Source organism: Columba livia, chromosome 1 (genome assembly GCF_036013475.1).
Source record: "Columba livia isolate bColLiv1 breed racing homer chromosome 1, bColLiv1.pat.W.v2, whole genome shotgun sequence".
NCBI lineage: Eukaryota > Metazoa > Chordata > Aves > Columbiformes > Columbidae > Columba > Columba livia.
The window spans coordinates 93228200-93511238 of record NC_088602.1 but is presented as its reverse complement, the minus strand read 5'-3'; the positions used below and the strand labels follow the sequence as shown (position 1 = coordinate 93511238).

The following is a 283039-nucleotide window of genomic DNA, read 5'->3' as shown; positions in this document are numbered from 1 at the left end:
AAGCAAATACAAATACAATTCTAATTTAATTTCTTCAGCCTAGTTCATCAACACATACTTGCTGGCTAGTCTGGATATGTGTCGTGGTTTTGATTGTGGGATGACAATAGAACTGTGGCAGATGTATTGTTAACCCCCTCTCCCCTTGCTTCCCCCTTCAGCCCCACCCTCTTCCCCCTTCCCACTAAGGACAAACGATTGGAAGGGAAAGAAGGACAGGGAGAAGAGAGTTGGAAAAATTAAAAATTTTTTACTAATGCTACCGATAAAATAGAGGAAAATAATACAAAATATACAAAACCAATCTTGAAAGTCCTGGCAACTGCTCTGGCAGATGTAGGGCTGGCACCCGAAGTCCTGGACTGGACTCTGCAGCCAACCGGAGCTGGATTCAGTCTGTCACTAGGCCTCAGTTCGCAGGGATGACTAGCAAGGTCCTTTCCTAATGTTGGCCATAAGGAAAAAAGGGATGAGATCCTCGTGTTCTTCCACTTTTATATGCAGTATTCACGTGAATGGGATGTTATACACAGTTGGTCAGTTTCTGGTCACCTGTTTTTCATTGTCCCTCTTGTGAGATGTACATCCATCCATCCTTATCAATGACCTCGCATTCCATTGCTATGTCTACCAAAACATGTATCTGGCTTTTCAGGAAAGCAGCTAATATGAAGGCTTTAGCTGACAGGCAAATTCAGTAAAAGAGAAACTTGTTTTTAACAAAACCAGTACAATATGCCCAGTGGAAAAGGAAATATGCCCAGAACTCCTTTGATTTTAGCAGTTTTCTACATACACGCCTTAATGTAGCATCAACAGAGAAGGAAGATTGATGTTTTCAATTGGTCATGTAAATTCATGTTAGAGATACATTAGACAGGGTCTATGTGGAATGGAGTTCACATTTCTTCAGTTTACACACACTAGAAGCTTCAGTGAGAAACAGAAGATGATAAATTGTCTTGCAAAGTTTTGGTCAGAAATGGGAGATATGTAGCCAAAGCTGCTATCAACTCTACATCAAAACGTTAAAATAAAAGAAAATAATTAGTGGATGCATGCGTAAGTAGTCAAATGAATAACTGATTTCTTAGGAAAGTGTCAACATGCCTTTCATAATGAGAAGTCACACAGATCTCTTGCAGATCTCTTAGAATCACCTGAGACAATAAATGTGGACAAGGGAGACACAGATGCTATAGACTGCCTGGATTTCTAAAAGGTTTTCAGCCAGATTTTTCCCCAAGTATTCTTAGGGAAAATCAAATTACCATGGGACAGGAGGGGAGATAGTGATGTGTTTACATTACTAATGAAAAGGTAACACAGAAAAAAAAAAGAAATTATCTTTTTTTTTCAGAAAAGGAAGGTCAAGTGTCGTGTTCCTCTGATATCTGTGATAGGTCCTGTGTTCTTCAGAAATCAGCTGAAAGAGGGGATGAAGAGTAAAGTGACAACGTTTGCATGAAAGTTAAATTATCCAGGATATTAAGAAGTAAAGTCAATTGCAGAGCTCCAGAAGGGCCTCAGTATATTGAGCAACTGGGCAATAAAATGGCAGATTAAATTTGATGCAGTGAAATGTAAAGTAATACTCTTGGGAAAAAAGACATTCAAGTTTTGCATACAAAATGATAGTTTTCAGACTATCTACTACTGTTCAGGGAAAAGATTTCCAAGCCCTGATACTCAACCCAGTGATTAGCAGCAGTCAAAAAACAAGTAGTATAGGAAAAGAATAACATGACAGAATACCATGTCTCTAGAGAAACTCATGATGCACCTGCATCTTGATTACAGGGGTAGTGTTGGTTTCTAGTCCCTGTTTCTAGGCAGATATTTCAGAACTAGAGATGACTTTGAGAAGGTCAAGACGATATGGAAGATTCTCTGCATGAGGAGTGACCATAATATAGTTTTGATGAGCAAGGAGTTGAGAGTAGGAGAGAAAAGAGTTAACTTTATACAAACCATACATAAAATTCTAGGTGATGTGAGGACAGTGATTATGCAACATTATTGACTGCCACTGTAATACAAGAAAAAAGGGCAAAACCAGCCTGGGTAATAACCACAACGAAGGAGTTATTTCTTCACATGACCTGCAGACAAGCTGTAGAACATGCTGCCACACAGCTTTGTGGGAGTTGACAAACTAACATGGTTTCAGAGACCTATTAAGCAAATTAGTGAAATGGAAGTTCGTCAAGCACGACACTGGTGCTGCCTTTGACTCAAAAAGTGTCCAAAGTGGAGACTGAGAAGCCTCAGGCTGTGAGAAGGCCCAGGTGTGTGTCTCTCTGGGATTATCCCACTCCCCTACACTTGCTGGGCATCTGCTAGTGGCCACTGACAGGTAGGAAACCAAGCTAGACAGATGTGCAGTCTGCAGTGGCTCTTATGTGCACATAAACAGGTTTCCTTGTAAGAAGTTCTGTACATTTGATAAACAAATGTGTTCTCCAGATTGCAAAGACACTAGGTCAAATCTGTAAGAGAAGATTCTGATTTCCAGAACTGAATGGAAATTGTTTTTCTCTTCAGCTCAGGCTTCATCTGTAGGAATGTTTTCTGCATTGTTTATAAAATTAATAACTAAATGGACAGCACTGATAATGTCCAAGAAAGTTCTTTGATGTGTATTGTTTATAATGTGCAACTTCAAGTAACAGAAATTTCATCAATTATACTGAAAATTAGAATGACACCCAGGTTAAAGTTAAAAATTGAGACTTAAGTCAGACTTGTTAGGAAGAAAAAAAGCTATGAAATTTTCATGGAAATGTAACTCAGTAGATAATGCCATGTTATTTCCAATTGCATGCAGAATATGTGCAGATGTGTATATATGCATGTATAAAGTATATGTGCATGTATAAAGTTAACTAATTTATATGTCTGAATGACAAGAAAATAATTTAAAGAAAAATAACTAAGAACAGATTAAAACTTGCTTCTAACTTTGTTATGATTTGGGAGTTACCATATCATAATGGATTTGTAACACGTGAAAATACATGAATTGCCATTGGTGGCTCACAAAGGAGGTGCAGGGTGCCATAAGGGATTCTGTATCACATCAAAACTGTTTTTCTGGGGAAATTATTTTTAAAAGATTATTTAGGAGAAAAAAAAGCTTCTCCTCTTCCTTCAGAAGGAAAATTAGAAATTCTGTTGCAATAGGGATGTGACTGAATGCATATCAAAAGATTCGTAACACACACTTAGTACAGAAGCCGGGCTACCCCCTGGATTTAGCAGAGAGCAACCACTCCAGCCTGTCTCCCCTGCTCCCCCACCCTTTTCCGTGAGCACGTTGAAGATGAGGTATTACATTTGATGAAATCCAGGGCTGCAGATCAATACACCGTGGAATCAAGATATGCTCTGGAAAATGTAGTTCCTGCATCTTTAATATTCTCCATTTCCTTTTATCCTAACCTTCACACTCCCAGGAGCTTAATAGCTCTTCGTCAGCTTGGTGGTTCCAGTGCCCCTCTTCTTCCTGCTGCCAGACACATGCCTTCCGGCTTGAAATGCCGACGCACGTAGGACAATCTAATTTATAATCTTAAATCTTCTGGAAAGGGTTGCAGAGGCCAGGCCATACAGGGCTTTCCAAATGATTTCTGAAAGTAAAACAGTATATGCAGCAGGCGGGTAACTTTATCTAGATTTCAGAGATTTAGTTACATGAAAGTGAGAATATAAAAACACTTTTGCATGTAGCAGAATACTGTTGAACACATTTGGAAAGGATCAAGTCAAGACTACCTAAATCATTCAATAAAATCTGCTACATAAAACATCTAATAAATTGTAATGGCAAGGACTTGAGCAGAGAGGCTGAAATTCCAGCTATGCACTGAAAATAAAAGTTTGGTCACATAGTCACTCTCTTTTCTTTTCTTTGCTGACTTTACTAGCCATTGGGCTGGAAGTGTCCAGTTTCACTGGAACACCACAGAAAATGTTTGGCACCGGTCTCAAAGGAAAAATGATTTGGTATGCTGTGATTTGCTTTATGATTTTGGGGATACTTTATTAATCCCTGAAGTTTCAAATCTCTTAAGACCATGATTGAAAAAAAAAAAAAAAAAAAAAAGTCCATTGGTGCAAAGGCAACTCCTATCATTAAGAAAACTGATCATAAAACTCCTGTGACAAAGCAATAAGGATTTCATAGTAAATCACAGGGTTAAATAATTATAGCATCTCACATGAAAATAAAACTTACTAATTCAGTTAAGCACTCTGTAAGTAAAACTGGAATGCTGCTAATACAATAAGATTTTTGTAATCATGTTAGTAAGAATGATAGCTGTATTTTCCATATCCTGTTCCTCAAGTTCAGTACCTATAGCATGTAGTGCAAGAAAAAAACCTCACAGAATACGTATGAGGAATCTGGAAGTATCTGTTTCTGTTGTTCTTTGTTCTAGCCAACAGCTTTGTCGGTTAAACTGCATTTATCTGCCTTTTTGCTGCTGAACAGCCTTAAAAACATAACAATCAAGGCTAGGAATCTGTTCAACACATGCAATAGCATGTATTATGTATTGGCTAAACCAAGCAGTCTCAGAGACAGGATATGAGATAGCCGTTATGAGTTATTGGTTATCATGATCCAGGAACTAGATTAATTTGGGTGCATCTTAGAAGGTGGACATGTTTTTTCTTGGTATTGTTTTTAAGTGACATTACCCAATGCATTCTCCTCACTTTAAATGTGACTTGTGGTGTCCCCATAACTTTAACTAATAATTTAGACTAATTTCAATGAGCATTGAAGAGGTTAACATGGAGGCACCTGGAGAAATATGTGATATATCACTACTAGCCTAAGCAGGAGCAAGGGTTTCCTTAGAAACAGCTTCCTCTTCATTGCCTTCCAAACTACTTTTGCCTACACTTTTAAACTTCAATGTAGCTGAAGGCCTTGTGTTGCATTTGGACCTATTAATTTTTTGCTTCTTAATGACTAAAGAGCTCAGTAAGGCAACAAGTCTGCACTGTCCATGCAAAAGGTGGCACACAAGTTCACATGTTACGAGCAAGCTAGCTCTGCCTGGACTTGAGCTTCCTGGGTATGGCTGCAGTGCCAGCCATTTATTTTCTCTGCAGCTTCCCTCTCTTGAGTCCAGGACTGTGATTTAGCTTAAAAGTAGGGGTCAGATTGTGGCTGTACAGCAGGAGAAGTCATACAGTGTCTACACACCAGGTCTCCAGCTTGCTGCCTACACTAGGCTCCTTCAAATAAGATGAGAGTGGTATGAAAGTATGACCACAATTCAGTGAAGTTTCAAGTAAAACCAGCTGCCCAATATGGAGGAGAATACAAAACACACTCTTAAAAAAACCCAAACCAGAACAAGTGGCGTGACTGTTGCAGCACAAAAAGCTAAAGAACCAAAAGCTATAAACCCGGTCTTTTCTAGGTGTTTTTTTTTTGCAGTGAGACTGTGACTTCCATGGGCCAATATCTGACATAGTTTTTAGCTCACTAATGTCTGCTTCTCTTTTGATTTGGGCTCAATTCCAAGCACTCTGATATTACTGAAAATATTTATATCGACTTTAATGGGGATTTGATTGGAACCAGAGGTAACAGATAACAAGTAGGGGATTGGAGAGCACTTCAATGTAGTAGGAGTACCTGAGAAGAGGGGACCAAAACAAAAGCCACCAAGTGATAGTAAATTATCACAGGGTCAGAATACTAGCCTAATGACATCTGGTCAATATAGTCCAACTCAAAGAAGACAGTAATCGACAAAGTCTTTCCTTGAGCTGTAAAAAAGTGTATCTGATTTAGAGATTTTTATGAAAAAAATGTGCATCATGGATAGCAAATTTGAATCATAATTACCCGGAGACAACTGCACATGCAAATCCCACATATTTCCAATACACAGATGAACTTGTGCATATTATTTGAAATATTCATTACAACTCTAATTGTGAAGTACGTCCCAAGCTTTGTCCCATCCTCTTGGACTAGAAATAGCAACATAATTTACTAACAGCACAGGACAGGAAAGGAACAACCTGAAAAGCATCAACAATTTAAAGCTTTCCTCCACTGAAGCAGAACTGACAGAAACCAGCAAGATTGCAGATCCCAGTGTCTGAGAAATGCTGCAGTGAGACATACACATGGCTATAGTCCAGGGGGGTCAGCTTTCTCCTTCCATTGCTAGTGGCAATGCAGAAGGGCAAAACCAACCATCAGGAATAAAAAAGTGTTTATGGTACAAAGTCTGGACGGGAATCCAACATAATTGAAGGAGAACTAGTGAGAGGAATGAAGGAGAAAGAAGGTGTAATAGAACTGGGAAAGGGATGAGTGATGTCCAATGTGTGGGGTAGCAAACCTTATCCATAAGCCAAGACATACCAGACATGAGTCACCAAAAACAAAGAGGGGAGGAAGAAAAGTGTGTTTTACTCAAAGACCACCATTTCAGGAGAGTCTTGCAATAAACCCTGGCTGACTGTTCTCTCTCCTAGGACAAGCCTTTGCGTTCTGGCACCTCATTCTCATGACAAATATTCCAGCAAGAGCAGGTAAAGACACAACCTCAGTATGGTTTAACAACAACTGGTAGGCAATAGAATAGGAAATGGTACATACATGAGATATTTTTATTATCATCTTAGATTTTGTAACTTTACAGTCTTCCTTGCATGGCTTATTACCAGTCAAAACCTATTCCCATACCTTTGTCCTATTATTATTATTATTATTACAACAAAACCACCACCAAGAAGTAAGTTTTTTTCTCAACATATGCTTCAGAAGTACCTTCTAGTTTTCCTACATTTGGCACTATACAGCATGTTGCTTACAAGGAACCTCGTGACTCCCAGCCAAGTTTTGAAATATATAATCAGTTACAAATGTTTTGGGGTGGTTGACTGATGAATGTAGTAACTTCACCATTTATCACATTTTTGACCATTAATAAATCTTAGATATTTTCAGGACAGCAGCACTTTCCCTTTTCTAGGATTAAAAAACTCAAAAACTTTTGAAAATTATCAAACCAGATGTTTAACACATTGATTAACCTGGTCCTCATAATAATAAATACAGTAGTGGTATTACAGTGATGAACTTCTGTAAGAACTGCAGTAATAGGATAATTTCTACTATAATAAAACACAGTGTCGAAATATAGTTACCTGCCATTCTTTATACCTTATAAAAACCACTTTATTTCCTGTATTCTCATTTCAGCTTCTTCCTCTCATAATGATACACTTCATCGTTTCAGGAAAAAATTGGTGACTCACGGAACAGTCCCTACCCTGCTTTGGGCCAGAAGGCTTTTCATTTATTCATGCTCTTCTCAGTTCCAAACTTGTTTATCATTTAGACTTGCTCTTTTTATTTTTTTTTTCCATTCGGCATGTCACCTGTGATTTACATGAATAATAAAAACATTCAGAGGCACATTAGTGAGGACTTGCACATTTTGGAAGGTATATAAAACATTGTATTTCAGGACGTAAGCCAAGGTCTAAGTAATAAGGAGCTGTTACTATATGAACAGCTTGAGCTAGGATATTTTCAAACTCCTTCATGCTGTTGGCCCCTGACCACTCTCAGAATGAGTATGAACAAGGAGGACCACTGGTCTTCTCCAACATAGAAATTCCACAAGAGATTATTCAGACAGTAACAATTTATTTAGGGGTGTGTGGGTGTGTGTGTTTTCAAGAATTTCTTTCTAGGCTTGCCAATGAGGAGTGAAAACCAAAATGTCTCCACGTAACAAATACATATCACAGTATCACAGTATGTTTGGGATTAGAAGGGACCTCGAAAGATCATCTAGTCCAATCCCCCTGCCGGAGCAGGAACGCCTAGGTGAGGTCACACAGGAACATGTCCAGGCGGGTTTTGACTGTCTCCAGAGAAGGAGACTCCACAACACCCCTGGGCAGCCTATTCCAGTGCTCTGTCACCCTTACTGAGAAGAAGTTTCTTCTCAAATTTAAGTGGAACCTCTTGTGTTCCAGCTTGATCCCATTACCCCTTGTCCTATCATTGTTTGCCACCGAGAAGAGCCTGGCTCCATCCTCATGGCACTCACCCTTTATATATTTACAAACATTAATGAGGTCACCCCTCAGTCTCCTCTTCTCCAAGCTAAAGAGACCCAGCTCCCTCAGCCTTTCCTCATAAGGGAGATGCTCCACTCTCTTAATCATCTTCGTGGCTCTGTGCTGGACTCTCTCCAGCAGTTCCCTGTCCTTCTTGAACTGAGGGGCCCAGAACTGGACACAATATTCCAGATGTGGTCTCACCAGCGCAGAGTAGAGGGGAAGGAGGACCTCTCTCGATTAATACTGTCATATTAATTACTCTGGCGAGCATAGTGTGAGACTGCTTCCACATCAGGGAAAGAAACCCCTGGCAGGACACCTGTAGGAATCATTTACTGGGGACCTACCCCTCCAGTTACTAAAATTATCTCACCTTACTTTGATGGCTGGAAGCCAGAGATTTTTCTCCTCCATTCGTATTTCAACACCAAATGCATCCTTCACATTTTGCAGCATTTAAAATACAGTTCTGCCACTTCAGGCTCTGGACTTGTTCACAATGCATTAACCTGCATTTTCAGAATTAATAGACACTACAGTAATAAAGCAAACCAAACCCATCCTTCAGGCAAATAATTTTGATTCTCTGTTCCCTCATGTCCCCAGATAATTACATGAATGATCCAAAATACAACTACTTAAGCATTTTTTTTTTATTTTTATGCCAAGGAGCTTTGAAATTGTAATTGGCAGTACACAACCTTAGTCCACAGCATGGCACATTAGTGCACCAGCAGTCTGTAGACTGGGTTCCACTTTTGGCATTGATGTTGACCTGCTGCAAAAATGGGGGGAAATCACTGTGCCTTACTATGTCTGTGTATCTTGTCCCATCCTTTGTCTTATATTTAGACTGCAGACTCTTTGAGGTAAAGGCTGTCTCTTTTGAGAAATTAGAGATTCAGAGTAGAAACAGTGACTTTGGTCTGTTTGGGTTTTCAGGTAGTACCACAATTTAAAATTAGAAAGCATCTATTTCTGAGCCTGGATGAATTTTGCAACAAGTTGCTGTAAACAGATTCCATCATCCTCCTGACTTCTGCTCTTTGGCATTCCCAAATTTTATACCTCAAAATAGGAGCTTGAACTCAGCTAATGTAGGCAGTCAAAACGTTATTTATTTCACTGACATCATGACAGTTCACACCAGCTGAAAATCTGCTTTGCACATTTGAGCTTCCACCCTGTAGATGACGTTTCATAACTTGCATAGCCAAAATAGAATTTTCAAAGTTATGCATTTCAGTCAGGGCAAGGACAATCCAGAAACAACGTGATCACACTTATCACACTCTTGTTCCCTGTAAATGTGCTGAAAGTCCATGCTTTTAGCCAACAAATCTTACAGTAACATTTGTAACTATGGCTCTGAAAGGTGTAGAAGGAAATGGCTTGTGGTTTTCGTTTTTAAATAGAGAGTAGCACATGCCTATCTCAGTTTATTTGCTACTTATTATTTAAAAAAAAAAAAAAAAAAAAGTATTTTGTTGGGAAATAAAAACCTTAAGAGGCTTCAAATTTATTTCCTATCCAGAACTGAAAACTGCACTTGCTTACTGATGTAAAAGAGAATATACATTATATAACTGCTGAGTCTCAAGTGTTCTACAGACCTCGAATTTTGAATATGAAGTACTTTTCTTCCAAAAATCCCATGACTGCAAGAAACACTAAAGTATTTTTTGAGTAAATTAGAACAAGTAAGTGTTAAAGAATTGCTAATAGGCATTCAGTAACTAGAAAAGCTAAAAAACTAAATACATTTTTCATCAAGTTTTATTTGGTTATTTCTAATATAGAACTAAGAAGTACTACTGTTGAGTACAGCACTGCATGACCTGTAGCAATCAGAATCTTTTACTGCCCACACTGCATTGCAAATATTTAGGAAAAAAACCCCAAGGTTTCAGTAGTTTTGATGTCTAAATAATTGCAATTTAGGGGCAGTGGTGGTGAGGGAAGAGACAAAAAACCCATCCCAGGAAGACCCTGCAAGAAAACAGCAAACTGGCACATCATCCACGTCTATACCAAGGCTCTCTGTGCATTATAAAGGCTGTGTAGAAAATACTTACTGCTGTGCTTTGAGGATATATTATCATAATGGTCCCTCTCCCCACAGAGTGAAATGTATATGGATGGTGTTAGTGATAAAGCCTACAGTAGTATGAAAACACATTTTGGGTGAGTGCCACTACTCCAGGATGTCACTGGCATCCCACAGAGACTCTGTTGGTCTCTATTCCTTCAGATACTCTTCCTGCTGCAGCATGATTCTAGAGATACTCCCTTTTTCTCTTCCTCCAGCCTTCACCTGTCTCCCTCAGTTGCATCCAGTGACTCTTCCTTCCTGCTCTATGTCTGGAGCATCATGATTTCCATCACCATGCATGGTGCTCAGTAGTTGCTTCTGGAGTCTTGCCTTCCCCGCTTTGTGTACAGCTCAGATCTCCATGGGAGAGCAGTTAAAATGACCATCCATTACTGCAAAATCCCTGGACACCATCTGGGAAACCAAACTTTCCATCTGCTCCCTCACACAGAGAAGGTGCTTTGTAGTGGAGATGGTTGAACTTTCTTCAACTGACAAAAAATAAAACTCAAGCCCTAAACATTTTTATTAAAACCAGAAGCATGTTCAGGTCCTGGTATTTCACCAAGACACAAAACATATTTCAACAGGAAATTAATTTTTTTCAAAGTTTCCAGCACCCCTCTCCTTTAAATCTGCCCTGAACTTCTTTAGCAGCCACGTGAACTCTCTGGTAACCTCACTGTGCCATCAATATGGAAAAAGAAAATGGAAAAAATTCTGAGCAACATGAAGAGGAAAGGATGCCTCTCTACCAGGGGCATCTAGCAGTAATTGTCTGCTTAATTCGCTTCTGTGCCTCTGGATACCTCCTGCCTGCTCACTGCAGAGACAAACAGAGGTTCTACAGCCATCCTGCTTTGCTTAGACCTACGGTAAAGCGCGTAAAGACAGTCATGACACCGTGCATCTTCAAATAATGGCTGTCAGGCCCTTGCAATTTTCTCAAGTCAAAATAATTTTTTTACCAACACTCCTCAGTGGGTGCAATGGGATCATTGCTGAAGATTTTACAAGCATGGCAAAGTTGGGCTTGCAAAGAAACTAGCAGTCAGGAGCGCTATATGTAGCAGTGGTTCTCCACCTCCTTTTACAGCACAAAACTCATTTGAAAGAGTTGGAAACACTTTGAGCCCCACTGAGCTCAGCTTTTTTCCATTCTTTGCCGTCTTTCCCTGTTTCCATTGCCCTGCTTTGCCTTCCACTTCTGCAAATACTGATTTTCATGTAGGGATAACTCACAGGATCAGCACAGATCCATGCTCCACCTCTCACCTCTAGTTTATTCTGTCTGACTTGTTTGAAATTAGAGTTGCTTTTTAAAAAAGTTGTTTTGTTTGTTTTTTTTTTTTTCCATGACTTAGATCATTATAACTAATGTTTGTAACTTGTATTTGGAAATTTAGGTTCAGGCTTTGATCTTCTTTAAGCATATAACTTAGACAAAGTTGTTCTATTGAACTGAAAGAGACTTACATTCCTGAAGTCAAGCATATGCACAAGCATTTTAAGAATTATGGCTTCAACCTAAGTCAATCCTAAACCTTACATGAATTTTGGATATTAAAAAGAAAAATGTTTTTAAACCCAAGTCTCTAGGGAAAGCAATAAATACTTATATATGTCCACTATATTATGAAAACTACTGTACTTGAATAAGACAGTCATGAATGTTTTTTAGATTTAAGAAAATAATTTTGAAATAAAATATATCCATACACACATGATTAATGTGGCTTCTCTGTTCTCTTCTGCTCGAATTATTTATATTCCTAGTGAGAGGGAAAAAATTATTTCCAGCTAAAGAAGCAGCCTCTTTTATGAATAAAAATGAGCTTTTTTTTTTTCAGATAAGTGGAAAAAGGGTCTCCTTTAAGCTTGATTTTCTGACATCGAAATAATATGGTGCAACTCTGAATATGATCTTTTCTTTGCTTTCTACCATGTCAAATTTTCATAACAGACTTCAGCAACACTTAAAGACTCCAATGAGGAATTTGGTAAAGCACACAATAAGTAGGTAATCATGGCCCAAAAAAGACTATATGGAGAAGACGGGTGGAGATAGCACAGACAGAAATAATAAAGTATCACAATTCAAACAGTAAACAGCAGTCACCTCTCACCCATTTCCTTACCATTGTAACAGAATGATTTCCCAGCATATATATTTATTATATAGGCTCCTACAGATACCTGTGTTCAGCAAGATCCCAAAAATTCAAGTCAAGAAAACTCTAAAAGGCCAGACATTTAATGAGCAAAGAAAGAAAACTGCAGAGAAGTGTAATCCCCATGTCAAGTAGCCACATTGCAAAGCAGACATTAGCCAGGAAAGAAATGTTAGAACAAAAGGTTTTTGTTAGATCAGGTTACTAAAAAGTGGAGAGTTCCTGAGACAACCCAGCGATCTGGGCAAGCTCCAGAAAGTGAGGAAGGCTTCGTCCTGTAGGGCTCCCTCCCTTGCCAACTCAATACACGGTCTACTTATTCAGATTATGGAAACTTTTCCACTTAGTGCAGTGTCTTAAGCCATTGGTGATGTCCTCATTCTCTTCTTGGGACACACTTTAATACCTGAAATTGCTAGAGGTCTCCTCTTGTCCTCTTGTATTTACTTATGAAATTTGTTCAAGGGTCCCGAGGAACACTTTGGGGCTTGCAGGTTTTTGGTTGTTTGGGGGTTTTGTTTGTTTGTTTGTTTTGTTTGGTTGGGTTTTTGCTTGTTTGTTTTTCTCTCCAGACCAAATTTCTATTTCATGCTTGTTTGTAGCTGTGGGAGGTTGGGTTCTATGATTCCAGGGGTCCAGTCCAGGTGCATTTTCACTAGCCAGTCCTCAGAGCTGTTACCAACAGATCAAATGCTACTGATTGCTGCACTAGCATATTTCTTCACTTAGCCAAAGGATGAAGGTCAAATAGGAAAGACAAAAATTTGCAAAACTAGACTGGTATAGAACAAACATGAGTGTAGGAGCCTTCAACCAACATGAACAGCCCAGAGATGAGATGACAAGGTCAAACTGGAAATTGTATAGAGACAGAAAAGGAAGAAGATAGAGCATTGATTCAGAGGAGAATAACAAGGATAGTGGGAACAGAAAGCAGTCTTTTTGCCTACAGCTCATGGTGTATAATTCCTTACAGCACACAGGAAAGATTCTGTTTTGAAACAGCAGTTTTCTGAATGTCTCCTCAAAAGTGGCCTTTTCCTGCTACCCCCTCCCTACTGAAGAACTTTGATGACAAATAAAATACCAATAGGTTATCAGACACAAGGACACTGCGTATCTAAAAGGTCCATTTGTAAAAGCAGCATTATTAAACTCTCCAGTAAAAATAAACTATTAAAAAAAACCCTGCTTAAATACTGCGCACTGGAGACGAAGATAAGTTTGGATTACATGTTGCCCTCACTTCCCCAATGCCCCAAAAGCACCAAAGGCGAGATGACCTCTGTTCCCAGCTGTCTCCCAGCATCTGAGGAGCTGGGGACCAGTTGTGCCTCCCTGCTGTGGGCAATGCCCCGAGGCGGCTCTTTGTTTCCAGGAGGCTGCCTTGCAGGAGCTGAAACAACACAGTGGCGATCAGGGAAGCCAAAGGAGACAGGAGAAAGTTGCCTTGATGTTTAGGAATTCAAGAAATAGTATAATATGTTTTTCAGAAATGAAGGTCTGCTATTCATGGCCTTGCAACTAACTACTGCTACTTATTCTCCCACCTCCACCTGCAGAACCAGGGGTTTAAAAGCAGTTTCAAATCTTAACGGATTCTTCATGAATTTTTAAAAAAATCACTCTCAGGGTAGCTATCCAACTGCTTCATTTACTAAATCATCTCAGGAAAAGCCCAATAAAGCCCAGTTTGTTTCCCAGGATTTGTACTTAAATAATAAAAAAGACAACAAGCTATTTTCATCAATATTGTAGACGTCAGTACTGAGCCCACTCAAGGTAACAGCAAACTCCCTTTCATTTTAACCTCACTGGGCCACTTGGCCATGATTCTTTAGCACAGGTACACAAGCGAGTCAGTCATAAGCTACAGCAAACAGCGAATCAAATTGCATCATTTTCCATTGGTGAGTAATAGACGGAAAATGTGAAATGTCATTACAGGGCTAGTTAACCATCTGGTAAAAGCTCCTGTATGAACACTGCAGATGAACTACATTGAAGTATTAAGGAAACATCAACTGAAGCTATTTAGCCCCTCCAGAGACCTATAGTTCACGCATGGTGGGCAGGTAATAATGTCCAATTATTCTGGAAACAACTAAACAAGTCACTGTAAAATTATCTCATTTGCACCGGATCCAACATTAAGTATTTTTTAAAATATTCATCATTCATTCCAGGTAACAAAACAAAACAACTAATCAATCTCCAAGGAACTACCCATAAATCAAAAAGCCATAAGGAGAAGCTAGCAATTTTTCATTATTCCAGAAGTAATATTTTAAAGCTGACAAGCTGACAGGGTGGTCCAGGTCTGTGACATTATCACATCTGTGATGAAAACCCAAACTTTACACAATTACAGTAGTAATTGTTAGAGTTACTCTAACAAGTTGTCACAGAACTTGTGGAAAAACAAGGACTTTTTTTTCAATCTACACTGACTTTACTTAGCAGATAAGTTATTAAAATCAAGTCTTGGCCAAATTAAAGGCATTTTGTTATTACCACACAGAGAAAAATTTCAGTGTTGCAGCCCCTTATGGTGATTAGCCACAGCCTTTCACAAAAGTCTTATCTTCTGAACAGAAGTGTACATTCAGCATCTATTTATTTCAGAGCAAGTTGATGTGAAAAGAATAAAAATACTTCAGTGAATGGCAAATCAAGTTGTAAATTTGAAGCTATCCTTCTCGTAAGTCGTGCACATTGTTTGATCACCTGATGGTGGTGATAGCACATAAAATAAAGTTGTCCATTGTATTCCATTCCTGCCTGCTGAGGATGTAGTTCAAGATTCTACCAATGCCACCTAACTGCCTACTGAAACAGGTAAAACCAGGGTCAACAAAGCTTCTGGTGTCATGCTGAATGCTCATCTTACCTCTTAAGCCACTCCTAACTGCTGCAATAACTTAAGGTATGAGCAAGAAAATCCTGAAAGTCCTTTAAACACACAGCCTAATTCTGCACAGTCTAGGGATGACCGGTTACACACACACAATGAAGATTTGAAAGACAGCAGGCAAGGAAAAGAGCATAGAGCCTAAAAGTCTGGTTCAACAAAGCAATGGTATTCAAACATATGGGTCTTCTTGTAGACATGCAATTTATCACTTTTTAATTTTTTAAATATTTTTTTTAACTCAGAGCAAATACCAGTTGCATATACAGATGGTCTGGGAAAGGTTTGTGTTTTGGATAGCTCAGTTGAGGAGAAAATGTCATCCAGGCTTGCACTGCAGCATAGTTTGTTGTATAGGGACTCGCAGCAGAGTGAGAAACTGCAAAAAGGAGGCTTTGAATATGGACCCTGAGCACATACGGCATTGCATACATGCAGAAACACCCCGCAAGACGAGCCATCTCCCTGCGGGCGTTATGTATATCCATAGAGCACATATTATCCAGAGAAAGGGAATAATGTGTTTAGGAAACACCCTTTTGTCCTTTCTTGGCAAATGGCGTGATTACAGCTAGGTTTGGGACAGGGAGGTCACAAAAGTTTTGGGTGATATGAAGTGAAGGACTGAATGTCTGAACTACCTGCTGTTTTGCTCAGTTTGCTTAGTTCATCAACCAGGGAACTTCACATATATAAGACCTCAACATGGTGTCGAATCATATGCCCAGAAAGACTTGGCTGACTGACTTGTTGTAAAACTTTGTATGCAGTGCCGAGGTTACACTTGGCTCTTAACTAGCTCAAATATTTGCTGACAAAAATTGGGGACAGGGCAAAGACCATTACTTCTGTTGGCATCCAGAGGCACACAAAAAAGAGCAAAGTGCTGCTTTTGCCTCTGGTCTTTTTATTTTGCCCCAAGTTTACTGTAAGATACAAGTGCCTATTTCCCTCATTTTTGTCCACTTTCTTCCCCTGCTTCTCTCCCTCATAATCTTTTCTCATCTGTTAAAATACAAAGGACTTGTAAGTTTCTACAAACTATCTCATTCTTTTAGAATTTTGATGCCAGAACACCAGAAGTTTAAGAAACCAAATTGCTATATATTCAGATGTGACCACACAGCCTCTATTTTTGGACATTTATCCTCTCTATCCAAGCCTTTAAGCTTTGTTTACAGACTGAAATAATGTTGTGTTTCTCAGGCACCAGTTGCAAAGTGGAAGTCATTAGGTGGTAATACATTATCAATTGTCAAAAGAGACAACTTGCAAATTCACACAATCAAACTTCAATTCTGGTTCCTTCAATCTTTAGCAAATTCTAAGAACAAACACCACGGCACAACTCTACATGTTTAAGAGACAGCTTTTAAATCACAAAACGCTCCAAATGGCATACGACTCCATAGCCAAGAGCTTCGTACTGTTGAATCTGAAGAACTCTCAGAAATATTCTCCAAGCGAGTTTTGTTAAACTCTCAAACTGCAAATCTAAGTCTACATCTATGTTAGCAAGCACATGGCCTGATAAGACTGGATTTATAGAGTGGAAAAAATGGTGCTGAATATCTGATGTGCAGATGATACATGCTTCGAGGGAATTTACTCCAGGCTAGTTTCAATCTGGGCCCACAGACTGAATACGTAGGAATAATTGGAGAGCATTAAGACCAACACTGGAACACATTGTCTGGTTTCACTTAATCCAAAAGGAAACCAGTTTGTGTACTCAGAGACTGGTCTGTGCTGTGAGCCAAAGCATGTTAAGTGGCAATGATCAGGAGATCACTAATGTAGCTGCACCATAATTAAGTGTCAGTCTGATCTACCAGGAAGGTTCACATTTACATTTCCTAAGACAATTATTAGCAAATTTAGTCAGAATGGTTATATTTCTAGTCCTAAAGAAATCTCAGTGATAACAAAACTTGTCCCTGATTTGTCAAAATTTCCTGTCCCATTCTACAGATACTTTGATCAAAAATAAATTGGAAATTGCAGTGTGTCCTTGCAAAATTCCTGTATATATCAACCTAATGACTGAGGACTAGAGAGAGAATTTGAGCCAAGTCATGGTTCATAACTTGATTTTGAGCCTGTTCCAGTAACACCACCCTGCCTCACGCCAGTTTGATTTAGAGATAGGCTTTGTGCCCAGCATCTAATTTTGTATATAATTACAGGTTTAATGTTTATGCTGTGGTCTTTGTAAAAGGAGGAACCTTCAAACTATGCCAACAGTCTGAATAGCTGCTTAGGTTGTGACTCAAATGCTTTAAAAAAACAAAAACAAAACCAGAAAAAGTGAAGATAATAGATTAATACAGCTCAAACACATTCACGCTCCTTATCTGCTGCAGTACTGGCCCTTGGGCAGTGCAGGAAGCTGCCCTCTGTACAGACGTGTGCACAATGTTTAGACGGAAGTGGCAGACTGAGATTAGGATCACCATAAAAGAGGCTTGATTTCAGCATGTAATGTGAGGATTGTTAGCTATACCTCAGAGATGTGTTTTCTTTTTGGGATTCCTCTTCCATTGGCATATGGATTGCTGAAAGGCAGGAATTAGACTCTGCTAGTCAGCAAGACTGATTCTGTAGCTACTTTCGCTCGCTTGCATCCTTCATCCTCAGAAATCTTTAGCCATGCTGTGTAGGCTTGTCCTCAATAACAAACTGATACTACTGGAAAGTTTTTGTACAAGATTCACAGAAAATGGACAAATAACTGTCGGTTTTAGGCACAGCAATGCAATGATTACAGCGTAACACCTTCATATGTGCCTATATCCCCTTGTGGAAGATAGCTCTGATGATAAAGCTGAAACTGCATTTCAGAATTATTCAATAACTTTTAAGAATAACCCAAACAAGAACTGATTTTTTGCCTCAGAAGTTACTAGCAGAGGAGACTTCTGTATAGTCCTGATCACAAACTGTAACCAGATCAGTACCTGTGAAGATAATATGGAATAACATAGTGCTGCAATTCTTTGATCTAAAACTGAGACAGGTTCCAGCTTTCCTCTCATGTTCCTGTGTGCTACAGCTTGACTGGTTGTGTGTTTAACAGGCACTGCCAACCTTAACAGGCATTTTGACTTCTGAGACTGGTGATATACTTTAGAGACTGGGTACTATTCAGAAATTAAATTAGAAATTATTGGTTTTACTTTTCAAATAACCTACAAAAATATTAAATTGTTAAAATATATATATATAAGGTCTTCACCTGCAGATTTCTTCATAGTTTTAATACCCTGAGGCAACTCCTATTGATATAAAAGCTATTTTGCTAATAGCTAACAGTCAGTTTGCCACTTCTTGTGGTGGGGGGAAATTGGTGGCTTAGCTACCACACGATTAAATATGCACTGCAGTCTGTAAACCTGTATTGCATCCCAGAACTCATAACTGTCATTATTAGCATACTGTTCAGTTTAGCTGCAAATGATGTTCTTCCATATTCTTTGAGGTGTCATTTTTTTTTAAGAAATCATATTCTATAGAAAAGCCGTCATTCAGATATCGTCATCTAAGTCAACTTCTAAGCTTGATGTTCTGGTCCTATTAGGAAAAGGAAATGTCTTTTTAGATAAAGTTGTTGGTGCACTGTTCAAGCACAAGGAAACACAACACACAGCTGAGAACACATTTTGAACTGAGCCACGTAAGTTTTTTCTCAGCTGCAGGACTTGGGATTGCTCCTGACTTCAGACTCTAGGGAACTCCTTGACTAGACTTTTACACCACCCAGAGTCAGGTGAGATCAAGGTCTCATCAATCTTGCCCACACCCGGCTTCTAGGAGAAAACCTGGCTATGTAAGGCAAAGGAGAGCTGTGGTGCAGCACAGACAGGTCTCTTGACACTCCACAATGGCACAGAGCCTAAACACAATGAGAAAACCATTTTAGGAGTTGTACCTAATAGGAATGTGAAAAATGAGTGGGGAGATGTCTGTGTACAGCTCCAACCTTTCCCTGAGGAAAAATAATGCTATGGAGAACAAGCTTAAGAAGGTAAAACCAGAAGAAATATCAAACAATATTTACCTCTCAGAGCAGTAAATGGTTAAAATGTACAAGATTGGGCACAAGCGCTCACGCTGGAAAAATTAAGCCAGTGAGATGCTCATGCCAGTACTCTTCTGAATGAAAAGCCATCTCCTTGTGCTGCTCTCCTGGCTCATGATCATCCTCCTGACAACCGTACACTCTCCCAGATGTGGTGCAGCTACTGTCCATGTTCTCCAGCAGCTGCCTGGCAGGAGCCTCTGCAGGACTAAGCATTGCTGAAGCCCAGCAGCTGCCTTGCCCCACTACCTTCTCATTCTGTTTCCAGTCCCCAAACCACAAGAAACCACGTTACACAAGCTGTAAGCAATGAGAAAGCTGAACTGCACACACAGCGCTTCTTAGGCTGCAAGGGTAAGGGCAGAAGAAGAGACTGCAAAATCAGAGCAACTTTGGCACTTCACATGTAGAAAAGGACCTGTACCATTCACTCTCTGCGAAAATGTTAATTGAAGAGTTTTACTTTGGTGTTCTCCCTCTCCATCTCTGTTACAAATAAATAAAGAAATGTAATGGGGAAACAAAGGCGATGGTTTCTTCTTCGTACGTTGAAACTTAGAAGAGCCCAACATTTTAATTTTAAAAGTTTATTCAAAGCATTTAACCATCCCAACTACTTGACTGCTGTCAATGCTGTGACAATGCCACAGGGCCATGGACAGCTGTAGTCACAGGCCACTAATGGCATGTTATAAAAAATCCATTTTTGCAACACAATATATCTGGTAACAAAATGTTCAGAGCTTATTACATATGTGTGTATAAAAGCTCACACAGAATGACATATTTTCCTTCGGTTTTCCCTGTCACAAGACCCTTTTACCTAACTGAAAGTAGCTGCGTATTAATAACTTTATCAAATGCAGGTCGGAGGTGACATTAAGGAATTATTTGCAAGTAGTGCTTGGAGCTAGTAGAAAAACCAAAAGGATTTGGAAGGAATCAATCAATGGACATCTGTGAAGATTATTTGGCTGTTTTGGAGCAAGAGAGACATCTCAGAGTGAAAGGAGCTATTTCTACTCCCTGTTAACTATGTATGTGCTACACACCTCACTGAGCTTGCCTGCTTTATAACTGAATGCAACACTAAAAAACCACAAACAAATCACATACCCCTCTCATTTTTGTGTACATGTGTGAGAGATCAGGGTTCTTCACCTGGGACTCATGTAAACAAAGATTTTTCAAATCTTCTTGAACTAACTGAAGTGGTGGTTGACAAGAGCAGATTAAAATGTGGTGCTGTACAAGGCTTGTCAAACACATTCTTTCTAAGATAGTGAAATATGGCAGTTCCAAGAAGCATTTCAGAGAGAGCATAAGTGGATGTTAGCAATGAAGCATTAGCTGTCCATTTTAAAGCAAATTACTCCAAATTAAATGGTGGGAAATCCTGGGGGGAAATAAAAATCTCTTAGCTCCTTACAGGGAGTTAAATCCTGGATGGAAATCTGAGGACATGAGCAGAGAGCTTATGGGTAAGTTCTGCTCCATTTCTCACTTCTCTGCTGATGGCATTAAACATGTTGCATGTCACTCCCATAAACAGCTACTTCAAAGATTTTTAAGAGCAGCTGTTCCCATGTGCATGTACCCTCTCCCTTCCCAAATTCCACAGGCTCAGATGGCACAGCAGCACAGGCAACTGGAGCTCCTTGTTTAAGGCACAAGCCTACCAGGTGAGAGGCAATAGCTCTCTCCCAGCCTTTGTCCTCAGGCAACATATCCCACTGCAAACCACTTGGTTTCAGCTGGTTTTCACTTTCAAAACAAACAAACGGAATGTATGATGGGAGACTACTGCCCTCGTGCAATGTTTAAGTTTCTCCAGGAGAACACATCTTCTAGCAAGGCCTCCAGTCAAAGATGCAGCCCAGAGAGTTTCAAATAAAGTTGCTTCAAACCTGGAACCCAGGTATTTGTGCTTCAGCCATTCCAAGACCCTCTGCCCTCCAGTAGCTTTCCTGAGCAGCCCCGTCACTGGCTAACTTGGCACTCCACAGGGCTATAAAATTCCTCCATTCTAACCTCCATTCTTGGCAAAAGCTGGAATTGGTTTTCAGAAGCAGAACACTTAATTTTGGCAGCAACCCAAGGGCAATTCATGAGAAGTCAGCTGAGCTTGGGTCTCAACGCTATCATCGCTTAGCAGCATCTAGTGAGGTGAAGCAGTCAATTTGCCTTAGGTCACTAAAGCTTTAGTCCTTTCACACAGTGAAAAATACTACTATGATTTCTCCCGCTTGACTTTGTCCATTCTTGACCACACTAACAACAATGATTTATTGTTATAATTATTCATAACTATAACAATATCTGCTGTTTCACAGACATTGTGAGTCAACACCTATAACCTATATAGTTCATAGGATGCCTCTGCATGAAAATCCTCCTACCAAAAATGATGTCACAGCAACACTAGGAACAAGAAATATTATTGCATTGTATTAATTTTGCAGCAATATGATGGTGCACTGCTGTGGCTAATAATACACACGTACAAAGGGTTTCAGAGTCAAAAAAATGAACGTATCAGTCTTATGATGGGCAGAAGAAGGTTTCCATGCCACATGGAAAGAACATGTTTTGATGAGATATGTTAGGGAATCATTATTTCCTAACGTCCTAAATGTTTCAGAGTACAGTAACTTGTATGTTCCTAGAAGTAGGTGGTCATACGCTTCTGCTGTTTCCTGAAACAGAAAGCTTTAAATCCAAATTTAGGGACATAAAAGAAAAAAAAAAAAGAAGACTGTTAGATCATCTAATCCATCCCCTGCCAACCCAGAAACGTTTCCCAGGTTTGTTAGTGGTTTGTCCATTGCACTACTCAGTGAGTCAGGCAGTGGGACCTAGTGCACCACCTTGGGGAGACTCTCGCATGGTTCAGTAAGACTAGTCAACTAAGAAATTTTTCTTAATATTGTTTTATGTAATGATGAGATCAATAGGGTGGATATCTGGCTTACCCTAGTAAGACCTGTTGCTGGGTTCCCTGCTGCATTTCAGTTTTAATTTACATCCTCTAATCCGCTTTACATTGAACAGCACTGTGCTTCCCTTTAAAAAAATCTCATGCTAGCCCTGTACATCCATCACAGAATAAATAAAATAGATAAATGTTCAAATACCTGACCTACTTGTTCAGGCTTTATGAAGGCTCTGCCAGACTTGCAGTTCAGATGTATATCAAACATCTGAAGGAGGCATTCTCTCTTGCCTCATCACCTACAATGGTTTGTTCTGGATTTTTTTGTTAGGTACTAAACCTCAGGAATATTAATATTCTTTGCAAGAGACAGTCCCTTGAAACAGTATAGCAAGTAGAGATCTGCCAAGACTTGATGATATAGTGGCAGTGGGATTTTTTTATTTTTAAAAAATAAATCAAGAGTGAAACGTCTGTGACTGAGAAAGGCTCAGAACATGGAATCAGGAAAGCTCCAACAGCTGTGAGCACGGACAGAGAGGCCGGGTGACTCTGAACTTACATCTGGATTCAATGTTGGGCTGATGCCTCTCTTTGGAATGATTTGCGCCAAATGCATCAGGCCGAAACATCCATGACCTTTCTGGGGAGGCAGGGATAGGGAGCTTAATGGCTAATGCGAAGACCTGCCTTTTGCAGACTGGGTGTGTCCTAAAGGATGTTTACTGGTGACAGCATTCACAAAACAGAGTAGAAATTAATAGCCTCATGTTCAAGAAGAATATTGAATAAGTAATTTAATAAATGCTTCATGATGATGCAGCCTGGCGGTAAACAAACAAGTTTCCAATTCAGATACTGATGTCTGCACATTCCCAAGGCAGTTTAATGCTTCAACCTCATTTTCTTTAGGAAGGGGTACACACCTATGAGACTTAACCAGACAAAGGCATCACCAGGTCCTTACACACCCATTTGAAAGCCCTGACTTCGGATTCATGAAGGTGTGAACGCGAGACCGCCCAAGATTCTTTCCCTGAAAAACTGCAGAACTCCAGGACAGGAGAGCTCAGCCCTGGGTCTGGGCTTGGGAGGGCTGTGCCCTGCAGCCCCGGCCACAGCCCCAGCCCCAATCCCCACCCCAACCTCAGCCCCAGCCCCAGCCCCAGTCCCAGTCCCAGCCCCAGCCCCAACCTCAGCCCCAGTCCCAGCTACAGCTGCAACCCCAACCCCAGCCCCAGCCCCATCGCCCCGAGGAGCCGACGGCGGCGGGCAGGGCCGTGGGCGGAGGGCGGGTTCTGCGGCCGAAGCAGCGGCCACGGAACCGGCAGATCACACTGACATCTAGTGGGTATTTGGGAAAGTACTTGGCTGTCTTCCGTACATACAAGAATTTGAAGAAATTACGAGGAAGCGTTTTACAGACCACTCATTTTCGTACATGAGGAGGATGTCTGAAAAGGGCTCTTGAAGTCTGCGCTGAGCCACTTGTCTTTATTGCTCTCACTCAGCAATGCAAGAGAGCATCCATCCCCAACTTCGCATGGTTTCGAGGCCAGGTGAAATTCTCATCATGTTTCCCTCCTCGCCAGTTTGCCTTGCTAGCCCCAACAAGCAGAAGTCGCAAGGTATTCCATAGCGGAGGAGAAAGTGTAGTTTTCATTTTTTTTTTTTTGAGGAGATATAGTGTTTTCCAAGATGAGAAATGTTAAATGTGTCTACAAGGAACCATAGCTCCTGGGTGCCTTCCAGTGCTTTTTGGATTGGGAGCTGTTATGTTCACCAAAATCCAATCCTACAGCACAGGCCATTTTGTTTTCTCCCATTGAAGGTACATATTTAAGAATTAGGTATTAGAATAAAAGAAAACCTTTATTCCCTAAGGATATTCATCACTATACCGATAGTGTTTCATAAGTGCCGATGTGAGACTGACCTTCACCACGGTTTTCCACAGAAGCAGCTCCCAAAGGGAGGAAGATTGCCCTATATCACCAAATAATTTGAAGCCTTTCTCCTCCTTCCACTCCATCCCCATCACATCCAGCTCTCAGAACACCAAGACAAATGGAAAGTCTGGAGAAGAATATTTATACTCGCCCAAGGTGTGGTTTCTGAAACAGCTCTGGCATTAGCAGAGACAATGATGATCCTCCTCCTTGCCCCAGCTCTATTTTGCTCACAGTTCCCACCTACTTTCCAGATGCAGTCAACAAGTCCCCTTTTGGGGCTGAGAGGGAAAAGACAACTCCAAAAGCTAGAGCCAACTCAACATACCTTCCCGCAATAGGAAGTACCTCCCTGTAGAGAAACGCATCAAGAGAAAGGAACAAGGAAAAACAGATGTAAAATATTTTCAGTTACATACTCCTAATATGACTTTCGTCCCTAGTTTAGCTCCATTCCTTCAAGTTCATGTTACAAAAATACAGGAATTGGATTTGAGAGAGAATGGGATAGGAAAACCAATTACCCACCCTGGTCTGACACTTAAGTCTGAACCCTCACAGTGTAAAGCATACTGCTGTAGGTAAAACAGGGAGCTAACGATGTATATTAGACTGAAGAGACCCCATATTAGCCAGTCATGCCCAGCTGCGCTGTTGTCTCTGTCTCAGTGACCACCACTCCAAAACTCACAGGCTCTTTGTCTCTAGGAGACTGTAAATACTCAGCTGAACTCGATGCTCCCATTCCAGCATTGCATCCTCCACCAAACATTTAGGCACGTTCTGCTTCCTGATACTTCTTCTCCTATGATAAATTTAGACAGCTTGGATCATGTATTACCATCTGGTTTCTGACACAAGTCTCCTCCTAAGCAAAGGATCTGCCTGTAGCATTTGTATGTGGAAAGATGTGTTTCTAATTCCTGCTTTCAAGGTCTCCTTGAGCACTGCCTTCTGGTAGTTATTGGGCTTGTCCTCTGCAGCATCTCCCAGTGGTCCATGTCAGATGATATGAGAGAGTCCTGTAGGACACCGTCTGATGCTGACAGCGGATCAGCTCTTCACTTAGCATACAGCAGGACAGCCTTACTGGGTGAGCATGTCACTCCCTGCTGGTGGCTTCCCAGCAGTGGGTATACCGTTTCCCCCTGCGACGCGGTACCTCTCAGCTCTAATCAAGTGTGTGATGGTATTACCCTTTAGCACTTGTAGCCCACCAGGGATTATCGCCATGAGCTTCTGTGTCGATGTTTCTGAAGTATGTAGAGGCAAGTTGCCGGGATGTCAGAGGGCTGTACAGAAAGCGTAAGTCACTGCGGTGGAAAACAGGCACTTCTTGTCTTTCCTATTAAATGTGTGGATGAGAGAGAACGAAAAACAAAGCTTGCTTGTTGTGTTTTCCTAAGCAAGGCATATAAAGCTGATTATTTGTAGAACGAAATATGTAAGCTTAACTTATGTACCTGTCAGGAATTTTTTAATCAGCCAGAGTTTAAAAAAATTTCAGTTCCTGCATGAATTGAAGTTATAAGAGCAGTATGTTTATTTAGTCCCGTTCCAATGAAGATTTTCTCTATCCCAAGCTGTTAATAAGTAGGAACAAAGTTGGGGCAACATCATGTTTTTAGAAGGTATGAGACTTCAGGGAGGGATGTGGGGAGAGTGATTTTAGGATGTTTTATTTTTGCCTAATGAAAAACAGAGTTGATTCTAGCCCACTGTGAACACAAAGGGCTGTTTTAGCTGTTTGGCGTTGTTCCTGATGTTTGTAACTAAATAGCACTAGCAGATGAAATCTTTTGATACCTTATTGACTGCTTCTGAACAGCTTCCCTTCCATGACTGCAGAAGTCAACATCAGAAGTTTACACAGAATTTTAGGTCCAGTATTGAAAGGCTCAGATTTTAAAGAAGGAAAGAAAAAGAAAAACACACTGTCTTCTACACCAAAATGAAAATCAGGGCAAAGATGCACATATGTGCAAAGTTTCATTTTGCAGCAATTGTCACAAAGTATTTACATTATTTTTGTAGAAACTTCAGTTTCTGGAGCTCATTTTCTTGTTCACTTTGCATCATATGTTGCCAAAGTCCATGGAGCTTTCTAGCTTTGGATGTGTGCAGACAGTTCTGACTAGCAGAAACTCTTTGAAAGGAGCCAGAAAACTGATTCACACACTCCTTCTGAATACATATTGAAAACCTTTGCCAAGCACTAACCTAAACAGAGCCAGCCTGTAATAAAGCCCAAGAACTTATTAATTCACAGAGTGCAGAAGCAGGTGCTGTGAGTCTGCTACTTCTGCAGCTGTGGCTTGTGCTCATCTTGCGATAGCTTTTCCTACTCTCATTTAACTGTTAGTGTAAAACTTACCTTTCAAATACACAGTGATGAAGTGAATTTTAATTAGCAAGAGAACTCAAGAACCGAGGATATTAAATTCACACTCTTGAGCTACGAAAAACTTCCTACCTTTCTACAGTCATTACAGAAGCCTGTGAAGGGGAATAGGGACATTTACCTTATAAGATCCAGTGGCCTACATTTTTGCTTGAGGGAAGTGCTGAGGCAGTAACCTGAACCCCATCCCATTATTTTCCTAGCTCTCTGCCAGTGCAGTCTATTCCCTATAATAGCTTGGTGGTGCGTGTTGCTCAGCTCACTGCTTGCATTCACACAGCAATGAACCTCAGAGTGGTGGTGGCACAGAGAGACATGCACAAACCCTTCTCCATTGGGAGAAGTTTCCATTTTTCCTGCCCAGCTGAAATTCCACTCACAGGGGTGGGGTGTTTATTTGTGAGAGAGGACAATGTATACTGTATACAAGTTCAGGCAAAAAGTCCCATATAAGAAGCAAGCAGGATGTGGAAGGATTTAGATACAGGATAAAAATTGTAAAACTGGCTTTAATATTGCTATTATGCTTCCATGGGAGAGTATATGTTAACATTTTTAAATTAGAGACAAACACAATACAAAGGTAAGCCTCTGAGAGATAGCCACATCTCTCTCCTTTCTACTCAGACTATATTTCTTTTTAAAGTAATAGTAGGCTTCCTTCACTTAAAGAACATCAGTGCTCAATGGCATCTCAGTTCCTGGGTTGTACACATAATTATATGACTGAAATAGCAGATTTCATCAGTAAGGCTGCATTTGTCTATTACAATCACAGTCTGTTAGATCATTGTTTGGTATAAACCTATGACCTGGATGTTACTTTTCCCATATAGTAGCATGGAGCAATAGGGACCGTGTTTGAAATACACACTGAAGTTTTTTTCCCCTGAGGGCTATGTTGCCACTTTGCTTATCCACTACTTCCTCCACATTAATTTTGAATTTATCAGTCAACTTCAACTAGACTTGAGAGAGCAGAAGCCTCTGAGATGTTAAGTTCCTAAGCATTTCATGAAAAAAAGCAGTTAGACAAAGAAAACTTGCCCTGTGAATGCAGAACTACATTTACTAAACAGCACAGAAACAATTCAGGGATGCTCAGTGCTCCACAGGAAACAAGTTTTTTGGGCCCACTTCTTACTAAAATGGAAGTATTTGCAGCTCACCCTGATACAGGCCAAGCATCCTCTGCAAAGTAAAGGCTGAAAGTGTCCTGTGAGACAAGAGGTCTTGAGAGTAGCAGAAATCCAGCCTCACAGTAGCCCACCTAGACCTGTACAGGACGTTCAAAGGGAGATGGGTGCTGGACATAAGTGCCAGCTCATATGACTGTTTCTCAAAAAAACCTCAGCTTCCTAAGAAACAAAAGTACCACAGGTTGCTACTTACAAAAAAACCACTCCAAACAACCAAAAAAATTTCCTTGGATTTAGCCCACTTAATTTCCACCAAAGAGGTAAGCTTTTGTGCAGAGCACAAAAGAAATATTTTCTGTTCCAGATTCTTCTGGGAAGAACAAAAAGCAAACATTATCCAGCAGAAAAGAACTGGAGAACCAATACTATACACACAAGAGCTTTCACTCCAGCTACAAGGCAGCTTGGCTATGCTCAGTTAAAGCAGCCACAGCTGGAAGACTGGGGAACTTCAAAACTTCTGCTTTAATTGAAGCCTTTACAAAGACAAGTAAGTAAATGGTATGATTTTTCACACAGCCTATATTGGCCCTCCACTAACTCTCCTTCCCCCAAGTATAGGAAGACTAAGTTTCAACCTACTTGTCTCCACTCTCTTTTGCATTTAAATTCCCAGTGAGGCAGAGCTGGGGACTCTCCCCACTCCATCTTAGCAACCTAAACAGGTGGGGAAACCCCTCTTCATGTGCTTGTTGTCTTGCCTTTAATTCTTTGAAGGCTGCAAGGTCTGTAACAAAGTTAAGAACATTTGAACTTCATTTCTGATGGCTCCCATGTTGCATCTAATCTTCTTGCAGTACTATCTATGGAAATTCTTGGTGTGGGCTAAAAACACCTGCTGCAAACTTGAAGTTTTCTGTTTGGTATCAAATTTTCAAGATTGTGCTAAATTCTGTAGAAACAGAACATTTGATTATCAGTGCATGTATTAATGCACACATGTAAAATCAATGTATGTGATATGAAATGTGTGTGGTTAGTTATTTACGAAGATAACGTTAGTGGAAGTATTTATAATAACTCACTATCATCACATACCTGGATAAAGGGTACAAGATGAAAAAGACTTGAACCAGTTAGATCCTGCACAGAAGTCTTTAATTCCTTTCACTGTTAGTCTCAGAAGAAAGTAGGGGAAATAAAACCAAACCCACTATTTCTATTCATCCCCCAGAATATAACACATCAGAAGCCTGAGTGAGAGCTATTATTCCCTGCCTCTCCTTTAACAGTGAGTAGGTGTTGCCACAAATCTCTGTGTTTGACTGATGAAGTAAAGACAGCTTTTCAATCTTCAGTCCATATTGCTTGACTTTTACAGCTTTAAAAATTATGTCAATATTGCTTTTACAGTATAATATTTTTGTATTTCTCCTTGGGTGTATTCTAAGTTTGTTTAAAGATAAAAGAGATTATTATTAATTTGTGTGAAAGAAAAAGCAGATCCTTAAATCCTTTCCTGCTGGAAAATAAGGTGAGGTGTGTGCTTAGCAGTGGTGGTAGTTAAGAGGTTTCTCATATTCCTCCTTTTCCCAGGAGGAAGAAGGTGATTTGTAAAAGCCCTTATTCTATAGGAGGATCCACTTACAGTGTTTGAGGACATGAATTCTATCCCAGGTTATGAGTTTTAGCATTGTTGTAAAGATTACCCTATTAGGACTACTTATCACCACCATTGCTTTAATAGAATAAGGTGTTTATGAAGAACTGGTCTGAAGCTCTCATTTGCAATACTCAACAATAAACAAAATATTGCTATTAGTTACACAAAACCTAGAAAAATGTTGAATATTATTCAGCTGGAACATGATCCATTCGCTATCCATTCAGCCAGATAGTCAGGCCTTATAGCAAATTGCCCCATTCTCTTTCCTATGGTGTATTTTTGGATGCCATACAGATGCCAGTTGTTGAGAAGTGGAGCTTTCCAAAATTGTTCTGAACAAGAAAATTAGATGCTGAAAGCAACAGTGTCTTTCCTGTTGGCTTCAGCAAGAACAGACTACATGAAAAAGCTGCTGCTGGAACCCCACTTGACACAGATGACTTCTATTATATTACCCATTACTGGTGTGTGTCCGGCAGACTCCAGCTTGTGATATGGTCCTTAGACATATGCAGTGGTGTGCTGTGCTTATTGCAGCCTTAAGCCTGGTATTTTTGTTTTGTTGACAGTGAGACATTTCTTATAATTGTAATAATCTTTCCCGGTCATTGCATTCAAAGCGATGTTCACTATTAAGCAATGGGATTTGTAGCTTTTTTCACCAGGTGACATTCTGTCCATCCTTGCAGTGAGTATAATTTTTATGGGAGAATTAACCATATGCTGCTGTTCCGCTTAATCTTGTAAGTTCTTTGGCTTAGTGTGGCAGCTCTGCTCTGTCTTTAAAGAAAAGCTCTGCAGTTGTTGCTTTTGTGATATAGTGGTCCTTTGGGGGAGCTTTTTCAAAAAGCAAGGCGTCATGTCTTCTGCCTCAGTCTTGAGTTAAATGTTGGGCAGATCTACACAGACATAACTTGGTATTTGGGTTGAATTTCCTACAAAAGATTTGCCCATAATCCATTTGTAACCATTTCTAGTTACAAAATGAAGTTTATAGCTCATATGAAACAAGCTGTAGAAAGAAAATACTCAGGTTCTGTGACACTGGCTGCCCTCCTTGTTTCTCTCCCAGCACCATCTCTTTCCTCGCAGAGAGCAAAACTGGTCACAGAGTAACTGCAAGAAAGCTACCATGAGTTTCCACCAGCTGGGAACTGAATGTGGGTCACTGCTTGTAAGACAGCTCTACTCGCTTCTGTAACATCATTGTGCACTCCTTGATAGGAAACCAACCCAGAAGGTCCCAGCTTTTGCTACGTTACCATGCTAGTTTCTGTTTGTTTTTTTGTATAGTGAGGTATTGGTCTGTAACAATAAATACAGCAGAAGAAATTTTGTTTGCTCCTCATTGAATTAAAATGATTTTTTTTTAATGGATTGCGAAAGAGGGTTTAGGACAAGTGTGGAGCATGACAACATGCACTGTATGAAATGCAGGTCACTTCAATCAGTCACAGGGATTACATTAAAGAGTAAAATTCTGCTTTCTTGAACTGCAGGGTGGGTCCCTTTGACTATTGACATGAGAAAGACAAGAAGACTTGATTCTCAAAACAAATTAATTGCTCAGATCTAAACCACTTCTTAGAAGGTTCTTGAAAGATTTTTTGAACACACTGTTAAGAAAGGTACAGCATAAAATCAGAAGATGACATTTATACAGCAGGAGAAATACACTGAGTTTGATCTTCCATACTAGCCTTATCTAGGAGAGATTAGCACTTACTGTTTCTCCCTTGCCATTTTGCAGAATGCTAAACCCCTATTTTTCAGGTTCATGCAAGCACCTGATCAAAACACCTTTCTGATAGGAACCCAGAAAACATATCCTGTTGGTTTTGCAGTCTGTCCTTTACATTTCTCTCTACTCAGTTTGAGCCATGGCAATGGTGATACTTTTGTCTCTGTTGGTTTTCAAGATGTTTTAAATTCAGCATGTTGTATAAGGAAAAGACTCCAAGAAAGAGGCAAAAAGAGATATGTGAGTCATGGGGACCAACTACAAAAAGGAACTGGGGAAGACGGAGAACATCTTTGCAGGCAAAATGTGTTTCACACCCCTTGAGCTTTTGCCCTCCATCCCCTATATTGCTGCACATCTCACTTCCCTGCCTCTCTGCTTCAGGAACTTCATGCTTCTTCCTTGTGACAAAGGCTCTGTGTCCTATCACATTCCCTTTTCTCTCCCATACAGTAGATTTCATTATTCCTTATCCCAGTATTGTTTCCTTCATATCTGAGTTCTACAGTCCTCATCTACAAGGAGCTTATTTTCTTTTAATCACTTCTTCTCAGTATGAGGACTTGTGTGCCTCCATGTATTCATCCACAACTCCTTCAGTCAAATCTCCAGATAATAGAAAAGGAAAAAAAAAAGTTTGAATTTAAGGAAAACAAGAACAGAATTTGCTGTTCTTCTATACTCTTTTATGGAGTATTTGCTGTTTGAATATACGGTGAGAGTCACACTGTGAATATTTCTGCTGAATCCTGCCATACGGACTATTATGGAAAGGTTGTAGCTCCTACAGTACTTAACTATTTTGGAAAAATTATCTCCTGTCTTCTGGGATACTTCCACACAAAGGACCTTTTTTTTTGTATCTCAGCATGAAGCAGAGAAGCCAAGTAAACTACTGAACCCTCCACAGTGGGGCTGTGAGTCAGCTCCAGGGAGAGTTTAATCAACAACCTGTCATCTTGCCTGAGGATGGGAGAGCTTTCAATTACTTTATCTCTTCACAGGAAAAGTGTCTATCACTTGGTTTCTGATATCAAGCACAACACAGGGAGGTGGAATACTAAGTTCTTGTTTTTAATTAAACCACATTCCTTTCTGAAGTTGAGCCCAGCAACTGGGAACACCTCTTCCCTACACATAAGATTTGTGCACTTTAGACTCTCAGAGTCCCTGTGTGTATAAATGTTTCAGAAATATACAAAAGATGTAGGAGCTAAAGCAACAGCACAGAAAAAAAAAAAAAGAAAAAAAAAAGAAAGATACAGGATTCTAAATCTCTTTTGGTGCTTTGGAAAATGTTAATTTCTGTCCTTTCTGATCATAGTGAGAGGAAGAAGGAAGAAAGATGCACTGTGAGCCACACTCAGACCATTTCAAGGTTTTACAGCTGAAAGACAAGATCCTTGAAGCCAGTTATTTAACTGGACCAGGAGGCCAGAGGGTTGCAGAGGACTGGTGTGAAGTGCTTTCTTTGGCATGTCCAACTCAGGAGACAGGTCTCATGAACTAGTTACAGGTTCTGAGTGCCTTTTTGTGGTTAACTCCAGCTTGAGAATGTATTGCTTGCAATAGTCTAACTTGAAGGTGATGAAAGCATAGTTTACTCAGCCAAGTTCCACATTCAGATGTGAGGGGCACTGTTTCCTGGCTGGTTTCAGATGAAATTAGGTGTTCGTGTTGTTATTTTGGTTTCCTGAAACAGAAGGAGCAATAGGAACCTTAGGTCCACATTCATCTCAGCTGCAAGAGGGCCAGTCCTTCCAGCAGAGATGAAATCACAGCTCCTGCAGACCTGTTGGTTTCTCCCGTTTTTGCTACACCAAATTGCTTTCTCCCAGTTATTCTCCAAAAAAGACTTTGTTGCATCCGGTTTTCAACTTTTTTTCAGACTGCAGACAGCTAGAAAAAGTGTTGCCACGTCATGAGAAAGAGGGAAGACTAAGGCTGCTGGGATAGTGGTGACCCATAACTCATGGTGTCTGGTTCTCCTGGCTCACGGTTTGACACAGACAACAAACAGGAGGAGGGTGATGAGACTGTGAAGAATTTTGCAGCTAAAGGTCTGAGAGAAAATCAAGAGACATAGGAACTACTTTGCCTGAGTCTATTGTGAGACCTCTGAGATGGCGTATACCGTCAGTCCCTGGTGTCAGATTGCCCCGTTTTGGAAAAGGCACCTGTTTCTCTGGGCTGGGCCAGTCCAACCAGCTGGCTTTCTTCTAGTACCAGTGTAGACCTCTTGCTTGCTGCTGAGGTCCTGCCAGCTCCTACAGGCTGTATGTCACAGATTCTTGATAATGCAGCACATTTCAGCAGCTTTTCAAATTGTTGATTGCAGATTGTTGTCAGCAGTTTTTCTCTGAAATGAACCTTCCACCGTTTTTGACACTTATGGAAACAGTCATCACTCAGTTAGTTGAGTCACTGCAAGACAGTACTGATGAATTTGAAATCTGGTCTGTTTCTGGCATTTCAGAGTACTTTGTGATGCCTTTCACTCAGACCATACTAAATACAGAATATCTTCTTATCAAGACACTAGTATCCTACAGCTGAGCTCTTGTCGTAGAGACTCAAACGATATCCTTCCCTGGGTTCAGAAGACCTCCCATATTGAAAAGAGAGGTACAGGCAAACGAGTAGGGTGATAACTATATATTTGTGTTGTGTTGATTAGAAAGGAATGCAAATTGAAAGTGTTAGTTCTAGTATTACTAACTTGGTTATTTTTTATTCTGAGCTCTTGCTGAAAAGACATGTATTGGATGTGTCATGAGAGTAGTTTTGTTTTGTTTTGTTTTTTAAATGTCTGTAAAATTTGCAAATGTTGTAAGGGCCCTTATTTACTTTGCAATTATCCTGCAAGAGCAGTGCTTGGTCTCTTGGCCACATTTTTCAATTACTGTAATTCTCTTTTGGTAGGCTTCCCAGATAGTGGAAGATGCAGCTGCACAGTCTCAAAATGCAATGGGCAGCCACTGTCACAGTACAAAGCCTTGCTTCGCTCTTGGTGCTGAAATCTGAGACCACATCATGGAGCCTGTCCTGAAGACTTCCTGCTAGGGTGTGGCTGAGAAGATCTGGGCTTAAATTCATGCCCTCAGAAGGGGTCTCAGATCTGTCTGGAGAAGTTTCCTCTGCATGAAATGGGAAATGTGGGAATTTGCTCCAAGCACTCCTCCCAGTCTACTGCATGACCAAACATCCCTGTACCCTCATTTCTCCTTTTGTGTGACATGGGTCATACTATCTACCTTCTTCTGTAAATCTTTGAGATCAAGAATTGGCTGTAGGCAGGTAGAGAACAAATATCATGGCATTCGCTGGGGTAAACACAGAAAGCCTCCCCTACAGCAAATGTGCCTCAGTTCTCCTTGGGCTAGGGGAGCAGGTATGTGCTCCTGTGTTCTCCCAGATCCTATGCCCAGCCTCACTTACACAGCCTTTCCTTTTCATCGCAGGGTGAGGAGCCCCCCAGACACATTAGTTATCATCCATTTAGTATGCTGTGTTCCACACAGTGGCCATCAAAACCCATTTCTGCTCTCCTGACAACATCATTTTTAAAATGAGTAAGACTGAAGAATTTATATTCCGAAACAAACAGTGGTAAAAGCTTTTACTGACCTACTGCCACTTGCCCGAGGACCTGGAAGTGAGCTACAAATTGCATGTCACTCAATGAGCCATTATAGATTCACCCTTCTGTGGGTGAGAACTCTCCTGTGCTGCTGACAGTGATGGAGAGATTGCAACCAGCTCCTTTTGCGTAGGGCTGGGGATCCTGACTAGGAGGCAAAACTGAGTCTCAGCTGTCCCCAGGCTTTGCCGAGCTGTTTGGCCCTGGAGATTTGATGACAATTTTTCCTATTTGCTCGAAGAGGGAAAGAAAAGCCAGCCCTTGTGTGGTGGTCTCTCCTTTAGGACCCACAAAGCGCCCGATGCTCCCGACTCCTATAGCTTTCAGCAGGTGCTCAACAATTTATAAGTGACATCGCCTGCTACACCATGAGACTTGCTTAAATTTGGTCTTTTCATCCTTGAGTTTATATTCATTTTCTTTAGCTGGTTAAAAATGGTGCCATTTTGTTGATCTATCCTGTTTTATATTGGCAGCAAGTATAACGCTTTCTGCATATGACTCTCATTGGGTTTGCGTCCTGAAGCCAGCCAGGGGTAAGGAGACATTTGTTTTATTTTCTCACAGGTGTGCCTCTCTCTGTGTGTTTCCCTCTGCAAATGAGCTCCATGGCAATTAAAATCTAGTCAAGTAACATCCTTCTTGAGTTTTTCTTTTAGCATATTTTTAGTATAGTTTGTTGGTTTTGATTTTTTTCTTTTCCAAAAAGTGATTTCAGCGTCTGGTACTCCCAGGACCGAAGTGGATTGCTCTACAGCTGAAATAGAACGGTATAATAACAGAGGTTTGAAGTTCAGATTGCTTTCATGGTGTGCCCAGAAGCGAGTCTTGTAAATGTAATTATTGTCAGATAATTTTTCATTTTATTTATTTAACTTTTTCCCCACATCATTGATTGTCAATAAGGACTTTTTTCCCGCTGGACCATTGGATGTAAGAGAAAATAACTTGTGCTCTATTAAAAGAGCAATAACTAAATGGTGATATACAAAGATGTGGCTGGTGAGGCTTCAGGTTTGTTTTTCAGTGGAAGTTACACAATTCCAGAAGTCTGAATTTGTCATTTACTTTTTGTCTCAGAAGTTGCAGTATTCAGCCTAAGAATATGTAGTTTTTACAAACAGAATTTTATAGAAATAACATACATCTTTTTTAATACAATGTTTGGTAATAAACCCAGACCGCCAGCATTTTAAAGATGTATGTAAAGCCTTGGTGCCAGTGATTCCAAAATGATTTAGAGACCGGCAACACAGGATCAGATTCTGCTTCTGTTCCTCAGCATGAGTCATTTTTTTGCTTCAACTCAAGTCTTTTGAGGCTAATTTGCAATTAGATAAAGCTCCATGTGAGAAAGAGCAGCAGAGCTGGACCCTGAGTCACCTGGCAGTTAGCAAAAAAATTGAGAAATGCCAGAGACACCTGAAATTTTCACTGAAGGCTGGTGGTCACCAGCAAATAGTTATTCTAGTGGTAACATTGAGTCTTGGCTTCACTAGCCTTTTACTACTTAAAGTAAACACTTACTTGCCAGATTATTATTATCTTGGCACTTGATGTAAAAAAAAAAAAAAAAGAAAAAAGGAAAAAAGTAGTTTTCCATCTTTCTTAAAGCTGTGTATGCATTTATTGAATGAAAGCATTTATTAAACATATGGGGTCAGATTCTCAACAGGCATTAAATAACTTCCCTCTGTTGCCAAGTACTCTTGCTTGTTATGTTTTATTATGTTGAGAACTTCGGGTTGCACAGGTAGAAAATGGTGGGAAATGGATATAGGCAGAAATGCACTATGAAAAGCCAAACCATTTTATATCTCCTGGTATCATGTAGATCTGAATCTTGTGGTTTTGGATTGCCCTCACAGCTGCTTCTATATTATAAGGTCATGAGCAACACAGAGATGCTAAATAGGGAATGACTATCCTAATATTGGACAAAAGGGTCATACAATGAAACTAGGATACAGAAGGTTCAAAACATTAAGGAAAAAAAAGAGTGTTTTACCCTCTGCCACAGGGCAGTTGATATTAAATGCTTGCATGGGTCAAAAAGTAATTGGACAAAATAATGAAAGAAGTCATTAAGGTGAAATACTAAGATAACATTCCATGGTCAAGATCTGTGAATGTCAGCTTGCAGGGTCAATATTCTGGAAAATCAATGCTATATGCTTTTCCTATTTTTACTTTCTTTCCAAAACCTCAAATATTGGCACTGTTGGGACAGTCTACAGGAGTGGATAGATCTCTGATCTCACTCAATATAATTTTTCTTCCATTCCTACATGAAACAGGTTTTTTGAGCCAAAAATGAGAAAAACTCACACAAAGAGGCTGCTGTATATTGAGATACACACTTAAGCTATTAACTGAATCTAAACCATAACCCAAATCCCTCAAATTATATGTCTTCAGACATAGGATTTGGTGTGATCCCCTCACCAGACACATTGATGGCGCACAGAACTACTAGGTGTAGGGATATCCTGACTTCAGAATTCAGGCTGATTTAAATGAGATGGGGTGTTTGTAGTATCTGGTAAAACTTTGTCCATTCCACAGATAATCTCTTCTGATCTTCAGAAGAATGGGGCAAAGCCTGGAGCCCCTCCTCAGCTTTCCTCACCCTGGCTCAACTTCCACTGAAACAAGACTTTTGCCCACATAAAAACATTTTGACTTTCTCTAGCAATGACAAATATCAGTAGTCAGACGATACTCCTGGCTGAATATAGGGTGCTATTAAGGCTGAAAACTAAGATGTTGCAATGAGAGAGTCCTGACTGTGTGACAGGGGTTCAGAAGCATGAGTTAACATGCACCACTGGTTGCTGGCACACCTTCTGTAACTCAGGTGGACATCACCAAACAAAAAGAGCTGAAGATTGATGTCGTGTAATGCTGCCTTGTATCAGCATCTTCTACTAGCCCAAATGAAGTCTTTCACTCGTTCCTCTCTGAGTTTTCAGTCAGCTGAGGTCAGCTAGCATTCACCCTAGTGATCGTGTCCTCTGAAAGCTTATTGTTGTCGACAGTGGTGAAAGAATGATTTGACACCACTCAGAGTTAAAAATCTTGGCCCAGGACTCATTCAAGTGAATGGTAACATCACTGGGTGCTGAATTCAGGACTGACAGTTTTCTACCTTCATTGATTTGTCCCATTTGTGTAGTGAAAGAAACCCAGGTAGGTAAGTCAGAAAACATTTAGGGACAGGTTCAGCTGTTAGCACAGTAAGGTCACACAGATGTCAGTAAGAGGGTCTGGAGGCTTTTATTACTTCCCTCTCTTTGCAATAACTACTTTTTAAAATTATCCACCAGCCATACAGCACACCACACTACACTGCTTTATCTATCAGCATCCAGACAAACTACTGCTACTGGGCAATCCTGGAGGATGATTAAATCATAGCATACATTAAGTCTAAGAAAAAGGAAGATAAATATGTGTGTGTAGAATCAGGCTTATATCCATATTCTTAATAAGGCTTTAAAGCAGTTGTGAAGAGTCAGAGAGTTCTCACGGAGAATCTGATATGTAACATTAAGAAAACTTGACCCTTTTACAGTACCTTGCATCCTGAGACCAAGCAGCTGCTGTGATCTTCACAGAATGTATGATATTCCAGTGATACATGGTAGAATAGAGGACAAATAAAACAGAAAGGGTAGGGATTAGATAGTTTAGGTCCAAAAGGCATTAAATGGCCCTTGATAACTCCTGGGAACTATTTATTGATTCCCTCTATGCATTGCACATTCCCATTAAGTGATTTCATTTCCTTATTTCTCCTAATCACATCACTTGGTTTAGAAGTCTTTTGCGTTCTGAAACCTGGGGGTACACAGATAAGTTCAATTTCTCATGTGGCTATACTTTTTATTACATGTGAAAAGTTGATACAGTAAAAGTAGCCCCTTGGAGCCAGCAGGTCTGGAGCTTTCATCATTACAAATCGCTGCATCAAGGAAGCACCGGCGGGTTAATTGCTGTGTTAGTCTCAGTCAGACTAACATGTGGCTTTTTCCATCTCTGCAATGGGCACTGATAAAGTCCTTGGTAGATGTGACTGCCTCTGAAAACTACATTGCCACCTTGGAAACAGTAGTAAGAGATCAGTAATAACAATACTAATAAGACAGTGATACTGTAATGGTCAAATCCTTGAGTCATTGTAACAGCTGACTCTGAAAATAATCTATACCAGAGAAAAAACTTGTTCCCTATCGGGGTATAATGCTTGGAAACAACATCTTCATTTTGCGGGGCGAGGAGAGACTGGAGAAAGAGAGAGGGGTTGCTGCTTTGTGATTTGTTTTTCCTTTAAAAATGAAGGAGGAAGTGGAAAATATTCAAATATTTTACTTTGGCAAAATAGAAAAAAAAGCATCCTTTACTCTAGCTGACGCTCATGTGTCATGCCAGGGCCACCCAGTGCTGTTACTGCCCTTGCCTTAAGGAGCTGCCATTGCCCCAAGCTTCTCACTAGCCAGCCTGACGGCATCTGGAGCATGGAAGGTTCATCTTCCTTCCCTGGGAGCAGGTGGAGTCCCCTCTGCTCTGTCCCAAAGCACAGGTGACAGCATGGGACAGCAGGGACATCACTGCTTCTCCCAGGAATGGGATGACCCCGGCCACTGCACACTCCCCTCGCAGAGCTTCCAGCCCACCCAAGGCAGGGCTCACCGTGGGCTGCAGCTCACCCAGCCTGGCTGCTGGCACTGCTCACCTCTGAGCCAGGGAAAAAAATCTGCAGCTACACTGGAACAAGAAAGAAATGAAAACAGAGATACAGAACGTTGGCTCTATTGCCATTGGCTCTGCCTGCTGGGGCACAGTAATCAGCAGCTGCTAATTCCCGAAAGGTCCCTCCTTTGCAGATATTTACAGAGGCATCTGCAACAGTCAGCTGGACGGCACCTAAACGGATGAAAAATAAACCTATGAAATGGTATTTCCTATTCTTCGGAATGCAGTAAAAATGTGTCCTGTTTCTTTCAGCACCTAAACATTCATCGGGGCAGGAAAAGACACTGGCACACGGTTTAGGGAGATGTATATGCAGAAGTAGTAAACCTGTGTCACCCATTATTTCCAAATTAAATATCCCCATCATTGTACATATTTTTAAAAACTAGCATACAAGCAGCGTGAATAATTTTCTCCTATATGATGCTGAGCCCTTTGGAAGACATTTTAGCACACTTTGTAGCACAAATTATTTGTCTTTGTTTAAAAAGATATCCACTTTCCCCTGCAACTCTTGGTCATATTTGTACAGATGACTTCCTGCGGTTAACACATTTGCTCCAAGTGTAGAGCCGTGTGTGATTTAAAGTTAGTAACAAAACGGTTCATCACAGACAGGTGTAGAGTGCCCCTTCTTGCTGCAGAGGGAAGAGGACAACATACTATGTGAGAAGCAGGTGCCTACTGTGGTTCACCCAAACTGGACCGCGGGACACTGCCCTTCCTTTGCTCTCAGATTTCACGTTCAGCCGATGAGGGGTAAAAAGCCATCTCATTGTGAAGAGCTGGCATTAGCCTTCAGACACTGCTTAATCCTCTTCAAGGGGGGTTAAACATTATACAGGTCTGCTAAGACTCCTCACAAGGGGAGAATTTTCACCTTAAAAGACCAGCTAATAAAAGAGCTCCCACCATCTGCTCACCCCCAGAAAACCAGCCAGCAGTGGGCACAGAAACAAGTTCTTAACTTGAGATGCAAAGCAATCTGGTTACAAACCGAGAATGACCTGTGTTTTGTTTTAAATGAACACAGTTTCTCTTACTTATTATGCTACTTTATGATTCCGTATAGACAGAACACTCACGTTCAGGGAATGTGCACACTAGCAGCCATTAGATGTAATTTGTCACCTGTTCAAATCCCACATGCATTGATAGAAAAATTCAATTCAATTTCCTTTCAAGTTTAAATATCTCTAAAGATATTCCCCAATCCAGGAAAGCACTTAAGCAAGTGCTTCACCTTACGCATGTAAATGGTTCTAGTGATGTCAAGTGCTTTCCTGGAGAGGGTTGTGATCCATAGCAGATGTACACCTGCACTGTAGAATGAACACCCAGCAAATGCAAAAAAGTTAAGGCACCAGGGTACTAGAAACACACTTGATTATTTTTGAGGTCCTACAATTTTGTTCCTGTCTGCGAGATTTTCAGTTGGAAAAAAACCCCACAACCAACAACACTAGGGAAATTAGCCACAGAAAGGCAACATTTCAAAAGCACATAGCTCTCTTAGCCTCTTGGGGAAAATTTCATACAATCCTAGTTTCAAAATAATGTTAAGGTTGCAAAATTGAGCAATCATAAAAGCCAGGAAATTTAAAAAGTTAGTACGTGTCTTTCAATGTTAGCTCAGCAATAGCAAATATATGTAGTGGGAGAAGTTTATACTTGCAATTTCTGTGTTAAATATAAACTTTAAAGTACTTTTGTTGACAATTAATAAGCAACATAAGCTATATTGGGTATTTCATGTCTGTAAGAGGCATCTTAATCATAAGAATTTCCTGACCTTGGAATTCAGAGGGCTTGGTTTTGAAATATAAAATGTCACTGTTGTGTTGCTGAGTTATCTAGGCTCTTCTCTCACTTATGGGTGAAAGTCATCACTGAGAAAGAAAGGGAATTTCACGTGTGTTATAACACAGTTCTCACACCAGAATAGTTTTTTGATGTTTATGAAAACCTATGATTTATATAGTTAGGGAACTGACTTAATTTTTGGGTTTTGTTTTTGTTTTTTTTTTTTTTTTTGAGAAATAAGAACTTCTGTGGTAAAGAGACCGCAGCGCTTCCCCCTTGTTGGCATGAGAAGTAAACCTCCCAAAATAAATGTGTTCTACCTGAATTAATAATACGGAGCTGTTCTGCAAAATGTTTAAAATACAGAATGATCTTTCCAGGCCAGTGTATGACTCTCTCAAATCTACATGTTGTGGTTTAACTTACCATGAAAATCTAAATACAGTGTGATGGTAGTGTTTAGATAAGGCAGATGCAGAGTGGAGTGCAGGCTTGGTATTGCAGAAACGCTGATCCTTATAAATGAGCTGTATAGCGTTCTGGGATTTTCCTGGCTGAGTCTTTCAAAACCCAGGCTAGATTAAATCATCACAGCTGGGAAGAAAATATCAAGAGTTTAAAAACTACTTTATGAGAGTTTTAAGAGTGTGAAAGTTTTAAGAAGTTAAATAACTACAGCACTCTCTGAGAGCTACAGGAAAGATGAATGACTTTGTGGTCAATTGTCTTGTTTATTCTGATATCATCCTGAAAGACAAATGAAAGTGTCAAAGGTGTGGTGAGGAATTCATACTTGACCTAAAGGTAGCTATCAAAGCAAACACAGGTCCAAGTGTGGTGGTGGAGACTCCCACACACCCTCAGCTCAATGGAAAGATGACACCCTGAGTTCAGTGCTTCCACTGATTTTTATGTTATGTCTTGTGCAGTAAGTCGCGAGTATCTTGAGGTCTCTGCTAGTCAGGTGTCAGCTTGCTTGTTAATGGAACTAAGCCAGCCTGGGAATAAAATATATCTCCCATAAGGATATGCAAGTGTGAGGACCTAAAGCTTTATGTGACATCTCCATTAATATGTCACAAGTCCAAACTTAAGGCAAGCACCCAAGGGAGAAGAAGATCTTTGTATTGTGTTTCATTCCAATGTATCACCCCCTTAATCAGACTGACTCTGGTGGAGCTGCTCTCTGCTTACACCAACATGAGTGACTTCAAACCCATTCTCAGTTGTGTCTTCAGTGCACCCAAATGTCCTGTAAGAAGGAATGGAGACGTTCGAACAGGGTTACCACATATCTGTCCAGAAATGCACCTGCAGCAGCATTGCTAGCTGACCCCCTGGGGTCTGTCAAACCTGGGCAAGTGGCACCATGTGCCCCTGGACCCCTTAGGCAGCACAGATGCCACCCTCAGGGTAGGTGCAGTTTGTACGGCATACACAGCCATATAGGATGTGCTGCTCAGAGATGGCCCATTTTTCTGTCTGGGAACCAAAAAAGGCAAACAGATACAATAAAATGTGTGAGAGGACTGTGAATGCCCACGTGACTGTGGGGGGTTGGGATGAAAGCTTACCAGGCCAAAGGGGGAGCGGAAGGGAGAGGTGAAGGATGCCATGAGTCCGTGCATGAGGAAATCACAGGGGCATGTCCCACTGACTCTGGGCAACTTAGCTTGGATCCAGCAAATGGCTTTTCCCTTCCCCCTCCTCCCTCTGCTTTGTGGCTGCTGAGTGAAGCATGGCAGCCCAGATCTTATTTCAGCTTATGCGATGGTGCATATTTTCTCCCTTAGATCTTTCAACAAGAGAGCACCAGCCTCTCCGTGTGGGACCACTAATGCCCCCGGGACTGAGCTCAGAGCTGGGGGGTCAGGAGGGGAGGGCTGGCTGCAGTGCCAACCATCGCCTCTGGAAAGCCATCAACAATCTCTGGAATGAGAGGATAACTGAAGATGCAGACCCCTAGCAGCTTATGCTGCTGGCAAGCCAGTGAATTAGATTTCAGCCTTTAAAGTACAAATATTCAGAAGGAGTTTCTGAAACCACCTGCATCATAGGATAACACTGACCAGGAGCAATAAATACAAAGATTTTGCAACAAGCAGGTCGGTGCCAGTCTGAGTAGCACCATCCCTTTCTGAGATCAGTTTATGTAATGACTGAAGGGGCAAAGACAGCATTAAGCACAATAAATCACAAAGCCTTGCAAAACAGATTAAATTAAATTAGGTTGATGGCTCTTTTAAGCACTATTAAGTAATGTAAATAGCATGAGAGTGAGGAGTAGAAGGGGAAGAGGGAGCAAGCCCAGGTAAGATGGATAATAAAAAAGGTATGATAACTGTCAATAGGTATTTGCAAGGCATACACATTAGCGCGGTAATTTGTTTAGGCTGATTCAAGGAAATAATGGCTGGGAGAAAGAGTACAAAGATTTGGTTTGGCTCTCTGGGTGTAATTTCTAAACTATGAAGTGTAGCAGACTAGAGCAGTCTGCCACAGGAAATGTTAGAAACTCCAAGGCTTGAGTAATTTAAAAATTGACTGGGCAAAGTCACCTGAGAATAATCTAGAGTGAAACGCTCGTGCAACTGGCAGGCTGTGCAAGCACAATGGTCACTGGTCATAAATTACAATAACTCGGATACAATAGGTAGCCAGCAAGCTGCACACATGCAAACGGGGTGACGGAGCTGAAAACCTCTGTCTCCCAAGCTACCAGAAGCCAAATACTGTGTCAGTGTAAATTGGTGTAGCTCCATTCCCTTCACTGAGTGATGGTGAGTGGATTTATGCTACCTGAGAGCCTGGCCCAAGGGCTTCTGGCCTTCGAGCTGAAGTAGTTCCATCATCTTGTGGTATTCCTGGGTAATAAATACTCTGATTTAGCTGTTAGGCTTTTGTAATCTGACTGGGCAGGGGTTAATTTACCAGCTCACACTTGCAGACAGGAATCCTCCAGGGCACAGAGCCCCCCGTAAGTTCTGCGTCATTCCGGCTGCAACCTTTTCTGCAGATGTTTCTGCCTCCCCCTTTTTAATCTGAGGGCCTGATAAAAGGCCAGCCTATGCACGACTTCCCTTGGTTCCAGCAGATCGTGTTCCAAAAATGGATATGGTTGTTTCCAACAGGAGGCTACAGGGAGACTTTCTGATGTTGATTTGGCTACTTTTATTCTGAAAGTAAAAGCACCCACAAAGACACTAGTACACAAACCAGTGTTTTCAGTTCCCACGTCTCCTTATTTTGCACATATTTGTTTGCACACCAGTGCCATGCATAAATACTGAGATAAACTCTTATCTTGTACTTTCCCTGTATACTAGCTTACAATAAAATACTATGTTAAGTTTAGAGCAATGGTTTTGCGGTCTCGCTGTAAAACGTCAGTATTTCAAATGCTGATGAATTTACCCTCAGTTGAAATTATTTTCATTTTGCATGTGGAGAAGAAAACCCAAAATTATCAGAAATGTCATCCAATGCTTAGCATTTGGCAAGTGGCACCATGTACTTGATTTTCATAGTGCTGAGTATTTCATAGCACATTACCTTATTTCGTCTCCCACTGAATTTCTTAATTGTTATGCTTGTCATGTTTGGTACCCCCTGAAAATGAAATCTGGCACCTGTGATTTGCCTGACACTCCCCAGGAACTTTGGGAATAATATGGATAAAACACCCCTCACAGCAGCCTTGTGCATCTCATTTCCCTGAAAATAACCCACTACTCCAGACTGAAAGAGGGGTGGGATCTAAAGAAAAAAAGGCTGCTTTATCATGTACATATACAGTACTTCATAATGTCTGTGCGTTTGTAGATGGATCCAAATTAACGTTACCCAGATAGGTACTGATAACTCCAGCAGAGTTTCTTGCAAATCCACAGTCAACAGGCAAGAAAAGAGCTTATTATTTCCAGTCTGTTAAGCTGGCTCATCTAGCAGTGTTCCACAGGCAAACAAACACCTCCTAGATTCAGTAAAGCAATTTCAGTGAAAGGATTGATTTTCTGAAAAGAAATGAAGGTTTATAGTGTATATTTTCTACAATGCTCTTTTAAGACATTAATACTGTAAATAAAGGGCAGAAGTAAGTAGCCACATTGCATATAGAGTATGCTTTATAAATGTACCATTCATCATACCTTCCTGTATGTTATACCATATAGAGGAGCCCCTTCCACATCGTGGATGTTTATTATAATTCAAAAGCAGTAACCTTAGGTACATTCAGTAAAAAATGAGATCATGTGAGCTGCAAGTAGTGCAAGCACAAGAGCTTTTGTTACCCTGCCAGCCAAATAGTTATGTGCGTATACCCCGCTGTCTGAACACATCAGTCATTTTAATATATTCACAGTTTAGCTCTCAGATAATTTTGTTCTTCCATTCTTTTTTCTATGCCACAGATTTTATAGGTGAACATTGACATCCAGTTATAGATGTGACAAATTATTTTAAGGTTCTCTGTTCTTAGAGCTCAAATCTGACTACCACAGAGGTGAGCATTTGAAGGTTTCTCAAGTTAAGCATCCAAAACCCAAGCTGCTTGAAATCACAGTAGTCTCTTGAAAGGTCTAGTCCAGATGGACAGTTTCAGAAATATACACACGTACAAGTTTGGAAATATACACATACACAGATGTATATATAGATTTTCTGGTTAGTGTCCCTCAGCCCTGTTTCCTCTTCCTGCCATACAAACGGCTTCGTGTTGCAGTCCTCATCCTCCAGGCCTGAGATCACACACTGCCTGAAGGACCTTGTCGAGGAGACCCACTCCTCCTAGCTGCCCCTATCAACCCCAAAAAGCAGGTATCAGTCCTTCAGGGCAATTAATCCCAGTGATCATAGAATCATAGAATAGTTTGGGTTTGAAGGGACCTTAAAGATCATCTAGTTCCAACCACCCTGCCATAGGCAGGGACACCTTCAAAGCCCGCTCCAGCCTGTCCTTGAACACTTCCAGGGATGGGGCATCCACAGCTTCTCTGGGCAACCTATTCCAGTGCCTCATGGTGAAGAATTTCGTCCTTATACATAACTTAAATCTACCCTCTTCTGGTTTAAAGCCATTAACCCTTGCCCTATCACTACATGCCCTTGTAAAAAGTCCCTCTCCAGGCTTCTTGTAGGCCCTCTTTGGTTACTAGAAGGCTGCTATAAGGTCTCCCTGGAGCCTTCTCTTCTCCAGGCTGAACAACCCCAGCTGCCTCAGCCTGTCTTCAGAGGAGAGGTGCTCCAGCCCTCTGATCATCCTCATGGCCCTCCTCTGGACTTGCTCCAGCAGGTCGATGTCCTTCTTATGCTGAGTGCTTCAAAGATGAATGCAGTACTCATGAGAGCAGAGCAGAGGGACAGAATCACCTCTCTCAACCTGCTGGTCACTCTTGATGCAGCCCAAGACTGTTGGCTTTCTGGGCTGCAAGTGCACACTGTCAGCTCATGTTGAGCTTTTCATGAATCAACACCCCCAAGTCCTTCTCCTCAGGGTTGCTCTCAATCCATTCTCCACCCAGCTTGTATTTTTGATTGGGATTGCCCTGACACAGGTGCAGGACCTTGTATTTGGCCTTGCTGAACTTCAGGAGGTTTGCACAGGCCCACCTCTAAAGCCTGTCAAGGTTCCTCTGAATGGCACCTCTTCCCTCCAGTATGCTGACTGTACCACACAGCTTGGTGACATCAGGAAACTTGCTAATGGTGCACTCAGTTCCACTGTCCATGCCACCAACAAAGATGTAAACGGTACCAGTTCCAATACAGGATCCTTGAGGAATGCTGCTCGTCTTTGGTCTCCACTTGAACATTTAGCTCTTGACTGCAACACTTTGAGTGAGATCATCCAGCTAATACCTTATCCACCAAGTGGTCCATCTGTCAAATCCATGTCTCTCCAATTTAGAGAAAAGGATGTTGTGCAACAGTGTCAAATGCTTTGCACAAGTCCAGGTAGATTATGATGTAAACCTCTCTCTGAAGGCACCTGACTCAGCCACTGGCTATCTGGGGGACTGAGGTGTCAGGACTCCAAAATATGAGAAGTAAAATTATGTGGGATAAAAATGTGGACTTGATCATTTTTTCTTTGAGAGCTATCTAGTTTTTTACAGGTCTATTGACTTTCACATAATTTCAGGGTGAAAGCGAATTTTTGGTTTACACCTCTAGGAAAATAAAATGATAATGCACCCCAAAAGCTGCATACTTCTGTGACAGAAAAGAATTTGGGGTCCACTCGAGTATTTCAAAGTGAGATAACTGTAAAGCCAGCAGCAGTTGGTGCGGAGATGATGTGTGACTGGTCTCAGGCAGGAGCAAGCTATGAAATGAATGGCAGTACTGCTGACAGCTGGCAGCACCCACAGTCAAGGCAGACACTCGAAAAGCTGCACAGGCAGATTGCCCTGGCACTCGTGAGAAGGATCCCATCCATGTAGAGGGAAACAATGAGGTGGTACAAGGCCAGTGACAACCCAACAGCACCACACTGGAAAAGTCCTAGAAGCTTTGTGGATCTGAGGGGGTGTTAAGGCTCCTCCTGCACATCTGGCAGAGCAGCAGCTGTGCTGCAGTGATCAATGCCAGTGTTTGCTGTGAGGACTTGTTTCACAGAGAGAAGGGTGGGAGTAGGTGTAGGATTAGGATTGGTTACATTGTGCCTTTCAAGCTTTTATTGATTTCCTAATCTCTTCTTTAAAAAAAAATAAAGAGGGGTGGAAGAAAGGGAATAATTTTGCTGTGAGCTCAGTGGGCCTTATTTCCTCTCAGATCTACCCACCCTCGCCCACATACATGGAAGTATCTCTTCTTACAAAATGCAAAGTGTCAGTCAGCTTTTTTTCTCTAAAAAACATTTCTGCAGGGGTTAGCAATGAAAGCGAGCAGCGGGGGAAGCAAAACATCTGAGCTCACACTGTCAGAGCAGGTAACCTCACTCACCTGTCTGGCAAACATACTGCATGGGCATGCCTTAAAGCGCTGATCCAACATGGGCCCAGCCTTAGTCATTCTGGCTGTGCAAGATTAAGCAAGCATGTAAAAGGAGTGTATACATAAGGGCCTGGCTCACCTGAGATCCACAATGGGGAGTTCTTCAGGCTTGACCCTCCACTGGTCTACAGCTGGTAAGGATATCTGCAGAGGACATCACCACATTGTGCCACTTTGAACTTCCAGTGCAGAGGCTGATATGGCCACATTTCTGGCATTTTTGAGATAACTTATGCAGGATTTGAGGAACTGAAGTGAAAACATAGGTTGGTAAGGATGCACAGAGAAATACTGAAATTACATAATTAAAATTAATTGGCAGAACTGTCTGCAGTCCAAAGGAAGGGAGACACTGCAGCCATAGTCTGCATGAGAAGAAGCAATTCACAGGTCTGGAGAAAGCACTTGGAAAGAGCAGAAACAAAAGGATAAGACCGATATGGGTAGGGAAATAGTAAAACGAGAAACAATGAAAGAGACAGCAGTAAAACATGCATCTGTCATTTAATCCTAGATAAATACCCAGATTAGTGACATAGGTTTCTGATGTTTATTTGGAGCTTACTTTGGAGCCATGTCTCCCAAGGCGAACACAGCTGTGATACAGACCAGGGGAAAGCACAATCAAGGATTTACCCCAGCTATGGCTGTTCCTATACAACACAGGCATTAATCAAAACTAAAGTTTGTATGGAAAAGTTGCCTTTCCAGTCCTTGTTCTCATGAAAATAAAGCTGTCATAAGCTGGCAGAGCAAGGAAATTAAAAAGTTTCACAATTTATCTTCACAAATTTTCACATCATTTTACAATCACTCAGTGCTTAGATGGGTTTTGAAGGTTGTGAAGGCTAAACATGCGCACTGTCTCTTCATCTAGTTATGGGACCTTGACATTAAGCTCCACCAGTGTATGTACTGCAATAATGGTGCTCATCAAGCCAGGTCTGCTGCAGGGGTTCAGTTAAGCTGGCTCAAAGTACAAGCCAAACTGCACCAAGAAGATGAAGAAAAAATTATTTATCTGAGACGATGGGTTTTGACAAGAGTTCAGGAGGCTGCCAATGTTGCTGCTGGAGGGGGTGCAAACAGATACCACTGTAGCTAAAAGGGGATTCCCCTGAAAGAACCAGCTCACATCTCAGGTACCCCACAGCAGCAGAGACGTGGGTGTCTGGCCGAGCAAGCCAAAGGCAGAGTCAAACCATTTCAGGAGTATGTTTGGTTTGAGAAAGTCATCCCTGCCTTCTCTGGCAGCTGTGCAGTGGGCAGTAGCCCTACTGGCTCCCCTTAGAAGTAAGCAGCCATTTTACCAGCTTTCACAGTTTTTTACCCCAGACAGCTGTCATCTTCACTGCCCCACAAAGGCTTGCCCTGGTTTGTTCACTTTCTAAAAAATATTAACAAACACAACCCATGCAGAAAAAATGGCTTGGTTTTGTTCTTGTGTTTAACTAGGTCAGCCTACGAGAAACATCCAACCAGCTGCTCACCTGATCCTGCTGCAGTGGTCATGTTCCTGCCTAACCCATTAGGAACAAAGCTGTAAGGTGAGACATTTTAACAAGGCCATTGATGTTCTTGGAGATAAATGTGTTAAGTTACTGCTGGTTTTGCCACTTGCAAGCAGGGAGAGGAAAGCTGGTCCACAGCAGTTAAAGCGTTACTGAGCACCAGGGGCAGCTGGCATCTGCTGAGAAAGGCACATGGAAAACATGACGCCAAGCAAGTGGGGCTAATTAACACTGGTTTCTTAAATTAGAAGGCTCTTAATGGCTAATGTTTAAAAATAACACCTTAATGACATCTAAAAATAGCTGCTGCCAAGCCTCAGAGTATTCTGACCTCCAATTAAATTGGGAGTCCATTTCCCATGACTGGTGGTGTAAATCACATTTACCTTTTATATCCTGTTCTCCCTGGGATTAGCTGCAAAGCCTTATGCTTGACCTTGAAAGCCTATTTGCAAACATGCAAGAGTAACCTAGAGCACTCTTCTGAATGGTGTGCAATACACAGATACGATGTGGGGGCTGAGTAATTGGATAGAGTATTATCTTGAGCTGCACTTATCTGCAGATGTGTACAGGGAAAAATACTGAGAGCGGGAGGACTATCAGACCAGGCAGAGACCAGGGATGTAAAAGCTGGTGCTTGGGTTAGGGTCTGGGACTGGGACAGGAGATCTGAGGTTCATTTCCAGTTCAGTCACACATTTCCTGTGCAGCCTGGGTTCCTTGCTTTCCTGCTGTGCCCCAAAGCCATGTCTGGTCCTGGAGGGGTATTGCCAGGATAACTTCTCTAAGGTATGTGGCATGCTTAGGTGCAATGATGTGCTTCACAGGAAACAAACAGTAACATGAAAAGGGAAAATACCGTTTAATTTTCCTTATATTGAATATATGAGCTAAACCCAAGTAATCTGTAAGGAAAACATATGCTAAGGACTTCTAGAACTCTTACCCAAGCATGCGGTGGGAACAGAAATAAAATATCTCCAGTACTGCTGGAAATAACTACTTGCTTACTTTTGCTGTACTCCTCTATGCTGTACTTGGCCTTAATTTGTGTCCTGTCATATCACAATACTCTGTGATAGCTGGTACAAAGAGAAAAATCTGCAGTTTGACCTTCCCTGGCAGAATACAGAGAGATCTTACGGCAACTACCAGGTACAATGATTTCTGGTGTAAAACCCTCCGTGTTTTTAGTATTTGCAAATTAGGCAATTTGCTTCAACAACCACATAAATCCAGTTATGTTCTTCTAAGCATTATGTAAAGAGTATCTGAAAGGCCAGAAAGCCCTAACAGTAGAAAAATGCCTTCCTAAAACTAGCCACACTAAAGCAAAGCTGGTCTTTGTTTTTTTCTGTCTGAGGGCTGGGTACTTTCTCTGTGGATCCTGTTTAACATTGTATTCCACTCCATCCTATGTCTGTGCACAGCAGAAAGGCTCCAAACAAAAGAAGAGGAACATGTAAGTACAAGACTCTCAGCCTACATTGCTGTCTTGCCTAGTCCATATAATCCCTGCGCTTTCCAATGTTTTCTTTTCTTTTGGCACATCATCCAAGGCAGATTCTGTGTTGTTTCAGGAAGAGATGCCCCATCTTGTTATGCAGAGATCGGTGCATGCTGCAATGTGGTCTGGAGACAAACATTGGCACTGATGCACACCTCAAACTCTCCTGCCTCATTAGTGAGATAAGGAGAATATAAACCAGCTTTCATTTTTCTCCCTCTATGTTATTTTGTTGTTCTAATGGTCTTCATTAGTTTGGCCAGATGGTTTTCCTCCTGTTGCCTGCTAAGGCCCAGTCCTGCAAACACTTATGCTTTCTTCTACGAACATGCGTTCAGCACATGCATGGGTCTTTGCAGAATTGGAGCCTAAATTTGTTTCTGTTTCTGAATTCCAAGTTGGATTTTGATGCAACAGTTATTTTATATATTAAAATATCAGGTTTCTGCCCACACACATAACGTATGATGTATAACAGACCTTGCTAGGCAGCCATTGGAAAAGACCACTTAATCTGCTATTTATACAGAAGGAAGAGTTACTATTCCTTGTTTTTCAGCTTTAATTTATACATGACCAAACTGTGAAGGTGTTGCTCCTCAGAAGCTCCATGATGTACATCTGGTTTCACATGCTGTCATTTTGCCCACAACCTAAAATCATAAGCTGAAACTCCACAGAGGCTAATGAAAATTATTCCCCTTTGAGTTGCTTTATTAAAACACAACCTCAAGAAATATTGGCAAGTCAGGAAAGCAACTTTAATCCAATACTTGTTATCCTCTTCCACAGGTTTTAAATCACTCTCTTTGCTCCCTACTTTAAGCAAATACACCCTCATTGTTTTCCTAGTCCTGCTATGACCTTCTGGGAATGTTTTCATCATGTAAAGCAACCTGCAGTTCCCTACTTTATAAATCTCATTCATTCCAAGTGTTAACACTAGCTAATTCTCTGCTTTAGAAAGGAAATCATGTTTATTTTTTTGAAGAGTCTGCTGGGAAGAGGAATATTTGCATTTAAAATATTTTTTCCATTTCATAAATTGTCTTGAGTTTTCTTCCCAGTGGGCAACAGAAGACTGTTTATATAAGTGAAGAGGGAAGCTTATTTTCCCATTACTTCCACAAAAGTAAGATTAACAGCGATAACTATGCTAATTATTGCACTAACTGCACTTGGAATGCACCTTACTGGCTGGAGAGGTAATGCTTTTGGGTAATAATTAACTCCTTTTTTCCTCAATTACCTTTTATTAGGAGAGCAGAAGGTGTCAAAGTAAAACAGCTGCATATCTTCCAAGAAAAGCTTGTGTTTTCTGAAGGAATTCCAGCGGAGGTGCTTTATTAAGAGAACTAGGCAGGACAAACATTAACATGGCAAGCTCGGCTGTTCAGTTACTTGGCTTCTCTCTAAGCCTGCTCGGCCTAATTGGGACATTAATTGCTACTATTCTGCCACACTGGTGGCGCACGGCACACGTAGGCACCAATATTATAACAGCTGTGGCCTATATGAAAGGGCTTTGGATGGAGTGCGTCTGGCACAGCACCGGCATCTACCAGTGCCAAGTCCACCGCTCCCAACTGGCGCTGCCCCGTGACCTCCAAGCTGCCCGTGCCATGATGGTAATTTCCTGCGTCCTTTCCGCGCTGGCATGTGTGATTGCTGTCATCGGTATGAAGTGCACACAGTGTGCCAAGGGGACTTCTGCCAAAGCCTCCATCGCCGTCTCCGGGGGGATTGTTTTCATCCTGGCCGGTCTCGTTTGCCTGGTACCTGTTTCTTGGACCACTAACGACGTCGTTATGGATTTCTACAACCCCATGCTTCCTAGTGGGATGAAGTACGAGATCGGTCAAGCTCTTTACCTTGGCTTTGTCTCTGCATCGTTGACAATCCTCGGTGGGGCTCTGCTGTGCACATCAAGCCAGTGTCATGGGAATGAGACACCTTACCAGGAGCAGCCCAGTGGCGTAAGAAGGACTGCTCCCTCCTACAGACCACCAACTGTCTACAAGGGAAACCATGCTTCTTCCCTGACATCTGCTTCCCATAGTGGCTACAGATTAAATGACTACGTGTGAGTTCCCTAACATTTGCCTGCGGGACACAGCTGCTTTATAATTTCTGTGCGTGGCATAAAACAAAGCTAAGATGACTTTTAATTTATAAGGGTTACGATACAAAGTTTACCATTGTTCGTTTCTTCCTTTCTTTCTGGAGAAGAAAGAAAGAATGTGAACACAAAGCTGCTTGCTGCAAAACCAGGAAAATAACTACAATGGAGGCTGTGATATTCCAGAGACAGCACATACCTGCCTACTTTTGGTTAGAGTTTTGCAGGCAGGCAGTTCAAGGGCAGTTTTGCTAAAAGTAATGTTTTGGTTGGTAGTTTCTGCCCTGCAACGAGCAATAAAGCAGAACTGGCCACAACTTGCTTGAACAGTGTTCCGACAAAGGACGCCGTTTTGCCTAAAATAGAGAACTTTGTGACGAGACACAGTGACTTTCAGCAGTGATTTCCTGCTCAGTTTCTCATTTCCATAATGCATGAATGTTTCGTTATGACAAGGTATTAGTTTTGCTTTGACTTAACTTTTTTTATACAGTCCCTTGAAATATGAATTTCAATAACATTATGACAGATGTATTTGACAGTATGTTATAGCAAATATTTTAAATTATACGACGATGTTTTGACCCTATCAAAATAAAATTTTAGCACAGTTTTGAAAAAAGACAATGCATCATGATGGAAGCAAACCATCCCAGTAGATTGGAATTCGGTATTTAGACACATCAATAATAGAACAAAACTGGACATTTGATGTTAAAATTTTATTTAAAAAAAAAAAGAAAAAATTAAGTATGAGAATTTGTCACAGAACGGGCATTTAACTCTTTAGCAGATTTAGCATTCTGTACAATCTATACATCAGAAAAATGATTTATAGAATCCTATCACCAAATGTCATGTAAGTAAATTTACTTAGGTTCAGTCTTGGTGTTTTTTGCCTGGGGTCTTGACTAAAGGTGCATTAGGGTTAGTGAGAATATTTCCATCTACTCCTGCAGCACTTGGGGAACTTCCATTCAGCCAGGCTTCGGTGCACAAGGCAGCGTCCATGCCAGCAGAGGCTGTAATCATGCACCGTAACCATTGCCTGTCAGGAGGTGTATAAAATAACGACATTTACTTCTAAAATACTTGCAAAATACAATAATTCCATAGTACGTTCAAACAATCAAAAAGCCAGACTAATGAACAAAGAACGCAGCCCTCCCCATTTCATGTTACAGGGAAGTCCAGTGCAACATATACTATGGTATAAAACCACCACAAAAAATGAAAGCACTAGATTCCTGCTAACCCCAGTAAGCTACAGGTGTCTCCAGAGCAATATAGGGACCAACACACTGACATATAATGGGATTAAAAAAAAAAAAAACAACAGCTTCCAAGAACTGTGAGGCAACTACACTTGGTATACTTCATTTGGCAAAAAGCCTGTTTGCAATTACGTTATCACCTGGTAGCACCTCCAGAGCTGGGATCCTCTCAACATTTCCCCTTCTTTCACTCTGAACCTTCCTTTCTGCTGCTGATCACCTAGCCGTTTTTTTCATGTTGAGCTGAATTGTGACAGAGTGTTTTTCAGCATCGGTGCAAGTTTTCATCATCACTGTTAAAAAAAAAAAATAATACAAACAAACAAACAAAAAAAACCCCCAAACAAAACAAAATGACATTACCAAGCAATTTGCTGAGATCAACAACAGCAGAAAGGACCTGGGACCAGGTTTTGGTGATTGATTGGTAACTACAGATTATAAACTCATGTTTTATTAATTGTAGGTATTACATATAATGTGAAAAAGAGTTGTATGGAAACTTCACTGATGCTGCAAACATCTTGATAACAGACTCTGAGATGCAAGCACATAAACTGCTTTGACAATGGCTTCTTAGAGAAGATGGAGTCAAACTGTTCATAGCCTATTACAGATTTTCTGGGATGCTTTTTTAGGACGAAAGGTAGGCTGATGAAGGTGGTCAGTTACATGGGGTTTTTTCTGTATTTACATTACAATAGGTCTAGCCAAATGATTACAATATCAACTTAGAACAAGGCCTTTGGACAGCCATGAATACTGGAACACAAGTCCAAGTGCAGGAAATAGGCTTGTGTCTCATTAGGTAGTATGTTTGTTCTATACTGATAAATTAATTCACTTGCCAAGCTGTTTGTGTGGTGGGAATACTTATGTGTAGTGCTATTCTTGCTGCAAAAATTCCCAGCCAAGCAGCATACGTGACAGTAGTAAGAATGATTTACAAAGTCCTGGCAAAAATACCTGGAAGTGCTCTGATGTCAATAAAGAGAGGAAAATGGTTTCTTTCACAGGGGGCTGTGAAACAGTGGATCTTATTCCATGCTAAAGTTGACATAAATTTCTTTCTTTCTTCTTTCTTTTTCTTTCTTTCTCTTTCTTTTTCTTCCTTTCTTCCTTTCTTCCTTTCTTCCTTTCTTCCTTTCTTTCTTCCTTCCTTTCTTCCTTCCTTTCTTCCTTCCTTTCTTCCTTTCTACCTTTCTCTCCCTTTCTTTTCTTTCTTTTCTTTCTTTTCTTTCTTTTCTTTCTTTTCTTTCTTTTCTTTCTTTTCTTTCTTTTCCTTCTCTCTCCTTTCTTTCTTCCTTTTCTTTCTTTTTCTTTTTTCTTTTTCTTTTTCTTTTTCTTTTTCTTTTTCTTTTTCTTTTTCTTTTTCTTTTTCTTTTTCCTTCTTCTTCTTCTTCTTCTTTTCCTTTTCCTTTTCCTTTTCCTTTTCCTTTTCCTTCTTCTTTTCCTTTTCCTTTTCCTTTTCCTTTTCCTTCTCCTTTTCCTTTTCCTTTTCCTTTTCCTTTTCCTTTTCCTTTTCCTTTTCCTTCTTCTTTTCCTTTTCCTTTTCCTTTTCCTTTTCCTTTTCCTTTTCCTTTTCCTTTTCCTTTTCCTTTTCCTTTTCCTTTTCCTTTTCCTTTTTTTTCTTTCTTCTTCCATTTGAGACAAAAACCATATCCGTTCTAGCAGCTTTAGAGGTCTGGCTACAACTACCCCAGACCAATGTACATATTGATAACCTGAGCTCCTCCCCTGTTGCCATGCAGATGTGTGGCAAGACCTGTCTCTCCATGTCTGTGGAGCCTGTCTTGGTGGTTCTTCACAGGCCCTTCAATGAGGCACTACTCTGAGACTTTGGCCAAGGAAGGAATCCCCACTGCCTTTCCTTTGCTGAGTAATGCCTTGGTCATCAGTGGCATCAGTAAGTGACAGAGTATCAAGGAAGGGTGGATGAGTTTGCTGGACCGCCAAGGTGCTGTTTATGGGAGTGTGTTCCTTGGACAGCTTAGAACTCAGCAACAGGGGACAGGGCAGAACAGATGAGGGCTAGTACATGCTTGATTCAATCTGCATGCATCTGCTGGGGTTTTGCAGAGTCCCATGGAGGCAGATTTTTATTATTATTTCTTTTTTTAGATAAGTACAGCTTTGCCTCCAGATCACTCAAGCTGAAGTGCCAGCCTTCCCTCTCAGTGGAGGCACTGCAGGGAGGCAAGGCAGGGGTGCAGGGCAGGCAGAAATTCCTTTTAGCAGTGCAGGCATTGTTCATGCACATGATTGTGGTTACACCACATTTTAATCAACTTCAGTGCAATGGTCCTGGAGGAGCAGGGGTGGGGAACTTGGCAGGGAGGCATAGGTGGAGGATGGGATTTGAGAGTAAGAGGATATTATTGCTCTGCAATATGAGGAGAGAGTGGGATGGCTGCAGGATCAGGTAGAGGTAGAGGCAGCTGAGGCAGGGATGGAGGCTGGGCTCAGAGAGGCTGGCAGCTTCTGAGGCTGCAAGGAGCTCTTTCAAAGAGGCATCTAACCAGGACCATCATGTGAGGATGGGACAAGGTCAGCAAGGGTGTTCCCCACCTTGGCATTCTCCCTCAGGGCTGATGGATTATCCATTTTCCAGTCACCTTGGATTTTGCTACGTAACATATGGAAAGTCTTGATATTATCTCACAGAATATGCTAGATGTGTAACTCTGTCTCAGGGCAACACAAAAAAAAAAACAAAACAAATCAACCCAAATACAAATCAAAATAAATTAAGAGAAGAAAACATTTTAGTCACTTCTATTACTGCTGCTAGAAAGTGGCTAATAGATCAAAGGAAGAAAATGTGCCATTCTGTTATTACTGAGCTTGTGGGTTTAAAATCATGAGCTGTCTTGCAAAAGAGTATCCCACCAACTTCATCTGCAGGAAAGGAACTTGACCAACAGGCTATGAGAAGAGAATGGTCTAACGACGTGAAGGCTAGGCTGGAGGTGGGCACAGAGTTAGACCTAGGCCTTCCTCAGATGCAAGGCAGGTGGGTAGTGATCTGCCTTTTGGCTTGAGGCACATTTGTTTTAGGCCCCAAAGACACTATTGCGTTCAAGCCTGCCATCCTGCTCAGCAGAAGTCAAAACACTGGGGTGCTGGAGGAATACATAATCTGTCAGTGAGTTTTAATGCTGCTCAGACTGGAAGTCATCAGCTGGATCTAAATTTAGTAGATTACATGTAAGATACAGCAAGAGTGCTCATGTCCCTGCAGACCTGAACCACAGATTCCATTCAGCTGTGGCTTGTGCTGAGCTGCCACCATGATCTATGAGTCAATGTAGCAATTAACTGCCACTGAAGTGGTGAGATCCTGTCCCCCCCTGCCCTTGCTGCCCCAGCTCCCAACCACCACTTTGCACTTTAGTCCTCTCTGTGGACCAGTTTAACTCTTTGAAAAGGCAGAAAACAACTACGTCAAAAAGTGGGATCATTTTCTGACACTGAAGTTAGCTAACCTAGCTAGCTGAAAGGTATGAGGAGACCCTACGGATGAGGGATGCCTAGGAGGACAGAAGCAGTGGGAAAAGAGAAGGATTGGAGTAAGTGGGCAAGGATTTCCCCTTTTGGCAACATGGAGTTGGTCAGTAAGCAGCTGGGCACAGCTGCCCCAAAAACCAGCACTTGAGATGCACCGTGATGTTCACTGTCACAAAACCAGACAGAGCCACTGGCAAGCAGAAGCTCTTTGGGTCGTGAACGGGTTGGTATTTTTGTTCTGTTCTTTCCACAATGCCTAGCACAAGTACTGGAGTGAGGTATCTGATAAGCTATAGCAAAACTTAACTCATTTCTTCAAGAAATGTGTCTGAGTTAACTAATAAGATGAGAAAAATAATTAAATTCAGTGATTAGAAGTTCTGTTGATCTAAGAGAAAAGTTATCAGACCATTCCTATAATTGTCTGGTAATTAAGGTTTTCCACATCTGTGTTTTAAGATAAATGGAAATTCTGTGTCCGCCTGTAAGTATCTACTGCTAATTTACTGTTCACTTTGCAATATGTCCCGCAAGATGGTTTGTGTGTGTAAGAATGATAGGCAAGGGTAAGGTGTTTCATGTGGTGCAGGAGCAGCTTAAAGAAGAGCTGAAAGCTTATCCTTTTTCTTTCTCCATAGATGTTCTACTAAAATATGTTATCTCTTCCTTTTATACTTTGCTGTGCAGCATAAGAGATATGTTCTTTTTCACTTATTTTCTTAAGACATGGTTCATACAGCTTAGTCTATGTGTTCCAATTATCCATATTTCCAGTTCTTACCACTAAATGGACACTGGATCATGTTGATTCTCGGTTTAATATGTATCCTTTCCTGCTCTTCTGCCCACGACATCAGAAGACATGTCTGAACCTAGTGAGGCTTGATCTCGACCAAGCATAAATCAGAGGAGAACAACTGAAGTCATGTTACCCCCCTTTCTTCACAGTAGATCTAGATGAGGTGTTGCCCTTCGCTGAGAAACCTGCCAGTTTGTAAGACAGTTTTCCATAAACTCAGACATCTGAGTGGGCTTAAAATGCTCCACAGAGAAGAAAGACAAGATATACTGACCTCCCTCTTTTTTCTTTTGAAGAAGGCTTCCTGGGGTAAAAGGTTGTTAATTTTATTTTCTGCTTTAAGCATGAGGAAAATACATTCATTTAATTAGGTCACACCTAAAAGATCCTTGGTAAGCAAACTGTTAGAAAGTAGAGTGAGTAAAAAGAGTGAATCAATGCACAGATTTGATCTGTTAAGAGCATATGTATATACCTCATATATATGTGTGGATATACAAAATGGTGAAATTCTGTCTTGATTGACTTTACTGAGGTCAGAATTTCACCCATAAGCTCATTATTATTGTCAATACTTCCAAGTCTATTATAGAGCTTTTAACTAAAAGGCCTCCAGAGCAAAGAGAATCAAAGTCATGGGAGTTTTGCCCCTGTAAGAGAGACATCAAGGAAAGACTTCCAATGGCCATTTCACAAAGTGTTTCATATTGAAGAGAGTAGCTGTAACCAGTGGCATGTATGAGTGAGTCCCCCCTTCCACTCAAGTCAAGGACAATCAATTTTATTTTTAAAATGTCATAATCACTGGTATTGATCAATAGTCCTTAATGGGGATGCTCTCGAATCTATACTGGTTTGGGCCATCGCCACTTCCCTAGCAATTCAGGCTCAATTAGGCTGCCTTGCTAATGCATGTCAGCTTCATTTAATTGCTCTCAGGCCCTCAGTGTGAGAAAAGGGCAAGCTGACAGAGTAATCCCACACTTCCACTTTGCAGTGAGCTGCCTATTTGTTTCATTTGTTCACATTTTAAAGGGCCGAACACTCTTTATATGGAAAACACAGGAGAGCAAAAGTCAAGAAGTATTAATAAGCCTTGGAAAACAGAGTTAGAACTCAATTGCTTGTGCAAAGAATTGCTGATGTTTTCAGTACTGCGAAAATAAAGTGGATTTTGTAGCTCGGGTGCTCATGAGTAGAATTTGTTTCACAGAAAAATCAGAAAACTTGGATGGAAGAAAATGTCTCCTAAAAGCTGCATTCTAGGGAAAACAATGCGTTTATTTGTTGTTTGGCTGATGATAACATGGCAGAAGCAACCTTTAAGGGAAGCTGCTAATTAGCTGGGGATCATGGGTTATGGTTTCTTCCATAATATTTAACAGTAATGTTAACAAATGTTAATAAATTAGGAGATGGGGGAAGAGAGGCATGGCAGCAAGCCAGCCAAAGGGAAATAGCCATTAAACACCTAAGATCTCCAAGCTGTGAAAGAAGTACGTGTGCAGCTCACATTTCCCACAGCAGAGCAGTTGTGAGCAGAAACAAAGAAATCACCTGTGAGTATCAAAGTGCCTGGCTGCAGAGAGACGCTCTTGGGCCTTTGTACCTAGATCTGAAACTAAATACTGGAGGAAGAAAAATGGTGGTATGAGAGAAGTGAGGGAAAAGTGAGGGGCTCCCTAGAGCATGGTGCCCCCTTTATAGTTGGGCTATATGTGCCTGGCCACCCTCTTACGTCCTGGTTATGTTTGCTGGAGGTAGCAAGACCTCAAGGTAATGCTTGGAAGGTGCAGTGGACTCACTGCCTCAAAGTCCTTGATTCTCAGCTCCAAAAGCCAACATGTATCTTGAGAATCCGACCCGCACCCAACCATAAAAGGCAGACTACAGCTGCTTTTTATTTTTGTTTCTTTCTAATTTTGGTATTTCAGTCAGTGGATCCTGCTAATTGAACGCCTGTCTGATACTGGGGGGAGGAGAAGCAAGGCACATCCAACAGATTTTGGTTGCCTTGGTTCCCTGGAGCCAATGGCTCTGCACAAGTGACAGCACAGTCTGTCTGGAGGAACCTGTGCCCCCACTGTGGGCTGGAAAAAGCTGCAGGATTCAGCCAAGCTGATGTTGTCTTTCTGCTGCTAGCTGGGGGGCTTTGGAGAAAGCGTTGTCCTCAACAGCACACCTATAACCCTGTCTCCTGGAAGAACTGAGTGGTAGCACCTCATCTCCATAGTTCTGCAGTTGTTGCTGTGTTTACCTGCAGAGCTGGGCCCTATGCCATGTCTGACGGGACTATAGTAGAAAAGACAATATGAAAATAGATTCACTCCAGTACTGGGGATGATGTGGTTTCTTGCCTCTGTCTTTCTGTTTTTCATTGATTTCTTAAGTTTTTCTTTTCTAGCCCTGACAGGGCTCTCATTCCCAGTTTGCTCTGCTCCTGACTCTCTAGTTTGCTTAGCTTATGAGTTTACTTCCCTTCTAGTTTTAAACTTACTGAGGGCAGTGCACATGAGTCAATTTATAGCAAAGAAAACTGAAACCACCCAAGAAAGATGTGAGCTTCAGTCTGAGATTTTAGTTTAACTGGGCTGAAAAAATTCCAAGACTCCCTTAAGGACATACAATTATCAGTGCATGAAGACTGTCAAATGATAAAAGTGCTTAGAGAAGCCACCTAGAAGTGCTCTATGGTTGCTTATTGTTGTCTTTGAATAAAACATCTGATCATTACACAAGGTAATAGATTTGTCTGATACAGCTAGCTCACACTTGTATTCCTCTTCTACAAGTTATTTTATTAGAGCTATCTCGTATAGAATTTTTTAAGAAGATAAGGTCAGTGCTGTTTATTTATTTCTACATTTCAACTGTGATATTCTTGGTCAGCCAGCCTGATGATCTTGCAAGCATTTAAGGCACAATTTTGCAACATTATGGCAAACAGAATTTTAGCCAGAGCCAAATAGAAAATAACAAAACTATTAATTTTTGCATTTTACACTTGGTTGCTCTGGTTTTTAATTGCTGTCCTGGTTTTGTTAAAAACAAGACCAGTTCTCTTTTAGTGATTTTTCCTTTCAGCTAAGTTCTTCTAAGTACCTCCTAAGTAACTGCACTTTTCTGAATTTAGCTACATGTTTTCTCAGATACTGTGCTCCAGACTGATAAGATGACCAATGGAATGCAGAAGAAGCTCACGTTTAGATTTATTACTATGGTAACCAAGGTTAACTGATAACAGGACATATTTGCAAGGAGGGGCCGACAGAACAGGTGACTAAAACTGACCAACTGAGTATTCCATCCCATATGCATCATACACCCTATAAAAGAGGGAGATCATGAGTGTCTCACTCTCTTCGACCATGGTCTACATCTGAAGGGGACCCTGCCTGTCACCCCTTCAATCCAAGGCCTGAGACCCTGCATTCCTGAATACAGTTCTGATTTGCTGTGAAGTCCCACCCAGGACTTCCAGGTGCCTGCCCTGCAGCTGCTGGAGACACACCAGCTCCCAGTTCCATCACCAGTGGAGTGACGCCAACTCTGCACAGGAGGGGTTAAACGCTGCTCCATCCGGGATATTCAGGATTGGTTTTGTACATTTTGTGTCATTTTCTCTATTTATTTGTAGCATTAGTAAAGCCTTTAAAACCTTTCCAACTTGAAGTCTCTCTTCCTTCCTCCTTATCACTTTTTCCTATCGAAGGGGAGCATGAGTGAGGGGGTAACAGAGAGCATCTGCCATGGTTTATTGTCTCCTTGCAATTAAACATTGACAATTGCCTAGCATATCAATCTGTTGTTTTCATTTGCTTTTCATTCTTGTTTTAGCTGTCAATAACCTAATGATTTTCAGTATTATTTTCACATTGAACAGTTAACTAAAAAAGAGAACCCACAAATATTAAAAAAATTCTCCAAAGCTGTTTTATGGTTTTATTTAAAGTTCTTTTATATATTTTATGAAATGTATATGCTACGAGTATGGACAACAAATTATTTTTGTGCTACATGTTACTAAAGAAAGGCCTTTTTGGACATCTAGATGTAGAAAATGCAAACTTGGATTGTGCATCCCCCGCACTCCAGATTTTGTTAACACATACTTGTTTTAAATATGTTTGAGTTTAAAAAGTTACATTACACAGTTATTTCAATATAACAAAGCAAAGAGAAAATTCATAACTCCAGTAACACAATCACTGCTGTCTATAGGCCACATGCCAGAAACAGTAAGGCCAGTAACGCACAATTTAAACTTCACAACAATTGGTTATTAGCATAATAAATATACACACATGTACCTGGTGGAATTGTCCTGAAATTAGGAGTAGCACTGTAAAAGCCATCTACTTGTAAAAACACTCTGTTTTACAGTAACAACAGCATGGTTTGGAGCAGGGCAGAAGTGTCACACAATCCATTATGTGTGACCGAATTAGCAAACCTGTGAGCAGCAGCCATCAGTTGGCACAGAGGGAAATTCACTCCCATTGGGAGAGCCAGAAGCCGCCTTGTCCTACACACAGTGCCCTGGCTGGGGAAGGTTGTCGCCCTGCACCTCTTCCAGCTGCAGATGGGTGCCTGATGGTGACACATGCCACCTGAACCAGATGCCTTCTCCTTGCATAGGGCGCCATAAGGGCTCCAACTCCAACATGTGGCCGAACAAGTGACGCTTATATCTTCTTCTAGGAGCCTCGTTAACTGAGTGGGTGAGATGCTCCATCCACCACCCACTGTGAAAGCCAGACATGCCAAAACATTGAGAATTAAGCCAGACCTGAGAGTACCAGAAAAGCCTCTTTCTAAATGAATGTCATCTTCACCATGATGCCTGCAAGCTACAGTGTGTTCTTGGAGAGTCTCAGCAGGACAAGGGAAAGGAACTGGCTGTTCACTGCAACGAGACCGGTGCCACTCAAGCCCAACTCATCCCATCAGTCCTTATCTCAGTAATGAAACAAAAGACAACAAGCCTGTTGTTTTGGCTTGCTGGCTTCTCAAAAGAAATCGTTCTAAATGAAAAACAAAAGCTCAGTATGTTTCTGGTAATGTATATATGGTGCTTTCTATCTTCCTTAAAGTAAAGGTCAGGGATTTGGTGCACTAGGTTTTGTAATGTGTATTCCTGCTTATGCAAATGATTTTTTTAAATTTGTAATGGCAGGCTTTCTGGGTATCATATTTTTTGCTGTACTTTCTCACAAAACCTTCATGTATGGAAGGATATGTAACAGGTCATTTTGTACCAGGGTTGTAAAATCTTCAGGAGCTTCTTTAGAAACCTTGTCCCCCAGCATCCCAACAAACATAAAAGTGATTTGATGCAGAAGCACATTATATTTTATTTGGTTTCTGTTAGAAGATCATGGGTTTACGTTTTTGTTTTTTTTTAATTTTCTAATGTTTGTATCATTTTCAATTATTTGCACAAGCATAGCAACTAGTTGAAAGGGTTTTTTTTTTTTGTTTATATGTTTGTTTGATTTTATAAAAGAAGATCAAGAAATAAAGCAGTGTGAGGCTTCCCTTACAAGAACGAATAAATTTTGCAAAAGTAAAAACTAGCCAGAAAGAAATCTTACTTTACATTCAAGTCTTTGCTGCTATCAGATAAAGAATATCTGGACTAGTCTTCTGATAAGACTAGTAGGGGCAAGCAGTCAAATGGATATTAAAATGGAGTGTGATCACTTAATGAAAGACATAATGGGACATTGCTCCTTTGGACAGAGGGAGACAGACTCAATAAACCAGAACAGTCCTTCCCATTTCGTTATCTGACAATTAAAGTTTTAAATACAATACCTGAGGGAGTATAAAAAAAAAGAAATCTTTTCAAATAGAGAAGAAAAGGTTTTAGTTTTTCTTAGGGAACACAGACCATAAGGAGTGATTTGACAGAGCATAGCTAGTGAGAGGAATCAATTGCCACACTAAATGAGCAACAGGGATTAGGGCTTGTAGATGGAAGCTATCTGCCAACAACCAAAGGTGGACTGAGCACAGCAGAGTAGTTTTACAAAGTACTGGCTACAGTTGTTTTCACACATCACAGTACTGAATTTGCTAGATGCTGCTTCTTATTCTAATTGCAACATATAGGAATCCTGCTAGTCAGTATAGGATTTCTTTTCATCACATGCTATGCCTAGGGGTAATTAAAGATGGAGGAAGAGAAAAACAATGAAATAAAAACTCAGATGATAAAAATCTCAAAGAAAACACTTAAAAAGTGTTCCAAAATAGCTTAAAAATTGAAATCTGTGTAAACGGAGAGCTGCTCCCACCTCAACTGCTACTGAATGCTACCAATATACATCTGAAAAGTAGGTGGCAAAAAAATTTAACCAGGTTTCTAAGACACCACTGAAAACATAGAGAAATTTAGAGAAATAGAATGCAACTTTGTAAACTGCTCAAAACTGAGAAAATAAAATGAAAAAAAAACCCTGAAAGAACTGGTCAGACACATAATTATAAATATTGTTTGCAAAGGTGTAGCGTCATTATAATGTACAAACTATTCCAACCTCCAGTCAAAATCTGAGTAGAGCAACTCATATTTTCTTGTAAGCACCACTGAGTATTTGACATCACATTTGCCTGTAAGTAGCATTAAGTGGAAATCCTTGCTGAACATGGATAGGACTTGACACAAGCACAGCATACATTTGCACAGTAAGAAATTCAACAGAGAGTACATTTCACAGAAAGAAGTTAAGAGCTATTTGGCAGGTTATTGGTCAAAGACATCGCCACAGTTTTGCTGAGGTTTTGGCTTGATCTAGTTAATAACAGAAAAATAGGACCACACAAGAATAGAAGTTTAAAGAAATATTCAGACAGGTTATGGAAACTTCAATTTACTTAGCCAGCATGGCTGAAGTCAACTACAAAGAACCTGACTATAGAAGGACGGACGGACGGAAGGAAGGAAGGAAGGAAGGAAGGAAGGAAGGGAGGGAGGAAGGGAGGAAGGGAGGAAGGGAGGAAGGGAGGAAGGGAGGAAGGGAGGAAGGGAGGAAGGGAGGAAGGAAGGAAGGGAGGAAGGGAGGAAGGGAGGAAGGGAGGAAGGGAGGAAGGGAGGAAGGGAGGAAGGAAGGAAGGGAGGAAGGAAGGGAGGAAGGGAGGAAGGGAGGAAGGGAGGAAGGGAGGAAGGGAGGAAGGGAGGAAGGAAGGGAGGAAGGAAGGAAGGAAGGAAGGGAGGGAGGGAGGAAGGAAGGAAGGAAGGAAGGAAGGAAGGAAGGAAGGAAGGAAGGAAGGAAGGAAGGAAGGAAGGAAGGAAGGAAGGGAGGAAGGAAGGGAGGAAGGAAGGGAGGGAGGAAGGGAGGGAGGAAGGGAGGGAGGAAGGGAGGGAGGAAGGGAGGGAGGAAGGGAGGGAGGAAGGGAGGGAGGAAGGAAGGGAGGAAGGAAGGGAGGAAGGAAGGGAGGGAGGAAGGGAGGGAGGAAGGGAGGGAGGAAGGGAGGGAGGAAGGAAGGGAGGGAGGAAGGGAGGGAGGAAGGGAGGGAGGAAGGGAGGGAGGAAGGGAGGGAGGAAGGGAGGGAGGAAGGGAGGGAGGAAGGGAGGGAGGAAGGGAGGGAGGAAGGAAGGGAGGAAGGAAGGATGGAGGGAAGGATGGAGGGAAGGATGGAGGGAAGGATGGAGGGAAGGATGGAGGGAAGGATGGAGGGAAGGAAGGAAGGTAGTAGTTATTGGAACATAATTTTAACTTCCTTTCCTTTCTTCAGACTCATGTGAAGTAAAATCAAAGTTCTCACACCAAATCCGTTTGTGATCACCATTCTTTGCTTCACTGCAGTCAAGATTATTTCACAATAAAAGGGCAACCTTACAATCTATATAGTCAAGCTGAACAGTCTGCTTTAACCAAGAAGTTTCAAGAATACTATCCTTACAAGCATTTATAGAAAGAACCGTAATGATTAATGCAAAACTTTAACTATATAAACACTTTCCCTTTCTTTTTGTAGATGCATCACTCAAAGGTAATATTATCAACACTGAAGCAATATCCCAAACAACAAGAAAGCGGTCTCACTTATACTGTCCATTAATCAAGAACATTTGTTTAAGTTGCTTAAATTTATTCAGATTGTTTGAAAGTTTTATTTTAACAGTTAAGCTTTAAGGTTTATTTTAACACCCTCAGCTTCCTATCTTTAATATGTGTTTTTAAATAGAACACAGAAAATACCCTTATTTCAATATTTCATTTACAGAATCGGGTATACTGTGAAGATCTGATAGAGTTCTATAAGATTTGCATTACATTATGTATGCAAAGTTAGATAATTTTAAATCTCCTCACTCTTCGAAAAAAGTCATAGAGGAAGAACCTGAAAATCAAGGCACTTTAGTAGAACAGTTTCCTACCACTGAGCACTGTCAGCTCAGTGAGTCCACTTAACAGCTGTTAGTGTTTTCTGTAGTTTTATCAAATTGGTATTTGTTTCCTCTACAATGAGGGAAAACCATCACTTTGCAGCTACAGCTATATAGGTTGCCAGCAGCAGAAAAGTGGGAGTGGGGAAAGGGTATTTCCATCCCCAGTGACACAAAAGTGTTCATTTAGTGACTTGAACATGTAATAAACACTGTGCTTCTGGATCCACATTCACATAACTCTTGGCACCATTAGTGGACAGATGCCCCACCAGAAATGCTACTCACCTTAACCATGCAGTAAAACTCTTTGCAGCTCTGAGGCCATCCAGCCTCTGGAGTTTGGGCAGCATCCAGCCATGGACCCTCTTTTGGGATCTCTTGGCAGGTTACTGTAATGTGGATCCTGTGTCCAGCAGTGCACCTGAAGCACTGGAGTACACAGTGCAACCACCAGTGAACCTGCTTTAGCAGGTAGGTTGGACTAGATGATCTCCAGAGTTCCCTTCCAATCCCAAACATTCTGTGATTCTGTGATTCTGTGACTCCAGCAATGACACCTCAGCTTCCTCTCACAGCTTAAACTCACCCTCTCCCAGAATCCCAAAGCAATTGGGAGTCTTCTGGCTTCCAATTTGGCACCTCATTGCAGAAGTTATACGGCAGACTGACCCATAAAGCTAGAAATGGGCTTCGAACAGAACTTTTGAATGTCTTCTAGCTTCAAAGGCAAAAATAGGGGAATACTGGTATTTAGAGAAACTCAGACTTTGTGGACACACGATCTTTCAAATTAGCCCTCTCTTCCCCTGGAGATCTTACAGTCTCTAGACAGCTCAGGCATTCCCTCAACATGGCCAGTCCTATAGCATCAGAGAATCATAGAATCGTTTTGGTTGGAAGAGAACCTCAAGGTCATTGAGTCAAAACATAATCTAACCTAACTTTAGCACTAAACCATGTCCCTAAGAACCTCATCTAAATGCCTTTTAAACACCTCCAGGAAAGGTGACTTTGCCACTTCCCTGGGCAGCCTGTTCCAATGCCTGACAACCCTTTTTGTGAAGAATTTTTTCCTAATATCCAATATGAACCTCCCCTGATGCAACTTGAGGCCATTTCCTCTTGTCCTATCACTTGCTACTTGGGAGGAGAGACCAACACCCTCCATGCTACAGCCTTCTTTCAGGTAGTTGTAGACAGAGATAAGGTCTCCCCTCAGCCTCCTTTTCTCCAGGCTGAACAGCCCCAGTTCGCTCAGCTGCTCCTCATCAGACTTGTGCTCCAGACCCCTCACCAGCTTTTTTGCCCTTCTCTGAAATCCCTCTAGTACCTCAATGTCCTTCTTATGATGAGTGGCTCAAAACTGGACACAGGATTCAAGGTGCAGCCTCATCAGCACCGAGTACAGTGGCACAATTACTTCTCTAGTCCTGCTGGCCACACTAGTTCTGATACAAGCCAGAATGTTGTTGGCCTTTTTGGCCACCTGGGCACACTGCTAGCTCATATTCAGCCAGCTGTCAATCAACACCCCCAGGTCCTTTTCCAACAGGCAGCTTTCCAGCCACTCTTCCCCAAGCCTGTAGCACTGCCTGGGGTTGTTGTGACCCAAGTGCAGGACCCAGCACTTGGCCTTGTTGGACCTCATACAATTGGCCTCAGCTCAACAATCCCACTAGTCCAGATCCCTCTGTATGGCCTTCCACCCTCCAGCAGATCAACACTCCCACCCAGTTTGGTGCTGTCTGCAATCTTAATGGTGCACTCAATCCCCTTGTCCAGATCATTGATGAAGATATTAGACAGAACCGGCCCCAATACTGAGCCCTGGGGAACACCACTCATGACTGGCCACCAACTGGATTTGTCTCCATTCACCACAACTTTTCGGGTCCCGCCATCCAGCCAGTTCTTTATTCATCTAAGAGTACATCCATCCAGGCCATGAGCCGCCAGTTTCTCCAGAAGGATGCTGTGGGAATCAGTGTCAAAAGCTTTATTGAAGTCCAAGTAAACAACATCCACAGCCTTTCCCTCATCTACTAGGTGGGTCACCTTGTCATAGAAAGAGATCAGGTTGGTCAAACAGGACCTGCCTTTCATAAACCAAACATCTGTTGGCTCAATCTGCTGCAAGGTCTGCTTCTCTTTCCCCAGTCCCATCTAAAGGTTCCTCTATACTTCTGAAAGACATTGTGAAGAATTTTTTAGCCGCCTACATTCTTTGTTTTCTCCTTGGTGAGTTCTGCTACCTCCTGAGAGGAAGGTTTAAAACAGTCCCTTCCGTCCCAGCAACATCTCAGTAAGCTGCACGTCAAAATTCGGTTGTTATAGTTAAACGTTCTCCAGCCACCCCTGGTCTGTTGGCTGCTTTGTAAGCAAGATGAATGGACTGAGGTTCATGACATAGATATATACATAGTAACCAATATGTTATAAATAGTGAATATCAGCCTATATGTTGCACAGTCAGATTTCCCGAAACTTTATGCTTGGATGGTGCCTGAACTCAACCACTCACTCTGACTAGACAAGTTACTAATTTTTAACCATCAGAGCCTGTGGGATATTATGGGGTCATCCCACACGCTATTCGGAGATGAAGAATGGAGCTCATGTTTCAGCATCTTTTAGACATCAACAGGTGGTATCACTAACTACTAAACAAAGCACCAAAAAAACCCTATTAACTTTACCATCCAAGATTATAAACAGGTAATTCAAGAGAAAAACCAAATATGGGTCACCAAAGACAAGCACAAGAAAACAGATTTAAAAAGTCAGTTTTGCAATTGGTTCCCTCCTGACTTCCCTAGCTCGTCTGCACATTTTTTTCCCCTGTCAACAGGAGGGTCCAACCATACAACTGCTGCCTGGCATGGGATACTCACAGAGAACTATGCTGGAAAGCTGTAGTTCACACCAAGCACCCGTGTCCAACTCAGACATCAGACAGTGACAAAGCACCACGACACTTATTTCTGAGTATGGGAATTATTTCTGCCACTTTTTTCTGTCCCTGCGCTCAGCACATAGGCAGGGATTGAATCTGTATCCCAGCTCAATGTCATCTACAGTGGACATATATTCCATGTCCAAAGGAAAGGAGTATTTCAGCATAGGATGAGCTGAATTATCTGTTACATCTGATTTAAACTTCAAGACATTAAGTGGTAGCCAACTCCAACTTGTGTCTCATCTGAATACATGTGGAAAAAGCCACCTACTGCTCCCTCTAGGTTAATTACAGAATCCCCAAGGATGTAGCCAATAGCTTCTTTCCTATTTAAATGCAGTCTGAACGGGGTATTAACTACCTGCTGTGTTTGGCAGATCTCTTATGCCTAAAATAAATAACTGTATGAAAAGTCATAAACTCTGTATTGGACTTTTTCATTTAAAAAAAAAATCAAAGTAATGTCAGGATTTTAGCAGCTTCACTTATTGCAGTAAACCTGGCTTCCACAGCTGTTCATGTTGTACTCTGTGCTTCAGCCAAGTGTAGCTGCAGTCCAACATTTCCTTCTTAAGGTATCCCTTACCCAGAGCAAAACCAAGTGAGTTTTGGACAGGACTAGCATGCTAGAAATTATGAATGTGCTCTTATTAGAGCAGGTTGCATGTTTTACATTAAATATTCATTCAAATAACAATCCAGCAAAATGTTTGTCAAGATGATAGTTACTTTGGCTAAAAGAACACATTTTTCCTCCAGTCTCCACCAAAACTCTCCCATATTCATCACATCAAGGATCTAAGGACATTAATGAAGATCTTGCTTAAACTCGGCTGAGCGCCCTTACCAGTGCCAGATCCTGTTCTCCTGTTTTACAGCTGTACCATTTCAGAAATGGCTTGGTTCTCACTAGGGACAATCCTTTTACAGGTTCCACTGCAGCTCATAAAAGGGAAAAAAAGAAAAAAAAAAGGGGAGGGAGGGAAGTAGTTTTTTTTCTCTGCCTGCCTGTTGAAAACCTGCCTGTATTGAGCTGAGACCCACAAAGCGCCTCATAAAGAGGTTTGATTTCAGTGTCACGGTTTTCCATGCAGAACCTCCATGCAACCCTGCTGCTGTCACCCCACTGCTGCCACTGCTGGCTCAGTGTGCCTTTTTCTAGCCCCCTTTCCTCAGCTACCAGCTCTTTCTGCTGATATGCTCTCAGGCACTTCTCCAGTCATGGAAAAAGCCCTCTTTTCTAGGCTACAGGTGTTTTCTGCCCCCTCCCCACCCCGCCAAGTCCTCCTCTGAAGCCTCTGCAATTAGCCCTTCTACATTGGCCTCATTCATGCTGGGGACTCTGAAGGCACTTGCATTTGAGTGTCATTTGGTGGACGTCCTGAAGCAGACCCTGATCCTAGGCTGGGCTAGGTGGGGTGGCAGGTCTCCTAAGGCCGGGCATTTGAGGGGCTACGTACCAAGCTTTGTGCATTCTTTAAAACAGAGAACAAAAATATGTTTGTGACACAGTCCATAAAGTAATTGCTCTGTGGGCCTTATCAGAAATTATGGACTAAAAAATTCTGCATCCTCAGTGACAAACACCTTTGTTTCATGTTTCCTTTCTTCTTTTTGTTACTCTCCTATCGTACAACAGCTAAGGCATGTTTCCAAAGCCTCAGCACCACCCACATGCATGGTACAACTCATTTACGACTGTGTGGTGTCACAGATCAAGTGGTATAGATGTTCCCTATTTTCCTCTCAAGTCAGTGATGTAAACATGGGCCAAATATGCAATGAGTATCATGTATATAAAGTCAAATAATGAAAGAAAGATTTCCTCTAAAAACCAGAGAACTTCAGTATTCTAGTAGCACTACATACCTCATTCTGAATCAAAAACAGAGCTAGGAAGCTGGTTAAAGTAAAAGTTAAAGATTAGCAATATTGCCATCATGTGGCTACTATCAGTAAATGCTCAGGCATGATCCTGAATTTATTAAGCACCAGAAAGCAGATTGCATCTGAATTCTACTGTTAAAACTAAGAGGCAATACTTAAAGTTGTTTATTACTGTTATAGAATTATCTCTTTGTTACAGTAATGATTTATGTAGCAAGAATGTCTGTATGATAGATAAGGTTATATTACTCCTTCCACTGTGACCCTTATCCTCATGGATTTATAGCTCATATTTTAAAAATGACTCCAAAATTAATCTTGAGTTACCCAACCAGAACTATACAAGTGAAAATCACCGCTTACTGCAGAGAGCAAGAAGGAAGAAAAAGAGACAAGTAGTCAGTTTAGATGCCCTTCAGATTTGAAATGGCTTGTAAGTAAAGTTTCAATTACCTGAATTACTTCATCTTATGACTACTATAATAACTTGTTAATTTCAAAAATTTTATTCTGTATTTTCTCTCTTTCTTGCCCCTCTCCTAGTCCATAGTCTTCAGCATCACAACTAACTCTTCTATACTGACTGAAAAATGTACGAGGAAAGGAATTTTCACAGCCCGTGTCAGAAGAGCTGGATTTTGCTCTGTTAGCTAGTTAAAAAAACCACAATCCTCTACACTACATCTACCAAAAACGAGGTCAAATCCTGTCGCAAGATAAGATAATTAATTCGTGCTCCTGGCAGGAATTAATATAAACAACATGACTTTTAGATTCTCAAATTTTGTAGAAATAGTGTGAATAAACTTGACAATACTCCTAAGTTGTTGCAAACTTCCAATACCATTTTGAAAATTTCTTCCCTATTTCTGGTAAACCGATGAATGAAACAGAAACAACACTGTATTTACTACCAGCTCCTATTCCAGCAACCGATACATACATTTGCAAGGTGCTCCAGTTTTCTTGGTTGAAGAACACTATCTAGGTACAAAATGCAGTTGTTTTATACACACACTTTCCCACTACAGAGGATTCACTACTCCAGGAGACATACTGCCATGACCAATAACTCACCTTATTACTATACTGTCTGCTCTAAATTACACCCATTGTATCTAGACAAAATATTGCAGCAGCAGTCTGTTTTGTTTTATTACTGCATATGCAAGTAAGAAACACTGATTTAGCTTGTTGTTGGCTCCAGACATTGCCTTCTTCTAATAATAGATCATACACCAGAGATGCAGCATTTTCATGAAGTCAAAGCTCAAATTTAAAATACTGGAGCACACAGCTAACATATCATCCCTCTTCTACATGCAGACTAAATCCATACCTTCTTTCCTGTCCTGCTATTTATTTGTAAGTATATCCAGCTCGTGCAACCCCACTGGTGCCAAGAAAAGGGAAAACAAAAACATCCACAAGGCTCCTGCAGCTCACTGGCACTCAGTGATTTAGCTCAAACTACCATTTTAAACTAGTTCAGTTAAACTGGCTAAGATCACACAGATAGCCATAGCCTTTCCTGTTTCAATCTGGCCTGCTTCCATTTCCCTTAGCAAACAACCTTTAAGAATTCCTTATTTCAGCTTTGCTGAAATCGAAACAAAAATGCTTGCCTAGCTTATTTATTTACTTTCACTGGCCAAGCACACAGAAGTTTATCCTGAGACAAAATCTGCCATTATTTATCATCATCATTGTTGTGCCTCAGAATCACACCATGCGAAGGAAGAATGTACAGAAGAAAGTCAGCAAAATAAGGCCCTTCAAAATTAAGCTTTTCTGGTTAATGTAACTCATAGCAAGAAAAACATTTTAAAAGGAAAACGTTAAAGGACATCCATGTATTATAGTAGACAAGAGTGTGTATGTGTACTTGATACATAGCATGAACATAAAGTGGCTGCAGACAGCCAATTTTAAATGATTGGAGACCAGAAAGAAACTCCAAATGCAGAGTCTTCGGGGAGTTAAGACAAACACTAATCAGTGTATACAGAAAAGATACTAATAGCTCCCCTATTAAAAGACATAAACAGGTTCTTCTCCTTTCAAGAGCACCAGGATCAGGTTTTCACAGTCCCTGGACAAGCCCCGATTTACGACCAGTTTCCAGACAGAAAGAAATCTGTGAACCTTTTTAATTATTCATGCTCTAAGAGGCAAACCCTCTCGGGTTGCAGGCCAAGGGGCCTCGGGGCCACGGCTTTCTGGGGTTTTCAGTTGAGGGAATAAGCAGCCGCATTCTCAGCAATATCACTTGGCTGAAAGCGGCCGTCAGGCTCAAGAGAAACAGCAGCATACGTTGGTTTGGCAGACATGAAAGGGAACCGGCAAGGGAAAAGCTGAACTGCTCCCCGTTTGCACATTCCAGCTCTTCTGCTGGCGTTGCAGCACCTGCAGCCCAGGCATGGCAGCGCTCAGGCAGCGGGGCAGGCAGGGCGGGCAGGCCGCAGAAAGATCATTAGAGTGCATGGAAGACCTTCTGATCCATGAAAGGGGTAGGAAGGAGGGCAGGAAGAGTGGTGGCAGGGAAAAGGCCACTGGGTAAAGGCCTGAGCAGCCCGGTAAGGGCAACCTTAGCACCCACAAGCCGTCTCTCTGCAACAAGCAGCTCTGCCAACTCCCCAAAGAAACAGCATTGAGAAAATGGCAGCGTCCCAAAATCCTGTATGCGAGGAATAACAGACCTGCTGCGTGGGGCTCTGGGCTAGTCAGGGAGAAAGATAATTGGTAGCAAATGTGGGGATTTTGCTTCAGAGATTATTGGCAGAAAAAGTGCTGCCAAGGAAGGGTTGAGAGGTCTCCTGAGCAGGCCTGTCTGGACATGGTTTAGTGGTGGACTTGGCAGTGCTAGGATAATGGTTGGACTCGATGATCTTAAAGGTCTTTTCCAACCCAAATGATTCCACGAGTCTATGATTCTAAGGCACAGAATGGGCAACAAATATTTGGTGAATATAGTACTGTCTTGCACCTTGAATGCTCTTTGCATGGTAGATCTTTCTCAATACCCAAATTCATGTCAATCTCTCTGCTAAGACTGCCAAGACCTTTAGCTGGTTGATCCCACAGCCAAAGGTTCTGCTGGATATGTAAGCAACAAGTCTCTAATGTTTCCGCAACCTGGGGATGTGTGTCACCTCAATCCAGGATGCTGGCTAATCAAAGGTCAGTTGCTTGGAGAGTCTGCCGTGCGAGCTCCTGATGGAAAAGCCTTCAGACTTGCCTGACACGTTGCTGCTGAGTGCGGCAGGAGAGGCTGTGCTCTGTTTCACAGCCAGCAGCATGGAAGAGATCTCTTAATTGCAGTCAGCCTTTTTCTCCTGAAAGAACTATTTCCTGTAGAAGCCTAGACTCAAGTTCTCTTCTTCACCAGGTGAAAAGGAACCAAAAAGAATCACTTTTTAGAAAAACAAAAGGAAAGCAAAGCAAGCCAACAAACAAAAACCAAACCAAACCAAGAATAAGATACGAAGATAATGAGAAAAGTCTTTAACTAGACTTAAGTCTGGAGCAGAGGTGAGTTTCTGCTCAGTTTGACAGCATTCCTTGAATGCTGTCACCTGCTGGTAAAAGACTGCAAAACCAAGAGTTTCTAGAGGGAAAAAAAATATATATCAAACCAAAACATAATAATAGGACTTTAACTCAACCTGTAAAACTAGGTGCTCTTGGATCATCCCTGGGCTGGGAGTCCTGCACAGGAATTCTCAACAATACCAAACTTCCTCCATGCAACCAGTCAGGCTTTCTGTACTCTCAGCTTCTCATCCGCTTCTTTTTCTCAAATGCCAGTTTCTTCTCCTTTTGTTACCAACCCTCAAATATCTCCCTACATCCCAGCTCAAAAAACTTAATCCACACCTGTGATTCTTCCTCTCCTAGCCATCTCCATTCCTACCTACACCCTTCTCCTCCTCAACATATGAGACACTTTCCCACCTCTCATGTAGCAAAGAGAAAATCAGGAGGTACCACTGGGTAGGAGCATTGTCTCACATCTGCCTGACCACAATTTCCTTCTTATACTTAGCACAGGGGGCAGTCACAGATTTGGGGCTGCTATAAATGTCTTTCTGCCTGTTGTTCTAAGAGCTTTGTCCTCATCCCAGGGAAATGCAGAGGGATGAGTCCAGCTGGCAGCCTCAGTGCCTTGTGGATATTTCCATTTTGTCCAAACAGGAGCATCAAGTTTGGAGAACATACTTGATGGTGTTCCCTGTCTGTCAAACAAGATTTTAAGCAGCATGTATCTTATATTTGCCCAGACATACAAGCATGTTTGCAAAAATCATCATATGGTCAGAAGCAGAAGAAGGATTCCGTTTGTGAGAGATACTCATTGATCTATGAGATGAGTTAGAAGCGGACTGGTGAAACAACCACTGTTCCCATATAATTCTTCATATTAAAAAGCTGTACGTTCTGTTTGTAGGAGCTCTTAGATACTGACAAAGCAGTACTACTCAACACATCAGTCCACAGCCTCTGCTTATCACACTATCACAGAATGGTTTGCATTAGGAAGACCCATTAAACATCATCTAGTCCAACCCTGCCATGAGCTCCTAGTGCTTCTGAAAATCCGGCCCTTGTATGTTATGTTTGGGAATGACCTCTCTTCAGCTTCATATGTGCTTGTAATACTATTTGTCTACATGAGTTCCACAGTGAAATTTGGTATTGCTATGTAGCAATGATTTAGAGCCTTGGAACTGCAACAGAAAAATCGTTTATAGTAGCACGAAGAAAAGACCATTGTGAAAAGTAGGTAGGTTTCATACAGCAAATCCTGTTATCATGTAACATATGATACAGTGCCTTATCAGGTAGCTCCAGTCTGCCTCTTCTGCATGATCCTGCAACTGCTATAACAGAAAACATACATGAAATATAATTTCTTGGCAAGCCTGTTTTGCTTTATAAGAAATGAAGTTTATGTAAACATAGAGAATATGCATACACAATACAGAAATTCTGTTTTGAATCCATAAGCAAATATCAACCAAATTTTGACAGAAAGGCAGCAGTTAAATAAAATACAAGGTGTATTAATATAGGTAGCTGAATAGAAGAAATATTAAAAGTAATAGCAGAGGAATATGATGTCTAGCTGTCTAAAAATTAACTATTACACACCAGAAAGTCTTCCCAGGAGCAAGACAGTCATGAATCCTCCCCCATCTAAAAAGTTACAAAAATCTGCCTGAAACCCCTAGTGCAATTAGCTGTATGTCCGTATGAAACAAGGCACTAGCATGACACATGGTAGAAGCAGCAAGAAGTGCTTTTCCAGGCAGAAATAAAAAACAGCACAAAAGGAGTTGTACATCTTTTTGCTCTTGCACATAGGACATGTGTGAGGGTTGCTTGCATATTGTCTTTACACTTGTCACCCTCCTCTGCCACTCTCTCCGAGATTCCAGCAGCTTTGTGTGACACTGCCCTCATCTTTTTAATTTAATTTTAATGGGCTGGAAGACAAATAGCACGGTAGTGCAACCTTTTAAAATGCATTATGACGGATAAGACACACATGATTAAATGCTTTTGCTGTTGTTGTTGTTTTTTTACTTGTGAGTGGGGCATACAAACACTTTTCTTTCTTGCCAGCTCCCATCCATGGCAGGAAGTGCCAGTGTTGGTGGTGGCAGCAGCAATTCCTGGATGTTGAAATGCTGTGTGTACCTGCAGCAACCTCTGCATCACCACTTGGGAACTAGAGGCAATCAAAAGCCGGCTGAAGCTGGAGTTCGTTCTAACCAGATGGTCCACATGCCTTCCAGCTCCTTCCTATTCCCTCTTCAAAGAACTTTCCAGCAGAAGTAATGCTTCAGAAATCATTTGAAAGTTCGGGGCTGCATGTAGCATTTCAGGTTTGTCATTTTACCTCTCCCAACAGAGAAAGGCTATCATGGTATGACTTACTTTCCTTAGTCAATTATGTCATTCTTAAGAAAACAAACCCCATCTTCTTAGGAGGAAACTTGCAGGAAAAAAAAAAAAAAAGTTATTTGATGATAACATACATTTGCTGTATAGATTGACCTGCAACTTGTTTTAAAAGATAATTGTGCGTTCTTTCCCCTTCCTGCTGCCAGTGGCACTTTTCGTCACAACCCCGGGAGAAGGAATTCTTTTGGAAGAGTGACATCCAGTGGCGGCTGTGCACTTTGTTTCTACACAGAAATCTCACGGTTTGCACTGCCGCAGCCCGGGCTTCCAGCCCTTCACTGAACTTGGGAAAAAGAAGCATATGGTTTAAGGTAACAGACAAACCATTATTCTAACATGGAAAGATGATTAGACATTTATACAGACACATATATTTAAATATGAAAGTATGCAGAATTGGGACAAAGATGACCTTTTAAGGTATCTACTGTCAAGACAGAGAAGTACATATAAGACACACAATCTGAAAAAGGGAAGGGATCACTTGCCTGTAGCTGGAACTTTCCAAAATATACAGCCCACACAGATATTTACGCTATCAGACAGCGCAGACTTCATCCGTGCAGCAGCCACAGTTGATGTGCTCACTCCCTACCTTTCATTATGCTTCACACACTGATGCAAAATCCATGTGACTGAGGAATTTGGGAAGAAACAGCACACGGAGACCATGTATCTCAGTGACTGCCCATGACTGGTAAGCAGCTTCTCCATCTTGTGCTAAATCACAGAATGGGTGAGGTTGGCTGGGGCCTCTGGAGGTCACCTGGTCCAAGCCCCCAGCACAAGCAGGCCCCTCTGTCAGCCTAGAGCTTGAGGAAACCACTTTGTGTGACTATGCTCTTTTTTTGTTGTTTTTTTTTCAGGACACTGGCCTGTGGGACACTGACACACACTGGTAACAAATGTGCTGATGGGCACAGGGCTCGGATACTGGAAATTAGGAGTTCTGTGGTTCCCTGAGTTAAACAGCACTTTGCTGCCTCTTACAAATATTACTTCTATGAGTTTAGCTCCCTCATCTTACTGCTGTGAGGTCGAAAGTTACACATAAGGCATTTTTCCATAATGCTATCTCATCAGGATAGTAGGAGCAGGATAATAATCCTTTGAGTGGGTAAGATCCTTACAGAAGGCACTGAGCGAAATGTGAATTAAGAAGATGACACCACATTCAAAGCTGGAATATGAACCCGTGGTCCATCTGAAGTATGAACAATTGAGCTGGCCAATTAAAAATAACATTTAAGTCAAACCCAGACTAAAAAGCACCCTTGAAAAAATAATATCTACGTAATACACCACTTCACTGTCCTGTCCCACAAAGTGAAATTAGGGATAGTTAACTCTGAATGCGCTGCGTGTCCCATCCCACCAGGTGAGACTGATGAGTTAGCTCTGGGTACTCTGCATGGTAACACAGTGACAACAATCACCTAGAGGTCCAACTCAACCACAAGTTTACTAAAAGTACTGAGTGGAATTACAAATTACAGCAAATAGTGACTTGGCAAAAGTTTGTAGCTGTATCATAAAACTTAGATAGCAGAACCTGCAATGATATTACTCTTACATACCCAGAAATAAGTTTAGGAAGAGAGAAAGAAGAAAAGTCATAGATCAAGATATCAGAAGGAAAGTAAAGATACCACCACTCCACGGGTCGGTCGATCCCACGGCGTCCTCTGGACGGGGGTAGATGCATTGAAGACTTTGGTAACGCTGTGAAACGCACACACCATACCTGAGTCTCAAGTGAGATTGTTTTATAATCTAGTCCATTTGCATGTGAGATAGGAGAGGGCAGCTCATCTCCTTCCTGCGCTCACGCTTCCTGTTAATTAAGATCTTTCTGGAAATGAGTCAGGAGTCAACAAATGGGGGAAAGGTCACAGTACTGACCAGAAGTGAGTTGTTTGTCCATAAGGGGTAGCTGTTGGTTCATGGTTTCTTCTAGTGGTTGGTTGTCTGCCAGGTGGTCCATCTTTGATCACCCCAATCAGACCAGGAGGCCTTGACAGCAACACTGTTAATTGTCTTTATCTCAAAAATTTATGCCTTCGTTTCACAGAACCTTGGAAAAGACAGACTGTGTGCCTCCACAGCCACCTATCTTTTCTGCCCAAAGTAGCTAAAACCAGATATTCAAGGCCTAACATACACCACTAATGAGTCCTTTGTTTTGCAAAGGATGATGGGGCTTAAACTGATTTACAAAGCAGTAAAGAAGGAACAGAAATAGCACTAGGCACGTTCTGCCTTGGAGCAGAGCGAGACTGTGAACAAAACACAAACCCACGTTCCGTAAACAGTGTCAGAATAGTTTTCAGTGTCTTAAGTATGAATGTTATGTGGGGATGGCCCCTTGGAGATTGAAACAGGGATCACAAAACCCAGGAATCAACAGTTTTGACTGTCAGTGTTAAAGACTGTAATTTATTACATGAACAATGGCATCCGCTTATAGAAACAGGTTAAAAACCTAGTGCTGTATAAATTTGATAACAAAGTAGTACGTAACAGAATAAACAGCAAAGCTGGAAATCATGCTGGCAAGAGAGAACTAAAGGAAAGAAAAAATTCCTATCAGGGAAGACAAAATACCAGGTAGAGCATTCTGACAGATGTCATGATGTGGAAATAATCTCCAGTCAAGGAGCCACCACATAAACAAATGCACATAACACCTGAATGGTTATGGTATGAAATAAAGATGAATACTCCAGTCATTAATTGCATCTGAGGGCCACAGAGACCAGGTATGCCAGCAACACTTAATATACCTAACCTACTCATTTTCAACAGAAAATGTAGTTTACTTTGAAAACCTCTGTGTTAAAAAAAAAAAAAAGGAATAAAATTTTTAAATATCCATGAGGACAGCTTTGCAATTAGTACTTAGAAGTGTAGGTGTGAATTCAAAAGATTCTTTGCAATGCACAAAACAAAACATTGCAGTACTGTACTAAGTGGGTCCCTGTCCCACAAGAAGATTAAATACTAGGATTTTTGTAACTCAAACTGAACAAAAAATAGCAAGTCCAGCAATGCATATTTGCCTTAGCTATCAATTCAAATACCTCTACAAGCTTTAAGTATCTATAAACCTTCTTGGGGAAAAAAAGTTTTAGATGCAGCTTTGATTGGTAATTAAGTCTTTATATTCCTCACGAGAAGAAAAGAAGGAAACACAGGTTTGGGTAAGTCTAGTGAAGCTTCATTCTCATCTCTGTGGTTGAAAGCAAAGATACCATTAGTTTCCTACAACTCTTTACTTACTAATTTATGTTGAATTGTAGGCAACACACTTCATTTGCTTGAAACACTCTGACATAGGTATTTTAATGAATCACTTCTGAAGCACTTGTATTTTTGCCTTTCTAAAGTATTAGTCCACTTCCTTAGAATTTCACAGAAAACAAACACTAATTAAATTACGCACCTCAAAACCAACCAAATCGAGGGAAGAATGAAAGTCAAAGTGCTTTAACTTGAATTGCAGCTTTTTCCTCCTGTGTGCTGTGGAATTTCAAATGACAAAACAGTAGGCTAAATCATAAGAGGAAATTACCATAATTGCTACTATCAGCTAGAATGACTGTTCACATGTTAGGAGTTATTTTTTTAAAAACAAGTACATAATGTTAAAGAAAATGAAGTGGACAAGCTCAGAATGTTGTGGCTGAGCATTCTGTGTCTGGAGAACAAGTCAGCATACCACAGATAATCAAGTGTGGTGATGTTCAAATATTTTGGTCTCATTGTTTTCAATCTGCATGTCTTAGTTCAACTACATAGCAAGTATTAAATGGTAAAAAGCAAATAACTTCTACAAGGTTACTGTACACTGGATTTAGATTTTATTGGCTAAGGGATTTAGTTTGGAAAAATGAAAAGGGGAAAACTTCTAATGCATATGCTCAAACCTCGCTGCCTCATTAAAATCTCACATCTGCGTTTTTTTAAAATACAGAAAATAAACAACGAAGAATTTTATTCTGCTCTTTCATGCCTAAAACAGGTCCTCAGAGGGTTTCTTCCTTTTTCTTTCTTTTTTTTCTTGCAGTTACAGGTCCTGATTTCTGTTTCAGTCATAGCAGTCATATTGTATGCTGCTGCACGTAGTGCACGTGAACATCAGCTTCCATTCCACACATACTGAAGAGCATGAATCACTTTGCACATTGTTAAACATGGAAGCCAAGATGCTTGAATGAAACTGTTTCTTCTTTTTTTAATCTTAAACTACATCAAATCATTATGAATCCATTTAAGTCCTTAGAAATTCTATTCTTTTGCCAGACAGGTTGCTGGAAGACATAATACTTTATGAACATCAACTTCAGGACTATGACGGAGGCTCTTATGTTACTGAATGACTTTTCAATACCCTGATTTCCTTAGGCTGTGGCTTTTCTTGAAGAATGCTGCCTTCAAGAAGTAGAAATGCACTTAGAAGTCACTTCCCAACTATTTGTTGTTCTGCAAAGCTACATTCCTGAAACCTGTGTCTTCTACTGCCAGCTTCTTTCTTCACAGCACTACATCACATATGCACATGGTATTTTAATCAGGAACTGAGGCTTTAACATTTGTGAAAAGAAATGCACTCTCAGATACGGCTACATTGCCTTCAGACTGTGAAGATCCTACTAAAAGCTCAGTCTTTATTTGAATTGCAACTGATTTGATCTTCAGCAGATGTAGGAAGAGACATTTCATCAGTTCTAGGACGTTTAGATGCTGGGGGATTTTGGAAACTGTCATCAGATGGTAATGGCCTCTCTGAAACAAGTAGATAGGAAATCATTTAAGTAAAGCCACATTAATAACGTAAATCATTTTGCCGAATTCACAAATGATTTGGCACCCACAAAAGAAACTGATTTGAGAGAGCCCAGCATCTTAAACACTAATCTGCTGAAAGTACAAGGGTCTTTAAAACCCACCAGTATGACCTGGTAGACCTTGCATTCAAGTAAATTTACTCTTCAGTGTTCCAGTGTCAGCTAATACACCCATTACTAGAAAAAACATAATGATATATTGTCCCATAAGCAGATACCCAAGAGCAACTGCAGTGAGAACACACTTTGTATTGTCAAAAGCACCTTCCAAACACAGCAAGATGACGAAGCAGCTTCAGAATCTGACACTAGGTTTAGGTTTGTGCTTGATTCAAGAGCTTCATAGCTTAGAACAGAAGGCTATGATGGAAAGAACTGTTTGGCAATACTTTGTTGGATAGCACTAGCCACAAAAGCTTACCATATTCTTGTTCTGAGGAAGGAGGTACAGGAACTGTATCTGTGTATGAAGAGGTTGGTGTATCCGCCTTCAGTGGAATCAAGTTTATTCTCCTTTAAAAGAGCAGAGACAGTTCAAGTACTTTAAAGTCACTATTTCCACAAATACTTTAAAGATATACTTTAGACAGAACCAGTTCAATTTAGATGTAGGTTAGATATATTTTACCATGCTTTTTTCTTCTTGTAATATGCTGAACTGAGCATTTTCTAAAGTATTTTAAATACCACTATTCATCTTTCTCATGAGGAAGTACCTTTGCATATGTTCCACGTGCCACAACGCTTCATGTTAATTTTCAGAGCATAGTATCTTAGTCAAATGCTTTAAAATTAAGACTGGCTGCAAAGGCAAGGATTTTAACCCATTTCTTGTTACTTGGTAAGGCTTCCAGTTCCACTGGAAGACCTTATCACTCCTCTGCTAGCCCTGTCCATGTTAACACTTCAGATGCATTAAACTCCAGGGAATTCTTTTCCCCACTGAGGTCCACTAACAATTACTGGGAGGAAAAACAAACAACCACCATCACCACAAAAAACCCCACAACCAGCCAACCAGCCACCCACATGCCCTTTCTTTTATGTCACATTTTCTATTTTCTTCTGCTGAATCAATTCGGGATGGCACTTAAACAAAAAGTGGTAAAGGATTAACTAAACCATATGAAAAAAGGTATCTTACAGGCAGCATCATGCTACTACAAGATGACAGTCATGGTATCATTATGATAGGATTAAATATAGTTTCTTTCTCTCAAAATGATTGATTAACTCCACCAGTCACTCGACTGCCCTACAGGCAAAAGTCGCTTTCAATGACCTAAGACCCTTTGACTCGTCAAAGTAGCTCCAGTAGAGATGAACATCCATGTATAGAAAGCCATCATCTTGTAACAATCTTGTCCAATATTTTTCTTTGTGGTTGTTGACAAAAGCCGGTATCGGGCCTTTGTGTTCACCACTTCCTCCCTAACCACCTATGTTAAAGCACTCCTATAAGAAATTCTGATAAACTCCTTTAATTACAAAGTAGCCTTGTTTTGCTAACAAAGTCTAGATCTTAATTTGCATGACTGTTTTGCTACTGTTGCACACCAGCTCAGGATCTTATATTGTAGGCTGCGTGACAATCACTACAGGGATTACAGGTAACTTCTAAAAACATCTAGATCTCCACCTTAGGAAATAACCTCAACCTCAACCTATGCATTAAGTCCTACATCCATGACTGTGCACAATGACAGCCTGTCTAGACTTGCACTCTTCTTAAAATATTTCTTGTCAGAAGGGTTTTTAAATATCCTTGTCAGCTGAAGGCTTCAGGTACCATCTTTGTACAGAAAACAGGACCTGAAGACAGACACCTGTTGCTGCCCTATGGACAAGGCACAACAGGTTAGCTCTGCTAATGCCTCACCATTTCAGACAGAAATATAAAAGGACTCAGGAGGCATTCTGACCTTTCAGTTGCAGTACAACCAGAAAAAAAAGTTCCACGTCAAGGCTGCTACCACCAAGACACAGGGCTGGGAATTTGTGTCTAAATCTCAACCCTTTAAACACACCACAAGCACAGCTTGTCTTGGCCTTCATATTTATGACTGGAAACAGCAATATAAATCTCACCTTGGCGTCTTGCTCCATGCTTGTAAAGTGTTGAGAGTAATCCTCCTGGGCTGGTTTACTTTAGTGCTCTGGCTGGCTGGCTGGCTGAATTTCCTCTCATCTGAGGATGAGACTGGAACACTTTTCATGCCAACAGGTGTGGAAGACACATCCTTATTGGCAGCTGTGGGTGTTCTAGGTTGCAGGGCTGGAGTGCTGGGCTCAGTGACCCTGCTGGGAGGGATCCCCTCTGTCAGCCTAGAGCCTGGAGAAATCGCTTTATGCGACTGGCTCTTTTTCACTTTTTTCTCTGCTGCACCAGGAGTCCTGACGTTTATCTGTGGCTTCTCCTTCAGTGGTATTCCCAGTTCATCCTTCTCAAAGGTAACAAATGAGCAGTATCCATCCGTAGAAGAAATAGCAAGAAAGGCTCCATCGCTGGACCTATTTGTGATAATTTTTTTTTTTTTCATTAAGAGGAAATGTTAGAACTTTTCTTCAACCCTCGCCCCACTGATCTATAGCACATGCTGCATCTGTCTTCTTCTCTTCCCTTCCTCAAGTAAATGTATACATTTAAATAAAACTACAGTCAAGTGAAAGACATCCAAATCAAACAAACACAAGACCCTAAATTCTGGCCTTCACGTTTGATTTAGTCTCTCTGGTGTCTTCTGTGATCACCTGTGATATGCTGCTGCCAGCACCCACGTGCATTTGAGCTGGCACAAAGAATGGTTCAATTGAAGGTACACAAATCTTCATCCAGTTTCTGAAATACTGCTGAACTCTCCTCACTCAGATGAAAAGAGCAGTTCAAGCTCTTCAGCTGTGCTCCTTGTGCTAAGAAGAGGCAATGTTCAGAATCACCATGGTGCTCACCTGAATGGGCCCTTCATGCTCATTTCACCAAGTAAAGTCTATCACTGATTAAAACCACTTGATTTTCTACTCCGTTCCATGCCCCTCCTCCTGGCACACAATGGTTTTCACAGTGTCTGAGCACCCATTATAACTTCTGAAAAAGAGGCCTCCACATGGTCATCAGCTTAGCTACACAGGCTAGAAAGGCGTGAGAGAAGAAGCCTTGTCCAGCAGCGGGGTGTATCCTGATTTCAACATTTGGGTTCAATTGGCAGCTCCAGTCCTCACTCCCCACATCAAGTCAGACAAATTACTTTGTCCCACACACTGAAGAACCACTAAGCAGAATTGTGCAGATAAAACAGAATTTGGCCAGGACACAGGCACCTGAACTCAAAGAGATGACTGCCAAAACCTCCAAGTAATTTCATTATTACTAGTTACACTGCCTGAACAATGAGTACTTCTCATTAACTTTTATAAAAAACGTGCATCTACTTGTCCTCGGGGTGTTTGCACATTGTTTCCCAACTGATAAAAGAACCATAATTCTCCTCTTTACAGGGCAAAAAGAGAGGTCTTGCTGTTCAGACACTGCGATGACAGTGACCACGTACGTGTCATAAAAGAAACAAAGCAAGACACAAGAGGTGCAGAACTTGAACGTTTAAAAAGCACATTTCCATCAAAACAAAACAATAGAAAAATCACCTACCATGATATGTCACTCAGGGTGTGATAATGTATGTTAGAAACATAACCAAAGGGGAAGGACTGCTCAGTATCATAAAAAAGCACAGAATCTTCTGAAGCAACAGCAAACACCAATCGATAGGGCAGATTAAAGAGAGCAGAAGCTGATTTCTGACTGATTTCATCTAGAATGCAAAGAAACGAACACATTGAGAACTCTCTCTTGTATTCTATGCAAAGTAGTAACTGCACTAGCTTAGCCATGAATCTAAATAAAGATTTCATTATTAATCAGTATCAAGAAACCAGTTAAGAAGACAGCACTTGTATAAAATATAAAGTTTGATGTCAAGCAGTAACATTTCTGTTGCCTGATATTTGTCCATGTCTAAACTTAAGTGAGAGAAACTGGCAGGTTTGTCCACCTGGATCACTACTGTTTTGTTTTGCAAAGTCTGTCATATTTTCCAACTCAAGTTTTTCAGCATATTTATATGGAATTTAGTATAAAAGTCCAAACAAATACACCTTAGGATACAGCATAAGTCAAGGTCACAATACATTTCTGTATATTTATATATGCAGAGTTATATTCTGTGTGATTCAGTCAAAACAATGGATTTAGCGCTCTTTATGTTATCCTAGGTTCAGCTCCTAACTAGCCCTTCCATTGCAATGCTAGTTCCTCGTAAAGCCAAATTATTCCAACTTCCACTGGTAGCTGAGTGCTAGCTGGCTGCTTTCAGAAATTCCTAACACACAGAGCTCCCATTCAGTTCTATTATTATGGAAGCTATGCGCTAAAATAGACAGACCATCAACATAATGTATGGTACTCGTATCTATAGACTTCCATACTACCATAGATTTTCATTTCTCTGGGTGTATGTTGCAGTAACTGAACACTCCATTTAGAGGAACTACAAAGACCAACAACAGACACTCATCTCCTTACTTTGCAACACACCATTACAATGGATTTAAAGATTATTATGAAAATATGGACACAACAACAGGTTCGCTCTAAACCCTGTAAGGAACACTACAAATTTGCCCTCTAAAGAATGGAGCAAAGCTCTGCATTTTCACCAGAGCCAAGACTGGTCTTGTTAATAAACACTCTTGGACCCACTGGACCCACAGTAAGGTTGGATTTCAATCTCCAGTTAAGTTCTCATGCAACTTCATACAATCCTTTCCCCAACTCAGAACTCCTGTTCTGGCCAGTAACACCAGCACTGCTTCAGGTTTGGCTTCCTTGAATAAACAGCAATGGTTGCTGCAAACTACACCAACTCTCTGGTGCTTCTGTGCTGTGGGTAGTTGAGACTAACACAAAGTATTTGACTGGGTTGCTCCTTTAGTGCTAAGCCAAGTTATTTACTTTTACTCAAACAAAATGGTTAAATGTTAAAGAAAAATATTAACCAATGTTTCTGTCGCCTAAGAGGCCAAGTCAGAATATTCATCCACTCCATCAAAAGCTACTCACAAAGTACATAAGGTGAATGCAATGTCTTAGAATCAGGAAACAGCTTCTAAGATGTGGTACAACACTATCTTAAAGGAATTTTAAAAGGCTGGGGCATAAAATTGTAAACAGACACATCAGCCTTTTCACGTATTTGCTGTAAAATCATACATCCTGAAAGATTTACAGTACCTTTATTAAATGTTCGTCTCAACTCAAAGTAGACTGGGCAGCAGCGAACAGCAAGAGTTGCCTTTCCCGGACATGGCAGGTGACCGACAGGCCTTTTATAAAGAATCAGTATTTCAGAAAACAGAATTTTTTTTTAAATAAAAAGATATTTTGATCTTATTAAACTCTACCTTTTAAGATTGTTTCTGGAGAAAACATATGTGGTGTTTGTTACATTTTCTCCTGATTCAACACAGCCAGCTGCAAAAATAAAGGTTCAAACATTACTCATCAACTCAAAAAGGTACTGTGTACACACTATATCCATAAACATTGTACTTCTCAGGAATCAGGCTTGTCATTTGGGCAAGAGCTGTGCAACATGAACACAAAATATTTATTTAGTGCTGTTTTTGCTTCCCTTATATACTTCCCCCTCAAAGCTTCTTTTTGATGTTGCCAGACACCTATAAAAGCAGTGCTTACAATGGCAAATTGATGCCCTCCTTCAAATGTTATTTTTACTATGACTGCAGAATGTCCTTCAGAAAGGATACAGACAGCAGTCAAAAGAAACCACTAGTTATTCTTCATTCCTATTTTAACAGAGCTGTATTGTTGCAATTTACATGTTTCAGCTGACAAAAATGTCATAATTTTTATCACAGTAGAAAGTTGATGTTCTGGACTACTAACGGAAGAGTATTGTGGAGCCGCTACTTTCCTCACTGGGAAGAATGAGGAATGGTATATTTAAGATAAATAAGCATCCCCTAGCAGTTTGAAAGCAATCTTGATGCACAGTCAAACTAGAGCATAATAGAGACAATGTAAGTTATAGTACCCGTTTCCACGTACCTGGAGTGAGTAAATAGGAGCCATCAGGAGTAAAACTGAGCCTGCGGAAAAATGACTTCATGCTGTCATCATGAAACATCCGATAGCTCCTCGCCTGTAACATTGAAAATATGATTGTGTGAAGTGCCAAGAACATGTCAGCTGCAATTCAAGTGAGAAAAACATCCAGTTGTACAACCCACCTGATGGAACTTGAAAAATAAAAGATAAATGTTTTAAAAACCACAGCTCCTTCAAACTTGCTTTCTGTTGTGCTGTAAATTCTTCACAGCTAAGAACAACAGTCTTTGATCCCTCTTCAGCTACTAATCAAAACACTCCAGGAGCAGTCACATTAGACCAGTAATCAAAAAGCGGTCATAACCTGGAGAACAACATTATTTAACAGTCAATGTAAAAGCCTGTTCCTTTGGCATTTAATTTTAAGTCTAGTATTAGATGTTTAAGGAGGCAAGATGGGAAAATGCCCTCTTTCAGGCCTCTTCTTGAGTTTCTATAAAACTGTTACAAATGTTTTCACAAAAATAAAAAAGGAATAGAAGGATTTTAAAAGGTTATAGCCAGCTTGGAGGTGTTATTTTACTATAACTTAGAACTGTTTGGGGGGAAAAAAAGCTCTTTGTTTTCCCTCTTAGAGAGAGAATTCCCTACATTTTCACTAATTCATATTTTTCCTAAAAATCAGACTACGTTTTTGAAAATTTCAGGCTGCTGACTTTAATAAACCTACAGCTACTGACAGGCATATCTGAAGTTTTTCCTATTAAGAATTCATTATGCATATTATTTTTCCCACACTATTTTTAACATTTACAGCCAAAGACACTGTGTTACTACTTTAATGAACTGAACTTGCAAGTCTTCGTTCTTAGTCGTTTCTGTAATGTTTAAGGAAACCTGAAGTGATCTCTATTTACAAAATGCAAAGTTAATACAGAGACAAAAATATCTGATATGTAGATAACTTGAATGCAAAATATTTGCCTCTTTGGTTTCACAGAATAGAACACCACCTACATAATAGCACTCAGTGTATTCTCCAGTACCACTAGTAGCAAAACAATGTACCTCTCCTTCAGCTCCTGATCCAGATGGCATCTTGGTAACATTGAATGCTACACGCTTGGTTTGTGTGTTGTACACCCGCAGGATCCTACATGATAGAGAACAGAGTTAGCTACAGCTTCCTCTCACCCCAAATTTCACATAGTGCTACATCATCTCACTTTTCAGTCAGGACTGCCAAATACAAATGACAATCACACTAACTATAACTCTGATCATGAGACACCATCGGGTGGACATGTTTTGACGGCTAAATAACCAACAAAACACTGACAATTATTTGACTCTGTAAGGTTTGTGAAGAACCAGCATAGCATTTGTGGAGAACTGAGGGAACCGGTGGACAATGAACAGCCACACCTACTACCTGTGCTGTAGTAAGCAGTGTGTTCCTGCAGAGCAGGAACTCACCTCAAAGACAATTAGCTACATCTCTATACTCCAGTCTCCTTTGGAATAAATGAAAACTGCAGTACATCTCTGTACAGAACTTTGGAACTCCTCTGACCTCATCTCACTAAAAGAACAGGTAGCCTAAGCAAACCCAACTGCTTGTACCACCACCCCCTCCTTTCTGCCAGCTCTGACACTCACGAAGTTATTTTTGTTTGTTAGGTTGGCAGAAAACCAACCTAACACACAAAAAAGGAGACAGCTTTCTGCTGATTTAATGTTCTGAAACAGCTCCACAAAAAGTCCTGGACAGAGAACACAGAAGGTGAGGCTCTGGCAGACAGCTTGCGACAGTTGTGGATCTACTTCTTCTGGATGTCATATGGCTAAGCTGATCTGCCAAAAGGGGGAAGTGGTCTTCCCACCCCGGGTTGGTGAGTGCTCAGTCCTGGCAACCGGCCTCGCTTCACTAAGACTCCTGTTGAGCTGATGCTACTCACTAACTTTGCAGAAAAGTGTCTGAAACCTGAAGGGGTGGGAGATTTCCCCTCTTCAGATTAGTTCATACCCTCGCTTGAGACTTCACTCTAAGAAAATCACATGCATCATTCTACTACTTGTGTTTCACTGCTGTTTGTTTTAATAAAAGTACACAAATCTCACGTAACCGATTATCAGAAGACAGAGGCTCACAATGACCTAGTAGCCATTAACTTACCACTTTTCTGAGCCTACTGCAAATCTTAAATCAAAACTACTTTTCCACTGCTACGGCAATTTTCTTTGCAGCGGGTGCTAGATGATATGCATTTATTAGTCAGTTGTGAACCCCTTCAGAGAAGCACATGTGCAGTGAACAGTTTAAGCTCAACTCAAAGTTCTGACAAGGGCCAAGTTTAGAAAGTGTTTTGCTTTTGCAGTGACATCACTTACAAAACTGTTGGGGATGGAGGGAGCGAGAGCACAAAAGAAAGGTATCAGCAGAAAAACATTTTAATTGATTTCTTAACCTGTTTATATCTTTCTGTAAAACGACGAGGATTAACTTATTAGCTCATTAAGAACCAACAAGAGGTTCCGCTTAAATTTGAGAAAAAACTTCTTCTCAGTGAGGGTAACAGAGCACTGGAACAGGCTGCCCAGGGAGGTTGTGGAGTCTCCTTCTCTGGAGACATTCAAAACCCGCCTGGACATGTTCCTGTGCGACCTCACCTAGGCGTTCCTGCTCCAGCAGGGGGATTGAACTAGATGATCTTTTGAGGTCCCTTCCAATCCCAAACATACTGTGATACTGTGAAACCAGAGAATGCGGTGCTCTCTTAACATGTATTTGACATCTCTAATGACCAATACCATGAAAACTTATTTTCTGAAGAAAAAATTCTACAAAATTTTATGCAAGCTTATTTGCTGCTTAAAGAGGACACTCAGACTTCAGGAATAATTTACCACAAGGAGAAGATGAACTGAAGTATCATTTTAATTTCACATCAACCTTCTTACAGAACAATCTGAATCAAATTAAAAGAAGAGTCATGTTTATCCCACACACTTGCTTCTGATTTATCCTCAAGTAAGAAAGAACACTAAGGCAAAACACTTAAACCAACAGCTCACCTATCACAACTCAGAGTTGCAATGTACTGGCCTAGAGGATCCCAGGTTATTCCTTGGACATAACTCTTGTGTTCATTTAATATTGAAACCTTCTGTCCTGAAATCACAAACAGTTTCCAGATTCTAAATTCAAATGTGTTTTAAAACATTTCTTCATTTCAGAAACAAAACAAGACAAAATGTTTCAAAATCATTTTTTTAAACACAAACTGTTCACTTGGTGGGACCTGATAAGAATATCTGAAATAGCTGCTTCATTTCTAGAATCTTCACAAGTATGATAAATCATGACATGCCAGTTTAAGTTCCCTACAAACTAACTCAGATAAGCAGCTTGGCTAAGGTATTAAACATGCAAGATATGTGTATTGCAAAACCAGAGGTATTTCAAAACCTTTTTGAATTAGAATTTTTTTTTCAGGCTAGTCTAACTATTCCACAGCTAACTGAATTTGGCTGATTACCGAGCCAGAAACTCCAGAGTTAAAGCATAACTGTCAGCTGAGGCCAGACAGCCAGACTCTCCTATCTAGGGCTGTATAAACTCACCTACTCCGCTGAGCAGGCAGTGAAAAAAATTTTACTATACACATGTTGACTGACAGTTACACATGGGCAGCTTTCAGAAACAATTCTGCAGCAGTGCTAACTCATGTTCTTCCACAGCTTACTCTGTCATGAAGATCTCTCAAAGATATCAGCTCTCTAACTCCACTTATGTTCCACAGTTGAATGTCTCAGATCCAAAGGATCGTGATGAGGTAAAGTTACAGATGATCTCATTAAATACTTTGCTTAGAATACTAGGGACAGGTGTGGGTATGTTTGGGTTTTTTTTCCTATTAGTATAGTGTTGCTTTATTGCAAATAAATACTATAAGCTGACAAGTTTCAAAGACAACAAGTCTTGAAAAAGATTACACAAATAGGGTTGAGGCCACGCTACAGAATATCAAAAGTCCTTCTGTTGCAGTACTCCATTTCAGACTGTGGCCAACAACAAATGCCAGAGTGTAAGAACAGACCCAACACACAGTAATATTTCTACAGGATGCAAACTGTTGGCAGCTCATAGGGTACCTCAAGGACTTCTTAAAGCCAGTGATGCTCTCTTTGTACTAAACAGCACTATGTATTTTTACTACTCATTTTCTTCCAAACTTTTTTTTTTTTAATCATGCAAGCTCTTAACCCGGGTATTGCTGGAAGCTATCCCTGAAACTCTTTCCTTCAGTGTTGCTACAACTTCAGTCACAAAACCTATGTTTTCCAGTGATGGCTTCTTACTTCCAACTTAGTAGCTGTCTCTCTGCCTAGAGACAAAATGCCCTCTATGGCATCAATCGCATGATAAAAGAAAGCAGTGAGAATGGAGGACATAATGTATAAGTAACATATCAGCTTAAGAGGCCATCCTCCTTTTTTAGTGATAATCCTAACATGTAAGTCCCTTTCAAGTTGTTACAAGCAGTAGGAGATGCAAGAGACATTTGGTCCATACACGTACTTATGCTCTGAGCACACACACTTAATTAAACACTCATGTATTTATGGTAAAGACTTTTGGAAAGGAGTACATGTGACAGTTCAGATGAGAGAGGTGTTAAGCACCTAAACCAAGAACACAAAAAACATCAGCAGCAGAACATTTGTATTTTTATGTGTCCGTGTGCTGAAAAAGTAACCTAGATTCCATTTTATTTTTCTTAATTAGACACTAAATATTAGAAATGTGAGACAAAAGGTTAACTTTAGAGAAAGTTAAGTATTTCCACATTAAATAAAAAGGAAGTAATGACTACACTGATAATAAAAAACCATCAAGCCATCGCAAAGCAATCTAACCTAGCTGGGTACTACCAGAACTTCTATAGATGGACCTTTCTTAGAGAATACAAACACTTTCACTGCAGTGGGATGAGCATGAACAGAAGTGTTTTGCTGAATAGAGCCAAAAAAAAGTGTCACATCTTGCAAAACAGAGCCTGCATCCTACACTCACTTCCTGTTTTTGACGGAGGTAGGTAGTTACCCGATTCCAGTCAAGTTTTGCTTGTTGGGGCATGGTGTGGAGTAAGTAATATACAAGATGCTTGTGTAGGAGTTTGGGGGAGGGGGGGGGAAAATGGGGTGAAGTTCACTTCCTGAATACTCAAAGGCAAAGAGATAACTTCAGTGTAAATTTTGCTGGCCTGAGGGTATCTTTATATGCTGGGCTATCTGCCTCACAATCCCAGAAGTCTAGCAATTAAGTGGACTTGTCTCTCACAAAAAAAAGATGCTTTCAACTCTTTTGGTATTACAATGAGACACTTCCATCAGGACTGGAGCTGCAAGTGATAAATTTACCTTTACTGACATCCCACATTATAGCTGTATTATCTACAGAAGCAGATGCCATGTAATTTCCATCTGAGGTCCAACAAATATCATATACATCTTCTAAGTGGCCTCTGGAAGCCAGAAGAGAAGAAAACAATTATTTAAAAATTAACAGCTACTTGTAAACATTAGTTTTGTACATTTTTACATTAAAAACAGAGGCAAATAAAGCATCACTGAAGTAAAATAAAAAGCATGACTTTCAGCTTTGAAAAAAGCTTCCACGTTCATAAGGTGGTAGAACATTTTTAAAAAGTACATCCTACTTCTAATTCAAAATAAGCCTGCCTTTTCAACAGGTGTTTTTTTCACAGACAATGAAAACCCTGCATTTGAAGGCATTTACGAATTTGTACCTAGAGATCTGCAAATGTACAGTTCTAGGACTTGTACAAACAGAAGATAAAACACTGCACAAAAGAAATTAGGTGTCACTATTCAAGAAAGCTTTCCTATACATTTGTGCGTTCCATAAAAGCAGTAATCAAACATGCATACTCAGCAGAACCACATGAAAAATAGAAAATTAAGGTTGATTTAGATACACCTGAACAAACACTGCAAGGTACTCATAGCCACCCAGAGGGGCTCCATCAAAACCCATTTGTATCACTTGTTGTTTGACGACTTATCATACAGTCTAGTAAATTTAATACTATATATTTGCAACACCAAATTTAGGGAAGAGGGACTGAGTTTGTTTGCTTTAAGAGATTGACTCTAATGTTCCTAAAGTAGCATGATGGTTCTTCATGCAACCCTACTAGCCGTTTTGAAACCATTCTCACATATTCTTTGTAACTGCTGAGATTTATATTAGTTATGGATAGCAGGGTTTTGGTTTGTTTTGGTTTTTTTTGTAAACAAGTGTAAATACTTAATGCTTTTATCAGTATAGACAGATAAGAGACCAAAACTCTTAACAGACACTACACAAAAAGCAAGGCAGTTACACACATTGCTCATGCAAAACTTATTTCAGAGTCCAGATCCCCTAATGTCTTTCAGATTCCAGCTGAGAGTGAGAATAGAACACTGTTGTATTCCAACTGCCAGCAGTGGTTTGATGCCATAGCCACTATCAGCTCACACATACTTAGTCTTAGCAGGCATTGTGTGTCTATTTTATTAACAACTGTACACTTGAAACAAAAGCTGTATAATCCCACGGATTCTCAACTGTTAAAATGAAATAGTTGAAGAAGATTGGTTGAATCTCACAGATGTTATTATCATCTGGCAAAACTGCATGAATCGTTTTATCTACTGATGCTTTTTGCTTTAATAATGTTCAAAATTTCCCCTATAAAGCTAATAAATAAAACTTCACTTTTACTTTCTATATCTCTGTGCTAAGCTCTAAGTGACTGCAAACCTCAGGAACCAATTTCAGAGCATGTCAATTTTGTCACATAAATACCAAATCTTCTGCCTCAAGAGAAGATGTAGGTTGACACTGTATCAAAAGTTAAAGACAATAAAAGGATGAATATTAGAGCAAGCAAATTAAAGACAGCATTGAAGTTGATAAAAGCCACTAGGAAACACTGAAGTGAAAACAAACTCATAAAATATTAAGCTACCTTAAAGTTTTAACAACTGTCCAGTTCTCCTTGTTGAGCTGAGCTTCATCTTCATCCTGAAAAACTAGTGGTTCTGATTCTTTGCTATCGTTCAGCTTCCACAATAAAATAACAGCATCTGTAGAAAAAAAAAATACAATATAAAGCTGCTTTCTTTCTCACTCACTGTTTTGTTAATGCATTGCATTTAGTTCAACATTACAACTATCTCACATAAAAAACGCATGAAAATCTGGACCTGTTTCATGGTGGGGAGTAGGTGCTAGACTGCTTTAGCCTCCAGTATGAGCTATTGATTTTAAGCAAAGCCTTTTTAAAAAAAATATTTAATTAACTACTGGAAAAAATATGAAGATTCCCAGGTGCAAGATGAGAATTAAATGCTTAGCTTTCAATCTGTTTTTTATTAGAGCTGGCTACGGTTCTGTACTACAGGCTTTTGAAAATCTTGCACTAAGACAGGTTTCACGACACTAAGACAGTTTCACGAAGCACACACCTATCTAGTGCTGCCCTTACTGTGACTGAAGAATCCAGGTGGCCCTGGACAGAGAGGCTTAATTATACAAATTCTGCCACAGCTTCCCAGTATGACACTAGGCAGTCCATTCAACTTCCCAATCTAGAAAAATGGGATAGTAATTATTTTATATGTGGAAAACAGAGACTCTCAGAAATACAGCCAGTGAAAAAAAGCTAGTTAGGAATTGCATGACATGCATTTGCTAATTACAATTGGAGGGTATATTTGAGTCCAAAACCGGAAGTGTGAAAGGGGTACAAACAAATTCCTGTGTTCTTTTTCTTCAAATCCCTTCACTCACCAGATGTCTAAATGTAGCTTCTTTATATTAGCTTCATTACACATTATTACTCACCATCTCCTCCAGATGCCAGGATCTCACCACTTGGAGAGAAGCGCACAACATTTACAGCTTTCGTATGGCGGGCAAGGTTGGACAAGAATTCCACAATTGCTTTTCCATCTGGTCCTTTTTCCACTTTCCATATCTAGTTACAGAAGCATTATAGACAGTTTTCAGGAAGAAGACGTAATATATATGCCCCACTTTAGTAATCCACAATTTACTCCTTGGGCAGTCATTCTGAACTTATTCTCTGAAACTTTCAAATCTAAAGCTGCTGTTGCACCACAAATTTTCCCTATATAGGATACAGTGGTATACTGGGTTTATGTGGCAGGGTTTTGGTAGCTGGGGGAGGCTTCAGAGGTGGCTTCTGTGAGAAGACACCAGAAGCTGCCCACATGTTGGATAGCGCCAGTTCCAGCCAGCTCCGAGACTGTGCCACTGATGGCCAAAGATTGGCCCATCAGTGACGCTGGTGGCACCACTGTGACAACATATTTAAAAGAAGAGAGAAAAACACTGCATAGCAGTTATGAGACAGGAGTAAGAAAAATGTGAAAGAAACAGCCCTGCAGACACCAAGGTCAGTGAAGAAGCAGGGACAGGACATGCTCCAGGTGCCAGAGCAGAGATTCCCCCGTAGCCTGTGAAAAAGACTACAGTGAAGCAAGCTGTCACCCTGCAACCTGTACCTGTCCACCGGGAAGCTGATATCCACCTGCAGCCCATAGAAGACGCCATGCTGGAGTAGGTGGATGTGCCCTGAAGGAAGCTGCAGTCTGTGGAGAGGCCACACTGCAGCAGGCTCCTGGAAGGAGCTTGGGCCTGTGAAGCCCATGCTGGAGCAGGTGTTCTGGCACGAACTGTGACCCTGTGGGGGACTCACACTGGAGTCATCTGTTCCTGAAGGACAACAGCCCATGGAAAGGACACATGCTGGAGCAGTTCTTGAAGAACTGCAGCCCATGGGAAGGACCCATGTTGGAAAAAATTGTGAAAGACTGCATCCCATGGGAGGGAGTTCACGCTGAAGCAGTGTAAGAATGTGAGGAGGGAGTGGCAGGTCCAACATGTAATGAGCTGACCACAGCCACCATTCCCCATCGCCCTGTGCTGCTTGGGGGAAAACGCAGAAGAGTCAGGAGAGAAGCTGAGCCTGGGAGGAAGGTGGTTCTAGTTTTGTTCTTATTTCTCACTATCCTACTCTATTATTAATTGGCAAAAAATTAAATTAATTTCCATAAGTTGAGTCTGTTTTGCCCATGACAGTACCTAGTAAGTGATCTCCCTGTCCTTATCTTGATGCATGAGCTTTTCCATCAGTTTCCTCCCTGTCCTGTTGAGGAGGCAGAGTGATAGAGCAGCTTGGTCAGCACCTGGTGGCCAGCCAAGGCCAACCCACCACAAGCTGTATTTGTGTTGCAGTGTATTTTTAGTCTGATTAAATATATTACTAAGTATTTCCAACAAATTAAAAAACCCCCAACCAAATACATCACATAATTATCTCTTCATTCATCAACAACCTCTAGCTTCAAAGAGATTTGACAAGTCTATAAATACAATGATTCGATAGTATGGAATTACAATATCTTGTTAACAAATCCGTTAACCACAAATAGTAACAGTCTGCAAAAAACAGAACAAAACCATGATTACTACAGAAGGAAAAAACATACTAGCTCTCTTTAGAAGTATCTGCAAGTTGAAGAGTTTTGCAATATATGCTGAATGTCAATGGATTTACTGGTTTCAAACAGACGATTTGAGCAACAATTATAATAGCTCCAGTTCCCCACTGATCATAACCACAGCATTAAGACAGTTGCATGATATGGACACCCTACCAGCAATGCTGGAACACACAGAGCATAATGGCGCTACTTCTACTGCTCTACTCGTAAACTAATTCAGTCATGACAGCAACACACTTGTGTCGCTATATCATGGGACTAAGGCCACAGATAGCTAAATCCCATCAGGTGCTTCAACTAATCTGCTGTTGGATACAATTAAGTTCAGAGAAAAACAAAACAACAAAAAACCCACCAAACACCCAACAAGCAGGCTTTGATAGGAATATACCAAACAATGAAGCAAGCAGCCTGAATAAAGACCTCTGTAGTTTAGGTAGCTTTCCCTCCTCATGCAATAGTCCTCCAAAAGACGACGTAGCACCAGAACCTTTTAAGTTAAAGAACACTGAAAATTTTCTGGCTCTAGAACTTGCATATTCGTAATATATAAATGCGGACAGTCCTCATGTGCATTAAGAATCTGGAAGACAGTAAACAATTGCCTGATTTTGCAAAGGTAAATCTTACAGCCAAATCTTTTGGGGCTTGTGCTATTCAACATTTTCCTAAGTGCTTCTCAAAAGGATGAACAACAAATTATTAAAGTTTGCTAACACCAATAAAAAATTACTTTAGAGAGTTGCTTGTGAAGCTGAGCAAAAAGGGCTGTAGAAAGATCTCATACTGCTGAGTGACTACTTATAAAATGGCACATAAAATTCAACTTTGATGAATATAAAGGAATCAAATTCAGTTGTTTCTCACTATCCCACAAGACTTGCCTTAAGTTAGCAGTTACTACTCAGGAGTATCAGCCAGCACTGAATACAGGTAATTTTCTAAAAATAACATTTCCATCACTCAGCTGCAGTCAAGGACAGTATGCAGGGGCAACAGTCATTTTGTATACAGCCATACAATCTCACATTCTTTCCCTAAACCATCCACCATGGGTATCATGTACCAGCTAGTAATCTCATACCTTGGATAACATGCCATTTCATGCTCTGCCCATGCTACGAAACCAAAACAAACACGTCTGAAACTTACACGAACAGCTGTGTCCACACCTGCTGAGGCCAACCGATTGATCTTCCCATCAGCTCCATGTTGGAAGTCTAAGCTGTAAACAGGCTCCTTATTATGCCATGCTATTTCACAAGTGATGACCTTCATATTTGCTAAAGAAAACAGAGCAAATACCAGGTAAATTCTTGTTTCTTATAACTAAAGCAAACGAAGTTAGCACAGATTTTGCAAGCACTGCAGACAGATCCTGTAACAATAGCACTGCAGATATACACAGAAGGATGGTTTAAGGAAGCCCATTTTTAAGCGCGATTTATTACGGCTAAAGTTACTGCCTGCGCACCGCATGAGAAGGGTAATAAAGCCACGTCTCTCAGTAGCATCAAACGCTGCGGCAGAAGTGCAGGGCAGGGTTACAACTAGCAGTAAATCCCGGGAGCAGAGCCCGCAACTTTCCCCGCTCAGCCTCCGCAGCCGCCTGCGCTCCCTCAGCTGCCCTGGCCCTGGCCCTGCCCCCGCCCCGCTCCTGACAGGACTGAGCCCCAGCCGAGCAGCGCCAGGCTGGCACGACCCCCGTCCATCAACAGCTACTTCCCTACCGACAGCCAAGCACCGAGGAGCCCAAACAAAGGCACGAAGGCCCCGGCGGGGGCAGCAGGAAGGCAGAAGCGCAGCCGCTGCTCCGCGGACGGTACCGCTGGCAGACGTCGCTGCCCAAAGCCCCGGCGGCCTCGATAAACCACCGCCGGGGACCGGCGATACCCGACGCCTTGAGAGGATCAGCCACACGGAACACGACGGGCTCGCTGGCGACAGCTCTGCGAGCACGGAGGCGAACTCCCCACCACTCCGCACGCCGGCTTCCCGCCCGCTGCCAGCCCGCCCCCCGCTGCGGCTCCTCTCCCCGCAGCACGGCGGGGCGCTGGTGGCCCCGCCCGCACCAACCGCCACTAACGGCCGGGGGCTTGGGGGGCGCGACCCCCGGCCCCTACCTGCGGCGCTGCGCGGCCTGGCCGGGCTGCAGCGCGGGCGCCCGTTTCCCGCCCCAGCGCGCCGTGCCCGCCCCGCGCCTGCGCGCTGCCGCCCCGCCCGCCGGCTGAGGAGCGCCCGGCGGTGCGGCAGCGCCCCCTGCTGGAAGCAGGAGCGGCGGCAAGGCGGTGTCCTGGCAGGCCCCGCCGGCAGGCAGGGGGGCAGTGCCCGGCAGACTCGCCCCCGACCGGTTTTCGGCCCGCGGTTTGCTGCGGGCGGATGGTTTGGGGGGGTGCCGGCGCCGTCGTCGCAGCACATGGCGGCCCTGCCCGCCTCCGCTGGAGAAGCAAAAAGTGGGAGTGTGGGGCTATGGTTTCGGGAAATGCGCGGCCTCTGCAGTGCTGCCGGTTGGCGGGGGTTTTTGCCTGCGGTTTCTTCTGCCTGGGATCATAGAGTCATAGAATAGTTTGTGTTGGAAGGGACCTTCTAAGGTCATCTAGCCCAACCCCCCTGCCATGAGCAGGGACATCTTCAGCTAGACCAGGCTGCTCAGAGCCCGTCCAGCCTGGCCTGGAACGTCTCCAGGGATGGGGCATCTGTATTTGCCCTGGCATAAGCTTTCTTCCAATTAAAAAGCCCCACAAAAACAATGAAACAAAACAAAATCCAAAAAAGCCCAGTGCTCTCCCACTCCCCAAAAGAAAAAAAAAAAAAAGGCATTGCTGTATTTGAGATGTTTTTACATATAGTCTGCTCAAAGGGCAACCAATCCCCCAGATAACCATTTGTTTCAAATGCAAACCTTTCCATTTGCAATAATAATTAAAAAATTACATCAGTAGAAACTGGCATCTGCTTTTCCTTCTTCCCACACCACCTACAGCTTCGCTGCTTCTCGCTGCCTTCCCTGTGCAAAGAGGCAAAAGAACCACTGGCCATGTGGTTCAAGCCAAAACTTGCACTCTGAAGGCCCCACTAACACAAGTGAGAAAGCAGCAGGGAACAAATGAAGATTTATTGTATACAGATCAGATGTATTTTATTTTATTTTACTTTTTAAAAAAGGAAGAGGACTTGTAACTAGAGGGCCATGAAAATCTCAGTGCAAGTATGACCTAGGCTTAGAAAGCCAGGACAGTGCAAGTCCTTGCATGTTGAAGTTTCCCCACCCTTGTTTTCCCAAGGCATGAATTCCATAGATTCCTCTTACATAATTTATTTGAAAGGTACAGAGGTAGAGAGCACCTCGAGCTGGGTGCCTCTGGAAAGGGACCCTGAACAACGAATTCCTTAGCCGTTTACACCCTTACAATCTAAGTTTCCCACGCCTCACACACCAGTTTGGGCCAATTGTAATATTAGGGTTTGGGGTCTCCCTGTTCTACATTGGATCCCTTCATTTTTGTGAGGAGGGCTATTTCTTATCCTTGCAGATGGTGGTTGTCTCTCATTGACCTGCCTGGATGTCATTCTAGGAGCTGTCCTGTCTATTCTTCCTCCCAGGCACTATTTGTACCTGCAGTTGGAAAGCTGAGAAACTCCTTGGTCTCTGTGGCAATATCCAAAACAGCAGGTTCTGACATTCTGCTGTTTCTTGTCTCTAGATGTGCCATTCCTTTACATAGCTCTAGGGATGCAGCTTCTGCTGATGATCACAGCTCCCTTATCTTCTGGCTTGAACCGGCTTTGAGGGTCCACCTTTGCTTAACTAGGTAATAAGTGTATGGAAGTACATCCATATATTCAAACCAGGAACTTCCTTAAAATTGAGTTAACACATATCCTGGATTATAACAGCACTGCTTTTTCCATATCCAGAATGTTTCCAAACCTGGTGCAACCCTTTCCACAGCAATATCTTGCCCACTGCTGTCTCTTTATTAGTTGTCTTTATTAGATGATCAAGTACTGGTCAGGGAAGAACAGTCTGCCTCAGCCACAAAAAAAAGCCACAAAAACATCTCCAAGAACTTGAGTCTGTCATGGTGGGGAACTGATCAACCAGCCTAAGGGTAAAATTTCAGGAGGAGAGCTGATCAGATCTGATCCGAGACCCTACTGTCACCCGAAGAGGTAGGTGGTCACAACTTCCTACCTCTTACCTTTGCGTTCCTGCCACTTCTGCCCTAGTACCACAGTCAACAGCTCTCTAACAAGGCCTCGAAAAACAGTTTTGTCCTATTACAGTAACAATCCTACCTTTGCATAACAGAATTCCCCATAAAAAATGACCGTCTGAAGAAGCAGAGCCAGCCAGCTGTTTTGGGGCTCACTCAGGATGGCTGCGTGGTCTGATGGCATGCTTCGTGTCCCCACGTCTTCTGCTCAAAGCCAGACTGCGCCAGCTTTCTCATAAGACTGAATACTTAAAATAAGCCATATGCATTAGCCATTCTGCATAGTGTTTATTTATAAACAAAAACATTGCATTTGATCACGTACAAGTTTTGATCCAGCAAACTCAGATTTATATATTTTTTAATTGTTTACAAAAAATACATTTTAACAAGTGAATAAACCCCATTTCCATTAGTCCACTGTTCTCCAAAGTGCAAATGTACAGTGTAAATTTGCCATTTTTAATATAGACATATGCTATATTTTGATAGTTGTCTATAAGAAATTCAACTACAGAATCTGATGAAACATAATAAATAATGATTAAGAAATGGAAAACTACACACCGATAAATGGAAAATATAAACTTTAAAAAAGTCATTCAGTTATATTACAGCCAACTCTTCAAAAATCAAACATTCAGTTTATCCATCATAAGGTACAACAGTACTGCATTATCCTTATTAGCATATTAGAATAGATAGTATCTTAAAATGGAAATACTGTCCATTGAAAGAAACTGACTGAACTACAATGAAAACATAATCTAATTAATTCAGGACAAGAGTGGTGCAAAAGCCAAAAAATGTTTGCTCTACAAAAAAAAAGATACTTCATAGGAATGAACGCATTGAACACTATTTCATGATTTTTTAAAAGCAAGAACTGTTTTGCTTGATCACCGTTTGGATGACAAATACCACCACAAAGTAAAATGTGGATTTGATATCTTTGCCACCTCTCCTCTCATTCCTGATGACTTCAAAAAAAAACCTGATTGAGAATACTGTCACCATCTTCATGGTGATTTCTCTGTACCATTTCTTCCAAGAAGTTTTTCCATGAGCATTAGAGCACAGAACTAGTGGCTTAAAAGTCACTATAAAACATTTACCAAAAAAAATAAAGGGGGGTGGGGGGGAGGGACTCCCCTATCTTACCTATAATAAAAGATGTCTAAGCTTTAAGACAGCATTGAACATTTTCACCTTTAGCTCACTCTGTAGCAGTTAACACTACCGATAAGAAAACAAAGTACTTTGACTGGTTTAATAAAGAATTTAGTAGTCTGACTTATTCATACTCAGCATTACTACCAATAGGAAGGTAAGTTTTGGACACGAATCTCAACCCTCATATCTCAGCCTGAAAGACTCCAAGGAAGACTGTATGTTTAATACTGCAATGATTTGGAGTTTTTTGAGTTAATGTATATAAGCATTTGCATACATCATAGAAACTCTATGTCAATCCTGTTCAGCACTGGGCCCCTTCAGGTCTCAAGAGGTAGCGTTTGATGCCAAGCAGAGGTTGCCCATGAATCCCACCTTGCTTTGGATATCCCACCCCAGCTTGTTCTCTCCAATGGTCCACCAGGATGCTCCCCATTCCACCAGTTGCCCTTGACTTGGCAAAATGTAGACAAGAGCTCTGTGTGAAATCTGACGATTGAAGCCGTGTACTGGTACATAGCTGGACTTGTGAACCAGCACTGCTGCGTTCAAAGGGGAGCTATAGGGTAGAGCTGAAGATCCCTCTTGTTCTTGGAAACAGGAAACAACAATGGAGTAGCAAGGGCAGGATGCAAATAGGCATGTAGTTCCATCACTGAAAAGGATGACATATCCTAGCCATAGCCCATGCAGTTGTTTATGCTGCAAAACTATGTACAAATAATCTTCTTTAATGACATCAAAAAACCCAAATGGGAGCCAAAGATCATCAGTTTTCAGGATAAAACCCTTAAAGAATTTTTCTTCTTTTGGTAGTATGTCCTGGTTTCAGCTGAGATAATTTTCTTCCTAGCAGCTGGAATGGTGCTGTGCTTTGGGTTTAGAGTAAGAATAATGTTGGTAATACACTGATGTTTTAGTTGTCGCTAAGCAGTCAAGGACTTTTCAGATTCTCATACAGGCTTGCTAATGAGAATGTGAGGAGTGTGCAAGAAGCTGGGAGGGGCACAGCTGGAACAGCTGACCCAAACTGACCAAAGGGATGTTCCGTACCACATGACAATTAGTGCTTGAGGAGGGGCTGGGCACTGATCACTGGGTGTGAGCAATTGCACTGTGCATCACTTGTTTTGTACTGGATGTTCTTTTGTTATTCTTCTTCTTCTCTCTTCCTTTACTATCTTATTAAATTGTGTTTATCTCAACCCACAAGGATTTTTATTCTCTCCTCCATCCCTGGGTGGGCAGGGTGGGTGAGCGAGCGGCTGTGCGGTGCTTAGTTGCTGGCTGGGATTAAACCACAACATAGTAAACCACAAATATTACCCATATGGCCAAAATTTTCATTTACTAGTTACATTTCTATCCCATTAATGCAACAATACAACATTGCTGATAGCAATGAAACAATACTGTAGTATACAACAACACTACTAAGGTTTGTTCGGAGAAGGAAATCAAGGAAGGCTCTTTTTTTTTTTTTTAATTTTTAACATATTTCACTACTCAGATTTCCAAAGAGGAAATAATTGCAAGTATTAATGCTTATATAAGATCAAAAGTCAACAAAAAAGCTTTTGTAGAAAAGTATTAAGATTCCTAATAAAAATATTTGCAAATTTAATTACAAATACATTTTAAAGCAAAATCCTTAATTAAGTACATCACGCTTGGTCAATATTGACAGTGTTCCTTTAAGAGCAAGTGAAGATAACACCCACTGCATCCATTGGGACACCTAAATGCTTAGGCTATGTACACTTATTGATCAAACTATGTCAAATATATAAAGTGAGGACGCACTATATACAATTTTGAACCTACACAAAGATTATAACAGAAGATCAAGTAAGAGTCTGCTAAAATCTTAAGTACTACTAATTTCATGCATTTGTTCTACAACTTGTCCTAAAATTTCATCTACTACATCAATATCATAATTTACTTGCTGCAAGTCTAAATCGGGCATGATTGTAGCCAGAAGTTGTCCAACATTCACTCGAAGAGAACGTAGTTTCAGGCTGTGAAGAAATAGTTAGATATTATTAGATGAGGATAAAGCTTTAAAACACACAGTAATTTATTTAACAAAGCTGGACTAATACTCTCTACTGGAAAGGCTCTGTACAGTACTTCCATAAACCAACAGAAAAACCTGATGCAGTTAAAGCTGTATCAAGATAATTTAAAAATCTACCAGTTTTTCAAAGCTAAGCCTCTTGAGTTTTCATTTTGAAGCCATATATTCCCTCAGTTTCAAACAAATACTAAGGGCTAAACTGAATTCTGCCTTTCCCAAACCAGAACAGAAATATTTCTGAGTGCTTTTATTTAAGGTAGCAAATAAGTACAAACACAATCCTTTATCCCACAACACTTTTTTATTTCTCAAAACAATATTAAACCCCAGTATTTTAAAACATTTAGAAGCACAAACTACTGTCACCTAGAGGGGCAAAAGAAAAAGAAGAGAGAAGGCGGCAAGAAAGAGTACTTTGTTCAAAGGCTTTAAAATATAGAGGTAAGAGTTAAGTAGTAAGGTAAGAGTTACAGTACAGGAAAATGCTATGCCTCTTCTTTTTGCTTTCTTTTCTGGATCCCCTAGCTCTGTGCTCCTCCTGACTGAATTGCTTTCAAATCACCCATCCCTTCTCTTGAGCATTTCCTTCTACCATCAGTTCCTTCATCACCTCCGGTTGCCAGTCTTCACAGTGCCATGCCACCACAAGTCCTATTGGGATGTAAGTTACTTATAAGTCCTGCATATATTTGCTAATTCCTTTAGGAAGCAGAAGTCAGATGCTCTAAGAGAAAATTAAATGCTGGCAGATGCAAGGAAGATTTAGCGACAGAAAAAATTAGATTGAAAGGGGTCTCTGGAAATCATCCAGTCCACTCTTCCTTCCTCTAAAACACATTCAAAGCAGAGCTAACTCAGACCAGGTTGCTTAGTACCTTCTTGTATCTTGAAAATCTCCAAAAACTGAGATTCCACAATCTCCCTGGTTTCCTTTTTCAGGGTTTGACTACCCTCGCTATGAAGACTTTTTTCTTCTCTCATATTGAAACAGAATTTCCCTTGTTGCAGCTTCTGTCTATTGTCTCTCAGCCTGTCACTGTGCTCATGGGAAGAGGCTGGCTTCATGTCCTTAAACCTTGACACTTCATCTTTTCTATATCCTCTCATTAAGCAGCAGAAGAGAGCAACAGGATTTGAAGAAGACCCACTCTTTGTAAGGCTATTTCCCTTAGCTTCCTCTTCTATACCAGATGCTCCAGGCCCCTACCCATCTTGGTGGCCCTTCCGTAGACTTGCTTCAATATGCCAGTGTCATTCATACACCAGGGAACCCAAAACTGGAGAAAATAGTCCATGTTTGGTCTCACAACGACCAACGTTAGGGAAGAATCACTTCCCTCAAACCGCTGGCTGAACTCTTGCCAATATAGCCCGGTAGACACGGGGCTGTCCCACCACAAGAGTGCGCTGCTGACTCACATGCCACTTTAAGTCCACCAGCATCACAGGCCATCTTCCAAACTGCTTTCTTATTAGTAGTCTCCAGCTTGCTCAACTTCATGAGGTAGGTGCAGAACTTTGCAGTTGCCTTTGTTGCATTTCCAGGTTTCTTTCAGCACAGTTTTCTAGTTTGTCAAGGTCCCTCAACAGTACCCCTGCCCTCCAGAGTATTAATGGTTCCCTCCAATTTGATGTCATCATAAATTTACTGAGTTAACTTCGCTCCATCATCTAAGGCCATTAATGAAGGCATTCACCATTACTGGCCTTGATGTTGATCCATGAGCTCAGCAATTTGGCCAGTTTTATGACCCACCCCCTAGTCTACCTATCCAAACCACACCTCACAAGCTTTGCTATCATGGTATTATGGCAGCCCATGTTGAAAGCTTTGCTAAAATGAAGATCCACAGAGCTGATCAACTCATTGTAAAAGGCAATGAGGCTGCAGAGGCAGCATTTGCCCCCAGTAAATCCATGCTGGTTGTTCCTAATAGTCTTGACTATCATGGGCCTGCAGGTGGCTTCCAGGTAGATTTGGTCCATGGTCTTCCCAGGGACTGAGGCTACACCGACCAGCCTGCAGTTCTGCCCGTCCTAAATACGGGCATGGCAACTACCTTTTTCCAGGCATCAGAAATGTTGGTTGCCACAACCTTTTGGAGATATCATAGCAAGGCAAACTCTCCATCAATTAGCCAGCTCCCTCTCATGCATTTCATCTGGTCCCACGGACTTGTGTATGTTAAATTTATTAAACGGTCCCTTAATTCAGTCACTTTTTAATCACAGCTAATGCTTCACTCCCAAAGATTACCACTTGGCTCAGGAACCTGGGTGGCCAGAGGGCAGACCTCACCAGTAAAAAAAAGAAAGTAAAGAAAATACTGGGTACCCCACTAATCTGTGCCTCATATACCTCATGACCTTAGCAACTGAGGATGTGATCCACTGAGCAGGAGGCCCACATTTTCCTTAGCTACCCTGTTGCTGGTACTGTGCTTACACAAGACCTTCTGGTTCATTCGCCTTCACAGGTCTTGCCAGTTATAACTCCCGCTGAGCTCTGGCTTTCAATTCCATCCTACATGCCCAGGTAGTGTGCCTGTATTCCTGCTGGACTGCTCATCCCTGCTACCATCTGGTACGTGTACTTCTTTTGTGTGTCTGCTATTCCTATTATATTAACTGAGAGCTACAAGCTCTCTGTGAGTTCAAAGTAATAGTTTAGTTCAAAAATACGCTCTGGATGCAACCCAGATCCATAGGATTGGTCTGCAGCAAGAAGTTCTTACAGGAAAGGCAAGTTTCAAAACCGAACTGTTTTCAGTAGAGTACTATTGATCCAAGAAAGAAAAACAATATAAAAATGAAGCTCAGCTACACAGCATAAGTTAATGAGCACCTTCTTTCTTGCCTCCTTTCTCTCTCCTTGTTCCGCAAGTTGTGTCTAGAAACTACATAGCATTTTTGATATTTTTAAGAAGTGTCAGTATAGCACTCTATTGTGCAATGGCCAGCCCTGCTCACACAAATACCTAAATCATAAAAAAAAAGCAAAACAAAAACCACACTCAATAAAAAAAAGTTTAGTTAGGAGTCACAAGAGGCAGCAGAAAGGAATTCCAAGCATCACATTTTATTATATGATTATCAGACACGACCTTCATCAAGATGTTTTGGTTACAATCAGCCAGTCAAAATCTTGCTTGAAATATAGTCTAGAAAGAACAAAATTGATACCTTTCTCCATCAGAAAAATTTACAGAGTCTTCTACATTACTGGTGGTAGAATCATTCGCACGTGCTACTGCTTGTGGAATTGAAGCTTTTAACTGTGCGATTTCTGCTTTGAGTTCTTCACATTGACAGGCAATTTGATTTTTTTCCACTTCTAGTAGTTCAACCTGGCAAGTAAATAAAAATAATTTAAAATATCAAATAAAATTATTATGAATTAAACACAACTTAAAACTAAATGATTAAAATTTGTATAAGTTGACTGCTTTTCATTAACTTTCCACTGAGATTTTACGATACGACAACCTAGACAAACTGCTTTAAAATAGCCAGCTGTCAGCTGAACCACTGTGTATGTGCTGCCTCTAAGCCTGCTCACTCTTGCCTGACAGAGCCACTTGGAGCCTTCCAGTCTCTCCCAAGTTTGCTTATTTCTATCTACAGAAGCAAAACCCACTAATTTAGTATTTCTTCCCCCATTTAAGTGGCTTGATTAGTTAGTGGACCAAACTATACAACACACTGTGTACTAGAACTGCTATGAAACACCCATTAAAAAATAAAAATAATTTAATTGTTAATTTGAAGAATATTACTGTTTTAACAAACATACCTCACTTTTATATCTGTCTCTCTCGATGCTGCACTTGTCCAGTTGCCTGAAAACATCATCCAGTTGTTCAGCAATCTCATCTACCTCACTTTTATTTTCACCATCAGCACACTTGCTGCATTCAGTTTTTAAGTTCTGCAGGGTACTGCATTGTTCCTTTAGTTTTGCTATTTCTTCTAAGGCCTGTTCATGGAGAACGGTCACTTCTGCCAAACTTCTTCCATGAATGTTTTCCTCTTCAAATGGAATTGTCTCAGTTGACTGATGGCACATTTCTTTTTTTACATACTTATTAGTCATTTCTAAAATCCTCTGTTCCAGTGTTTCTACTTGTTTGGTTAATGCTTCACATTTGGCTTGGTACATTTCTTTTTCTTTGCTTAATAATTGCAGCTGACTTTTCAGTTCGTTTTCAAGATTTACAGATGTCTCAGAAGCATCATTAACGTTGTGCTGTTTAGTTTCCATTTCTGTCCTGGGAACCTGAATCTCAGTATTATCTTCCACCTCTTCCTTTTTAACGACTAATGTCGGGAGCTCTGTCTGTGTCGCTGAGGTCAACTGTTCACTTTTTGATTCTGAAGCAGCTGCACTGCAACCTTGTCCGACACTGCAGTTTTCTTGCTGCTTCTCCTCTTGATGCAAATTAACACTTTCAGTTTTTACTACAGGAACATCAGAATCTGCTGAAGGCTTTGGAGTACTGCTCTCCTCTAAAATAATGACATCTTCATCATCATCATCATGGTTGTTGAACGTTCTGTCATTTAATCGAGGTGTCTTTAAAGACACAGGTGTCACAGAACTAGGTGCCTTCCGTTTAACACTGAGAAGCAAAATATTAAACTGATTATTGTACTGCTCAAATACTGCAAAGTCTTTTGTTTCAAACAGTGTTTAGTGTTTCTATACGCACTATTAAAATTTGCCACACAATAACTAGAATGGGATGTCTCGTATAGCATTTTAAGATGTGTTGCCAGACTAAACACCTTTCCTGTAAAAACAAGTGGCTGCCATCTGCACACTAAATTATTACTTTCATACATTATTTTGAAACTGACTCAGATTCAGTATTTGCAGCAACCTCCCCCTGAGCCCATTCCTTAACCAAAAGAATTTAAGGAAAACATACAGCTGAGTGTGGTTAACACGACACAGTCTTTTCCTAAACAGAGAAATAACTAAGCAACCTTCCTTGCCAGTGCACAGTATTTTGTGCTGCATTCACTTTTGTACATCAACGGTACCTTTAATCCACTTGTTGCTTCCTATACTCCCAAAAGTGACACATGAGTTTTGGCAGCTATTGCCTGAAGATGGGACTGCACTCAACACCATCATTTTCATTAACAAGTTATTAATTTTAGAAAGAAATAGGAATATACTTTGCACAGGTTCACTAACCTGTTATCAGAATCAGAATGAGGTGAAGATACTGATCTATTTAAAAGAAGCAGAGGTCTTTTGACAGAAGCATTTGATGTTTCTGGTAAAAGTGATCTTGGAACAGCTTCCTTTCCACTCACAACTGAGAATGCTTTGAAGTCTTTACTTGTAGAGACGGGTGTTTTTAAAAACATTTCATTATTGATCTATAAGATAATTTTGTTAAGAATGAAGAGAAACAAACATTAGTAGATTATTCAGAATAGGTTTAAGCAGCTCTCCTAGCTATCTGCCAACACCTAAAACTCTGGCTGACATTTCTTATGCATACTACAACGATCTCCTTGAACCCAGGCTCAGTATTTTGCAATAAGAAAGGTTAAGTAGACTCCACAAGAAAGGTTAAGTAGACTCCACAAGAAAGGTTAAGTAGACTCCACAAGAAAGGTTAAGTAGACTCCACATTGCAAACCCCAGTTTTCTTAACTCAGTGATCACAGAGACTCTGCACCCAAACTCTACTGATGTGTGTGAAGTGTTTTCTTCATGTTGGTTTAAGACATACAACATTATTAGAAAGCAGCAAGTTCGATATCACAATTACAGACTTCTGGCAGATTTCCCAAAGTAATTTGAATACTGTACACCACCTGCATGCTCCTCTCCATGCACAGATTTGTTGCTGTCAGAAAGAAGCTTTCTGATCTTTCAAGTTTTTCTCTAGATACAGCTATTTTCAAGTACCATGTTGAATCTCAGACAAGAGCTTTTCCCAGGCTTTATCACTGTGTGAAAATCTGACCATCATACACGAAGTATGGGACAGCCACCTCTGTTAAAGCTGCTCATAACTAAATCAGTTTGTCTCAAATGAACAATACTTTACTTTCAGAAATTACTTTTGTACTTGGGTAAAAGTAATGGCGGAAGACTTAATACAATGAAGTATATAGGTTAAAACAGCAAATGCAAAATAACTTCTCCAGACATGCAGTGATCTTAGATTAGCACTTTACTTTGAAAGCAAGTTAAGCTAAATCACATGTAGAAAATGTGGTTCTGAGTTCCAATTTACACATTCTCATCACCCAACTTTATTGATTTGCATCTGCATTTAATTTGAATTTGAGTGTCTCCTTGCAACAGTACAGTTACTACAGGTCTGTCTATCCCCACCCCCTGCCTCAGTTTCAAGGGCATCTTTACTTTCACATCCTCATCACATCTTGCTACAACAAATCCACTTTCAATAATCACATGTCATGCCATAAAAACAGGTATGAGAGACTGACATATTTTCTAGTACTGTTTTATGACAGCTTTGTCCCTTCAAACTCTTTCTTAGGTACCACATGGAAAGCAATGGTGTATTTTCAATCATTGGACAGCAAAGATGGGCGATTTTTGGTTTACTAATAGTGAGCACAACCTGTACAGCAATCAAAACAAAACAGGATGTTGAACCAACTGGTTTGCCACCAGCTAAAGCAAACTAACTCAAATCCTGGCCTATTTGATCAAAGTGCATAGTACTGTTGCCAGCAAGAAGCTACTGAAATCAGTTTCCCATCAACTTCAAGAGTTACCTGGTAGTTGTATTCTAGTCGCTTCTTCAGTTTTTCCCTGTCTCTGCACAGCAGGAAGGAAAAAAAAAAACTATTGAGGGCTTAGATTCAAAGTGTTAATTCATTACAAAACCAAACCAACCACAAAATCTAAAAGCACATAATACTTCTTATCTCAGCTAAATATGGTAAAGTTCTAACGAATTCTGGTTTATTGAATGAAAGTTTTCTTTCTGCATGAACTCAGAAGCTAGTATGGCTTAAAGTTAGCTTAACTTCAAACAAATTCTCTCTCAGATTAAGATTTATTTTAAAAAATTGAAAAAACCCCAAACTCCCACTTGTAGAATGCAACACCAGTTAAAATTACTCATCTGTTTTTTCCATACACCTCAGCTAAGAATCCTCCTATTCTTAAATTAATGTACTGAGATATTCAGACACTTCAACAGGGACCTTGAAAAAGTTACCTAGACAAGGTCTCCTAACAGCCCTAGTAGCTTGCTTCTCCAACACTCCCAACCATCCTCATGCCACTTACTACTGTAAAAAACACCCCTCTGAGAGCTGTACTTGAATGGCAACTGCTGCATTGCTTTTCCCAGTAGTTATTAAATGAGATGCCCCTTTCATTATAACTTTCCTAACTTTGATTTAGGAGGGCAGCAGGTATTAAGTCCAAGAGATAAATTTGAATGTGATGCCAAGATGCTAATAACAGAAATGAACAGTGCTATTCATCTATTCACTGCGACAACCAAGTCTTGATTTCAGGGCATTATTGTCTGTCTGGATATATTCCCAGAGAGCTGCAATCATACCATAGGTGAAATAAAAGGGTATTTAGTTTTCACATTCCATTTCTAGTGTTGAGACACTTGTAAAAAAGTCTCTAGTACTCACTTTTTCTTATAAGTTTTCTCATATGTGGGATGTATTAAGTCATCATCTTCTGGTTCTTCTGGCACATTACAATCCCTGAGTTAAGGAAAGGAAAAAAAAAGTGGCAGAAAGAGCTTAATATCTGTGCTTATAACAGGTGATAAAATTAAAACTAAAAGCGGTATTTAGATACTGATTGAAATCTAATTTTACCGGAATTGTGGGTCGGGGTTCAGTGAGCAGTACCACTTTTCTGGCAAGTGCTCTATTCCATCTGGCAGCTTCCGCCATTTCAGACACCCATCACATTGCACCCATGTCTGATCAGGCTGTTTTCTGTAGTGGAAAAAATATAACTTTCACATGAAAAGTCCATTTTCATGCCTGAGTGTAAATCAGTAATAACAGTATGTAAAATCCTTCTACTTAGAAGTGATACTCACTGTATCTCCTCAACTGGCAATGCTAATGGATATTCTTCGTTCTTCTTCCTTTTCATTTCATTCCAGTAATCATTAAGCTTTTCTCCTAATGCTGCTATTGTAAGTCTGAAAAGTTTTTAAAAGACCACCTTAAGTAATCAAATCCTAGCATGGAAAGAAACTTTATAAACTACAGTGAAAGAATAAATGTATGAACCACTCTAATATTTCTATTTGCACAACAGTAAGCTTTTTGCTTTTAGAAAACCCTAAAAACTAGGAATTGTGTGAAGTCATGTTTGTCAGCAAAGAAGTTACTGGAAATACAAGTTGGAGCACAGACAAAGACTGAAACCAAGAGTGCTCAATTCAGAAGCGCTGTGAGTGTACAGTGCAAACTCTGAGGCTACCCACCTAACCAGTTCAGCCTCAGTCACAGAAGAAACAAATACAAACCCACCTCTGTCAACACAGTACCCAGCTGTGTATTTGGCTGATGTTTCTGTACTGACATTAACTGCAGGTTCACGGCTGCTCTAAGTTGACATACAACAATACTACATCGAGGTTGTAAACATATGACCACTTTAATGCAGTATAAAGTCTACACACCGCTAAAAGGAGCAGGCCAGTCTTGCCCTAGGTTAATTTTTAGCTGGATTAGTTTCCTGGTCAGGGTTCATCATGCAGTTCGATGACTACAATAGCTGGCACACACAGAAGGGAGTGGTGTGGAAGAACAACAAGCCCCACAGGTGAGGTCAAGGTAAGACTGTCTCTTGCCAGCATGCTGAATTTATGTCTGAGGAAAGTGCCTGGGTAACCAGAATCTGAAAGTCAGCTCCTCTCTGCCTGGCTTTTTCCAACACCTACACCCCCCCAACCCCTTGAACTAACAAATGTTTCTGCAATGAATTAGTCTGACCAAGAGAGTTTTGATCTAGATCACCTCTGAACCCAAATAATGAATTTCTGTGCCAAAAAAAGAAGTACCACACATGCAGAAATGAGCAGCAATGCATGTATGGGATCATCTCTCTTCCGGAGAGGGAAGAAGGACAGGTCAGCTTACACTAATAATGAAATTACAACATCAGCTTTATGTTTGTTTTGGGCTGGATCACTACCTTTTGAAAACCTGTAGCAGTCTTCGCAGAAAAACCTTTGTAACAGATCTTTTATGTGTAGTCTTGTGATGCCCACACTACAAGTACTTTTAAAAAAGAAACAAGTAAAAAGCATTCAATGCTCACTGTGCCAGCCTGTGGGAACATAGTGCAAACCTTGGTCAACACAAATGACTATCCTGCGGCATTCCCAGTTCCTCCCCATCTGCCAAGAGAACTGTTAGTGCCACCGCAGAGGAAATGGTTCACAGAACATTTGTATTGAAAAACCTAACACAAGAGCTATTTTCCAGTTTGACTGATTTTCCTGATCTGCTTTACCATGTGTTCTCATTAATGGCTCTGCTGGCACAGTGGTGGTAGAAACACGAGAACTGCTTAAAGTTCACAACACCACTGCACAGATCAGCACAAACTGTGGGTGCTGTTTAAAAGATACAAGGAGACTGAACTGTAGTGGCTGTAGCAGCTATCAGCCTTGTTGCTGCTCCTCCTCCAGAAGACTGCTGTTTCAACAGCAGGAATGACCAGATTTATCTTGCTATAACCTCTCAATTGCTGCAATTAACAGCTCTGTTTATTACAGCATTCTGGTGTGGTTTCTGTGTTATCTTTATCTGCAGAGCTGCATATAAATCAGCAATACAGGAAAGGCTCTGTGAACAGAGCAGGTTGCCAGTGGAAGCCGAACCACAGCTGGTTAATGGGCAAAGCATGCACCTTGGAAAAGGTAATGACTTCTCCTGCCAAAGTTCACCCCAACTATGTTTGCAAGTCAATACCCTGAATTTCTAAGTCCACATTGAAAGCAAGTGTTAGGGCACATAAAAGGGCAAGCACTTTCCCTCTAAGTGCACAAAGGAGCCAAAAACAACAACACAGACAAACCTGACAAGGGAGGCAGTGATAAGAATAAACCTGGTCAGTCACACTGTTATGGATATGTGGAGTGTGAGAATGTTTGTTTGTTTTTTTTTTTTTTTTTTTTTTTTTTTTTGTTGTTAAGATAAAGAAAGGGAAGAAGATAAACACAGAGTCATAAAACTTGACTAAATAGCATTAACAAAGAAAAGAACCAGAAACAAACCTGGTCAGTCACACTAATTGATGGACTACCAAAAAATTACAGACAAACAGGGATTTTGCAACTGATAAGGATGCAAACTTGAAGGTCCAGAATGTTTGGAGAAGGGTCAGTAGAACTACACCCACTGATGCAGCAATGTGCATGGGGAAGCAGGAGTGGGGAGGAACAAATAGAGGCATAGATAGAAGAGGGTAAAAAGCTGCTGGTTTCATGTAAAACAGGTTCGGTGAGCACAGTTGTCTGGCTGAGCCCTGACTCTGATCACCAGAGTCTGTCCTATCTTCTTATTTAACATTTTCTTAACTGTCTACATAATCTCATTCTCTACCCAGCACATACGTGTACAGCAAAGACTAAGTCTCAGCTACTGGTGAGAGCTGTGTGTGCACAAGTGGATTTAGTGACAGCCCTAGAGCCAAAACAGAATGCGTGGTCTCAGCTGCCACCCACTGAGGCAGGAACAGTGTGTCCCCCCAAAAGAACAGCTCCTGGGGTGGACAAGCATGAGTGAGGGGCTCAGTGCTGGCAGCTGGAGCAAGACTGTGAATCACAGCCCATGTGCCTGCTGGTGGGGAGAAATGCGTCTGCATCTTTCCCAATCCCCGTGTCCTAATGTGCATGGAACATGCATGTGTATTTGTCAGCAAACTCCTAACTGGACTCAGCAGTGAATAGGAGGCCCCAGGTCCGGGCAGGGGTATCAGGCAGGGTTTGTGCTGGTATAGCCAGAAGGACTTGCAAATGCAAAGTGTCTGTGGTATGAGTGAGTGCGCCCATGTTTGCTAATGAACACTGAATCTGCACTACCTAGCATGTAGGTGACCTGTGAAGCAGCTAAGAGGGCCTGGGACCAGGCAGGGGTACCAGGAGAACAGAGGGGATGTGCCAGTACTCAGGGTATCCACAAACATATGTGTGCTTGTGAACCTGGAGTGTCACATGTGCCTTTGCTAGGGAGCTTCTATCTCTACCAGCTGAAGAGGAGGAGGGGGACGTGGCTATCTACACTTTATGTGTGTCCTGTGCACCTTGTTCTGGCAGTCCATGTAACCAGCCACGTCAGCATCCTCGGGGTGTGTGTCCTGGGACATGAGCTCAGCTTCACTACTGGCTGAACCTGCACACAAGAGAGTGTCAGTCATGTCCCTCAGCCTGGGCAGAGACCCCAGGTCCCTGGGCTGGGCTCCAATGGCCAGGCAGGAGGAAGTCCTGGGACACAGCTGCTGGAAGAGGTGGCTGCTCTTAATACCCCTTAAGAAGAAGCAGCACAGAAAACAGAAAATAGGTTTTTCATAATGAAAGGAAATAAAGTAATACAGAGTGGAACAATTCTCAGGGCTTGTATTCAGGAAACTTTCCCTGGACACTTTTTACACCTCAGCCTGAAAACTGCTTCAGTAACTCATCACAGAATCACAGTATGTTTGGGATTGGAAGGGACCTCAGAAGATCATCTAGTCCAATCCCCCTGCTGGAGCAGGAACGCCTAGACGAGTTTACACAGGAATGTGTCCAGGCGGGTTTTGAATGTCTCCAGAGAAGGAGACTCCACAACCTCCCTGGGCAGCCTGTTCCAGTGCTCCGTCACCCTCACTGAGAAGAAGTTTCTCCTCAAATTTAAGTGGAACCTCTTGTGTTCCAGCTTGATCCCATTACCCCTTGTCCTATCATTGTTTGCCACCGAGAAGAGCCTGGCTCCATCCTCATGGCACTCACCTTTTATATACTTATAGACATTAATAAGGTCCCCCCTTAGCCTCCTCTTATCTAAACTAAAGAGCCCCAGCTCCCTCAGCCTTTCCTCATAAGGGAGATGCTCCACTCCCTTAATAATATTTGTTGCTCTACGCTGGACTCTCTCCAGCAGTTCCCTGTCCTTCTTGAACTGAGCGGCCCAGAACTGGACACAATACTCCAGATGAGGTCTCACCAGGGCAGAGTAGAGGGGAAGGAGGACCTCTCTCGATCTACTAGCCACCCCCCTTCTAATACACCCCAGGATGCCATTGGCCTTCCTGGCCAGTGCTGGCTCATGGTCATCCTGTTGTCCACCAGGACCCCCAGGTCCCTTTCCCCTACACTGCTTTCTAATAGGTCATTCCCCAGCCTATACTGGAACCTGGGGTTGTTCCTGCCCAGATGCAGGACTCTACACTTCCCCTTGTTAAATTTCATCAGGTTATTCCCCGCCCAACTCTCCAGCCTGTCCAGGTCCCGCTGGATGGCAGCACAGCCTTCTGGCGTGTCAGCCACTCCTCCCAGCTTAGTGTCATCAGCAAACTTGCTGATAGTACACTCTAGTCCCTCGTTTAAATCGTTAATGAATATATTGAATAATATTGGCCCCAGTACTGACCCCTGAGGCACTCCACTAGATACTGGCCTCCAACTAGACTCTGCACCATTGACTACCACTCTCTGGCTTTTCTCCTTAAGCCAGTTTGCAACCCACCTCACTAGTCTATTGTCTAGATCACACCTCCTCAACTTAGCTGTGAGGATGCTGTGGGAGACTGTGTCAAAGGCTTTACTGAAGTCAAGGTAGACCACATCCACCGCTCTGCCATCATCCATCCACCTTGTTACATTCTCATAAAAGGCTATGAGGTTGGTCTTACCCTTAGTAAAACCATGCTGACTGCCCCTAATAACCCTCTTATCCTTGATATGCCTTGAGATGGCACCAAGGACAAGCTGTTCCATTACTTTCCCAGGGACAGAGGTGAGGCTGACCAGTCTATAATTACCCGGGTCCTCTTTCTTGCCCCTTTTTGAAGACTGGAGTGACATTTGCTTTCCTCCAATCCTCAGGCACCTCTCCCATTTCCCAAGACTTGGCGAAGATGATGGAGAGCAGTCTAGCAATGACTTCAGCCAGCTCCCTCAGCACCCACAGGTGCATCTCATCTGGACCCATGGATTTATGGATGTCCAGACTACTTAATTGCTCCCTAACCCAGTCCTCATGGACTAAAGCAAACTCCTCCATTGACCTGGCTTCATCCGGGGTCTCAGGGGTACAGGGCTCCCCAGGACAGCCTCCGGCAGAGTAGACAGAGACAAAGAAAGCATTCAGTAATTCTGCCTTCTCTGTATCTTCTGTCACCAGGGCACCCACCCCATTCATCAGTGGGCCTACATTGCCTCTGGTGTTAGTTTTATCTGCTATGTATTTGAAAAAGCTCTTTTTGCTGTCCTTGATCCCTTTCATCAGGTTTAATTCTAAGGAGGCCTTGGCTATCCTAGCTGCCTTCCTACATCCTCCAACAGCAGCCTTATATTCCTCCCAAGTGGCCAGCCCCTGCTTCCATGACCTCTAAACTCTCCTCTTCTGCTTGAGCATACCCAACAGATCCCTATTCAACCACGCAGGCCTCCTGGCTCCCTTCCTTGACTTCCCGCGTGTGGGGATGCTCTGATCCTGAGCTTGGAAGAAGCAATCCCTGAATGCCACCCAGCTGCTGTAGCCTTTCTTTCATCATGTTCCTTCTTCCCCAATGCCAGCACAACTGATTCACAGCAGAGCAGTGTAAACAGACTAGAAAATTCACCTGGCTTAAAAACAATTATTACCTCCAAAGTTTTAAGTCAGACTAGGCTTCCAATCTGGTTCATCATTTAACTATAGGAAATACCACACTAGATACTGACTGGTGGGATGCATGCAGAAACGTGAAAAAGTGGCAACCCTGAGTTAGAAATAAAAACCAAAATGAAGCAACATCCCAAATCACTGCTGCCTTCAGGTTGTCAGGTACTTTAACTGCTCTATTGGGTAGCAGAGGATTTGAGGGCATTAAAGTCAACTCTTAGGAAAGAAATTGAGAAGAAGGGGGCAAAAATATCACAAAGCCCTTCCAAAAAAAGATCAAACAAAAAATGTTTTGAAAAAAAACTTAGTGTGGAATTCACACACCACAATTTTAGTTACATGCCATACAACTATCCACATTTCACCAAGCTATTCTGTGCTTATTTTACAATCAGTGAGAAGCAGAATTGAAACCAACCGCTTTAAGGGTACTCACTTTAAAGTGATGTGTATAATATTCTAGACTGCACAATGAATGCAGTATGACCAGTGTAGATGTAAACATCCCACCCCTACTGTTCAGAACAGTCACGCAGTTTAATGAAGGAACATATGCTTTTATTCTTACAACTTAGAAAAAAAGAAGTCTTTATCGTCAAGTACTTCACAGTGAACACCACTATTCAATACAAAGTCTACCTAAAAATATACATTTACCTGTATTCATTTGTGTAGTCAAAATCTTGCTTGTTATGAGTTGGTTTTAGAAAATTGCATTCAATAATCCCAACTACACCAACACCCATGTTGTTTGCCTGTAAGAAATTAAGATCTATCAGAAAAAACAACATCTCTTCTATGCTAATACTGCAAGAGTTTATCAGAGGTAATTACAAGCTATATATACTAGGTACAAACAATTTTCTGGCTTACTACTCCTCTCCAAAAGGAGACTCTCGACACAAGCCACCTGAATAAGAAATCCTCTCTTCCAGCCCTCTTTTGATTTGGAAGTATATGCTCAGTTCTTTCTGTATCAAGCTTAGTTTCAAAAACATACCTTATATTAAATTGTATACAATTTTTATTTTTAACTACTGCACAAACTAAAAAGGTGCTTTCATAAAGGATACATCAATATTCTAGTTTCCATCTGTATTCTTTTTTAAAAAAAATCAGTGTTTGAGTGAAAATTATTTCTAAAGGTGCTAAAACACTTTTGAGCTTTAATGTCTTACCTTTAACTGACAGCCAACTCTTTCATAAGCTTTGATGAGTCTGTTTTTATGGTACATCATTATTCCATAATGATCTTTGTTTCTGCAGTTAAATCCAAAAGTAATTCTTACTGTTTTAGCCTTTTACTGGATATTAAGGAAAAATCTGGTTAATCTCATGTAACACAAAAATATAGTTACTCTGAGTGTTCATTCTAAACTGGGTCCTAGAACCTTCTTTGATATTGAGGGAATTCCTTCAGTATGCCCTTAGAGAAAACAAAAACCAATGAACGCAAACAAACAAAAAAATCACTAGCATAACTGCAACATACCCAGCAGAATCCAGACAACTTACATAAAAAGGTCACATCATTAAATTCAGTATGCAATGATGTAAATATTAGCAAAGGATACATTCAAAAATTTTGGTCTATATATGTCACGTTCAATGAAGGCAAGACTTTTGGAAACCAGCTGTGTTTTCACTTTTTGTCCTCGCAGAATGATCTGCATTGTTGGCTTCAGATACAAAATACTGCAATAAGCCTACAAAACATAAAGTAACTTCTGTTATTAAAACAAAACAAAAGAAAACAAAACCTCAAGATACAAATATTCTACAATACACATTATGTTTAGGAAGACAAACTCAAGTTCTAATTGGATTTTATGAAATGTGCTTTTTTCCAACTTGAATCCAGAAAAGTAGGAAATGCAAGGATGTATAAGAAGCATATGTATAGCACAAGTTAAATGAATAGCAACTGAAGAACAACTTTTATGAATATGACAAGTTAATCAGGTGTTTAGGTGTCTGAAGATGCAGTTTTACCACTACAGGAGCTCTCAAATACACAAGTCTCTCTTTTCTTATCGCCTACTGAGAGCTTAAAAATTCTACTACAAACTTTAAACTAACAAATAAAAGCAAGTGTGTTAACTTTGTAACAAAGGACTGCATATTATCATAGCTTGATAATACGTATGCAATCTTAAGAACGTGTAGATACGTGATCTTCAATTTGTATTTCATTTATCATTATAGTTACAACTTCTAATAATGGAAGTGGATATAGGACTTCAGAAAGTCTTAGAACAACTGAAGGCTTTAGTTGAATAATACTTCTGAATATTATCCACAAGAAGTGCCCAGAACAACTAGTAATTCCAGATGCACTTAAAAGAAGCAGCCTTCAAAGCTTATGAATCAATAGTGGAGACAACGGTCTTATCAATTAGTGTACAGAAAGGCCTTGTCTTCAAGCATGTATTAAAAAACCAGAGGTGCTTCCTCCTTCTTAATTCCTCTACCTCTTTTTGAAAACTAGAAATGACACTTTGCCAACCAATACCTGTGTTTTAAAAGATCCACATGGGCATTGTATCAGTACTAGATCCATATATACCTGGACTACAATGGAACGTTTACTCTACTGACAAGCACATACACCCATATTTAATTTCTGAAGATACTGATTTTATTTCCTTCTTGGTCCTAAACGGATAATGACGGCTACATTTAACAACCAAGTTTATTTGCAAGACTACATAAACCCCAGTAATTTTCTTCTAAATAAACAGAAAATATTTACACAAGTTCAAAATACATTCCACCTTCAATTTTCAAAATCAATGTTGACATATTGCCCTAACATTCAAATTCTGACATTTCTTCTCAACCCCAACCAACACTTCTGTAGTATAGTAAATGATATTAAAACAAAAACATAAACCCTCCAGCTCCCAAAATAAGCCAACAAATTAATTTTAAGAAATGTTATACATACTCGTAGTGAGTAGTCACTTTCTGGAACAATCTGATCCATTCTCTCTTGTTTTTTATATCCTCTTTTGCCTGTTTCATCTAAGTCTTCTGGAATTCTTATATCGTATTTATCCTTGTCAAAGTCAAACTCTGTTTTTTCATTTTTATCTCTAAGAAATAAGATTTTAAAATATATATTAATTATGAGAAAAAAAAAAACAGACAACAAAAGATATTGTGATGTCTGCTGGGTCCACCACAAAGATACAAGAGAATGGGAATTCCTTTGAGCCATGGTAGTTTTCCTCACAGATTTGCTAAAATTCACAAAGTTCACCAGTTCCTTTCTGATATCAAAGGAATACAAGAAAAGTGATAGCAAGTGAGACACTAATGAACTCTAACTTAATTCTAAACAGGTCACACTTCAAAAATAAAAACAGTCAGTATCAGCTTTAAATTCTGGATGGACCAAGACACACTCATCCCTTCTCAATGCAAAACTTCTGAACACTATAAATTGCCTTCCTAAGATTTTTAATGCTACAAAAATGACACTCGGCAAAGCTTTCCAACTCAATAATTACGATAATTTATTACTGCACCACTCATCAGATGTATATACTATATTGAGTTGCAGATGTATGCCCTGCAGTATACTGGCAGTACCTTTGCACAACATTGAGATATATCATAGTTGGCACAAATATTCCAGAAATAGTCTTCAACTACTGAAACGGGTCTTTTTTTAGTAGAATCAGTTACAACATATTAGAAACAACATGAACACTCCCCCCTAAAGTGTTCTTTCCCACAGCTTCCCATTAATACACTCTAAAATTCAGAACATGAAAGTTTTCCTGCCGAGTCAGCTGAGTTCACTGTATTTTCTTTTGCTGAAATGATGAAGTGATGCACATTTCTAAAAATGTTTGTATCTAAAAATAAATTAAAATCTACCTGGGCAATGCAAATTAGTTTCTAAAGTGCAAAGGAGGTGAAGTTTTTCTTGTAGAGCAGGTGGAAACAACCAGAATTAGTAAAACATTTTTTACCTCCAGCTTTCTTGTATTAAAATCTCCTAAGCTAAAAGTGTTTCAGGACTCCAATTCTCACAAGAAACAAATTAAAAAAACCCAAACTTTTCACCTGCTCTAACTGATTGAGAAACTTTTCCTGAAACATTTAACCTATACTCATCCAGATATGGTTTCCTGCCCCCCTTCCTCACTTTTTCTGCTGGGCAACAATAAAGGTAAGAAACTGAAGAACAAGTTGGTTTCTTGCCAAATCAACAGGACTTTAACCATTCAAAATCGCTTCCTATGGATAACTTCTTATTTCAGGTATTTAAAACCACAGTAAGCAAACATTTAAGAACATAGCGCAAGACAACATCTTTCCAACCAATTAATGCCACCACAGTTAAAGGCATGCTATAGCTTTTCTGGACAGACCATCAGACAATTTCACTGCTAATAAGGCAGCAGCAAAGATGTGAAGGAAAGAGAAGGAAGATGGGAAGAGAAGACACCCATCTGCCACTGCTACAGCAACAGCTGCTTAAAAAAAAAAGGCAACAAGCAAGTCAAAACTAGAAAAGGCTGGAAATCTATACTGCCATGAACAATCCTACAGATGCAACTGGATAAGATATATACACAGCTGTAACTGGATTTCTATTTATTTTATGACTAAAACTTAAAATGTTTAGACAGGTCTAGATCCATCTAGAGGGATACTGTTGACTTGAAACTTTAAAAGGCCAGTATTACTTGTCTGTACATACCGATATTTTTTGTTTCAATTTTTACATTCATAATCTCACAGATCTGAAATAAGAGGCTTATAATTTATCTATTTCAATTTTCCTTCTGGCAAAAGCAACAGTATCTTATCAAAGGAAAACATTAAGTCCTTTACATTTTCATTCTATCTGTTTTTATTTGAGATATTAGCAACCTTCTCATTTAAATTGCATCCCTTCAATCATGCAAGTTTTGACTCTAGTTTCCCAGTTAGAGCTAACTGCCCATATTCTCTTGGAATTACTCTACCAAAAAATCCTCGTATGTTTGCATACACCAAGAGATATCATCAACTCGATGAGAAATATTAATATAAGAGACTAGACTTCATCTTACCTTCTAAGGTTCCAAATTATAATTCTTGTTCCTTTTTTCCCCATTATAGCATCCAGCTCTTCCAGTAATTTCTTCTCAGTAGAAAATAAAGAATGCGTTAAGATGGCCTTCAGGCTGTTTTTGGATTCTGTTGGATCACTCATCTGTCGTAAGCGTTATGTTAAGGAGAGTCACTTGGAATGAAGTCAGCTTTCAGAAGATGAGAAAACTTCTGCAACAGTATCCTCTACTCCACAGGTTTTCATTCCCCATCTCAAAGCTTCCACAAATTAGAGGCTTTAACAAATTATAGCCTTCCTTGTATCTTACAATTTATTTATGGTACCTATAAAACTAGACAAGGAGATTTCCTTTACTGCTATTATTGTTCAAGTTTTGCATATACCTACAACTTTTCATTCAGAAATTGCTGAAAGGATATCTTGGTTGTTGAACGTCACTATAGGAACCATGACATGTTCCGCTTTTGTGACTTCAAGATACGTCTGAGATAACAGGCCCACGCTCATGGTTTCTCCATTCTTGGTGAACACTATTGCATCTTTTCCCAGGCGCATGGACCCTGATTTAAACCCATTTCCATACAGTCCCACTGGAACACGGCCATTCATCACAGATTTCTCACTGAAACCAAAGCTGAAATATATGAAAACATTAGAAGAGTGTAAAAAGCTCTATAAAACTTGAAAGCCAAAAGATTCATGTGCAAGACTTACTAAAATAGACTTAAGCACAATGAGTTAATCCCTTGTTTTAAAGATCAGGGACTACTATACAATTAAACCATGTACAGTTCAGGAAATCCTGGGAGTTGCTCGTATAACATTGCTGTGATGGACATGGTATGGACTTCGTTATGGCTTAAAGAGCTGTTTCTTGCAACTTCTGGCAGTGAGGAATACATAAGTGCTGTGAAGACAGGACTTATGTCTTCCCTGAGGCCTCCCTATTCTTTGCAAAACAAAGGCCTCATTAATGGTATCTCTGCTTTGGGCTCTCACTAATTGGGCTGGAACAAAGGCAGGGTCATTCAGATATCACTGCTGAAATAACGAAATCACCAGCTACCCCTAGAGGACGAACCAACTGGAACAATCTGGAACAATCTCCTTGATTAGCATGAGAAGCAAGCAGAGAGAGGAGATAAGCTGCCTTCTCCTATGGCACATGCAAATGAACTGAAGTATAAAAAAAACTTCTCACTTGGGACACTGGCATGAAGTTTCATCACACCCACCACCAAGAGAACTACAGAGATCGTTGTTAGATCAACAGACCACTGGAGTGGTGAAATCTCACCTTTCTTCTGATATCTCAGTCTGTGTATTCACTTCCTTTCTCTCTTCCTAACTTTATTCTGGGCACACAAGAGTAGTATCATTGTGAGTTTTGTTGTTGAAATCGTGCTAAGTTTTATGATACAGTTACAAACTTTTGCCAAGCCACTATATGCTGTAATTCCACTGAGTTTTAAGTAAATTTGCAACTTAATTGAACCTCTCAAGTAATTGTCATTACTCCTGGATACCACATAGAGTATTCAGAAGTTAACTCTGCCTTCACCTTACTGAGTGCAATGGGACGACTGCTAAAATCACACCCCTCCACTTGATCTACAAGTTTTCCTTTAGTAACTACACATTACATTTAAGGCAAAACAAGTAGCTGTATATGGAACACAGAATTTAGCAAGCAAGCTATTAATTACAGAATCTAACAGCAAAAGAAAAATAATAGTTTGAATTCAAACTTGCTCAAGTTTAAACCCAGGGATTTATCTGCAGGTAGAGCAATTTTTCATACTAACAGAGCAACTGAACAGCAACCTCTTTGCTAACTGTAGAAACGAAAGTTGCAGAGAAGATCAGTTCAAACCCTATAGAATATTTAAAGACAAAGACACAAACGACACAAATATAGTTAGCATTCCCTTATGTTTTCCACAATACCTTCTATTTTCAGTACTCCAAAAGGTTTGAACTAAATCTCCCTTCTTGTCTTGCTTGCTAATCTTGAATTAAAAAAACACAACACACACTAAATTGTCCTTAGATCCACTAAAGGGCACTACAGAGAGTTTACACAGCACAGCCACTGCACAGAAAGTTAAATGGGAAGGTTGACAGGAAGGATAGAAGGAAACCATGAGATAAACTGACAAAGTTGTGTAGATGTTTTATGATTATCTGTCTATTCTGGAGTCTCACTTGGACAACTGCTCACCTTCAGAAATGTTAGATTTATGAACAAAATTAGTGGATTACATATGAGAAAAACATGAAGCAGCTGAGCAATAACAGAACTAGAAGCTGGATTTTTTTACAAGAAAAATAATGCAAAAGAGATTATCCACCTTAGCATTTTGTGCAGCTTCTCTGAGTTCATTCCATTTCCATTATCAGTGAATGTCAAGCATATATTGTCGTTTATCACCGTTTTGTCTATCCATATCTGTTTAGCGCTCACATCTGGATCATAAGCATTATCTGAAGAGAAAGAAAACAAACAAGGCTGGGACACTAAAGAGCAAAAATCTAACAGCTGAAGTGTGAACATATTTTGAAGTATTTAATCCCAGTGAAGATATCAGATAGCAACTCTTCCAGTTACTTAAATCCATATGTAGCACATAAGAAAACCCTATCTAGCAGGAATATATATATAATCAATCTGCGAAATGCTAGCCTTGCAACACTGCCTAACAGCTATATGAAATAGCTGTCCCTAACTTTACTATGGCTTTACGCTTGCACATATATTCATTTAGTGAATATAGCAGCTTAACATAGATCCCTAATTGTGAGCCTATGGCCCTGAAGAGTTACACGCTAAAGTAATGGAGCCCTAAAATTGTGGCTATTATTCAACTTCACAGTTACATATGTAATACAGTTGCAAAAACTTTCTGCTGGCACAAATATAAATTTCTCAGCTATGTCACTAGATATTAGTCAACTTTTGCACAGAAGCAAGAAGCCATAGTTTTTAATAAAGTAAATGTTACACTAAAGCCAAAGGCTCCTAAAACACTATCTTCTTTATAAGATGGCAGCACTAAACCAAAACATTATGATGAATCAGCTGCATCAAAATCTGGCAAACCTTGCCCGAAAACAACAATTTCCAAGCTATTACAGATGACAATAACATATAGGCAAAAAAAATCTAGGTGGAGATGAACAGCTCAAACACGAGAGTAAAAACTGAAACCAACACAAGTTTCTGCTCTGGTTTCCTGTTTCCCGAGGAGCTGCTGCAATATGTACTTTCTCCCAGCAATGCAAACATCCCTCCTGACTGGTGCTTGGGGGTTGGGTTAGTGCCCATAATGCAGACAACAGCACATCACCAATATCCGTGGACACAACAACATCCTGCAGGCCTTCTCATTGGGAAATCAGATTCAAAATACTATCACAACTTCAGACAATCAAATTTGAGACACTGGAGGAAAAAAAAAAAAAAAAGGCAAGCAAAAAAACTGAAGTCCAACTCCCTGGATCCTAGATAGTTCTGTGAAATTTTGAATTTTGATTCCAGGGGTGCAGGAGATTTAAGGGGAAAAAGTTACTGCTGCTCTGCTACCACATCACTCCCATGTTACCAGAGCTGTGTGTCACAAACACGTATTTTACCCGTGCAAGTTGTTCAATCTAAGAAGGTATGACTTTCACAGAAGAAAAGTACAAAATACTCTAAACTAAAATTTTTATTTACAGGATTTTAAAAAGCTTGCAGTATTGGTACTGCAAGTGAAACAGAAACCATGGCTCCACAAACGCTTCTTGGCAGCAAAGCTAGTTTAAATCTCATCTGCCCTAACACTACTTTCTCACATGTCTTTCCCCCTGCCTCCTCAGCACTGTGCTACTCCCGGAATTTGTGATGGGGGAAGCACATGGAGGAGGAGGGGTGGACTGTGATGGGGCAGCAGGAGGCAGTGTCCCTGCCTCACTGCCTGTTTTGCAGGTTCAGCTGAGGGCCATAAATATACAGCTCAAGCCAATACTGCGGCCTATAAAAGGGAATCACAGCTTGGTAGCTTGCTTTCTATAAGCATAAAGTACAAATTGCATCCATGGTGAAAAAGTTCATAAAACCTATTTCAGTAGCAACAAAATAGGACACTTCAAATACAATTTTAAGTTTGCAAGCACTTTTCTAAATCCATAGTTCGTGCATGCCTTCTGATTTGCTAGCTCACCAGCTCTCTCTAGATGTCTCATTTACCCTCTTCCACGTATCACCATTAGTTCAGCTAAATTTAATCTGACTGGGGACTAATGAGAGAAGTCAGCAATATAACCAGCAAAATGTTGACAGGGAAGGACTAGAGTTTAAAAGGCAAATTGTAGCATACAGACCATTACCATTTTAACTCCGCATAAACTAAAACTCAGGCCTCCATAATGTAACCCTATTTATATTATTTGATACTTGGTTCATGGTATAGCCTTACATAGCATGTGAAAGGCAGATTACGAAACTTATTTAAATCAACATGTCTAAGCAGAAGCCTTTACAACCAACATGTTGCTACTATGCTTTTGAAGCTTTGTTAAAGCAACACATATGACAAACCAGAGGCAAAAGAAGCAGACAAGTTTGCATGCCTTGCACAGCACACCTACAGTCATTCCAGACAGGTATAGCAAGGGGTCATAAAACAGCTGAAATGACTTAATATTTTGTTACCCCCAAAAGCATGAGCCCTTCCCACAGCCAGGTGGTTCTGGTTTCCTCCTTTTTGACAACTCTGGCCTTATCTAACCTAAAAATTCTTACTTTTGTTTGTTAGGTTAATTTTCTGGATTAGCAACAGCAAGACTCATGCATGGGAAGCAAAGGAATGTGTGACCAGAAGAGTTGCTCCTGCTGGCAGCAGCAAACTGCTTGATAAACTTGGCAAGTCTTCCCAAACAATACCTGTTATTTTGGGGAACCAGTTACAGAAAGTCTGCTAATTGTTCCCCAACTCAATAAACAAGCAACTCTGAAGATATCCAGTGAACAGCTATTCAAAATCAAAGGCAAGACGATCAACAGGAGCTAATAAATTAAACAGATACACACACCCTAGCTATGAGCAGATGACAGAGACAATAACAAAAAACACCAAAACAATAATAATAATAACAATAATTAATATAATATAATATAATATAATATAATATAATATAATATAATATAATATAATATAATATAATATAATATAATATAATATAATATAATATAATATAATATAATATAATATAATATAAACAAACAAAACTCCTAGGACACTGATGGATGGACCACCAAAAGGAACAACCCAAGTATAACCTTGAAGACATTCAGCCAGAAACTTCATAATCCAAAATAAGAAAATTAGGATGTTTGAGGGGTATTGTGACCACATGCAAAAATTACTATTGGATGTTCTGAGGAAGCATTGAAGAAAAAGGAAAGGTCAAAGCAGATGGGAGGAGGGTATTGATCCTCATACCTATAAGTTCTGCAATTGCACTGAAAGGCCAGGTGTGACTGGTAGAGTTGGTATGCAAGAACTTTGGACAAAGCTGAAATAAACCACAAACAATGGCATTAGTTTGCGCTCTTCAACAATATCAATCCAGAAAACAGTACACTAAAGTAACATTAAATGAAGCTCTTTTGTACAACACTATCAAAAGACTGCAATTTAATTTACTTTTAGATATCGGCATAATAATATCAACGCCTTTTAAAGGGAGCATTAATACAGCTATTCAAGACAAAAAAGCAATACAGAATTCAGCACAGTATCATACTATATTCTGAGCATGGGTTATACTGTTATCTTGTCAAACGCTCTTTATAAAAATACAAGGAACTATCACTACATACTAATGCTAGAGGTTACAGAACACATCAAAGTCTTAGTCCAAATCTAATAACAGAAGCACATGCCCTGAAATGTTAAAAATGTACATCCTAAACCGTGAGTATTAAACTGAACCTGAAAAGTGAGCAGCATCTAATATACTCAGTGACTTATTGTACGATATCATTGCTCCTTTTGCCCATATTAATCAAAATCACCTGTCAGACTCTCTCAACCAGTGGTTTGTGCTTTTAGCAATTCGATCTGCTACATTTCATGCTCACTTATGACAAGATGTAACCAGAGAAATGTAGCCACTACTAGCATTAGATAAGAATATGCAAATAAAGTACCTGTTTATGGGACATATCTTATAGACATCAACAACAAAAGTATTCTCAAGTAATTTATGAAAGCCGGGATTCATATATATTTACCTAGATCAAAAGGCTAAGAAAACCTGAACTAAATACCCCTATAACTTAAGGATTTGTCAACGCAATATTTGCAGAAATTTAACTGCTGAAACTGACACAGTTGCATTTGCACTACCACTGGGAATATCTGTAACTATACTTTTACAAAGCCTTTAGCACAAACCCACTGCACATATATACTTAAGCCTTGCTGGCATAGTTATGTTGATGGCATAAAAAGCAGTATCCATGAATACATAACACTGGAAATAGCCCATGTACAGTGCAGTTACATGAAAAAAACATAATATAATCCACATTATATTGAACAAATCAAGAAAATATTTTAAAATCGTGTGTATATATCCATACTTCACAAATTTTATAGAACCACTACACTGACAAGCACTTTTAATAGTTAAAATTTAAATAAAAGCAAGGAACCACTTCAAGTCTCCACGTTCATTTATCAGTGAAAAGAAATAATGCTACTGAAACAAATAAATTGACTCAAGTGTCATTAAGTAGACTGTTGGGCAGGCATTCTTTATTAGCAGTGCTGGGGACTCTCCACCAGAAGTGCTCCCAACGACTGGACACTCTTGTGTTGCTTATATTCATTACAATTCTTGGAATTTTTTAACATACAATATAGCTATACGAAGAAATTATTACGTAAACATGGTTAGTTATTTCATGGTCTTTGCTGCCATCTAGTGTCCCTTTACAGGTACTGCACTCTTCGGTGGTCGTGTGCTTCCTCCAAGGGTCTTTCCATACTCTTCTTCACATGCCTGCCGCTCGACCTTTCCATGCTGGCAGTTCTTCATGCAAGCGCAATTAGTACACGCTTACAGAAGTAATTAATTAGTTCAAGCCTTGAATTATACTTCTCTATTCTATGGCTTAGTTCCTTAACATCCATTAGTTTCTAGTTAAATATAAGCTAAGCACCCTGCTTTTAAACAATGCATTACTTAACGTTCTCTCTCCATCTCGTCATGCAAGAGGATCTGAAACCTTGAAAAATAACCCCTCATTTTGCAGGTGGTTAAGAAACATTTATCTTGATTAATCATGTTATTGTTTAATTATGGGTACATCCTTTGTAACTTAATCACAATGTATGTTGATTCAGCAGCTTCCCTTCACTACAAGGAAGTTCTAGAGCTGCGAAACAGATACCGGAGCAGAAGCCAGGCAGCAGCAGCCCTAGTTCAGGTCAACATAAACTGCCAAGAAACCTCACCTTGATTCTAAGGTCACAGGAGCACTAAACACACTTTCAGGCTGCAACTTAATCCCTGCATTTCTCCATTGAGCCAGAGTACAAGTACAAATAGACATTACGTTCTACATTGCCATTTGTTCTTTAAAACTCCAGTTTTATTAAATCTGGTAAATTGAGTCTGGCTAAGTCACTGTGCCCCTTTCAAACTCCTAACAGATGCTTACAAGTAATTTAGAATCCAAGAAGAAAATTACATTAAGCCTATTGTAACTAAGTAACTCAGTGGATCTAATGAGCTTTGTATTATTCTGTTCACTTGAACCTTTCACAGTGCTGGAAGCACTTGTTCTTTTGCTTTCTAAGCTTCATGATCAAAATATGCAAGAAACAACAGGTTTGGTTTTTGTTGTTGTTTGTTTTGTTTGTTTGTTTGTTTTCCACCTGAAATCCCTCATTGTCAAAACAAACACTAACATTCAAAACAAATAAAACACCAGGCAAATGCACATTCAAGCATTCAGCATCTTCTCAGCTCACTGGTAAAATACTTTGCTGCTTGGCAGTGAAAAAGCCCAAGTACACAACCCAGCTAGACCATGACCTCTGGAGTTACATGGTAACCTCAGCAACGCAGACTCTGAAAAGTCCTGACTGTAGTTTTCATAAAGGCATGAATTCACAGTTGCGAACCTCCCCTGGTCACCAGACAGTGCTGATGAAGGAAGGAACCTCAGTGTCACTGACAGTGCCACGATCACAGATAACTGTACTTTTTTTTCTGTGAAGCAAAGTGTACATGTGCATGGCAATAAAATACCTTCACATGCTGCCCGTGTAATGCAATGCTTCTCCGTCCCTCTTTTCATTGCTGCATACTAGTGACTAACTCTGAAAAGAACAGCCTTTTAAAGAAACATCATCTTCTATAAACAAACACAAGAAATATGCTGATCTTCTCTGGATGGGCATTTCAAGTGGTAGGTGTTGAGAAAGGCTGGAAGTTTGTACAGAGAACTGGGAACTTGTGAGCTATTTATATGAAATTAGAAGATATGGATTGGAACACAGGAATTGAAAGAAAACCGATTTGTGGCTTTAATATCTCCCCTGCAAGAGGCGAGTAAGTATGCCACAGGGCAGCCCATGGGAAAGTCCACCTCGGAGCAGGTACCACCATTTGCTCATGTAAGGCACTGAAACATGACAAAACCGGACTACAAAACAGAGAATAGTAGTTTAAGGGCGTTACCTTGGTAGCTTGCTTCAGAGCATACCCGGATGTCAGCAACAACTGATTTCCTTGACGAGTTTATCAGGAAACAGTTAAGTCCATTTTGTCCCCTAACACTTCATTTCACCAAACCACCATGTTCATGAGCTCATGAATAACTGAAGTTCGGTAAGTACAGTAGGAAAGCATTTGTTCCCCAGTGAACACTCACTTTTGGCTATATTGGCATGACCGTAGCAGAGATGATTCAGCTGCTTTGCTCACTGGGTGTAAGTGGGTTTTGGTTACTTTCACTTTCCCTCCTGAGAACCCGTGCAGCTAAATGCTTTTCGGAGATACAACTAAACCTCCCCTTGCCTTCAAACTGCACACACAATGCATATTATAAAAAGACTCAGCTGCACTAAGAGGAGCATCTCCTACAATAACAACCAGCAAATACTTAAGAATATATCAGATTATCTTTCAAAGTGACAGATAGCTTTGGGAATTCTAATGTTCAAAGAAAACTGGAACTCTTCCATTCCTTGCAGAGCATAAGGTATGCACAAATCAAATTGCCACTGAACAATCCGTCTTGTCTTATACAAGTACTTTGCAATTTTTGGGGGAACAACCCCACTGCCATTTTCCTCCTCTTGCTTTTATCCCACCTAGCTTCTTGTTTCCCTTATCATATGTTCTTTTTTCTCCCTGTCTCCCAGTTACGCTAGTCCACTTACATGACTGGGTAATGAACCACCTCAGGGAGCTGATCCAAAATAAAAATAATTTTTAGATTTTATTTTCAACCTGGATCAATTCCTTGATCTTTCTCATAATGCAACGGAGCAAAAAATTTATCAGACCAACAGAAGGAGGTAAATGCCAGTGTGGGAATGAGTTATCAGGGTTGCTCACACTGCCTGTGTTGTTTATATATGCTTCTGAAATTAATGGAAATACTTTGGAGAAACCGAACATTTCCAAAGAACAGCTACTGACAAAAGAGACTGTGACCATCAGCTCTTTATTGTTCTCTATAAAAGAGAGCCTTTTACACTGCAGGACACAATCTGTTAAAAAACTATATCAGCTGCTTCGCTTCTTCAGTGAAAAACCTACGAAACTCACAGCTTTCACTGGAAAAAGACTCAATGTCAACTTTCAGTTATGACTACTGACAAACAAAACCAAACAGCATCCTAAAAATAATTCAGAAGGTTACCACTTGCACCAACTTTAGCTTAAGACTTCTCGCCTGTACGCAAGAACGTTGTGTTATATTAGCACAAGCAAGGCAATGACCAGCTGCCAGGAAAGGGCAAATACTGGTATTGAAAAGCACAATGCAGTCGTGTATCTAACTGCACGTGCATTCGTCACCCTTTTAAATATGTAATCAGGCACCCTGCAAGAAGTAGTTAAGGTTTTAAGCTTCCAATTAGAGGTCATTACGTTCACGACTACCTACCTCTCTACAACACACTGTGGAATCCCCATCCCGCCCCCAAAACCCAACCAAACTTCCCCACAGGCCGCCACTTCCCTCCCGCACAGCCAGACCGAACCCGGTACCGGGAGGGGCGGCCGAGCCCGCCCCGTCCCCGCCACGGAGCCGCCGCTGCCCCGCAGCGGTCCCGCTTCCCCCGCCCCGCAGCTGCTGGGCTGACTCCGGGCTCCTCTCCCCGGGGAAGCGACCCAAGCAGAGGGCGCCAGGGGCCGGGTGAGGGCACCGCCGGGGACGGCGAGAGGGAAGTCTGAGGCAACGGGGGGAGGGTGAGGGGGGCGCTGGTTTATTTTAGGCGAAGGGCTCCGGAGCCCGCCCTCCCCAACACTTGGCCGACAACTTCGCGCTCCCGGAGAGCCGAGGCGTCGCCCCCGGCCCGCGCAGACGCCGCTCCCCGCCTTCACCGAGGGAAAGCACAGAGCCCTGCCAGCGGCGGCCGCAGCAGCTCCCGCCTCCCTAGAGCGCCAGCCCCCCAGCCGCCGCGGGCCTCGCACGGGCGCCCACGCTGCCCCACAGCGCCAGCCCCACCGCGGGGAAGGGAGTTCGTCCTCTCAGGGGCTCTCGCCCGCTCGCCCCGCGCCACTCACCGCGCTGAGGCGGATTCCGCCCTGTGTTTTCGCCGCCATCTTTTGTGCCGCAGCGAGCGCCGGGGCGGGAAGGGCGGGGGGAACGGCCGGGGAGCGCCCAGCGCCTTCACTTCCGCCTCGCCCCCTCCCCGCGCGTCTCCAGCCCCGAGCGCGCCCGCTCCCGGGGAGAGGCGGGGCCTCCGCGCACAGGCCACGCCTCCTCCCCACGGGCGGGGCAGCGCTGTGGGGAGGGCGGTGGCGCCGGGCCCAGGGGCGGGCGCTGGGGCGGGGCCGGGAGCTGCTGCCCGGCCGCCGGCTCTGGGGCAGCGGGGGGGGCGGGGCCGGGCCGGGCAGGACCAGCCTGGCGGCGGCGTCCCGAGCTTTCCCCTTTTACGGCGCAAACGCCGTCGTCCTGCGCGCCGGAGAGCGGCGGGGAGGAGCGGCGTGGCGCGGCGCGGGGGCGGGTCACAGTCGCCGCGGGGGGGCAGAGCTCCCGCCAGCAGCGGCGGGGCTGTGGCTCCGCGCCCCCTCTGCCGGCGGTGGGGCGAGGCTGCTCCGCTTCTGGCGGGATCGCGGGCCTTATGCTGATCCTCCGGCGGCGTCAGCGTTCGAGTGATCAATTGGCACGGAATTTAAATGATTGACACGGAGCAACGCGGAAGGGCGTCGGTACCGGCCGCTGCCTGCCTGGGCGGCGCGCCCCGCAACGCGAGGTTAGGCCGGGAGGTCGGTCAGGGGGCTGAGCTGCCCCCCTGCCCCGGGGGCGCTGGCACAGCCGGGGGTGGCCCCGCTCTGGAGGCAGCGTGAGGCCGAAGGGCAGTGCCGGGGTTTGCTGCGGGCGTTTTCACCGCAGAAGTCACACAATTGGGAAAGTGAGGAGACTGAACAGGCAGGTTTACCTCTGTTCTATAGAGCTGCGGACAAGCAGCAAACGTTCTGCAGGAGGAGGAGAGGCCAGAGTTCACGTTTCACGTGCTGTTTACTTGCAGGACTTAATTCCTCAGGTGTTTCATTGCATTTCATAGAATCATAGGATAGTTTGGGTTGGAAAGGACCTTCAAAGCCCATCTGGTCCAATACTCTGCACTGATCAGGGACATCTGCAAATCGATCAGGTTGCTCCGAGCCCCATCCAGCCTGGCCTGGAATGTCTCCAGGGATGGGGCATCTACCACCTCTCTGGGCAAACTGGGCCAGTGTTTCACCACTCTTATTGTAAAAAATTTCTTCCTCGTATCTAGCCTGAATCTTCCTTTAGTTTAACACCATTACCCCTTGTCCTGTCGCAACAGGCCCTGCTAAAAAGTATGTCCCCATCTTTCTTCTGGCCCCCTTTAATTACTGAAAGGCCACAGTAACAGCTGAGACATATTTTGAGCTGTGCATGTGTCAGAATCGGTCTGAAGAGCAGTATTTGCCTGAACATCACCATCAGGGACTTGGAGAACGGATGCCCTGATAGAGAGAATTGTACAAGGACTTGGAGAGAGGCCTGAGGAAAAGAATGATGTTGTACAGGGCTCTCTGAGCTGCGGCTACAGGTAACAATAGCTGCTGTCCAGAAGATGGATTTCACCTGCTGCTTCAGCCAAACTTGCCCCTACCTCCTCCCTGTTACTAAGGCCAACGAAGAAGGGCATGCACGGAGGCTCACAGAGGGTCTTGAGGTCACCCAATGGACCAGTAAGAGACCTCCTGAACGCGAGGCAGCGCAGGCGCAGGCAGGTTCTGGCAAGCAACGTGGGGACTCTTTGTGCCTGCGCAGTTAAGCCTGGATTGCGAAACAAAGGCGGAGATTGGCCTCAATCCAGGGGAGCAAGGCGGGGTGAAGAAGCATAAAAGATGATTCCCAACGACATCATTGAGATCTCCCCACCAAAGGATCACGGATCACGGCGAGGACTGGCAGGACACTGTTCAGGACCTGAGACCTTTGGGACTCGTTTGGTGGTAGCCAACCTTCTTTCCCCCTTTTCTTTTTTCTTTTCTTTTTCTCCACTTTCTCTATCACATGCCGCTTTACGGGCAAAATAATAAAGTAACACTGTTTGATTGAATTATAACCCCTTGGCATTTTGGTTGCCTCGATTTTGTGCTTCAAGATCAAGGTAAATGAATCATCACGAGTCCATCACCAAATGGACCATGACCATTACTTACCTTAAGTCCAGAGTATCAGTTTTCTTCCCAGAGGACTTTAAAAACCCAACTGCTTTACATGCATTTAGAGGTGGGAAGCTCCCTGGTGCCTATTACAAGCTTAGTATGTGCTACTCTACACCTCCTTTTCTTGCCCTCACAATTTTTCATTCTGTAATCTCAGATTTCTACAGCTAGAGGGGAGCTGTGATTTTGTTGGCAGATGGATAGGAAAAAGAAAAACCAAACACCCAGAAATGTAGGTACACATGGCAAGATGAAATAAAAAGTCGGAGATAATTTATGGTGACTGAACCCTTCCAGGTCACTTACTCTTCACTAGAGGAGCAGCCTTGAACAGACATTGAGGAAAATGCTTTCCCCTGCTATCTTCAACAAAAGCCTTATTCTTCCCCCCACCCCGAGGTGGGCCCTCACAGCCCTGCCCACCAACATAAATGGGACTAATGACAGTATTGGGGTTGCAAGGAATGCATCATGCCTGCATAGATGCCTCTGCTCAGGCAATTATAATGGAAAACATACCTCAGCCTCTGTCTGGAAGCACCATCAGTTTTGATCAATCATTTTTTTCCATCTGCCTGCTCTTTCCATTCCTTTGATCTGTTTGCAGAAATGGGATCTCATGACTTGATCTGCTGAGCAATCACCGCTGCCCTTGGCCTCACCTCAAGCTCTGGGAACTGATCAGCAGTATTTTAGGAGGGAAGCTGCACTGGGGCAGTAATTGCAAAAGCTGGAGGTTTGCTGTTACTGCCAAACGCCAATCGACAACCCTGCTGTTCTTGAAGCAGACACTAGAGAGGATTTCAGTGCTTTAGTATTACTAGCTGCTAAGCTACAGTTATTTCCCTGCATACATACAGCACATATCGGTGATTTTCAACATTTTCAACATATATCAAACATCAACCTAAATGATTCTATGATTAGCATCTTCTGAGGTGCAAGATACATCACTCAACATTACAAAAGGTGTATAGACTACAGAGAAAGGATAAAATCTGGAAAGCAGCTTTCACAAAGTCATTGAAACCACACTTCTCCGGGCCTTAGATTTTCAAGCTTGGTTGTAGGAAAGAGTTTTCCTCCAAACGAAAAGGCAGCACTTGCAGGGCATTTGTGCTGAACATATAAAAGTGCACAGTCTGAAGCCTGGGAAGCTCTGGCACACATAGACAGTGTTATCCAACAGCAGCCCCTAATTTCCCAGGGAGAGGTGCGCCCTCTGTACCGGTGCTCAGTGCCTGCCAGTCCATCAACAACCCCCTGATGCTGCAGCAGCAGCTTCCTCCATCTGTTCCACGCAGTTCTTCCAGACACACAAATCCTGAAAACTTGTCCCACAGGACTGGGATCCCAGGGCGGAAAGTTCAGGAATGCAAAACAGGGATGTACAGACTGCAGCAGCAGGGGCTCATGATGAGAGGATTGGGGGGGGTGGTGGTGTCTTTCCCTAGGCAAGAGTAAGGGGTAGCACAGACTAGCACTCAGCCAATGCTGCTGGGATCCAAACGGAGGTCTATAGAATTCTGTACAGAGCCCTTACCCATTGAAATTGCATTTGAGAGCTTTTACAGAATCAGATAAAGCTGGTGCGTGAGCAGTAAAAGTAGACTGAAAAATGAGAATTGCATTTGAAAAGGTATTTCAAAATAACATTTAATATTAACTACAAGAATTACATTCAAACATAGTATTGAATACGCTTAACCATCACTTAATGCTCCATATTTCAAGTTCTGCTGTTTTTTGGCAGTTACCTTGATTGCACCTAATATTATTTTCCCTTCAGAAAAACGAAATCCTTTTGAATATTTAAATATGTCTCCATGTATCATGCATGGTTGCTATGCCATCTCAAAGCTGAAGTATCCAAAAGAGAAAGCCAAGCTTGCTAATTCTGAAAACAAGCACAGCAAAGCAGGAGAATTTTCTCTCCTGTTCATGATACTGAGTTCTAGGCAAAAGTTTTTCAGACTCATCTACAATTAAGTTATTCTGCTTTGGCAGTACCACTGTTAGAGCAGTACAACCCTCCTTTATGTGGATTTAACAGCAGTAGCATAAGAAGTAAAATGACTACAGTTATTCCCATATAGAAAAATAATAAAATTACACTGTTGGAGATACCTTTAGGCCTATGTAGCTGTGCCACTCCACCACTCAGGTAAGACTTTTTTAGTTAGAGGCTTTTCCTCCTTATTCAAACCCTATTTATAATGATAGATCTGCTTATATACTAAATTTTAAAGAACTTTTCTTATTAAGAATTAGATTCTGCTTCAGTGAAAGGATGTTGCAAGTATCTGAGGCCATTTAAAGCAGCCATCTGCAGAACCACAGGACAAAGGTAAATGTACATAAAAAGGCAGGAGTTAGAAGCAAGTGGTATTTTTGAGGAAGGTAATATCATCTTAGAAGTTAGAGAGTTACACAGACCAAGTCACGGCTTCCCTTTTTAATGTTCACCACCACAGCTGGGGGGAACTGACAGATGTCCAATCCCCATCACATCTGAAGTACAGGCAGCCAGAACAGGACATTCCCTTCCATGGGGAGGGATGACAAAACCCTCCATCTAACTTACTGGTTCACCACCTCCAGTTAGTGAGGAGACTGTGAAAACACAGGTTTGTAGCTAATGGGAGAATTTAAAACAAAAGGTTTGATGGCAAAAAGTTGTCTTAGATTTTAAGGGCCCATTTAACAGCATCTCATCAGGATTTTAAGAGAAATATCCATGTACAGAATGTAACCACCAGAAAGCTGAAAGTAAAACTATCAAATCATCCTGAGTATTAGTAATTTTCTCTTTACAAATTACTGAAGATATGTAAGTAACAAACACAAACATTTAAAAAATATCCTGCTCCAATTTTCAAATAATGGTTTAAAAGGATAACTTTTTACTTGTGCGCATTCCAATAGCAAAGATCAGTAATAAATTAATGCAAATAATTCACATTCATAGTGACTACACAATATTACACTTCCATCTATCACTTTCCTTTACTGTAAAAATGCACATAAACTATTTAAGTTTAGCATAAGCCTATTACAGTATTATCTTCATAGAGCATTACAGCATTATCATAGTAAAGCATACTGTTCAGCATTTCATTATTTTAGTTTATAATCCAAAGATGAAAACTTCATATATCTAAAGGTAAAAAACACTGCAGAATAGCCTTCTGTGCAAGTTTGGAAAAAAATAAATCCCTGACCTCATAACCTGGTGACATTAAAGCATACATTTTCAATGTCCTTTTTTATTTAGCAAAAGCAAGAGAGGTGAAGTCCAATAACCAGCACATATACCTCAGTTGCGATATTCCAAATAATACAAGTAGCCTGCACTGGTCTGCAGGTATATCTTACAAACCCAATTTCTCTGGAGGTAAAGGTGTTTTAAAAATAAAAAAAACAGACAAAACTTTTCACCATGAAAAATATTATAAACTTCCCCTCCAAGACAAATCAGCACTGCAGATTCAGTCAGATAATCCACTAAATGTGAACACTCAATGGAGTCCACCTCCTCACTTAAAAAATGTTCTACTAAGCCTTTTGTTGTACCTGTTGCTACAATGGTGCTTATGCACCGGCCGTCAGCAGTGTCCCTCAGACATGCACCTGTGCTGCTTGGTGGTAGAACTAATCCCTCTCTCCCAGATCCTGGGTGGTGGTAGAAATGCAGTTCTGAAGTCAGCTGCACCTTGAACGTCACTGTAGTCATGGCATTGTGATGACCTCCCTACCTCTTTTAACACCTGGAAACAGCCAAATACATTCATTCGTATAAAAAGTGGTCTTTAAAAAAAAATCCTTTCATTTCAATTAGGCTGATGGTATACAGCAACTTATATTTTTACGGAATTGTCTTCATTTAGTTGCATGTCAGAAGTTGCAAAGTGACCTTAGTCACTGAAAGAACAGTTTTTTAATTTAAAAAACTTAATTAGGATCCTTTTAGTCAATTGATTAAAATAAAACCCCCTCAATTAATGTAAATTATAAAATGTTACTGTATAAGTTTGTCTTTTATGGCATGTGTTTGTCTTTTATTTAGGAATCACTAATCCTGAAGAATACTATTATAGTACAGAGTTGAAATTATAAACATGGTAAGTCTGCAGTTATTTGCACAATGCTAAGACTTATAAAATAGGTCTGTTTGAAATTTAGGTGATTTGTTTAGGAGTTTTTTAGGACGAGTTAAAGAAAGGAGAAGTAGAAGCTAGTTTCATCTCAGGCAATGGCTTATCTGCAAACCCATTGTACACTGACATGCAATATTAGCTTTTTCTTAAATTTACTTTCAGAACACAGTTCCAAAAGCAGTTGAAAATACTTACTTGAGAGACTATCTGATAAATGGTAGAGCTGCTACTTTCACCAAGTCAAAAATATTCTTCCTTTATTTACAAAATGTCTTTAATTCTTCACATTGAAAAAAAAGTAAAAGAATACAGGAACTATGATAAATTACCACTAAACCATACTTCCCCCCCCCTGCCCAGGAACTGAAGACTCCTGCTCTTTAACACCAGCTTAGAAGACCATTCCACAAAAGCAGGAAGAAAACCCAAAATGTAGTTTCAAAACTGTGGTAAAAAGAGAAGAACTGCAGTAAAGTTTTCCCTTTTTTTTCTATTTATTCATCATGAGCCAAATGTCCGATGTGTAGCTTAACTTTCCATGTTTTCAAGGAAGTCACATTCAACACTCTCTTCAAGCTGTTGCAAGATCTTTATGCTGTTACTGTTCACATAGTCCACAGAGAGAGATGCAGCAGTGTGTGAATTCTGGGACTCGCTCCCATTTCCCGTGAATGCACAACACAGAGTCTTGAAGAAGGGCATAAGCTGGGTGATGCTCGATATGGAGCGGCAGTTCAAAAGAGGATGTTTGTGCTTCTTGGAAATTGCCTCAGTGTTGTTTGTTTCCTGTAAGCAAACAAATCAAGATTTACTAAGGGTTTTGCATTAAACAAAATGTTGTTGTGGCTTGTCTGAGACCAGTAGTATACACTTTTTTCATAGTAAGAGATCCGCAGCCTACAAGTGAATCACAGTATAAATTGTATAGATGGTATTCTGAGTTATTTCTGTGTTTGGATTAAAGGTTCCATTAAACAAAAGTGTCACAAGTTCAGAACACAGCAAATTTGGACTAGCTTTCAGAATCAGATATCAAACAAAAATAGAGAGAAACCTTTGACAGATTTCCTTTTCTGGAAGAATTAATATTAAACCTTAATGATAATTTAAAAGGCTACTATGGTAAACTTTTTTGGACAAAGTATGGCATGGTAGTTTTTATAAATACCGATGCTGTCTGAGACAAATAGTTTTAACTGGATGGTTGTGGGCACATTTAAGGGAACATAGAAAAACTGCCTATTGTTCCCTCACTCAAAAGCAATCTGACATCTTCAAGATATATATATGAAAGCAGGCATGAATCTTACTAGAATATCTAAAAACCTCTTGCCTAACTTAAAATCTTGTCACTTGCTTATAATAGTTAATGTATTAAAAAAAGATTCAAGTGAAGCATTCTTTCTTTACCCCATATTTCATCTTCAGCAAATCCATGATTCTTAGAACGTGTGGTTTGCATTCCTGATGATTTTCTACCAGATGAGAGGTCACAGTAGATGACTCTGTGTCTACCTCTGGGACAAATGCCCATTTGTACCTGAAACAAATGGATTACTTGATAAGACGACAGGCAGAAAAAAATCCTTGTTTGCATCATACAGTATTTAGTAGAGCATGGGTTTGTTTACAGATAGAGCTGTCTTAACTACAATTTTGTGCTACTACCAGAGCCAAACTTAATGATCAAGTTCATTTCTATCATGTCAGTATTTAAATGCAACTGGCTTCAAAAAATTTCCAAGTGTGTGCAAAGGGAAAACAAAGAACAGCCTTCATGTTTCTCTTCTCCCAGTTTTTCCAAGTTAGAGAAACTCCTAATGAGGATGGTGAAATTCTCCTACACTGACAAGACCAATTGTTTTTACAAATATCCCAGATTACATTTGTCTGAGTATCAACATCTGCGCTTGTAAAAGGAACTGATGGCAAAATTAAGTTTAGAAGAAAATAGATCTGGAATTGCTTCAAAGGATAAGAATGGTAACAAGTTGAAGAACAGGCAAGTAATTAGAGGACTCACATTTGAAACAACTGCATCCTGTCAGGTGGAAATGAAAGTGCTGTGTCCAAAAACTTACAAGCTGATAAGTACAAGGACAGCTCATTCTGCTGTATATCAGATCCACTGCCATCACCTGAGGCTTTCTGTTTGCTTACTTTGCTGTTGCTCCTGTGTTAGTTACAATTAAGAAATGTACCATTAAAACATAAATGCACTAAATGTTTTTCATTCAAGAGAAATGTATACATTTACACAAATGAGCACTTACACCTGTGTGCAATAAAAACTATTGCTATTCTATATTAGCACTGTGATTACTATAAAAGGTTGTTAGAAGAAAAAGTAATCTAAAATACTCAGAAACAATGTCAACATGTTAAAAGATTCAAATGCCAACTTAGCATCTCTTCTATTTTTGTATGCAACTGAGTAGTACTTATGTCTTTTGAACATATCACTGTTTTAGCTGCTGACAAAAATCCTAAACTGTGATTTATCAGTACTAGAAATACACAAGCTAAATAACAAAAAGTCCTGTTGTCTTCTCCCCATCCCAGAGAATTAAATACATAAAGATTTGCAGATACAGAACAAGCACCATTGTTACCAGCTTTCACAAGTTCTCTATCAGACAAATGGTAATTCTTACTTTGATGGTTCATCTTCCTCAGTTAAATCTTCTTCCAGCTGTAGAAATGTCTGAATCTTTAAAGAAATAAATTATTTATGGGGATGCTGAAACATTCATACAAATCAATCACAAAAAAGATATGCTTCACATAGCATAAGGAACGACAGACTCTCAGTTTATCTTTATGTCTTGCAATGAATTAACAAATCATGCAAGAGATTACATTGGCAACAACAAAAAAATTAATCAAAAAGGTATTTCCTAATTACAATGCTAATTCTTTTCCCAAATTATCAGACTAATGTAAAACTATGATAACATTTCCTTTTTCAAACAGCAGGTGTATTTGGGAGGAAGAAAAGTGTGAAAAGGAAAAAAACACACACTAATTAGTTTCAAATTACTACTTATTCCTTACCAATTCAGTTACCATAATTGGCCACAATGAGGTTAGATGCTGAGGAGAAATCCTTAACAAAAGAACTCTGAAGAAGAGAAACATCTGTGCGGCAACTATAGAAGTCTGCCCGACACGGAGGTTCTCAGTCAGTCGTTCTGAAATAAACATAAAAGAAATAGTAGTGTTTTCCTGAATGTGGTGTTTTTAGAAATAAAAAATGTAGAAGGTCGCAAAACAAAATTTGTGCTTTATCATCAGTTTTATGTTGAGTCCCTTGCACTCTATTAACAAAATTCAGATTTAGAAAAAGTCTGAAGACATGGTAGTTTTATATTGGACAAAATTTTGTCAAAACTGACATTTAAGGAGAACATCAACAGCTCAAGAGTGGCTGGAAGATTGCCACAGGATAATTATATTTCCAGGTATATTTCCAGACCAAAGGCTTTGGAACCCAGATTCCTGTCACCCTCTTAACGAGACCATATGTTTGTTAGAATTCGGAGATACACAGCATAATAAATTTTGTAAAAACTTTTAACAAATGAAAGTACCTGTTGGAAAATAGGTGACATTCCTTTCTTACACAATTTATGTATGTCTTACAGCTGAAAAAAAAAGGCAGGTGAAATTACAGATCTTACCTTGTATTAAGGGAAGATAGAGATGATACTGATCAATCTCTCCGCTGAAGACAGCAAAAGCTTGCCGCTTTAACAACATCGCTTTTTGCTCAAAGCTTGGGTACAGTTTTAAGGCGCTGCTCTGCATATCTGTAACAGAGATAAGAGTTATCTGCGATGTAAACACTTCTTGGGATTTGGGCTGAAAATAATTCTTATATCATGAAAACTTTTAAAATGAAAACTTCTCTTTGGGTCTACTGATTAGTGAATTAGTTCTTGCATTGTAAACTTTCAGCTACTCTTTTAGAAGATCTGAAGAAGAGACTAAAGCTGTTTTTTTCTTTTGAAGCTCTAGGCAAACGTAACAGGTCCTATCCCACCCTTTTCCCCAGGACTTATTTATCTACAGTCTCCTCAAGCTTGAATTAGAGGTCAAAGCATATTGCTCAAAGGTTTGCTGTACCAGTGCACCACATTCCTACAGCTCGTAAGAGGCTAATAATTTTAGAAACTAATTACAAGGACATGTCACAAAGATATGTCTCAAAACTTGCCATAAAAAGCCTAACTGCAAGGACATGTAATGTCTCAGCCAACCTTGCCTAACCCCGCTAAATGGAACACAGGCAGAGCCTTGCAACACTACTGAGATCTCGTACCGCTGCAAGCGACTTGCTCCAAACTTAGCAAAGCCCACCTACCAGCGCTGCAAAAGTGGTCTGTCAGCAGAGGCAGAAAGAGAGGAAGTCAAGAGTGAACTCAAGACCAAACTCAATACCAGCTATGTTACCAGCTTTATCAGCTGTGTCTGCAAAAACAGGCCTGGTACGTGACAACCAGCTCTCCTGAACTGCTATAAAAGAGCAGCAAGCCCTGTTGGCTATGTGCTTTCACCACTGGCGGTGTGCACTCACCACCAGCAACACCTGGACACCTAGAAGACCACACTCCAGTCGACGGGACACTGTTGAACCTGATGTGATCATCATGGTGGTGAATCTATCTTGCTTATTCTTCCAAACACTTGCTTTGATTTTCCCCCAACACTTCCTGCTTCCACTTTAGCTCTGTCACTTATGCTACCAGTCAATACAAGATGACCTGATTGACAGCATTTGACCTTGTTGGTGTCTTAATATCACTCTTGGGATCGAAATGATCCCCTATCCTAAATCCGGCGGTGGATCGAGACCCCACACATCTCGATGCCAGGACACAGACACCTGCAAAGCCAGCCAAAGTCTCCACAGGGAACAGCTGCAAAAAGTCACACTTCAGCAACTCAAAATTATGGCAAAATGTGAATGTGATAGTCCAACACTAGCACTTCTAAACCAAAAATACTTATGGTGTGCTTTACACAAGACCAAAATACAGAATTAACTTAGCACAGCTTTTAATAAGTTAACAGTATAGTAGAAATAAGTTATCAGCAGCTGATACTTACTCATCAAATCTTTAAACATAGTTTTCTCATGTGTTAGAAGATGATCAATAATGGATCTCCAACTGAATAAGATATAGAAAGAATTAGATAACCAGTTAGGTAACCAGAGAAAGCTTTGTATAGATTCACACCTCAAAAGATTTTGGTCAAACATTTTGTATAAGGAAACAGTTTCTAAATTGTATTCAATATGCAGAGTCTTATCTGGTTTAACATATACTGCATTCTAGGTTCTCCAGCTCTACCGTGTGCAGCTCCCTAATCACTATGGGCAGTATCAGCATAAGACAAGTTTAATCTTACGCACTATAATGAAAACTTAAGTGCTTATAATGCATTTAGTAGAATTAGTGGTTGAGACCCATTTTTAACATTATTACATTCTGTAAGGCAATACTAAACATAATTTTCTTCCCAATATTAGGCATCCTCCTTTAAAGCCTTTCTTTGCAAATTCAGAATAGAATCTTGGAGTGCTACAATCTCATGTCTTACTGAGTGCATGAAGTGTCCATCTGGAAAAAAGCTGGATCCATATACAACTCTAGAACTTCTTTCTTCCAGGCTCGCTTGGTATAGGCGTATCCACTCAATGAGCTGAGCAACTGAGCACCAGCACGAAAACTAGGAATATTGTAGGCACTGAGGGAAGAGAACAATAATGATAAATATATATATATGTATACATATATATTTAAAGTCAAGTTTATGTAACCAGAGAATAAACTCCAGGGTTCCCCAGAACTTATGTGTCAGTTCTCATGTCATCATCACCTGAATAAAAATCTCACACTTGAGACTTTTTCTCCTTGTGCTGCCCCACCATCCCATTCCAAATTTGGACATCATGCTCTGCAAGGCACAGTATAGAAGGAATGTTGGGCTCAAGACAGAGGGACCTGCCATGAACTAATGCTTGTCCTCTGACACCTGAGTTTCACTGAGGACACAGATGCCAAACAGTGCCCTGCTATGAGTCCTTGCTAGAGTAACTGCTTTGCCCAAGGCTGAACGAAGGTTTCAAGCTGGGGAGGTGATGCTCAGATGGCAGGAAGATGACTTTTGGTTGAGAAGGGATGCTGTCAAGGTCTTCTGTTGTGAGCTGGCACCACAACTTCACAGAAGGCTTCAGCAGCCCCTGTGTTTCCAAGGTGGGTGGGGGGAGGCTACTGCCTTTTTGTTGAGCCCTGCAACCAAACTCCTGCCAATCTGGGGAGGACAGTGGCATGAAGACAGTCTTGGATGTTATAGTCCAACCACTGAGCAGCATGTATGAGTGACATGAAAATCATACAGCCCATTAAGCCAGGCTTGATAAGGGCTCCACATTCTTAACCAGTGATCATCTTGTTATGGTTATGGATACACAGATCACAAGAACTGCTGGCCTTGCCAGGCCGACACTGGAGAACCATCAGGGGACATCTCTAGGTACCTAAACAACTTTATCAGGACTCTGATACCCATGTCTTTTGAACCATCAGTCTCAGACCAAAGGGCATAGTAGTATCTTTTTGCAAGAAATAAAAAGCTGGATGACTCCTGGTGTTCAGATTTCCACTTGCATTGCAGAAGTCATAATTTATCCCCTGCCCCAGTTCACAGGGACATCCTGACAGCAGTGGTGTCCATGACAATTTTAACTGTGTTTCCACATATGGGGCAGAGATGGAACGAGTGTTTGGCTCGCAGCCATTGGCTCGCAGCATGCCAAGCACAGCAGTATGATGCCAGTGTTTCCAGGAACAGTTTCAGGGGTAGCTGTTTGCAGGGTTTTCCATATCTGCTGCAAATAGTGAGGGCACTGCATGCATGCGCACGATGCTATATGCCCTGGTCAACAAGAGTGACACACACTCCATACATCAAGAATCTGACTGACTTGGTTAGGGGTGAAATAGGCAGAAAACATTGTAATAGATAAAATGGAAAATGCACAGATATAATGAATAGAAAATAATAGCTTCTCCAAATTTCTCTGCATCATTTTTAATATATCCCCCTTGAGAGGGAGCAGGGAAATATCTTCAAACTCTGCTGTCCCCTGAGTCTTGCTGGCTTTAATGCTCACTTTCCAGTGACACTCAACCCATCATGTCTTTTAGGTATGTCTGGTTATATCTTCCCTGACATGTATACGTTATTACATGTGTAACTACTCCTGCATTTATACATTCCTAAATACATTCATATTCATTTATATGTATAAATGTATACATTATTACATGTGTAACTACTCCTACATTTATACATTCCTAAATACATTCATATTCATTTATACGTATAAATGTATACATTATTACATGTGTAACTACTCCTACATTTATACATTCCTAAAATTACATTCGGCCCTTTGAAGGCAACTGCGAGACTGATGTGGCCCCCAGTGAAAATGAGTTTGATGCCTCTCCTCTATACCATTTTTTACTCTTTATACTGGCAGGTGGTTTTGACTGTGAGCTAAGTAATGCTCAAGACAATCCCCACTCCCCTGCAAGCTGTGGCTGATGGTCTCCCACACCTCAGTATAGATTGGTCTGCTCAGAAAAATGTAGTAGCCAAAAGGCAGCAGCCAGGAGGAGGTAAAGCTGGATACCTGCTACCGCAGCAGCAGCTGCAACTCAGGAAAATGGAACTGGTGGTGAGTAGAGAAGGGAAGGGTTGCTTCGTGACACTTGGCAGAGAGCTGGTAGAAAAAGGAGTTATTTGCTTTCTAAGAAATCTGTGAATAGCACTGGGAGAAAAGCAGGGAGAGATGCTTGAGGAACCAGGACCAACTGATAAGGCCCTGGAAGATGGAAAGGAAACCCTCCTTCCTCCTGTTCCTGTGGGGAAAAAGGTTAAACTGTTCATATGAGAGAGAATATCATCCATCTCTCCCACCACTATGCTTTTAGCTGAAAAACTAGGCAGCGTATAAGAAGATATTGTACTCTTCTTACATGATGATGGATCTTGTGACCTGCCTAGTGCTCTGCTGCCCCATCCCACAGCCTCTCTCCATTACCTAACATACACGCAAAGGGGAGCTTTAAGTAAAGGCCAAAACCCAGATGGATGTAACACCCACAGCTAAGCAGAAACAGCTGTCACAACGCTCAAACAACAAAAGGTTTCAGTTCCTGGGGGAAATACAATTTGTTCCTTATTAGAATGCAAAAAGGGCAGAGAACAAACAGAAGAAAAAGCCTTACAGTGTGCTAAAAAGGTCTTACAGTGTGCTAGAAAAAAAATCAGACTTAAGAAAAATCACATGTGCAGAGAGAGAAGTCACCTGTGGTTGCGTAGATAAGGAAATACATAATAAAGCAAACGTGAAATCAATGGCACAGCTTTCTCCTTCTCGTCGCTCCGGTAAACCATGTCCAAAAGAGAAGCAAGAACCTTAAAAATGAAAAGAATGTCTCTTTAAACCTCAAGTTGTTATTTCTGACAAAAGGGGAAAGCATGCCATATTTCAGGATAGAATGTATATGCACATGGGATGCCTCAATAAAGATTTAAGCTATCATTTAATCTACCAGAAAAACCTAATGTATTCCTCTGCTCAATAATGTCAATAAACAACCACCCCCCAGGTGAGAGAAGCAACTACAACACTGGTTCCTACTTACTTCTGCAAGGAGAGAAAGAGCTTGGACACTGTATATTGAAGGAGCAGAGGCAGAAACCATTGAAGACGGTGCCACTGATGCATCTAAAAGAGGAAAAATCATTTAGTTTTCCATTCAGACATGTTTAAATTTTGCTATTTCCTAATTTTCTTCCCAAACAGAACTGTTATTTGCAAATTGCTAGTACAGTGAAATGCTTCTGGGCATGTTGCCATAATGACATATGTCATGCCCCATGCTGTCCTGTCCCATGTACTGCATGCACCCGCAGTAAGTCTTCCTCTGTATTATATACAATCTGCAGATATTTACCCAATTGGCTTAGGCTGACATTGTTATTGGAGGATAATGCATTTTTTTTGTTTTACTTTTTGTCTGTATTACTCTTGTCTCATGCAATCTACACATTATCAAACACGTTATACTCTTCAATGACTTAAGCAGAAGAGACAACAGAAGAAGGTCGTACAAAATCACATTACCATTCACATCTTCAATGTTGAAATCATCTGGTAAAATCTGAGGCTGAGCTTTCACTTCTAAGTTCCGGCTCAGCCAGCTAGTCTGTTCCAGAGAAGAACCAGCAACAGTCCCTACAGCCTCCAAGATTTTTTGGGTCACTTCCTGTAACATAACCAGATAAGGTGGTATCAGATGAAAGCTATCATCAGCTGGCCAATCCAACAAGGTCATTTTTATATGGTACACGTCAGTAGGGTCGGAAGTAGGCACTTTTATCTCTTCAAAACATAAATGCTTCCCCAATTTAGCTGTCTGTGCTCTCAAGATAAGTAACTACTGTTCACTTCAAATAAGAACAGGCAAGAAAATGAGAAGCAGAAAAAACTTGAAGTTAGCTTAGGAGGTTTTAGTCATGATTTTCAATGCAAGTCATAACCATCAACATAGTATCCATTTGGCATCTGTCCTACCAGGCTTTACACATTGGCTGTCATCTGTCAAACACATGATCTGAGTTGTTCAGCCCCTCAGAAAGGGTATACCAACGCCTTTGTTGTTTTGAACACTGTTCTTTTTTATTACTTTTATATTTGGAGAACATTAACTGAGGCAGAGCATTAAGCAAGGAAGGGTTTTATTTTATGGCAATCCATCCGTTCATATTTAGGTCTTTCTATCAGGGGTAAGCAAGACATAGCACTGAACTATGTGCATAGTCACACTTCAGCATATTTAATTCCCAGTGAAATGAAAAGCTGGTCACTCTAATGAAACCACACTCCAAATATCCAAAGCAAAGCAGAGGCCACTTGTGAAGAGGCTGTAAGATGGCAAGATGAAAAAATATCTTTTTATCATCATTGTCATTTTGCTGGCAAGTCTCTGAAGCAGAAAGGGAGACCTAATTTCTCTGTTGGCGCACAAAAGTACTATAACCATAACACTGTCTCACCTCATACATAGCATGATGTTGGCTCAGAGCCAAAACGGCACCCACACAGGTAGTGCTTAAACAGTTCTGGTGAAATTACAACCAGTATAGGAAGAGAATCCGGTTCCACTGCACCGTTTCCTTATATAAAAGGCGAGCTGACAGTCATTTACATTGCCAAACAGAGCTATGAGCTTCAAGGATAATTACACTACTAATTTGCCTAGATAGTTTTGAGATTTCAATACTTACACATATGACATAAAGTCATGACATCACACTTGTGTTATGATTTAATTTTTGGGAAAAATAATAAAATTACCCAGGCAAAATACCTTTGAAAAGTCCATAGTTACCACTATGATTTCAAGTATTTTTGATAAAATTTTGATATTCTGTGCATCATGTCTTTCATATGTAGGTCTGCCATGTTTACCAAGCCTAAGCCAAAACGTGTGGATGGACATTCACACATTCTAAAAGCACACGGGAACTCAGACACAAAATACAGATCAGGCCATCTCCGCTTTTACTTAGATGTACAGTGCCAGATTTATGAACTTAAAGGAATATATGTGTACACTGTACCTGCAAGTCTTTTTGGTCTTTTTTGTTTTCTAGAGTAGGTGTCCTAGTCACAAAGTCATTCAGCGTACTGTGGAAAAATCAATTCACTCCGAGTTAGTAACTGGACAAGTCTACTCAACACATCTGTAAACCTTCTCTCTTACACAGTACCTGAGAAGAAGAAAGTGTCCAGGAGGAGCCAAGTTCAACTGCACAGACTCTTTGAGAAGTCCTAGTAAGGACTGGAAGTTCTCCTGCAAGGCTGAGACAGGCAGCCTGCCAAAAAGCAATACCAAAACAGACCCAAGTCTGAAGTTAGAGTTAAAGAAAAACAGAAAACCATCATACATGGGTAGCTCGGTCATCTAAAAGCTTCCATCAAGATCAGTCCTTTAGATCCTGCCCCTTTCTAACTGATCTCCTCTCCCAAGTAGCGAGTGCTAGGATTAGAGGTAATGGCCTCAAGTTGCACCAGGGAAGGTTCAGATTGGATATTAGGAAACTTTGGTTCATGGAAAGTGTTGTCAGGCACTGGAACAGGCTGCCCAGGGAAGCGGTGGAGTCACCATCCCTGGAGGTGTTTAAAGGACATATAGGTGAGGATCTTAGAGACATGGTTTAGTGCCAGAGTTAGGTTAATGGTTGGACTTGATGATCTTGAGGGTCTCTTCCACCCAGCATGATTCTATGATTCTATCTGGCAGCACAGGCAATATGCATACATCAGTAAATGCAAGCAGCACATGCATTATGCCAGCCAGCACTGTAAGAGAGCCGGGTCTTCAGGGGGAAGAAAAGGAATTAAGTTTAGCTAACCACTTCACTGCATGCCAGCTTACTTTATCTGCGCGGCTTATTGCGCGCTGTATATTGTACAGTCTGATATAACTCAAGGCTTCCATCTGAGAAAAGCCAAGTATGTAAAGAAGAGTTTTAATCAAAGGACTATTTCCAATCAACTGCCTTGACCCACTGTGTCCAGCAGAGACTGCAGCCATTGCAGTTTCATTTAATTTAGAAGTTCTCTATCCATTCATCTGGCAACACAGAACAGATAAGGAGAAAGATCATAAGAAATTATACAAGTATCTTGCTAATGAGATGCCTCAAGTATGGTGCTCTCTTAGTAGGAAATGAGGCTTTCAGACTGGCATTATCAACAGATCAATGGCACTTAATTTCATAGCCCAGTTATTCTGTGTATGTTACTTAATAACAAAATGGCAATAACCATTTCCTACATGAAGGTGTTTTGTGACATTGTAACATAAAGATCAAAGTAAAGGAGAAATAGTGATGCTGGCTGTTATCCTAACTAGAGTAAACCAGAAAATTCTCTTTTATAGTGACTGAATTACCTTTGAATGAAAGCATAACTGAACTGCAGCATTGGAATATCTACAAGAGAAGATTTCTGAAAAATAAAAGCAAAACAAACATTATTTGCCATCAGGGAAAATAAAAAAAAGGTCCAAGCTGTTGAGTAACAGCTGTGGTTAACACATCATTCTTAGGAACCACTTGTACTCCAACAGGTGACCAACTATGATAAAACTATCTATACAGCAGTACAGGGGAATTCAGAACTTCAACAGAGGACTCTGGTTCAGAAGCTGTCACATTACTTTGAAATGGTACTCCTACATCACTCCTACAATGGTGTGCACAGTGGCAAAACTGATTTCCTTGAAAGCCAATTGGAATGCAGCAAACTCAATGTGAAGTACTTCTAACTGTTCAGGTAAGCGTAGAAAGACAGAAACGTGTCACTGAGTTGTAGATCTGCAGCAGCTTTATGAAAACTGTCAGCATCTTTAGTACTGGAGAACCCCACACCTTTTCACTACCAGCAACTTTTTTAGCAAAATATTCTGACGAACCTATTTACATTGATGGATCAAAACACAAAAACCCACATTCTGGAGAGTACAACTTATTCAGGAACAAAAGAGAATCACACATTACAAAAAAACCCCAAAACAAACCAAAACAAAAAAAGCACAACCAAACCAAACCAAACAAACAAAGCAAACACAAAACAAACTCTCAGTCTAACAATATTTAGAAGACACATTGGAATAGATCCAGGATATAATATATTAAGAAAAGGGAATTATCTTCATGGTTACCTCTTCGCCCTTGATTTGTGATGGTTTCTTGACTACCTCTTTGACCAGATGTAATATAGTGTCAATTTTCAATGTGTTAAGTGCACATATTAAGTCCACAAGAATAAGCTGAGATGAACTAGCCACCGGAAGAATCTAACAAAACAACAAAAAGACACACCTCTCAGATCACCGTACCAGGCAAAACATGAAGTTGAGAAAACAGCCTTTTGTGTAATTACTCAAATAGTAATATTTATACAAAATGTAAATTAGACAAGTTAAATCAAGCATGCAAAAATCTGCCATATACTGATCTTCTCCCAACACCTTCATGAAAACAACCTCATTATGCTCAAATTAAAGTAGAAAAGAAAGAGATGTTGTATTCAGAATAAATACTCAGTTCCAGAGAATACAACTCTAACCTTTCTTTGGAAATGCAGCTCATTCAAGACCTTTAAAATATAATTGGCAAGTTGCAATCCCAAGATTATAATCCAGTATTGAATAAAAAAATGACTAATACAATCAGACTCAAACTGCCACACTGTCCTTTTTATTTGATACTTATTTATGTTTAATTCATTCCTGATGCTTTGTGGAATTACATACAAATAAGAGTGTTTCAGATTTTTCAGTGGCTTGCCATTGACACATGTAGAAAACCCCCAAAGAATCAATAAACGAGCCTGGAGTTTAGAACTCATCATATAAATGTAACATTTGCCTTTGCACTGGAAAACTAAGGGTGCCTTTCTTTAGTTTCACCTTGATTTTACTTTGATTCTTATGAGGTTTCTTGCTATTCCATACTGCTGCAATTGCTGCCATCAACTGAATTCCAAGTTGTGCTGTCAATGGATTGATGAAGTCCAGTATTTTATTTCTTAATGTCTATAGGAAGAAAAAAAACCAACTGTCAATGCTAAAATTTGTATGGCGAAGGCTATCTCATGGTCTGTAAAATATTCTTCCTTTTCCCAAGACGTTAAGAAATTACACCACAACAAAAGAATCTCTTTATATGCTTCACAGACAGACAAGTTTTGATAATTTATTTATGAGTTAGTATATCCTTCTTACAGATGGAAGTCACATTTGTTGGAAGACAGATTGCAAAACAGAAAAAACAAATACTTGTGTTATATTTGCTCTTCTCCTACAAATATTTGTCACTACTGTGATTTAGCAATATTGAAAAAAGAAGGGGAAAGTCTAGTATTTTTATTTCTTCAAGTCCATGTTCACCTGCCTGTGGAAGGTGCAGATAATTCAGAGGTGGTTGGCTCGAGAGCAGCTATTAACAGAAGCTCACAGAACAAAGCAAAACATTAAACAAATCAGGTAAGGGTGCAGATGGGCAAAAAGAACAGCAAAAAGTCTGCTTTTGTAGGTAGGTACTCTGCAAGCCTGTAGTTCATGGGAGTTCTTCAAAAATTCTTTGTGGTCCAATAGCAAAACTATTCCTATGAGCTCTATGTAAAATGCACTATGAGGGAAAGGATGACAAGGATGATGAGATACGCAGCAGTTTAAAAGAACTCCTACCTTGGTTGCTTTAAAGTAGACTGAAGAAGAGCCTTTTGTTGTTCCAAAGAAGTCAGTTGGCCTTTTTTGAGAGTCTTCCCTCTTTATAACGCTCCAAAGAAGGGACATGGTATTGATAATGCGAGGCAATTCTTCCAAAATGGCATTCCTAGCGTTTCTCAGGTTTGCAGGTTCCGCTAAACATGATGACTAGAAAAAACAAATATATGAATATTAAAATACATGATATTAGGTACCACAGAGTGACTGTTTTAATTCTATAATTAGGAGAATTATAGTCAACTTCTGTAATGACAACTTTTAAAATAATTCAACCAGTCTACTCCTTAAATACATTGCTTCTATTAGAGTCTACTGAATTTGCTGTTCACTATTTTGGTACAGACAGACTAATACTTGTGTGACCAAGATCACCATTAACATCTTCTGCTTAAAATTCACATGCCTGTCTCAAAAAAAATTAAGTTCAGTCCCCCTCTCATACACTTTTACTTAGCTCATTCCCTTTGGTGTGCTGTAAGGCTTCCTTAAAGTTATCTTCTTGTACAAGTGCTGCTTCACTACTTATATTCACCTCTGGATGAAAAAGGGATGCATACTATGACAAACCGGTGCTGAGGTGTCAAGCAAGCGGTAGATGTTAAGCACTTACCTTTTTAGTTTGATTAGGGTGATCCAGAAGGCAGAAATGACCAATGGTTGTCAGACCTTCCAAAAGGGTTAGTGGGTAATCAGGCGTAACATTTTCTCTTTTAGAAGTTAAGCTTTGCAGAGAAAGGCGGGGAGAGGGGGGATAAAAAAGAAGGTTAACAGGCCAAGTGGTATTTCCTTGATTAAAAATTGCATCAGAAACCTGTTTCTATTCAATAGCTAAAAGAATACTGGAATGACCAGCCAGGAATATCAACACAGAACATTCACACACTATGCTTGGACAACCCGTTTTCCTGTCTAGATCTTTTAGAATATTATTCCCCAGGTGATCATAAATCTTTAGTGTCTGATTATTTTCCCCTACTCCTTTCACTTACTGCCTGTTCTGAACAGTATCACTGTATTTTTCTTCTCCAGGGTGTCTCTCCTCAATTAGTCACCCAAAATCCTTAGTCTTGTCAGAACTGGGAACTTGTTTTCTACTTGGACGGCAGGCAGGGGAGGACATGAATTATCACAGCTGCTGGTTCCCTTTCCTCTCTTTCTCCAGCTGCAGGGAGCCCTGCTACACTGATACTACCTCCGCCTCGACTGGGCTCAAGGGATAGCCAGCTGCACAGGCAGCAGGGTCTGAGGAACAAACTCTGGGAGCTACAACACCAAACCAGTGAGTTACTATGCACCGCTCTGTAGTAAGGGGAAGCTTTCACTATAATAAATCCCACACTGCAGACTCTTACCTTGCAGATGTTTTTGCAGATGTCTTCACAGCTTCATTTTCATATTGTTTGACAAGATCATCCAGGTTTTTACATATCTGTACAACAAATGGTGCCACAGTCCAGCCTAAAGACTTCCCAAAATAGGGCAGGGAACATGTGACTAGGCCTACCCAAGTGGGATGCATCCCGTAGCCATACTCTGGTTGCAAACCTCTAACCACAGCAGAGACAAACAATCCCTGTGAAGTTATTGGGTGTGGATAGACATACTGCATTGCACCGATAGCCTGCTGGAAATTAAGAGCCTGCTGCCATTCCTTAGAGAGGTCTGGCTGATTCTCCTGCTCCTCATGAGTCTGTCCAAGATGGTGCTCCAAGACAATCAATACCTGCAAGAGCTTCAGCAGCTCTATCTGGAGTGGGTGTTCGCTCCATATTTGATCATGCCCAAAATTGATTACGCTCTCTTCAAAGAGTTCTTCATCAGGAACATTATTAATTCCATCTGCCATGAGCAGTTCATACCGTTTCTGACTTGTATACATAGATGCAGACAAAGAAAGAAGAACAAACTCTTGAATTTTGCATCTTCCTAGCAAATTGCGTATGAACTCTACGTTCTTACTCTCTGCTGCCTTTGCCATGGTAGCTAGCTGGCTCATCACTCTAATCAGGACTTCCACACTTTTCACCTGAACGTCTCTGTTGCCAAGCACATCTCTGTGTGTGACCTTCAAGTAGCACGGGTAATATGAGCGCAGAAAACTGAGACAGAGGTAAGTGAGCAATTCTATTAGAAGAGAATGGGGGTACATGGTTGGGGACTGAGTCTGAAGCTTGCCATAAAAACTCTGCCCTACAAGAGCTTCCTGATGGCGAGCTAAGAGATTGTAAATAAGATTCAAATGTGCTGTGGAACTGGTATCCATGCTTGTACTAGCTACAGCTTCAATAAATTCTTTAGGGTTTGTTTTAAGCACTGCCTCCAGAACAGAAAATGCATACAGTACTCTCTTAGAATCATAAGGCTGCAAATATAAGAGCATGTGTTTGAATAAAGCCTCAATCATCTCCTGTTTTTCCTTCTGCTGCTTGAGCAACCTAGAATGGGTAATTTCCTGGAGCTCCAAGTCCACCTCTTCATCACTTGACAGAGACTCTGATGCTTGAGTCCTCTCAGAGTCAGCACGCACAAGGTTTAGGGCTACACTGGATTTGGAACTTTCGGGAAGGAATGCATTGAGAGACCTCACATGGCTAATGGTCTCTTTGCCGTCAGTTGCAGCACTGTCATTGTCTTCATTGCTCACTTCTTGCAGCTCCAGAGAAGGGGAAAAAGAGGACGTATTTTCACTATCATGGCCTGTGCTGGTGTCTGCTGATTCTGTGTGCTCACTATTATCTTCGTCACCATCTGCTTCATGTGAAGTTACTGGATTAGAAGAGCCATTGTTATCAGACTGTTCAGTTTTCAACTCCAGCTTCTCTGGATCTTTTTCCACTTCTGCCCAAATTGCTTCTCTATCCACCGTAGTAAACTGGCTCAATGGAAGGTTTTCCTCAGAATTGCTCTCAGAGATGCCAGACTCTTTCAAAGAGGGCTTTTTCTTGCAAAGCCAATCACGTATATCTGCTGGAAAAAATTATTATTTTTTATCAAAAAGAGCATGTATTTGTCCATTTCACACAACATGTTTAATATTGAATAAAATTAATAGAAAAAAAAAAAGGTTAAAAGGCTACTCTGCTCTAGTCTACTATTAATTGTAATAACTGGAGCTAATAAAAGCTGGGTTAAGGCAAGAATTATCTTTTTTTTAAGTGGTAAAGTAGTTCTAACCTACTGTAAGCACAAGATAATAGGATTAAAACAAAAAGCACATGTTGTTTCTCTTCTGCTGTGATTCCCTAGATGTGAAACCTTTTTATGCTTCCTGAGCACAACGTGTTTATGGAGATCAGGAGGGGAATGCAAAGGATAGCAAACAAGTTTTCCTTGATTACATGCTGTGGAACAAGAAAGGAATATATTAGCTCTGTGTTTGTATAGCATCTAATAAACAGGTCCCTTTGGATGCTATAAATGTCTGCCACATAACTATTTGGCAATCAAGACAGAAAAACAATTACACAAGCCAACAGCTAGGTTACGAGTAATAAGACAGGCAGGTGACATAGATTTTTTTTTTATACAAAAGCACCAGACACTTTTCCACCGTCTTCCTGGTCTGCTCCAGGAAAAAACCTTGGCTTCTTGGGCCAAACAGTGCAGTGTCTCATATCCATACCACTTCCATCAATCTCAAATCCAAACAGACTTCCCAGCAATCCCAAACCTGAATAGACTTTCCCGCCAGTCTTTGCAGGACTCCACACTTGGAGCGAACCCTGGCTCCATACCTGTCTCAGTCTTCCTCAGCTGCCCCCACAGATCTCTGTCACACTCGCCTATTCCACATTTGACGCACAGGTCGTATGTGGTTCACAATGGTTTTCACTACAGGTCTTAAAATAGACATCTTCCAGCTGTCAAATTTATCCTGCCAAGGTAAAGACTCCCTGCCACATTCCTAAATTTGTGTGGCTGCAGGTCATCTTCAATTCCAAATATCTCTCTTTGCTTCTACATCCTAGCTCTGGGATACCTCAAGACTTATGCCACAAAGGCTCAGCTCTCCTCTTGAATCAAGATGGATATTCTTCGGGCAAAGACATTTTAATTTTTAGAAGTTAGCAGAATTAGTTTTGTGCGTGTGTGTGTGTGTGTGGTGCCCTAAACAGCAAGATCTCCCTAAAAAGTTCCTCACAACCTGTATGATTAGTTTAACATGATGCCAAATAAAGAAACCTGGTATGAGCGTGCATGGTGTGCTAAGGCAAGACTGGGCAGAGAGAGTAAGATCTGCCTGTCCATCCTGCCTACTGGAACAGTTCCTGGACTGACATAGACACCAAACTGCTCCTGGATTTCATTTGGTTGTAGACCTAGTTTTGCTCGAGAAGGGATCCTGTGAACAATGAACACACATGCAATGTGGATCATCTGGGAATGGCAATGAGAAGTGCGGGACAAGATCACAGAGCAAAGCAGGAAGCAATCCAAACCAAGAAAGTAGGCGCAGCCACCACAACAGAAATGCTCATCAAGCCTTCAATGAGCATGACTTACTCCTGAACCCTGTTTTAGGCATTACTAGAGATGCTTGGATGAGGAGGAATCTATGGAACTGATACAAGACAACTCAGGGTAATAGGATGCCATTGCACTTCAGAGATGACCTTCAGTAGGTGTTCAGGAGTATGCAATGCTTACAGTTTCAATCCAAGAACAGTTTTACCTGCTGAATTTTTCTGTTTGATGTAGTGGATGGACGTGCGCTGTGTCTTTGGATGAAGCAGCAGCAGCAGGACTGGTTCAAGAATCCGTGCAACATCATTAAGTGAAAGGGCACGGATCAGCCAGCCCTGTGCTGCAGCACCAATTGCACCATCTGAACAATTGAGACTGTCCAGTACCACAAACAGAGACCTGAGTGGAGAAATCAGAATGAAGAAGTACAACTGAAATCCCTGCAAAAGTTAATGCAAACAACGAAATAGTGGCAGGAAACAGACATGGTGCATGTTCAAGTAGGCACCAGCCAGTGGCTCATGTCTGCTAACAGCAGCTTGATCATACACATTTTCCTGAGTTGAGGTCAAGTACACATGTGTTTGTAGAAGCAAGGCCATACATATACTCACACTCTAGTAGAGCAGCATATTTTAAAGTTCTTTCACATATTTATTTAGAAAGACTCTTAATGCTTTTGTCTCATTTTATACAAAGGTATAAAATAAGTTGTGTTTTTGTTTTTTTCCACAAGTATTAATACAGCTATTAATTCTAATTAATTCTATTTTCTTGGGGAAAAAATCTAACCCACTCCAAGATAAAAAATGTCCGCTACGCAGAAACTTGTCTGCAAGTTACTCTTCATATATGAAGCTCTTTTTATTTTTACAGAAAGTTCCTTCACACAAAAAAGTGCACCATGCACACAGAGTGCTTTGCGAAGGTAACAGTGCAAGAAAGTTGAAGATCTTCCTTTTGCTCACTTTTTTTCTCGGTACAGAGTACTTTTCCCACCTCAGAAAAAAAGAACAGAACATGCGTGATATATTTAAATATATAAATGTAAGCCTAAGCCAGTGGAGAAATGGAAAATACCTATCAAAGGACCGATTGTGAGAAGTCACTCTGCTGCCTTGGATCTCTCTGGTCAGATGCCACATGACGGAGAATCTGAACAGCGCTTCCAGCCTTGTCCCCTTGGCAAGGAAACAAGACAAATATGTATTTTTGGAGCATTTATCTCAGAGTACAGTTTTAGTGATTTTTAAACCTCTAGCAGAACAACTGTTATTTTGTAGATGACTGCTAATCCTTCTCAGGTAGTTTGAGAGCACTTTTCTCTGTTGCAATAGACTAAACCAAAATGCCATATATACATGAATACACAATCAAAACTTAACAGCCACAGTGTTTGTAGGAGCAAAAAAAGGCATGTCAGTATATCAAAAATGTATTTCAGGGCTCTTTTGTATAAATATTTTAGTCTTGGTTTGTTGTTAGGGTGGTTTAAAAGTTGGATGACAAATGGGGAGACATTGGTATATTAGGTAGTGTTTATTATTGGTAATTCTGTTTGAAAGCTTTTAAAAGATTTTCAAGCTTGTAAGATAAAAGTTGTAAGAGCAAAGATATGAAAACAATGCTGAAGACTGAAGGTGGCTATTTTAAGTTTTATTGTGCAAGGCAGTTCTCAAAAATATACTGTAAGTTAAAGAACTGTTCTGTGATTAAACTGGACAAGTAAAACAATTAATAATTGCCTCACTTAAAATACAACTTATTATGAGATCTAAATACTAAGGTGGACACAGGGTCAACATTATGTTGACATACACTTAACAAGGTAATAAAGCCTTTTGTTGGAATATGAAGTTTACAAAATTATTTTAGAGTTATTGGTGGAGCTGGGTCAGTTTGGAAATACTGACAAAAACTGCAAGTTTTTAGATAGTATATGATTTGGGCTGAAACTAATAAAGCTCCAGCATTGACTGATACAGCTTGTATCCAGAGATTAAGTTTAGCGGTATTACCATGATGAATAAATCCCAGGGAACTGTAAAGGTGTGGACAGAGTCTGTCGGACTCTTGGAAGACAAAGAGACCATGGGAGTGAAGACATGAGGTGGAAGGGAACTGAAAGCAGTCTGGGAAGCACTGGAAAACTCTGAAGTGCTGAAGGGGCTTCATTGAATACAGGACTTACTTTATCACGATCCAAAAGTGCATGGCAGATGATGTCTTCACAGATGTTTGCCGATGGTGCCAAGCAGTGCAGCCTGTAGAAGAGTTCTACACAGGCAATATGATGCTCCCGTGTCTCTTTGTTCAGCTGATTCCAGAGCACACAGGCCACTCTCTAGAGAATAATAACAACAATTTATTATTATTATTATTATGTGCCATTGCTTCCCTGACTTGCATAAATGCCCTCTATTACCAAAATGGATTTCCAAATCATCTCAGTTTAGCAAAGAGCAAGAATTTAGGTCACAGACCTAAAGAAATGCAACTTTCCTATCCTACTAGGACAGGTAATAAAAATGTACGCGCCTAGAAGTTAAGAAAAGCATTTCTGCTTCTATTTTCTGGGTCAAAAATTAACAGATTGTACATGTGATGGGCACAGCAATTAGAAACCCAGTAAATGAGAAAAAGATCTTGGAACCAATCCTCATTCTAACACTAATATCAATAAATCATCAGAAAAAGTAAAACATCTTTGAAAAACATATGCTCAAAACAAGAAGTACAGAATGTTTTCATTATTATTCACCCACTAACATTTTATCTTATTTCAAAACTTAGAGTGGTATCAAACTTCTAAGTGTAGTTTTCAAGCCAAAGAAACCAAACCCTTCAAATCAGAAATCAACTATACCTACACCCCAAGAATTTGGGCACAAAACCAAGTAGAAATTTGAAAAAAACCTTCCATTTTTTAACATCCTGTTGAGAAGAACATGAAGAAGAATGTGATTGCTTTCAAATGCTTGTGGAAGCAAAAAATGGCAGCATAACACAAACATGCTGTCCCCAAACATCCATGCAAATATCATTTGCTTTCCCACCCTGTCCTTAGAGGTTCAGTGTAGCTGGGCAGTAAAAAAAGAAAAAGAAAATTGACACCTGGTAGAAATCTGTTTTCTCTGAGATGATCTTTAGAACTCCAGGAGCGATGGGAGGAAGGGTGACCATCTGTAGCTTTCCAAAGAAAGGGTTGTGGCCAGACACTTTGTACCGCTTCATTCTGTCTTCTATCACAAGCGCCAGTGACTGGGAATGGTTGATCACCTCCAGCAGCGTGAAGATGGACACGTTTTGAACATAGCAGTCATTCACACAACAGCATATTGTCATTAAGGACTTCAGCCACAGAGGGAAGCTGGCATCACAACCTTCTCAGAAGATAAAAGAGAAAAGTTTTTGAATAATCTCAAGGTTATGGTCATATTTCTAAGAATTCTTCAATCAAGCTCACAGGACCAACAGACTAAAATGACTGCCCAGATCCAACTGTCATGCTATCATCAAGTCTTCAGAAGGGGCTTGTTTCAAAGCAAGTTATATTCTGTTTCAAAGCAAGTTATATTCTTTTCCCTATTTCCCCCATCAGAAAGTTCTTGCAGGACCCCAGTAACCCAGTAACTAGTGGATTTCTGCTTTCCAGTTTATGTTTATTCTCAACTAGTTTTTATAGCTGCTGTTTTCCAGCTGTCATTGTCAAGTGTCAAGACAGCTCACCCATGTAGATGATGGGCATATCATCCCTTTGCTAAGGAAGACAGCAGAAATTCACAGTGAAGTGAGGAAGAGAATCCGATTTTCTAGTTTCCCACCTCTCCATCCATTACAAATGTATTTTGCCAACTACCCTTCAGGCCAATAATTGCTCCTGCTAAAGTTAATGAACTTGAATTCCCAAAACAAACAGGGTTCCTAATTATACAAGATTATTGTTATGTGTTAGCTTTGGACTCCTTTGAATTCTGAAGGTTAGGGAAAGAGATGTTGTTGCTTCTGTTATGGTTTAGAGCTCCAGTTTCCCATCTACACCCACCTTCCTCTAACACACCCTTTTTCTTTTGGTGGTGGGGGGAGAACAGGACACAGGACATGGAAGGAGGGAGATGGATTTTGTGAAAATGCTGAACAATGCCACAGGACTCTACAGGCTAGGTCTTTTCATCCTTTCAGCTACAAGTTTTGTAGTGAAAGCTTTCAGAAGAATGTGAATTTTAAAAGCTTGGTAAAAATAGTTCTTCAGCTGCAAGACACAAAACACATACTGATGTAAGTAAATCTTTAATTCACATGCAACTTGCCTTTAGCCCTGTCAAAAGGTATTGCTACTGGCCATGGTCACATGTCTTGCAAAGAGCCAAGCTCACACTGCTATTTGTATCCTCAAATACTCAAGTTGCCCAGTAAAGGAATCTTTTCTTACCAGGAACCTGAAACAGAGAGAGATACAACTGTTCCATCTCCTCCTCCGATAGATAGACTGGGAATGTGGTACAATCCAACAAAAGGTGACAAGCGGCAGAGAAAGCTTCCTTGCAGTCGCCTCTAAGGGGTCCCAAGACAAGCATCACTTGTTCTAAGTCCCACTCTTCTTCCTCCTTTTCTTTTTTATTACTAGAGTTGCAGTCAGAAGGAAGAGGATTAGAACCCTTGTTCTTGAATGGTGACCCTCGAACTGAGAATAAGTCTGAAAGCATTTGTTTAAATTGAGGTACAGTGATCTGCTTTGCATCCCATGGACTCTTTTTCTTGCTAGCAGTTGCAGGTAATCTGTAGCCATTCTCTTTTTTCTCTTTTCCACTCAGATTCATTGCTGAGATGCTTTCATTACTCGTTTCTTGGAACTGCACCCCAAAAATGTATCTACTGGAAAACTTGGCAACCAGCTCTTGGATGCAATACAAAGTCTTCTGAATGCTCCCCCCTTTCTTCCAGACATCGTCTCTCTCAAGGGTCACAGTTGGCATCCCCAAGTGTTGAGAGAGCTCTGGGGAGGAAGCACTTAGACCAATGCCACTGTCTTCTGACTTCAGGTGGGGGAATGGAGTCTCATCCTCCTCTTGCAGCACAGACTGAGTCTCTGAGGTTATGTCCACATTTTCCTTTTTCACTGGGCTCTAAAACAGGAATGTTAATGTGGTTAATGTGGCAAGGCGTAGATCACTTTAAACTATGGAGAACTGTGGCAGGCACTAGGGCACAGCTATGACAGAAAAAACCCCTAGTATTTGCAATTTCCAGATAACAGCTTACTTTTACAAAATCATGAGACACAGTTATTCGTAAGCAGTTCAATTCAATTGCATTTAAAACTTAACAAATGTTTATATAATCCCCCACACATTGACTCCTCAAACAACAACAGATCCATGGCCACAGATACTTATCAAAAGGAAATGTTTCCTTAAAATCAATTCACCACTAGAACAGTATTACTTATGTTGGATTATTTCTAGTCAAATGCACATATTTGTTCTACAGCAAAACTTTGGCAGGCTGTGCTTGTGTGACTGCTTTATGCCATCTACTCCTCATTCCCTATCATGGTCTCCTGCACACAAATAATACCACATTGTCTTAAACTAAAATATTAATTGAAAGCCTTGCAGACCTATTCATCTGTAAAGCTGGGATTTATTTGGTAATTCAAGTCTTTAGCAACTGCATGATGCTGAGTGCTTTTCAAAATCATTAAGATGACATTCTTCTCAGGAAGTAGGATTATAGCTCCAGTTTCAAAGAAGACTATACTCCTTCACTGTCACAAATAACTCAAACAAGTCAGAACTGAATACTCAGAAGAATGACAAGGCATCAGAAGGCTCTGGAAGGGGCCAAGGAAGATAAGTTTCAAAAATCTTTAATGATGCAGTTATCATCTAGGTTTAAGTTAGGAGAATTAGCATTTTAAAATAAATTATGTCACTAACAATTTTAAACATCTATAAGTAGTTGAAAAACACTTACCCCACTTCCACTTCCTGTCTCAATGTCCAAATAGGAGGGAGGCATTTGCACTTTGCTAAGCACCTTAAAACAGGTCTTTAAGGCATGAGTGAGTTCTGGTAAACCTAATACTTCCATGTTTTCCAGAAGAGACTGTACCATATAACTGAGCATCTGTGGAAGATACTGAGTCTGCACTTCAGAGTAGAGTTCCTAAAATAAATTAAAATAGTTATCATATATTATTATTCATCCATCTAGCAACATTGATCAATGATTGATAAAGTCAGTTCATGAATGGTTAAACTGTACAAACTTGCTTCAGTGCTATTCCTTCTTTCCCCATTCTACATGATGATGACTGATTCACACCCTAAAAAGCTCATGATAGTCAGCCAGCTACTAAAAGACCAAAAAATCCCAGGAAATTATTTACCTAAGAAGCAAAAGGTACACTTTTTCATTCCTTTGATAGAATCACTGCATTTTAAAATGCAAACAATTTTTATTTTGCTAGGCAATAGCACAGGTAGTTGTATATAAAGTCAGCACATAAAACTATACTTTGCAGGACATAGCAAGCATATGCACACATATGTCAATTTGCCTATTTTCATTTTAGGTAATCAGAATCTGAATTATTTAAGTTGCTTAAGACTTTGAAACACTTAACTTCAGGTTGCCTTACCAAAGGAATCACGTCAAGAAGAAACACCAATAGTGTGCAGAGCTCTGAAATTGTAGGAGGAGTGCTAATATTTTCAAGAGGATATCTCATCGGTGTGGATTTGTTTCTGGATTGAGAGAAACATTATTTTGTAAGTTCTTTTCCTGTCAAAATTCTTGTTATCACAAAAAGGCTTCATTAAAACTGGCACAAAATACTGAACAGCTATGATTTCTGAAGCAAAGTAAAAGTAAAACTGACTTCTAATACAGCAGGATAAAACATTCTGTCAAAACCACCTAAATTGTAGCTTGCATGCGGGATGCTAAAGAGCTTCTAATTTTTGGATTGAACCTCCATACATAATCTTCTCTCTTAGAAAGAGAAAAAGATAGATATATCTATTTTTCTTCAAAAACCACTTGTTCTTCCAAGGAAGACATCTCCACTTCTCCTCCCAAACCTCTTCCTTCTTCAGGTGTCACTTTGAAAATAATTTATTTGATTCTCAGGTTGCAAGTTTCCATCTAATAGTTTAGCTATTTCCCTTCTTGAATTATTTTAGGATGCAAGCTACATATCTGCCTGATTCTAACACATATTATGTCCCTTCTAGAATGTTTCAGTAAACTTTACTATCTTAAACAGATAGCTCTTAAGTACTATTGTTTGACAACATAAACACCTGAAACAATCTTCAAAACATCTGGTCATGTAATCCCAAAGAAAATCCGTGCTTAAGGATGTGATCAACAAATTGACTGTTTTGACAATTTCCGAAGCATTTTTGTTCTCTTTGATTGCACTGTGTGAAAGGGAAAAAAAAGGAAAAAAAAAAAGAAACAGATGTTAGTGAAGATTCTAGGAGTAGGCAACCTCAGTATTAGCTGATGCATTGTAAAATCTTTTTCCCCTTTTCCCTTCAAGCTAAAATGCACTGATAGTTTTAAACCCAGGACTAAGTAATTCCAGAATAGCTAGAGTTTGAGAATATTTCTCCCAGGTGAAATCAAGGCTTCAACTTTGAAAATCTAAAGGCTAAGAGTTCTGTCACCAGACTGATTCTTGGCCAATATAACTGGATTTAATCAACATCAATCATAGGCAGTGTACTTAATTTTCTTCTCTGCTAATTAAAGAGAAATCAAGCATACATGGAGGAAAAGTCATAGAAAAATCTAATTGTACATACAAGTTACTTTCCCCCAGTAAGTTTGCAGACAACACCAAGCTGGGTGGGAGTGTTGATCTGCTGGAGGGTAGAAAGGCCATACAGAGGGATCTGGACCGGCTGGAGTGATGGACTGAGGCCAACTGTATGAGGTCCAACAAGGCCAAGTGCCGGGTCCTGCATTTGGGTCACAACAATCCCAGGCAGCGCTACAGGCTCAGGGAAGAGTGGCTGGAAAACTGCTTAGTGGAAAAGGAACTGGGGGTGTTGGTCAACAGCAGCTGAACATGAGCCAGCAGTGTGCCCAGGTGGCCATAAAGGCCAACAGCATCCTGGCTTGTATCAGCAATAGTGTGGCCAGCAGGACTAGGGTAGTGATTGTCCCCCTGTACTGGGCACTGGTGAGGCTGCACCTCAAATCCTGTGTTCAGTTTTGGGCCCCTCACTACAGAAAAGATACTGAGGAGCTGGAGAGAGTTCAGAGAAGGGCAACAAAGTGAGTGAGGGGCCTGGAGCACAAGTCTGATGAGGAGCAGCTGAGGGAACTGGGGCTGTTCAGCCTGAAGAAAAGGAGGCTGAGGAGAGACCTTATCGCTCTCCACAACTACCTGAAAGGAGGTTGTAGCATGGAGGGTGTTGGTCTCTTCTTTCAAGTAACAAGTGACAGGACAAGAGGAAACAGACTCAAGTTGCACCAGGGGGGGGTTAGATTGGATATTAGGAAATATTTCTTCATGGAAAGGGTTGTCAGGCATTTGAACAGGCTGCCCAGGGAAGTGGTTGAGTCACTGGTTCAGTCCCTGGAGCTGTTTAAAAGATGTGTAGATGTGGTCCTCAGGGACATGGTTTAGAGGTGGACTTGGAAGTAATAGGCTTATGGTCGGACTTGATAATCTTAAAGGTCATTTCCAACTTAAATGGTTCTATGATTTGTTAAAAGTGACCTTAAACTGGTTAGCTTTCAGTAAGTTAGCTTAATATAAATGATACAGTTTCAGTTAATAGTTGAAAACCTGTAGTTATACCTTGCAAGTATGTTGCCACTTTGATTGTAGCTGAGTTTGAGATCAGAACCAAGTGCATCTCTGCAGTAGGAATAAAAGGCTCTAATAACTTCAAGGAACAGATCCCCAACAACCTGTGGCCCTACAATTGAAGGAAAAAAAGAATCTAGTAGTTGCAACAAAGTGATTGTTAGGCAGCTCAGTTACAAACTTGTATAGAATTAAATTAGGGGTAGCTAGACTAAAAAAATGAACACCCAAGTAAAATGAAAATGAGACTTTTAAAAATGTCAGATTTTCCAGTTAAAATAAAATTAAATATGTAGATTTTTAATAATAAGAATAAGAATAAAAAACAAACCACAAACCAGCTAAAAAACAGCTGAAACCAGCAGAAGAAACATGAGCACCACTGTCTTATAAGCAGACTAACAACTGCTTCTACTAAGGTAGCATTCATTTATTGGATAAACAATATATAATCCTCATTTTTCTTGGCATTGCTTTGATAATTCCTTGACACAAAATGTGCTTAAACGGACTTTCCTGAACTATGAAAGAGGATAAGCTTACCAAATACAGCAGCCTGCAAAACCAGCTGCCACTGGAGTGCTTAGTCCCAGTACATTAGTTTCATTCTATGTCTACAGGTGTAGTAATTGTACCATCCCTCTTGCACCCAAGATAATACAAAGAACAACACTTCAGGATACAGTCGGTCGTTAAAACTCTATTAGCTTCTTAGAAATACCATTTAACCAATCCACAGGCTTCTCATACCTGTCAGATTCACAGAATATAATTTCAAAGATTTATCTGTGCATGGTTCTTACAGGGTATTACTACATCCTAAAAATCTGTCAAGTCACTTTGGCTTAATTTTCTGATACAGAAAAGAGAACTTGCCCTTTAAAATAAGAGCCAGCAGAGCCTCACCCTTCTGCTGCTGGCAACTTCATGTATGCAACAGGACAGACATGTGACAGTCCAGGGGAAAGGAGGAAATTCTTCACAGCTCAGTCACGATGTCTAAAGCTATAGCTCCCACAGCAGTGTCAGGCCAGCACAAGCTGGCAGCACCACTGCCAGGGTTACCCCAGCCTCCCCACTTCCACAGCAGGTTATTTTCAGCTGGAGCACCTGCAGGTAAGCAGCACTGCCCACTTTGGCAGCAGTAACACCACAGACTAGCTGCCTGTGAGACTACAGTGCCTGGAAGAGCAACATGGTCACGAGAGTCTGATGCAAGCGTGCAGGAAGGCCTGCAAGCACAGCTGAGCACTGGAAACAAACCCAGGCAAGAGCACTACCAGTGGTTTTCCAGATAAAGCTGCTCTAAAAGACAGAACAAAACCAGGCCTGACAGTATTTTAGGGAATACGCTCCAAGGAATGAATTGAGCAGAATACTGAGAGTAGAGCAGAAGTGGGTCTTTTTTAACTGGCCCCTCAGATTGAAGTTCTGGGCATGGCAGAGTGTTATCCTCACTAGGATACGTCCATGCCACACAGTGGAGTGCTCTGTGGAAGAGCCTGAGATAACCTGGAGCAGGTGCCTGCTCCAGAGCACCATTCTGAACCAGGTCCAAGGTGCACACTAATGCACAACATGCACATATTCAGAATTAGGAAGAATTGTGCAGGGTGTTGTCTTGAGTCCTGCTGTCAAAGGCAAAGGACACCAACTTGTAAGTCATTAACAGTCATAACAGAAGCGACAGGCAACATTACCTATTTCAGGTTTGTCAAGGAGACTGATGAGGATGCGGAAGGGTTTCAAATAAGCCTGATGCTGTTCCTCTGTATCAGACTCTGGGAATTTCTGATGTAAAATTTCAATCAAACTCTAATAAAAAGAAAACATCAAAACATTATACATAGAAGAGAGATTGCTGTTTTATTAAGACCTCAAGTGTTTCTAAATTTGATTTTGTTTAGTACCAACTAAAATTGAACTTCAGTTCTCCATACAGGGTAAACAAATTGATGACATCTTCTCATCATCTGTACTCAAGAGCTGATCTTACTCAGAGAAGCATTTTTAAATAATTCAGGTAGTTCATCAAAGATGCTACCCTTTGGTTTCATTAGATACCATTTGTACTGCAAGCACATACAATATTTGGATCAATAGAGCACAGCAGGCATTCAGTAAGATAAAATGTAACCAGCAAAAAATGCTATCTTTAGGGTCAGAAAGCGAAGGACAAATGAAGTGGCACAGTGAACAATTACAGACACAGTTTGCGCTAACTTGTAAAACAATGACAAATACATCTGTATACAATGAACACCAACCTCAACCAAAAGATCTTTAGAATATTTTCCAAAGAAATAAATAGCATGGTCTTCAGAAGTTGTTGAGTCTGGAGCAAAAGTACCACCTTTAATATCAGAGCCTACAAGATAAACAGAAGCATCAGTACAGAGAAACACTACAGTACAGAGAACTACACATACCTTGTTCATACAAATATTGAAACTACACTCCATTTTTAACTTGTCATTTCAATGCTTTGCTTGAAAATAACACATGTACTGCCCAAGGATGGCCCATATATTGCAGTTTGAGGCATCCAGTTGTGCTATACTGAACACAAATCAAAACCAAGGCCAGGGCCAGACACAGGGACAGCAAGGGCAGCCTATAAGCAACTACATGGCTGCAGCTGTTGTCCTCTCACTTTTAGCCTCCTCTCACACTGTTAAAAGGAGGCAGATGGGGAGAAGCTATAGTTCACTTATAGCCTCTCCTTGACAATTAAGCCCACATGTTAATTAATAGACCATTACTTCCAGAAGAGCAAGGTTAAATAGCGCCCTGATCCTTTCAGTCCACTGAACCACTTCAGAATGAATTATAGACAGGGCCAGAAATAACTCATCAGGTACCCTGTGATTAAGGACAGTGAGATGAATTCACCTCTGAAGAGAAGACCTGTTTTCCAAATGAATGCTTAAGTTTATTAAACAAGTACTTAATAAATGGCGACTAAACAACACTTTATTTTATCATCATTCATTAACTGCTGGGAAAAGTGTACTATAATACCTTTTTAAGCACTGTTTTTTTTTTTCCTCTTAGGTATGCAGAATATTGAATATCACTATATACTGTACAGTACCTAGCAACCATGCGTACAATCTTCTATTAAGTGACATGTCTCTCCTCAACAATGTCTGCGTAGCTGCTGACAGAATATAGACTAAATCAGTCCTGTGCAATAGAATAGGGCTTTCATTGCAGTCCTAGGGTGAAAAAAAAGACACTTTAGGTGTTTATGAACACTGAAACAAGTTAAACTGGTAATGATGGGTTTTTTAAGTGGTAATATTAATGCTTTGATGATTTTGATGATGTAAAACCAAGTTAGCTGTAAGGATTCTGAGAAGCAGCCATCTCTACTATCAATTGATGGGGAAACAAGAAAATGCAAAATCTGTTCATTGATTTTGAAGGTACAAAATTCAGACACTTGGCATTAACAAAGGCAGGAGCTGGATTGGTTTCACAGAAGACACCTCTTACCAAAGCTATGTAAAATGGGAAGAAGAAGAGAATCACTTCTAGAGTGTTTCTTTGCACAAGGACGTTTGAATCCAATACTGCTACACACAAAGACTTTATCTGTAAAAGGAAAAGACAACAATGATAACATTTAAACTACAAGCACTGTTAATAATGACAAGAAAAGAAAGCAAACTTGGATACATGTGAACAATTTATTTTTAAATAAGAGTATAATTACTCAGACTTTTAACTCCTGTCCTCAAAATGAGTTAGAAAAAGGTTTTGTGGAATACTGTTAAAAGAATCTTTAATATTTACGGAATACTTGGCTTTGTAATAATACAGAATGTCACAGTGTGACATCACCAGCCATCAAACAGAATGTGAAGCCTCACAAACTGCAGATATTAAAGTACTCTAACTAGCATTACAGTTATTCCATAATTCAAATTTAACATAAATTACCACCTACTGAAGATTTCGCTTTTTTCTGAAAAAATAAAAAGATAGTAAATTTCAGAATAGACTCTCAGGACTGCAAACACTTTGAGAAATCCACATTAAACATTGTATATACTGTATTACAGAAAAGCTGGTCTTCAGCCTTAAATGTAAATTCAGAACAGGTAGAGAAAAGATGCCAGGTTTATCTTCTGATTCGAAACAACATCAGTCTTTAAAAGCTGTATGCAGTACTGATTGTCAAAAACTGCAGAAGCTTCAGAAGACTTGCATTCTGCAGACTAACCAAAATCCGTAGGGGAGATTCTGGAGCCCTCAGTACAGGAAAGAATTGGAGCTGTTGGAGAGGGTCCAGAGGAGGCCACCAAGATGATCAGAAGGCTGGAACAGCTCTGCTGTTCCAGACAAGCTGAGAGAGTTGGGGTTGTTCAGCTTGGAGAAGGTGCCAGGGAGACCTTATTGTGGCCTTTCAGTACTTAAAAGGAGCTTTTAGCCCAGAGAGGTGGTGCATGCCCCATCCCTGGAGACATTCCAGGCCAGGCTGGATGTGGCTCTGAGCAACCTGATCTAGTTGAAGATGTCCCTGCTCATGGCAGGGGGTTGGATTAGATGGGCTTTGAAGGTCCTGTCCAACCCGAACTATTCTATGATTCTACCATACTCTGCCACATTTCAGGGAAGATGCTCCCATGGCGTAACTGTATTAAGCAATTCCAAAGTGTGGAGCTTTCACCCTCTTTTTCTCTCTCTCCAAAAGTATTTTTAAGAGCATGTAATTCTAATTTAACACTGAGGAGGCACAATCTGCTAGTATGCTGGCATTATGGTAGACAAGACTGCTCTGTGAGGAGAGTAACGAACTTACTGTGAGCTTATAATCGGTGCCCAGCATGAACTTCTGCTGTTTTCCAGACAGCTCCCTGTTGATATGACTGACAACAAAAAGCGAAGCAGGCAGCCTGATGGACGGGCTGACCAGGACACTGCCCCAAAGCGCTCCATAGAACACCTCTTGGCCCATCAGTAGGGAGAGCTTCACAAGCAGAGCATCTGTTCTATACGGAAACATATTTTGCATGAGAAAATAGGTTTTTATTAGTTCAGTTTTATACCATAAAAAGACAATTATACACAGAATTTGTACTGTAGTTAACATTATTTATTTAATTTCACAGAATTAGCATTGTAGTTGACATAATTTACACAATTTCCTCACCTTTGTACCATCAGTATTGCCATTTTCACATGATGATGACCAGCATCTGATTGTACAAAGCAAATGACAACCCACTCAATCCTTTGTCACTGTGCACACTCATTGAAACAAAGTTTCTGTGCATACTTTGGATACTTCTCTAGTAAATATTGGCAAAAATTAAGTTCTGACCAAAATACTACAGTAGCTCTGACTGCAAAATATTTGCAGCGAGAAGTGTCCCATGCTGAATTTAAAATAATTTAAGCTGATGCTAGACTGTGAAAGTAAATTTCATCAGTCTGGGAAGTGGAAGATATCCTACATATTTGTACTTACAAATCAATGGGCTCAATTTGTAAGTCACTGAATGGAAAAAGAAAAAAGATATAAAATGACATACTGTCAGTTATTGCACACAGGATCGGTACACTGAAGTAAGTTTAATGGCAGTCACATTGGAGGTCCTATGACTGAAGGCAAGTTCTCTGCTTTGGCAACTCTGTCAATAGTTCGGTATTTCACTATAATGTAGGAATTGGAACCTCACATGAGAAATGCAGAAGTGAGAAAAGAGGGAGAAGTCCAGCACAGAAGACAGGAAAAAAAAATCAAATCTGATGTTCTTTTCCACTTCTTTATAAAGTAGCCCTCAAGCCATTTTTTCTTTTCTGTTTTGTGTATGTGTGCAAACTCATGCATATAATAGAATCATAGAATACCACGTGGGATATGTGTGTTTTAAGAAAGAAACAGTGTCTAGGCTGAAGCATGACCTGAGCTAGTACTTCTGCCACTTTTGGGAACAGCAGGGGATATATAATATTAGTGTTAGTCTTCAATGTTGAAGATTCTGAAAACATTCAGGGGAGAGTCTCTCATGAAGCTGAATTTAAAAGTAATTTAACAAACCTTCCTTCCAACAAGATATCTTGGTCTATCTTTCTTACATCAGAATCATTATGATAACTAAAAAAACCACTTTCTCATGTAATATTTGTATTTCACAAAAGAATATTAAATTATTTTTAGCATAAATCTTTCACAGTGTAATATATGGTCAGTTCCTGTCTGTGATCGTGTTTGTTCAAGGCAAAGAGGATAACAGTGCCATCAAGAATTGAGAAAGAAGGTATAAAACCATAAGTTGGAACCTGGAAGTTAATCTGTACCTCCCATTAACTCACTAGTTCAAATTTAGTCAGTTTCAAAATATGTTCAGTCTCCCTAAAAAGGCTTTAGATAGTTGGAGATTTACTTCCAAGGGATCCCCTTTCTTCCCAAAGTCCCCAGCAACTAGTGCTGTAGGAAATATAAAACTATACAGCATCCCTTATTAGTCTGCCTGACAAAAAGCACATAGTAAATTAATATTTCTATAGGAAATGTATAAGAAGTATATACTTGTCCATAGATTCAGTGTTCTGGAATTGACAAATGAATGCTCCTCACCAAGTTAGGAACACATACAATTTGCTCTTAACCACTCCAGCAATAGCGATGAGCCTTCAGTTTAACACTTGTTTTGAAAAAGGAGCAGTAGACATAGAAATATTCTGCTTATCAACTGTAATCTACACAGCCTAGCATACCTTGCTCTTTTTTTTCTCAAGTGTACACACAGCCTTTTAAGATTCAAAAACAGCAGAGAAAACAGCCAGCACATCCAGACTGGTAATACAGAAGGAAGTATGTTAGCAATGTAATGTTTAGTGACTCTAAGCAAAGAAACATTTGGATGAAACCTACAGTGGCTGAGCTCTTATGAAATCTTACAAAACAGTTCTGGTAACTGAAGAAAAACCACTGCAGAAATGGACACAGAGCTGCCCTTCTCAGCACACTTCCTGATCCCGACTATGGTACTGAACGCCGCTGGCCTAACTGCCAAGAGGGAGAGAGACACTTTTTTCCACAATAGATTTTACAAGAGTTGCCTCTTGCTTGTGGTTTCAAAACCTGAGTGTAAGCAAAATATCTTTTACAGAAAGATTGGAAAGAATTCAGCTTCTCTCTCATGTTACAATATTTAAATAGAATTTATTGACAGAGCAGTGGTTTGGGGAGTCAGCTTAATTATTTAGAAGTTCAGAGGTGCTTTAAGAAATAGTTTTTATTCCTTTCTCTCAGAACATCTATTTTTAACCTTCCTTTTCTTCTTTTCTCCTCTTCTCCTCCTGAGATGAAAATGGAAGGGGAAAGGGTTTTTGTACTTTAGAACTATTTGTTGCATCTTTCAAGGACTAACCATTCTTCCACCCTTAGAAGCTCTTTTATCAATCCTTCTATATAGAGAGCTGACAGAAATTTCCTGAGAATTCCATAGGAAAGCAAAATACTGTATATTGGTTTTAAATTAATATTAGTGCTTACCTCTCATAAATTTCTGATCCTTCTTCTAATCCAGGTAGCAGTCCTATTACAAAGGCTTGAAGACCAGGCAGGAGGGACTTTTGTAGAGGAAGAAAGTATTTTTCGTACAAACCAAGGAGAACTGGTCTCACTGACATTGCTGCATTTGCCAGCAGAGGAAACAAACCAGAGCTTTAAAAAAAAAAAAAAAAAAATTAAATTATAATAGTTAATTAAAATAGACTCAGAAAGGCATGTGCTTTTAAAAAAAAAATTACCTGTACAAGAATAAATCCTTGGCAAGCCATTTTGTCCCAATAATTTTAAAGATTATTTCATAGGTTTCTAGTGCCTTTAAATGCACTCCACTAGGTAGTGCTGGATGCAAACACTGAGATAATCTTTTACTGATGATCAGCCGTCTTGGCAATAGAGAATATTTCAGGTTACTCTGAAGAGCCTGTAGAAGAAAGATGAGAATAAATAGCTATAATGCTGCATATAATGACTGCATGTCAAAAGTTTCCTACTAGCACTTTGAGAAGAACTACATACATTCCAGAGTTTTCCCTTCATAAATGTATTTTGTTAAACTAAAACAGCAGAACTTTAGAACTGAGCTTTCATATGGAAATAGGCATGAACAATCTAGAAAAGTCTGGTATTACTTTGCTTAGAAGCTGGAAAAGGAAGTCAAAGGACAGGACAGGAACAGGGTACCCATATCCTATCTCCAGGGGAAGAAGGGAAGTAACAAAAGAGCTTCTCAGCTTTTAAGTACAGGGAATAAAGTAAGAATTAAATAACTATTTTTCCTTGTACATTTTCACTTTACGTATAGCTGAAATATAAACAAAAAAACCTTCTGACCAAAGCAGGCATGATTAAATGGGACAATAACATCTTAGAAGTTATTTGTAATTCTGTGTGGCTACATTCAGTAAGCTTTATTAACTATACCCATTGCGTTGATGTATAACATCTTCAGGACAGGACATAGTTAACCAGGTGTTGTAGACTGGTCAGGTCTCTGGAAAAAATAAACTGTAGCACCTTACTTTGGAAAGATTACTCTTTTTCTTGCATATATTTCAGCAAGCTAAATAGTCTCTTCTATTCAGAGACAAAACAAAGAATTTGCAAGTAAATGGCACTTCAGCCTTTGATCACTGTCTGCTAAACAAACAGATGTTTCACAGCAGATGGACATTTGGGATGTTCTCAGGATTACGCAAATTCTCGATTGTCCCAAAGATTAAGTCATGGTCTTATCCTACATACTTGTTTTAAACTTGAGGTTCTTCTATTCTGCCTGAAAAAAAGGTTTTGAAAAAGCACCAGACAAGTGAACCAACCCTTTTTTGCTCATTTCCAAGGAAAAACCAAAACAAACCCAAACAAAAGCCCCACAAAACAAACCCATACAAAACCAAAACGAACCAAACAAAACAATCAAAAACCACCTCCCCCCCAAAATAAAAGAAAGCCAAACCAAACGAAAAAACAAAAAAAACCCAAATCAAACCAGCAGCAAGAGGAAGAGATAGAAACAACCCACCATCTTTCAAAGGTGTGTGCAACTTTTCATTTAAGACTTTGCAGTTGGTGGGCGTGAGAAGCTAGAATCTGTGAGAATACTAATGCGTTATTTCTCCGTTTAGGCAGGGCAGCAAACAGGAGAGACCAGCTGTTAGTAAAGAGCTTCTAGTAAACAAAATTTACTCAAGAAGAAAAAGGCTGAGAGTTTGGAACTGTAAACAGATACGTTGCACCACTCTAAAATACATATAGCACAGATGCCATTTAGAGCCAAATAATTTCCTTTCTTCCCTACCCCACTATGAGTATGAGATCTGCATTTTAGTAGGTACTAAAAAGTAGAACCCAAGAATACAGCAGTATTTCACATATGAAACTAAACCATGTCATACTTGTGGAGTTATCTTTTAAATATTTTTATATCTTTTATATTTGAGAGATTTACTCATCTATTAAATGAGTAATATTATTTCAATGTTAAAGATTGAAATCCTTAATGCTTGTAACAACTTTGAAGACTGCTTGAAAGCAGGACTTTGAAACATTCTGTTTATATTGGTTGGTATGTATTTGCCCACACCCTCTGTATATATATATATCTAAAAGCAACTGAAAAAACTATGCCAATGGTAAATATTTTTTCTCTCAAGATTAAACAAATACCATCTTAATATTCTATCAGTTAAATTTTAAATAACAGCTCAAAATTATTCAGAAGAAGAAAAAATATTCCAGGTATATTAGGAGTTGAATAGTGGATATTTAGGGATAACTCGGTGTTAAGTATTTCTCCTGGGTAATTCTGAAACCTTCCTATGTCCGAATTCCAGCAGATGAGACTAATTTAGAACAAGACTACGCTCATGTGCATGTTCCAACTATACTGCTTCACCTAAAGAATCAGAAGACATCTCCATACAGGAAGCAAGATTTGAAGATATTCGCTATGATCCTTATACATGAGCTGTGGAGAGTTTCTGCCCATCACATCAGAATGATTCTGAGATGAAACTCCCTTCTCAAAAGTACCTTTTTTTTTTTTTCCCCTTTTTTTCTTCCCTGACTTGTGTTGAAGGAATACACAGTAGGACACAAACTACAACTCTCCTCAAGAGTGGGTGCTCATGGTTAACAGTTGTCCCTGATCTTCCAGCAGATGCAAGGGATTTTAAACCATACTACAATATATTAGAAGACAGTGGTTGCATCAAGAGTCACTCCAGCAGAAAGGTGGGCTTGCTGCTCTTACTGCTAATACTTTGCTGAAACGTTCAGATTTTTAACAGCTTCCCCAGAATTGCAGGGCTCAAACAATTTTAAAAGCATTGAAAGTCATTAATTAGCCGATGGAGTTAAAACTATTCATTGAAATAAGTGACATGATAATATACATATTTCCAAATGCTAATTAGTTCCTGTGATCCAACGGGCAAAGCTAAGAAGCTTGATTTTGAAATATCCTGAGCTACAACTGAAAAAAAGAATCAGTTGTCTGTGAGATCTAGGACTGCTGAAATGCCATTATAGGTTCAGCTCCTACAGTTAGTTAAATGTTGTGAAAGCAAGGCTGGTATCATTGCCACTGCATGCAGATGAAGATCCCATCCTAAACCATTGCCTCCACATTCAGAATCCAATACTAACAACTGCAGATGAACAACTCTGCTCACAGGTTTCAACATCTGCTATTCACCCACTCTTTTGATTCCTGTGAGCTTAATTTAACCGTCTTTTTTTATGTATGGGTGGAAGCCCATCCACGATCTATTTTCTCTCTTTGTCTTCAACTGCTTTCCACATGAGCAGTTATGGTGGCAGAAGCGTTAAATGTCACTGGAACTGCTAGTAAGGGTTGGCTTGAAAGGCCCAAACTGCCAGCAAGCTCTCCATGCTTAATGTACCATCCCAGGGTTTGGTTTTCACAGATCAGCGGGAAATCAGCAATCCCAGAAAACCAAGAAGTATTCAACCTACCAGCGCCTTTAGACTTCAGACTTTAATCAGTAAGTCAGGAAAAAACGAGACATGCAAAGTAACGACTGGTGTTCATGCACACGTCCAGTTTTCGACTTTCTATTTACAGGTTATTTTTCCTTATGACTGACTAGAGAATATCTTATACATACTAAACACTTTCTAATGCATAAGCATGCTCAGAGTTTCTTTGAATGTGGGCTATAAAGGGTAGAAAGAGAAGACTATCTGTTCTTTGCAGCAGTGTATACATGTGCCTTAAAACAAAACAAACACAGACACACATACACAGAGGAATATTCACATTTCCTCAGTTATTGGCTTAAGTAATTTTGTACTGCTTTATAGCAACAGTAGAGATTAGCTGGATCAGTTTGCCTAGATATGAAAAAAACAAGCAAATAAAGGAAGTATTTTTATTTACATAAGTGGAATTCCAGAAAAAAATGCAGCAGGTACAACAATTTATAATCTTATCTTCAACTAGGAGATACCCTAATGCTTGTTTTAGACAACAGTGGCTGGGAGGAGAGGGGGAGAAGGAGAGCCTGTGGTTCCATTTTCCACTGATACATTTTCCAAGGAAGTAAAACAATTCTGAACAGAGCTCCAGCTTCCATAAAAATAGCAGCATAAAGGTGAAAGATGTTTGTGAGGAAACTATGAACTAGGAGCTGGAGTTATATTAAAAAAGGCGGGGGGGGGGGGGGGGGGAGAAAAAAGATGTATAAAGTATCCCTAGTTCTGCACATTGCGTTTGTGCATCGGGTGTGGTGAAGTTCCATAAAGCAATTAGGAGGCAAAGCTTCCCTTCTTCTCAAAGACATAAGGTTTGCCTTCAACAGAAGGCAAGTGGTGCTTGTGTTTGTCATTTGCCCAGCAGTTGTTATAAAGCTGTGGCAGCCAGAGTTCTCATATGAAACAACTGGTGTAATTAAAGGGTCTGCTCATTAAATACACATTTCAGAAGAATTCTTCTCTTCTCTCCTCTCAAGAACAGACATACTGTAACATTAAGTGTTACTACTGGCATGAACAATAGTTGTGCAGCTGCAATGATTTCTATGCTCTGTCCTCTCCTGTTCCAAACTGATCAAGTCTTTGGTTAAGATCATATTCCACTTCAAGTTTTTGAAGCAAGAAAAGCCTTTAGAAACAAAAAGTAACATACTTATTTTCTATTGAAAGTCAAATAAAAAAAAAAAAAAAACAACTTTGAAATTGCAGACTAAGGACTAAAAATTAGAATTGTAAGAACTTATAATCTGTGCATTTACACATTCATGCTATGTCCAAGGATAAAAAGCAGTTTGAAAGTGCTCTTTTAGAGCAAACATTGCTATCATTACCGAGCAAGTCAACCATGCTGTAAACATAAATTAAATCCCTCTAGAACAACTGATATTTCAAAGATTATAATATTTTGTTTTCATGGTGAACAATAACTATAAATGAAAATGTTGCTCAGAAAAGGGAAACTGGCCTGCCAGCCAGGCCCAGTGGCAACAGTCACTAGTGAAGCTTCTGTGCAAGTTCCACACCACTGATATCCAAATACTGCTGAAAAATTGTTGATGGAGGTATTTCTGCCAATAAAAATGGCAAAATCCTGTCTGTTATTCTTGTCAAACAGATGCAGGTTGGGGTTTTTTTTGGTAAGCTGGCTGGGGTTTTTTTGTTTGGGTTTTTGTTGTTGTTTTTTTAATATATACGGATTAAATGAACAAACAGGGGTGTTTAAATATTCACTTGCCAAAAACCCAGTGAAATTTTGTGCTTTTCTGTGAATCACTATATTTCACAGACTTTTTTTTAAAACCTCCTTTCATAGTTTCCTTACAAAGGCAGCCTGTGGAATCCAATATTTACTACTGCTCTGTTCTTAATTTTGCAAATTGTGTCACTCATCTACTGTTTACCTGCATCCAGACTTAAAATGAATAGAAAAGATATGCCTATAATCTGAATTTAAAACCCTAATGCAAACTATGCACTTGGATTGTCCTAACTTCATATTTTTAGCCTTTAAATACTTGAAGTTCGCCCTACGAGAATACTTTTATATATATTTTATATAATATACATATCTGTTTACACTCTGAATAGACAGTGACAAGCATTTTGGATATGACGATGATGTTAAATGCACCTGTTTCACTGACAAGCCCACATAATGCTGAACCACCACCCATTTCTAGGTTTAAAAAGACAACACCCCTCCCCCCTGGCATTTTTTTATATCAAAATATTGAAGTGATTTTGCAGAATTGTATCCTTTTAAAACATTGGCACAAGCTGGCAAAATCGGCAATAGCACAGGCTCATTTTAGCACAAAGACAATTGAAAGGGATTACTGTATTCTGGATGGAGCAATCTGTACCGAACATCTGAAAACCTTAGTCACAAAACAGTGCTTTCGAAACAGCGAACATATGCAGATTCGCAAAAACAACAAAAAGATGGTTCAAAGCTGTATCCAAGAACAGTACTGAGAAGAGAATAATCCTATTTCTTGAAACATGGTGCAGCCTTGGCTGCAGCTAGATGACCAGCTTATAGTAACTAGAGCTTGAACAGAAGCAAAGAGCAGAAAGATATTTAAAACTGGAATATGAATGAATTTCAAGGCAAAGCTGAAGCTCTTCTTTAAAACATTAACATCCACATTTACTGCCTGTTTAATCCACCCGTTTGCATCTGCCCATTCATATTCCCTATACATTTTTATAAACATTACTTTCCACTGTTTCTCCTTCACTGTGATGATGCATAACATCCACACTATGTAAATTAAAGCCCCCCAAATCTTTCCCTTACAAGCTTGGGGTGTAGCATAAATTAGCAAATCCTAGTTTTTGTTAGAAAACATAGTTTCTCTCCATCCTTCACTCATGTTCACACTTCCTACCTGCAGTTCTGTTCAGAACACCGCAGGGGAGATTAATCTTACCCAACCTTGGAAGCCCAGGTCAGCTAAAAAACATGGTCAAAACTGCAGTAACTCACCTCAGGCTCCCTACAAAACCAGGGAGGAGCACACGCAATTTTAGGACAGTGTTCACCTGACCTACTTCAAATAGCAAGAGATGAGTCACAACAAGAAAAAATAAAACCCCTTATTCCTCTCTCTGCCTAAAAGTGATTCAATGTGAAACTGTCCACACCGAAGTCATCTGAAGTTAGATAAGCCTCATTTCCACTTAATTACAAAAAACAATCATTCTAGATTTGCAAACTGACCTGTCTGGCTGACCATTCAGATTAAAGTCAACTGGTTTCTCCATTCTACAAGTCACCATGAAACATCAGTTAGAACCATGGAAGCACAAGAGAAACTGTGGAAAACACTTCTCAGTGGTAGCTAAGTAGTAATAAGAGAAGTAGCAGAGCTGTACTTCTGAAACCCCCTGACTTACTCATCCTCTTTTGCCTCTCCCTTTCTCAGCATTTCCATATTTTCTTTATAATAGGCATCACCGCACATCAGTTACTGACACCCAGGTTCCTGAACATAACCATGTGCACTGTTTAAAAACATTTTTATCAGTGAGATATTGTTGATCTTCTCCCTCCTACCCATTCTCTCCCTGCTCATTCATCCACCCTCAGAACTGACAGTAGAAGAAATTAGGCTCTTATGTTAGAAACACCTCCTCCCATCCGCAACACTAACAGAACTCAACAACAATATTTATGTTTTAGGATGTAAGAGACCAAGTAATCATAAGAGTTAAGACAATAGCTATTGACATCTTATTTCACAATCCTCCTTTTGGTGGCAGACTCCCCTGACACATCATCCTTATTTGCATATAACAGACAGAGGCAGATGAACATGGGATGATTTGCTCTACTAGTTCTTAAGCTCCTAAAACAATTAAGCCCGTGTAATACCACAGCAGATGGACTGATGTAACAGCTAAAAGCTTATTTGCTTCGTTTGTACTATGCTGCTACATATTGTGGCAATTCTGTACCTGAATCAGAGTTTCAGATAGGTATTAATCAGTTCAGTGTATTCATCTAGGTCAAGACAAAAGATCAAAGTCTACATCTTGCCATGGGTAAGAAATCTCGCACCCTAATTATTTATTTTGTCTTTTGAGAGAATCATGCTGAAGGCCTCTAACTTTACTGACTCAACAGCAACCAGGATGAAACTGTGAAGGCAGAAATGTGTAACTCCTCCTGCCAGGGCAATATCCAGCTTCTCAGAAGAGAAAGAACATGGCCACCCTTAAAAAACTTCAATTTGGCAAATGTCCCAATTTTCAAGAAGGGTAAGAAGGAAGACCTGGTAATAACAGGCCTGCGAGTCACATTTCAGCACCTGGTAATATTATGGAGGTTATTCTGGGAGTTATTGAAAAACACTTGAGAGACAACACAGTCATTGGCCATAGATAGCAGGGGTTCATGAAGGGAAAGTCCTGTGTAACCAACTTAATTTCTTTTTATGACAAGGTCACCCCTCCTGTTGACCAAGGGAAGTCAGTATATGTGGGTTTTTTGGACTTTAGCAAAGCTTTTGATACTGTCTCTCACAGTGTCCTTTTGGATAAACTGTCCAGAACACAGGTAGACAAGCCCCTAATATGTTGGATGAGCAACTGGCTGACAGATTGGGTTCAAAGGGCTACACCAGGCTGGCAGCCAGTCATCAGTAGGGTTCCACAGGGCTCAATTTTAGGGCCAGTGCTCTTTAATATTTTTATAAATGATCTGGACCAAGGAATCAAACATACATTAAGTTTGCTGACAATACTAAACTAAAAGGAACTGTGGACTCCATCAAGGCTAGAGAGGCCTTACAGAGAGATCTGGATAGACTAGAGAGCTGTGTAATCACCAAGTGCATGAAATTTAACAAGAGCAAGTACCAGATTCTCCACCTGGGACAGGATAATCCTGGTTATACATATAAATTGGAGGACAAGAGGCTGGACAGCAGCCCCACAAAAAGCAATCTGGGGGTTTGGGTTGATGGCAAGTTGAACATAAGTCAACAGCATATCCTGGCAGCCAAAAGGGCCAAGTGTGTCCTGAGGTGTATCACACACAGAGTTGATAGTACTAGTCAAGGGCGGTGATTGTCCCACTCTGCAACACATTGGTGTGGCCCTATCTCAAGCACTGTGTACAGTTTTGGGCACCCCAGTGTAAGAAGGACATCAAACTATTAGTGTGTCCAGAAGAGGGTAACCAAGACGGTGAAAGGTCTTGAGGGCAAGACTTAGGAGGAGCAGCTGAGGTCACTTGGTTTGTTCAGCTTGGAGAAACCTGAGGGGTGACCTCACTGCAGTCTACAACTTCGTCAAGAGATGCAGCAGAAAGGGGGTTGCTGATCTTTTCTTTGGTGACCAGAGACAGGACATGAGGAAATGGAATGAAGCTGCATCAGGAGAAGTAAAACTGGACATTAGGAAAAGTTTCTTCACTGAGAGAGCGGTTGGTTACTGGAACAGGTTCCCCAGGGAATTGGTCACAGCACCAAGCCTGTCACAGTTCAAGGAGTGTCTGGATGATGCTCTTAGTCATATGGTTTAGTTTTAGGTAGTCCTGCGAGGAGCAGGGAGTTGGACTCCATGATCCTTATGGGTCCCTTCCAATTCATGATATTCTATCATTCTAGGGATTCTCCTGCCCTTTGACACCTCTGTAGAATTAAGGCTTAGCAACAACAGCAAAGGCACGCGAGGCATCTATCGGGTAACAACAGATGTTTCCTTATGAATTCTGCAGAAGTTGCCTCCTCCCACCCCTATTTCCTTAATGACTGTAACTACTCTTGCCCCGCATACACTGAGGAAGAGTTTTATTTTAAAGGAGACTAAGTGGGAGACAAACTATGTACACTTCATTTCTTGGGCAGAAGGAGAGGACACATTTCCTAGGTATCTTCCCGTAAAAGTCTTTATCTTTCTTCCCATACTCAGCCATATTTTCCATGGTCATACAAAAGACGCCATCAGCAGCAAATCAATTATCTCGCCAAATATAAGGGAGGGATATGATCAAGTAAATGTGAACTTTAAATATAAATTTTGACTTGGAGTATATACTAAAACTTGCAACCTCCTGTTCTATATAAAGACTTTTTTAGCTGTTCTAGAGTGAGTAACCAGCATCCTGAAGGTTTCTTCAATGCAACTCCAAAATTAACTTAGCAGAAAAAAGGAAACAAATAGCACTTGAAGGAAGCCTCTGTTGTTTTTACCAGGATTTCTCACACTTTTATAAAAGATACTGAGTTAGCTGCTTGCATTACGCCTCCTTGATGAACTAATATTTTTCCTAATTGAATTTTCAATTGTGTTAAATACCGTAAGTTACAAAAAAAGTTAGTAACAATACAAAGATAATAAGCAAATGAAAAAGTATTCCTGTGACATTATACCTTATTGAGTTTGCCAAGGGAAGATATAAGATCCGCCCATTCACTTGATGATTCAAAGTTTCTCAAAGCTTTCTCAATTGCTGAAGAATAATTTCTGTATCTGTAATCACCAAGTAACTCCTGCTCTTCTGGATCCATCTTTAGTTCTCATAGCAAGGTACAATTTCCTGGTAAACTAAAACACACACACAGTTACAAAAAGATAACCTGCATTTAAGTTCTGGCAAATATAAAGGACTGTAAGGCCACAATAAACATGTAGAAGCACAGACAGATCACAATAAACAAGTCATCTGATCAAGTTTCAAAACAAAGTTAAAAATAATGTAACCAGCATGACTCCAACTTCCCACTGTCTGTTTTAGAAATTTTGCAGTCAAATTTTCCTATTTATGAAACATGTTTTTTCCTTGCATGCACGTGGCTCTCTCACACCATAACAAAGGAAAGGAATATAAAGTCTCGTTATAAACACTCAAAGTGCTGACAAGAAGTTAGGGAGAAGTAAACAGTTTTCATAACTTATCATCTCTGCACTGTTTTGAAAAGTTACCTGTAGCCATGGAATGTGAAACATTTCATATCAAAATTCAACTTTCAAAAGGAATCCCACTAAAGGGCCTCTCAGCCCACAGCAGAAGGAATCCTGGTCAGCAGCAGATGCTGAAGTACAAGACTAAAGTGCCGTGCCAAAGTGTCAAGGCATGCATTCAAATCTTCTTATACTTCACCAAAAAGTATCCGTATATTTTTATGGAGGAAAAATAAGTTATTCAGACCTGATTTTTCTCGTATTGTGCAACACACTTAGATTTAAAAAGCAGAACACATCTGTTTTAGAACAATGGGAAACAGGTGTGGCTGGATTTTACGCACTCAAAAAAATCACACCTTCACTCCTATGCCACCTACAACACTAGTTCTGTTAGCTAATATAAAAATATTCTTCTAGAGAGATGCTTATGTTTAGGAATGCCAGGTTTAAGTAAATCTGTTATATATATATATATGTATATATGTATATATGTATATATGTAAATATGTATATATGTATATATGTAAATATGTATATATGTATATATGTATATATGTATATATGTATATATGTATTTATGTATATATGTATATATGTATATATGTATATATGTATATATATATGTACATATATATATACATGGAAAACTCAGTACTATAACAAAACACTTCGGAATGTTTCTGAAAGAGACCTGCTTTTATTTTCCTACTGTTTATACACAAAAATAAATCCAACTACTCTTCATATCCTTTCAAAGTATCTCATCTCTCACAGCACTTAAAATCAATGGAACAAGTGTGTATCATTCATTATCTTCAATTAACAACAATAACTGCATCAAGATTTTGGTAGTAAACTCTCAGAAAAATGCTGGATGCACCCACATAAGAAAAAGGATTTTAAAGGCAGGTTTAAGCCGCTTTTGGTCTCATTGACAGGAGGATTAGGTTATTCTCTACGTCATTCAACCTAGACCCATCTCTATTTAAAAAAAAAAAATCAAACAAAATATCACCAGGGCTATGTTTGGTTGGCTGGTTTTGTTTGTTTTGCTACAGTAAGGATTTAATTTTCTGTTTTCATCAGGATGTATGTATGCAGTGTTTCTCACAGCAGGGTATAACAGTAATCTGGGATACAGCTATCCTTGCTCCAACATGGATTTAAAAAAAATGCCAACCCTTCCGTAAAACCTAATGAAGCGGCAAACTTGTAATATGGTGTCAGCAAAATTTACGAGTAATCTGATATAGACACTGCCCCAAAACATGCAGGGCAAGAATTTTTCCCTCATCTCACTTAAGTACTTTAATCATTGGACTACTGGATTGTATTCATACTCTGCCAAGTCAAGAGTGCTGCCACTTTCATAAATAAGAGATTTGTCTGGATCATTCAGAAATGGGCAGCCGTTTCGCTGACAGAATACATCAAATTTCTTCATTTCTAAAGGCAATATGCCTGCATGAATCCACTTAGAGAACAGGAATCAATCAAAATACCAACAGCACTTGAAGATGTTCTAAACATTCTGTGAAAATTATGTCTTAAAGCATTCTCATAGTACTAAAACCTGGTATATTTAAGTAAAATCTATTTAAGTTCTGAGGGTAAAATAGAATGTACTATTCAAGAAAGAACCAAAAACTTCAATTGGGGGAAAAAATGTCTTATCCAGTTCTTAAGACACATTATTTGGACTTTACTGTGAAAAGACAGGTGAATAGTGTATTCCCACCCAGAAAAGCAGTGACGGACTTAATGATTTTGTGTGTATTGATGTTCATGTACCTACTTTGTCAGTAAGGTTTGGAAAAAATCAATAATCAAAACATGGTCAGTAGATCATATTTGTACTTGTACACAAAGGCAGGAAGATTAAACAAACAACCAAGCAAAAACCCCAACATAACCCCCACAAAACAACTAAACAAAAACCAAGCCAAACCAAAAACCATTTGCCAGTGACCTTCAGGTGCATCTTCCAAATCCCAGGTCACAAACTTCTTTAGTCAATGGAGACGTTCACAGCTACTCATCAACTCTCAGCATTGTCTTACGAGAGATTAACGAGGTGTGCGCTTTGCCGCTGACCCCAGGGAAAGAGACGCTGCCTCGCCGGGGCCTCTGCGGGCAACCCCCCAGCCCACCGCTCCCTGCCGTCGGCTGCTGGTGGCTCCAGAGCCCGGCTGCGGCTGGGCAAGCCCCCGGAGGGGGACGCTGCCCCCCGGCAGGACCGGCCGCGGCGGAGCGGGGCCCCTTTCAGGGCCCGCCCTGCGGGAACGGGCCGGGAGCTCCTCAGGGCACCCCCGACCGCGGAGAGGCGAGGCTCCGCCGCAGCTTCCTTTCAGCCTCACCTGCCAGGCGGGCACCGCCGAGGCCGTGCCGGCTGCGGCAGCGGCGATGACAGGGCGGGCTCCCCTGCCGGCGGCGAGCGGCGCTGCCCCCTCGGCCGGGCCGCCACCGGCCCCCGCCGCCTGGCCGCCCCCGGCAGGTCACCCCTCAGATGCCCGCGCGTTTCCCGCCCGCCCCTCTCCAAGCACAGGCCCGCCCGCCGAGCCCGGGCGCGACGGCGCTCCGCTCCCCGCCACCCCCGTACCTGGGAAGGGCCCCGCAGACCTCCCGGGCCGGCGGCGGCAGTGGCGGCGGCGACGTGTCCCAGCCCAGCGCGGGACGGGGGGGCGGCTCCCCGCGGTCGCTATGGCAACAGCAGGGAGAAGGGGAAAAAAATAAATAAAAACAACCCACAACCACCCCCGCTCCGCGAGGCCCGCGCCGCAGCCGGCAGCTGGGGCGATACCACTGGACACGGCGCGGGGAGGGGGAAGCCCCTAGACCGGTGCAGGAGGGCTCCGGGTGTCCCCGCCCAGCGGCGGCGTCTCTCGTCTTTCCCCGCTGTCAAGCTCTGAAGGAAGGCTGCGGTGTCAGTGAGCGCTGCTGCCCGGAGGAGGTCATCAGCGACCCCGTGGGGAAATGGTACACCCCGGCAGTCCGGCCCTGGTGCCGAGCGCCCCCTGGCGGCACCAGGGCCGGGCGGCCCCGCGCTCCCCGCCCGCGGCGCCACGGAGCCCCGGAGCCGCTCCCCGCTTGGGACCCGCTGGCGACCCATCGGGGACCCGCCCGGCCGCGGGGCTGCGGAGGAAGCGTCGAGTCGGCGGCCCGGGCCGCTCCTTTTGCTTCGTGCATCAACCTCGGCGGGTCTGGAAACAAGGCGGTGGCTGCGCGGAGCCGCAATCTGGCGTGTCCGCCCCCGGCGCTGCGGGGTCGCACCGCCGGCCGCGGGGGTGCGCATCCCTGCGCGAAGAAAGTTTAATGGCCTCCGTTACACTGAACATAGTGAAGGCAGGTTTAAGAGTTTTGCTTCTATTCCGTCTGGTTTTAGGCATGGAACACTTCTGACAAATTTCGGAGACTCGGCTTTCACTGAGACTGAGGTGTCACATTTATAAAAGGCTCAAGTCCAATATAAGGAGTCCTCTGTTCTTTATAAAAGGCTTGAAAGAAAGTTGATGTGCTAGATTTTTAGTACTCTCACAGGAAAAAAAAAAAAACTAAAAGAAATTAAAAGAAACAAGAAGGGGACGGGAGGGGAGGGGAGGGGAGGGGAAGGGAGGGGAGGGGAGGGGAGGGGAGGGGAGGGGAGGGGAGGGGAGGGGAGGGGAGGGGAGGGGAGGGGAGGGGAGGGGAGGGGAGGGGAGGGGAGGGGAAGGGGAAGGGGAGGGGAAGGGGAAGGGGAAGGGAAAGAGGAAGGGGAAGGGGAAGGGGAAGGGAAAGAGAAAGAGAAATAAATAAACTAGCAAAATATCCATGGAAAGTAATTAACCTCAAGTTTTGGTTTGGTTTTTTACATGCAAACAGAGCATAATCCTGGTTGTTCAAAGTAACTGAAAAAGTCAAGGAAAACTCACCTGCTCAGTTATTTTCAAGATGAGAGAGTAGAAATAGTGGCTTTTAAGATTATGATGGATACTGTTTCAGCAATGATCTCCAGTAAGTTTTATGTTAATACACTCTTCTGTTTTCCTGACATGACCCGCTTTTCCTCTTTCTAGCTAGATTTCATTTAGACAATTTGGCATGTTTTTCTTCTAGCAAATAAAAGCTATGATTACTGGCAGCTAATGAGACTGCTTTATGCTCATGCTGGAAGGATGGAAGCAAGATGGGAAGGCAGGAAGGCTTCCATGAGTGTTTTCACTCCCCAACTGTGTACATCTCCAAAAGCTGGACCAGGTACCAAAAAGCGCCACTGGCACAGCTTCAGCATGTGTTACCTCACTATAAAACCTGAGCAGCTGTTCACAAGCTTTCATACAGCCTGCGCAGCTCCTGCACGTTCCATCCCTTTGGAAAGTCAGCGCTGACTGAGGTCAGCGCAGACATCTGAAAGGCTGGGTAACCTCAGAGAAATGTGTAACATGTGGGGAATGGGTGTGACAAAATATTAAAAAATTTGGCAGTGATTTACAGCTTTATTGCAGATCTGTCATAATTTAAAAGTAAATGGGGTGGTATTATAGGATACAAGCAATCAAGTTCTGAATTCAGATGGGTCTCTCTCTTAATAAAGTAAACTGACTTGATCATTTGTATATAACACTTTTCATTAGGTAGTAGATATATTCAGTACCATGGGAATCAACATGGCTTATCTTTCCAAACTGCAATGCCATCAATTTAAGTTTCAATTTCAAAACTTTAGATTATTGTAACTTTCAAAGGTAGTGTAGCTTAGTTCTTGGATATGAAGGTCAGTGCTTCTGAATACGTGCTCAACTGAGCAAAGAACTTGCATTTTTGATACATTCATAACACAGATGTTACAACGTTGAAGTGCTCCTCGCATACTTAGCAAAACAAAGGGCTATGTTATGCTTTAAACATCTGGTTTTTGCTACTTTGGGAAGAAGAGATAGGTGGCTGTGGAGGCAGATGCCTTGTCTTTTCTTTCCCAAGGCCCTGTGAAACAAAGCATAAATTTTTGAGATAGAGACAATTAACAGTGTTGCTGTCAAAGCCTCCTGGTCTGATTGGGATGATCAGAGATGAACCACCTGGTGGACGACCAATTGCAAGAAGAAATCATGAACCAACAGCTACCCCCGATGGACAAAACAACACACTTCTGGTCAGTACTGTGAACTTCCCTCTAGTTTTATGATTGCAGATCCAGTGCCAGAAAAGTCTTCTTAACTAGCATGAAGAGTGAGCAGAGGGAGGAGATGAACCGCCCTCTCCTACCTCACGTGTAAATGACCTGGGTTATAAAACGATCTCATGACATGAGGTGGTGGCATGTGCGCTGTGCAGTGTGACCAAAGTCTTCAGTGCGTACACTCCCTCCAGAGGACATCATGGGACCAATCAACCTGTGGAGCAGCGATATCTTACCCGCTTTCTGATATCTTAGTCTAACACATCTACCTCATTTTACTTCTCTTTCTCTTCCTCCTGAACATATAAAAGTAATATGTAAAAAATATGTAAAAGTAATTGTAAGTTCTGCTGCTGAAATCTTGTTAAGTTTTATGTTATAGCCAACAACCATAGCCGAGCCACTGTTTTTAGTCAGGTTTTGTTGTTAAAGTATTGCTAAGTTTTATGACATATTTACAGACTTTTGCCAAGTGACTAATCACTGTAATTGGTAGTTCCACTGAGTGCTTTTAGTAAATTCATGATTGAATTGGACCTCTCAAGTGATCATCTGTCGTCACTTTGTGCTACCACACAGAGTACCCAGAGTTAACTCATACCTGATCTCACCTGGCAGGATGGGACACCAGGATATTTATGTCCTAAAATGTAGCATGTTACTTAAAATATGTAAAAATTGGTTCCTGAGAGTTTGCTATCTCTTTAGAAGTTATTTTTCTGCAAATTTTTGTTCTTTGCACCAGTTTTGTATGGGTGCCTAATTATATTAATTTCATTCTGATTTCCACCTAACTTTTGAACCTATTTGCTACTTCTATGACAAGACAGAGGTCTTCTAGAACTTCAAAGAACCAGGCAGCCAGGTGAGATTCTCCTGGCCTTCTGCTGTGTTAGGTCAGCTGCCAGCAGGCACCAGAGCATCTCCTGATGGAGAAGCCACAGAAGCACTCAGCCTGCTGGGAAGCTTTGCTCAGAACATCCACAAAAACTAAACAACCTCCAGACCAATCCACTTCCTCAGCTCTGGTGCTTCCAAATCTGCTGGTTGGTAAATAATTTGAAAAATAACTCTGAATGTTTTTTTCTGTATCAGAGGTTAAGCTAATTCAAAGCATGCCTATCACACGAGCTATTCAAGGCTTCTTTTCAGGGAAGGCTATAAATCAGTTTGTTATATGCACCATGGCAGCACTGCCCATGCTAAATCCTGGCCCTTGGTGTGGGATCAAATAATAGATTTACTGATGTAATCACTCCTGCAGACAGCCAGGCTATATTTCAATCTAATGAACATTCACTTTAACTTCCATGTGACATTGTCATGAATCTGTTTGTTTTGTACTGGAAAAGTCTACTCCAATCATATATCACTTCTCAGATTTTATTTTTTTTTTTTTTTCAGAAATATCCCTCACAATTTAAAATATGAAATTTCTACCATGAAGCTACACGGCATTTCTATTATTTACTGAAGGAAGTTTAGTAAGTTGCTTGCTTTCAGTATTTTATCTCCCTAGCAGAGTCTAAAACAATACATTCACAAATATAACACCACTGGAGCCGCTAGTGCCATTTGTCCTCCAAACAGTGCATAACTCCAATTGAACAAAACAAACAATGTCCATCAGATCAGGGTGTGTGAGTACGCAGGTATGTACCTGAAGAGAGTAAGGGTAGGATTTTAAGAGTGCTGAGCAACCACAACACTAGATCCAAAGATGAGACAACAATCAAAACTGGGAGGTGTGAAGTTGGGTATTGTTAATTCAGATGTAAGTGCTATGAATAGCTAACCTGCTCAAGCGATCTATAGATGATGAAAACTGTTCTCCAAGATCAGAACTTCGTCCAGTTGACACTTTCCTTTCTTGTCAGATCCAAAGTGAAGTCTTTGCAGAACAAAAGTGAAAACTGAAGAATTTCCATTGTAAAATGGCATTATTATTCCTTCTCTTTTTTCACTATTTGACATTAAAAAGCTAAAAACATCCCTATACGAACATGAGACTGGAGCTTGAATTATATTCACCATTTAAGTGATTTAAGTAATACCGGGCAGCATTTACAATCTAAATTTTCTTGACACATTTTTAGGCTGAGAGGAACTCTACAGTATGCAAAGCCATGGCACTGCCTACATGTTGTATTATACTACTATAAGAGTATGAACATAATGAATTCTCAAGAGTTCTTGTTACCTTTATAGAGGAAAACACTTAAATGGACAATTTAAGGAAACAACATGTTAAGCTAGATACAGTCTTTTCATCTTTTCAGGTAAACTGACCTCAAACTCCCTAGGCACATCTACAGTGCAGTTTTGAAAACCAAATGCACTGCACTACACTGCGTTGGGACCATAAAGGATACAAAAGTCTGGCCCATGCTCTAGTTACCAGCATTGCAGGGAATTCAGCCAGCCTACTGCAGTCTTTGAAAATGATGGCTGCATTGTTAACTAGCACACTGGGATGTTTGTAGCATCTCCTTCAGAAAGTCCCCCAGAGACCATCCACACTGTTTATGTCCAGCTGATCTGGCAGCAGGTTCAGTCTCCCCTCCCAAAGTCTCGCCACTGCTGCCTGACTGTGTCCTGCACAAGCTACGGCATCCCCAAGAAGCTGCCTCCGCTGAGTTCTCACAATTGTGAGTCCAATTCCTTCATTGTCCCGTGTCACCGCAGCTACTGCACAGCCAGACATTTTCCCCAGCTAACAGATTCCATATGAAAAATGTTAGTGACATAACGTAAAAAGAAAAACAGTAAATCACACATAAAAAGTTTTATACAGTAGAACAGACCATTATTATTAAATCCCTTTCCTAACCCTTAAACTTTAAATAATAACTACTCAGGAAGCGTGCCAGAATTTGAAAGAAACAAAACACTTGAGACGCAACGGACATGGGGGAGAAGCAGGGAGGCAGCTTAAAAAAAAATAATAAATTAATTGTTGAACAATGCAAGCTTTACCCAAAGGTCCAGCTCGCTACACACACTGTACAGCCTGTCCTCTCATTCTGCTCTCAGCAAACAGCCCTCCCCTGGCTGGCTGCCCAGCCCGGTCCCAGTGCTGCTCCCAGGACACAATCCTGCTGCCACTGTCACAGGGGAATGTCCTTCTGCATAAGCTCCTTCCTGACTCTGACTGGTCCTGTGAACAGCCAGCATTTCCTGCCTCTTGTTTCTACCTCCTGCAGCTGAGGTTATATTCACACAGCTGATTATCTTTCCTTGAGTACAGCACCACAGCTGCAAAGGTTGTGGAAAGATCTGTCCTCTGTTCATATCAGAGGGAACTGTCTGTGTTATAATCAATTTCAGCATGAGAAATGACATTTCTGAAGATGACCACTTAGCCATCATCTTCCGCTTTGCTTCTACATTGAAACAGGGTAAATAGGTTTAGCAAGACCAAGCACTGTGAAAGGGCTTGGTATAAAAATTTGAAGTACATCTTTTGTGAAACTTTCAAACTTATAATTTATTTGGCCTGAATGGAAAAAAAAAGGCAACAAAACAGATCCTGAGTTAGACTTAGGAAGGACCTTTACAGAGTAGAAGAGATAGTTAGAAACTAATTTGTATTTAACAAATGCTATCCAGATATGGTAAAGGTACCTAGGACTCTTACAGCCTGGTCTTTGCACAAACCATACGAAAGCTGGGTCAAGATTTGTTTGGAAAGTTTGTATGTGCCAACCAGAAGGGCCCACAACTTCTGAAAGTTAATGACTCAAGCAGCATGTTGAGTATAAAGAACTAGTTATGATTCTCTACTGTTGAAATACATTTGTTAAAGTTGTGCACAAACAACCAAATCAGAACTGTCATGTTTTATTTCGCTGAGATGCTATTAACACAACTATAAGAGCATGTACAAACCATGGTTCTTTCTGTTGCACATCAGAATGATAGTCAAATTACTACATCAACTGGATGGCTTTTGGAGCTTACATACTGCAGGCAGTCTGCAGATAGTACAGAAAGTGCATTAAAAACTTTACACAGGCACTTTGTAACTGACCTGTTGCCCTTAAACTAAAGATCTCAGAGATTTTTTTTTTTTTTCCTTCATTGAGTATAGATTACCATGAGAACTTTTGAGGCAGCACTCATCTTTCTCTTTAACGAGCTCTGGGGCATGACTACTCAGCAATAGTTCCATCTTCATAAAAACAACAGCTACTGTATCCTTAAAAAACTAACTAATAATCACACCTTTGTTCTGTGCTGATAAGTGACTACTAAAACCACACATATTATTTATATCAAATGTCTTTTGATCCAAGGCTTCTCTGAACACAGACTGTACCAGAGGGAGCCAATGTAAAACCCAGTCGGCTAAGCCACTTCGGCATTGTCTTGTTCACCCCCGATTAAGAATTAACACGCCCATTACTGATTTGTCACTACAAATGACAGATTTGCAGGCAATTGTTTCCAGCTCCTTCAGCTTCTCACAGCAAGAGGGAGAGCAGCCTCTCCCTGCAGAGCTCAACACTGTGCACACCTTACCCCGTGGGAAAAATGGGGCAGGGCCCTGGAGCCCCCACCATGGCTTTTGTGCTGGCTGGTAGGACAGAGTGGAGAAAGATCTGTAGGGTTATACCCTGGGGCTGACCAAGCCCCACCACACTCCTGCCCGGTGCCCACAGCTTGGGGAAATCCCAGGTACCCTGCCCTACCCCCAGGCTGCCTTTGCTGCCACATAGTCTCACCTTGACAGCTTGAAAGTGCTCCAGCAACCCTTCAAGATTAAGCATTTGAAATGTAGTAACCAGCATTTAAAGTGGGAAAACGAGTTTGGTGCTCTTCTGTCATTGCTTCCTCTACTTGTGATTTTGCTTGGATGACTTGTTTTGGTTTACCATGGTAATTATCTACTTCAGTCCTATTTGCAATACTGTTTTAACATTTTGAGTTTTTCTCTACTACACGGAAAACACTTAATCCATGTTTTTAAATACGGAAACTTCTGTGTATGCAGCAAATGAACTGGAAGTCCTGAGGAACAATATAAATGCTGTAGTTTATTTTATCTTTATATTCTCCAAGCACCATACATTCCAGCTACAAATTTAGCTACAGAAAATTAAAGTGTATTTTCAAATATTACAAATTTTCAGTACCAGAATAAGCCACTTGCATGAATACAAATTAATAAGTAATCATTTATTGACATACATATGAATTAAGCCAACTGATTAATTTTTTATTTTAATAGCATGTCACTGCTATTTTTATTTTCAATTAATTCCATTTTGTACTGATAATGAGGAGTGTCTATACAGCAGTGATTATGTTCTGGTCTTATTAGCCTCCCTCCAAACTGGTCAGACTGTAGATCTTAGAACAATTCTTCCCCCTTTTAGAAATCTTGTACAACCTCGAGAAGCAACTATGGTCGCTAGAAATAAATCTATTGCGTTGAGAAAGCATAAGACATCTCTTTCCTCATCACAACTCCATGTTAGAGATCTGTCTTGGAGGAGTCGGAGAAGGCCTGGCAATGATTTAATTAAGAGTAAATTCAGGTTAAACAAGGTCAGACTCCCACCTACATTAGGGCAACACCAACTCAGCTGTATCATATGGGCTGGAACATCCACAAATCAGATTTCAGGGTACCCAGTCAACGCTGTGAGCAGGCCACTGGACAGTGTTGGGAAGCGTACCCTTGTGTAGACCCAATCCCAGAGGAGTACCATAACTATAACTCTCTTTTTAATAATTAAGGACCCTGCTGCTGTGAACTGGATGAGACTGTTCTGAGTAAATGTCCCCTGCCAAGGCACAGGATATTCCACAGTCATATTACCACTTGCACGGGCCCACATACATAAGCTCACCAGGTTTGAACAGTTTTGTCACTAAGATGTTGGCCATGAGGACCATCAGCATCAGAAGGTAAAAGGGCCAAATAAACTGGGGTCTCAGCCCCTTCATCTGGTGATTTAGGGGCATTAGGACCTGCCATGTCTGTTCTCACCCATCCAGGACAGCAGGAATTAAGAAGGATGTGGTCACCTTTTCTCTTTTCATTTAACATTTGGGCCTGAATCTTGGACAAGACTGTGACACCAATTTTGGATACCCCATAGGCAGTGTTTGGCCAGCCCTCTTTCTCATGCACATTTTTCTTGGTGTCTTCCACAAATTTGGTCATGAGTTTCACTAACTCATCCTCAGTGATTGTGTCACTGCGAAACTTTTGCTGTAGTTCTTGGCTGCAGCCTTTCAGAGCTGAGTTAATTACCATACTAGAGACATTCACCACTCTACCTGTTAAAAAAGAAGAAAGACTGATTACTTTTACACACACTAAACAAGCCCAGACACTGAAGTGAACTTGCTCTACTGTTATGTATACACTACTTAGGTAAGCACCTGTAAAATACCTTGTGCAGGCTATTTTGCAGAGCTTCTGGAATATCACAGTTAACTCAATGTCAAGTGTTTCTAGGGAATTCAATTACAGAGAGTAATTTAAGGTGTGAACCTGCAAAAGCTCTCTATCAAACTTCACGTATACTTTCAGAAATGGCCTGTTACAATCTGTAGGCATATTCATAGTAGTAAGTGGTTTCCTCAGTAACAGAAGCCAGACTTTACTCTCAAAGTTTGGTGGAAAACATTCCCAGTTCTGCAACAGCTCAAGTAAAGTGCTGTAAGAGTGCACCTCAAAAGCCAGAATAACACTGAATTCAAGACAAGCAATCTAATTATTAATGAGATCATCAGCTTCTTTACAGAATACCTGAAGACAATTCCAGGATGCAAAACTGCAGTAAGCTATTTTCTCCCAACACTTCAGTACAGAGGAATGAGTGAGCTGAGTCAGTAATTCACTCCTCTTCCCCAAAATCATGTTACAGTGTTTCCCTCTTTCTTGCTAGTTCACAGCCATTCAGGCAACAAACTAGGGAATGAATGTGAGGATTTACATCTTAAAAGCCACAGAAATTAATCCTTTGTGTTAAAAACTTTATCCACACATTTGTCATTCACCCTTAGCACAAGACGACTAAATTGCAATTTCAGCACTGTTTATTCTCTCCCTACTGTTGGCCTCCAAAATTCATTTACTCTGTGCTTTCCTTCCTCCCTAGGGAATAACAGTTCCCAACTTCTCTCTCATCTACTCCTTTTCTCTTAAAAACCTAGATATAATTAAATGTTGATATAAACTAAATTTCATTTATGGCAGCAAGAACTTCTCCAGATTTTCATTAAAACCTTTAGTGATCACAAGTCTTGAAAAGACTCGTATATATAAAAAAACCCAACCCTTAGATTTGGTGTGGGTATTGGATCAAAATACCCTCCTTCCAAATAATCTGTGGTATGCCAGTAGCATTCCAGGGCACTTTCAGTGCTCCAGGTTTCCAGAACAGGAGCATTCTGTGCAGGATAGTCATCCAATGAGTACAGACTACTTGCATGTTGCTAACACCTCTTTATTATCGACACATCTATCTCCTTTGACCCTCGCCCATCCTATTCACTTTTGGTAAAGTGTTTTCTTCCAGTTCCTCCTAACATCACCAAATCACAGTAACTGAATGTACATCTTCAAGCGCCATTTATAACTACATTACTAGACACCGCAAATACAGCAAAGGCTGTGATCTAGACAGAGACAGACCAACAACCTATTGAGAAGCCTTCTTCAGTAGTAGCAAGAACAGGCATATCACATCAAACTCAGCTGAAAAACTGTTTCTAGGTACTTTCTTATAATAATTGTATCATCAAAAGGTCCTTTCTGAAGCAATAACAATTTACATATGCAGATATCATGACTATAACACAGGTAGGTTCTTCATGTTTTCTTGAGGGCACCATGAGAATTCTACTTCAGTCCATAACAGAATAATGCAACAGGCTTGAAAGTAGATTTAAATATACATGGCAGAGATGTTCTGTAGGTCAAGAAAAACAGGTGCTCTCTACAGTACATCAAGGTATACTCTTGCTATGGGGCAGCGTGCTTCTGAGACAGGAAATGATTTTCCCGTTTAATAAGAACCCAAATTCATACAAAATTATTTCTCTGCTTTTTATGTTATACTTACCATAAGGCTTCACAAGAGGCAACAATTCATTGCAAACATTCCTGGTTCCAAAAAAGTTTGTCTTCAGGGTAACCTCTGCTTGGACTGCAAACGGAGTTGTGTCTTTAACTTTTCATAAGATGTGGTAGTGAGGTGGGAGGTGAGGAAAAAACAACAACAACAGCAACAGCAACAAAAAAAATCAGAATTTTACTATGGTTTGAAAGGCAGTTAGCAAGCTAGCAAAACCCAAAAGTTTATCCCAACCCTCCCCCTTTTTTTTTAATAGTTAGGAAACAGGCACATGATCAATTAAAATACATAGGAAAAAAAAAGGAACATCACTTTCACTTTCTTATGCACTTTCTTATCCTGCTCTGCAATATTATATTAATAACAAGGTAATTATGTTTTCACCTCTTCTTAGTGTCGAGGGTTAAGATTGCGGGGTGACAATAAAACCCTGGCAGATGTATTGTTAACCCCCTCTCCCCCCCCCACACTTCCCCCTCCCTCTCCCCCCTTTTTACTAAGGAGAGGCGATTGGGAGGAAAAGAAGGACAGAGTGAAGAGAGTTGGAAAAAATTAAAGATGTTTTACTAATGCTACTAATAAGAATAGAGAAAATAATACAAAATATACAAAACCAATCTTGAAAGTCTCAGCAACTGCAGAACCGGCAACCAAAGTCCTGGATTAGACTCTGCAGCCAATCGGAGCTGGATTCAGTCTATCACTAGGCCTCAGTTCGCAGGGACGAATAGCAAAGTCCTCTTCTAATGTCGGCCATAAGCAGAAGGGAAAAAGGCAAAAGGGAAAAGCAAACGAGATCCTCGTGATCTCCCACTTTTATATGAAGTATTCACGTGAATGGAATGTTATACACAGTTGGTCAGTTTCTTGGTCTCTTTCTTCTCATCGCCCCTCTCGCAAGATGTCCATCCGTGCTTATCAATAAGTTTGCATTCCATTGCTAGGTTTACCAAAACATGTGTCTGGTTCTCCAGGAAAATGCAGTTAATATGAAGGCTTTAGCTGACAGGCAAATTCACTGAAAGAGATACTTGTTTTTAACAAAACCAGGACACTTAGCTAAAGGTTTTAGTTTTTCCCCAGGAGAGTCAGTTGTATCACCCTGCAGAGTCATTTGGCCACCCACAGTTCATTTTTCTTTCTGCCTTTTATATGGAAGAGACAAGGACTGACTGTTCTCACATGGTGTGCTGCCCAGTCTGCCCACTGACCTGCCTGTTTTTACACCTGGTGCTCAGAGACTGGGCTGCCACTACCACATGCAATTAAACTTTGAGGTGCCCTCTCATCTTAAATGCATAGCACAGCACTTTGCCACCATCCTGACATACCAGGGAAGGGGCAGAAGGGAAATCAGACGGGAAGATCACGAATCTAGGATGTTGCCCCTGAAGGTGCAAAAGTTAAGACTACCAGCCTGGTACTAACACCCAAGAACATGGCAGACAGCCCCTTCTGTGTCCTGACTCTTATGTTGTCTTGTCTTGAGTTCTTAGCCGGAACTTGAAGTCAGAGCAGTGCAAATTGCAACCAACACTGTAAAATCTTTTATAAGGAATGCAGGGGTAAGATGTGGTGCAGCCTAAAAAAAAAATCCAAACAAACAGAAAACTCCAACACTGATAAATACTTGTGTCATAAATCAGCCCCTGAATTGACAGATCTGTGCTAGCACAAGAGTGGGAATTAGCAGCTAGGAAAGGGAGCTGACTTAGGTAAGCATAAGCAGACCATGGAACGGCACCATATAGGTATGATTTCATCAGACAGAACTGATGGCTTGCCACCACCAAAAGTGGGGTAGGATGCGCCATCAGCTGAAAATTTGTCTCAGCAGTGAGCCATATGATAAGTGTCCTCCACGCTGAGGGGGAAGTAAGAGTTCAAGTAACACTCTTTCTCTTTTGCTGCAAGCTCTATCTCTGAAGTGATGAAGGCCATCTACGTAGATCAGGCAGGTCTTCACTTGCCTCTATAGCCCAGATCTACACAAACTAAAGAGAGAAGCATTAATAGGTCACTTAGTATTTAATATAGTTGTATTTTTATTGCAAAACACAGTTATAATGACTAATTTATATATACTCTCAAGCAATGGGCACTAACGGGATCAAGTTTTGCACATCATGGGCATTTAAATCCAAGACACGAAACCAGATCATGACCTTTTTATTGCATGAGTTATAACAGCAGGAGAAGAAACTAAAAACCTACACAACTCCAAACCTCTGCTTCAATACCCACCTTGCAACGGCAAAGCTTCGCTACACTCCTAAACCCACTCATTTGGCTAACAAGGTATATTACCTGTAACATCTGACAGATACACACCCCCTTGATTTAACAAGCATTACTAGAACCACTGTTCTGACAGAAACTCATCCAGAAGGCAATGCATGGGCATATTATCACTTCATACATGAACAGTTTTTGCTGGACTATCTGTAGTGCAGCACAAAAACTGAACAATAGATTAAATTTCATGGTAAATCTAACCATTGACAGACAGCAATAACAAATAGCACTACAACAAAGAAAGGAAAGCATAAATTCTGTGATGCTACCAGAAACCTGGCAAGGCAAGAACAAACCTTGGGTTAAAACGTCAATCTCAGAAGCAAGAAATAAAGAAAAATAGGAGATAAGCATCACAGCAAGTTCTTACACAGGTGTTAAACCCTCTAGCCTCTCTGCTAAATACTCAGTCAACAACAGTTACAACTGGCTCCTCTATGACATTTCTTAATTGTATGACGTACTGCTGACTTGTAGTGAGTTGTCAGCTTAACGAAAGTCTAGGCTAAACCTCTGGAAGCAAATTCTGAATTTAAACAAACAAACAAACAATGATGTACAGGAACTCCACTGGTCATGTTATTTTAACTATTTATCTGTTTAGTGGCTCCACAATAATAAATCTAAGGTCTCTTACAGATGAGCTCTAGAAAATCTCGCTGAAGCAATCTGAGGAGCTTTTATTTCACCCATTTAGTACCCACCTCAATGAAGGCTACAGCTGCTGCAGTGAGCAACCAGAAAAACACACTGTGCTTCGGTTGCTGTAGTTGTATTCCAGTCTTGCTCAAACTCACTGTTCACAAGTAGGTTGAGCTAAGGCCCTGATTATGAATTGATGAAATACTGGTCTGACCACCTGCAAACTTTGTAAGTGGTAAGCATGGACAGGGATACAACCTTTTAATTATCGCTGCAAGGTTTTAACACCTCTCTATCTTGAAGACATCCTGAAGCTTAATCATATTAAGAGCTGCCTCCTATTAAGCTGATCTTCACAGAATCACAGAACATTAGGGACTGGAAGAGACCTCGAAAGATCATCTAGTCCAAACCCCCTACCAGAGCAGGAATACCTAAATAAGTTTACACAGGAAGGCGTCCAGGCAGGTTTTGAATGTCTCCAGACAAGGAGACTCCACAACCCTCCTGGGCAGCCTGTTCCAGTGCTCTGTCACCCTCACCATGAAGAAGTTTCTTCTCATATTTCAGTGGAATCTCCTGTGCTCCAGTTTGTACCCATTGTCCCTTGTCCTATCATTGGTTGTCAGCGAGAATAGCCTGGCTCCATCCTCATGACACTCACCCTTTACATATTTATAAACATTAATGAGGTCACCCCTCAGTCTCCTCTTCTCCAAGCTAAAGAGACCCAGCTCCCTCAGCCTTTCCTCATAAGGGAGATGCTCCACTCCCTTAATCATCTTCATGGCTCTGCACTGGGCTCTCTCCAGCAGTTCCCTGTCCTTGAACTGAGGGGCCCAGAACTGGACACAATATTTCAGATATGGTCTCACCAGGGCAGAGTGGAAGGGGAGGATAACCTCTCTTGACCTACTAACCACATCCCTTCTAATACACCCCAGGATGCCATTGGCCTTCCTGGCCACAAGGGCACAGGCCTGCCTCATGGTCATCCTGTTGTCCACCAGGACCCCCAGGTCCCTTTCCCCTACACTGCTCTCTAATAGGTTGTTCCCCAACTTATACCGGAACCTGGGGTTGTTCCTACCCAGATGCAAGACTCTACACTTGCCCTTGTTATATTGCATTAAATTTTTCCCCGTCCAGGCCTCGCTGGATGGCAACACAGCCTTCTGGCATGTCAGCCACTCCCCCCAGCTTCACATCATCCGCAAACTTGCTGACAGTGCACTCTAGTCCTTCATCCAAGTCATTGATTAACACGTTGAACAGTACTGGTCGTGGTATCGACCCTTGAGGGACTTCATTACATACAGGCCTCCAACTGGACTCTGCCCCATTGACCACAACTCTCTGGCTTCTTTCCTTCAGCCACTTCACAGTCCACCTCACTACCTGATCATCCTGTCCATACTTCCTCAGTTTAGCAGCGAGGATGCTGTGGGAGACTGTGTCAAATGCTTTACTCAAGTCAAGATAGACCACATTCACTGCTTTGCCACCATCTATCCACCCGGTTATGTCCTCATAAAAGGCTACGAGGTTGGTCAAGCACAACTTCCCCTTTGTGAAACCATGTTGACTGCTCCTAAACACAAGTAATCTTCCTGCAAGGTACCATACAAAACGCACCGTGACCGGACTTCAGAACATCATTGCTGTGCTCTCACTTTGTGGGAAGCTCCATCTTCAGCAGCAGGTAGGTTTAATCCATCCTGTCTAGACAGGCCTCCTTAACTCATGTTGTGAGCAGATGACTTAGCACAGCACTGTGCTTGAACAGCAACATGTCCTAACTGGAGATCAGGTGAAGAGTTTAAAAATTCCAGAAAGTGTGGAAAGAACAAGTTCGTACTGGCAGGGAAATAAACTAGAAGCACATTCAAGCCTGTGCTTTGCTATCTCTGGAGCTAATATGATTCAACCTGTTTTTATGAACACCTACACAAAGAACACATTTTTCTACCTTACAACTGTTGTGTTGTGTTCCTTGCTTTCCCTGCCCTCCTGGTACACTAGAGGAATAAAGGGTTAAATTCTTGCTCAGCACAGCAAGATTTACGTGAACTAGGAGCATAGCTAATATTCACACAGATGATTGGCTCCCATGGGCCTGGTAAAACGCACAGGCACTGAAGCAATAAACCCAACTCTGCTCATGTGCACTGTTTGCCTAAAGTACTTCCTTGTTCTGTATATGATGAAAATACAATACTCCAGGAAAATATCTTTACACACACAGCTCAGCAGATGCTAGAGGAAGAGCCATTTCACATTGCCCTCTCGCCATGCTGAGGAAGGCAGGCAGCTTGCCCAGTGTCTTGGTTTTGTTAAAAACAAGTTTCTCTTTTAGTGAATTTTCCTTTCAGCTAAAGTCTTCTTAGCAACTGCACTTTTCTGAAGTTAGATAAATGTTTTGGTAGACATAGCAATGGAATGCAAGGTTGTTGATAAAGATGCACTTCCTGTAAGAGGGGCGAACTGAACAGGTGACTAAAACTGACCAACTAAGTATTCCTATCCCATTCACATTATACTTCATATAAAATGGGAGATCATGAGGATCTTATCCCTTTTTCCTCTTGTTTGACTATGGCCGGCATCTGGGGAGAACCTTGTGAGTCGTCCCTGCAAACTGAGGCCCAGTGACAGACTGAATCCAGTTCCATTTTGCTGCAGAGTTCAGTTCAGGACTTCTGGGTGCAGGTTCTGCTGCTGCTGTAGCAGTGCTGATCTTTGCTGGGACTTTCAAGATTGTTTTTGTATATTTTGTATTATTTTCTTTATTTTAGTAGTAGCATTAGTAAACATTTTTATTTTTTTTTCCAACTCTTTCTCTCTGTCCTTCTTTGCTTTCAAATTGCCTGCACTTAGAGGGGAGGGAGGGGCTAAAGGGGGACTCAGGAGAGAGGGGATTAACACAGCATCTGCCACAGTTTATCGTCACCCTGCAATCAAACCTTGACACCCAGCCAAAGAAGTAGCATGCCATTGACATACAAGTCTTGTATAAGAAGCTACTATCCTTTCCCCCATAGTTTTGTGGCACATATGACTATCCCGGACAGTCTGATTCCTACCTTTGAAAGCGATCCCTGCGTTGTTAACCAACACATTCAGCCCGCCATATTTCTCCTTGAGGAAGTCGCGGAGAGCTCTAATGCTCTGCAGATCATCAATATCCAGCTGATGGAAGAGAGCATGCAGCCCCTCCTCCTGGAGTTTTGCCACTGCTTCCTGGCCACGGCCGGTGTCTCGGGCTGTCACGTACACGTCCCCGGGGAACTGCTTGCATAGAGCCCGCACAATTGCAAATCCGATCCCTTTGTTAGACCCGGTCACCACAGCCACTGGTGTGTTGCACATCGTCCTCTCTCAATGTATGCCAAAGTGATAGCAACTGCGAATGGCAAAGAAGAGAATTTCACACTTGGATGGACAAAGACCTCTATCTGAAAATGGATTAAAGTGTTTTTTTTTTTTAAAGTCCTATTAAGAATTCCACGTTGAACTATGCAAAACTACACTAGAGTGCATACTAACCTTAACTTACTAAAGTAGCTTAATGATACCAAAGGCTTGAATAGACTTGTTAAAGCAGCTCTGTGCTTCTCAATATCAGTACTATACATCCTCTGTGCTACAATAATAGATCAATATATACCGTAGATTTCTTGGAGACAGATGGGACCTCTGTCACCCATGAGTAATTTAGGGTTCTGCTTGTTGCACAGCAACGTTTAGACCACTTAAAGTGCGACTTAACAGAGTTCGATGGCAAGGTTCACTCTGTGGGGGAGGGAGTTGAGTGCATTCACCACCTCTCAGAAATTGCATGAGTATAATACTTCTCAGAAATGGAATGAATATTCATTGTTGTAGTATATATAGCAAGTGTGCTTCTGATCCTCGATGTGCACATTAAGATAAAAAAATTCCCAGCGCTGCAATAAACCAATGCTGGCTTTGTAAACTGTCACTACATTTGAAGAGTTTTCTTACTTTCTGTTTCGGTAACATTAGCAAAGAAATACATGTTTAGCGTTAATACTTTGAAAAAAGCCCAACCTCAGTGATTCTGTGAAAAACACACAACCAAACCACCACCACCAAAACGAATCTTTAGTACTAAGTTAACTTTGGATGGGAATGAGCTCTTCTGCACACACACCTCACAGGAGCACCGCTTGCTTCTTTTGGGGATGTTCAGCTGGTGCAGTTCAGTCACGGACGCACTCAAAGCCGACAAACCTGGGCTCAAAAAAAGGGGGAGGAGTGGCTTGATCTTTATGTGCCGGGCAGAACCCATTCCAGCGTTTTCAGAAAGACACAGCGGGCCACAGATCGACTACAGATAATGTTTGTTCAGTTTAACACACCCAGTCGGCTGTAGTTACAAAGTCTGCTTGCTGTTTTCCTCAGACACAGCAGGTATAAAGAAGCTGTATTTCCCCCATAAAAGCGACTTTTAAACGCCGGTTTTGTTCACTTTCGACTTAATTGCTATTTCTCTTCTAAATTAGCTTGCAATTACCCACGAGCAGATACCTAGCAAGGGTGAAAACCGGCTCCTAAGAGCCTGCCCAGCTACTGACAGACATCCCCGGGGACCAGGCGCCGCTCTCCCACTTCACCATCGAAATCCCACCTCGCTGCGAACCGCCACATTTTACCCCCTACCACCTTCTCGGGGCAGCTTTTCCTTTCTAGCGAGAACACAAAGCAAGCCCGTGGACCACGACGGACCCCGACGCTCAGGTAACTCCCGGCGGGACGATCCCGGCCGGCTGAACGCAGCGAAGAGCTGCGGGACATGCTAGGCCCGAAGGGGCGGCCAGAGCTCCCTCACCCACCTCCAGCACTGTGTGCTTTTCCCCTGGCCCCTCAGGGCTGCGCGGTGATGGAGAAAGGATGAGATAGCCACCACCCACAGGCACCCGTACGCCGAGCACCACAGGCGAACGCACCTAAGATGGCGCCGAAAGGACCCGCCTCCCGCGGCCGGAGGGGCGGGGCGGGCGGGCTGAGGCAGCGGCGGCGAGGGGCTGGCGGTCTCTGTGTTCTCTCCGGCAGGTGGGCTAGAAGCGGGTGGGGGGCTGTGGGGGGCGTCGGGCCCCGTGTCCGCCTTTGCCCTTTCCCCCGTCGCGATTCTAGCCCGGGAGGGTATCGCGAGCCGGAGTTGCTGCGGGGGGACCTGGGCGGCGGGTTGGAGTTTCTCGCCACACGCTCGACTCTCCCCCGCACTCACACGCGAGGGGCATGGAGGGTCCGCAAGCAACGCTCGTTTCTCTCGGGTGACTTGGGGTTTTGTCTGCCAGATCAGGAAGGGCGGGGGGAGCGGCCCGGCCATGTGGCGGGGAAGAGCCAGGGCTTTGTGGGGTAGTGGCCGTGGCCAAGGTGACATTTGGCGGTAAAAGCTTCACCTCTGCCCTCTCACCTTTGCCGTCACCCGCCCTCGTTTAGGGGCTGGCTTATAGGACGTTTTCTAAACTTTAAAGAGGCAGCTTGTTAATCAAGCAGTATTCTGGTTCCTCTTACTGAGGTAAAAGAAACATGCAGTATCTGAAAGGGGCCAGTGGCAGAACCCAAGGGAATGTCAGGAAGATGTGCCAGGGGAGGTTTAGGTTGGACATGAGGAAAAGGTTCTTCCCCCAGAGGGTGGTGGAGCACTGGAACAGGCTCCCCAGGGAGGTGTCACAGCCCCAAGCCTGACAGTGTTCAAGAAGAGACTGGAAAATGCCCTCAGACACATGGTGTGAACTGTGGGGTTGTCCTGTGCAGGGACAGGAGTTGGACTCCATGATCCTTGTGGGTACCTTCCAACTCAGGACATTCTATGATAAAACATTTTGAAGTTGTTTGTTTTGTCTTTTCTTTTTTTTTTTTTTTTTTAAAACCCTCTTATTTAGGTTGTTTAAATAAGGCAAAATCTGCTACTTAACATGAAAAAAAGCAGAGGTCGGACAAGTCGGAAGAGAAGAAGAAAACACTTGCAGAGTTTTATGGATAGAGGTACTACCCCTGGAAGTACTGATAAATAGTAAAATAACCAATTGCTTGCCAAGGTGTCATTCTGTGGTGTATATTTGACTAACACCTTTTAAAACAGCATTCATAAATGTTAGCTTTTTCTATGCAAATATTCTAGCATTAGTTTACAATCCCAAGTAGAGTGTGGTGAATATTGTGAGCTCTATTTTCTAGCTAAATATGCTGAATAACTCTTACAGTTCTGAGAGCTCCCGGCACCCAGAGGTGCAGAAATTAGTAAGCTAGTTTGAGGGGAGCCTTTCTTGCTATTCCATTAGGCTATGCTAAAATGTCCAAAATACAGTTTTTCTGACTATATAGTAAAATTTTTCATTTTCCTTTAGTTTCCAACAGAGTACTATTTTATAGCATTAATCTCTTCCTTTTTATTTTTAGTCAACTGCAGTCACAAGCTGGAATACATTAAATTTAGGAAGTGGCTAAAAGACAGAGGATTTGAAGACAGTCATTTAAGGCCAGCCGAGTTCTGGGGTAATGTTTTAATTATTTAATGATGGTACAAATTTCTGATTCTTCTAAGAATGTTAGATGCCTGCTTTAATTTTGAATCACACACCTGGCTGGCATCAGGAAAAAAAGCCAGTTACTGTTAGTCTTGTAAGGGCTTGTGGCAAGTGCAGGTGAATGTCGTTTAACATAAGCAAGTAGCTGTGGAGGTTTGAAGTGGTGTAAATTGTTTCTTATACAAAGATGATCTCCTGTAAAGCTTTTGTATGAGAATACTCTGGTATACTGCAAAACATACAAATCTATGCTGAATTCCTTGTAGAAACTGAGATTTTAAGTGTTAGTAGCACAATTTTAAACAAGAAAGTAGTATCTTTTGAAGTGTTTCCAGTAGTGGAGTCTGAACTTGTTATTATTTCTTCATCTTTCCCATGCAAGTTCAGCAGATCTAGTGATACAGATAAGTAAATTATTTTAGAGCTGGGGTTCACATAGTACTGTTTACAGTAAAGGTATATACTTGAATTTTTTCTCTTTAAGTAGATTATATTTAAAAACTTTTGCGATATTAAAGAGAGAGTAGAGAGGACAGGATGAATCAGAGAAAAATACTGTGAATAGAAATTCTAAAGTTTAGTTAAAACTCTGAAATCAAGAACAGCAGCCAGTGATGAATGATTTTTTTAAAGAAAAAATTGCAAAAAAGAAGTTGAATAATTGCTAGAATTGGACAGCAAGTGTTGCAGGGGATGCAGGGAAAGGGCTTTCACTGCATCCTGAAAAGAAAAAAAGAGAATCAGAGAACAAAGAAAAGAGGTATATATCTGGAACAATCCATAATTGGCTTTCATGAATTGTAAGAGATAATATATGTTTTTTAGAGCTTTTCCTTGCTGGTCTCTTCAGTTATTGCAGCTTATAGTCTCCTGTATTTTGCATATATACATGTATTTAAGCATCTTCTTTGTTCCTGCTTCAGATACAGGAAGAGGACTGATGACAACAAAAACTCTGCAGGTTAGTAGTGTGGATTCTAATGGGATTGCTCCTCAGGTTCTTTTGAGATGTAATGGCTTTTGCAACCAGCAAAGCTTAAAATTCCAGACAAGGTTTTCACAGTCTCTCTTGTGAATGTAGTTTCTGGGCCAATACCAGAATTTGCAGTCTTGGCATATGTGTTGGATGTTGTCCTGTGTACCCTGAGGGCTTGTTGGATGAAGACATCCCTGTACTCATTTACAGAGACTTAGTGTGTTGTCTCATGTTTCAGTTTAAGGCAGACAGTGGCTGAAACCAGAAGGAGCATGCCCCTTCCCTCCTGTGTGCCGTCTCCCTTAGCCACTGACTCCCACAGGTTCCTTTGCACTGACTGTAACAGTCTTCCCCACTCGCGTAGTAAGTTGCATCAGGAAGCTAAACCAACAGAAAATGCTCTCTTCAAAAAAATTATTAGCTTAGATAGCTTTATTCCTTGAAATCTCCCACCTTGGTCAGACCAGCGCTGGTACAAAGGGAGGAATGGTGTATCAGGAAGGGGAGTGAGGGAGAGCGATGGGGCTTTAAGCAGCATTTGGCTTTAGATTATCTTAGCCATAATGTGAAATCACAGCTTTAACCTCACTTTGATAGCCCTCTTCTTTGTTGGTAGACAAACTAAGGGAAACATAATTTCTCAGACGTTCCTGGCAGAAAAGGGGAAGGATAGAAAAAATACCATGCCCTTCAAATAGTGGCACAGAAAGACTGAACTCTGACTGAAAAGTGTCTCAGAAAATAGGCTTGTTGAAGAAGTTTTCTAGCTGATATGAGAGCAGTATATCAAATAATGTGAAATCAGACCCAGACACGTTTGCAAAATGGAGAGTACAGCAAGAGGTAGGAAGGAGATGCAGCGTGGAAGTCAGGAGTAGAGAACAGTCAGTGTATCAGTCAGTGTATGTTCTCATGCTGGCTCAGGGTTAGAGCCAGCAGTTGAAGCCAGAGGCCCAGGTTGTCCACAGTGCTGGGAGTCTGCAGTAAGTAAAATGAGAACTGGAATCAAGTGGGCTTGAGCAAGATAGGGAACTCAGGAGAGGAATGGGAAGGGCAGAGTATTGACTTGATTTGTACCATCTCCCTACAGGCGTGGACACATCTGGCTCAAGCCAGGCATGAAAGCTAATTTACGCATTCACTAACTTGGCAAAGTCAGGATAGACGCGACCCAAAATATCCCTACCCCATACTGCTATGTTGATAGAAGTTGAGCTATTTGTGGAATTTAATCTAAAATATATTTCAGTACAAAGAAAGCGAGTAGCCAGGCACTGAACTTTCTATGAAAAGCTAACTTTCTCCAGATGGCAGTTGCTACTGACTGCAATCATCCTTTCCTGGACTGTGACTGTCTTAAAACCGTGCCAGTTTCCGTCAAGTTCAACATCACGTCTGTTTGCTTCCTGACATTTCTGTTCTCTGGGGGATGTCTCCCTGTTCAGAAATCAGGTAGTAGACGAGTCATTTACACTTGACCTTTACTATCCTTTGTGTCTGATGTTTTTTTTTTTTTTTCCTCCCTCAAAGGCAGGGGATCTGATTATTTCGTTGCCTGAGAAATGCTTACTCACCACAGACACTGTCCTTAGTAGCTGCTTGGGAGAGTACATTATGAAGTAAGTGAAAAGTGACACTTGAGGGGCAAGCTGGCCTTTACTGTGCATTGCTCATTAGTAGATTAATAATCTTAAATGGTGGTTAGGCCTTAAACTGCATACCCGAACTTGTGTGAGTATTTCTTGTGGACTTTCATGCATGTGGAATGCTCAGATAAGTAAGGTTTGGACACAGAGCATCCCCTTTTTGGTAGGCAGTGTTGGAGAGATGGTACATACTTGAACTTGACCTGCTTATAGAGTCAGCTTTGACCTAAATGCCAGTTATGAGTGGGTTCTTGGGAATTTGTGAATATGCTACAATAGGAGGAGGAGGATAAAAGAGAGTTGCAAATAAGTCACGTGAAAAATAGCCTTTCAGAAAATTCAGACCAAAGATGTATGCTGGACGTTGAGTACTTGTTATGTGTCCTAAACGCTGCACCACACCTCCCCCCCCAAAAAAAACCCTCAACAACAACAAAAAAAACCAACCAACCAACTAAAAAAACAACACCAGATTAAAAAGGCAAAACCCCCAAAAACTCACAACACAAAAAACAAAACAAAACAAAACCAAGAGGTGGGCCTGAAGCTCTTACTTCAAACCGGTTCTTATAGCCCTTTTGGAATCATCAAAAGGATTTGGAGATGAACTACAAAGAATTCTAAAATAGAAGCTATTTATAACATTTGAAAGAACTAGAAGAGATAAAATAGTGCTGCATCCATTTCCCATCTCACTTCTGTGTATCTGCTGTGTTGGTATTTTTATTTTCTAATAGATGGAAGCCTCCTGTATCTCCCTTGACAGCACTGTGCACATTTTTAATAGCGGAGAAGCATGCTGGTGAGAAATCTCTGTGGAAGCCATATCTTGATGTTTTACCCAAGACATACTCTTGCCCTGTTTGTTTGGAGCACGATGTAGTAAGCCTTCTTCCTGAACCTTTACGAAAGAAGGCTCAGGAACAGAGAACTATGGTCCATGAATTGTACATGTCTTCCAAGGCTTTTTTCTCTTCCCTACAACCTTTGTTTGCTGAGAACACAGAAACTATTTTTAACTACAGTGCTCTAGAGTGGGCCTGGTGCACTATTAATACCAGGACAATATACATGAAACATTCACAGAGGAAATGTTTTTCTCTTGAGCCAGATGTTTATGCATTGGCACCGTATTTAGATTTGCTAAACCACAGTCCAAATGTTCAGGTAAGAAACTAAAAATAGAACACTTAATTTCTTTATTTGTAAATGTACTATCTCCATACAATATGCATTCATGTGATAGATTAAGAGTGTCTGGAGGTCAGTGAGACATCTTATAGTGGGAAAAATGCCTATTGAGGACATGTGCGGGCTGAGTACTCATGATTCATAGATACCTTTGAGCTTGTTATTCAGCCCAAGTCAGTTGAATACAGATGATTGAGATGTTTCAGTTTCTGTAGCAAAGCAAAGCTACAGGGAGAGCCCACAATGCCTGGGTGAGGTTTGCGTCCAGAGTAGCTATTGGGAAGAGCCACTTGTAAATATAACCCTACTCTACTCTTCTGTAAGGCTCAGCCCCTGAGTCACAAGCTACATGGTCCCTGTGTTACTTCTCCTTTGGCTGAAGCTTCTGAGCAGCCTCAGGAAAATGTATGGAGCAGTTTCACCTTATATCAGGGACTATGTGCCAAAAGAGTTGGGACAGCACAGAAGTGGCCAGCTCTGCATGAAGCCATTGTTATTTGTGGATTTGGGGCCTCTGTAATAAGTCTAAGCAGTGGGTGGCACATCCTGTGGACTAAGGTTTTGATGTATGTTTCTTCATGCTAATGGGTTGCTGTTTCAGGCATCTGTTACGCTATCGGTTCTCTTCCAGTACTAGAGAAGTGTTCAGTACTGTTGGATTTTAACATTCAAGGTCTGATTGCTTTTTCATTGTGTTGTCCTGCCAAGAGTGAAACCTTTTTCCTTAACTTCCTGAAGGTAAAGGCTGCATTTAATGAACAGACAAGAAGCTATGAAATTTGGACAAATTCATTGTGCAAAAAATATGAAGAAGTATTTATCTGCTATGGGCCTCATGATAATCAGCGATTGCTACTAGAATATGGATTTGTTGCCATGGATAACCCTCACAGCAGTGTTTATGTCTCATCAGGTTGGATTTATAGATTATCTTGAAATTGAAAAGCACGATAGTGGAGAACAGAGCATCTGAGCATGTTAGTACTGTTTGTGTTCAACAGGAGATGTCAGTAAAAGGGGATAACTAAAGGATAGTGAAGAAGTTCATGCACGTGCATATACATATATGCACAACATGTACAGTGCATATTAAGGCATTATGATTTTTTTTAGTACCATCAAAATATTTTTTTTTATTTCCAAGAAGTGGAATAGGGTTTGATACCACTTTGAACTGCATAGAATTTAAGGACTGGGGTTTTGAAATTGCTAGCGTTCTTTGGTAACTTTTCCACTTGTAAAATTGCGATTCTTAGCAGCTTGTACGTAAAGATTGCAACTGGATGTCTTAGATCGTTCCATTGACTTCAGGATTGAAGTCCTGATCCCCACAAACTGGAGTTGCTGAGAGTGGTTCATAACTTCAGTTTGATCCAGGATTTCCATTATAAGAATACAATCCTGGAGATTGCTGTTGGCTTTTGAGAAGTAGATACATATTTGATTATGCTAAAGTTCACAAAGATGTATCAGGTTATGATCTTTGTCCTGTAGCTACTTGAAAAATACAGTTGAAATGTCATTTCAGAATTGAAGACTCTATTTTTTTTCTACATAGCATTTATTTAAATATCTGTGATTTTTTTTTTTTTTTTTTTAATGCAGCTACTCTCCTCAAATATTTTCCACCACTGGACAAGCAGAGAAATGCAAAAGTTTCCATTCTAAAGGATCATGATTTGTTAGAGTAGGTATCAGGAGTTTTTTCTTTCTGTGTGGGCTTTCTTTTCCATTTTTCTGGGAGTCAAATTTTGCTTCTGGTATCAAAATCCAGCATACTTTTTTTTTTTTTTTAAAAAAAAAAGCCAAAACAAAACAAACTGTTTTCCTTGCTTTTTGTGAGAGCTTCAGATAGGTGACAGGCTGTACCTTGAAACCTGTCTGTGAATAGCAGCAGAGTAAGGGGAGTCAGGGAGTCCTCTAGTTCTGAAGAGCACATCTTCCCTTGTTGACACTTGTCAGCAAGAAAGCTATCATGTTGTAAAAGTCACTTGTACTTTCTGCATCTCATCACTTCTGACTTTTTAGAAATCTGACCTTTGGATGGGATGGACCATCATGGAGACTCCTCACAGCCCTCAAGGTGTTAAGTCTTGGAGCAGATGAATTGTAAGTTTCAGTACTCTGAACATTTAGACAATGTGCATGTGCCATTTTCCTTTATTTGCTCTTTGCTGACTGTATGTGAGATACTGGGCCAATTGTTTTGCATCTCTTGTGTCTATCTCATTGGCTTCAGGTGAGAAATGGAAAGAACAGAGATCACCATATAATGAAAAGTCATTGTCTGTGTGCTGTTTTGGTCTTTTGTTTTCTTGTATTAAATACTAGACAGACCCCGTTGTTGTCCCTTTCTATTTTGAGAATCAGATATTACTTAAAGGTTCAGAGTCCAGACCTTTTTCCTGTTGAACTTTACGTGCTATTGACCTTGCCTGATTTCTTTGACACATGTGTTCCACAGGCTGCTTCTGAAATTCCAGGGCCAAGTTAGTCGCTGAAATTCATCTCCAGTGACTGTCAGTGCAGGTTTGATCATTTGTTCCAAATGGCAAATCTACCTCAAGCAGTATTAATAGAAGATGGTTACCTGGGCTTTGCTTGAAATAATAAATTAAAAAAGAAGTTCCCTCTTGTTCAAAGCTGCTTACGTTTTGAACATTCATTGCTGAGTGGCAGAAGTTTATTTATAAGAACTGAAAATAAATCCTCATGATACTGGTTTAAAGCACAGGTGATGTGATGTTTAGCAGAAGCCATGCTAATAAGTTCTGAATGAACAGCTTTTAATCCTCGCTGGTGCTGCTGAAGTTGGTGGCAGCATGACAGAGCAGTAAAGACCAGAAGCATTAGTCTAAGTGCAGACTGTGGCTTTGGCTGAAAGGGATGGGGCAGAGGATTGGGACCACTGCTCCAGACTGTTACGTCTCTCTTCCCTTTTGCTTGCCTTCTCAGTCTCATATCTGAATGCTGTGTGCCATCTTCATGTATGCTAACCTTACTTGCCTTGTGCCAGCGGTGTTCTTCGTAGCGTAACCATATGTTTATCATTCAGCTGGGGAATACAGCAAATAATCGTGTGTTGTTCAAACATTTTGGTTCTAGTACTTGCTGGAGGAGAACACTGCTTGGTGATGTAATTTCAGCCAGAAACGAACAGCAGGCTTTTAATATAACAGCAAAAATATGCCATTTTTTAATAGAGGAGACGCAGCATGTCCTTCTCCAGGTAATTTGACTGAAGAACAAGGTAGCCCAGATTGCTTTCTCTTCTAGCATAAATGTACAGCAGTGTAATTTCCTGGGGTGAGAAGGGTGACAGAGGAAAATGACTACACTGGAGTGGTGTAGGATTTGTTTCCAGAGTGACTGACAGCACTGAATTGCTCAGCAGAATTTGTGGCTGGAGCAAATAGAGGAACCATGTTACAAGCTTGTATGAAGCCCTGTAAACATGTGAAAAGTATTTAACCTTTCTTTCCCTACAATATCAATGTGTTTATTGAGGTTACCTAGTAAAAGAAAATGCAGGCTTACGTGAGGTGGGCACATGAGATGTTGCAGACCTGCCACGAGTGCCTTGTTGCAGAAAATAAAGGCTGCTTTCATTAATGCCAGTCAAGCCAAATGAACTACCCATGTCAGCCAGACTCCTGTGAGGGAGGTCTGTGGTCTTAGGAAAACAATCTCTCCTTCCTTTTTGAATTTTGGCAAAGAAATGTGTGCTTAGAGTCAAGTTAGATAGCTATCATGGAAAAGGCCTATTAAAACCATGCTTTTGCAAAGGAAACACATATATGCACAGAGTATGAGAGGAATATGGCACTGAGCAATAGCTTGAGGATAGTATGGACTTAGGAGCCTGATATCAGGTAAACATTTCCCTTCCCTTCCCTTCCTGTCTTTGTTTTTGATCTGCTTCCTATCCATGTGATGATTGTTTTCCCTTTTAATTTTTTTTTTCTTTTACTATTATAGTTTCTCATGTGTAAAATAAAAAAAAAACAACACTATTTTGACATAGTTAATGGAATCCCTACCACAAGTAAGCTTTCTGCAAATTTTATGTTCATGTCCTATATTAAATAATCTAATTTTTTAGTAATTTCATCCCATTTGTATAAACTTCAGATTTCCCAGTTGAAAAGGAACAACGAGAACCTCAAAAAACACCTGCCTTTGGTAGAAGCACTACGCTTGGAAGATCTGAAGATATTGGAAAAATCAGCTGAGATTCTTTGCAACTTGAATATGGCAACAACTTGATTCATCTGTGACAGCTGTGGCTGATTGGAGATCATTTGCCATGGGTGTCCCTTGCTCAACTATTTTAAGGGGCCTGAGCAGCAAAGAATAATGTAAAAAGTCAGCAGAATATGCCTAGTTTTGTTTACAGGGTCACACAGGACACAGAGTCTTATTTTGTTATTTGCTGAACTTCTTTAGTTGTGAGCAAAACAGCTTCTGGGGTGATTTGAGCAGCTCTAGGATTGTGGGCTCCAGCAGTCTGAGACTTTACAGCTGCCCGTGTGGCTAAAGCATGGATCATAGGGTCAAGCAGATACTTCTCAATGTGTATTTGAGCTTTTGGCACTTGACAGAGAGGAAGAGGACAGAGCAGCTTGTGTTTGCCCTATACTCATCCTTTCTCCCTGAGATCTGTACATGTCCCCAAGACTTGCAGTTCATGTAGTGCCTATTCATTACTAGAGCACAAATCAGTCCAATTGTGACCAACTCCGAATAATTCCCTTTGCAGTTTCATCCCAGGTATTTCTGGAATTTAGGGAAGTGTGAGTTTCCCTTCTTTGCTCTCAAAGCTCTCTTCAGACTCCCTAGTTTGTGCTCTGACTCCTCCTGCTGGGAATGAGAACTGAAAGAATGTATCACTGAGCTCCTGTCTCTGGTTTGGAAGACCACCCAGGCAATTCATTGTTTCCATTCAAGTTCTGGTGATTATGTTGAGAAATCTCCCTGTCCTGTCTGCAAGGGGATGGTCTCATGAGCTGCCTTTCAGTATTAGTTCTTACTTAAGTGGGGAGCTTTAACTCCTTATGTCATTTAGAGAAGAGAGACTTCTTCAAAGGATGTTTCAGGGCAGGACCCTTACTTAAGCTGTATAAACTTAATTTATAATTGTGGTTGTATTGTGATTATTTTCCATTTTGTGAGTAATCACATTGCATAGAATTTTTCATTACTATTTGTAGCATTTTTTAATAACTGTATTTTTAAAGAGTGTGTTTTTAGATAAATATACTGGTTCCTTTTCTACAAGACTTCTCTATTTTTGAAATAAATTGAATTGTATCCAGCAGTAAAAGGCATTCTACCTAACGATGGAATTCAAAGGAAAAAATGCAACAAGTGAAAACTGTTAAGCATTCAAGCTCAAATGCTCTTTCAGACTTTCTTTGGTACCTTGTAAACAAGAATGTTATTGTGTAAACTTGCTTGGATTCTAAGATTCCGGGTTTTGTGTGTGTTTGTTTGTTTGTTTGTTGTTGAGGTCTTTTTGTTGGGTTGTTTTGTTTTGTTTTGTTTTCTTCCTTCGTTGGTCTGTTTGGGATAGGAAATGTCTTAATATCTGGAGCTCTGAGAAGGGGCTTTACTTCTAGAAGGATACAATGGTTATGATTCAGAAGACTGGAGGAACTGAAAAGGGTAACTGTACACTGTTACTCAGTTTCCGAAAACCGAAGTTTTGAGGTGCCATCTTCATAATCTCTTCCTAGGATTAAGAAATTCTGAAACTGAGCTATTTTTTATGTTGTTTACTCTAGTGCACTGAGAATCTTTTATGCTCTCAGGTTTTCTGTATTGTTCTTATTGGAGACATTGACAGTGTGTGATTACTTTACATTTCAGAGCAGAGGGCTGGGTGAATAAATTAGGAGAGGAATCAAAGTGCTTTCTGGAGCTAGAAGCACATTAATTACATCCTTTGGGCCAACTTAATTTTGGATTTGCCTAACCTCGTTTTAAGCCCTGCAAGTCACTTGGCACCATATTTTATATTCTGATCATTCTCGTTCTGAAGAACCTTCTGGGATGAGATGACTGTCTGGATTTGGGAATGCAACCTCTACTAATCTCACCCAGGGCAATTCTCTTGTTTAAGGATCTTTCTGTACCGCTGAGCCTGGCTAACGCAGAGATCATGGGGCTGAGACCCTGACCCTGTGACTGCTGCCCATTCATTGTGATTAGGTCTGCAAAAAGGTCTGCAGAAGTCATGAATGACATGAAAAAGGTGCATGGTGACTGAGCATTCACAGTGCAAGAAGTAAAGGCTTTCAAAGGAAGCTTGAAGAAGTCAGGTTCAAAACTAACAGAATTTGGTAACAAATCCATTGCTCTTGCTGAGGAGTATGGATACAAAAGTCCACATGGGCACAGAGCACATCTACATTGAAGACAGAGCTGTTGGCAGTTACCAGGAAGACAAACAACTCTGGTCTCACATAGTCCCTTGATCACAAAATACTTGAAGTTTAGGAGGGTATTGATGGTAAGTATTGTATATGCTTGACCTGTGCTTGCTGTGTTAAGGTGTTGGTGGACACTGTGCGAAACAGGGTAGTGGGCTAGAGGAAAGCTTGTTTTGAACGTGTCCTGCAGCTTTGATTATTAGAGCTGAATTGTTTGACCTCCTACTTGCTTTTAATAAAACCGTTTTAATTCTCTAAAAACATAGGTGTTTCCTATTTTAAAATTTTATAATGAACTGGTATAAAGAAGCTAATATTTTTTTTTCTTGTCTTTTTTTTTTCTTTTTTTCTAGTGATGGTTATTTTCAGAACAACTTCTGTATGATGTGTCTTGCAAAATGAATACTAGTTTTATGGAAGTTTATTTGCTTCAATACTGCAGTACAGACTGCATATTTATACCAGGTGGTTTGAATATGGGCTCCCCTTCTGTAACTTGTATACTCCCTGGATGGAGTGTGGGAAGGGGATCTGACAGCACAGGAGAGTAGACAGTCTGAATTTCTGAATTGCTTGTCCGTCTCTTGCCTGTAAGCACAACAGTAAGCTCCCAGCTTTACCTTAAGCACTGCAGCAAGTGTTTTGAACAGAATCATGTGTGTTTGATGTCAAAATCCTGCCTGAATAAACTATGGAATTGGAACTAGTGCTTTTGTACCACACATCTGTAGCAATGGATATTTAACTGGAATAAACCAGCATAGCATAGGTTGTGATTCAATATTTATGTATATATATGCCTAGTCAGCAAAAGCTTGAATTCTAAACTATGTGCAAAGCAGGGCATCCTAAGCTGGGCTAAGAGCTAGGGTGCCTGAGGAAGTAACTGCACTGGGAGTGCTCTCCAGCTGTCTTACAGAACACTAAATTAAGTTTTCAAAGAGTGAAGGTGCTTATGCTCATCCTCTACTTTAACCATTAAGCTGCAAACATCTTAATCACTCAGCTTTCGTGACATGCTGTTAACATTTGGCTCTGTCTCTCTGTTAGTCTAAGAAGGGATTTAGCTGTGGTCTAAGAGTGGAAAGACTGCATTTCCTTTCAGATTGTATCCGCAAATCTCAGCAATAGTGTGGATAAAACGCAGCTTTTTGCCATTAGCAATACAAATCTTGTATAGGCCATGGCAGTGAGAGATTATCTTCCAGCTTGTGCAGTATTACTCAAAGACAGGTAAAGTGGGAATGCATTCTGCAACTGCAATGAAGACACTGGTTTGGGTTGGTATACTGAGAGAAGCTCTGTTTCTTGTGATAAGAGTGTGAGACAGAAATAGGACAGCTTTTTTTTTTTTTTTGGGGTGGGGAGGGGGCCGGGGGGTGTTTTAGTGTATTCTGAAGTCACTGAAAAATGATAAACATGAAACTTCATGACAGTATCTTTCCTGTGTCAATTTATGTAAATACGGCAGGGATTTTCTTTGATCTACAGAGAGTGGCTTCTAGTTTACAGTTTTCTTCAGCTGTAATGTATGGAGATCATCCATCATTGCTAAGTGCCTTTAGACCTGCATTTCAGGACAAGATAAGGGAGTATCAACTCTCATATCCTGATAATTAAAGCTTTTAGGTACCCTATGGAAACATTTCAAAGATGACATTCCCAAAGAAAGAGCTTTTAAAAATGATGTCTCTCAAGGTATATAGCCCCTCCCCATGTGGAAGGTAAAGAATACCTCTTTAAAAATTGCACACTTTGGTGTAATTTGCAGTGCTTGTTTGCACTCAGCACATCTGTGACTACAGAGGTGAAGATAAATAACTCTAGGACAGAGGGAAATTGCCCCAAAATAAATTTGTGGGTTTCTTTGCACAATAAATATGAACTAAAGTTGTTAAAAGATTTACAAATTTTCCCTCAGGTTGGACTAGCAGTAGGTTTTGAACCATGTGAAATTCATTATTTTTATCATTTCAGGACAAAGTCAGGAAAATCACAGCTCAGTGACTGAATTCAACTAGAACCTGATTTTATTCCTGAGGTGGCATCAACATGCAACATGTTGTCCTGAAAAGAAAAAATACATTTCCAATTCATTTTACTGAATATTTTATTGGATATCTATAATTCCAGAATTAAGTTTTTGAAAGCACTGCAATGAGCTATGTTCAGTGGAAAAGTGAAGATACTCAATGAACCCCAAACTAAACTTTTTTTTTTTTTTTTTTTTTTACAAACTAGTGTAAAACTAATGCAATCTCTGTGTTGCCCACTAGGTGATGCAACTGTACTACAGAGAAATAAGAAATTACAGTATAGCCACATGCAATTGTAATCCTTTTTACTGTATGATATTCTTAAGACTAAAGAGTCTTATCTTCAATGATATACCATGGTTGGTATCAGATAAATAGTTGAAAACACGGTTTTCTCTCTGCTGGTTTCAGGTGAAATGTGAAGCTTTGTAATCTTTTATCTTCTCCCAGTGTATTGTGTTTTAACTTCGTTGGGAGTTGCTCCTCTCTCAAGTTGAATCATGTCATTCTTCCCTGAAAATATCACCCAAGACATAACTAATGGTTCAAATAATCTTTGTTACACTAACTTAGCCCCATGCAATGGAGAACTGTCTGCTCACTTGTTTTTTCTTCAGAGATCAGGGGCCAGATTCATCTTTTGCACAAATCTCTTTGAATAATGTCCTTTGATGTGGCTGACTGAACTCCAGTTAAAACATTTCCCCTGTGTAGGGTGATTTTGTGGACTCTCCGTTGTTTTGGTTGTCCAGTGTCTAATAGTAATAAGCTAATGTTTGACCCTTTCCTTGGCTGGTGATTTCTTTACTGCCTATTTTCATTACTTGTGTCTGCTTCTTACTTTTGATGTGTGCTTGTTGTCTTGCTCGCTTTTCCAGGGGCTTCCAAAACAGCCAGCGTGTGTCTACATTGCATGTCCTTAGAACCCCTTCATATTGTCCCACTTGCCCTATAGCTAAAGAGAGGGAGACTGGAGGAATCTGCTGATTGCAAAGCTTCTGTTTTCTCCCAAAGCCCTCCCTTCTGTTCATTAAATCTTTTCTGCTGCCTCCAGTGCTGGACCATACCGTGACATGCTGATCTCGAGAGCACTGAAGTGGACTGGGCTTTAGTACCACCCTGTGCATGGCAGGAGGCAGGTATTTGCAGTGTACATTTATTGTAAGAATGGTTTTCCTCTTTACATACACCTGTGCTTGTTCTAGGTCTGACAGGGCCAGCTGTGTCCAGTACTTTACCTCTCCACTAGGATGCCAGAGTTGGGCTGGAGAAATTGTTCGATGAGCACTCTATCCCTTTCAGATACATCCAACAGGCACGGGATGTGCTATTTTAGTAGTTCCTTGCTGCTGGGGCTGCTCTGGAAGGAGCTGGCAGTGGCACTTTGGCACTTTTGACCCTTGGCAGTCAATGATGGATATGGGGAGGACAGTGGGACATTCTCAGCATGAGGCTGGTGCCATGCTGTCTGTACCACCCTGCCTGGGCCAACATCCAGAGCCTGTATTTCTATCCATAAGGAGCCAGCCCCCTTTGCAGCAAGAAAGTGACAGAGAATCTGTGTATCCTTCCCATGAGATGAACTTCGCATTGACAGAGATACTTTGGTGTGGGTGGGCCAGCCTGCAAAGGATGTTGGCGGGAGATCAGAAGGGACCATGCCATCCTGAGATGATTCATGCTGCTTCAAACTGTTTCTGGTGAGTACTTAGATTCTGGGCTAGCCAGTCCCTGGCTCAGGAGTGGGAAAATACTGCCTAGGTCATGGGAGACTCCTAAAGGCCTCCTAGGAGATCAGTGTGGGCTGGGCTGTGGAGGTGGTGGGCTAGGACAGGAGGGTCAGAGTGGTCCCGCTGGAGAGGGGATGTTCTGTACACTAATGAAGAACACACACTTCTCTTTGGCTTTTCTCTGCCTCTAAGTTTATGTAGATGGGTTGCTCCATCAGAAATGGTGTGGTGGCCAGGGTGGCCACTTCTGTGCCCTTTTTGGGAAGGGGAGGGAAGGTGAGAAGGGTAAACATACAGTCTGCATAATAACCCTTTGAAAATCATATAGTGTTAGGCAAGTATATGTGTGTGTGCCATGCTGTGACTGGCCAGTGCTATCCTGCCTTCATGAGAGCAGGACTACTAGGTTTACTTGGCTGTGTAACCCTGGTTTGGCATTTTTTCTGCTATATTAGAAGGGTGAAGGACAGGGGAGAAAGAACAATGTTTGTACCAGAGCTGCAGTGATAGAGGAGGTCTTTTGGTTGTGCTGATCCATCCGGATGTCTTGCTGCTCCTTGCTGTCATGCACAGATGGAGATGGGTGTGGATGCCTCAGTGTTGTCAGATGGGAAATCTCTCATGTCAGGCTTCTGGTATGGCAGTGTAGTCAACCTTTCTGTCATGGAGAGACATGTAATGCTTCCCACCGTCGCTTACTGGTGGGTTTGTGTTCAGAAAATATGTGAGAGTGGAAGAAGAGAGTGTCATATTGATATATATAGAAATTTGTTTTCTCATGCATCAAGGCTAAAATCACAACAGAAAGTCAGAAATTTTGAACCCAACCTTGAGCTTAACTGTGTTGGACACAATGGCAATGATGGGTGCTGGTACTCCTCCACAGAAGTCCCTGCCTATGGGAGTCATCATTCCCTTTCTAGACACAGGCAGAGAACCACATGTGCTTGGCACAGGCCCTGAGGAACAGAGCAGATCAGTCTGGTCTGAACCTTGGGAGACTTAAAATTGTCTCTGTCCCTGGCTGCTTCCAGCAAAAACTGTGAAGCATCAGTTCATCCCATGTCTGTTTTATGCTGATTTAATTCCACTTGGCTTGAACAGAGTTATACCTTGCCTTTGATATCTGGCCTCAGGGTTTCATTAAGGCGTAGCTGTGCTCCAAAGCTTGCTGACAGAAATCAGATTATGTGCAGTCAAGCTTTTTTTTTTTTCCCAGTAAAGGACAAAATGCATTACAATTGCAGAGGAGTTACTACAGCCTGATAGGTGTGAGAGCTCAAATTCCCCACTGTGCAGTGTGGCTGGATGGGGTAAGGAGTAGCCAGGTATGGTACTGCGCAGTCTCTCAGCAGACATATGCTCTGGCCTTGGCTCTCTTAAAGTGTGACACGCTTGAGCCGTGACTGGGATAACATCCTGCGGTGTGGGTGGAAGTTTCATGGTCACAGGGTTTGCACCACTTCAATCTGCTCACTCTTGAGGTAGCTCCTAATCTCCTCCGGTGCAAGCATCAAGGCAAATCCACAGAGGAGCAGCAGCTGGCACTAAGTGCCGTGGTTAGGCTGCCATATGCTGCATTTTTTACTAACAGGGATGTTGTTCAGGTAGAAAAAGCAGAATTTGGTTCTTACTCTAGGACTTACAGAAACCAGAGAGCTCCTTTGGTGCAGCAGTGACTGGAGTGTGCCTGCCCAGCTACATCTATGCAGTTGAGCAGTTCAGGAAAGGCTTTTTAATGTCCAATGACACCTGCACATACTAGTTTCAGTGTATGTGTGCCATGCAATCGATCTGCCCCAGTGAACAGTATGGACAGGCTCTGCTCACCTAAGCCTTTTAAATAAAGCCATAAATGCACAATAAAGCCACCATGTTCGTGCTTGTGGGGCTCGTTGGCAAGTGAGTCCATGGTTTATGCCTCCCTGAGAATAAGGAGGGAGCCTAGAGGCAGGAGTCCTTTTCTGAAGTCTGAAGGAATATCCCTGCTGAAGACTTGAGCTGTAGCATCAAAAGTAGGTGGAAACTCATGTCACAGCATTGACTATTTTTATTGACATGTATTCCAAAATTATTCGGAGCATCACCTGATGAGGATAAACACCCATCCTCACCTCAAAAAAGAAAAAAAGAGAAGTGGCACCAGAAAAATGATGGGTTAAGCATTCTTAATTTCAAAATAAACTGATTTTGTTAAAGAAAATGTGCAGAGAGTTGTTAAAGAAACCCCAGACCATTCCAAAATGAAACAGCATGAAAAATGTTCTTAATGTATCCACATTCTCTGGAGTTTCCCCCCTGCCTTCTGCACTGGTTCAAGATGAAAGTAAGATTTGAATCTAAGTCAATAACAAGATGCAACTGTTGAATGTCAAATAGGGGAGAAAATGTGAGCATTACTTGGATAATTCAGAAAACAGCTGCTGCAGCTGTGCGGCATTGTACTAGTTAGAAAAAGATGCTACTCCCCTTGGGAGGAAGAGGCAAATTTCTGGTAACTTGATGTCCTCAGGGCAACAGGCAAACATGGCTGTGATGCTGTGTGAGCCCAGGCGAGGCAGAGATTGGGATGGGGGTACCTCTGAGGGTTTGGGTTTTGGGGTCTCTGTACCACACTTCCTCCCTCCTAAACCCTTGCCTGCCTCTGGTGAGGCTGTAGGGTAGAGTTGGTGAGGTGAGCAGATTTTGCGGTACAAGGACCTGAGACAAATACTCTTGACAGTCTTAGGAAGTAAACATAGAGCTAAATGGATCACAATCCTGTGTTTAAAAGGAGAAAAGGTCAAAAGAGGACTAATAGTTGGTTGTTTAAATCATTCTTTAAACACTTCTTCCAGTCATACAGCATGAGCTATTTTACCTGTCTCAAAACTCTCCATGACTCATAAATATTTTAAAAAATATGGTATATGCTGGTTGTTACTCATTGCAGGTTGCAGCTTATAGGTAAATCAAGTGCCACTGACAGAAAGCTCCACTGTACACCCTCTTTGCACTCTGACCACTTCAATATTAGAGAATCATTCCCTCCATTAATGCACTTACATTATGAAGGATGATGTGGAACAGAGGTACTAGCGACTCCTCCTCTGTTTATAGCTAGAAAATATCTGACTGCTTAAAAGAACGTGAAAACGAGTTTTGTCTTCCTTTCCTATTACTGTCAAACAAACTTCACCTCTGCGCTCAACATCACATGGAATTTGTCACTGGCAGGAAGCATAAACCCTACCTTGTGAATATATAACTTACAGTCACTTCAGAGGGAGAAAAAAAAATCCTTTCATCATGTTCAGTTTTCTTCACTGTTTTATTTCACTTAAAACATCACTCAGTACCAAATGGTATTTGTCAGTAGTAATTGGCAAATGCTGGAGGCGGTTTTCAAGGCTGTCTGAATGGAAAATCTCAAAGCAGTTGTCTGCACTGAAAGAAAATATTACATTTGATCTTTTTATGATTCTCACAGACATGATGTATGTCTGCATTCCTTTGCCTGAAGAATTCTTAGTGTTTGGGTTTCTTTTCCTTTAAATGACAGGAAATAACACTTCACTCTTATTTTGCAGTATTGTCTGAGAATTAACCACAACATAATGGTAATGTACATTTTTTTAATGCTTTACAGAGATCCATTTTTGTTAGCCATTTATTGTGGTTTTTATTGTTGGCAAGATTCAGATCCTCTGAATGATAACTGTGGCTATTGCATTTCATCTGCATTTGTATTTAGACACGTATTTCTCCTGATGTCTTCTTTCTAAATAATGTCTCCCTCAAAGATTAGCTTTTCCCTAATGCAATTGAACAAATGTGTTGTTGCTCTTGTCACCTCTGCCCCCGTGCTTTTTGGTCATCAAGAAAAAGGATAGTTAGCATGTTGTGTTAACACCATGGTTCAAGTCCACAGAGCTGGGATGTTCCCAGTGCCAAGAAAAGTCCGATACCAGGGAATGGAGGACACAATAGTGGGCGTGCAGTAACTCTCAGAGCCCCTGACAGCCACAAGCATGGCTTAAAAAAGCCACTGGCAGGATTCTCAGTGTTTTAAAACCTTATGGCCTGTAAAGTGTAACTGATTCCCTTCTCTTAATAATTTTAACTTTTGTTTTATATATGACTAAATGCCCTTTGCGGGATTCTTTTGCCTCTGGTGTTGGTGATGGCTAATTCTGCAGCACACTAACAGCCTGGCAGATCAAATGTGCAAAGTGTCTGTCTGTCCCAGAGGTGAGCAGGTTGTTACTGGCTGCAAACCTGCTGCCTGGCATCTGGAGAAGTCACTAATGCCCTGGCCTGGTGATTCCCAAGCATCTGAAATCCCAACGTGATGCCTGAGCCCCCTCAGCACCGGGGCAAAGCCCTCAGGGCATCAGTCCTCTGCAGCAAAAATGACCTCTTCCAGCCACCTGAAGCACAGCCATGAGTTGGTGGTACCATGGTGATCTCAAAAAAACCCAAGAGACAAGCAAGCATGTGGCTTCCCATGGATAACTGCTTTGGTGGGGGACGGCTGCCGCTCTGAGCCCCATGAGGGGAAATCCCTCCAAGCCCTGGCACCCCTCAGGGACGACTTCTCCCTTCTTGCTTTGGTGAGGCGTCTCTGGGCTGGCCTCTGCTGTCAAGGTCTGCATGACTGGCAAGGCTCTTCTCTTCTGCCATCTCCTGCTGGCTGCTGGACCACAGAAAAGCAGCACTGCTTTGAGGGCTTCCTAGAAAAGGCAAAATTGCTGAAAACTTATTCAGAGAGCACCTTTACTGTTGCTTAAGGGCCTGACATATGTCTCTCCCTGCCATTGTAAGGTTGGCCTGAAAATGCCGAGTTTTTAAGAGAACTAACTGTGCTGATTTTTTTTTTTAAATTTTTTTTTTATTTGCCTTCTGGTTTCCAGCTCTACTAAACTGAAATATTTTTTATGATGATCCGAAGAAGCAAAGAATGATTTTTCCATGCAAGCTAGAAGCTTTATTCTACAGAGGCTTTAAGCTTTGCAAAAAGGAGAGTCTGTGGGCAGCTCTGAGGCACTCTGTATCATCATCAATGAACAAAATTCTAAAATCCTGGCTCTCTCCTGCAAGAAAACTGTGCTATGTGGCTTGGTTCGCTACAGTTAAACAAAATGCTGTCATTCATGTAGATGATGAAACAGTGCTTATAGTGAGATGGATGTGTGTGTACAATACATACACAAACATACATGCATATACCTACAAAGTCCTTTTAAATGTCAACACACCATTCAAAACATAGTGCAGTCTCATGGGAGAGAAATGACGGCTTATTTTCAGACAGTGCTGTGTTTGTTTTCTTTTGTACCAGAAATGAATTAAGTTATTTTCCCTTCATGAAGGATTGTGGATTTTCACTGAGTCATGGTGGGGCTGCTGGCCAGAGGAGGTCAGATAAGGCTTGTGTGGTTGCAACCAGAGACTTGGCAAGCTAAATTAGGTGTTTAGGGGCCTGTAGCGACCTCTCTGGGGTGGCTGCAGGGTATGTGGTGGGCTGCAAATGGACAGAGTTAGCTCACAGGTTGGGAGAGGGGAGTGAAGACACTAACTGAAGTCGTGGCTGCTCCTCAAAGCATTAGAAAGGCTTCTGGGGTCTTGGGGGGGTGTCACCTTCCAGCCACACTGCTTCCACCCACTCATCGGGGTGCTACCATCCTTCTCCCCCACACCACAGTGCAAAGCCAACCTGCTCCAAACCCAGTGAGGCCATTCCTGCTGCACAGAGGGGACACTGGCTGCCGGGAATGGCAGATGCAGACCCACAGGAAATGAGGGTTGGTTAATTTTACTGCCTACGGAATAACTTGGTCTTAGTGCAGTGTATTACTTGGTGTTTTCTCTCTCTTGTTCGTCTGTGATGAGACCTCACGCTACTGTGCGTAGGGATGTGCTCCCACTCTTGTTGGGCAGATTTCAGTAATAAATTCAATTTCTTTGCAGCCTGTGACTTGAGATATTTAGACACATCTGCCGTGGCTCTGATGATTCTCACTTTTCCACAGTTCCCAAATTAATGCCACATCAGAGATTGCTAAGCCAATAGCACAATTACTTAACAAAACTATGCAAGATCATGAGCAAAATTAAAGACAAGCTGTGACAGTCTTCTATCCCCAAAAGTTTTTTGGGACTTGTTCAATTATTATCCTCAGGCAGTTACTGTTGTATTCTCGTAAATCTTGTGTGAGAGAATTCAGGAATGTTTTATTTTATTTTTGTTACTAATCAGCAGAACAATAAATGCACAAAGAACCCTTCACTTTTCTCCCCTCTGTTGACACATGAAGCCGAAGACTCAGTGATGTGTGTGAGAAATGATCAGTCTTTTATAAAAAAAAAACCAGTCAAATGTTTTCACCAGAAGGAGAGGGACCCAGCACCAGACCCAGCAGAATAGTTCTGCCTTATGTCATATAAGTTCTTACTTCATGCATAATACATGCGGGACCACATGGTCAGTGATAAGGCATGAGGAACCACAAGAGGCCCATGGAGATGCTAGAACATCCTTCAGACACAGAAGGCTGCAGCAGACGTGGATCCAAATAAGGGCTCTGGGTCTAAAACCTGAAGGTGCTGAGGTGTTTCAAGTCAGTCAAGATTCAGTAGTTTGGATCCATGTCTAGGTGACAACTTGGGAACAGCCTTGTGCCAATGAAAAGTGCTGAAAGATGCGTCCTAGTGTGTCAGGGATGGAGGAATGGAGAAAGAGAGAAAAAGAGAAAGAGAGAAAAAGAGAGAGAGAAAAAGAGAGAAAGAAAGAAAGGAAGAAAGAAAAGAAAGAAAGAAAAAAGAAAGAATCACTGTGCTGAAAACACAGGTGGCACAGGAGTACAGACTGATTCTCCATGCTGAGGAAGATAGAGGTGTGACTGCGAGGCATATAGGAAAGAGAAGAATGTTTGCAATAATCATGAGGGTTCCAGAAGCATTAGTCTTGATTTTCACACGAATGGTCACTTTTGAGTGTGTGCTGCACTTTTTCACAGGAGAAGCATTCTGCAGAAATGATGGGCTGCTTTTGTGTAGCGTGATATCAGAGTTTGCTATGTAGCTTTTCTCCCAGCCGAAGGGGTATGTTTTTAAACAGCCTTTTAAATAGAACCTGTAGCCTGGGCTGTGATTAATTGATCCATTGTATTTGAGAGCACATTGAAGTTCCAACCACGATCAAGACTGCTTTGATTTGAGGCACCTAAAATATAATTATCATTAAGTATTTGTAGTTTTAAGATTATTTTAGGGTCCACTTCCAAATGTTCATCTCCCTATCACAATGCATACAACTGAACTCAGATTAAAATATTTTATTGATTGAATTAATTAATCTTAGTGCCCCTCCCAGGCAATGTATGTCCATGCTCTGCAGTATAATATCTGTGTTCAAGAGCCATGCAGATCTGCAGAAAGCAATCAGGACCAAAAAGAAAAGGAAAAAAAAAAAAGCGGAGGTAGGGAGTGCTTCCTCCTTTCCTGGACCAGTTTTTTTATGGTCAGAATGAGCAAAAAGCATTTGTATCTGCCAAATGTGCACTGCTTCTGACCTTTTCAGGCTAAATAAATGAACCAGTCTCTCTCTTGCCAAATTCATGCCAACTAGAACTGGCTGGCAGTTCAGACTATTTGGGGTTAAATTCAGTTCTATGCAAAATACCTGTTCTTTCACTTACTTTCTGACACAATCTATTTGAATAGGAGCTAAGAGATGCGCAGGCCATATTTCGTCCCTTTCTTCAGGAACAGATTCACTCCATTGCACATTTGTTCTTTGGTTGAGACATTTTGAAGTCAATGGAATATTTAAATTGGGGATTTGACTGCCTTCAGGATATTGGTGTCACCTTGTGACTGTTGGGTTGTGGTATATGAAAATACTGATTCAGTGCTCAGCAGCAGTCAGAAAAGCAAATAGGTTATTAGAGATTACTGGAAAAGGGACAGGGAATGAACAGAGCATTTTCAGCCTCTGTATAACTCATGAGTATGCCTCCTTTTAGATAGGAATAATACAGCATAGTATAATATAACGCAATATAATATAAATAATACAACACATTCTTCTTTGGTTATCACTTCTTGAATACAGCGAAATGAGCAAAGGTAAAGAGAAGGGCAGAGGCTGAAATGATCCCTGCAGAAAGTAAGTTTTAATGTACCAATTTTCATAAGTTTGGGAAAACAGACGAATGGGATAGGAAAGGGTTATGATAGGAGTCTATAAAATCCTGAATAGCATGGGGCAGGCAGATAGGGAAAGATTAAATATTCTTTCTCAAAACACAAGCAGTAGGGGGTGCCTAGTGGGATTATAAAGCAAAAAAACAAAAGGGAAAATTATTTCACAGTAGTGCGTAATTGGTTTATTGAGCTTATTGCTGCAAGATGTCCTGGAGGCCAAAAGGAGAAATGGTTTCCAGAAGGGTCGAGACAAGGACAGAGGTGGTGGTCTGTATGCAGACTGGAACAACATCATCACGCTTGTTCCCTATCTTATTCTTTTCCCTTAGCATCTGTCCTGGTTGCTGTCAGACACTGGACATCAGGACAAATTATCTTAGTTCCCGTACAGAATTGCTATTTCTTTGTATGTTTTTATGTTCAGAAACTGCCAGATGGTAGCCTCACCAACGTACGTTTTGCTGCCCACTCCCTTCTGGTTTTATAATCACAAAAGGTGCGTTATATGCCTGTAAGCCACAAATTGGGCACAGGAGATGATTTCCACTTCCTGAATGGCTAATTTGTGTGCTAAACTCTTATCCAAAGCAGCTGAAAATGTGAGCATGCCATTATATTTTTCAGTAATGCAGCTCACAATAGAGCTAGTTCATCACAGCTGATTTCTGAAAGATGTCCATGGGGCTGGACTAGCATAGTGCTTGAGGAACATGCTGATTGAGAGTGGTAAAATAGCTTGTCTCTAATTTTGCAGAGTATTAACTTGAGAGAGAACTCCAAATAATAAACCAAATTATTCATGACAGAATGAAAGGAAATGATAATATAGCTTCCCAGAGTGATGGACTAGTACTGTGGTATTGCAATAAGTTTGAGTAAGTTGAAACAAAAGAAGGAATTGGCACTGATCTGCAATAGTTTCCAAAGGACCAAAAATGCAGTGCCCGTGCGTTAGCAGGTGGTAAGGTTGCAGGCTGGAAATTTGCAGTGTCTACCCCTTCACCTAGACAGCTGTGCTTATTAAAATGTACAAGTCTGCTCTAAGCTGTCCAAATCTGTGACTTCAGAACAGACTTAAGAATTGCTAACATTTTTATTATTTAAGTTTTAAGGAGCCATTCTTTGGCAAATCCTTTTGGGGCTACAAATTTTATTCAGTCAGGAGAAGCTTTTAAGGAAAAAGCATTAACACTCTAACAGTGTCCTACTCCTTCTTAAACTGTAAGTAGTTTAAAATCCTACAATGTTTAAAAGAGAAATATGACCTGTTTAGTGGATTTCAGTGGCATTTCAGGACCTTAGAATCCTGAAAGTCCATCTCAAAACAAAATGGTGTTTTATTTCTGCCTCGTAGTTTTCCTCTGTATGTGTTGAGACCTAAATGCAAATTTTTAAAAGTTGTATTAGTAACCTTGGCTCAGTGTGTCTCTTACTAAAATTTTAATTTCTTAATCTAAAATTATTGAAAATAGTGAATACTAACAAAGAGTTGGTTTAAGATTCCTGGCGTGTATGACTTGGTTCTGGTGCTCCATCACTTAGCTGCAGACAAGCTAATTTTTAGAAGCCCTTGTAAGACTTGCAGGAAATATATATGGGATTTGAATGTCAGGTCTCAAGAGAGCTGAGAACTATGCACAATTGTTTTTAGTTTTTGACTTATGCGATTCTACTAATGACGTGAATGATGTTTTTTGCCTTTTCCTGCTCCTTCCAGGCTGCCTTTGCAATGAGATATGCTGCTGAAATAAGATGCTTCTGTTTCTGTACTCCATGCATTATTTTAAAAAGAAACTAAATAAACAATTATGGAAATGTAACTCTGGGGTGCTAGTGACAAGGAAGATAGGGTCCCACTGTTAAACAGGGAACAGGAGTCAGAAAAGCTGGCTTCTCCTAGGTCTACCACTATGTGCCGCTGAGAGCTACCCTTTGACTGTCTTTTGTCTGGTTACCTGCCTGTAAGAACTGGAGTAAAACCAGTACAGGATCCTCTGGATCATATTTTGGCTGTAGGGAGAGCAGAGGTTCCCTCTCTGCCCCCAGCAATCTCTGCATGGCATTCTTTCACAGTTGTTTGTATTTATTGTTCATTTTGGGGAGGAATAAATCACTTGCAACACCTGTTCTGATGAAGTGATTACTCTGTTGAGTATTCAGCAGTGAGGTATGAATCACAACATTGCCTAGTACTGTTTGCTTTCATAAAATATACATGATGCAAGAGGGGTCACATCAGATATTTGCTTATCTTTCGGCTTGTTTGAAGACCAAACCGCAGCCATGTTGGGATAAAACAACTGAGGTTAGATAGTGCTAGCAGCATGCTGTTAACTCCTCTCCCAGCTTACCACGAAAACCTCAGCGCTGATACACTTTTGCAACGTGTACAGACCAGCAGAGTAATTAAGAAAAGCAGCCTACTGTAATGTCGTGGTTGGCTCTCGCTGAGTGGTGTAAGGAACCACAAGCCTGCACTGTGAGACAGCAAGAGGTGTCATGCCAGTGCCTTTCCTAGCATGGTCACACTCTCAGCAGGTCACATCTGCTTGGAAAAGCACAGTAACTAGGGTTTTCAAAGGTGTGGGGTGTGCCCAAAGAAAATCAACGTGTGTTGAGTGCCTGATTGCCTTAGGCACCTTTGAGAATCCAAAGCAAAGCTGATATCACAACTTATTCTTCCAACATATTTATGGAGCCAAAGAAATGTCTTAAAGACAAGTATTTTATAGCTTTTTCACTGTAATAACATTTTTTATTACACTTCTGACTGATTTATGGAGGACTGTATCACAGAAATAAGACGTGGGATATGTGTAATGACGTTGTCTGCAAACATACCTGAGCTGTTGCAGCGTTGGCTCCAGTGCTGACAGGAGCGCAGGGGAGTAGCCTGCAGCACTGTTCTGAGACATTGGTCAGTTCTCAGATGATTAGAGATGTTAACAAACTCATGGATTCACAAATGATTAGAGCTCCATCCTGCTTAGCCATCCAGTTAGTTAATCACAACCGGATTTAGCTGCCTGACAGTTATCTTGGTTATGCCTACAACAAGGCATAGACACATCTCTTGACTGCAGTATCAATGTGCTTACCATCAGTTGTACTGACACAAGCTGCTGCATTTTGGTCAGTACTGCCTTGGGCCTCATACTGCCATGTGCAACCTATGCAGGGTTAAAATCCAAGCAAGTAGGATGGTTACAGTTTATTTCTGCATTACATGCACCTAAAGGTCTTCATGAATCACAAAGCACCCATCTCATTTCCTCTTGCATTGCTAGGGTGTCTTCACTCTACCAAGTTTTAATGTGAAGTCTGCAGGATTCGGTCAATCTCTGGGTTCACCAGGCAGCTGAGTGCTGCCCAGTCCACAGTGCTTGTCCAAAGCGCAGTTATAGAGAATCACAGAATAGTTTGGGTTGGAAGGGACCTTCAAAGCTCATCTAGTCCAACCCCCCTGCACTAAGCAGGGACATTTTCAAGTAGATCAGGTTGCTCAGAGCCCCATCCAGCCTGGCCTGGAATGTCTCCAGGGATGGGGCATCTACCACCTCTCTGGGCAACCTGGGCCAGTGTTTCACCACCCTCATTGTAAAAAATTTCTTCCTCATGTCTAGTCTAAATCTCCCCTCTTTTAGTTTAAAACCATTACCCCTTGTCCTATCACAGCAGACCCTACTAAAAAGTCTCTCTTCATATTTCTTATAAGCCCTCTTTCAGTACTGAAAGGTAACAGTGAAGTTTCCCCAGAGCTTTCCCTTTTCCAGGCTGAACAACCTGGAAAGGCTCTCAGCCTTTCCTCATGTGAGAGGTGTCCCATTCCTCTGATCATTTTGGTGGCCCCTATGTTTCAGGTGCGTACTAATGCAGCAAATTTCTGGATGTAGCTTCAAAGCTCAATGAAACAGATGCCATTTTACTGTGTCCTGACTTCATACCACCAAATGGTGAGAGACACATCTCTCTCCAGGAACAGAGTTATATTGCCGTTTCATTTGTCTTAGCTCTGTTTACATGCAGGATATTTTGGACCTACTAGCCTCCTGAGTCAAATGCCTCTTATGTCACATGAATGATGTAACAGTTATGGCATAGATATGTGCAACAGGCTATAAGATGTGTATAGTGTGGATCTTAACCAGGTTACTTAGCATCTGCAAGTGCTCTGTTGTTATTTTCTGCAGAGCTCATTTTTTCTGTTAATAGATGATGTTGTGCTTTTCACAGTGTCACTGAGAGCAGCACTGACTTGGGGATTTTAAAACACGAACTGCTTCAGCCTGAGCTTAAAAAAAAGTAATCCTAGCCCTTGAAGTAGTAGCAGCCAGACGTGCGGCCCACCCACTGTTTAATGCTGCCGGAGCACCACGCTGAACATGTGCATCTGGATGAGGAAAAGCCACTCTGGCAAGTGCGCCTCTTCCCGCGTTGAGTTTTCCATCTGTTTTCACTTGTTCTGCAGGGATGTGGGCAACACGCCTCTTGAATATTTGAAGATAACTACACACTTCCGCTCTGAAGAGCAAACAGCTCCTTGATGATAAGATCATTGACGACATATCGTGGTTTTCTGCAGTGAAGGATTGCTCATGTTCTGTGCTGTCAGGTGCTGCACGTGGAAGAGCTGCTGCCCTGGCTGATAATGTGCTGAGTTGGTGTGACAGGCCGATGGCTTCCTCCTTCCCAATGCTGTGGTGGAGACCTGTACACCCCAGTGCTAAGGAAAATGGCAGCAGGTGGCAGGGAAGATGGTCAAGACCAAGGGTCAGTTCATGTGCTGAAACTTGATCTATATTTTGGCAACAGCGCTATTCACTTAAAAGGGCAGTGCATTTTTTTTTCTTGGTATCCTAATGTTAAATGTGGAATTTGCCACAGCATTTTCCAAAATAAACACACCCACCATTTTGCGTCATATGAATTGTCTGTACCTGTTGCAATATAAAACATGGTAAAGAATTAGCTCAAACAGATCATGGGACAAATAAGTGGCAGGGTTAAGAAAGATAGCTGCAGCTCTTCTACTGAAGTTTTCTTTGAGATGAGTGTACCTCCATAAGCCAGATTTTTATAATTTTACTCACTTCAAACATTAGATTCTTACCCCACAAATAACTCTTCTGGAGTTGCTGAAATAATCTTCTGCATCTTCTCCCAGGATAATCTCACTTGCAAACACAACATAAATCTTCGTACTGATGAGTCAGGGGTACACATCTCTAATCCAGGTCATCGCCTTCTGTCCAAACAAAACCCTTGGCTGCCTTTTGGCAATCTCCTTATAGGTATCTAGCTGTCAGCTCAACAACTGCATCACTGTGAGTGTACAACATCATTTTGCCTGTCATTCAGTTTATTATCTGCATATTTATATGAGGCCAATTTCTTGTTCGATTCAAACAGCAGCAAAATCTCCTCTCCTCGCCTCCCCCCCCCAAAAAAAACCCAAAACCAAACAAACTGAAAAGCCCCAGAGATATTCAGGAACAACTTTAGCACCTTACCCTGAATTTAATAGGTCTTCATCTGTTAACTGCAAACCAGATTACTCACAGGACAAGATGCATATACCTGACAAGCCACCTTGTTACCTCTCTTTTGTCTTGCTGCTTACAATTAATTGCACTTGTTTCCTTGTGTTTCTTGCCTGTGTGTCTCTTGGTTTGTACTTCAGCTGTAAACATTTTGGAGCACGGTGCAATTTTGTGTACTAAGGTTATACAGTCCTGAGCAGGTTTGGGTCCAAGAGAAAAGCTTGTGGACACTTAAAAACCAAAATCCACATAGAGTCCATAAAGAGCATTGTAGAGTATTGTCTGTTAAACTGTGGTGCAGGGCCAGAGCCTGATCATTTTTAACTTGATGATCGTTTGCAATCATGTAAAAGAGATGGCCTTGTGTCCTTAATTCAGTTCTCATTTATGTAAAAGAACCACACTTAGACTGAAGGACTGGGTCTTCTGTGCTGACACACTGCTGCTATGAAGTACTCCGAGGTTTCTTGGCATTGCAGGTACCCAGTGACACAGGCTGTGTCTGAAAATGTTTAACTGCTTCAACCTACAGGTCTTAATATGGCTCTGAAATTTAACTAGAAAACCTTTTTAAAAAATAATCTTTCAGTTTTCAACCAACCTGAAAGACATTTTTCCTCTCTTCCAAGGCTCAACAGCAGGAAAAGGGGCACTGAATGCTTTTGCTGATGCTTGTAGTTTACAAGAGATCTACTTTGCAAAACATCACTACCATTTTGTAATTCAGAAGGCAGACGACAAAGGCAATCTTATACTTCTTTACAAAGCAGATGGAATGTTAACAAATATATGGGTAGCATCACAACACAGGTCTCAGCCCACACTGAACAGCCAAAGTGTGATTGATAGGCACCAACTTTTGGATCCTATATGATTTAGAGTAAAGTGGGCTTGGATATCGAATGGTCAATATGTGGCATCACTGTGGGCCATCAGTGAACTCCTTTGTGTGCCTGGTACCTTTTGTAGGCAGTGTGACTCTCTTATCTAGCTACTGACCTGCTGGAGCATGTAGTTTTGGCTTTCCAAGCATCTTTTATTGATATTCTTTCTGTGTCTGAGGCAGATCAGATGTTGCATTTGTATTGTCCTGGGTTCAAGTGACAACAAACTAAGGAATAGCTGGCCTTACTAAATTTTTTCCTCATGCATTCGCTGTTGAAAAGCAGAAGAGATAGAGGCTTAAGGAAAATAATGAACCCCTGAATGCAGTTCTGCAAGTTCTTCTCCAATCACTTCCATGGCCATTTAATCTGAGTCTCTTCCTGTGTGGCTGCCTTGCTCTCTCACTAATCTTTTCTTAGCAGGGAACAGTCCTGTTTCCTATCAGCCATGGCTGCTGTCTCCATCCATTCACTTTGCACAGTTTCCAGGCTTTTTTTCTCCTTCTCTCTTACTCTTGTGTTAAAAGTTGTGTTGAGTCACTGTGGGTTAAAAACTTGGCTCCTCTTTCAGATCGAGGCCTCCAGCATTACTGGTGCTTGACTCCTTTGCCACCCTTTCCTGAACTTAGATTAGGTATTATCTCCCTGTTATGAATGTATACTGTAAAGCCACACTGAAGGTGGCTTTTTAAAAGAGGCTGTCATGGCTTTCTGTAGTGAGAGTGGCACCCATAATCTGTCGCAATCATTTCCTCAGTTCTTCACATGTGGGAATAGCATAACCACATTGGCTTATAAGAGAGTTGGCCTCAAGGCCACAGGAAGATGTGGTCAGAGAAAACTCACTGGAGGTTTGATGTTGTTGTTTGGACCATTTCTCATGTTCATTTCCCATTTAGGAAAACATCCCTTAGACCACAATCTGTGGATTTCAAAAGGCAGCTTCTGCCTTGGCACATAAAAGAGTTCAAGGGAAGGGAATCCCCTCTTGTGGTTTGGGTACATGTTCTCTTTCTGGAAGCCCTGAGGTTCAGGCAGAGGAAGAAACCAGTCAGGTTTATTTTCACTGTTGGGAACGAGTTGTGGTAGCTCAGCAACAAAAGCTGGAAACACAAAAGATAGGACGGCTGCCCGCCCGCTTTGTAAACTCAGTGCAGGTGGCTGAAAATAATACCTGAGCAAATATCACCAGTCACTTCTGAAACTTTCATTGTATGAACATTTGCTGTAGGTGGTTCACACATCTATTGGCTTTTGCTTGGCAAACAACCTGCTTTGGAACAAAAGAAAAAGGCTTCCAAGGAACAATTATGCATTAATTAACCTTACAGATAATGTTATCAGCATTAATTTTTCTGCCATTATGAACTGCAACACTGTTCTCCATTTTAATCTTAACATGAAGGCTGCTTGAGTAGCTTCCGTGTTTAAAAGTGGTGAATTTTTTGGCCTGCATATTTTGGAGACCCCTTAATAGCTTCCCCTTGTCCCTTTGTCCCCAAGACTGCATTTTGCAAGGGAAGAAGAGTCCAGCTCATCAGGTAGCAAACCATGCAGTGTCTGTTCACCTCCCTGATTCTTCACCCTGGATGTGGGAAACATTTTAATATTTGTGAGTCTCAGGTTTTCTCTGTAAAACTGTAAAACTCCATTGTCCTATCTGTAGAATTGCCCATGGAAAGATATATATGTTTTGTGGTTGCATATTTCTTCCTGTGGGTAGATTTATTTCAAATAGGGTATACGTATTTTTGCAGGTCCCATTTTAAATTAAAAATCATTACTATTAAGTGAAATGGTCTACAGGGTGGCCTGGGGAAAGCTTTCTGTAACTGATAAAATCTGTTCTTCATCTCCACCATTTATAGGGTGAGTGTTTGGAGAAGGAGTTATATATTTTTTAAATTATTTTTTCAATAAAGAAAGAGCTCTGCAACAAAGCCATAGTTTATTTTAGATGGCTGAGTCTTTCCCTGTTCAGGTTCAGCCCTGAGTGACTGGTTCTGTAGTTTTGGGTTTGCAGTTTGATTTTCAGAGGCCCACCAGCAGCTTCTTTTAGCCCTCATATTTCAGCACAAAAAGTCTCTATCCTTGAATAAGGCTGTGGCAACTTTAGGGTGAAGAAAGACTATAAATATAATTTGAAATGTGCCATAAAATCATTATTAGGCAAAGATATGGCAGACCGTTCAGAAGGTTTTAAAATTATATATATTTCCTTGTTCTGGTCTTTGAGGTACTGCTCTTTGAGGGCCTGCCTGAAGTGAAGAAGATCCCCGCAGGATCAAACCTCCAGGTCCCCCTCCCTCTTTGCCTCCTGCGCCAGAGGGAAGGCACCATCCATGGTTTGGGTGCCTGCGGCTGTGCCCAGTGGCTGAAGAGGCAGGAGCCTTCCTCTTCCTGTGCCTTCAGCTGCAGCACTCCAAGTCACACCGGGGCTGTATCTGCCCCTCTGCTTGACTACTGTGGCTGCCAAGATTGGGAGAGGAGGGAGCCATGGCTCCTTGGTGCCCAGGTCACAATTAACAAAAAGACAAACCTTTCTTTCTTGCTCTGACTAGTGCCACATAGTGATATTCCCACAAGACCATGTTCTGCCTTTAAAATAACTTCATTATGCATCTGCCCAATAGCCGGAGCTTCATGCTCGCAGATGTGAAAAGCAAGGGTTTTTTTAATAGGAGAAATACAGCTCCTATGGGGATAATTTCATTTTCGTCAGCTTAAGCATTGCCTGCACCAGTGCTTAAAGACGCTCTCGCTCAGTTTTTTAGATAAAGAAAAACCGGCTCCTCAGGCCTCTTCCCCCAAGGCTGAAAGCACTCGGGACTGCAGGCCTCTTCTCTAACTGATAAATATTTTAGGGTTTGAGCTTCCTTTCAAAAATGCATTTGCAGAAGCAAAGGTTGAGATCTCAACACAGTGGATCTAATTTCTGAGGTGAGCTTCCCATTCGGTCTAGCGCTTGTTGCTCTGGGATGAACATGAGCCCAAAATGGTGGGCATGGTCCATGACACTGGCCGGTGGCCCAGCCTGCAGAGACTCCTGTATTGTCGACATGGGGCACTTCAGCACAGCAGGGAATGCGGGTGCTCCAGCATGTTGGGTCTGTACTTGCACAGATATGATGCTGCTAGGAACAACAGCCCCAAGAACTTCAGTATCTCCACGGGCTTTTAGAGAGGTGTTGATAACCATTGCATCCACTAGTGGAATAAAGCCCCAACAACATAGCAAGAAACATTTCTAGCTTCATAGAACTGTGTGTTTTTTTTTTTTTTTTTTTTTTTGTTAAAAATGCACTGGGTAGCTTTAATTTATTCGTTAATTAAAAGTCAGATATTCATATTTAACATTTATATTTGTCTAGGTTGGTAAAACCCTAGAATGTGATAGTTTATCTTTCTCCTTCAGCATGTCTCTGTGACTACTGGAAATGCTCACCCTGGTAAACCTCCTCCATAACAGAAACCTTCTAGGAGTCCTCAGGAGGGGAGCAGTGTGGTTTTGTAATTTTTGAGACAGTTGCTAGTGAATGTCCCCTTTTCTTTGGAGGTCAAATGTGTGTGGACTTTCTGCACCATCAGTTTTTCCTAGAAAATCACATGCTAATAGTTTTGAAGAAGTAAATTTCAGTGGAAATCATTACCTGACCTCACTGTTACGTTTTTCTGATGCTTTTGCTCTTGTTGGCTGAGCCGCAGCAGGCACTTGTGCAAAGAGGGTTGTGTTTGCCATGGTCATCCCAAAAACATCAGGGCAAACCTGGGCATTGCTTCGGCAGTGGAAATTGGACCACAGCTCTGCAGACCCCACCTGTCCTTCCTTCCGGAGCCCCCCTCCAAAGCTGGCTTCCTTTGGCTGTAGGTGGGGTTTGTGCTGCCGCATTGTTCCCAGGGTCCCCAGCCTTATTTACCCACCTGGTGTCAGTTCACAGCGCTGTTTGTATTGCTCTGCAGAAAGGTTTGCCTGAAAGGTTTGCATATTCCAAGAAACCACAGTGATTAAGTACACATGAAAGAAAGCATTATGATGAATAATCAGGACATAATCAATGATACCCTTTTTGCATTATAAATGATGACGCTTATACTCAACAGCTTTTAAGCAGACTGTGGGTGTGACAGTTTGAAAAACAGCATATAGCATGACATGAGACTTGTCAACTCTTAAATGAAGTAATTAATGACCTGCTAAGCATGCAGATTTTAAATGTGTCAGTTATTTTTTTTTTTAAATATCTTGAGAGTAAAAAATTATTTGCAATTTATCATTCTTAATAGCAAAAAATCAGAATAAGAATACACAAATGCAATGAGAAATAACACTGTTATGACAAAAAATGTTTTATTCTTTTACCACTACAAAAATAAAATCAAACCTCCCTCTGAGATTCCTCTCACTCATCATCCTCTTCAGTGTACCACTTCAGAGACAGACAGCTTTATTTTTTGTACAAATGGACTGGCTATATTTTAAGACATTGTCCTCAAGACCAGAACCAGCTGCTTAAAACTAAGGCTCAAAAGAGAAACATGGATTAATTTGTTTTACCAAATGTCTGATCCTAATCCTGCAATATCTGAATCTGTGCAACCTTTCTTCCAAGACTTGACTGGCATTAATAAAAGGTTTCAGTTTTAAAGGAAGTTTAATAAAGCATCGTTTTTCAGGTGTTTGTCAAGTCTGTCAGGAAAGTAAGATGCAGATCTCCCAGTGTCTTCTTGCTCTGCTTCTGGATGCACTTTTTTTCTGCTAGCTGTGGCTCACTAACCACTGCAGCTTTGTAATTTTTTATAATTTTATAATTATTATAAATTTATATTTATTTTTTTTCCCCAGCAATGAATACAAGATGCAAAATGGACAAATGTCTTCTCCACAGAAGACCTTTAAATGCCTTCTTGTACTTTCTAGATTAAAGAAGGTTTTTAGCAAAACTCCAGATTATGGGCTATGGCACTGGTACCCAGTGCTGGAAGCTGATGATGTGGGAACTGCTCACGCCAGACATCATTGGGCGCAGTCTGTCAACTCAAACTTCCATCTGTTGATACAGCCCACTTTCTGGTCTGTGTCTCTTTTTAGCAGATATCCCTCTGAGCATAAACCAAATATCTTTAAAGACTGCCTCTTGGTCCCCTATCTCTACCACAAGTTAACAAAGTCTTCCTCCCTTTTAGTCTTTTGTTTGTTTGTTTGTTTCTTTCTTTGTTCTGCCCTGCTTTGGGGACTACTATGGGGGATATTGGGTGGCTGGTGGGGAGTTGGGGGTGTCACATCAGCCTCTACACTTACATTTGGCCTAAAATGACCATTTAAACCATTTCTCAGTATTTATTAACATTAACTTACTCAAGCCTGGCTCTTTATAACATGCCCTATTCTTACGAGATATTTCTCTGCAAATCTAATTGTCCATTTTGTCTGAATCCTTGTTCAGGTGGCTGTTCTGGTTGTATCACTTGGTAATGATGGATGTAGCATATGCATATCCATTCCCTGGGAAGCCTGTACAATAAGTAGAACTCAGAGACTCATCACAGTGTACAGCGCTGCTTGGGTAGGTGTGATATAATGTCCTCATCCAATGCCTGGGGATATGACAACTGATCTTCAATGAATTCTTCCGTTTCCTAAACTGGATCCTTAGACATTGTTTCACTGAGCATTACTGTCCTTCTTCCTCTCTTGTATTTCTTTTATTTATGTGTCCTCCTTCATAGCATTCAACTTAATTTATTTCATCTGTTCTTGCCATTCTTTGATCTCCCACAATATTTGAGTCCTCATAATTCAGTCTATCCTTGCCCATGGATTCTCAATGCTTTCTTCGCTCCTTTTCCCTTCCTGTCTGCCAGTTTTCCCTCCATTCTTTAATCACCTTCATAGTTCTCCCTCACATCCCCATGGTAGCACGGACTTTTGCATCTTCAGGGTCCTTCTGCTTTGGTAGTCAGACTCCTTGCTGCTGTATGTGCCCCTGCAGAGGGTACCTGGACTGTGCAGCTCTTTTGGCATGGGGACACGCATGGTGCTTGCCTTGCCAACAGCAATAGAAAGGGAGCAGGGAGGAGGTGCAAGCTTGCAACACCTGTGAAGGGAGCAAGGTTCTGAGGGGACCAGGAGAGTCTGAAATGACCCATGAGAATACAAGGGGGGCCAAGTGCAGCTCCCAAATGGAAGGACAGCACTGGTGAGTCAAGGGAAATGACCACTTTGCTGATAATACCAAATGTACCGGAGAGGCTGTGTGATTTCCTCAAACAGGGGAACAACCATGAACTTTTCCAGGGTTTGTGCACAGCTGTTTTCCATTAGCGGTAGCCCAGAAAAATGCACACTGAGTGATGTGCGTGCCCTGTGCTTGAAGGCCAGTGGTGTCCCAGTGTGTCTGCAGGGCACTGTCTCCTCCCAGGTGGTTTGAAGGAAAGCTGTGAGGCTGGGGTGTCCAAGGACAAATACAGAGATATCTGATCTCCCCATGAACTCATGGAGACAGTTTTGTGGGTGGCATGGGCTGCCCACAGGCAGGGCCAGGGCCCCGGAGAGGGTCCCCTTGCTCTGGGACAATATCAGACCAAACAGTGTGGCTGGTCCCCCAGAGGAGGAGATTCAGATGGTGTCTTGAAGTATGAGGACCAGGCTGGGATCAGACCATGTCTCTGCCATGATGTCGAAGCACTGTTGTGGCTTGTTGCACTGCTCCCGTTGGTGACCATAGGCAGTATCTTCTGTGTCTGAATGTATGGCTAAACTCTGATCTTAGTCCCTACAAAAAAAAAAAAAAAAAAAAAAAAAAGAAAGAAAGAAAAAACCTAGAAAATAAGTGAACTGTGACTGTTCTTGTATATTAAGAAGGCCTCTGATGTCTCAGATAAACATGTGCCAGTTCCAAATTGGAGTTAATGTATCAGTGGCAACATATACAGAGACTTTCATTGTCAGCCTCAAACAACATTATGTATTTGTGTTTTGGTACAGTAAATCTTACCTTTTATATGGTTATGAATTCTGAATGTTTAAAATAAACAAGTCAGAGAAAAGGTACACTTCAGTCTCTCTAATGACAGCTGGAATATAGAGTGAAGCTCAAGAGATTATGATTTAACAAAGACCATTTCCTAAGTGCTATCTTAAGATTGTGTTTACCCTGTGCATGCATGATGAAATCTCATTTAGATGCTTTAATAAATGAGAGGAAAAAAAAGAACATACTGGTATGGTGTTTGAAGCACTTTGTGTTAACAATCATAATCACAAAAAATATCTTTAATCCTCGTTTTAAAATCAAAATGTATAATTTTGTTTAGACGTCTGTCTTGCAATGTTCATGCGACCAACTACAGAAGCTTTGCCACTTTATTGTAATAACATTTCCATAAAGATTAAACAACCACATCTTGCAAGGCTCAATGGGCATTTTCTTCTCAGGGAAGAAGAAAGGATGCAAGTGTTCTTCTTACGTCCTCTTCCATAAGTACTGTCTGGGGGACAGAGCTGTCTTGGTCTGTCAGGACAGTGTGCTGTAATGGGGTACCTTCGACTCTGAGTTTTTGTTATCAGCATTACAGTTAATTTATTAGTTTGAATCATACAGATAGAAAAAGCATCAGCAATAAAATACAACACAAAGAGTATGAAATCAGTGGTGTAATAGAAAATACATTATTTGATAAATATATTTCAGGGGGTTGGTGTTGGTTGCTCATTGTGGAAATACATGAATCTTCAACTATGCCAATGTGTAATATTATTGCAGTCTAAACTCCTGTCAGCTACAGACTGATCCAAAGCTACACTGAGTAAATAAGAGCCTTCCTACAAATTTCAGCAGGCCTTGGATCAGAATCCATACATCTGCACACAAATAGGTGTGTGTGCGCTTTACATTGCAGAGAACAAAACTAATTTCTTTGGGTGTTGGAAGACAGGTTATATCATATAGTGTGTGAGCCAGAAGTCTGTCAGCTCCAGCTGATGCATCACAACTAGCTCCTCAAGTTCATAACTCTGCATGTTGATGTTGTCTTTTGTCTAGTTATTATGTGCACTGGAGATCTTTATCAGACTAATAATATATTTTTTTTTTTTTTAAAGTATAATGATTTTCATTGTTAATGCCCAGCAATTTCTATTCCTATGTCAGCATATATGATAGCTGGTGGATACATCTAATCTAACTCTTTCTTTCTTTCATTCTTTTTTTTTTTTTTTCTACTTCACCTGACACTTTTACTTTAGTTTATATATTTTCTTGCAACTGCGATCTGGAAACTAATCCTTCAAAGAAGCATACTATATAAACTATATAAAATTAAAACTGTTTTATCCTATAGTGCTAGTGGAGTAATTTTACTTCAAAATAGTCTACAAATGCTTTTCATTGCACTACATATTCAGATAAATTCACTCTATGCAGCATAACCTGAAACTCATAAGGTGGATCCAAGCTTGCCATTGATTTCAGCCATGTGCAGTCACGAAGGACCAAACAGATTGTTGATTTACTGCTTTGAGTGAAGCCCAGAGTCACTCTCCTGTCTTCATTTTCAGATGTATGATATTTTTTCCAGTGTCCTGTAAATAATACAGTTTATCCACTATGATGCAAGATAAAATGGACTCTGGGCCTTCCTTCTGATAACTCTGGTAGCATTGACTAATTAACATTGGGAAAAGCAGGGTACTTCTTTCCAAAGCTTCTAAGCTTCTTGTGTAATTGTGTGCAGGTATTGGCATGAGTGAATGCATTGTTATTAATATCACCTTTCCCTCATAAAGAGGAAGTGTTTGAGACTTCATTTTATCTAGTACTTTCCAAAATCACATGCTTGAACTTTTGGTTGAACACAGTTGTGCTGTGTTTCTTTTCCCTCTATTCAACATAAATATTTCTTGCTTTTCTCAGCTGTCCAGGTTGATATTTGTTTTCTTATGTTAAACCATAGACAAGCCAACAGTCTCACAAGTCCTCTTCGTGATTTGGGTTCTCTCCAAACCTGACAGTGACATGCTCATTGAGGTATATGCTTCATATTTCCTTAGAATGTGTACAGGCCAAGCATTGAGATCTGCATGAAAATCGCAGATACTTGCTTGCAAGATTGCTCTGAGTTCAACAGAGCTTCATGTTTTGGGTTTATTGTTGTTTTTCTCCCCCCACCCCCCGCCTTGTGTAATGCTTGTGAATTAAGAAACAACAAACCCTTCTGGGAATGTGTCTTAGCAGCTACAGAATTTGGTGGGAATTCTGTACTGTGCTATGCTGTACTAGCCTAGCCTAGCTTGATACTTCCCCACATATTTATCCATGTATTTAATTGCAGAGCTATGCTGTTTTGACTCGTTCTGGTCTCTTTTGCAGAGTGCTGCTCTGTGGCAGTGATTAGGCTCTGTAGTGACCAAAGAACTGGTTCCTATGTCCAGCCTGATCGCTAAGCGACAGATTGGTCTGGAAGCTCCCAAGGTCCTTCCAACCTGAGTTATTTGAGGAGGTTCTCTTCCCTCCACCCCAGCAGTATTGCTGTAGAACACACTTAACAGCTTAATCAGCTGTAAAATGTGACAACATTAAGAAGAAAATCTTTATCCGATTGTAGGCTAACCGAACTTAGCAGCAGTCTAGCCTGTCTGATCAATTGTTCCAAAAATGGCTGAACTTTGAGCAAGAATCAGTGAGGAAGAGCCAGCACAATGGATTCCCTTTGGTCTTTGGTGAGGAAAGAATGAAATGAAATGTATCTTCCACTGTAGAACTTGTCAATGACGTGTCAAACTGTAACCACAGTGGTATAATAACTGGAACATCATGGGCCGAGTCTCTTCTGAGCTCATTTAGAGCCTATTTAGAGCCTGTCATTCCCCAATGACAGTACCAAGAGGATCTAAGGGAGACTAGCTTTCTAAATTTGTCACCTAGCTGAGGTCTAACTTTGCTGCAATGCCCAGAGCAATGTTTTCTGAAAAATAATGCTCTGGAGCAGCTCCCAAATGTTGGTGAGAATATCCTATTATCCCCTTTTTGGACTCAAGCATTTTGGAAGTAGTTTGGGCCCCACCAGGTGTTTTCCATTAGAAACTGAGGCTTGAATCAATGTCTTATGTCTTTGGATCAAGCAAGAGTAGCATCTTTGCAACAGATTCAAGACTTTACTAACAGTGCTTGCTTTAAAAACTCACTCTCTCAACTTTTTCTCTGCACCATGCTGCGACAGCTCCTGTGTTTGGTGCTTCATTTATGCCTTCTTACCTTTTTCTGATTTTTTTCTGCTATTGATTTCTTGAAATTCCTAACAAAAGAAAAAATAAAAGCAAGGTCCATTAATCAGCAGCCTAACTGCTCCTGTACTTAAACCAAATGTCTTTAAGCCAGATGGTTTCTGCTCAGGACTAGCTCTATGCTGATGCTTTGACCAGCAGTAGGTGCTCTCACTTTTAGTCACTTGGTTCTATAAACAAGCTTAACAGCTTCTTTATGTACCTGTGCATCAAGCCTGGGCATTAATTTCACTTATCACTGATTTAATCTATAACATCATTTTTTTGGCACGTTATGGACTTAAAAGAGTGCACTTTCTCTTGCACTAATTGCTGTTTCTAACATAAAGATTGTTGATGAGCCTTTTCATATCAATATTTCATACACACTAAACCTTAAGCCTGTTTTGGCAGACATGCCAGAGCTGTGGCTGCCTGTACCGCTTTCTGCGTAAAAGCTGTTGTGTAAGAGTGCACCTTTTGCACCACCAATGCTGTCTGGAGAAGGCTGTGCAATACATCTCTGCTGTGGAAGGGAAATGTAGTCACCTAAAGGGCTTTGGCAGAAAGTTAATACTCCAGAAAAATGCATACTGCAATTTTCTTCCCTCTAACTTGCACAGTTTTGTTGTTGAGGAGAGGGAGTGAATATTCCCCAGTGGACTGCTGAGATTACGTGGATGCACACTGGCTGGCATGGTGATGGGCTGGGACCTCTGTCCAGAGCAACAGGAGCTACTATTCATGCAAATTTGCTTTGATTTTCAGACCAAATGTGAATTTGTTTCGATGCCCATGCTGGGGATGCTGTGGGATCCATTTTGGTGTTTCACTTCAAAGTGTCTCAGTTGAAACTTTTTTTTCCTGTTGCTCAGGTAAGTTACGAATTAGATGTGTGATGAGCATTGGTTAAAAAAAGAGACTATTGTAATGACATTACAGAAATGGATTTTCTAGAACAACTCAGTTTGCAGAAGCAATTCTATTTTGCATCTGCTGTATGCAGCAGTAACCCCAGTGTGGAAAACAACGCAACACCCTTGAAAACCAAATGAGGCCTCTTTCTTCTGAAGATGACAGTTGAATCTATTTTTTTATGATGTCTTTTAAGGCTGCTAAATTGTTGTCTAATCCTTACCTCAGGGCTAAAAGCCTTTCAAGAGAACAAACACATGTAATATCAAAAAGGAAAGGTCTGGGCTGCACACTCTCCAAAGCAGCTTGTGTGCAGATAACTCCTCAGAGGTTGCATTCAGATGAGCAAATGTGACAGAAGTGCATTCAGTAATAACAATATCCTCAATCAAAGGCATCAGCTGCACTCATATGCACTAAGCCTGACTTCTGAAGTCGTTGAAAGAATGAAAATTGGCACATGTGGATACGGTGCAGCATTTGCAAGGAGGTTCGTGAATATCTTCATGTTATCAGAAAAGCATCTGCCTGGGAGAATTTGAGATGTTTCACCTTCCTGCCCCCCCAGATGTCCAATAATTAAATATTTTTTATTTTCTATGTGGTTGGATTATATAATTTTGTGACAGATATATTATTTCACAGAATAACAGAGATTTTACCTCATATACATGGTAATAGTTAGATTTCATCTATCTCAGCTACTTACTCTACTTGAATTTTTCATTTTATTGTGTTTTTTTGAGACTGCTTTTTATAGTGAACTACCCAGGGGAATGTTTCCACTCTCCAAAACTGGAGTTTCATCTGTTCTGGCAGACTAGTCAGCCTTTGGTTTTTAGTGATCTCTGGGCAAAATCATGACAGAAATGCCTCAGAATAACTTCCTTCACATATTTAGAAACTTCTGGAGACTGGAGGGACTTGGATCCCTCATCAGATGTGCAATGTTGTTCAGAAGGAAAGTCTAAGGCTCTCTTTCAAGGCTGGATATCAAGGCTACAGTATTGTCTCGGATATTCAAGCAGAGGGCATACATGAAGGGACTTGTAAAGCTGAGAGAAGGCATTTAGGAATGATGGGAGAGCCTCTGGTGCAGAGCAGTGTGCTGTCAAAGCCTGTGGTCCCACAGAGACAATTCCTCCAGATCTCCTTTGAGGGCCATATAGCTGTGGAGGATGGCCCAGCGTAGGGTTGGTGGGCACTTCTGCAAGTGTTTTGAGACAATCAGAGGCTTGGCTGCTGTCAAAAGGGCAGCAGTCCTGTGCTGCGCCTGCCACAGGCTGCTCCTCGAGAAGCGGGCAGAGGTCCGCCATGAACCATGAGATGGCACTCCTGCTGTGGTGTGAGGGGCTGCGTGTGCAAAAGGTGACCTGGTCCCTCAGTCAGGGATTGTGGACAGAAATGAGAGTTATCTCACCGGGATCAGGTGAGCAGACTGCAAACCTGAAGCAGTACCTGATTTGACCAAGTAGGGTGTATAGCTGGACTCCTCCATCCCCTGACTGCCTCTTAGCAATGGGTTCCTGGTGCAGAAACTCTTGCCTGTGGATGCAAATTTGCCTTCTGATATATCCTGCAGCATTAACTGGAGAGCTGCTGTCTTCGTGAGCATTTTTGCCAGTAAAATTATTCGTGAGAATGTGTTCAAAAGGTCGTAGGAAATTAATTTAAATAGTCAAATGAATTTTCATGGGAACTTTATATTTCATTCACCCAGAGCTAAAAAGGTCAACAATTGTTTAATGAGTTGCCCCACATAGCCAGGAAGGAAAAGCTCCCTATGAAATAGGTGATAATCGGGCTATCCATTCACCTTTATAAATATATATAGCACACATCATTTAGGAAAATCAGCGCTTCACTCATGGTAGATGGAGGGTAATACGAGTCTTTGGAACAGGCCAAAAATACGTTTTCTATCTTGCCAATACAATGCCTGAGTTTAAGCACATCCAGTGTTCTGGCATAAGGTGTCTTCAGCCTCCAACTCATCCACACAACACTGACAATCTGACCTTAGATCACTTTCCAAGATTTCATTTTTCTCCCAGGCTGTCATTTTTTACAACTAGATAAAGAAAGAGATGACATGCATGGACAAGATGTATTTCTAACAACAAAGCTTCAGAGAAGCTCAGGGAGCAGAAGCTATTTTGGGTAACAATGTGCAGGTAGCTTAGTTCTTGAGAGGGACCATTCTGACATCCGAGCAGGACATTTTAGATGGTTTTGGAAACTTGGGCCTGGACTGTGGGTGACCCATGGAGGGGAGGAAGACTAGACAGAAAAGTCTCTCCTGTACCTTACTGGGGTAGCAATGTTGTGATGTCGGGGATGTTTCTATCAGGTGGTTTTATTTTCTTTTCTGCAGAACAATAAAAATAATACCATGATCAAAACATTTTGGAGTCCTTTTGCTGGCTTTCTGCAGCTACAGGATCCTATTTTTCAAGCTTTCCATGAAGGATAGGTGGAAAAATTCTTTTAAAAAAAACTCTTTCCTTTCTCTCCTTTGCCTTGCCTTGCCTTTCAGGTAAGAGTGTGAAAGGGCTTGTATCACTGGCCTGTCCTCTGCCCTCATGTCCACTTCTCCTGCCACCAGTGTGGCACTGGATTTTAGTTGGTGCAGACCTGCATGGCTTGAGTCGTGAGATGTTCATTCTTGCCTGATGATATTGGGGCCACCTGAGTTTTAGTGCTGTTAGCGCTACCCCTGGGCAACTCCCATGTGTATTTGGCACACAGACAGGTAGGTCCCACACAAAGGTGGCTCTGCTCCTTCTGGCTGATAATGTGTCATTCATAACATTCCTCTACTAAACAAATGTAAAATCTTCCAAAGTAGGCTCCTGCCAGGAGCTTTGCCATGATTTCACTGTGGAGAAATCAGATTGTCTTTGAGTGTCTTTGCACAGAAACATGAAAGAAATGAATCACCATGCAGGGAAGCAGAAACTCACGAAAAGCCAGTGTAAGAAAGAAACATGAGGGGAGCATAGCCACGCTAGAAAACTGCTTTTCCCAGAACTCCCACTTCTAATTTTTTTATACAAAAAAGCCAAAAAACCCACCAAGATCCTCATTGTGTGCCTGTGCCTGTCCATCCTTTCGAGTCACACAACTCCATACATTCTTTCTACCCCATGTTTTGGGATTGATTTGACAGGAAAAAAAGGCAATGGAAAAACCAGCAGACAAGCTGTGCTCATAAATTTGCAGCTTTTAAGCACAAGCAAGAAACTTTTTCCCTGGGGGTATTAACACCTGGAGGCTTGGGAAGAGGCTTAGAAATTTGTACCACCCAGAGGAAGCTCTGGCTCCTCAGGCCAAAGCCACATTGGGGGCCTTTTACGTATTTTGGGGGCTGAACCATGTTTGTGGCCAGACCTCCAGCATCCAGGAGTGCCATGAGGCAGCCAAGCTGGGAGAGAAGAATTTGTCACACACTGGGAGGAGATATTCCCAGTCTGGCTCCCTGCGGCTTCCTCCTGGGATTTTTATAGTCCAGTCTGCCCCAGAGAACTCTACTTTTGTTCAGGTTCATTCTGGGAGAACCATCCTTGAAAGGTTATTGTCATTTGAAAAATGATAATTCTTGGAGAACAAGGCATTGCTATTCAGAGCTAAGACTTGTATATGTGGGGTGGTATCCAAGAAGGGCTATTCTGATTTAGATTTGCATCGTATCTTAGCTGGGGTTAATTTTTGAAAGTTGACAAGGTCTTAGGTTTGTGAGTATGTCACAAATTCAGAACTAGTCCCCAGGGATTTATATCTGAAATTGCTGACGTACACAGTCACGAATTTGCCACTTCTGTCTTTTTGCTGGTAATTTGTTTACTCAAGGAATTGCACATTTTTCTCCATGGATCTTTGATGAAGTTAATATGGGAAACAGCTGGTCAGGGGAACTGGTTAAAAGAAGCAGAAGATAGTTTTCTGCCTCCATGTACATTTTCCATCAAATAAAAGCAATATTTAAAAAGTAAAAAAAAAAGAAAAAAAAAGAACAAGAAAAGAACAGCTCTATTGCTTACATATAGCACCCATACACAGAGTCAGCCACCATCTGCTAAACATATTGCTTAAAACGTCTTATTGCCTAAGTTTTAATAGGTTATATATTAAATTCTGAACCCCTAAATAAAGATCGTATCACAGAGATCTCAATGGTTCCACACCATGGAATGCTTATAAGCAGGGTATGATATGCAGATTTTTTATTAATGGAACAACAATTTCCAATAATTTCACATTCCTTTTTTGACCTATTTGGTTCTATGGAATGTGGGATTTTTTATTTTTTCAGGGATAGAAAGCTTAAATCTCATGCATTTGATGCAGGAATGAATAGATTATTAGCTGGAAGAAAACTTTGTTGAAGTGACAGCATAAAAATCAGCTTTTTATCTTACCTTCCATCTCAGACTTAAGTGTGTTTGTGTAGGAGCTCATTTGTAATATTTTCCTGCATTAGCCTGATCTAGTCACTAGATGTTGCTAGGTATCTATGTTAGTAGCAGTTTTGGCTGGTTTGACTATAGCGCTTTACAGGTATAAGAAGAGAACATTATTATCCATAGCTAATCAAAGAATTATTTAACTCAGTTTATAAATAGTATCAGTAAAAGAGCCCTCACTTTCCTCATTTTGTGATAAAAATGTGTCCTCCTATATTAATGGACTCTACTGAGGAAAGCAGATTACCCCATGGCTGAAAATTTCAACTACATTTTTAACACTCCAGATGTTTTGGGAAATGTTATTTTCCCTGTAGAAACAAGGATTTAGGCAAACAGCCCTTACCACTTAGGACCTGAGCGTGGCCCATGAGAAGCAACGGGCACGACCTTACTGTGGCCCAGCAATGTGACCAGGGGACCTCTCACCTTCCCCCAGGCTGCTGGAGAGTGAGTTATCCCTCTTGAGACCTTTCTCCTCGGTGGCTTCCCAAGTAAAACATGTTTAATTTTCCCAGTACGTGACTGCTTCCCAGTACTGCTGCATAAAAGCAGTTGTACTTAAGTATACATAAGCTAGATGTACTGAACAATCTTTTTAATTGCTGATTGTTACTGGTTTAGAAAGGGGATTTTGCAAGAATATCACTGTTGTTTAGGTATCAAGAGGATTTTGGGCTAGCAGTCCCATAAGGCAGATGGGCTAGCTATCATCTTTAATCTGACCAGTCCTTAGGAAAGGCATAAGGCTGGTCACTGTTCTCTACCTTGGAGTCACCAGACATGTGTGGAGATATTATTCAGGTACTTCCTGAACAAATGTGTTCCTTAAATCTTAGTCAAACCTTAAGATCTTACTCAAATTTAAGCCAAGCTTTGTTTCTCAATTAATAACTCCCATACTGTTGGACTTACATATGACTTTTTTTTTTTTTTGATAACTTCTGAAACATGCCCTTTTCTTGAAATATTTCCCATATCAACAGCTTGCATACAGGTGACATGTTTTGAATTCAGTGGAATACTTCAGTGAAAAATAAACAACAGAACTGTGCAAGAGTAAATTTTATTTCACAATTCCAGGAAAAATTAAAGAACAGATAAAAAAAATTAGGAAGTGTGGAATAGAGCTTTTGTGTAAGTAATTTTGGATTAAATATAGAAACAACGACTTACCAGTTAAAATGCCTGCATGCTTTGCTTAAATGTACTCAAATGGTTTGTGTCAAAAACAGTGATATATTTCACAATGGACATATTCACTATGGGTGGAAATCGTCCAGCCAAACTTTGGCTGTCTTAAGGTTCAGGGCTTAATCTAAGCCAGCAGTCCAGCCTTCCTGGCTATAGCAAACCTGATTCATCCCATCCTAGGAAAGGTAACTGAGACTAAGAGGATGAATTCGCCTGGGCTCTGTTGACTATAGAGGAAGCCCAAACAGCAGGCTCACTAAATGTCTAACTTCTGTAAGGCTGAAATTAGTTGAAGTGAGGCTGAGTCTTTCTATAAAATAATGCCAAAATGTGGAAGTTAGTGCTTTTCTTTCATTCTTACATGTTCTCATGTTGAAAATACTGAAACAAAAAGTTTTGCTCTTTTTTGATGAGTCTGTTTCCTAAACCAAGAAAAACCTAAATGGCCATTTGCTCTCAGGAGTCAGCGGAAAGAAAGAAGAAAAAGAATAAAGATCTCTGACCAGGGAAAATTGTGACAGGCAGCATGGAACTGTAAAAAGAAGGGAAAAGGAAGGACTCAGAGGAAATCTTGTGAAGAAGAAGAAAATACCCAGAATAAATGTGTAAGCTTTGAATGAAATGCACTTTTTCAATTAAGTTGTATCTGTCTGACGAAAAACAGGTTCTTTATTTTTCTCAAAACCAGCTATCATCGGAAAAATCTCACTGAATTGGGCTATCTGAATCTTTTAATTTATCATTATTCTTTACCTTAGAAATGTCATTTGTCTCTTCTTCTAGAAAGATGGTTTATTTGAATCAGTCTGAAAGGCAAGAAAAATCTGAAAGCACATTCTTCTATTTTTTTTTTTTTTTTTTTAAATCCATCATGTAAGGAAGTTCTGAAGACCAGGACACCAAGAAAAAGTATATATTATGGGGCTGGTAATCACAGCATATATAGGAATGTTAATCCCAGCATTTAAACACCAGTATGATTTCCTTCGCAGGGCTTGATAACACGCACTCACTTTGCTCTCCTTTTCTAAGGGGACTGTAGGTAAACGTGGTTTGCATCTCTCCTGAGAATCTCAGGCTCTCCCTTTGTAATTGATTCTGAGACCATATTCAGCAAAAGATCCCCTAAAAAAACAAGTTCTTTGCTCCAGGACTTAATTGGGGGACAACCGTTTATCTTCTGTTGCTGGGAGAAAGTGAAACAGTATTGACTGGCGTTTTTTTTTAGCCTGTAATCTGCAGGCATCTGTGGGCTTCTGGTCTTTATCCAAGAAGTCTGCTAAAGGTAACAGAATCTGTCAAACACAAACAACTGAAAAGCACTTGCCTATGAAGTTTGTATACTAGTAAGCAAAGTAAGGAAACATTTTCTCCCTCATTTAATTTTTTTCCCAAGCCAACAAAGAGCCTATAAAGGCAAGCTTTATTATGTATTTTTTATAGTTCTTACATACGTTACTCATCAGTAGGGTGTGTAATGTTTTGCAAAGACGGTGTTGCTCTTTTTCAGGTGAAGTGACTGGAACACAGAGAGGCACACTGTGACTTACCGAAGGTTGCAAAAGTCATTCTGCAGCTGCTATTTATGCTATTTGTAGTTACTTTTGCTTCTCTGGGAGACTGCAAATAATAAGATGTAGACATTAACACCTCGTGAAAACATTTAACTTTCCAAGTAGCTATAGCTTTATTTAGAGTAACTGTAGATAAGGGAAGCAACAACCAACCACTGAAGCTTAAATAACATTTTAAAAATAAATACCAAGGTCTCATATTTGTTCTGAAACTATTTAATTTCAGGGAATACTGTTTAATTGTATTGATTCTGCACACGCCTCTCCCCGCCCCGCCCCGGCTTAGTTCTCAAGTTTATTATGAAAAACGTTGCAGGTCTGTCTAGCAGTAACATTGTTTTACAGAGCCATCCTGCTCCTTCCCACTGCAATGCCAGCAGGTTTCTAGTTTTCCCCCTGCCCAGGCTTCCCAGGCACCTGGTCACCCCTCCTGGTACTCCCTCTCTGGCTCCCCCTGACCCTTGGATGGGAGGACGGAGCATTCAAGGGGAATGGCAAATTTTTCCACTTTGCTCTCTCTGCCTGTCATAATATTGGGTGTTCAGTCACTGTCCTCTGTCTGTATTTCCAGACCTCATTTTTCTCTGCCTCTGAGCGGGGGGGAGGAAGAGCTCAGCAGCTTGGGTAAACGGTGCTGCTGGGAGATGGTGCTCACTGGTACCCCTTGTGGAGTCTTACTGTTTCCTACAGTACAGCTAAGAGGTTTTCTGCTCTTCCCTTCAAGGGTATGCTTCCCAAAATTGCTGGCCATAACATTCTTTCCCTGGCCTCCAAAAGCTTTGATGCACCCACCTTTGCAAAGCTGCTTTTCTTCAATAAGTGATATTTATACTGCTCTTTTTTTTTTTTTTTTTTTTTTTTTAATTTTTAAATTCAAAGAAGGAGAAGAAAAAAGAAAACTCTTATTTGTACCTAAATTTTGTGTATATGGAGAAGTCTACAGATTCAAATGTGTTAAGTATCCACACAGTTAACAACATGTCACTTCATGAGAGAATTTTCATAATTAATGAACTGGTTCAATTTGCTCTGCCGCTTGACTTTGATTAATACATTTTTGAGTGTTCCCACTGGGACTCTGTCCAGTTTGTTTAGTAAGCTCTTATGTCTATATCCAGTTCATGTGTATGGATCAAAGTGTTGGCACTAAATACTGGCAATATTAGGCTCTGGTACAGCCATTCTGACTCCACTTAAAAAGAAGATAGCAATATATCTTAAATCAAGTTCTTTGTGACTCATTTAAAAAAAAGAAAGGAAAGAAATTTCACACTGTATTGTGTGGAAATGCTGTGATTTAAAAGTTCATCTCACGCAAGGTTTGCCAATTAAAGAGGTATCTATCAATCCAGACAGTAATTGTGCAGACCCAAAGCAGCAATTTGTTCAATATTAAGCACTGAGCTGCAAAACTTCCATAATTAACAAGCCTAACAAACGTTACCTTTCTTTGCTCAGCTGCTGCAATGGTGTTGCACACTTATCTCACGGTTTTGCTTTTGAAGTCCCCCCACAGCTCCCCTGTACAGCACAAGAACGTGTACCAGCTTTTAAAAAGGAGTTAAACCCTGGACTGATTCAAGGCAGGAGGGTGGTGGAATTCAGGGTGTGCATTGCCTGGGGCAGGGGCTGTGGAAGCAGAGCAGGGGGCTGCCCCCGGGGGTGTCACCTAGGGGGCAGTGGAAGGGGGTGGCTGCCCCATGTGTCTGCCCCCAGACCCTCGTCCAGGGTTGTTCCTTCTTCTGCAGCTGTCCCCAGGCCCCATGGGTCAGCCTCCAGCCAGTTGGGGTAAAGGGGCTCTCATTTAACCTCTGCCTGAACAGGACAGTCTGACAAAGGAGAAGGAACTCATGGCTGTGGGGCATTAATCCACTCCTTGGTTGGTTGGGCTACAAATAACCTGTTTCTGTCAGGAGCAATATTTTGCTTTGGTATGATCCCAACAGGGTGCAAAGGGAGCACATATTGCAGGTACAAAAATTTCTTTTAAAAGTGAAAGCTCTATCATAGCCAGGAAAACAATCCATTCCTTTAGTTTTCATCTTAAAGGAGATTGCTGAGTACCATTTACCTCCCAAATGCCATGGAGCATATTCTATACTTGGTGTAGGTGTATAAACGTCGCAGTTCTTGATTAGCATTAATGAGCATGATGGGGAAAGGGGAGGTTTTGACACATAGTACAGAGGGCCATCACCAGTCTGTATGTTAACTCAGGGCTACACTAGCCTTGTTTTGAAGGCTGACATGTGGAGCTGAAGTGCTTCTCAGTCTCTATTTTCTGGGCTAAATGTCAACCCCAGAGAGCTGGAGGCATGAAGAGGATCAATGACGGTGTCAGAAACCCCCCAGAGAAATTCCCTGTAGTAAGAAAATATGAGAAGGCTTCAAACAAGTTTTCAATAAATGCTGTGGATATATGTCCACACAGGCTCAGGGCTCCCAGCTCCGTGCCCTTGGCTCATGGCGCTGTGCTTCTAAATGGTGGCAGTTGGGGAAGCATATCTTAAAGCCTATAGGATTTAAATTAATTACAGAAATTCCCCTGAGCTCAATCTCTCCTTTCTCTGGGGGTGATGTGGACCAGGCAGTCAATCACCAGCAGTAACAAACTGTCATGCCTGCTGCCCTGGTTTTGTTCAGATGTTATAAGGCTGAATGATATTGGATAATGAACAATGGGAGACAAGCTGATGGAAACACAGAAAACACTGGCAGATTTAAGTGCACATTGTTTAGCTACTAGTAGGAGAACAGCCTCAGAAAAAAATGTATTCTTTTTAACTTTTCCCATGGGGTTCCTGCTCCCATAATACTCCAGTGGTTTTTATAGCTGTTTATTCCCGCTCTGCTAGGACGCCAGAGCAATGTTTTTATGTAGCAGCTCCATTGGCAGCATTTGTCTTACAATTTATGTCTTGTCACTTAAGCACTTGCAAGCAGTCTTCGGCCCAGTGAAAATAGTGCATGCAACATGCTGCACGTAGCAAACAGACTCTGCAAATAACTTGAAAAGATGGCTCTTCATTAATTCAACGCATTTAGTTATGTTGTTATTTTAATTACATACGCTACAGGTAACTTGCCAGCAAAGTGTGACTTGGTTAATGGCCATTTTCCTGTGCTAAATATTGAAAGAATTGTAAACCAAAACCACTCATTAAACTAAGCACGGTATCACAGATTTGTCTACCAATAGCTTACACATTTGAGGGACTCCCTCCTTTTTAAACCCTTGCCTGTAAGCACTTTCAGTTCTCCTGAAAGAATTGAAGCAACTTCGATAATGTAAGAGTGAGATATAACTCTGTATTTTCAGAACAGTGTACAATATAAGGTAGCCCATTTAACTATTTAGCTGACTTTTTAAACCTTCTTTTAAACGGAGTATATATGAGTACTGAAACAGAGTGCAGAAAGAGGGCCTTCTTTTTGTCCATTTATTTGATTTATGTGTTTGACAGATGTTTTTCAAGGGTCCATTTTATTCTTTGCACTGACTGTTGATCAGACAGTAGGTTTATCCTCTTCTGTGTCTAACTTTCAGTAGTAGTGACATGGGGTATTTTAAAAAGAGGGAAACAAAACTAAGAAAAATAAAGTGCTGTCAGGAAGACTCAGAATCTGGTGTGAAAGGTGAAGGAAGTTAAAAGCATTACTTCTTTTTAACTAGCAGACTAGATTTGAAATGTTTTTTCTGCCTTTAGCAAATCCTCACAATACTGCAGGGGCTGCTAAAGACTGGCTGCCAATCTAGTAGCAGAGGCAAGGCTGCTAATTTGGGCTGCCATTTCTTGGTTGTTACTTTTCTTCTCCAGCTACTGCATAGTTTGGTCTGGTTGCAGTGCAACTCATACTTCAGGGAGGATACTAGCTTTTCGTTTGCCTGTTTATTGGTATTTCTGCTCACCCCCAGAGGATTTTTTCAGCATTTTGGCCAGTGGCAGCCCAGTTTAGCAGTGGAGAATTTTCAGGAGGTGGAGGCAGCTGGCTCCTTGACCTTATGCTTTAGCTCATTAGAAAAACTGAGTAAACCCAAAGACTGCTGTGCTACTGTTGAGTATGTGGGAACTACTGCTTACAGGATGATGTTTGGAATCAATACGTCACCCCTGGAGGGAAGCAGGATCTGAAAGGAGTCCAATTCAGGGACTGTGTTAGGTGTCCTCTGTGAGGTCCTTGTTAAATGTGTGAGAATTTGACGGTTTCTGCTTTCAGGGTCTTGTCTCACCGTAAGTCAGTTATGGTTGTTTTGATTCTCTGTCTCATTTACCACAAATTGTACCCCCTTTACATCCCCTCAGTCTGGGCTCACCAAGGGCCCAGCTCTCCTCACAGTGTGTTCAGTTCCAGCCCTCTTCCCAATGTGGGTTAGTGCTGGATCTGTCTAGGCACAGGTGTATGCTATATACAGAGTATTTAAAAAAGATGGACCCTATTTGGAATCACTATATGTTTGAAATCGGGTCCATCTTTCTGAAACATCCTGTATGATAAATATAAATATAAATATAAATATAAATATAAATATAAATATAAATATAAATATAAATATAAATATAAATATAAATATAAATATAAATATAAATATAAATATAAATATATATTGTCCTGGTTTTGTTAAAAACAAGTTTCTCTTTTAGTGAATTTGCCTGTCAGCTAAAGCCTTCTTATTAGCTGCATTTTTCTAAAAGTCACATACTGTTTTGGTAGACATTGCAATGGTATGCAAGGTCACTTATAAGGATGGATGGATGTATATCCTGCGAGAGGGGCAACGTGAAACAGGTGACCAAAAACTGACCAACTAAGTATCCCATCCCATTCATGTGATACTTCATATAAAAGTGGGAGATCATGAGGATCTCATCCCTTTTCCTTATGGCTGACATTAGGAGAGGACCTTGTGAGTCGTCCCTGCAAACTGAGGCCTAGTGACAGACTGAATCCAGCTCCGGTTGGCTGCAGAGTCCAGTCCAGGACTTCAGGTGCCAGCCCTACATCTGCCGGAGCAGTTGCCCGGACTTTCAAGATTGGTTTTGTATATTTTGTATTATTTTATCTATTTTTATTGGTAACATTAGTAAAACATTTTTAATTTTTCCAACTCTCTTCTCCCTGTCCTTCTTTCCCTCCCAATCGCTTGTCCTTAGTGGGAAGGGGGAAAAAGAAGGGGTTGAAGGAGGAAGTGGGAGAGAGGGGGTTAACAATGCATCTGCCACAGTTTATTGTCACCCCACAATCAAACCTCAATGTATATATAATAATATTATAATAAAACACAAAAAAAATCTGATGTTGGTTTCAGTGTTATCGTCAACTTTGTGTAGGTTCTTCCACCGACAGAGAACATGAGGGGTCAGAGAAGATGTGATTTTAAAAGGGGGAAATACCAAGATGTTTAAGAGAAGAGGAAAATTGGCATTGGTGACGGAAAAGCCAATGAAGTCCTGGAAAGTAAATTAACAAGGCTGCTGTCTTTTCTGATACAAGAAGCAGGAAGGGAGGAGGTGAACACAAATCAAACTAGCAGATGCAGGATTTACAGTCAACAAAAACATCCCAGTGCAGTGGTATGGGATGAAGCTGTGGGGCTCACTGTCACAGAATAGTGCTGACAGGAGGAATTTGCTGGGTTTAAAGAGACAAACATGATGCACAGGCACATGCCTATCCCAGCCCCCAAACAAGATCTGTCTCTCCCACAGGAAGAAACTCTTGCTGGAGGAGTCAAAAAGAGGCTTTTCTTTGTTTAAGGCAAAAGCAGCTAAAATTCTTTTTTTTTTTTTTTTTTTTTTTTTTTTGTGCATCTCTGCATTTGGGATCCAGTTGTGAAGCATCCTAACTAATTTAAGTGATTGGTCCTTTTTTGTAATTAAATTCAAGTGTTCCTGTAGTGTCATTGCTTACATTATAGTATGATGTTACTGCAATGCTTAAGCACCATTATTATGCACCCTAATGGATTCAGTAGTGTGCAAATAGGGGAAAAAATGTAGTCCTTACACCACAGAAGCACAGTTTCTGGTCAATCTAATAAGGGTCTTCCTACTTCAGGGAAAGCAGTGTGTTAACTTAGAAAATGTTGTGCTAACTTTTCTGTTTGCAGAAGCATGTGTGGGAAAACTAGTGCTTGATCAAAGCAGGATCTGTCATTGTCATCTACTAATGCAACACTGCAATTGTCATTCTGTGTTTCCAAGAATAAAGGAGAAGGACTGGTTAAATTTCCTTGCTTCCTACAGAACACAAAGTTCAGCAACATGCAGAAAATGGCATTTCAATAACTAGACATTTGTATTATAAACATTATTCCCAGACAAGCAGGAAAGTCCCAAAAATCTGAGTCACTAGGGTTTGAATAGATGTTTTGTAAGGCAAGTGTGGGCCTTTATAAATAAAGCATTGATGAAATAACCAGTCACTTTGTATCAAAAAGGGAAAGTTTCCTATATACACATGTAGTTTTCATAAAACAGTGCCATGATTTAGAAGCTTCATTTTTAAAATAGTGTGATCCTATCAGGAGTTTTATTCTGTCTAACCAGCATCTTAACTGGTTGCTAGTCTAAGATGTGTATTTTTTACTGAGAGCACATCTGCTGCAGCTTGTATCTGTGCCTGATTTACAGCTGCTTAGTCTTCCTTGCTCTTGATCTTAGTTATGATCATGGCCCTTAAACAATAATTTTGAGCTACCGCGGTGATTCAAGATGTGTCCATTGTATGAGAAGAAAGATAGACGAATCTCAGGATTTGAAAACCTGAAACCAGTTTTTGTTGCTCGGAAAGGTACATCACCCTGTGCCCTATGACTCCAGGCAAGTTATTTCCCATGCAAAGCTTCCTTGAAGACACTTTTTATTGAGCACTAGGATAACATGACTCAAAAGCTCAGCAGATGCAAACAGGGAACTCTCAGATATTTGTCCTGCCCCACCAGGGCAAGTAAGGTGCAGCACAGGGAAGATGGATCTAGTGGCCATTACACCCTGCTCAGCTGCTGACCTGCTGAGGTACCATGCGTTGGGCTCCTTCAGCACCTCTGCTCATCTTCTTGCTCCTTCATCCCTCTTGCTGCAGATGTGAACAAAACCTCTGTCCATGCATTCCCTCAGCACCTGGTGCCTTCTTGCCAAAGGCGTCCCCGAGTGAGGCTTACTGCAAAGAATAAAAAAAAAAAAAAACAAAAAAAGGATAGGAGAAGTTTCTCTTGCCTTCTTTTTTTACAGTGTCTTCATTTTACCTTGTGCTTATGCCCTGATGAAATCAGCCTGATTCTCTGCTGCTTTGTACAACACTCTCCTTGTGGTTATGGAGAAGGAGCACCAAGAGAGCTATGGTATCAACAGGATTTTGCTGTGGATAGATGTGCTGTTGTAGTAGTAGGGATTTCTACCTTCCTCTGCAAGATGTATTGGCAAGAATTTCCTGTTATTTACTTGACAAGTAGGAGGATGCTCCTTCCATTGAAATCGTTCAGACACTGAACTCATGAATCCAATCCTGCTCTCATTTAAGACTAAGAAAAGGGTCGGGGGAAGAGCAACAGTGTTGGGGATGAAAGCTCTTTGCCACTGCAGAGCAGCTGACAGCAGCAGATGAAAATATGTGGTTAGCTTATAAAAGCTGGATTTAATGTTGGAGGGCTCGAAGTAATCTGCATTCCAACATTATATTCCTTTCCTTCATTTACCCCAGGAGAGCAGATGACAGAGGCACTGCAAGAACAATTAGTTTCTCTGGTAGATCAAATAGGAAGAGTAATTCCTGCAGGGAAACCAAGAATAGTATGTGCACATACAATTCCTGTATTGGGACTTTAAATGTCAGGGGTTTTCCTATCCCCCTGCCAGAGCAATTTCAGGAGGTTTGGTGGAAGCATCCAGGGAACAAGCAAGAAGTTCTTTTTTCTCTGTCACCCGAGAGTGTCTCTTCTTTCCTGTTGTTTGGTTTACTTAATTCATTTTTAATGATAGGAGATGTTTTGCTTTTGTATATAAAGCTAAAACACATAAAAAGTTATTGGAGTAGTGCAGAGATATAAAAAGATACTTACCTGTCAATCTACCTTTCTTTCTTACATATTTATACTATTTAGGAACAAAACAAATAACACTAGGCCCATAAGTGGCTGCTAAAAACACATTTTCCAAACACTGTTAATGGGAAAGCGTGCTATGGGATGTGGTAACAACCCAAATAATAACAAAACAGGAATAGCCTATTTACATGGATTTCAATTGCTTGGCTTTTGCTTGATTGGGCAATTTGGGGCTGAGATTTTAGGCACAACTTCAGTCGGCTAAGAATAAACATAAAAACTCCTACCCAGAGGGCATAAGTAATTAAAGACAACTGTGGGAAATGTCATTTGCAGAAGAACATTTCCTTCCTTTATAAAGTGTGCTGTAAATGTGAAAGGGCATTGTGTGAAAAGACAAAAAGTCAGATGACTGAAGACTCCATGTGTGTGCTTCCTTCTCCAGGTGAACAGCATCTCTGATCTCCCCTAGGCTCCCTCCTCTTTTCCTTGGTACTCTTGGGTGCTGCCCTTACAACTTGGCTCTATTTGTAGGTGCCCAGAAGCAAAGGGGCTGGTGAAGACAGTCTTTGGATACCTCTGCAGGTTTTTAGCTCACAGGTATCTGTCAGGAGCCTGTGCACTGCAATGATCTGCATTTCAGGGCATTTCCCCCCTTACCACAAGGCAGTTTTGCCTGAGGGCTGGAGGAAAGCAAATGTCACTCCAGTCTTCAAAAAGGGCAAGAAGGAGCACCCAGGTAACTGTAGACCGGTCAGCTTCACCTCCATCCCTGGAAAGGTGATGGAGCAACTTATCTTTGGTGCCATCTCAAGGCATATCAAGGATAAGAGGGTCATTAGGGGCAGTCAGCATGGCTTCACCAAGGGAAAGTCATGCTTAACCAAACTCATAGCCTTTTATGAGGACATAACAAGGTGGATAGATGATGGCAAAGCTGTGGATGTGGTCTACCTTGATTTCAGTAAAGCATTTGACACAGTCTTCCACAGCATCCTCACTGCTAAACTGAGGAACTGTGGACTGGATGATCGGGTAGTGAGGTGGACTGCGAACTGGCTGAAGGAAAGAAGCCAGAGAGTTGTGGTCAATGGGGCAGAGTCCAGTTGGAGGCCTGTATCTAGTGAAGTCCCTCAAGGGTCGATACCGTGACCAGTACTATTCAATATATTAATCAATGACTTGGATGAGGGACTTGAGTGCACTGTCAGCAAGTTTGCTGATGACACGAAGCTGGGAGGAGTGGCTGACATGCCAGAAGGCTGTGCTGCCATCCAGCGAGGCCTGGACAGGCTGGAGAGTTGGGTGGGGAAAAATTTAATGTAATATAACAATGGCAAGTGTAGAGTCCTGCATCTGGGTAGGAACAACCCCAGGTTCCAGTATAGGTTGGGGAACGACCTGTTGGAGAGCAGTGTAGGGGAAAGGGACCTGGGGTCCTGGTGGACAGCAGGATGACCATGAGCCAGCACTGTGCCCTTGTGGCCAGGAAGGCCAATGGCATCCTGGGGTGTATTAGAAGGGATGTGGTTAGTAGGTCAAGAGAGGTTCTCCTCCCCCTCTACTTCTCCTTGGTGAGACCATAGCTGGAATATTGTGTCCAGTTCTGGGCCCCTCAGTTCAAGAAGAACAGGGAACTGCTCAAGAGAGTCCAGCACAGAGCCACCAAGATGATTAAGGGAGTGGAGCATCTCCCTTATGAGGAAAAGCTGAGGGAGCTGGGTCTCTTTAGCTTGGAGAAGAGGAGACTGAAGGGTGACCTCATTAATGTTTATAAATATGTAAAGGGTGAATGTCATGCGGATGGAGCCAGGCTCTTCTTGGTGACAACCAATGATAGGACAAGGGGCAATGGGTACAAACTGGAACACAGGAGGTTCCACTTAAATACGAGAAGAAACTTCTTCATGGTGAGGGTGACAGACACTGGAACAGGCTGCCCAGGGGGTTTGTGGAGTCTCCTTCCCTGGAGACATTCAAAACCCACCTGGACACATTCCCGTGTAACCTCATCTAGGTGTTCCTGCTCTGGCAGGGGGATTGGACTAGGTGATCTTTCGAGGTCCCTTCTAATCCCTAACATTCTGTGATTCTGTGAAAATGATGCCCTACCCATCTGCCTTTCTTCCAGAGAGAAGATGGCACTGATAATGTCACATTCTTCCCTCTCTAAGCGATGACATGCCTGTCCCTGCTGCTAGGGATGTGACAGATGCTGCTGGGCCTTGCATCATCATCTTCTCTGCCTCCTTCCTGAAGGAAGACAGCGTAAGAGATGTGGCTATGGCCTGGAGACAGGCTGGCTGCTCCTCGTGCCTCTCCCAAGCCCTTGGGAAGCCTTCACTCCCCTCTGCTTTTAGTCCTGAGACCTGCCCTTGTAAATACTGCATGTCAGGAAAGAGATACAGTTTATTCTGAAGTGCTGAGAGATGAAGGAGCTTTGCAAAATGCTGTGTGGTTGGAAAAGGAACAAAGTTAAAGATGCTCCAAACATTCAAAGAGATGCAGCCTGGGGAGGGAAAAACAGGAATGTGGAAATCCTGCCTGCAGCTCCCTGATACAGCAACTGGCTGAAGGGGAGTCCTGATGCAGGGGTCAGGTGAATGTAATCTCATTCAGAGAAGGAGGTAAAAAAGGGACATCAGAAATCTGTGTAGCCCATGAGGCTGATGTCCCATTGTGGAGAGTGGCGTTTGGCACATGAACATCCTGCAGATTTGCTCTGCTGCGGTGTCTTCAGGATTCAGCTCTGTTCACTAAGGTATTTGGCAGGTTTCTGTGCTGCATTGATAGGACTGGCAAAATAATGCCTCCTCTGTTGATCTCACTAGACATGTCCACTGTGCCTTACTGTGTAGAGGTGAATTATTACACATCTCTTTTCTCAGCTCAAAGTCTGGGAGTGCTGCATTTCATCCCTTACCCTGAAACATTTGCACACCACATGAGTGGATGAATATATGATTTTAAGGGGTTACATTTATTTCAGAATGGTCTGATGCTGTGTTTTAAAGACTTTTGATGGATGTAAGCAGGTAAGCTTTCATAAGGTATAGAAAGAAAGAAGCTGAGTTAAACAGCACAGTGTGAAAAGATATCAATGGTGGCAACCTTGTGATCAACCACAAGAGTGTGGAGAAGCTGTGAATCACTGTAGAGTGAGAAACTTCCTCCATCCCACCTGAAATAAACCTTTGTGTTCCTTGATGCAAAGACCATAAACACCTTCTACCCATGCTTGCCACTAGCTGTTCAGCTTGACTGCTTTGCCATGACCATCCACAACACATGTGCCTGTTAGATGCTTCACTGGCATCAGTCTTAGCTCTGCAAGAGGGCATGGGATGGCGCCTGAATCTTCTCTTGCCTCTTGTGTTCGGCATGTTTACTAGGACTTCCACTTTCTAAAATGAGCACTGGGAAACAATTGCCCTGTTATTTATGTAACCTTTGTGCTTTTTGAAGCTCGGGCTAAAGGTGGGATGGAGCTTTTAGAGCTACTGCTTTGATGTGAGATGATACCCAAAATTCTGGCAGATTCTTTGATAACGAGGAGGTGGCTAAAGCTTGACCTTCACTCTGCTGTCTAGACTGATCAACACAGGGCTGTTTCAGGCAGCAGGAACCGTCTTTGTCACAGACTGAAAGAGGCAGTTCGCTTGTACTCTACTGCAAATGGTTTTAGAAGAAAGACTGGGTTGTATGGAGAAGATTAAATTCGTATGAAGTCCTTGGCTAAATGCAGATCTTCCACTGAACTCAGCTCAGTCCACTGCTGAGATTCTATGGGTGAAGGTTTCCTGGGGATGAGTTACCCTTTGCATATGCATAAGGAAACATGGCTTGAGGTCCTTCTTACAATACTGAAGTATTGTATTACAGTGTCCCCTTGAATAAAGAATATGTCCTCCAGGTAGGTCTGTCTTGTTGTTAGAATAGCTGGTTAGAATGGTGTTTCTCTCTGAGATTGGATTCCTCATACTGTTACAGGCCAGAAGTTTTATACCTCTGTGAGAGAAAACTAGTTCTTACCATCACAAGTGTTTTCCTTCTTTTGGAGACAGTGGTCTTTGGAAGGGTCTAAGGTAAACCACTGACATATCACCCATGACATGAGTTGAAATTGTGTGCTCAATATGGATAAATTGATTTGTACGAAATAAAGCCATGGTATGTTCCCCCCCCGCCGACTTCATAACTTCAAACTAAAATTAAACTTGTTTTGAATTCCCCTGCCACTTTGTCTTCCGCTTTCTTATTTCTCTGGGTCCTGCCTGTGAGTTGAAATGTACTCCATACTGGAGGAAAGGGGGCTGTCACAGTATCTCTGAACCATCTTCAAGGAAAAGTTTTACAGGAGAAAGTGTGTCTATGAAATCTTCAACATTCTTTTAATTCACATAACAGAGATATCTGCAGTGTTTTGAGCCTTCCCCTTTTTAAAAGAGAATAGCTGAAGAATAACTAACTCTTGGGAACTGGATCCAAGCAACATGTAAGTTGTTCTAGTGGTACCTTGCTGATGGAGAAAATGAGCTGATGAATTGTTTGCAGTTTCCTGCAAAATAACTTGCCCTCATTAGTGTAGGAGTGTTCTTGATTTCCTGATTTGTTACTTCTACCCATGAAGTAGAAACCTTGTAGAAGTTTTTAAAGAGGAATATCAACTCAATTGTAATGCTTTGGTCTTTATCTTCAGAGCACTTATCAACCTGGACAGAGGTTTTCTAAATATTCATTTAAACCTCTGGAAGGCAAACAGCTATGAAGCTCTTTGGGAAGGCAGGGACTTTTACCATCAGCTGTGACTTATGTTTTTTCAGAGTCTAGTCTGAAACTTCAGGACAATGCCCTGCAAGAATTGAGAATGATCCTGGGCTACACTATCTTTAATTCCAGTTATCTCTTCTGTGCCTTTTTGGATTTAAATTTAAGATGTGCTGATATTAACTCCAATAAAACATAACAACAGATGTAAAACTTTTCTCTGTAGAGCTGACAGAAGCAAGAAGAAGCTACGGGTATCAGGTGTTAAACATGACATAAAATGCTTTACATGTTCTACTACCTTGATTACAAAGGTTGACTCAAAAGTGTATATAGAGCAAAATATTCACACTAGAAGATCAGAACTACTGGGCTTCAGGCAAGGATTTGCAATTGAGGGAAAGTATGAAAGTGATAACAAATATGAATTTTCAAGTTAGTGATTAGAAATATGGGAAAATTTTAAGATGTTCTGTATTTAATATTAACTTGAGGCTGTGAAAGGTATCCCGATTTGATAAGCTAAGTGTAAAAAGCCTGGTAATGAGAAATTGCTGCTTTAGTTCTATTTGCTGGCTTTCTTTCTGAAGGACAGATACAGGAACAACACCTTCTGTCTGCCCATACTGGTTTTGGTTAAGCCACAACAATGCCTTAAAACTGGGTGAGTTTCACTTAAATTTATGGAGAAAGTTAACTTTTCAAACAGAAGATGTTCTATGGATATTTGTGAAAATTGAGGGTTGGGTGGGGAAGAGAGATCTGTTTTAATGCCCCAACTGAGAGGAGTGACACAGCACAAATTCCATGGTTACATGCTCTGTTTGAATTGCCAGCTCCCCAGTCAGCACAGTTCAGGCTATGGCCCCTGCCACGTTGTTGCCAGACAGTTATTACATCCTAGGGAGAGAAGATAAATCTAAGGTCTAGCGGCATGGACAGAAGTTATATACGTGGCAGAAGGAGTAAAGTCAAGAAAGAGAGTGAATGCAATGAGAAATTGCAGGGAGCTGTAGGAAAGGAGGGCACACTTCTATAAGAAACCATACTTTATTAGTTCCTCTGCTAAAAGTGTGGCTTGTGAAATTAAATGGTAAGAATCCAAACTTTGCATCTGAGCTGTTTAAATGACCCTAAAGGAACTGAGTATTGTAAACTCTTTGAAAGTCATTGAGTTTGTAAACCTCACAGGACCTTGTATCTATTGCAGTCAACAAAAGTGCTGTTGGGTTAGCAATGAAGGAACTTGCTGAAGACATTGCTACAGATAATTCTTTAGGTAGTGTTTTAGTAGATGATTTCTTCTCAAACTTAGTGAGATAAAAAAATCAGAAGGTAAAAATTCAGGGGGATTATATATGATTAAATAAACCATGATTCAGCCCCCAGAAGGCAACAGAAAGATTCCCAGTATTTCCCTAGAAAATGGATCAAGTGGGCAGGCAAAAAAATTTATAGCAGCTCTTCTGCAGATATTTTTCAACAGTGAAGATTCCGGTCATATGTGAGCTTTGATTGTTATGACCCACTTTGAGGAGAGGAGTGTAATCCCTGCCACCTACGTAAGGAATGTGGTGGATCATGCCCACTTCCACTTGCATATATGACTGGAGCCCACTCAGGAGCTGAGTTTGCATTGTCACTCTGGCTGTCCCAGACTGCTTTTTCTACAGCTGTGGTTGTGAGACTGGAAGGAGGGGAACTGTTTTCAAATTTTCTTATTCCTCCAATTGCCTGTAATTGAGAAAGTATAAAAGGAAAGTGCAATGTGATGTTGATATTTTGCTATGACAAGTAAAAACAAGATCATTGAGAATCAGGCATCACAATGTCCTGATATGGATAGCCATAAAAAAAAAAGTAAAAAAAAGGTGGTGAGCCAGAATTTCGGGATGTGCAAATCATGAAAGCTTATTGCAGTCTTCATTCTTTTCACCTCCTTTCAAGTGATTTATATAGCAGAAAAGCAGACACAGCAACATGCAAAACTTTCTGGCCTATCTCTGAAATATTTAGCTTGCCCTAGAGTTGTCTGAAACCAGAGATATCAAGAGCTGCCAAGTCTGGAATTTGGATTATGTTAAATCCTGTATTGTTCCCCTTGCAAGATGGTGCGATTGCTACATGCTTCTCTTCCTTTTGCACACCGACAAACCGTAAATCAGCCTTCACATTGATGGTAAGTTTATCTGTAGTCCTGAATTGTAAAAATTATTTTTCTGCTCAAGCTGTTGCACTCAGTTTCAAAAAACTGGACAGCTTTGCCTTTGTCTGCGCCTCCAAACTGATTTATGATGCTTTCCCTTGCTCCTGCCAGATTGCCAGCACCAAGCGGTGTGGTGGCACCACCATCTCGCTCTTTGCTCCTTCTTCCTGACCATCATCTACAAGGATTTCCATAAAACTCCCATATGTTCTTACAGTTCCTTACATTCTCCATGTTCAAATATTTCCCAGAGGTCTACTACTGCTTCTTTTAGTGATTTGCAGCTCATTTTTTACTCCCTTACTTTTCTGGTTGTTTTGATATTTGTGTGTTAATCTACACTGGGAAAAGGGTCACTGGAAAAGCACAGAAAACATACATCTGCTTCTTAAGGGCTGAACACAAAGGGAAATACCCTAGAAATAATCTAGAAAAGTACAATTTGAAAAATAAAGTTCAGATTGTCAAAATGAGTTTGTGTTAATGTTTCTCTTGAGAGAACTGTTGTCAGAAACTTGGCCCGCTTGCATGTAATTTACATTTACTGATGTTTATCATCTGCTAACATGATTCTGTAATTCTGAGACTTATTAACCACTACTCAGTGTTACTTATTTGGTTAGGTAAGGAAAAGTCAGGATCCTGCGAGCTGACAGTTAGTATGATTTGACAGAAAGACTCCTGGTGTCCCTGGGGAATGGATTTCCTACTCAGATCAGTTTTGTTTCTGAATTTCCTTGAAGTAATGCCAATAGGAATTCTCTGTTAAAAAAAAACTAGAGGATTCTCTGCATTTATCAGGGTGCTATTTAGCCCAAGTTGTTAGATTCTAAAGGTGAACATTTCACAACCAACAGAATGAGCTGGACCCTTCCCTTCCCTTCCCTTCCCTTCCCTTCCCTTCCCTTCCCTTCCCTTCCCTTCCCTTCCCTTCCCTTCCCTTCCCTTCCCTTCCCTTCCCTTCCCTTCCCTTCCCTTCCCTTCCCTTCCCTTCCCTTCCCTTCCCTTCCCTTCCCTTCCCTTCCCTTCCCTTCCCTTCCCTTCCCTTCCCTTCCCTTCCCTTCCCTTCCCTTCCCTTCCCTTCCCTTCCCTTCCCTTCCCTTCCCTTCCCTTCCCTTCCCTTCCCTTCCCTTCCCTTCCCTTCCCTTCCCTCCCCTTTCCCCTTTCCCCTTTCCCCTTTCCCCTTTCCCCTTTCCCCTTTCCCCTTTCCCCTTTCCCCTTTCCCCTTCTTTCTTTTTGTTTCAGACACCAGCACAGACAGAAGTAATTTTTTGCCACAAAACATTATTGATTAATTCAATAGTTACTTTATGTCTCAAAAATCTCATTATAATTCATGTGTCATTCTATGATGTTTTTTATTATCTTTTAAAACAAACATAAAGCTTGTAAAACATTGTTATACTCGTCTTGTTTTCCCTGGAAAATAAAATATTTTTTAAAAAGTCTTATATAACTGTATTGGGGATGGCTATTTTTGTCTGTAAATAGAAGATGCGGTTTCTTGCACTGCTAACTCCTTGTATCCCTATTTGTTTTATAGGTTAGATACTGCGATTAGATGGTCTTGGCCCCAGTTGCATGATATAAGTTTAGAAAATATTGAGTATTCCTACTCTAAAAGTCCTAGGTAGTTCTGTTAATGTAAACACTTAAAAATTAGAACATCTGAAAATGGTTTGTCATTTTACAAAATCAAGCTATACAAGCAGTGGGAAGAACAACCTAGTAATGCATTATAGTCTGAAAACTGTGTGGTTTTATGATATTATTATGTATTGACTGAACTGAGATTTTGTTGTGAAAAATAATTGCTGTTACTATTATACTTCATAACATTCTTGGATTTATGCAAGCCATAGTGTCATGCTGATGGGATCAGCAAAAGTGTTTTCGCATGATGTTTTTTGGGGTGTAGCACAATTTTCTTAAAGCAAGTATGTAAAGACAGGGAAACATTTGTACCATATCTATCCCTGGGGCCCAATGTTCTAAAAAGAGAAAGAGATTTAATGGTGAAGTTACCGTGTGAATTCCCACCCCCGTACATGTTAAACTTTTCAGTCGTTTGTGCAATATGGAGAAGCCTGAGATACAAAGCCCACGAAAATCTGATTGTGTGTAATATTTAGAGTTGGTTTTACAAAAAAGTATTATTTTTGTCAGTGGCAGCATTGCAGGCATGGTGGGAGAGGGAGGAAGAAAGTTGACTACCAGTATTTTCACCCATCAGTGTTTTTGCTCCAAAATTTTTGCCCTGTCTGGAGTATAAAGGTAGAGAGACATTTGTATCCTGAAAAAACAGGTGCACACATCACTGATGTGATCCTTGACATCTTCAGAATTGCTTTCAGCCATAAGTAACCTTTACAAATGAAATCTAGCTATTGATTTAGATCAATGTTCTTCATCGCTTGGAAAGCATTGGAGCAGATTCCCTCTTGTTCCTGAAAAATCAAAGTATCCAGCACATTTTGGGTCAGAACACATTGATTTACCATTTTAATATTAAATTCATTTTTAGCTAAGATACTGATAAAATGGCTAACTGGCCGTCCAGCAAACTGAATGTTCTACATCATCAGATTTGGAACCAGGCTGACTAAACTGGTAGAGGGAAATTATTTGCATTAGTAAAAAGGTGGGAAATTATGGGATATATTGTGAAAATATGGGCTAAATTGGAGACTGGGTTGAAATAATTTACCCCAAAAGTGAATATCATATGGAATAAGTTAAAAGAGAAAATAATTTCACCGGTGTAAATCAGTTTAAGGTGTTGCCTTGATTTGTTTCTGGAAAAAAGTAAAGGTATCAGTATCAGTTTGAATGTGCAAATAATGATAAGAAATACTTTTCCCTTTTAAAAGCTTGACCCAAAATGTTTTAATATATTTGATTTTCTGTCCAGTTCACCAGATATATTTCCCATTGATTTCAAGAAACTTTGGGTAGGGCTTTTGCATGCTCAACTTGCTTTCTTGGCTTGCCCGAAGATGCTTGGTGTGACGAGCTCCTTCTTCCATCCTGGCTTGTAGCAGTGCTGATGGTCAGAAATTGAAGCCTCCACCGATATTTTTCATCCTATTCCCTTTGTGTGACCCTTCCATACAGAAAAGTTACAGATAGGGCACTTGTGGATGATGTTCTACCACTTCGACAAAAATCATGTGAAGGACGGGACACTCTTTGCTTAGCTATTAATAAATGTGAACAGTGTGGGTTAAAATACTAGTGCAGCCAAGATGAGTTGCTAAGTTGAAATCACTACCTCCTTTTGGTCATTAAATTGAGCTGCTACTTTTAGAGGTCAGAACCAAATATTTTGTGCAAATTAGGTGTCTCCTTACCGGAAAACTATGTTTTTGTTTTTTTTCTTCTATATTAAATTGTAGTTAAGTAAGAATTTTACACACCTAAAGCTTTCTAGTAAAATATCTTGTACTGTAACAATCCATATACTGAGAGTTGTAGATAGATAGATGTGGATATATGTAATATGTGTTAAAATCATGCTTGTTTTTGGAAGAATTTCTGAAAAGCTAAATTGCATAGAGCAAATTTAGAGTGATGTTTCTTGTCACACTTTTCACATATATTAAAGGACTGAAATACCCTTTACCAGATGGGTTACTACTTTTTTGTTTTGCACTGTTAAAAAAGGACTCCTTGAACTTTGCTCATTTGGTTAATGTTGGATATGGAAAAAATAGAAGTTGTTTTTACAAGTGAAATGTGCATTATGAATGACTGGCACTTCAGATGGCAGGTTATTCCATTTATTCTGAGGTTTGCTGTGTGCTTTTACCGAGACTGACTCAGCGGGAAGCACTTTGCCAAATCTCTTGATATTAAATCTGTTGGAACTGCTACCTTCGTGCCTGGGAGCAGAAGTCAGAGCCTGAAACTACACTTCTTGCTATCTGAGGAAGAGCAAGCAATGTCAGGTCCCCAGTGGGTGGCATTATGTGTCTTGGACCTTGGCAACAGATGGACAAAGGTTATTGGCAGAGTTTGTTTTGTCAGACCCGAGTTAATCATTGACAATACCCTGTTCTGGAGTAGTAGATGCTGAATAAACATCTAAGAAGGATATAAAAAGGACAGCCTCTTCCCTATGGGAGCTGATGCAATACTCAGAAGTAGAACAGAAGTCAAAGCAACAAAGATATTTATAAACAGGAAAATGCCAGCTTCCCAAATGGTCTATTGCCAGATGTAAGCATCTTTAAAGTTGAAACATGTCTATTGGTTTAAGACCACTGAATCATACTTTGGCTTCTGCATAGCTCTGCTTCTTAAAAAGACACTTTATCTCACAACCGTCTGTTGCTGCAGCGTAGGACAGGATTATTTTGTTCTAAAGATAATTGTGATAAATTGCCCAGAATCTTTCAGGTTTTCCTATGTGTTTACTTTGCCTCCCTAGGAAAAAAAAACTGATTCAAATACAGGTAATGACATCTTTCTTTTCTTTTACTGCCAGTCATAATGCAGCACCCTATGGTCTTCTTTTGCACACAAACAATAAAAACCTCAGTATCTCTATTACTGCAGTATAATTAGAGTTTGCTGTCTTTAGGGCTCATGCAGGGTACTCTATCCTACACAAAATGCAAAGAAGGCTGTGCCTCTCTATAAAACTATTTGTTATGTAGATCTCCTAATCCTGTGAGTTGATCCAGATTTTTGAAAGAATTGAGCTTCCATTCAAATATACAAATAAGGTTCAGGTTTACAGAACTGCTCTGAACCAACAGCACTCATGAAAAAGTTTTCTTCTCCCCTTTGGGAGTTGCTCACACAACATGTTAATACTAGTCGTCACTAGAGCCCTGATATTTTATTTTATTTTATTTTATTTTATTTTATTTTATTTTATTTTATTTTATTTTATTTTATTTTATTTTATTTTATTTTTTACCTAAGTAAAAGCTGAATGTTTTTGTACTCTACCTAGTGAGAGTTGCTTTTCTCCACTCAGATGGTTTTGGATATAACTTTTTGTAATACCTTTTCCCACAAATTTCTGTCAGAGAAAGACCCTTTCCTAGGCCACTCATGTGTAGAAGGAGGTGGATCGTGTTGCAGAGGAGGTTTTTTTCAGGTTCTCTTCCCAGTCATTTGCCCTGAGCACTTGTACGTGTTGCTCCTGGGCTGCCTGGATACCCGTGGGGAGGACTGAAAGAATTTAGCCACTTACTTTCAGCTTTGGAACAGGGTGCGTAAAGGTACACTGAGCCCGCTCCTAGCTGTCCTCCACAGTGCTGGCTTTTCCTTCTCTTTCTTGACACAAGCACCTTGTCCACATGGTGAAACAGGAAACACTTGGCTCTGAACATCTTGCGTGTGGTGCCTTTATTGAGACGAGCATTTGTCAGACTTGGAATTCCCACTAACATCCCTTTTCCAGACTTCCAGATTTCAAATAAGTTTTTTAAGGCTTGAAACAAAAAGAGACACCCACCAAAGACAGTGGGAAAATCTTCTTTTCGTTTGTGCAAGTGCAGGATTTTTGCCCAACATCAAAACAGGGACGCTGTTAAAAAAGGGACCTTGTGTGAACTTGAAAAATACTGGGGTGAATATGAAGCTGTAAGCTCCAGCTCTAAGCTGTGCTTGAATTTTGAAGGTGATGAATGACCTTTCAGTTTTTAATTTAAAAATATTAATTATTGTTCTTCTAGGAGGTACCTTCCAAAACATTCAGCGTCATTCCCAGGCTGCAGCTTTTCATTTCTTTACCTTGGCAATGCAAAAGCATCTTAAAATTGGTAAGAACGACCATGACAGATTGCTTGTTCCCATCTTGCCCTGACTAAGGCAGAAGCTGCTCTCGACTGTCAGGGCAGACATGAGGGCAAGGAAATGTATGGTGAGTGTCAGAAATGTATCCTGAATACTTTGCACTGTGTCTCTCTTCTGTTCTGTCTGCAGCTCTGGGAATGTGAATTATTAGACCTGGAAACAGCAGTGGAAATGCCCACAAGCCAGCAAGAGACATGGACCAGCCCTTCGTGCCACCTGAGCAGAGCCCGTGGCTGAGTCAGGTGTGACTCAGGGATGTTATTTCTGCTGGTGAGCAGCTTAACTCAGTCACAACATCAGGGCATGGAGTCAGCAGGCACATCACTCCCACCCTTGGGTACGAGTGCCAGAAACTACAAGGCATCACATGAACTTTTATTTTCTTATATTTCTGCTTGGGAGTGTGGCTCAGGCCAGCTCGTTTGGCAAACACTGTTGCTTTTATGGCTTTGTATATTGATATGATGTACTTAAAAAGAGACCATGTTATGATAATTAATTTTGGTGGTGTATACAAGCAGTGGGTTGGGATGAGGTAGCTGGACAGACTCTTCTAAAGTTTTCTTGGCGATAGGGACCATTATGTGCTCAGACAATAATGCTGCCCCTCCTCAGCCTGACACATCTCCAGTTGGCTGGAAGCTCCTCAGCTACAACACAACATGCTGCACGCATCGTGGCTTATACTTCTTTCACTTAAGTGTGAAGGACAGTAGGTAATACAAAACAGAGAATGTATGAATGCCTGCCTTTATTCCTTTCTGCCTGTCTGCATTTCTTTGCTGCTTGTAGTAATACGTTTTGGTCACAATTACAGTGATGTAAAGCCAGGGTAACTCACGGGACACTGTTACAGGCATTAGTTTGCTTCTTCTTTGGGCTGGTGAGAGGATACGGAATACATTTTTTCCTTTATTTTTGAGGCAATTCGGGCAAAAATCTAGTTTATAAGTATATAAAAAGCTTATTAACTTACTTTAGAATGCTTGTTGTAAATAGCTGGTATTGTGTTGTTGAATTTAGACACTGACATAGTTGCAGTATTTTCAAAGTAGTTGTAACAGGGAAGTAGAAAAATAGCACTCAAGTTACCAGCCTTATTCAGTGAATTCTTTCCTAGGCTCCCCATCTATGAAAATCAGAAATATCTTGATCTTAGTTTGTGGAGTTACTCTTGTGAAACACAGGTGGTTCACCTGAGTTAAAAAGAAAAAAACAAAGAAAAGAAAAATAAAATAGAGATAAGAATCAGGCCCTAGTTCCTGAGTTTACAATCTGTTTTTATGTGCACATCAGGAAATATTTTTTAAAAATCCTGGGTATTTCCAAACATTTGACTTCTCAGAGGAGTAAAAATGCAATCAAAGTATTTCCTTTCAAAGCCTCATCACTTTATGATTAGTCAAGGGATTTCTGTGACATGAATTTCCTTTTCAGAAATGTTTTCATTACATCTGTTTATTATTTTTTTTATCAATCCAATTAAATTCCTCTTTCATCAGGATGGAAAAGTTGGTGCTACTCATTAAAAATACATGTATATATTTGTCTCATGGTATGCATGGCTACTATAGCAAATGTTTAAATATTTTCTGGGTTACCTTTAGCCTTGTCTGTGCTAAAATAGATCAAGAGATCAAGATTTGATATGAGTAATTGTGAATATCCTTTTCAGAATGATCTTTGGTTCCCTTTCCTTCAAATATAAAAGCTTTGTTATGAAACGTACAGTTTCACAGATTTTATTAGCCTAAAAGATCCCTGGCACATCTGGATGCACAATTTGGATCATTGTGTGGTTTAAGGTCCTTATCTTATGCATTTTACTGTATGTGCATGTGCTGGTACACTTTCTCCAATACATTTTAAATACAGACCTTTTAAATAAAAAATATTGCCTCAATTGCACAATTTAGAAACATTCCAGTATTTATGGAATTGTTTTGTCTGGATTAAAGGACAGAGATTTACTTTCTTTTACTTCGATTGATTATGGCTACTTTAACATGTAGAGCCTCACAATATCTCCTTGTCTTTTTCCAGTCACTCCTGAGAATCAGTTCAAATCATATTGTAATATGAATATTCTTGGCCAAACAGAGGACTGGCACTCTCAGCAGATGTGCTCTGCTCTTTGCTCTCACCAGGTGGCTGGAAGGACCATCTCTTGCAATACAGCCTCCTGCAGATACTGCTTCCCCAGAGGAGCTGCTGCTCCATGCACCACATGTAGGAATTTTGTGGTCTTATTTTTAGCATCACCCATCTGCTGCCCTCTTTCAAGACCGCTGTGCTTGGGCAGAGATGGCCACATGCAGCCAAGTGCAGCTCTGTTTGCAGTAGGAGAACATTAAGGAGGTCTTTTTGGGGTGGGAGGTAGAGGCTGGTGGAGATACCACCCACAGCATTAGTGACTGAGGCATATTGTCTTTCCACATAGCAAATGAAGCAATGAGACCAGTATGTAATGAGTCTGGGTTTGCATCTGGGTAGGTTATTGCACAGCCAGCCAGCATCTGACCTTTCTTTCAAGACATGCTGGCAAAAAAATAGATTTCTTTCCCCCTAGTTTTGTCTTAGAGGCCAGGCAACCATGGGTTTTTTGGCTTATCATGAACAGTAAATGAAAAGTATTAATGGAAAATTAGGAGAAATCCTTGAAAGTACACATACTGATTTTTTTTTGCCATTGGCTAGGAGCAAAGTGACAGTATGGACCCCCAAACTAGTATTCAACATATTGAAGACAATTTGGGAAGCTCCTCAGTTGGAAAAAAAAGAGTTGAAGGCCATATACGGGGCTCTTGAAGCACAGTGCAAGCTGCTACAGAGAAATCAACTCTCTAAAGAAATGTACCTCTGGGACCACTGGAGGGGCTGGAGATGTGCAGCCCTGCATGGCAAGGCCTGGCCTTGTGGGGTTGATGGTGCAAAGCCATGGAGAACCATGGCTGCCACAGCTGGCTGGCAGCAGCAGAGGGGACCCTGGGTGCCTGCACAGACCCTGCAGGCTCCTGCTGCATGGCTGCTCTACATTGTGTCTGCTGGCCTCCCCACTTCTTCTGACATCGGCAAACTGACTTGGGCATTTTGCATGTCTGAAAGGAAAGGCTTGTTCACCAGCTGGCTCCTCGAAAATGCTTTCACATGGCACATTCCTCACCATGTCTTCCCATGTGGCTTTTATCCTGCTTGTGGCAGGGCTGTGGCTCCTGAGCAGGGGTTGAGTGCAGATCTTTGGCTGAGGGGCTGTGAAATCTGATGTGCAGATGGTCCCGGATTTATTGAACTGGCTTTAGCTCCTTCTGCCACTGGGCAAGAGCGCTGTGGTCTGGCAGCAGCACTGGGGAGCACTGAGTGGGCTGCAGCCCTGACAAAGGAGGACCTGGTGATACTGGGAATGGTGGCTGCTCTGGGACAGAAGAAAAAATTGTAAGTGGTGGAGGAGAATTGTCAGAGTGCTCTCAGAAGTTCAGGACACTTGAGGGAAGGAAAGAAAAAAAAGGATTCAGTAAACCTTTCCCCTTGCAAACGTGTTGTTACTGTTGGCAAAACACAGGGGTTGCAAAATTTTGCTTGCTTCTGCTAAGATGTGAGTCATGTTCACTCTTCTGAGAACACCTTAAAATAAAGGCTGACTTTGGCAATAACAGGCTTGTAAATTAAGAGATTTACTTTTGAGAAATGTTATCCCTAACTGGAAGCATTTGAACAGAGCCCCCAAAGCTATTTTCCACTATATACAGAATAAAGATTCACAAGCAGATCAAGATGCTTTTGCTTTTTGAATTACAGTGTTTCTCATGAACTGGATGTAGCTGAAATCACTGTCCTGCAATCCAGTGCCACTTTCCAGCAGGGATCTTTGACAAGATGTGTATATATTGCAAAAGTGCACACTAAGCAACAGGAACCTGCTTCAAAGCTGGCTTAAATGACAGAGTAAATTAGGTACACAAGACAACATAAGTAGGTAAGTGTACAAGATGCAATTTGTCTGCCATGTCTGTAGGAGGAGAGGGCTGTAGCAAGAAAGGAAGTGGTAGAAATTTGCCACCTACTTGGATGGCTTGATTCGAGAAGCAGTGGCTGACTTTATATTTTAATACATGTTTTTTCTCATAACAGCACTGCTGAACACTGAAACCTCAAGCTGTGAACCCCAGCCTATTGGCAAAATGTCATGGCTACTGCTGGACTGTGTTCTCATGTCTTACGCAAAGTCATGGCAAAGAAGATGAAAAAAAACCCCACTTTCTAGGCTAGGTTGCCAGCAGATGCAAAGACAAAAGCCAGTTTTAAGTCCAGGCCAAAAGCTTGGGACTGACCATTTGAAACTTCGTGAGATACACACGACTGGTTTAGAGTCTTTAAGCTGCACATCCCAAGTAAACCACAACAAAAGCTTAAAGAGGAAAGGTCAGACCTGTGAAGTGCTATTTGTTTTCACTG

At 41.0% G+C, this 283039-nt stretch overlaps 6 protein-coding genes and 1 long non-coding RNA gene across 40 annotated transcripts; 3 read left to right on the top strand and 4 right to left on the bottom strand.

The window, feature by feature from the left end:
- Positions 1-24959: 24959 nt before the first annotated feature.
- On the top strand, positions 24960-54135 carry CLDN14 (claudin 14). 13 transcript variants are annotated; one of them, XM_065067650.1, is made up of 6 exons: positions 24960-25338; positions 28150-28335; positions 29020-29076; positions 49842-49933; positions 51334-51362; positions 52667-54135. In XM_065067650.1, exon 6 carries the CDS (start codon positions 52784-52786, stop codon positions 53492-53494), a length of 711 nt encoding a protein of 236 aa, XP_064923722.1. In that variant the 5' UTR covers positions 24960-25338; positions 28150-28335; positions 29020-29076; positions 49842-49933; positions 51334-51362; positions 52667-52783; the 3' UTR covers positions 53495-54135. The 13 variants fall into 13 exon arrangements, with proteins under 13 accessions (XP_064923722.1, XP_064923668.1, XP_064923693.1 ...); XM_065067596.1 differs by having other exon boundaries at positions 51264-51362; XM_065067621.1 differs by lacking the exon at positions 29020-29076.
- A 26586-nt stretch (positions 54136-80721) lies between these two features.
- On the bottom strand, positions 80722-101144 carry CHAF1B (chromatin assembly factor 1 subunit B). Of its 3 annotated transcripts, none has more exons than XM_065067572.1 (14): positions 101012-101144; positions 100041-100171; positions 97204-97336; positions 96326-96443; positions 94710-94813; positions 92361-92457; positions 90354-90438; positions 89286-89379; positions 88619-88688; positions 88449-88540; positions 86808-86970; positions 85250-85672; positions 83583-83674; positions 80722-83099 (listed from the first exon to the last, which is right to left on the bottom strand). In XM_065067572.1, the coding sequence occupies exons 2-14, from the start codon at positions 100164-100166 to the stop codon at positions 82975-82977; spliced, it is 1722 nt and encodes a 573-aa protein (XP_064923644.1). In that variant the 5' UTR covers positions 100167-100171; positions 101012-101144; the 3' UTR covers positions 80722-82974. The 3 variants fall into 3 exon arrangements, with proteins under 3 accessions (XP_064923644.1, XP_005511555.2, XP_064923627.1); XM_005511498.4 differs by lacking the exon at positions 101012-101144 and adding an exon at positions 100619-100905; XM_065067555.1 differs by lacking the exon at positions 101012-101144 and adding an exon at positions 100363-100517.
- A 2225-nt stretch (positions 101145-103369) lies between these two features.
- Positions 103370-136258, bottom strand: MORC3 (MORC family CW-type zinc finger 3). Its single transcript, XM_065067540.1, has 17 exons — positions 136081-136258; positions 130770-130842; positions 127638-127770; positions 125706-125920; positions 125285-125432; positions 123163-123310; positions 121790-121921; positions 121394-121513; positions 120873-120970; positions 114431-114535; positions 114201-114323; positions 114009-114083; positions 113127-113169; positions 111559-111746; positions 110152-110977; positions 109542-109705; positions 103370-106299 (listed from the first exon to the last, which is right to left on the bottom strand). Exons 1-17 carry the CDS (start codon positions 136117-136119, stop codon positions 106146-106148), a joined length of 2784 nt encoding a protein of 927 aa, XP_064923612.1. The 5' UTR covers positions 136120-136258; the 3' UTR covers positions 103370-106145.
- Positions 136259-139865: 3607 nt separating this feature from the next.
- On the bottom strand, positions 139866-190791 carry DOP1B (DOP1 leucine zipper like protein B). Of its 7 annotated transcripts, none has more exons than XM_065067473.1 (37): positions 190592-190791; positions 187458-187632; positions 177825-178006; positions 177568-177738; positions 174865-175054; positions 173556-173654; positions 173152-173275; positions 172325-172425; positions 171758-171872; positions 170049-170169; positions 168538-168657; positions 167874-167979; positions 167207-167398; positions 165663-166356; positions 164345-164616; positions 163422-163574; positions 162311-162411; positions 161439-161629; positions 158119-159733; positions 157377-157488; positions 156725-156913; positions 155945-156070; positions 155195-155329; positions 154424-154479; positions 153237-153341; positions 153087-153153; positions 151588-151729; positions 151106-151188; positions 150766-150875; positions 147987-148133; positions 147492-147553; positions 146063-146191; positions 145437-145573; positions 145037-145092; positions 144406-144555; positions 143793-143922; positions 139866-143168 (listed from the first exon to the last, which is right to left on the bottom strand). In XM_065067473.1, exons 2-37 carry the CDS (start codon positions 187593-187595, stop codon positions 142911-142913), a joined length of 6879 nt encoding a protein of 2292 aa, XP_064923545.1. In that variant the 5' UTR covers positions 187596-187632; positions 190592-190791; the 3' UTR covers positions 139866-142910. The 7 variants fall into 7 exon arrangements, with proteins under 7 accessions (XP_064923545.1, XP_064923578.1, XP_064923571.1 ...); XM_065067506.1 differs by having other exon boundaries at positions 158119-159730; XM_065067499.1 differs by having other exon boundaries at positions 164345-164613.
- Positions 190792-191773: 982 nt separating this feature from the next.
- Positions 191774-195149, top strand: LOC110365370 (uncharacterized). Of its 2 annotated transcripts, XR_010473521.1 has the most exons (3): positions 191778-191982; positions 192085-193120; positions 194552-195149. It is a non-coding gene; the product is annotated as an uncharacterized LOC110365370 (long non-coding RNA). The 2 variants fall into 2 exon arrangements; XR_010473519.1 differs by having other exon boundaries at positions 191774-193120.
- A 3014-nt stretch (positions 195150-198163) lies between these two features.
- Positions 198164-209173, bottom strand: LOC102094554 (carbonyl reductase [NADPH] 1). 3 transcript variants are annotated; one of them, XM_065067446.1, is made up of 5 exons: positions 209034-209152; positions 208352-208431; positions 207261-207580; positions 201229-201336; positions 198164-199435 (listed from the first exon to the last, which is right to left on the bottom strand). In XM_065067446.1, exons 3-5 carry the CDS (start codon positions 207544-207546, stop codon positions 198999-199001), a joined length of 831 nt encoding a protein of 276 aa, XP_064923518.1. In that variant the 5' UTR covers positions 207547-207580; positions 208352-208431; positions 209034-209152; the 3' UTR covers positions 198164-198998. The 3 variants fall into 3 exon arrangements, with proteins under 3 accessions (XP_064923518.1, XP_064923512.1, XP_064923526.1); XM_065067440.1 differs by lacking the exon at positions 208352-208431 and having other exon boundaries at positions 209034-209173; XM_065067454.1 differs by lacking the exon at positions 209034-209152 and having other exon boundaries at positions 207261-207582; positions 208303-208426.
- SETD4 (SET domain containing 4) lies at positions 208482-221239 on the top strand. 11 transcript variants are annotated; one of them, XM_065067378.1, is made up of 13 exons: positions 208482-208611; positions 208704-208938; positions 210090-210192; positions 210607-210702; positions 211658-211695; positions 213241-213329; positions 214094-214523; positions 215286-215460; positions 216153-216234; positions 216576-216656; positions 217653-217776; positions 218526-218592; positions 218679-221239. In XM_065067378.1, exons 3-13 carry the CDS (start codon positions 210123-210125, stop codon positions 218777-218779), a joined length of 1353 nt encoding a protein of 450 aa, XP_064923450.1. In that variant the 5' UTR covers positions 208482-208611; positions 208704-208938; positions 210090-210122; the 3' UTR covers positions 218780-221239. The 11 variants fall into 11 exon arrangements, 9 of the variants coding, with proteins under 9 accessions (XP_064923450.1, XP_064923494.1, XP_021155350.2 ...); XM_021299675.2 differs by lacking the exon at positions 218526-218592 and having other exon boundaries at positions 208486-208611; XM_065067369.1 differs by lacking the exons at positions 208482-208611; positions 208704-208938 and adding an exon at positions 209120-209253.
- The last annotated feature ends 61800 nt before the right edge of the window (positions 221240-283039 follow it).

Excerpts from the sequence above, each read along its gene's own strand:
- CLDN14 (XM_005511364.3), top strand. The coding sequence starts at position 52,784 with ATGGCAAGCTCGGCTGTTCAGTTACTTGGCTTCTCTCTAAGCCTGCTC.
- CHAF1B (XM_065067555.1), bottom strand. The coding sequence starts at position 100,402 with ATGCTACTGAGAGACGTGGCTTTATTACCCTTCTCATGCG. Across the intron at positions 94,814-96,325 it reads ACAGTTGTTAAAACTTTAAG|AGGCCACTTAGAAGATGTAT; the intron begins GTAGCTTAATAT and ends TCTGGCTTCCAG. Across the intron at positions 83,100-83,582 it reads TTCCTCAGAACAAGAATATG|AGAGGCCATTACCATCTGAT; the intron begins GTAAGCTTTTGT and ends TACTTGTTTCAG.
- MORC3 (XM_065067540.1), bottom strand. The coding sequence starts at position 136,119 with ATGGCGGCGAAAACACAGGGCGGAATCCGCCTCAGCGCG. Across the intron at positions 127,771-130,769 it reads TGCAATTGCAGAACTTATAG|ATAATGCTTATGATCCAGAT; the intron begins GTATGAGGATCA and ends CTTTCTCTTCAG. Across the intron at positions 125,921-127,637 it reads AAGCTGCACAAAATGCTAAG|CTTTGGTTTCAGTGAGAAAT; the intron begins GTGGATAATCTC and ends CATATATTTCAG.
- DOP1B (XM_065067473.1), bottom strand. The coding sequence starts at position 187,595 with ATGGATCCAGAAGAGCAGGAGTTACTTGGTGATTACAGATACAGAAAT. Across the intron at positions 151,189-151,587 it reads CAACATTGAAGATGTGAATG|ATGCATCAGTGGCACCGTCT; the intron begins GTAATGTGATTT and ends TTCCTCTTTTAG. Across the intron at positions 143,169-143,792 it reads TGCTGAAGATGAAATATGGG|GAAACAAACAACACTGAGGC; the intron begins GTAAAGAAAGAA and ends GTTTGCTTACAG.
- LOC102094554 (XM_065067440.1), bottom strand. The coding sequence starts at position 207,546 with ATGTGCAACACACCAGTGGCTGTGGTGACCGGGTCTAACAAAGGGATC. Across the intron at positions 201,337-207,260 it reads CGCAGGGATCGCTTTCAAAG|TTAAAGACACAACTCCGTTT; the intron begins GTAGGAATCAGA and ends TCTTATGAAAAG. Across the intron at positions 199,436-201,228 it reads GCCTCTTGTGAAGCCTTATG|GTAGAGTGGTGAATGTCTCT; the intron begins GTAAGTATAACA and ends CTTTTTTAACAG.
- SETD4 (XM_065067378.1), top strand. The coding sequence starts at position 210,123 with ATGAAAAAAAGCAGAGGTCGGACAAGTCGGAAGAGAAGAAGAAAACAC. Across the intron at positions 211,696-213,240 it reads TGACAACAAAAACTCTGCAG|GCAGGGGATCTGATTATTTC; the intron begins GTTAGTAGTGTG and ends CCTCCCTCAAAG. Across the intron at positions 216,657-217,652 it reads AGTCTTGGAGCAGATGAATT|TACTTGCTGGAGGAGAACAC; the intron begins GTAAGTTTCAGT and ends TTTTGGTTCTAG.